Source organism: Trichomycterus rosablanca, chromosome 10 (assembly GCF_030014385.1).
Source record: "Trichomycterus rosablanca isolate fTriRos1 chromosome 10, fTriRos1.hap1, whole genome shotgun sequence".
In the NCBI taxonomy this organism is placed as follows: domain Eukaryota; kingdom Metazoa; phylum Chordata; class Actinopteri; order Siluriformes; family Trichomycteridae; genus Trichomycterus; species Trichomycterus rosablanca.
Genome location: NC_085997.1, coordinates 36,648,385 through 36,919,577, shown reverse-complemented (window position 1 = coordinate 36,919,577; position 271,193 = coordinate 36,648,385). Strand labels below are relative to the sequence as shown.

The following is a 271,193-nucleotide window of genomic DNA, read 5'->3' as shown; positions in this document are numbered from 1 at the left end:
AACCAGTTTGATGTAGTTTGGCGCTCGATAGTTGCTCAGTAGAAAATTTTCAGCAATATCCTTGAATGATTTCCAAGCGATTTTCTAAGGTCCCACCACCAGCTCTTTGTCGAACTTATGGACAAATAGAAATGCCTTTACTAATCTTGGCATCAGTTATTCTTGGGAACATTTGTTTTAATTAACGAAAACCTTTTCCCTTCTTGTTCTTTGCTTTCATGAAAATTTTCATCAGCCCGAGTTTTATGTGTAGTGGAGGAAAAAATATCTTTGTTGGGTCCACATTTTTCTGCCCTGTAGTCAAATGCTAATGAATTGGCCAGTTCTTGTTAGTGTAATATATCTCTTTATCACGGTTGTCCCAATCACAAATGAAGCTGCAGTACTTGGTATATCTGAGCTGCAATCCAAGAAGCAGTGCCGTTCTTAATCTCCACATGTTTCAGTTGCAGTTGTTGTATTTGATGTGTTTCAACAACAGGTCCATGTTCTGGTATGTTTCTTTCATGTGTGCAGCAGAACAAACAGGTACTGAAGGATATACATTGCCTTTGTAAAACAAGACACCCAAAACTGTCTTAAAATATTGGGACATACCTTATAACATACTGATTGTATATACTGTATGTGAATCACATTATTAAATTTACCCTTGTTTTTACACTAATTATACTTTCTTTTAAGAATGTATTAAGGCAGAAAATGAAAGTAGGCCAAAATATACTGTAGTAGTATACAGGGTGTCCCTAAAGTCTGGACACATAGGCAAAATGCATATTTTCAATACGTTTCAATAAATATTTCAACATTTTATTTCATTAGAATATTAATCTTCAATGTGTTTTCCACTATTTGTGATGGAATATGTATGTGTGTGTGTATTAGTAAACATATAGTGATATTTTCTATGTGTCCAGACTTTAGGGACACCCTGTACAGTAATTCCTTTTGATCATATAAATTATTTTTATTAAAAATAAAATATATGCAAAATATAAATATAAAAATCATTCAGATTTGCAGATTTTGAGCTCTATCTCAGCAGGGGCCGCCTCACAGTAAGAAGATCCTGGGTTCGATCCCCGGGTGGGCGGTCCGAGTCCTTTCTGTGTGGAGTTTGCATGTTTTCCCCGTGTCTGTGTGGGTTTCCTCTAGGAGCTCCGGTTTCCTCCCACAGTCCAAAGACGATCAAGTGAGGTGAATTGGAGATACAAAATTGTAAATGACTGTGTTTGTTATTAAACTTGATCTGATGAACCTTGTGTAATGAGTAACTACCGTTCCTGTCATGAATGTAACCAAAGTGTAAAATATGATGTTAAAATCCTAATGAATGAATAAACAAATAAATATCTCAGCGGCTCTGGAGAACATTAATCTTATTCATGTCAAGTTGTCACCTTAAAGTTTCTACAGAAACACTGTCTACTGTCATCATCAGGGTAGGTTAATGATCACAAACCACAATCCATGTTTTCACTCTTTTTATTTTAATTTCTTATGTGTTACACTTATTAAAAATCCAGTTGTTTCTCCATGTTTTGAAAGATTTATTTTTCTCTGAACAAGCTTTAGTCGAGTTTTGAATTAAAATCTCTCTAAAGGAACACAGAATGTAAACTTTAAACGATGGTCAAACACATTTTTAAGTCAGGCATTCAATCAGGTTTGTGTCTGGTGTGTTTTTATTTACACACAGTCCTGCATCATGAAAATGGATCTTTATGGTTTATCCAATATACAATTAAATGTTGCAACATTATTATTTTTTAACCTGGAGCAATAGTTAGCATGTGTTAGCATTAATGATCTTATAAACTGCATTTCATACAGTGATATTAGATTATATCTAATAATATACATGTTTATGTTTATATACACTCGTAATGTGGGCAGATATGTACACACTACCTGTAATATACAAGAAATAATGTACAGAAAAGAAAATCTTTCATAACATTCAAACAAGTAAAAGCCTTCAGTTCAACACAACTGTGTGCTAGCTACAAAAGCCATAAAAATCATCTTATTTTATATTTCTATTATATCTGTTCTGCAGGTGTAAATATTTCAGCTGAAGGTGAAACTGGGGATGAAATGTGTTGTTTCTTTTATCTAAAGCCCAAACCTGAGGCTAAAACGACTACAAACAAAACGTGAATATAAAATTAAAATTCCGTCCTGGTATATTACAATATACAGTAGTCCTTAAATATATCGACATTTTAGCCTAAGTCTCGAAACCATGTGTTTAGCAATCAGATTTCAGCCTCAGTACAGAGAGACCGGTGGCAGTGGTGCATCAATCAAACACTAAAACAGATTCAGTTCATCTAATGTTTAAATAATGTTTAATGTGATCACTGATCTGATACCTGATGAACTTTTATTTGCTAGATTTTACTGTACAAAAAGTGTTCTTTCTTGTGTATTGTAATTCTGAGTATACTTTATTTATTATTTATTTAGACAGTGTTTTTTAAGCAGTTTGGAATGTTTTTGATGTTTTATTGTATTTTGCTACATATATATATTTTAATGTTTATTTTAACTAAATCTTTTATTTTATTTATTGACGTCTTAAATGCTTAATATAAATGAGTCTTTTGGGGGCGGCACGGTGGCTCGGTGGGTAGCACTGTCATCATCAAGAAGGTCCTGGGTTTGATCCCCAGGTGGGGTGGTCCGGGTCCTTTTTGTGCGGAGTTTGCATGTTCTCCCCGTGTCTGCGTGGGTTTCCTCCGGAAGCTCCAGTTTCCTCCCACAGTCCAAAAACATGCAGTCAGGTTAACTAAAGACACTGAATTGCCCTATAGGTGAATGAATGTGTGGGATAGGCTCCAGCACCCCTGATTGGATAAGTGGTTAAGAAAGTGAGTGAGTCTTTTGGTCAGATAATAATTTCCTTATTTTTTAGGACGCTTGCTATGAATGAGGTCTTCAAATCCTCAAAGATTGTACTATTAATTAAGTATTTTTTAAGTTAAGAAAGCTAGAGTAAATATTTTGCTTTTTTAGGATAATTTATTGAGGTTTTGATTTTAATATTTTTATTTAATTATTAATGGCAGTTTATCTTCCTTTTTAATAGATGTTAATTTACTATTATTATAATTATAATTTCCTTAAAATTAGCTACTTAAAATGTGCTTCCTTAATACAGTTTTGCGTGTTTACTTTGTTAATTTTATTATTTTTTTTCTTTATGCATTTTCTCCCCTTTTTCCTCCTGATTTAGCGCGTCCAATTGCCCGATTGCGTCATGCTGCCTCTCCACTAATGCTGATCCCCGCTCTGATTGAGGAGAACGAAGCTAACCCACGCCCCCCCGCCGACACTTGGGTAGCAGCCTTTTGCATCTTGTCATCTACACTTTGACGAGTGCGCATGCAAATCAGCACTGTGTACGGAGAGACACACCCTTATCAATGCACTCTTTTCTCATCTCTGTGCAGGCGCCACCAATCAGCCAGCAGAGGTCGTAATTACATTAGTCATGAGAGAGAGACCCTATCCGGCTTTAATCCTGCCCCTATATGAACAACAGGCCAATTGTTGTTCATGTGGCCGTTCAGCCAAGCCGGCAGGCAGAGCTGAGACTCGATACGATGTATTCGAGATCCCAGCTCTGGTGTTCCAGCGTGTGTTTTACCACTGCACCACCTGAGCGGCGTGTGTTTACCTTGTTCAGTTTATTTTTATTTCCTATTTTACTTTACATGAGTATTTATTTATTTATGATTTTTGTTAGCATTGGTACTTTAATATCTTTATGTTTGGATGAAAAGCACATCCGCAGTAAGAAGCTTTATCTCTTTTATTTTTGTTTAGTTTAGTTTAAAACATATAGTACAAATATTAAGATAAAAATGAACCCCTGGGTGTCTGAACATGGCAGAATTATGATCGTTTGTGTAGTTTGTGTAGCTGCACATGTTCTACATGTAGCTGCAGATGATCTATTTACATGAACAGGAGTCTGTAGTTACACTTCACTGATTTATTGTTGCTACTGAAGATCTGGTGGCAGTGATTCCATAAATCTCTCCTGATTTAAACCTGTTTATCATCACAGTGTAAACGCAGCAGAGTAAACTGCATTTCTTTTAAAATACTTTAAAAAATTGAAAAAAAAAATTTAATTAGTAAATAAAATGTAGTGTTTTTTATTATCAAGCTTTTAGACATGAATGTGAAATGGTTTAATTCAGCTTTACATTATTTACTGATATTTTAAAGATCTGGACATTAAATGTCATTTCTTTTCAAGTTCTCTTAGATTTAAAAAGAAATTAAATCCTTACAATATTTAAATATTTATAAAGGCCTCTAAATATGTTTTACTACAATATTAATAATATACATGATTAAACATGTAAACTCATGTTTGTTAGAATATTTATATTTAAATGTTTATAAAAACTTAGATCTTTTCGCTAAAGTATAACATTTTAAACAGGATTTCTAAACTTTATGGCTTATTGTCTTGAAGATATAAAGGTTTTGCTTCAGAGGAATAACTTGGCCTTTAACTTCTGGGGGTTTTGAATGATGGGAGTTAGAAAATAAACATGCATGAATATAGAAAGTGCAGATCTGTGTTTTCTGATGATAATGAAATAGAATAAACAGAATAATAAAAAGTTTCCTATTCGTGCTGCCATCAGTCTTTAATCGATCTGTCAAATCTCCTGCATGAATTCAGTCTGATGATTTAATAAGATTCTCACCAGCCTGAACAGTCAGTCCTGGATTTAAACCAGATATTTTCACATTAACTATAATGACTGTCCAGACAGAACGTGTACTCTTAAAGGTGAAAGTTTACACAGACGTGGAGGAACTGTGCATGTCATGGCCGTCTTTATACAACTGGTGATTTCTGTGGCTTTTTTCTGGGACTAAAAGATAAAAAACATGTTTAAGAAATTAAGTCAAAAATATGTGTCAGCAACTTATTTTTATTATTAACCCAACAACACTGTACAGTGGTACATTGAAACTTGATGTCAATTGGTTCTGGGAGTGGAGTTGAGTTTAAAACACGTTGAGTTTTAAGGTATTTGTTTCCATAAGGATGTTTGGGAAACCTGTTAATGCGTCCATGGTCCCGTGGAAGTGCATATACAATAAAAGCTGCACTTTAGCTTTACTTCTTTATTGTTTTCTTATGTTTCTTAATCATGGAGATGATTGATCTTGAAATACTAAATTCCTTTTTTGTGGCGGTGCACAAAACTTAACGTGACTTATTCTACTACTTATTCTAAGTTTGGTGCTCCTGTCTCCTTCTTTTACTACATTAAACCATGTTAAGCTTTATTTTAACCAGAAGCGTTTTAAACTCTGGGAGAAGCTGATTCTGATTCTCACAATTTCTCAGAAGCTCGAGCTGTAACACAGATACATGTGGAGCTTTAAGGCTGGATCTGATGCTTATTCCACACTAATGCAGATTCGTCTCATATTCACACTTGATGAGTGTTAGAATATATTTATTTCTTTAGTTAATTTTATAGCCATGAGTTATATTACAACCATATGTATGTGTTCGCACCCTGGAACTTCCTACTGTCCCTTTGATCAACCTGTTACTTCCACATCCTAAAAGTATTCACACCTTGTACAACAGCTGCCTGCTTTCATTGTCTACCAACACCTCCTTTTCCTTAGGTATTTATTCTTGTTAATTCCCCAAATAAAGTTAGTTTTTGGTACTTGGCCATGTCTGTGTCTTTGTCTTCTCCTGGGCTCAACAACGGGACCGAGTAAAGAAACCAAGAGGAATCTATCAACTGGTGGAGAATATTCCAGAAAAGAATATATCTATCAATGAGGTTTTACTGCACCGATCAAGCCGAGCGCTAAACAAAGCGACAGTTCATTGTTAATTACAATTTTATTTTATAAAAAGGCTGAACATGTCAAATTTAAGGTAACCGTTGAGTTTAAGGGTGCAAATGTCTCCACGAAGGACGTCAAGTTTGAAAGATTTTAAGTTTAGAGGACGTTGGGTTAGAAGGTACCGCTGTATTTACTTTCAAGCATGTCTGGCAGTTTAACTTTGTGGAAAGTGATGGAATATTAAAGTTCTGTATTTTCATTTTCGGACCCAGAAGAAACCTATCAAAAGAACTGAAATTTATAAAAGCCAAAGAAATGTTCTTATCATTTAGTCTCAGAAATCACTAAACTTCCAGGACTGCCATGACATAGCACAACACGTTCCCTCACATGTCTGGTTCCCTCACTATTGACTTATGCATAAATGAATGAATGAATGAATGAATGAATGAATGAATGAATGAATAAATAAATAAATAAATAAATAAATAAAAGTGATGATTGATCAGTTTAAAACATTATATCTGGCAGTCTATAAACTTTTGAGTCACATTTGGTGTTCAGAGCTAAAGGTTTTAGTTTGTTTATCCGACATAATGAGCAGTTTGGATCATAAATACTTATTTTTAAATATTTTTCTTAAATACTTTGGAATATTTGAGTGGTAACAGTAACGCTTGTGCTTAAGTCTCACACGTCTATGTACAATATTTACATTCGGTTTCACCCGGACGAAACGTGATACGCTGACGACGTATTGCAACGTACAGTATTGCACATTCATATGGGATGCATAAGGTTTGTGCACGTGTAGGAGTTCTGCACTTCTACACTGCAGGTTGTGTTTTTATGTGTAGCTTTTCAGGATTTATGCACCTAAACGTCGTGTGCTTGTTAAGTTATACAGAAAACCATCACAGTTCCAGTCGTCACATGGGTATACATGCACACTCGGAGGATAAAATTACATTCAGATGTGTTTTTTTTTTTTTTTAGATGAGCTGTGATTATATGGCTGATATTGGAATGAAGCAGCATCGTGATCGACTTTAAACGTTAGCAGAAATGCATTAGCATTAGGCGAGGGAATTATGGCTCATTCAACATTCAGGAAGAGTTTCAGTGTGACGTTCGGATCATACTTGGGCTCAGCAGAGCGTGACATTTAGAAAATCCTCGGGGTCAGATATCAAGCTGATGTTCACGGTTGCTCACTAATGCTATAAATGCAGCCCCAGCGATGAGACCTCAATGAATGTGGCTGAGGACGGCAGTAGTTTTAAAGTAATAAAGTAATGACGTTAGGGGTCGTAACCTGTGGCTCTCGATGCCTGATGACCCTCAAGGTCTTAAAAGCTGCATCACATCGGTGTTGAGTTCTTATGCTACAGAATGTCAGAATAACAAAGCCGAATGCTAGCAGCTGCTAACCTTCTGTAAATAACATATATTTTTATCATTTAGAGCACAGAGCTGCTCATACATAGAGTTTCAATAATCTGGAATGTGTTTCAGGTCGGCTCGAGCACAGTAAAGTAAAAGGACGTACAGGAAGCAGCAGTGTGACAGCAGAGACGAGTGCAAGTCGCAGTTTTCTGACTGAATGGAAGACGTTTGTTTTTTCTTCTTTCTCTTCCTCAGAAATGTAAAGGACACAGTGAAGTAAAAGAGGACAGGACAGCGGACGGACGGAAGGACGGACGGACCTCTTATCCACCTCCGGATCTGAGCGGGAAGAAAAGAACGGAAAAGAAGGACAGGAAGGGAAGAAGAAGAGAACAGAATCCCAAAAATGTTAAAACTTCAGTCTGATATGAGGATTATTTTTTATTCTCTACAAAGTCAAAAACATTTTAAAATAAAAAGAGTTTCAAACTTACAAAAATAACAAACAAAAAACAAGCAAAACAAACAACAGGCGGCTAACATAAATGAAACACACAGCAATGATATGAAGAAATACTTTTTACTCTCATAAAGTCTGTTTACTGACTGACTGAATGGTGAACAAACAGTACAGAAGAATTAATTCATGTACCTCAGTAACAGTTTATACGTACTTAAAGTGTCCCGTTCACCTCTGGTTCTTTGGTTATTTTCTGTTATTGTGTTTTGTAGTGCGGTACAGATGAGCAGCGCTCTGTCAGGTAACACCAGTAGTAGTGTTCCATCAGTAAAGCTGCTGTGTCCCAAATATCAAAACATTTGCTAAATACTGTGTTGTGTTGTTTATTTATTATTTTAATCAAAGGTATGATTATTAAAAAGATCACAGCAGGTGAAATCCCCCTGCCTCTGTTCGGGACTCAGACACGTCTCAATGTTAAAGTCTAGATTGAAACATATTTATTTACTCAGGCGTATGATTAGTCTTTCCAACCTAGGGGTGTGTGGCTCCGGTCCTAGAGATCTGGGGTCTGGGCAGTCTGGTGCTCTCATGTTTGTCAGATTTGCTGGCGCTGCGTGTTGGCTTCTGTCTGCGCGTGATTTCTGAACTCTAAGTCTAAGTCTAATTTAATTTTGTGTATGTATGGTTTGGGTAAGTCTAATTCATTTAAGTTGTCCTTCAGGCCACCCAAATAGGATGGGGGTTCCTGCTGAGTCTGGTTCCTCTCAAGGTTTCTTCCTGTATTTTTCCTGTCACCCTCGTCTTGCTCAATAGGGGTTTTTGGTCTGTTGGTCCTGGATTCTGTAAAGTTGCTTTGAGACAATTTGACAAATTTGACTTGACTTATTAGTTTAATCACAGATTAAGACACAGTCCTTCAGTTCACCGGCTGAAGCAGAGCTTTCATCAGATATTATAACCAAATATTTAAATTATTAATTAAATTTTTTTTTTTTTATCTACACCAAAATGAAGCAGACATGTAATAACCCAAACTTTGACAATGGTGTAATCACAACCGAATCATTATAAACCTAAATAATAACACTAAAAACCCAAAAAGCTGAAATTAGATCAAATATAAATCAGGTATCTTATAAATTAGGCTAAAGTTTCATTTCTCAACTCAGTTCAAACCCAAGTGGTTGTAAGAAAATTCAACTAAAAATGACTAACAAAGCTGAGTTTTGCACAGCAGTTGTGTAGGATGTCAGACAGGTGAATAACAACAAATAACACAAACTCAAGAAAACTGAAACATGACCAATAATAAATTAAATAAATAATACAAATAAAGAAACTCTGGGTTAGATCATGGATTAATCTGCAGGGTCATACCTTCCTCTCCGGATATTTCTGCATTTTAAAAGATAATAGAGAAACAGAGAGATTATTATTATTATAACATGCAGTGTTACATATAATAATCTTTATATAATAATAACATCACTGGAATCAAACATACTTTACTTTATAATACTGTTTAATATAAACATTTAATATAAACCTTATAACTTAACCAGATAACACAACAACACAACTACACAACACATCTGGACACATCAGGGTGATAAAAACATGCAAATGAAACCTTGCTGCCTGAGTTTTCACTCCCTGTTATGCAGCCACTTTAAAGTAAAACCATCATATGATGCTCTAAAGCTCAAGCTCATATAAATGTTTTGAGAAGCAACTCAATTTCTAACTGTATGTAGCTGATATTGTGTGGTATCGATGCACATGGGTCCTGATTTGAACTGATGTATACGTTATTACTAAGGTCCTACCTAATTCACAGCAGTAAAAATCACATCACAGGCCATGAAATAACACTTTTCTCGTGTAATATGCAGTTTGTCGTGAATTTGCTGTGTTTAGTGATTTAACGTTTTTCATTCGTGTGGCGTTCGAGTGCCTCATGTTTACTGGTTAATCTGCACTATGAGGTGTCCAAGCAATCCAACGGCAATTCAGTTAGCAATCGCTTAGTCAAAACAGCCAAGATGTTAAATCACGGAAGAGTATTTTCATCTTCGAGACAGAACACCTCACTGTTGCACTATTGCTGGATTTTAAATCCATTTATTTTATCATTCAGCTTATGGGTGTAATTTAATGACTGTATGTAGACTGAATGTAAAATGTGGCACTTTTCTTTATAAATCTGTGTTAAAGTCAGTGAAATGAAGCACATTTTCCTGTAAATTTAGTAAGGCCATAAATATAAAGTGTTGGAAGCTGGATTCCAGTTAGCGTTAGAAGACGGTTTGTAATAAGCTGTTGTGTCAGGTCTTTTTTAAACATGAGACTTTTTAAAACATGCTTTATGTATTTATTACACTGTTTTATATCTGCTCTGTGTGTGTTGTGTTGTTTTGCACTTGTGTTCTGAGTGTTTCATTTCACTATGTATTTGTTTATAGCTGAAATGACAATAAAGCTTCATAAATCTGAATCTTGAATCTTGTACTGAAAACCATAAACGTGGATAAAAGAATGAACCTGGATTGTTTTGGTTTATGATCATAGTTAATGCGATACATGTCAGGAGTCCTGGGGAGCTTTGGCGACTCCTGGTTTTTCAACTGATCAGCCAATAGATCCTCCCCATTAATTATCATGCTCACCTGTTCCCAATCTCCACCTCATTACTCAGCCTTTAAAAGTCCCTGGTTCTTCTCCACTCACTGCCAGCTCGTCTGTTTTTGTTACCTGTCACTCTGTGTGGTGTGGTGTGGTGTGGTGTGGTGTGGTGTGGTGTGGTGTGGTGTGGTGTGGTGTGGTGATCGCCATCCTCATAACAATACAAATGTTAATTGTGACTGGTATGCTGGCATTACAATGTCACACACTAATTTTATACCTAATTAATATCCAAATCAATATAAATACAAAATATGTGAACTGGCATTTGAAAGCATTTGCAGGATGTGTTTGAAAGCCTGTGTAGAGACGTAATGAAAGTAATTTGATGAAAGATTTTATAGCAGATCTTACTTGAAGCCCCATCCAGTTCCACCTAGCACTATAGCTGCCAGCAGAATGGCTCCTGCTAAAGAGCCAATGATGATGTTTGTGCCACTTGGACCTGCCCAGATAAACAAAGGGGCACAAAATAAACAAAAAAAACAACGCATGATTTAACAGGAGAGAGCTTAACCTTTAAAAAATCTCTAATATCACTGAAAATGATGACTGTGACTTGATTGTTTGAAGCAAATACAATTATAGTAGTGTTTTAGGAACAGTATGCCACAACGTATGAACAGATTCAAGATTTTGAATAGACAGAAAGATCAGTTTACCCATCAAACAACGTCTAATCAAGCCTAACACTGAAGTGAAAATGTGTTTAGAGCGGAAATCTCTTCTGTACAAAATTATTCAGATCCTTGAGTCTTGGATGCATCTCTACAAGCATTGCACATCTGGATTTGTGCAGTTTATCCCATCCTTCATGGCAGATTCATCAAGATCCATCAGACTGGATGGGAATGTCCGTCAAATTCCATCGTCAGGTCTCTCTACAGATCTTCAGTAGGGTTCAAGTCTGGTCAGATTATCACTCAGAATTAAGGCGCCCCAGTAGGAGCATTTTAAGGAATCTAAGAATTTAGACATGCCTGAAGAGAGATCACCAGGTTTTCGGACAGACCCTTAGTGTAATTTGATGGGTTAAAATTGCTATTCAAAATCAAATCAACAACACAAATAAGTGTTCAAACACTCAAGGCATTTAAACACTCTCTGAATCCTTGGTATATCTTATGGAAAGCTTCCTAGAGGAGTTGAGGCTGTTATAGTTGCAAAGAAGAGGCCAACTGCATATTAATGCCATGGATTTAGACTGGGATGCCCAACATAGTCATAGTTCTGTATAATATTCCCAGTGCTGCCCCGGCTAGGAACTGTAATAACCATGGAACTGACTGTGGAACTGACCTTAAAACTGTAAATGGAACTGACTGTGGAACTGACCATGGAACTGATCGGGGAACTGACCATGGAACTGAAAATAAAACTGAAAATTGAACTGACTGTGGAACTGACCATGGAACTGACAATTGAACTGACCTTGGAACTGAAAATGGAACTGACCTAAGAACTGAAAATGGAACTAACCAAGGAACTGACAACGGAACTGAAAATGGAACTGAACGGGGAACTGACCATAGAACTGAATGGGGAACTGACCTTGGAACTGACCATGGAACTGACCTTGGAACTGACCATGGAACTAAACGTGGAACTAACCATGGAACCGACCATGGAACTGAAAATAGAACTGAAAATGGAACTGACTGTGGAACTGATCGTGGAACTGACTGTGGAACTGATTGTGGAACTGACTGAAATCACAGCACAATTTACAGAGAACTTTCCAGTTATGGACCTTTGTATTTGTCTGGTCCCTCTGAAAGCTGTGGATCAGGGAGCGGGTCGAACACGCTGCAGTCCTTCCCTGTGTAGTCCACGTCACAGATACACTTCACCTCATTACTGCACGTCTGAAAGAAAGAAAACAAACCAATGCTACAGAGCAGCTTCTTTTATTTATTTATACTTTATGTTCATGTAAAGGTTTCAGAAAGTGGTTGATGGCTGGACACACCTATAGTAGCTCAGCTCACAAAGATGTTGTTTGAATATATCTAAGGTACTACCTAAATCACAGAGTAATCTGGCGTTCAAGTGTCTCCTGTTTACTGGTTAAATTGCACTATGAGGCGTCCTAGCAATCCTACAGCAATTCAGTTAGCAATTGCTTAGCCAGACATGTTCAAAGTCGAGCCCACAGGCCAATCACGGCCCGAGGTTGGATTTTATACGGCCCGCGTCTTCTGTCTTAAATTGCATTACTTGTGGCCCGCCAGCACAATCAAACAGAAATAATAAAGTGTATTAATTCAAGATGTAATTCCCCTTTTTACCAGATGGTGGCAGCAACACTGTGTAAGCCAGTGCTGTCCAAACTTTTTTCTAGGAGGGCCCAACAGTCCCTGATAACATTATTTTAAAGGATAAAATAGGTATATAAATACGCTGTTATTTAATCATTGTATTTCACACAGCAAACAACAACCAAATGTAAACATTCAGATAAACAAATCAGAACACACAGAAGAAGGTATCTGAATTTCTAACTGAACTTTATAAACTCCGTAAAATAAAAGACGGGGCGCATTCACAAAAATAAAGTTAACGTGGCTTTATGTACTAAAAGAACGACACAGGAACTGTGAGTTTCTCTAAATTATTACTGGGCAGAAGTTTCTCCACCACTCAAACGCTTAGCTCGTTGTTTTAGTACAACACGTCACGTCAAATTATGTTCCCGGTAATCGCTGTTAGTACAGCCTGTGTCGCTTTTATTACGTCATACACGAGTACGTCTCATTCACGGTTTGCCGCTTCTCATGTAAATGACTTACACGGTGTTGCTGCCACCATCTGGTAAAAAGGGGAATTACATCTTGAATTAATACACTTTATTATTTATGTTTGATTGTGCTGGCAAGTAATGCAATTTAATGCAGAAGACGCGGGCCGTATAAAATCCAACCTCGGACCGTGATTGGCCGGACTGGCTGTAAGTCGTTTCGGATAAAAGTGACTGCTAAATGCTGTAAATGTAAATAAGAAACACTAGTTGCAGTACCAGTTTCTGCCAGCAGGTTGTTCGTGATATAGAACACAAACTACAGCAGCATATCAGTCACACATAAACACTTCAGCTCCATATGTGGACCACCTGACCATGAGCTGCAACTATCGATTATGTTTGTAATCGAGTATTCTATCGATTTTTCCAGCGATTAATCGGATAAGAAATACTTTTGCTTTAATAAAGAGCAAAAATAAACTCTTAAAAACTCTCTTAAAACAAACTGCACATTTTTATTCCTTGCATACAGTACAGTTTAAAGAGAAGATTTTTAATGTAAATGTAAACAGGCAACTTAATACTAAAGCATAAAAAATAATAAACAGTAAAACATAAACATCGCCTGTAATTTGTGCAACTTTCAGAACTAAAAGTTTCAGCTACAGCTCACGCAAAACATAAAGCTTTAATATTTAGTTGGGAGGTTTTGTGGTGTTTGTAGGAGGTTCTGTCAGGATTGTATCTCCTAGATGAGGTAGATTTGGTGTGTGTGTGTACGTGTGTGTTTTCCTAAACCTTCAAAAAAGCATGTGGTGGTTACAATGATGGATGTTGTTCTGAGTTTTAGTTTTTTCAGCTTAAAATGACCTCAAACTTTTTGTGGTTTTCTCTCTCCAGTCTCCTCTGTTCTCTATTTTCTCTCTTTCTATATTTTGCAGTCAGTGCTATCAATTCTCGGCTGCGTCCTAAATCGCTACCTTCACACTGAACAGTACGCAGGAGCGGCGAGCGTGTCCAGATACGTAGTATTCATTAAACTGTACGCACAAAGTACCTGTCCTGTTAAGTACTGTTTAATTATGAGATTATGGATGCAGCCCTCGGCTTCTTCACGTCACCTGCCCACAGCGTAAACACGTTGTGCAAAAGTAAAAGTCGTCCGTGTGAAACACCGTGAGCTGTATATAGTTGTATGGATTAAACGATGCCTCGATGCGAAAGATTTGAATCAATGATTTTAGTAATCGATTTACTCGAGTTTCTCGAGGAATAGTTTCAGCCCTACACCTGACCATGAGCTTGTTGGACAGCCCATTGACCTCGGGCATCAATTATGAAGTTCCCTTCCTGTCTAATATGTCTATATCAGTGTGTCTGTGGAAATTTGTTTCCATTTGGACAAAACAAATCTTAATATTGAAAGAGAATGCCTGGCTCACAATCAACCTTTTGCTTTTTAAAAGGTGCTAAGTGGGGTTCAGGTCAGGGATCAGTGCATGTCTATCTCTTGTCTGCATGTCTATATCAGTGTGTCTGCTGGAATTTGTTCCCATTCCCACAAAACAAATCTTAATATTGAATTAGCTCACAATCAACCTTCCAGTTTTTTTTAAAGGTGTTGGGGTTCAGGTCAGAGCTCAGTTCAGACCGGTGGAGTTCCTCCACCTTAAAGGATACCATGCCTTCATGGGCTTGCTTTGTTTACAGAGTTACAGACCTATTAAAGCACATAAGGGCCTTCCCAAAACTGTTGGCATAATATTGAAAGCATGATGATGTGCTGAAACATGTAAACTTGATTATTAGGAGAGGTGCCCACATACTTTTAGCCATATAGTGTAAATATGTGTGTATGGGGTGTTAATTTACACTAGAAGTATTATTAATACTTAGAACGTGTAGATATAATCAGGGCATGATTGCCAGTAGTCATATTCCAATATTCCAAGAAAACTGCTACAATGGAATGATACTGGAAAGTGGCCTACGTGACAAGAAGTGCATCAATTATATTTCATGACGTACAAATGCCAGTATTAGTTGGTTTAGACCAGTTCCTCTTCTAGCTAAGAAATCTCTGTTAATGATGAAATGATCGTAGTATACAGGGTGATTATTTTCTTTCCTTCTTATCACATTCACAGAGTTTCTATGTGAGAATTGATCAGTGCGATCCTTCTCTAAATACAAAAATAAAACTCTTTTCTACCCATTATCCAGTCTCTGAGGTATTTCATCAAGTATTTCCACCACTGTGTGTGTGTGTGTGTGTGTGTGTGTCTCACCCCGTGATCAGAGCAGATCCGTGACGCAGAGGAACCAGGACACACAGAGAGATTAAAGGTCATCACGGGTACACAGCGCCTCTCCAAACACATCATGTTCGGCCCACACGGAGTCCCGTCCTCTACGTAACCCAGATCTGATCCGTCCTCCAGCACAGCATGTCCTCCACTGCACACACACACACAGCAGAGACGGTGTGTCAGGGTTATCACTATGCAGCAGGTAAAGCCAGATCACTTTCCAATACGTGTCCTTACTGGACGTGTCCTTACAGGCGTCCTGTCTACTGTTACTGTTCACACACACACACACACTGACCGGCAGTCCATGTACTTGTTCTGATGAAAGATAGTGAGACTGGTGACCTCGCCTTCCAGATCACCCAGGCGTGGCTTCGCCGTCATGTTAGAGCACAAGAGAAATCCACACAGCACGTCCCTGAGAGAGAACAGACAGAAAGGTAAGGTAGGGTGACTTTTTTTTGTTTTTAAAAAAGACAACACCTTTTCGGGGGCAAGGTTTGCTTCGGGGAGGATTTGGACTGGCAAAGTAATTTCATGTACCGGTACCGGTCCACGGGCTGTTTATTACCGAGCTCTAATGAATAATTAGAGAAGCTAGAAAAGATGTTTTCACTGCTTCTATTTCGCTGGTATAAGGCATAACAAAGCCACACTGTAATGTCCCCGTATGTGACCACAGGGTCTCGGGAGGTTAAAATAACCCAAAACATTTCCTTTTTCATTTCTATGTTTTACCACCATTTTGTCCTGGTCAGGATCCCGGTGGGTCTGGTTTTCCCGGAATCACCAAGCAGTAACACACCCTGGACATCACAGGGCTTCAGGCATTAACCATCCAAATAAACTATCTATCTATCTATCTATCTATCTATCTATCTATCTATCTATCTATCTATCTATCTATCTATCTATCTATCTATCTATCTATCTATCTATCTATCTATCTATCTATCTATCTATTTACCATCCCCCCTCAGACACAGCCAATCATGTGTGTATGTAGACGTCTGGCAGGCTGATAGCATCACTGAGGATGTGAACCCTGGATCCAGCGGTAGTGGGATAGTGTAGTGCTTCACTCCAGAACATCCTGCCTGGCTAAGGATCTGTAGCACGGGGTTCTAGTAGAACAGGTCCGGTCACTCTGAAGTGCATCGTATTAGAACTCACTGTTTGTTACACTGGATCCAGCTCTGTCCAGTGGGATCCCGTCCACAGTTCCCCTTCTCCGTCCCTTCAGTGTTCAGCCTCTCGTAGCACATTCGGTCTGCTGAGTCTAACACACACACACACACACACACACACACACACACACACACACAAATCATCGTATTCACCTCCAGGCCAGCAGGGGTCAGCAGACACAATCACACATTTTTCTGCAGCAATAAAGTGGATCTGTGTAATTTTGATGTACTTACTGTGTCCCCACAGCGCCTGGCACTGAGCGTCTCTGGTCTTACACCGGCCACCATAACAACGACCCTGTCAGAGGTGCATTATGGGAGGTGGATGCTGAAAACAATCACTATACAAGTGCTTAATGTGGACATTAGAATAGAAAACACAGGTGAGAAAATGTACCTGTCCTGCATCACACATGTAACCGTCCAGTTTGTGTACGTTCAGGGGGCACTGGAAACAAAACACACACGTAAACAAAAAGAATCCCATCAGAACTACAAACACTGAAAATCAAGGTTTAGTTTCTTGTTTTCATGCACTTTCATCTTGTTTTAGTCTTATTTACTGTCTAGTACTTTTGCTACAACTAAATGGCAGACAAAAGTGTCCACTAATGGGGACACCGGGTTTAAGTTAAGCAGAACGAGGTATAAGGCATAACAAAGCCAAAATGTAAAGTCCCCATATGTGACTACAGGGTCTCAAAAGGTTAAAGTAACCCAAACCAACATCTCCTTTATCATTTCTGTTTTACCACAGTTTTAGGATCCCGGTGGGTCTGGTTTTCCCAGAATCACTGGGCACAATGAAGTAACACACCCTGGACATCACAGGGCCTCATCCATGCACCTACACGGACAATGTTCAGCTTGTCTGCTAGGTTGGATGCAGAAGTAGATTCCTCATAACTGCTGCGATTATAACCTCTAGTCACGACTCTCCTCGATCAGGTGTGGAGGTCAGCAGCAGTAGAGAGGCAGCAAAGTGCATCAGGTGATTGAATACGACTAAATTGCAAAAAGAAAATGCAAAGAAAAACATAAAGTAAAGTAATTCAGTAATGAAATACCTGGCTTGAATCACCAGGACACGTTTCTGAAATATCACAGTCGTTTACGGCCTCTCGACACACGACGCCTCTCTGTTCATACTGAAACACACACAACAACACAAACACGTTACTGTACACACACCAAATCAGATCCGATCAACGTGAGTGCACTGGTGCTGTTCTTACCCTGCATCGGTTACAGCACAGTCCGTTACTGCACATTGCATCGTGGGTAAGCGTGCACTTCTTACAGCAGGCTCCTCCGGCACGAGAACACTCCTGCCAGCATCACAAACACTGTCAGCACTCAGGACATAACATTACAATTACAGTCTGTGCAGAGCACCAGGCAGGCGACACCGTGTCTGACAGCAGGTACAGAGTTGTTGGGTGTAAATGCCTCCAAAACTCTGTTCTAAAGAGCTTTTTCTATGTCCATGTGACGACAAACTTATACTGGACTCGGGCTGGGCGGTATGACCAAAAATTTGTATCAAGATGTTGAACTTGTTTACAAGATGTAAGCTAAAGTCTCCACAAGGGGGCCTGTTTTTTTTGTTATGCATCTTCATTATGCAGCCGGACCAGCCCTAATTATATGAGCATGGAGAAGTCACCTGGTGGAGTCAAAGTGAAGGTGGTTAAGTTAAGACTCACCACTTGGGAGCCGCAGTCGCACTCTTCTCCCTGTTCAACAAACCCGTTCCCACATTCGGGAGGATCGAGCAGCTAAACAACAAAAATAGACAAATTCAACCTTTAAAAACGTTAAAATTAGAAACATTAAAATTACTGTTTTCATTAGAAATAATTCTAATAAAATCTGATGTTCTGCAGAAGGCAGAGGCAAGGTCATAGTATTTCTTATAATATACACTGATCAGCCATAACATTAAAACCACCTCCTTGTTCCAACACTCACTGTCCATTTGATCAGCTCCACTTACCATATAGAAGCACTTTGTAGTTCTACAATTACTGACTGTAGTCCATCTGTTTCTCTACATGCTTTGATACCTGCTTTCACCCTGTTCTTCAATGGTCAGGACCCCCACAGGACCACCACAGAGCAGGTATTATTTAGGTGGTGGATCATTCTCAGCACTGCAGTGACACTGACATGGTGGTGGTGTGTTAGTGTGTGTTGTGCTGGTACGAGTGGATTTTTTAAATGAGACTGGAGTTTTTAAATACCGCGTCCACTCTATTAGACTAGTTGGTACACCAGAAACACCTTTAGCATCCTCATCATCCAGCTCATTCATGGGTTTGTATCTTGTTGACGTTTGGCAAGTTCTCTCTCTAGTTTCTTGCTGACTGAATTCCGTCCCCTGCAAAGAATGAATTTCAGCAAAACTTTCCCTCTCAGTCACGTGTCTGTTAGACACAGCCTAGGTTGATAGCCCTGCTTGAGCGCTGTGCGGTGGTCGGCTAGCCCAGTATTAAAATTTTACGTTCTTTTGTATTATATCACAATTACATAAACAGTAGATGCAGTCCAGTCCCAGTCATCACAGGTCCAACTGGCCACAGTGACGTCACCAGTCCATGATCAGTTTTCCAGCCATTACATATCTAACCAAGCAAAGCTAACAAACAAAATAAACCCTAACGCCCGATTATTAGTTGGGATATGAAGTTGGGACTCACCTTGGTGGGTTTGTTGAAGAGACAGCTTCCTCCTCCGTCCTGTAGGAAGCGCATGTACTCCTCCACGCTGCACCGCGAGAACTTCTTAGGCAGGTAGTACCTAACACAAACGTATAACACAAAGAGACGGAGGGTCCAGATCGCTTAAATAATAAGTGTTCTGTTATATATGTACATTAGCAACACATTTATATCTTGTTAGCTAATTCTGATATTAACTTTGGGTCTGACTCACCCCGTGTCCTCCATGATACAGCCGAGCCACAGGTCCGGACACTTACAGTCTCCTGTTACACACACACACACACACACACACACACACACACACACACACAGAAACAGGAAATGTGAGTGCAGTAATCATCATCCTTCAGAGCTTGTTAGATCTAAAAGCCTCTATTTCTAACAAAAAAGGTTTAAAAAGATCAATTCTTCTCAACCTGCAGTGGCTCGATCTTTGTTCCACATCATGCCAAGGTTCTGCCCCAAACTCTGACACAGGGTGATTGCCATCGGACCCACGTTCCCATACTACACACACACACACACACATACAGTAATTAGTAGGTGCAGATCTGATACACCTAGTTATTTGGGATGGGTCCTACCTCGTTGACTCCACCTCCACGTGTGGTAGAGCAGATCCCCCCGATGTAGGCGGTGCCACTGCGGGAACTGTGAAACGTTCGGCCCCTACAGAGCGACACACACACACACACACACACACACACACCCTCGTTTAAATGTGTCAATAAAAAAAGAGATGCAATTTTGTTCGCTTTATTGGCATTTTATACGCAACTGGTGGAGATACTGACTCAAGTGGTGGAGGAATACTGTATGTAGAGCATAGTATGTTCCGACGTAAGTCTTAAAGCTCTCTGCCGTCGGGTGAAAAGAAGTGGTCCGCAACTGCACACATGTCAGAGGAGACATGTGCTAGCCTGCTCAGCCAGTGAGGATGCAGGGGGGTTATTAGAACTCGGGGGGGAAAACAAATAATAATAAGAAGGGAATATCCGCTCAAATCTCAGCTGTGCTACCGGTCGGTCAGGCGCCTGCACAGACATGATTGTGTATGTCTGAAAGGAGGACAGATGAAAGCCCTGCAATGATTTACAGCCTTGTCTTGGGTATTAGTGCCTTGTGCCCAATGTTTTCGGGTGGAACTGGAACTGCAAACTCCACACAGAAAGGACCTTCTTGCTGTGAGGCAACAGTGCTACCCACTGAGCCACCAGGCCACCCATTGTTTATTTGTAAATTGGGGCGTCAGGGACAGTTTAACCGTGTTTGGTACACAGATGGAGACGTTAGCCGGCGTGCTAGCGGGTTGTGCCGCCGCAGCCCAGCGGTTTGAACGGCCTGAGGCTAACTGTGTTAGCTTAGTAAGCTAAAACTGCGGTTACGTAATCAGCATAATCTCTGTCTAAGTAGAGCGTCTAAATAATCTGCCTTATGAGGTTGTAGAAAGCTCACTAGGTTTCCAGACAGACCCGTCCTCAGGGACTTGGGATGAGGAGAACATACTAAATCCCATCACTGTAACTTGAGCCAAGGTTCGAACCCAGACTCCGCCCCCGAGACTCACGAGAACAGGTGCGCGGCGTCGCTCCTCTCTCTGATGTTTTCCCGTCTATACTTCATAAAGTCACGCAGAGTCATCACGGGATCGTCGCCCACCGAAACCATGTTCTGGGAGGACCAGGTCTCCATGGCGATGAGCACCAGCCTGGTGTTGAGCTGTTCTTTATAAATCTGAATGAACAGAGAGTTCTGATTGGCTGAGAGCAGTCGGAATGGCAACCAATCACACAGAGAGGGGTGAACATACAGAATATGGACGAGTATGTGGACACCAGACACCAAAACAATCAATAGTCATTGTTAGAGAGCAGCTGTAACAGTTTCTATTCTGGGAGAGCGTTCTACAGGATTAGGAGTGTATCTATGGGGAATTGTGCCAATTTAGATCAAACTGCATTTGTGCCAGTTTCTCCACACCAACAGTCTTTATGGACCTTGCTTTGTGCCCCGGGGTGCAATCATGCCCTCCAATACTGTTTATACAGTTCAGGTGGCTAATACACCTGAACCCAAGAATTATGAAGGTGTCCATATACTTTTGGCCATATAATATAACTGGTTCAGTAGGAGGTTTTGGTGGTTAAGCGGCGACTCACCGCGTCGGCCATGTTAACGACGGCCTTTGCAAAGTTGCGCGTCTGTGCGGTCGATCTGCGCATCTGCACGAACTTAGAAAAAACACAGTGTGTTAAATTACTGCACACACACACACACATACACTGCACACACACACACACATGCACACAAATACACACACATAAATACACATACAGACACACACATGTACACACACAGACAAATATACACACACACACAAATAAATACACACACACACACACATGCACCCACACATAAATACACATACAGACACACAAATGCACACACATGTACACACAGACAAATACACACACACAAATAAATACACACACACATATACACATGCACACACACAAATGCACACATACACACATGCACACATACACACACAAATACACACACACACAAATGCACACACATACATACAAAAACACACACACACACACACACATGCATGCATACACACACATACACATACACAATGACAAATAAATACACACACATACACAGGCACTTGCACAACCATACACAAATGCACACACACACATGTACATATGCACACACACAACGAAACACATATGCACACATAAACAAATGCACACACACACACACATATACAAACAAAAACACACATAAATATAGACACACACAAATACACACATGCATACACACACGCACACAAATACACACAACCATACACATATACACACATACACAATTGCAAACACACATGCACACACACAAATACACACAACCATACTCATAGACACACACATACACACAAAAACACACACGCATACACACACACAAATACACACAACAATACATACACAAATGCACACACACACACACACACACACACACACCAGATCTTACCAGGTCGTAGTCGTTCACCACCAGCAGCTCGATGTATTTGGTCTCAGTTTGGACGGTGCGCTGCGGCTTCCGAATCTGCACCACACACAACACACACACACACACACAACACACACACACACACACCTAATTTATACCATGAACTGCTTCTGGATTTACTTCATTCATTTACTTCCATATGTTTAACTATTAAGGTAATATTACTTCTTTCTTATAATGCTTCACATTAGGTACATTGTTGTTGGGTTTAAATGTCTCACTTATTTTCCCAGCATCCTTCTGCACATTGTGGTCAAATAATTAAAATTTTGTTGCAGTGGAACATCAGTGGAACCTCTCATCCAGAGCTTCAGCCCAGTGTAACAGTGCTGGTTTAGTAGTAGGGGAAGCGTTCTGGCAGGGCGGCCACTGAGCCTCCGGTCGTGTAAAGCTCTCTCGACTGTGGGCAGTAGCACCTGTGTTTCATTCTGTGCACCGTTCTCACCTGTCGTTTGGTTCGTCTCAGTCCATGGGTGAACGAGGACAGGTCGCCTTCTGTGACGTCTCGATCCACGCCAGCGTCGTAGGTGGCATTGCATTCTGGGATTGAGAGGATGAGATTTCAGTGGATCGATAAAGGAAGAGTTCTGAACAACGATCTACACAGAGATCAATACACCACAGAGAGCAGAGAGACAGAGAGTTGGCGCCGTTATTCACTTTCTGTTTTACTGGGGTATAACTGACTTAAAGAGAGGTGTGTGTGTGTGTGTGTGTGTGAGTGAGTCTGTGTGTGTGTGTGTGTTTGTATGTCTTGCCCCCACGCAAGAAAGGAAGATGGGTAGAGAGGCAAAAATTTCCTCCAAAGGTCATACACGATACTTTTGACCAGCTGTGTACATACTTTTGACCAGGTGTTTACATGCTTTTGACCAGGTGTCTACATACTTTCTGCTCAGTGCTGGACAGTCAGGTGATGTGAGGGAGATGTGAGGGAGGCGGGTGTGAATTAGCAGCAGAAGGGAGAAACGTCACTGTTAGCTTTAGCTCAGGAGCAGTGAGGTGTTCGGGCTGTTTCTATATTTGGACTCTATAAAGAACCAAGAGATGAAATAAACTTCTGTCTGTCTCTGCTGACTCCAGATCTGGTCATGTTTGGTTCCTCCAGTCGTCCTGAGCTTGTTATTAGGACTGGATGATGTAACGTTGCTGTTGGTGCGGGTTGTTTTTACCTGGGCAGGGTGGAGGGCTGAGCTGAAGGTTGGGCATCCGGGAGACCAGATGAGCGTTTTGTTCCTGGACACACGGTGGACAGAGGAAGAAGTTTGAGACACAGGAACAGTGAGGGGTAACGAACAATTATGTAATATGTTCATGTTCCTCAGACGAATCACACTGGGGTGTCAAATCCAACATCATCATTTCACTATTATCATCAAATCCATTCATTTAACCATCCAAGGTTCCAATTCCGTCCATCCATCCATCCATCCATCATTTCATCCATCACTTCATCCATCCATCATCTATCCATCACTTCATCCATCCATCCATCCATCATCTATCCATCACTTCATCCATCCATCCATCCATCCATCATCTATCCATCACTTCATCCATCCATCCATCCATCATCTATCCATCACTTCATCCATCCATCCATCCATCCATCATCTATCCATCACTTCATCCATCCATCCATCCATCATCTATCCATCACTTCATCCATCCATCCATCCATCCATCCATCCATCATCTATCCATCATCCATCTATCCATCCATCCATCCATCACTTCATCCATCATCCATCCATGCATCCATCATCTATCCATCACTTCATCCATCATTTCATCCATCCATCCCTTATTTCATCCATCCATCCGTCCGTCTGGCTGTCTGTCTATTTATCTGTCTGTCTGTCTGTCCGTCTGTCCGTCCATCCACTATTCCAATCATCCATCCATTTATCCATAAATCCGTCCTTCCGTTCGTCCATCTGTCTATCTAATTCATCCATCCATTTATCTATCTGTCTGTCTGGCTGTCTGTCTGTATGTCTGTCTGTCTGTCTATCCATCCATCATTCCATCCATCCGTCCATCCATCTATCTAATCCATCTATCTGTCTGTCTGTCTGTCTGTCTGTCTGTCTGTCTGTCATCCATCCATCCATTTATCTATCTGTCTGTCTGTCTGTCTGTCTGTCTGTCTATCTATGTATCTATCTGAGTGGCTCGGTGGGCAGCACTGTCACCTTACAGCAAGAAGGTCCCATTCCAAGGAGTGTGCATGTTCTCCCCGTGTCTGTGTGGGTTTCCTCCGGGTGCTCCAGTTTCCTCCCACAGTACAAAGACGTGCAAGTGATGTGAACTGGAGACACTAAATTGTTCATGACTGTGTTTGGTATTAAACTTGTGAACTGATGAATCTCATCCCTCCGTTCACTCGTCCTCTGATGAAGGTTTTGGTTTAGTGTGAGTGCGGCTCATCAGTGATGTATAATTTATCATACGTGCACTCAGATGGAGAGGGGGGCGGCGGGCCGACACGCCGCTGACGCTAAATACTTTATGAAAAATGGCCATAAGTGCTACAAAAGGGGGAAAAGAGGATTGTGGGTAAAATGAGAACGGAACAGGCGCGAACATGGAGAGAGAGGAGGAGAGAGAAGAATCACAATAGCGTGACGCTAAATACTTCATGAAAAGCCTCGCTAAGTGCTACAGAGCGGCAGAGAGGGATGATGGGTAAAAACCAAGGGTCGTAAATAGAGAGGAAAGGAAAGAGAGGAAAAGAGGAAGTGATATTGATCGGATTCTCAGAGGACCGGGGTAAAGTGCTTACATTACACCACTCTCTCTCTCTCTCTCTCTCTCTCTGAGAAGAAGACATGATGACTCTGCAGAACCTGCAGGGGGGTAAAATGCTCCCGAAATCCACCACTGATAATCTAATAGTCTCTCGTCCTCTCTCTCTCTCTCTCATCACAGTTGGCACAGTGGAACTGTGTTTCATCGTATTTCTTGTATTTTTTTTTATTGTACCCGTACTGACATGATGAAGAAGTTTTAATGTGAACCAGCTGAGCAGGAAAGAGAAAATAATGAAGCAACAGATGAAGATACAGGTCAGGAAGATGAAAAGATTAAAGATTTCAGTGGACAGACCATCACATGAGCACTGACCTGCTCGTCGGAGTGAGGCGCCGGTTTGATCTCGTAAGAAAAGTTTCCATCTGAGAACATTCCCCTGCACACACACACACACACACACACACACACACACAGCACATCAATATATCATAATATTAGGGCTGGCGGTAATTGCGTTAATTAACGCGTTAAAATTTTTATCGCAATTAAAAAAATTAATTGAGAATACAATTTTTAATCAAACGAGTTTTGTTGGGCTGTTTGTGCCACTTTAAACATGCATCACTGTGGTAATTTGCGCTGCTTTAACACAGCAACATTGTGTTTATACTGTACAGTAGACCCTTGAGTTACGAACGGTTTACCATATGAACATTTTGGGTTATGAACGATTTTTTTCAACTTAATGTACGAACAAATTTTGGATTACGAATCGAAATTCGCGAAACACGTGACGTCACGAACAAGTCCGACCGTCTCTCTCTCTGTCTCTCTCTCTCTCTCTAGTATATATACAGTGAGCGGAGAGCGGATGGTGTCTTTTTGGTGTTTCCTTTATATTTTGTAAAATTCAATATTAAAATGGCCTCAAAGAATGTGCAGAAAAATCGTAGTGTTGAGAAAATGAAAAAATCTATTACATTTGTTGTTGTATAATTACTCCTGCCAGTAGGTGTCACTGTGTATCAGACAGAGGGGACAGTGAGTGAGAGAGAAGAAGGAATTCGGCTCAGTAAACTATTCTTTCTTTCGTGCAATTACACCTACAAAATACAACACTACTGAAATAAAGAAGGAAATAATAGAGAAATATGAGAGTTATTGTTGTTTCTGGTAGATACATTTTATATAAAAAGAAGGAAATGTATTATGGTGTATGATACAGCACACGTACTGTACTGAAATATGATGTGTGTTATGTACAGTACTAATGTGTGTTGTTTATTATTATTTATTACAGTATTATCTATTTTATAATTTAAGATTAAGTGAAAATATACTTGTATTTATAACAAAAAAGAGCATTTAAGACATTAGAAAGGTTAGGGGTAAGGGGGGGTTTGGGAGGTCTGGCACGGATTAATTCTATTTACATTATTTGTTATGTTTCAAAGGGGATATGGGTTAGCTTCGATCTCCTCGGTCAGGGCAGGGTTCAGCATAGACAGAGAGGAAGCACGATGCAAATTGAACAATTGAATGCGCTAAAGGGGGAGAAAAAGGGGGTAAACCAACAAACAAAAAAACATAAAATACATAAAACAACATACTCATTTGAGTGATTAAATTTGTGATGAGTCCATCTGTATATCTGTATAAAGATGGTAAAATATTGGTAAACATTTTCTTGCAATAAAAATGTGCATTCATATTTTGCTTAGTTATTTTTGCAGTTGATTAATCGAGATTAAAAACTTTGTGTGACAGCCCTACATAATATTCATCCTTAACACTAAACACTAGTGAGCTGCCTCGCTGCCTCGCTGCCTCAGTAGAGAGGATTCTAATAAAACATCAAACTCTAAGGCAGATTATTTAGATGCTCTACTTATACAGAGATTACACCGATTGTGAGTCTTACCAGAGGCCATGACAGGTGGAGAGAGCGACCCACGATCCCGTTACTCCTCTCACTGTGCCGTGATAGTAACAATGTTCTCCTCCCTGCTTCAACACACACACACACACACACACACACAAAACAATGCTTGTTGTTGTTATATCGTAAATCATTTAACTCAATAGTTCCACACCTCTGATGAACAAAATTATTCAACCTTTATTCAGTTTTTTCTTTCTTTCTTTCTTGTTTATTTTATTTTTTGTCGTTTTTATTATATAAATTTCTGTCTTATTACTTCTGTATTTGTTTTTCTTTCTACTTATCGTCTCTTTATGCAAACCTACGTTCCTGTATTTGGCTGCATTAATCTGTCTCTTGATTCTGTCCCTGATGCTAAAAAGCTTCAGTAGCATGATGCTGCCACCACCACGTTTCACAGATGTGCTTGCTTTCCATCTTTCTACTCCGCCATAACGGCCTGATTTATGGAGGGCTGCATGTTCTCCTATTTCCATACAGGACTTTTTAAGATCGTTTGGATTGGCCACTGGGTTCTTTCTTACCTCCATGACCAAATCCTTTTTTGCCTGCATTTCCAACTGGTTCTTGGTTGTGGGAAGCTTCTTCTATTTTAAAATGACTGAGGCCCCTGTTGTCCTGGGACACACAAAGGTCTCGATGTTGTTTTATATACTTGTCTTGATCATTGAGATCCAGAGAGTGTTCCTTGGACTTCATGGTTTGTTTTCTGTCCTGGCAGTGCAGCGTAAATTTAATAGACCCTGGAGTGCCTTTCAAATCTATGTCCAATCAATTAAAATAGCAACAGGGGACTCCAATTAAGTTCTAGTCGCATCTGAAGGATAATTAAAGCTAAAAAGATGCACCTAATTACAGCAGGGTCGGGATCCACCGTACCGACCCCGGATCGAACTGCACGCTCACACACCGCTCCGCTCTATTTCACACTTACAGACACGACACTGAACGTTCGATACTTTAACACACTTCAGTTCTATCAGTTCTCTGAAATTTAAGTTCTATCAAAGTCTGAACTGGCTGCCAACCGCGCTGACAGACATCGTGCGCAACCACGGCAACCGCATCTCATTAATATTCATCTCCATCAGTTTAACACACAACTACAGTGGGATGTGACAGGTCAAACACCAGATGGGGACAAACACTTCTACACACACACACACACACACAGGCTGTACTAAGTGGTTGTAGAGTGAACGCCCACACACACGCTCTGCACCACCCAGACGACATTTGTGTTTTGTATTGAGGTTGCAGTGTGTGTACGTGTGTACGTTTAAGTGTGTGTGTGTGTGTGTGTGTGTGTGTATTTGTGCCAACATGCAGCCGTCTCTATTTCTCACTCTCTTGTTTTGAATTCTACCCTTCTGCATTCAGGGTTCTTCTTAGTGGCTCTTCAGTTCTTCTCAGTGGCGTTTAGGTCAAGGGACTGAAGGTCTGGAAGCTCCACCACCCAGGAACGATTCTGGGCTTGTTTGGGGAAGAGCATCACCACAGCACTGTGGACCATTCATTACCGGACATCTCGTTCCACAGCCAGGTTTTGTGCTCCTTGAACTTTGACCCAGTTTGCTGTTTGCTGACCTTTTCAAAGCTCCTCCAATGAGACAAACTGTTTGATACGAGGCGGTAAAAGCATCTCAGGCTGTACGAACAAAACTTAACGTACTAAAACAGCGAGTGAGGAATGTGATTAGTGTAGACACTTATGAGCAGTAATAATGAAGAGAAGTTTAGTGCTCCTGTCTCCTTTTACTACATTAAACCACGTTAAACTTTATTTTGAACCAGAAGCGTTTTAGACTCTGGGAGAAGCTGATTCTGATTCTCACAGTTTCTCAGAAGCTCGAGCTGTAACACAAGTTTAAAAGTGAAACAGGGAGGAAATTCCAGATAAACACAGATACATGTGGAGCTTTCAGACTGGTTGTTGATGATTCTATTTATTTCCTTGGCTGCTCCCGTTAGGGGTCCCCGGCGGATCGTGATCCGCATTATTGATTTGGCGCAGTTTTTACGCCGGATGCCCTTCCTGACACGACCCTCCTTATTTATCCGGGCTTGGGACAGGCACTACAATGCACTGGTTTATGCACCCTAGCAGCCGGGTACCTATAGGACAATTCAGTGTCTCCAATTAGCCTGGCTGCATGTTTTTGGACTGTGGGAGGAAACCGGAGCTCCCGGAGGAAACCCACACAGACACGGGGAGAACATGCAAACTCCACACAGAAAGGACCCGGACCGCCCCACCTGGGGATCGAACCCAGGACCTTCTTGCTGTGAGGCGACAGTGCTACCCACCGAGCCACCGTGCCGCCCACTGGATTTGATGGTTATTCCACACTAATGCAGATTCGTCTCATATTCGCACTTTGATGATGTTTTACCGTGCCACTCAAGTCGAGCGTTGTGTTCGATTTCCTGACTGGGTGGCCAGAAACCTTTCTGCGTGAAGTTTGCATGTTCTCCCTGTGTCTGTTTGGGTTTTTTGCCACAAGTCCAAGCACATGCAGTCAGACTAACTGGAGTGTGTGTGTGTGTGTTTGCCCTGTGATGGGCTGGCAACATGATCTGAGTGTTTCCTGCATTTCTCCCGGACCCACTGTGACCCTGACCAGGATAAATCAGCAGTAAAACAGACAGTGAATGAATAGATTTAGTAAATTTTTCCTTCTGATGTGCTGTTTCTGTTATTTTGTCCACCACTCAGCCGATCGTTCTCTCCTTCTAAGTCAGACAGGACGAGGATGCTGCCTGTTGGTAGTTGTCATGGCAACAGCTCTGCCATTGGCCGCGGTGGTTTTCCCAGAGTGCTCTGCTACGGCGACATGAGGGATTCAGAGGTGCAGAATGTGTGTGTGTGTGTCGCTGTCAGTGTACATGCAACTGCAACACCTACACAAAGAGGCAGACCCCCGTCCATGACCCCATCACGAGAGGGTAGTAAACACTACATGTGCATGGCTGCACATATGTAGACGTACGTAGGCGTCCAATTTCATCCTGTGGCTATTAATATGAAGTTGCCCTGTCCATGTTGCAGCTTGAACAGTCCCAGCTCTTCTTCTGGCTTCCTACAAGAGTGTCTGTGATTGGTGTCAGTTTGGTTTTGGATCATGTTGGAACATTATAGTTCGTTCTCTAAACTGTTGGGTGTCCACATACTTTTGGCCACATAATGTATGACTATATGACAAATTAAACATTTTTAGTAGAGTTTTTCTCCCAATTTAGTCATATCCAATCCCCCGGTCACATTCCACGTCCTCTTTACTCTTTACTTTACTCTTTACCGACCGCTTCTTTTCACCTGCATGAGGCGAGTTCATATGGAGATCTGTATCGCGCATGGAGAGTCACACACTGATCACCATTATCCCTCGTCTCTGTGCAGTGCCATCGATCGGCCAGCAGAGGCCGTAATCGCAGCAGTTATGAGGAATCCAATTTGAGGAATCCACCCATGAACGAGCCAATCATTGTCTGTGCAGGCGCCTGGCTTGCAGGTAGTAGAGCTGAGATTCGAACTCACAAGATTGAGGTGTGCTAGTGTGTTTGTGATGTATAGTTTTGATATTTGATCTGATGTTTAAGTTAAACAGCCATCAGACACACACACACACACACACACACACACGGTTACCTCCTACCTGATTCTGAGATGTTGCTCCATCCTCATCAAAGTGTCGTTCCACATAGTCTGAAGACAACAGGTTACTGCAAACACACACACACACAAACACACACACACACACACATACACAGTGTTGGTGAACCGAAGTTTACCCAAGAGTATGTGAAGTAAGATGTTTAATGATTAATCCACACTTACACTGATCAGCCATAACATTAAAACCACCTCCTTGTTTCTACACTCACTGTCCATTTTATCAGCTCCACTTACCATATAGAAGCACTTTGTAGTTCTACAATTACTGACTGTAGTCCATCTGTTTCTCTGCATACTTTGTTAGCCCCCTTTCACCCTGTTCTTCAATGGTCAGGACTCTCCCAGAATCATTCTCAGCAATGCAGTGACACTGACATGGTGGTGGTGTGTTAGTGTGTGTTGTGCTGGTATGAGTGGATCAGACACAGCAGCACTGCTGGAGTTTTTAAACACCTCACTGTCACTGCTGGACTGAGAATCGTCCACCAACCAAAAATATCCAGCCAACAGCGCCCCGTGGGCAGCGTCCTGTGACCACTGATGAAGGTCTAGAAGACGACCGACTCAAACAGCAGCAATAGATGAGCGATTGTCTCTGACTTTACATCTACGAGGTGGACCGACTAGGTAGGAGTGTCTAATAGAGTGGACAGTGAGTGGACACTGTATTTAAAAACTCCAGCAGCGCTGCTGTGTCTGATCCACTCATACCAGCACAACACACACTAACACACCACCACCATGTCAGTGTCACTGCAGTGCTGAGAATCATCCACCACCTAAATAATACCTGCTCTGTTGTGGTCCTGTGGGGGTCCTGACCATTGAAGAACAGGGTGAAAGCAGGCAAAAAAGGTATGAAGAGAAATAGATGGACTACAGTCAGTAATTGTAGAACTACAAAGTGCTTCTATATGGTAAGTGGAGTAAGTGTAGAAACAAGGAGGTGGTTTTAATGTTATGGCTGATCAGTGTATACACACACACACATCATGCGGTAAATGTAGAAGTACAGAATCACACATTTAAAGCTGCAGGACGTAACGTCTGTGTTACATTTAACACTTGTGTTGCCTTAAGAGTCAAAAATTACCCCCCCCCAATGTGTATCAGCAAATAAAATCCTTTCAATCTTACTTCAGCCTGAGATTTACAATTTCCAAGAGTGATCCTAGATATTTCTGTATATTTTATATTATAGTTTAGGTTACACGAAAACCCTGTTAAGATTTTATATAATTAAATAATATTTCTATATATTTACACATGAAATTATACACATTGGTACATTGTAATTCTCCTCGAATGCCCAAACGTAATGTGATGTTCCTAATAGACCTTTAGTAGGTAAGTAAACAGAATGTTAAGACTACACGGGGTTAAAGGAGTTTAAATGTGTAGTCAGTAGAAAAAAGTGACCCAAATAAAGAAGTGGAGATTTAATTCCCTTTGTCTCTCAGACAGGAACTTTGTACAATCACCACACAGAATGATTTTTTATAATTAATAACGCTCCTGGTGTTCCCTCTTCAACTATCTGGGAATCCTTTAAAGCTTATATGTGAGGTCTCCTTCCAAAACCGACAACAGAGACTTGGACACACAGGGATTCAAACCAAACCCCTGCAGTTCGATGCATCCCATACTACAACCCGATCCCAAAACTTACAGACGGAGAGACTGTCTCTCCAGTGAGAGCTCAGTCTGATCTCCACAAAATGAGCTGAGCAAGTCCTGAACAAAATGTGGATCACTCGTCTCTAAGAATCACTGGAGGTAGAAGTAACTTCAGACCCCACAGTGATCAAACAAGCTTTAAATCCTTCTATATGAAGCTCCACCGATCTGAGTCAGGAACCACAAACGTCTCCAACAATCTACCTGTGCCGAAAATCCACTCCTCACCTAGGTAGACGCGGTAGACTCATCTGTCTCCGTCTGTGAGGCTGCTGTCCACTCAGCTGTCTGAAAAAAAATCTTTCCCAAAATCAGACCTGCATAATTATCTATGCTAGGTGAATTATTAAATAAGGGCTCTGCTCCTGCGCCCCTCAGACAGGCCAAAATCTGTTTGATCTTGAAGAAGGACAAGGACCCACTCGACTGTAGGCCTCTCAAACGCAGAGGTAAAAATACTGTCCGAGGTCCTGGCCAGACGCCTAGAATAATTAACCCTGACCAAACGGCTTCATTAAAGGCTGGCATTCTTTCTTCTGAGTCAGAGGGGCAATGAACATCATGTACTCCTGAAATCCTGCTCTCACTAGACTCCGAGGAGGTTTTCGACTGCGCTGACTTGGTCGTACCTCTTCTACACACTGCAGATTTAGATTCTGCGAGAAGTTCACTTCATTAATGGATCATTAATGACCTACATACAGGGTTCTTCCTCTAACTCCAGGCACCAGGCACGACTGCCCACCTCCCTCCTTCCTTCTCTTTATTTTATTTTATTTTATGCATTTTCTTCCAATTTATCGTAGTCAGTTTGTCTTCTGCTGCTGGATATCCCCGATTGAGGCCTCCTCCGACCCGTGCTTTTTTTACCCATGCGCTCGGCACAGGCGCCTCTCTAAGTGCCAATCAGGGTCCTTACACAGCATTTGAAGACCCCACCCACATAGTCTGGTCATCCCACCCTAGCAGAGACATGTCTGCTGAAGGCACTGCCAATTATGCCCATTAGATGGCGCCCAGCCGACCAGTGGCAATGCCGAATTTCGAACTGAGGAGCTCAGAATCTTGGTGCTGGTATGCTAGTGGAATATCCCACTGCGCCACCTGGGCACTCCGTCCTTCTCTTTACATTATATGGCATAATATGGCAGTCCCAGACGTAAATAAGTGTACATCATACATGCAGTACAATAGCAGTAGGAGCAAAGTTTTTACTTTAGAAGTTTCAGTTCATGTGTGTGTGTGTGTGTGTGTGTGTGTGTGTTACTTTTTCTTTTTTTCAGCTTTTTCCTCAGAATTTTGTCATATCCAATGACCTGATCACATTTCCTCTTCCTGCTTCCTCTACTGCCCCACAAATACCAGGTCACCACTGTTGGGCCCTTGAGCAAGGCCCGTAACCCCCAACTGCTAGGATTGTATATGGTCCCAACTGTAAGTCACTTTGGATAAAAGCGTCCACTAAATGTAACCAATAAATGAAGTGCATTTACAAAGTGAAACATTGTGGTGCTCGTCAGCATGGGCCTGCTATATATATATATATATTTGTCCTTTGAATAGTTAATTTTTGTATATATTTACGGTTATCCTGGTCAGGGTCACAGTGGACAAGAATATTCATTTGGTGTGAGTGAAACTTACTGATTGAGCTCCAGGTCCAGGATGAATTTTCTCTCAAATGCTTCCACCAAGAACGACAGCTGAGCAAGATGAACCGGCTGAAAAACACAGAGACATTATTATTATTATTATTATTATTATTATTAATATTGTTATTATTATTATACTGTTATTATTATTACTGTTAATATTACTATTCATATTATTATTATTATTACTGTTAATATTCCTGTTATTGTTATTATTATTACTACAGTTATTATTATTATTATTATTATTGATATTATTATTATTATTGTTATTATTACTGTTATAATTACTGTTAATGTTACTATTATTATTATTACTGTTATTATTATTATTATTATTTATATTATTATTATTATTATTGTTATTATTACTGTTAATATTACTATTATTATCATTATTACTGTTATTATTATTATTGATATTATTATTATTATTGTTATTGTTATTGTTATTATTATTGTTATTATTATTATTATTGTTGTTATTATAATTATTATTACTAGCTATTATTATTATTATTATTATTATTGATATTATTATTGATATTAATACTGTTAATATTACTATTATTATTATTATTGTTATTATTATTATTATTAGTAGTAGTAGTAGTAGTGTTATTATTTGTGTGTGTTTGCCCTGTGATGAAATGGTGATCTGTCCACGGTGTTTCCAGGGTATCCACGGTGTTTCCCACATTTATATAAAAATAATAATAAATGAAAGACATCTGAAACACCTCCATGATAGCAGTCCAGTCAGCATACTATTAACATGTTGACACCCTTTTTAATTGTTTAGACCAATTTTTAAACATAATATTAATGTTTTCGACATTGTGTGGTTTGATGAGTCTGGTGTGAGGAAATCTCTGTGGTCTGAACAGAGCCATGACCTGAACCAGTGAACAACTTTGGGATCAATTAAAATACCTTCCAGGACTTTTCACCCAACATTGACCCACACCTGATACACTACACAACAAATACACTTTTATTTAAATGAACAGGCACAATTCCCACAGACACAATTTAATATCTTGTAAAAAATCCTGTAAAAAGCCTCTCTAGATGAGTGAATGAGCTCTATATTAGTGGTCATGATATGTATAACAAGATGATGGTCACGTGTGTATTTTGCCTCTGCGCACAGTAAGGACAACAATTATTGGGCCAAAGTAGTCGATGTTATCATGAGGTGCAAAACCTTTTTAGAAATTAGAAGCTTTCTGCAATCAAGGTTTTTAAAGCTACATTTAGACGCCACCTCAGTGCAAACCAACCAAAACAGAAACATTTGCTAGATTCTTTTGAAATTAGAACCTAGACAGAACCAAATTCAGGTGGTACAAAACTAGAGCTCAGGATGGAACTGATAGTAGGAGAACCTTGTGTGAGGAAACAGCATCACAGACTCCAGAAAATCAGCAAAAGAAAAAGTAAAAGAGGAGAAAAAAAGCATCAGAGAAATTAGGAAAAGTGGACGAGGAAAGAAGGATAGTGATAATAATGAGACCCATGAAAGTCCTGATTAGAAAATAAAGAAAAAGAAAATGCAGGAAAAGACAAAAGTGAGGACGAGGAAACAGATCAGAAGATGGAAAAGAATGAGGAGGAAAATAAAAAGGTGAGACGGGAGAGAAATCTGATGTTCGGGGTGAAAACACACGAAACAAAGTGAGGAAATAAAGGAAAGTCAGGAGGAGAAAAATGGACCCAGTTTCACTCGGCTTCGTTCTGCTCTTCTTAAATATTAATGAGGAAATTTATCAGTGTGTCTAAAACTAAAGGATCCACACACACACACACACACTCTCACACACACTCACACACACACACACACACACACACACTCACACACACACACACTCACACACACACACACACAGTAAGAGAATTGTAATAAAACTGAAGGAATTTGTGACTGTGGCTCTACAGTGGTGCTGCGTTCGTCAAATCATCCAGAGATGAACACTGAACCTCCCTGCTGCAGAGTACTGATTTTCTTCTTAATGAACCTTCATCATCATCATCATCATTATGTTCATCATCATCATTATAAGTCTTCATCATCATCATTATAGTCTTCGTCATTTTCTTCATCATCGTCATCACCGTCATTATTACCATCATCATAATCATCATTAGTCTTTATCACTATCATCTTCTTCATCTTCATCATCATTATAGTCTTCATCATAATCTTCATCATCTTCATCATCATTATAGTCTTCATCATAATCTTCATCATCATCATCATTATAGTCTTCATCAGAGACTTCATCATCATCATCATCATTATAGTCTTCATCATAATTTTCATCATCATCTTCAACACCATCATCATTTTCATCATCATCTTCAACACCATCATCATCATTATAGTCTTCATCATCTTCATTATCATCATTATAGTCTTCATCATCATCATAATCTTCATTATCATCATCATCATCATTATAGCCATCATCTTCATCATCATTACAGACTTCATCATAATCTTCATCATCACCATCATCTTCTTCATCTTTATCATTATTATAGTCTTTATAACCATCACCATCACCATCATTATCATAATCTACATCATCATCATCATAATCTATATCATCATCATTATAGTCTTCATTATCATCTTCATTATCATCATCATTATAGTCTTCATTATCATCTTCATTATCATCATCATTATAGTCTTCATCATCATCTTCATTATCATTATAGTCATCATTACCATTATCATCATCATCATTATAGTCTTCATCACCATCATCTTCTTAATCTTCACCATCATTATAGTCTTTATAACCATCACCATCATCATTATAGTTTTTATCACATTATCTTCTTTATCTTCATCACCATCATCATCGCCGTTGTCGTCACCTTGTAACGTTTATTCAGCATCAGGTGATGAACCTACCCTCATATTCTCAGTCATCGCTCCCTAATTGCCAGCTGCTCATTTTCTGAGCCATCAAACTAGCCCCAGACCATGATGCTCCCTCCACCATGCTTCACAGCTGGAATGAGTTGGTTCTTTGTCAAAAAGCATTGACAAAAAAACCCTAGAAGTGTCGTGAACCTCAGGACGTGAAGCGATGTCTATTTTGACATTTTGACAGGTCCACAGTTACTACACTGTGCTCTTGGTCATTCCTAGAAACAGTAACAAGCTACTGAATTCTCTTTATTTGAGGACCTGCATGTCAGACTTTTGAGGAGCACATCTTGCTCTATAGGACACATCTTGCTCTTTCTTTTGTTTCTTTTGTTTCTTTTGTTCTGTTGTGAATCCTCTGGTGAAGGAAAGTCCTTGTTTACATCAGTAAAGTTCTGCACCAATGGAAACTCATGAATAAAGAATTACTGGAAGGTCGGCTCAACCACAGGTTTAATCTTCATTACCTACAATATATGGCTAAAAGTGTGTGAACATCTGACCATGAGCTTGCTGGACAAAGTTATTCTAAAATCATGAGCTAAAAATTCTATGCTCTATCTGTGGGAATTTGTGCCTATTCAGTCAAAGGAGCATTTTTAAGGTCAGGCATTGATGCTGGATAAAAAGGGTGGTCTGAAATCAAACGCTCCAGGTCATCCAAAAGTATCCAAAAGAAGTTGACGTCAAGCTACTGAAGCTCCTCCATCCCATCCTAATCACACCATTAAATTTAGAAGTAGTGTTTACATACTTTTGGCCATATATTGTACAGCTGAAGCTTGACGTGGACCAGCTTCTCTAACAGACAATAAATACAGTTTAAGATGCACGACCACATTATACAGGCTAAAGTATGTGGACACCCCTGAGTTTAGGGTTTACACACGCTTTTCTTACATCTGTACATCACAGATCACAAACAGTCTCTTACGTGAGGCGTGTTGGGGTCGGCGCTCTTCACTGTGGTACCCAGGTGCCCGTGTGCCAGCTCTTCATCCTCCGTATCCGTGCGCCGCTGGAGCCTCTGTGGGTATGTGATCTGTTCCTCATCAGGGGCGTTAGTTTCTAAAAATTTCCTAAAACCTGATTCTACCCCTCCCACTGCTCTCTCTCGCCATTGCTGCGATGCGGCGCTCCAGCCTGCACAGACGAACACAGAGTGAGACGTCAACATTAAAGATGGGCGCGATTATTCTAATAAACAAACGTCTGACTGATATAAATACTGCAGACGTGTTTAAAAGAGGTGAGTGGAGTAACTTTATTCAAAACTTTACTCTAATAAATACTCAACAAAACAAGTATTTAAGTATTTGAGAGATGAAGCATGTAAAGAAGCATGAAGCAGTTGTAGCTTAGTGCTTAGGTACTGGACCCTCCACTGCCAGGCTGCCACTGTTGGGTCCTTGAGCAAGGCCCTCAACCCTCAATTCCTTAGACTGTATACTGTCACAGTACTGTAAGTGACTTTGGATAAAAGTGTCCACTAAATGCTGAAAATGTAAATGTAAAGAAAGTAAATGCATTGTCTTTAATCAGTCTTTAGATCCTCCATCTACCGTACATAATATTGTAAAGAGATTCAGAGAAATCTCAGTCTGTGTAGGGCATTATACGGCCTGCACAGACCCCTGACCTCGACCACAGTGAACATTTTGGAGTGAAATGGAACTGCAAGCTAGACCTTCTCATCCAACATTGGGCTTTTGCCACAGACACACTCCTAAATCTGATTGAAAAGCTGAAGGGAGGGGGGCTGTATATTAATGCTTACAGTTTTAAAATAGTATGTCTGAGAAGTTCATGGTCATGAACATGCCAAATTTCAAATGTCTTTCTATGTACCTGAATTTTTATATTATTTTATATTACGTTTGCTATTAAGATGCTGCTCTGTGTCCTGCTTGGTGCACTAGGTGTCCAACAGAATGACATTTAAAGATCAGCTCCAGAACTGAAGAATAATATGAATTGATTCTATACAGCTCTTAGTGATTAAACTGGTCTGACAAACCCATGCAGGAACTTATTTCTAGGTACAGAACAGTTCTGGAGCGTGACATCACACCTCAAGCTATTCAGGAGGATGTGAAGACGTTTTTCTGCTCGGTAGTTCCTTCATGTATAATGTATTGCTGCCTGTTTCTGATATTATGTCCATTACCTGAGTATAAACCGATCAGCCATAACATTAATACCACCCAACTATACACTGTAGCAGACACTTTTATCCAAAGCGACTTACAGTACTGCGACATTATATTATCCAGGCAATTGAGGCTAAAGGCTCTTGCTCAAGGGTCAATCGTGGCAACCTGGCAGTGGTGGGGCTTGAAGCAGTGACCTTTTGATTACTAGTCCAGTACCTTAACCACTAGGCTACAACTGCCTTGACATGTGACATATGCATATAACATGATCACCTCAATAAATACTGATACCCCCAAATATACTGATGTTTTCTACCTGTGGCTATCAAACTCTATAATTCCTCCCTTAATGTGTGACACTATGGTTCATCTGTGCAATATTCGTTATTCATATGTGCAATAATTAATAATGTAAGTATTTTAATTATTTAATTATGTGTGAAATAACTTTTTAACTTCTATTTGCAATTTTTTCTTCTTTTTTCTTTGTTTTAAACTAGTAGTGTTTATTCTTCTACATAATTGGGTGCTACTGTAAGAACTGCAATTTCCCTCTGGAATCAATAAAGTATTTCTGATTCTGATTCTGTATTGTCTGTTTTACCACTGATCCATCTGATTCAGGGTTGAACAGCTCACCGGATAAAAGGCAGGAAACACTGTGGAAAGGTCGCCAGTCCATCACAGGGCAACTACTTTGTACTTTGTAGGGCAGTTGTAGCCTAGTGGTTAAGGTACTGGACTAGTAATCCAAATGTCGCTGGTTCAAGCCTCACCACTGCCAGATTGCTACTGTTGGGCCCCTGAGCAAGGCCCTTAACCCCCCCAATTGCTAAGATACTATACTGTCACAGTACTGTAAGTCGCTTTGGATAAAAGTGTCTGCTAAATGCCAAAAATGTAAATGTACCAAACCTCGTGAGAGAATATTCAGTCATCTTTTGCCATCTCCGTACATTACATTGTAAAAAGATTCAGCAACTTTGGAGAAATCTCAGTCAGTGTAGGGCAGTATACAGCCTGCGCAGTTTCTGAACTCCACCCAAATGAAGATTTTGAAGTGAATGGAATGTCAGCTGAAATGGAAGCTAGGTCTTCTCATCCAACATTGGGAAAAGACCTCACAAATGCTTTCACAGGGCAATTATGAATCGTAAACAAGCATATTCCACTCTCTGGGGTGGGTCTTAGAATGTAAGATATTTCATGTTTTATCTGCTCAACTTCATTTTATTTATTAGTAAACATCCATTCCTGCATTTCAGGCCTGCAACACATTCCAAAAAAAGTTGGAACGGGGCAATTTAAGGCGAGTAATGAGGTGAAAAAACTAAATAATTATGCGATTGTAAACAGGTGACTGTAATCATGGTTTGGTACAAAAGCAGCATCCAGGAAAGGCTGAGAGTCTCTGATGAATAAAGATGATCAGAGGATCCAGTTTGTCCACAAATGTGTGAGAAAATAATTGAAATGTTTAAAAACAATGAACCTCAAAGAGAGATTAGAAGGGATTTGCATATTTCTCCCTCTACAGTGCAGAATATAATTAAACCATTAAGGAATCAGGAGGAACTTCAGTGCGTAAAGGCCAAGGGTGCGAGCTTAAGCTGAACGCTCGTGATCTTCCATCCCTCAGACGGCACCAAGAACCTCCACTCAACAATAGCTGATATAACCATATGGGTGAGGGATTAGTTTATCAGACCTTTATCAAGCTCTACAATACAGAGTTACTGCACAAGTGATACTGTGCAAAAAAGAAGCCTTATGTTAACCATGTCCAGAAGCGGCATCAACTTCTCCAGGCTCAGAGGCATCTAGGATGGACCATCACACAGTGGAAATGTGTATTGTGGTCAGATGAATCAGCATTCCAGGTCTTTTTTTGTTTTTTAAATGCAGGAATGGAGGTTTATTAATAAATGAAATGAAGTTGAACAGATAAAACATGAAATATCTCAGGTTCATCCTGTCTGACATCAAATAAAAGTCAAAGTAAATGTAAGAAACTCGTTCATTTTTACTACATGGTTTTCGCACAAGACACGTGTGTTTGTGATGGTTGTGATTTGACTTGCTGCTGTAACACCAGAAATTCCATCTGGGGATTAATAAAGTAATCAATCAATCACAGTTTTTGAAATCCAGTAGGAACCCTAATCCGGTTTCTCTCTGTGATAACACTGACACCTGATTAAATAATTATACTAATCAGATTATAATCACTGAATTTCGATTATACTGCGATTAATAATGTGTGTGTAAAACCCAGGTGTCCATCAGTTTTTAAAATTCACTAAGCGCTTTAATTCGGTTTAAATTTGCGCACGTTCACACCAGCAATCATCACAGATATTATAGTAAAATAAGTCATAAAACTCAGACGAATTCCAGCCTGTTCGTGTCACATTTCACACCGCACTGGACTTCAGTGCCACCGATCTGATTTTTATCTTTCACACTTTTTTTTTCCCACACGACAGGATTGAATCCGATTCATATGCTGCTTAAATGACACCGTAATAGCCGGTAAGTGCTGGAATCAGACGATAATCGGATTACTGGTGCGCATCTGAACGCGCTGGTGCGTCGTTAGGATGCGCGATGCTGCAGGAATCTGGGTTACAGTGCGCAGCCTGGCTGCAAGTTTCCGCAGTAAAACGGGAGGGGTGCAGCGCGTCCCCGGTTCACCCGGTTCGATAGAAAAGGACACGATTCTTACCTGTAACGGAGACCGCAGCCCACAGGAGGAGGCACCGCGCCGCCCGCATGGCCTTCACATACTGCGCTCCCGGCTCCCCACCAAGGACAAACCCGCTAATACTGCAATCACTGAGCGAGCCTGAGCAAGAGCTCCGCCGCACCGCGCGCTACGGCATGATCCTGATTAACCCGGGATAAAGAAAGCCAGCTCTGATCCGATCTAATCAGTGCGGAGGGATAAACCGGGACAGGAACGGATCGGAACCGAAGCTGCGGCTCTCTGCAGCACTCAGGCGCGCACTCACACGCGCGCATCACTAACCGCTAACCTGCACCGAGCGCGCAGCAGGCGGAACCGCACCTGATTGGTTCGGCGCAGAGGGTGGGCGGGGCTTCACAATGCATCGCTCATTTCTCATACCGTGTCTCAGTCCATATAGAGGAAAAAGTTTGGACACCCCCTGTTACGTTGTGTTTTTGTTCGGGCGCAAAACTGCACGTTTTAATGCACAAAAACATCAAATGCGCATGCGCAAAAGTTTTCTATATGATAAATTCAGCATACAGATAAAACTGGCGCATGTAGGTCTCTCTATAAATAATGCCTTTTATTTTTAATCAGGATTGGATTAGGGGTCTCCAAACTGTCCACTTATAATCCTGTACTACTGAAAACCACTGATAGTACTCGTCTGGTAATCTGAAGGTTCCCAGTTCAAGCCCCAGCACTGCCACGTTGCCATTGTCGGGCCCCTGAGATACCCTCAATTGCTCAAACTGTTTACAGTCATAATTGTATTTTATCCATAATTTCATCCAAAGCAACTTGCAGTTGTGACCATGAACATACAACGCAGGCAAGTAAGAATTAAGGGCCTTGCTCAAGGGCCCAACAGTGGCAGATGTGGGGCTTGAACCAGCAACCTTCCAATTACTAGTCCTGTACCCTACCCACTGAGCCACCACTGCCCAAATGTATGCTATTTAATATACGCCTTTTTATGCAGAGTAACTCAGTTGTATCTTAATACAACCCAAGCAATGAAGAGCTGAGGGCCTTGCTCAAGGGCCCAACAGTGGCAGATGTGGGGCTTGAACCAGCAACCTTCTAATTACTAGTCCTGTATCCTACCCACTGAGCTACCACGTATGCTATTTAATACACGCCTTTCATGCAGAGCAACTCAGCTGTATCTGAATACAACCCAACCAATGAAGACTTGAGGGCCTTGCTCAAGGGCCCAACAGTGGCAGATGTGGGGCTTGAACCAGCGAGCTTCCAATTACTAGTTCTGTACCCTACCCACTGAGCTACCACTGCCCAAATGTATGTTATTTATTACACGCCTTTTATGCAGAGCGACTCAGCTGTATCTGAATACAACCCAACCAATGAAGAGTTGAGGGCCTTGCTCAAGGGCCCAACAGTGGCAGATGTGGGGCTTGAACCAGCGACCTACCCACCCTAACCACTGAGCTACCACTGTCCAGATGTATGCTATTTAATACACGCCTTTCATGCAAAGCAACTCACAGTTGTGTCTGAATACAACCCAACCAATGAAGAGTTGAGGGCCTTGCCCAACGGTCCAACAGCTTGGGAGGGACTCGATCCAAAGACCTTTCTCTGAAATTAGTCCAGTAATTTACCTGCAGAGCCACGACAAATGTCTCCATAGAAGTGAATTAATCAAACCTCAGCCTCACCTAATTCTCACCAAGTGCATTGTGGGTGATTAGCATCTTCTGTGCTTCATCTACATCATTTAAAAATCCTCCCCAGATGCAGAGAACCTTCAGTAAATCGTTTTCTCCAAGCATGCCATCCTGGTCCGGTGCCAAATGGAAACACAAGCGCAAGACGATCGATCAGAGGGCATTTCAGAGCAGCAGGGCAACTGCTCTATGTTTTAGAGAAATACCCAGAGGAAACCCAAGGAGAACGTGCCAAACTACTCTAAGTGACCAGAGGTCAGGGTACAGTGAAGCTCCTCCAAAGCAAACTCATCAAACTTCTGCCAAGAGGTTAAAAGCAGCTCATTGACTTTATATCATTGATTTAATACACTGGGTCAAGCTGAAGCACCTGAGGATGACCGGATTGGAAAACGTCCACATACTTTTGGCTGCATGTCGAACTGAAGCAGAGCTACGCAGGTCAAACATCTAAAAAATCCAATACGAGCTCATGGAATAAGTATCCGGTATCATCCGAACATGGCATGGAGTACTGGAGCGCCGTTCCGCTGAGCCAGACGTGCCCGTACCCAGGAGCCCCAGGAATCGATCAGTATAATGCCCTTCATAAAGGCCAGAGCTAATGCACTCAGCATCCGCCACACCACTACCTCAGCTCAACCACTATTAGATTTATTACTGTCAGTAATGGATACTGAGAGGTGGCTGAATGCTTATGCTCAAGTGATAGATATTCAGATGTTCTTACTGTTTAGCACCAACCAACAATAACATTCTAACAGGAGCAAACTCACACTTTCAATAGAGGAACACGGTGGTGTGGACAAGTAATCGCCCCCCATTCTGACATTATTTTATTTACTTTACCCCTTAAACAAGTTGCTTAATTTACGCTTTGGGGTTTTTCCTTCTGATATTGCAGAAATAACTCTTCATACTTTCCAAACAGATGGAAATTCTTGGTTGCATTTTCCCCAATTTTAATCCCAATCCACCACAGGCTCAGATATGCATGCAATCACTGGCCACTTCTATTCACCTGCCAGGGGTGGAGCTTCCCGGGGGAGCTGTACCGCTATGAACTCAGTGAACCCCCCACTACTAATGCAGGTGCCCCAACCAGCCAGCAGAGGTCGTAATTTTAGCAGCACTGAGGAACCAGTCAACCTCCCTCCCTACATCAGACACACCTAAGTGTGCCAGCTGGACGCCCAGCTAGGTCAACAGCATCGGTAAGATTCTAACTTAAGGGGTGTGTTCGAAAAACCTAGTGAGCTCTCTACATAGGCAGCATTTTACATCATCCGAAAAGAAGACTTCAAATTCTTAGATGCCTTAAAATGCTGCCTAGTAAGGCACTTTCAATCTGAACGGTATTTTCACAGATGCCTTAGCGGTGAAGGCAATCCCAGCATTCAGTGCGGCACGACTTTTCTCACAAAAACAAACATGACAGACAGATGCGGAGCAACCAACGGAGTTCTTTTCAAACGTAAATAAATTATCATTGGTTTTTAATTTGTATAAACTGGTTTTACTTATTTGTAAATTTGGGTGTGTCCGCTAATTTAACCGTTTTCAGTACACGGAGGGAGACGTTAGCTGACATGCTAGCAATTGCCTTGGATGAGTGCCACCTCATCCCATTGGTTTGAATGGCATGAGGCTAACTGTGTTAGCTTATTAAGCAAAAACTAAGGGAATTACTGTAACCTCGGTCTAAGTAGCGTGTTCGAATAATCTGACTTATAAACCAATGACTTATTAGAATCCTCTCTACTGAGGAAGCTGCCTGTGTAGGCAGTAAGACAGCAAGGCAGCTCACCAGGTATTCAAACACACCCAAGATCTCTTTAGACCACCATTTAAAACCCATGTTGGCATCGAAATAATGTAGAAACCTCACAGAAATAAGCACCAGAGGTGAGGCTCGATCCCTGGTCCCCAGGACCCATGTTGATGTGCCACGCCCACTGTACCACACTACCTTTCAATTTAGATCTTTACAGAGAAAATTGATTAAGCCTTCATTTTTTGGGAGGCACTTTTGGTTCAGCTCTGTGATGGACTGTCCAGAGTACATTACTGATAGTGTTGGACCCACCCTGATCATGACCAGGATAAAGCAGTTAGTGAAAATGAACCAACTCGGTCATTTCTGATTTACTTGTGTGTATCTGAGTATCAGCGGGGATGTATGAACACACACCTTTCATTGTGTCACATTCATATTCCAGTATGATTTTTAGTTTTGTGTTCTTTTGACTCTTAAGGAAAGACGGGGGATAAAAAACAAGGCACACGTTGAAACAGGTTTTAATAAACTTTATAAAAGATCCAGCAATAAAATCAATAAAACCAACTTAAAAAAGGAGAAAATAAAATAATTAATTAGCATGATTTTCCAACACATTGTATTCTTACATAGAAAAGTGATTTATGTTTACTCTTAGTCATGTACAGCTCTCAGCTCCAGCGCCGACGCTCAGACAACAGACCAGCAAACTATAGAGGACGGAATAATCAGGCTCAGACGTCACAGCATTCATGTATCAGCTTCCAAACAGCACCAACGTCACTCAAAGCAGCAGCATCAGAAATGTGCATTTATTATTAAATCTGTCCATTTACTTCTGATCCATTCACGAATACCAGCAGTAAGTACTGAATTGAAGGTCCATGAAGACCTTATAATATGACGAGGAGCTCCAGTGACCTGCACAGAGCTCTGACCTCATCCTCACTGAACCCTTATGAGATGAATTGGAATGTCGATTGTAATGACAATATAAGACTCATCTGGTAAAAAGGCTTCCCAGAAAAACAGAGACTGTTGTAGCTGCAATGAGCAGCTGCAGGGTCTGGTGGAAACTTCATATTTTTGGGGAAAAGATGGTCAAGTGTCAACATATTTTTGATACTGCACCCTGCACATCTAGTGGTTCTCAATTCCCGATAGCACCTCTGCCACTGGCATCACCCTGGCCGACACCTCGCTCATCATGTCGTTAACAACGTACAGCCAACTGTGCCTGTTGGACGCCCGTCCTGGTCGAAATTAAGGTTCTAATTAAGTTCTGGAGGACTTGCACACATCTCACATCACAACAGGGTGCACGTGGTCCACTCACACGATGGACGAAACCTTCATGGAGCTGGAAAACCACTCCGTTCTGGGAATGAGGTCATGCGAGTCAAAAAACTGGACCAGTGACATCATATTGGAACAGGTTGTCCAACAAAGCTTTAAGATGCATCAAGCAAGCGGTTTTAAAGGTGAGTGAGTATTGGAGACACCGAATCCAAACAATTGAAGTCTGGACTGTTGACCTTCACTACACGTCTGAAGGTCGATTCCATCTGACCCCCCTCTCTGTTGTGAAAAGTTTGTGTTACAGTCCCTCCGTCTCACTGCTGATTCGACACTTGATCCCCGCTGTGGCGGTGAACGGGCACGGATCCAGATGCGGCACTTAGATTAATTGACTGTCGCCCCCTACGGCAGAGCCTCATTAAATTCTGAACGCTGGCGCGGTTCCATGACGGTGATGGCGAGAGGCACAGCCGGGCAAAGTTCGAGAGCTGGCGCTGCGCCCCTTGACTGAAAATCTTCCCCTTTTTTACATAATGAAGCATTTACTGGAAATCAGGGCGGATTGATTAGCACCAGGTACTTTTATTAGCTCGCTTTACCCAGTTCGCTCCACCACAGACATCGTAACTCTAAGGCGACTAAGCGCCCGGCCAGCGCACCTAGGTTTTGTTTTGCTGTTTAAATGGTTGACTGACCGAAGTTAGCAGCAACCTTAGATTTTCTTTTGAGGTATTGAAACTCCTTCTTAAGAAGTCGGATTTCATGCAGATCTGTACTACACAGAACTTGAACTATTGTTCTTGACCTACAAGCGCATAATTTAACAGTCAGTGTATCTACTGGCATGTTTTTGGGAGGTAACCAGAGTAAACTTGAGAGAACCTTGGAGCTGTTTGGCAAACACTTGCAGCCTCCAATTAGAACCAGTTTAAAATCCTTACGATTGCACACAGCACATCTTCCTTTCAAGAAGATCCCAGTGGTACCAACCCAAAACCCTCCAACATCAACACGTAGGTCTCATTGCACTGCTTAGCTAAAACAGGCTAGGCTGCCAGGTTCATCCCTGAAGTATTACCCGAGGCACGACATACAAAACAATCTGCGTTAAGTCTTTCAGCTACACTCCCAGACTCGACATGATCCGCCAATCCAACGTTTCGATCGTTCTGTACACGGTACTCGAATTCTTCACGTCTCCGAAACCCGCGTGCGACGACGCTGCGGGCTGGAGTACGGAGCACAACCGAGACGCGTAGCTTCCGTCCTGCACCCCGGCGCACGAGCTCTGCAGGAGCAGACCCAGGTCCAGCTCGCACTGCCCCGCCTTGGGGCGGAGCCGAACGGCGGGCGCCAGGCGCGACAGCAGGCCCGAGTCCCAGTCGGATTCGGAGGACGCGGTGGAGAAGGCGGCGTCCGGGATGAGCGCGGATTCGATGCAGACGGAGGAGAAGGACTGAGAGAGGAGGGAGGCGCTGGAGGCTTGGCTTTGACTGGTACACGGGTGGGAGGTTTTCGGTGAGGGAAGAGGAGCACAAGGGATGAGTTTCGGAGGGTCTAGATAAGAAGGTCGACGATAGCTGTCATCCAAGTAGAAAGGGTGGAGTTCAGGAGGACCCAGTTCTGATGATCCTCGATCTTTAGCAGGTTTCTGTTGATCATTCGGGCAGGATAGACGCTCCTTCACGTTGGTGAGGATGCTATTCACCAGGAGATGATCTTTCAGCAAGTCCTGGTCTGCAGGTTCGAGCTCAGATTGAACACATTTCTTGGTGTCTGCACATCCCAGAGACTCGTCTTTCCTTTTATCAGAACGGATTACAGGTGGGTAATCAACGTTGACATCATTGATCAGATTGATTGGCTCTGACATTATGCAAGTCCTCCTTATCTTCGAGGCTTTTGGACTGAGGGTGAAGGACCTGCTGCGCTTCCTCGGGTTTACTCCGTTTGAAAGATTCCAGGGCAAAACTGACAATCGTGAGCAAGACAAGGCGTCCACCAGTGGCACTTCTGATGGCAACTCCATCCGGATCTCCTCCTGGTTCTTCTTAGAACTTGTGTAAGTGGCTGCAACTTTGTCCTCCAAGGTATCTTCTAGTGGAGGAACTCTGGACCCTGCACAGACCTCTACTGACTTTGATTCAACTCGTGAAAGATCCGGCTCAGGTTCAGGTTCGTTTTCAGGAACGGAACCCAAAATACCAACAGCAGGGACTGGACCAGGACTGGGAGTGTTTACTTCCACACACTTGGCTTCATATGGGGCGTCTATGCAAGGCTCTTCAGGTTCCTGAGGCTCAGGTGGTGTTTCAGAAACATGCTCGTCATCATCTTTGACCACCACGGTATTTACAGATGCAGATATTCGTGTTGAATCTTGGGTAAAGTTCATCTGAAACATCTCAAATCCATTTTCAGTCAGATCCTGCACTTCAGCCAAGTCGCTAGAAGACCTGATGGAGGAAAAGCCAAAATTCACAATGTAAACAAGCTACCGAGAAAAGCTAACATCACACAACCACATCACACAAAGGGTGGTGTATACAACTAGCAAGCTAGTTTTAGTCAGCGTGATTACACTTCTAGTAACGTTGTTTGTATAAGTGCTAGCTATTTTACGAGTTTTAAAGGTTTTAAGGTTTATCCTTATTTCAATATGACTACCTATGCACCCTGCACAGGTGCCTCTCTATCTGCCAATCAGGGTCCTTACTAGGGGTGTGCTATATCGTATCGTTCACGATAATACCGGTATAATTTTTAAAACGATACAAAAAAGCCCATATCGTAATAATAGCGATATTCTGCGTTGTTTACGTAATGACGTCACACAGCTACGCAAATGGCGTACGTTCGTTACGTGGGTCATTTGGGCACAGCAACGAGTATGGCGGAAAGCGGCTCTGCGGTGGAGGAGCTCGTTCCAAAAACTTCAAGTCCACCATAAATGAATCTTTGGCAACCCAAACCCCAACCACCGCTTTGCCGGCAACTTTTTTGCGGAAGTATTTCTGCACGCAGGTTCACACAGGGACGCAATTCAACAGCGCACCTCCACCAAACAGCGCAGGAATACTCTTAACATTAATGTCAACCACCAACACAGATGTAGTACTACTGCTACTTACTTAGTACTACTACTGCTACTTAGTACTAATACTACTGTACTTAGTAGTAATTGTGGCGCGCTACGAGTAAAGGCGCCACCGGGCTCTGCGCGTTGCAGTGTTGCCAGATTGGGCGGTTATCCGCCAAATTGGGCGGATTTTGTTGGGAAACAATTTAATAGCAGTTAAATAACACTTCTGTTTTAAAGAAAATATTCCGTTTTAAAAAGCTCCAGCATTGAAGAAGGTTATTAAAAGTAAAGTCAATTTTCAATGCTGATTTGGCTTAATAGTGTTGGTCAGTCTGTATCATATTGTTAAAAGAAAATTAAAATTAGTTTTCCATGCATTCACGCTAGCATGTTCTGGGGTTCAATTGAGTCTCATCAGTACACAGAGGTTGGCAGCCAAATTATAAAGTATTGCAAAGGAATATCTTTGAAATTCTTCCTCATAATGTTACGGTTGCTATATTTTGTTTTTTTTTTACTTGTCAGGGAAAATGAAGAAAAAAAAAGCTTAGTAGTATGCGGGTCTTCGTGATGTAATTCTACATGGCTCTCACTGCCTGTATAGGTAAATGAGTGAGTGACCACACGTTTCTGTGCCACCCCTGTGTGAGCAATGGTCTCAGTCTGGCCACCCCTATGGAAATTGTCTGACTCCGCCATTACATTATGTTACATTATTTTTACTGGAAAGACAAAATACAGAAAAGTGTGCGTAATTCTTACATACGTCTTACATTTTTTTACGAAGTGTTAACTTATATTAATTCTAAATAAAAACTGAACATAATTTTTTTGTGCAATAGTGTTTTCTCTTTCAGTGTTTTGTTATATCGCCAAAAATATCGTTATTGCAAAAAATAACCTGAAATATCGTGATCTTATTTTAGGGCCATATCGCCCACCCTTAGTCCTTACACAGCGTTTTAAGACCCCACCCACATAGTCCGGCCATCCCACACTTAGCAGAGACGTATCTGCTGCAGGCACTGCCAATTATGCCCGCTAGATGGCGCCCAGCCGACAGTTGGCATCGCCGAGTTTCGAAGCGAGGAGTTCAGAATCTTGGCACTGGTGTGCTAGCGGAATATCCCGCTGCACCACCTGATCAAGGCACATTCTTACCGTGTTACAACAGCATATTGTGCTAGAGCAGGGTTTTTCCATAAGCCAAAAAAAATGGGTCGCAGAGAAAAATAATAATTAAATTAACTTAACCAGCTTTTCCTGAGAGTAAATGGTGCAAATTCATTTATGGGGAATTATACACTATATAGCCAAAAGTATGTGGACACTGGTCATTTCCATGCTTATTTCAATGGGTCGCAGAGAAAAATAATAATAATAATAATTTAATTGAAATGTATGCAAACGCCCCCTTGAGGAGGCTTCATGTCGCATTTTGTAAACCACAGTGGGAGCAGATTGAACATAGCGTAGCAAATAAAATTAAGACGAATTGTTTGTGTTGCCCGAGTCACGTAAAAAATCTAGACATTGGTGCCCAGGTGGCACAGCGGGATTTTCCGCTAGCACACTCCTCGGTGCGAAACTCGGTGGGCATTATTGGCAGCGCCTGCAGCAGATACAAATTGGCCACCATATCTTCAGGGTGGGGGCCGGACTGTGTGTGGGTGGGTGGGATCTTCAAACGCTGCGTAAGGACCCTGATTGGCGGAAGAGACGCCTGTGCAGAATGCAGGGGTGAGAAGAGGAGGGCTGTGCACTTGTCGGAAGTGGCGTGTACAGTGACGTGCTCTCCTCGACTGCAATCTGGTATCTGTCAGCAGCAGAAGACAAAATTGAGTCGCTAAATCGGGAGGAAACTGGGGAGAAAATGCATTTTAAAAAAAGAATCTAGACATAATGTGGGTTGCTTGAAAAAAGTTAGAAAAACCCTGTGCTAGAGAGTGCTGGTGTTAGACTGACCAGCCTCCAATAAGCTCGTGTTTTGGTGGTAACTATAAGGACTAGTAACTGGGAGGTGGCTGGTTCAAGCCCCACCAATACCAGGTTGCCACTGTTGGGCCCTTGAGCAAGGCCCTTACCCCTCACTCGCCTGCATTGTATATGGTCAGTACTGTAAGTTGCTTTGGATAAAAGCGTCTGCTAAATGCCTATAATGTAAAATGTCATGGTGAGGTGTCCACATACATAAGGAAAGAAAAACCTCGACTCACCTCATCAGCTCGTCATCATCCCGCGGTTCCAAGCGGTCAGCAAACACGGAGGTCATCTCAGCCACCAGCTGGTCCATCACGGCGTAATTACTAACGTCCTGCACGAAGCGCTGATGGACCTCCGACTGAAGGTGCTGATCAGCAAAACATCACAAAGACCAGAGAGCTTTGATTTATCAAACAGATTCATGAATTATTCACCGATCTAAGAGACACGTCGAGCTTTTTTACCTCGTCCTGATCTTTGTAGTTGATCTGGCAGCACTCGCAGTAGCCCAGGCTCTTCTTTTTCCTCGCGATCCTGGGGGAAGGAGTCGCTGAGGGCTTGTCGTGGCTGCTGATTGGCTCTTCGCTTTTCCTGAGAGTAAACGGTGAGGATTTATTTATGTGGAATTATACGCTATATAGACAAAAGTATGTGGACACCACACGTCATGTGGAACATGCATGAAGTTCATGAACACCTGGTTTAAAGGGTTTATCTTTGGGATGAATCAGAACCTGGACTGTTGGCCAGGCGTTCTTGACCAACATCACTTCTTGACCTCACAAATATTTCTTTTCAGCGCGTCCAATTTTTACCCAGTTGCGTTATGGTTCCTCTCTACTAATGCTGACCTCCACCCTGATTGAGGAGAGCAAACTGACTCGTGTGCAGTAGCCGACCGCATCTTTTTACCTGCACGAGGCGAGTTCATATGCGGATCAGCTTTGTGTACGGAGAGCCACACCCTGATCAACGCATTATTCCCCAATCAGCCAGCAGAGGTCGTAATTGCAGCAGTTATGAGAAGTCCCTGGTCCGGCTCCCTCCCTGAATGAACAACAAGCCAATCGTTGTTCATATAGCCGCACAGTCAAGCCGGATGGCAGAGCTGAGATTCGAACCGAGGAGTTTGAAATGTCAGCTCTGGTGTGCTAGCGTGTTTTTACCACTGCGCCACCTGAGTGTGTCAATTTAATTAACAAAAAAAAAAATTTGCCAAACTACCACAGACACTCCCATGGATTTGTAATGAGGTGTCAAACAAGCTAATGAACGTGTGTCCACATACTTTTGATATTCCTCATACACTTTAGCCAGTCTAGTCCCAGTTTTGAACATGACGCAGGGCAGCTACCTGAGTTTGTCCTTGCTCAGATCCTCCTCCTGAATCTTCCACGCTTGCACTGGAGCAGGATTTTCGAAAGGACTGAACCTCCTGGTTCTGGTGTAGCTCAACATGGGGAAGCTCAGGGACTGGGCGTACAGCGGCCTGTACTTCCTGTTAGCAAAACACACAACGTTATGCCACATTTTGCAAGAGCTAGCAGTACAAATCTGGAAATTCATCCTAGGCAGGTCGAGATGGTCTCATCAACCCTGAGAGTAACGTTATAACATCACGTAGTATTTCCCTCAGATCAACAGCTGGATCTGCATTATTCTCTCGACTTGCCTAGGGCTGTGATATCCAGTGGTTAAGGTACTGGACTAGTAATCAGAAGGTTGCCTGTTCAAGCCCTGTCACCACTAAGTTGCCACAGATGACGAAGGCCCTTAAACCTTAATTGCTCCACTTGTATTCAGTCATAATTGTGATAAGCACCTGGTAAATGCTGTAAATGCAGCCTAAACAGCGAGGGGCGTCACAGGCAGCTGTGGTGAACAGCCATGGACAGCGGTCTAATGAGGGATGAGCCCAAAACATCCAACCCTCCAGTGAACAGGGCTGCAAAGTCAGTGGCCAGTAAAACTGTCCATACTAATTACTGACCACAGTTGAAAGCATCTCCAAAGAAGACACAGGCATCAGAACTGGAGAGTCTAGTGTACAGTTACTAGTTATTTGCTAAATTGCTACCCCCTTGGGTGTGTAACACTGCATTTACAAACTTACTGGCTAACCAACATGCCAAACACCCCCCTCCCCCAGTCCATCTACCGTTGCTCATGCTGTAGGATTCATTTCAGCATTTATTCAAAGACAAAAACTCCTCATTAGCTAATAGAAATATAGAGGAGCTCCACTCACCCCGAACCTGAGGTGTAGTAGGGGGGGTGAAACCGACACCTGTTCAGCTGAAAAGCACTCGTGTGGGGGGTCCCTCCTCACCACAATGACCATCTGACTGATCAAGTGGGCGTTTTGTGCCACCCAGTGAAGTGCAACACACCAGCAGAGACAGAAATGTGATCCTTATGACATGGAACAATGGGATTAAGTATCATTGGGCAAGCTAGTGTATCTCATCCCAGTTCTTGCTTTCCACTGCCATCTCCCTCTCCATTGTTCTCCACCATGTGCCCAATGGCCTGCCTCTCTTCCTCTTCCCTGGTGGTGCCCATCTGAGTGCAGCATGTGGATGTCTGGTCTTGCTCATCTGTAAGACGTGGCCCAGCCATCTCCAACGTCTCTGCTTCGCCTCGTCTACAATGTTGTTGATGCCTGTGTGTCGCCCTTCGAAGCCTCTGAGCCGGCTCTCTATCTTCTTGTAGGTTCTCCAGGTTTCCGAGGCATATAGGAGAACCGAGCGGACATTTGATTTGTAGATTTTCAGTTTGGTGTTCATGTTTTGTTGAAAATCCATATGCTCTAAGAATCTTCCAGAGCAAGGGGTGGATGCTATCAAACAAAGAGTGATGAGTTCAATTCAAGTGACTGTTCCACTATGGTGCTCAAAACAAAGATCTGGTCCATGCATCCCCTTCCACTTGTGAATCCTGCCTGCTCTCCTCTCAGGATCCTCTCGATGGCTTGTCTCGTCCTCTGTAATGGGGCTCTACAGGGCTGTAATAGGGCTCTTCTCTGATACTGATAGTAGGTGGATGCCCCTCCAGTTGCCACACACCGACAAGTCGCCCTTCTTTGGTAGTTTTACAGTGACGCCTTTCTTCCATGTTTCTGGAACTCTCACACTTTATTGAAAAGTACTTCTAGTACCTTGGCGCTTGTTGTGCAGTTTGCCTTTAGCATGTCTGCAGCAACCAATTTTACCTTATAAATACAGTCGACCCTTGACTTACGAATGTAATGGGTTCTGAAGGGCTGTTCTTAAGTCAAAAGGTTCGTTAGTTAAACCTATTTTTCCCATAAGAAATAATGTAAATAGAATTAATCCGTGCCAGACCTCCCAAACCCCCCCTTACCCCTAACCGTTCTAATGTCTTAAATTGTCTTTTTAGTTATAAATACAAGGATATTTTCCTTTAATCTTAAATTATTATTATTATTTCATTAGCATTGTATAGCATTGTATTTTGTAAGTGTAATTTCACGAAATAATAATTTCCTTCTTCTCTCTTACTCAATGTCCCATTTGTCTGATACACAGTGACAGCTACTGGCAGGAGTAATTATACAACAACAAAAAACGGCATATATATACAGTGTATCACAAAAGTGATACACCCCTCACATTTCTGCAAATATTTCATTATATCTTTTCATGGGACAACACTATAGACATGAAACTTGGATATAACTTAGAGTAGTCAGTGTACAGCTTGTATAGCAGTGTAGATTTACTGTCTTCTGAAAATAACTCAACACACAGCCATTAATGTCTAAATAGCTGCAACATAAGTGAGTACACCCCACAGTGAACATGTCCAAATTGTGCCCAAATGTGTCGTTGTCCCTCCCTGGTATCATGTGTCAAGGTCCCAGGTGTGAATGGGGAGCAGGGCTGTTAAATTTGGTGTTTTGGGTACAATTCTCTCATACTGGCCACTGGATATTCAACATGGCACCTCATGGCAAAGAACTCTCTGAGGATGTGAGAAATAGAATTGTTGCTCTCCACAAAGATGGCCTAGGCTATAAGAAGATTGCTAACACCCTGAAACTGAGCTACAGCATGGTGGCCAAGGTCATACAGCGGTTTTCCAGGACAGGTTCCACTCGGAACAGGCTTCGCCAGGGTCGACCAAAGAAGTTGAGTCCACGTGTTCGGCGTCATATCCAGAGGTTGGCTTTAAAAAATAGACACATGAGTGCTGCCAGCATTGCTGCAGAGGTTGAAGACGTGGGAGGTCAGCCTGTCAGGTACGCCGCACACTGCATCAACTCGGTCTGCATGGTCGTCATCCCAGAAGGAAGCTGACGCACAAGAAAGCCCGCAAACAGTTTGCTGAAGACAAGCAGTCCAAGAACATGGATTACTGGAATGCCCTGTGGGGAGCTGCAGGTCATTGAGGGAAACATGAATTCCAACATGTACTGTGACATTCTGAAACAGAGCATGATCCCCTCCCTTCGAAAACTGGGCCTCATGGCAGTTTTCCAACAGGATAACGACCCCAAACACAACCTCCAAGATGAAAACTGCCTTGCTGAGGAAGCTGAAGGTAAAGGTGATGGACTAAACCCAATTGAGCACCTGTGGCGCATCCTCAAGTGGAAGGTGGAGGAGTTTAAGGTGTCTAACATCCACCAGCTCCGTGATGTCATCATGGAGGAGTGGAAGAGGATTCCAGTAGCAACCTGTGCAGCTCTGGTGAATTCCATGCCCAGGAGGGTTAAGGCAGTGCTGGATAATAATGGTGGTCACACAAAATATTGACACTTTGGGCACAATTTGGACATGTTCACTGTGGGGTGTACTCACTTATGTTGCAGCTATTTAGACATTAATGGCTGTGTGTTGAGTTATTTTCAGAAGACAGTAAATCTACACTGCTATACAAGTTGTACACTGACTACTCTAAGTTATATCCAAGTTTTATTTCTATAGTGTTGTCCCATGAAAAGATATAATAAAATATTTGCAGAAATGTGAGGGGTGTACTCACTTTTGTGATACACTGTATATACAGTATATGTGTGTAGAAAGACGGTTGGAGTGAACTTGTTCGTGACGTCATGCGTTTCGCGAATTACGGTTCGTAATCTGAAATTTGTTCGTACGTTAAGTTGAAAAAGATCGTTCATAACCCGAAATGCTCGTATGGTAAACGGTTCATAACTTAAGGGTCTACTGTAATGTGCAAATGAAGGTCCATAAAAACATGGTTTGATGAGTTTGGACCAGTGGCCTGCACAGAGTGGACTAACCTCCACACTACTGAACACACTTGGGACGAATAGGAAAATTGACTGTGAGCCAGACATTTATTAGTATTGGTGCCACACTCCAAAACCTTGTTTAAAAAAAAGTGGGCCAACTTCAAATTAATGGCCATGCTTTTGAAATGGGCTGACCAACAAGCTCATGGTCAGGTGTCCACATACATTTGGCCATATAATGCATTTCATGGCAACTGGCCGTAATTGTGCCATAATTAATCTGCATACAGCAATGTTGTGGTCACTATGGTTCATTATTTCCACAGTAATTGACTGGAAGCTGGTGACTTCTCTGCACCCATATAAATAGGTCTAGTTTGCCTGCACCCATTAGAAGAAACACGGACCAAACTGTCTGGAATCACATTTACATTCTTGGCATTTAGCAAACTTACAGTACTGTGACAGTATACAATATTTTACAACAATTGAGGGTTGAGGGCCTTGCTCAGGAGCTCAACAGTCACAACCTGGCAGTTCTGATTCTGATTCTGAGATTCTGGTGGGGCTTAAACCAGCAACCTTCTAATTACTAGTCCAGTACATTGACCACTAGGCTACAACTGCCCTACCAGTTGTTCCTGGATCATGTCTGGATGGTCAGATATGATCTAGGAACCACCAAAAAGCAGGTCTGCCATGTGGAAGTGGAAAGTTCTGACACTGTTTACAGCCAAGCAAGCTTTACATAATCATGGGTTTTGATGCATCTGAGCAAAAAAGCTGCTTTTTCTTTATGATTGGCAATAAACTTCAAAATTTAAAGGGCTGATTTTGTAGCAGGGGCATTTCTGTTGCACTGTTACCATAGAAACACCCATGCATCGGGTCTAAAGCTTGCTTGACTGTGAACATTCAAGCATCTCAATTATAGCACCACTTGATTAAGAAAAACCCACTGCTCACCTGCTCGAGTCCTCCACCTTCACATAGCTTGCCTTTAGGCTGCAAGCTGCATCATGGGTAAAAAGAATAACAGCATTAGATGCTACACAGTCAAAGACTGAAGCACTATATAGCCAAAAGTATGTGGACACCCGATTTATGCATTTTTTTTCCCTTCCAATTTAATGCAGTCAATCCGTCTTCCACTACTGCAGACCCCACAATCCCTTCTTTATTCGCCCATATTTTTCTGTGGGTTCACACATGAGGCCAGAATTCGTGCCTGGGACAGCCACGCCCTGATCTCCGGGCTCCTCCACTTCCTATACAGGCGCCTTGGGCTACTAACCAGAGCCCTTACACAGTGCAGGCCTTTTCCTACACTGCAGACCTTAAAGGCCAATTGTGTCTGCTGCAGGCATTGTTAATTATGCCCGCTAGGGGGGCGCCCAGCCCAGTTCAGAATCCCGGTACCAGTGTGTTAGCGGATTATCCCGCTGCAACAGGGTGCCCGGATATCCCACCACGGACACGAACACGGCAGCAGTTTGCATTTTGCCATATTACATTTCTGAGGAACTTAGTCTGTGGGGAATTTGTGCCCGTTCTTTCGAAAGTGTATTTGTCAGGTCAGGCACTGACGTTAAACAAGAAGGCGTGGCTCGCAATCGACGTTGCAGTTCATACCAAATGTGTTTAATGGTATTGAGGCTCAGGGCACAGCCACGCTGGATGAGGAAAGAGCCTTCCCCAAACTGTTGCCATGACGTTGAAAGCATATAATTCACAGTACATTTATATATTATTTAAAGGGGTGTCCATATACTTTTGGCTACGTAGTGTAAAAAAGAGATACAGAGAAAATAATCTGGGTGACGAATGAAAGGAAAACGCAGATGAGATGAGATGTGTGTGTGTGTGTGTGTGTGTGTGTGGCTGGCATGGCTTGGATCCAAGAGCATCCTCTTGAAGAAAACAGTCACTGCAAATCAATACAAAGTTCTACTAGCCATCCAATCATTAAGAAAGAACACGACCACGCTAATGGGAGTGGTTTCTTTCAACACTCCAAGACAATGATAGTTGAGTGAATGCTGATGAAAGTAAAGCTGATGTTCTTGACATGCTACGGCCTTCGAGCACCAGATCTCAACCCGATCGAACATCAAATGAAGATTTTGGGGGTGACGCCTTATACGAGGCTCTTCACAGCCCTCGTGCAAACCCTAATTAAAGGAAGATCCTGTGGAGGAGGGGTGTGGCATCACTGAAACTTAAGGTCAAACACCTTCCTAGGACCTGCTGTGTGTGCTTTTCTTTTAATTTGTCACCCATCTGTACGTAAGTCTATAAAAATAAAGCTGAAGTCAGAACCTTTGATGACGTTCAGGCCTGAAGATTCACTCGTCTTCTTCCGTTTCATGAAAACAAGCACACAAGAATCCACGTCACACTCGATCACAACATACGAACTCAGCTTTCAGATAATACATCATATATTTACATTTCCATTTTCTGCATTTAGCAGACGCTCTTATCCAGAGCGACTTACAGAAGTGCTTCCATAGTGAACATTTCATTTCTCAAGTTTAAGTAAACAACAGTCGAAGAACACAAATCTGCTGAAACCTGTTAGAACCAAAGTGTATATATATATATATTTTTTTTTTTTGGAAATGGAAAAAAAATGTTAGTAAATAAGTACAAGTCAGCTTAAGTGCTTAGTAAAGAGGTGATGAAGGTTTTTATTTTTTTTTTTTTTATTTTTTTTTTTAATAATTTTTCCCCCTTTTTCTCCCCTTTTTAGCGCATCCAATTGTTCAATTTTTGCATCGTGCTTCCTCTCTGTCTATGCCGAACCCTGCCCTGACCGAGGTGATTGAAGCTAACCCATATCCCCTCCGACACATGAGCAGCAAGCCATATGCATCTTTGCCACCCACACATTTTTTATGAGTTTGGCGCCACCTAGCGTTGCATGCGGAGAGACACACTCTAAGGGCACCCTTTCCCATCCCTGTGCAGGCGCCTCTTAATCAGCCGACAGAGGTCGCAATCGCATTCTGACAAAGAGAGACCCACATCCGGTTCTTTGTCCCGCCCCCCAACTGAGCAACCGGCCAATCGTTGCTCATAGCCACCCAGCCTCGGACCGGTAAGGCAGAGCTGGATTCGATACGGTGTATCAGAAATCCAGCTCTGGTTGCAGCGTGTCTTTTTACCGCTGCGCCACCTGAGCGGCTTTGTGATGAAGGTTTTTAATCGTTTTTTAAAGACAGCAAGACACTCAGATGTTCGGACAGACAGAGGAAGTTCATTCCACCATTTGGGCGCTAGAACAGAGAAGAGCCTTGATGCTTGTCTTCCTTTAGTCCTGGGTGGAGTATCAAGTCGAGCGAGACTAGAGGCTCGGAGGCTGCGTGGTACAGAGCGGGGTTTGATTAGGCCTCGAAGGTAGCTTGGGGCTGGTCCATTTTTGGCTTTGTAGGTGAGCATCAGTGTTTTAAACTGAATGCGTTCAGCTACAGGAAGCCAGTGAAGAGAACGCAGCAGTGGGGTGATGATGTGGCAGCAGTGGGGTGATGATGTGGCAGCAGTGGGGTGATGTGGCAGTGTTTGGGTTGGTTAAAAACCAGACAGGCAGCTGCATTTTGAATGAGCTGCAAGGGTTTAATAGTGGACATGGGAGCTCCTGCCAGGAATATATATGTATATAAATATAAAATTATTTATTTATTAGGATTTTAACGTCATGTTTTACACTTCGCTTACATTCATGACAGAAACGGTAGTTACTCATTACACAAGGTTCATCAGTTCACAAGTTTAATATCAAACACAGTCATGGAAAATTTAGTGTCTCCAGCTCACCTCACTTGCACGTCTTTGGACTGTGAGAGGAAAAACTGGAGCTCCCGGGGAGAACATGCAAACTCTACACAGAAAGGACCCGGACCGCTCCACCTAGGAATCAAACCCAGGACCTTCTTGCTGTGAGGCGACAGTGCTACCCACCCAGCCACCCCATATAAATAAAGGGATACTCTATATGGACAGAATTATGTAGACACAGACAGAATGCAAAACCACGTGCATTAAACATTGCATCTATAACAGCGTCCACTGATTTGGAAAGCAATGTCCCCATCATATTACTGCCCGGTCAATCAAGAGACTATTTGTGTATTTGTTTTGGATCATGCTGTTAAACGGCAAGGCCTGGCTCGTAATCGACGTTCCAATTCATGCCTATGGTGTTAGGTAGGGTTGAGTTCAGGGGCACCGAGGCGGCACGGTGGGTTGCATTGTTGCCTCGCAGCAAGAAGGTCCTGGGTTCGATTCCCAGGTGAAGCAGTTCGGGTACTTTCTGTGTGGAGTTTGCATGTTCTCCCCGCGTCTGAGTGGGTTTGTACTCCAGGAGTACAAAGACGTGCAAGTGATTCTATTCTGTGTTGCCACAAATTTGGAAATGCAAACCTGATAGCAATGCGTGGCTAAAATATCTGAAGTAGATACTTTTGGCCATGAGTTGTGTATATAAATAAAAAAAAATAAAAAAAAACATTTAATCATTTATAATTAGAGCAAACGAACGTTTGATACGTTATTTAAATAAATAAATAAAATAAAAATTCTGACCTCGTTCCTTGTGCTCTTCTGACCCGAGACCTCAGAGGTCAGACGGTGAACAAACTTCAGGAAGTCTGATGATAAAACTGGTTAAAGAGAAACTGAACAGTTCCTGACTGGTACCAGTGCAGGTTCACTTTATATAGGAAGAGCTAACAGCGCCATCTGCAGTTTAAACGGACACACTGCAGCATAATAAGAAACATCAAATCAGTTTAATTTACATTTACATTTTCAGCATTTAGCAGACACTTTTATCCAAAGCGACTTACAATTATGACTGAACATGATTTTGAGGAATTGAGGGTTAAGGGCCTTGCTCAGGGGCCCAACAGTGGCAACTTGGTGGTGGCAGGGCTTGAACCGGCAACCTTCTGATTACTAGTCCAGTACCTTAACCACTGAGCTACCACTGCCAGTACCTTAACCACTGAGCTGCCACTGCCACCTTTAATTCACCTGAAACTGAGCATCCATGACATTTAATCATCTTAAACCAGCTCTGCATCCTGATCAGGGTCGCTGAGGCTCTGACGCCACTCAGAAACACTGAGCAATGATGAAATACACTCACAACAGGACAGGGGTCAACTTCAGGGCACCACAGACACCCGGTCACTCCCATCCGGGGGCAAAATAGCCCAGCCAGACTTCAGACAATCTTTCAGACAAAGATTTGAACCCAGATCTCAGGATGCTAAAGCTGTATGACACCCACTTTCAAACATTATAAATGAATCACTTCCAGTTAAACCATGAGCAGGTAAAGGATACCGTCCACGACGACTATCTTCACCCCCCAGGAGCGAGCGTTGGCCAACACGCCGACCTGAGACTTCTCCTATAATCACAACAGTGAACCATTCAAATTCACATTATACAACAAAAATACACTTACATGTACTACACAGGTCAAAAGTATGTGGACGACGGGCATGACTGTGAGGTGTGACGAGCTTTGCCGGCACAGGAGCTATGAAACATTTTTGAGATGAACTGGAAAGCGGACCGTGAGTCAGGCTGTGATCACAAAAGCTCTTTTGAATGTAAAGGCACAAATTCTCCAGCACACTCGAAAATCTTGCCGAAAAAGTAGAGACTGGTCAAGCTGAAAAAAGGCCAGATGAGGTCAAGCCCCGGTGTCCACATACTTTTGGTCATTTTGTGCGTGCCTAAGAAAAGAAGACTCACATTATTTCGGATGGCTTTCTCCAGCAAGGCTCTTCCACGACTGCCACATACCTGCACATCAGATCACAACATGCATCATGATTAGGGAAGGTCCAGATTTTGATCTTAAATTGGTTACAAGATCGATTTTTCTTCCCTTTAGTCATACCCAATTCCCCACACCTTGATAAATGCGAGCCGCAGAGTATCGACCACCCCCTCCAGTACGGCTTCTAATCACCTGCCAGAGACGGAGGCTTACAGAGAGCAGAATCGAGTACGGAGAGTCACGCAGTACAATCTGTGAACCACCCATCCCTGGTGCAGGCGCTTCGACCAGCCAGTAGAGGATGCAAATTCAGCACCCGACCGATTCAGACCTTCCATTCTTATGCCAAGTTCACACTGCACGACTCTCCAAGTGGTCGGGTCGCTGTACAGTTCACACTACACGGCTGGATCTCTTGTAATCGGGAGTCTTTTAAGTGGGTGTGTATTTCACACTACACGACTGATCGATGATAGGGGGTCACACACTACACCATCTATCACCAGGAGGGATCTCGGGCGAGTCCGTCTGGTCTCCTAAACTACGTTTTATCACGAAAACACACACGAGAAGTGACGAGGAGTTTAATGACACCACGTCCAAAAACGTACGGCAACAAGTAGCGAGCGATCAAAGTTGTTTGTGTGCTGATGTGCAGCGTAAAATCAAGTAGTACAAATAAATGAATCCGAGTGGATTGGGCTACGCGACCAGCAGGGATCGTCTGTTCTGTTCTGTAGTGAGCTGGAGGTTAATAAATATATTTTGCGATGCAGTGTGGGTATTATGGTTTGGCGTGAACGATAGGATCACAAAATACTGTAAAGCTTGTGTGTGTGCGCTGATGTATTCTGATATAAACTATATTACGCCCCTGTCCCACATTTTTCCCCTCCCCCCCCCGGGGTTTCATCTCCCCCCAAATATTGCGTTCTCATTGGCTGTCGCTCGACACAGCACTCGCAACCTGATCGCGACACCTTTCACACTACAGGATTTTGAGTCGCCGACTTATCCAGATATTTAACATGCTAGATATTTTTCTCGTGTCGAGCGCTCACCGAGCTGCTCAGATTGCGCTGTTGAACAGTTCACACACAGCGATTGAGAGCCAAGTTTCGATCCCCGAGCCTAGTGTGAACTAGGCATTAGTCACAGCCAAGTGCACGTGACGGAAGCTCGGCCAAACTCCAGAGCTGGAGCCCTCAGTATCACATTCAACTGTATTTAGAACCAAATGCTGTATTTCTAATTCAGCACAGGTCATTACAAAGCATGAGACGTGTTTATATAAAAATAATAAGGTGAGCAGCAGGTCAGGGTTTGGGTTACCGGTGGTCTCGGGGTTCCCGGGGTTCCCGGGCGCTCGGCTGCACTGTTCACGCCAGCTGCCAGTTTTCCTGATACGGCCGGGACGTCGGCGAGGGCGTCTCTGTTCGCTGTGATGACCACGCTCACGTCTTTATGGAGGAAGCTCTCCACTTTCTGACAGTAAGAATAAACAAACAGCTTTATTTACTTCATCGTCATGTTTTACCACCGCTTTATTCAGGTCAGGGCTGCAGTGGGTCCAGTTTCTCCAGAATCACAATCGCAATGCAGTACCACACCCTACGGCCTTGGTGATTTCAAACAGTAGTGGGTTAACATTATTTATTGCTGTCCCATCTGAGCACCTTATGAAGAATTTCTGAGGCAAAATCACACCAAATTTAAAGAATACGAGGGGAAGGGAGGGCGTCAAGTATCCATCTGCTTTTTACATCCATTTTCTTTCATTCAAAGGCAAACTGAGCTTTTAGCAGGAAAGCAATTGTTTATACACTGGGGTCAAAAAGTATTTAGTCAGCCACTGATTGTGCAGGTTCTCCTACTTAGAAAGATGAGAGAGGTCTGTAATTTTCATCATAGCTACACTTCAACTATGAGAGACAAAATGAGGGGAAAAAATCCAGGAAATCACATTGTAGTATTTTTAAAGAATTTATTTGTAAATTATGGTGGAAAATAAGTATTTGGTCAATAACAAACAAGCAAGATTTCTGGCTCTCACAGACCTGTAACTTCTTCTTTAAGAAGCTCTTCTGTCCTCCACTCGTTACCTGTATTAATGGCACCTGTTTGACCTCGTTATCTGTATAAAAGACACCTGTCCACAGCCTCAAACAGTCAGACTCCAAACTCAACCATGGCCAAGACCAAAGATCTGTCGAAGGACACCAGGAAGAAAATTGTAGACCTGCACCAGGCTGGGAAGAGTGAATCTACAATAGGCACGCAGGTTGGTGTGAATAAATCAACTGTGGGAGCAATTGTAAGAAAATGGAAGACATACAAGACCATTGATAATCTCCCTCGATCTGGGGCCCCACGCAAGATCTCATCCCGTGGGGTCAAAATGATCATGAGAACGGTGAGCAAAAATCCCAGAACTACACGGAGGGACCTGATGAATGACCTGCAGAGAGCTGGGACCAAAGTACAAAGGCTACCATCAGTAACACTACGCCGAGAGGGACTCAAATCCTGCAGTGCCAGGCGTGTCCCCCTGCTTAAGCCAGTACATGTCCAGGCCCGTCTGAAGTTTGCCAGAGAGCATATGGATGATCCAGAAGAGGATTGGGAGAATATCATGTGGTCAGATGAAACCAAAATGGAACTTTTTGGTAAAAACTCAACTCGTCATGTTTGGAGGAAGAAGAAGAACCCAAGAACACCGTACCTACTGTGAAGCATGGGGGTGGAAACATCATGCTTTGGGGCTGTTTTTCTGCAAAGGGGACAGGACGACTGATCCGTGTTAAGGGAAGAATGAACGGGGCCATGTATCGTGAGATTTTAAGCCAAAACCTCCTTCCATCAGTGAGAGCATTGAAGATGGAACGTGGCTGGGTCTTCCAGCATGACGATGATCCCAAACACACCGCTCGGGCAACGAAGGAGTGGCTCCGTAAAAAGCATTTTAAGGTCCTGGAGTGGCCTAGCCAGTCTCCAGACCTCAACCCCAGAGAAAATTTGTGGAGTCCGTGTTGCCCAGCGACAGCCCCAAAACATCACTGCTCTAGAGGAGATCTGCATGGAGGAATGGGCCAAAATACCAGCTACAGTGTGTGCAAACCTGGTGAAGACTTACAGGAAACATTTCACCTCTGTCATTGCCAACAAAGGTTATGTTACAAAGTATTGAGTTGAACTTTTGTTATTGACCAAATACTTATTTTCCACCATAATTTACAAAAAAATTATTTAAAAATCCTACAATGTGATTTCCTGGATTTTTTTTCTCATTTTGTCTCTCATAGTTGAAGTGTAGCTATGATGAAAATTACAGACCTCTCTCATCTTTCTAAGTAGGAGAACCTGCACAATCAGTGGCTGACTAAATACTTTTTGGCACCACTGTAGATGTTCTTTTTAATGGGGGGGGGGGGGAGAGGGGGCCTGACCTAAGCAGTTAGCCATAGTTATTTTCATGATTGACTAAACCAAGACTCAGGGTATATAAATGTCCTTTGGTATGCTCAGAAAAGTCCAAAAACATGCTTTAGAACAGTTAAGGGGTCTGAATACTTTCTGAATCCACTGTAAATCCTTACCAGACAAACCAGGACACCAGTGCAATCCTAAATCATGTTTTGTCTCTTACATGTGAATGTTCAACATACCCCTCCGAGGCGGCCGATGATGCCGGTAAGGGCACCGACGGAGCGACTCTTCACCTCATCCAGGTAGAAGGATTTACCCTCCAGAGGCCGGGAGCCGGGCTTCAGAGCGCCGAGGGTCTCGCATGTCACAGAAAGCCGCTGCATTACAGCACCGCACTTCACCTCGGCTCACCTGCAGTCACACAAGCGATTAAAACCAGGAATTAAAAATACACTCATACTGCAGCAGATCACTGTAACACGGTGTAACCCGGGGCTCAGTGGAGTGTGCAGACACGTAATAAAGCTGAGCAGCTTCAGGTGAGGTGAAACCTTCACACACATCCATAAGGTACAAGTATAAAAAAAATATTTAATTACACTGTCGAGTCATATTATTATGAGCAGCAGCTAATATCCAGAGTAAGTGGCTTGTGCAGCACGGTAAGGAGCTAGACGGGCTGAGAAAGACTCAATAAGGTCCTGGTAAGCTGTCACAGCTATCTGGAGCCATGCTGACTACCGTGCATCCCACATCTGCTGGAGGGGGCGTAGGGGAGGATTCATAGAACCAACACCACCATCAAGGTGCTTCCACAGATGCTTAACTGGGTTCAAGTCTGGGGAATTAGGGGGCCAGGGTAGTACTTGAAAGTCTCGGTGCTCTTCCAACCAGTCGCATCCGCCCCAGGGAGGATAATCAGCATGTGTGGGTGTACGTGATCTGCAAAACTGGATTCAAACCCAAATCGGTTGAGAGCGCCCTCCACACCTTATACACCTACCAAGCCAGCTCCTTCCTTCATGAGCTACACGCTGCAGCCGTCGAAAGTAGGAAGTGATCATAATAATGTAATCGACAGTGTATATATCTACATTTAGGGCAGTTGTAGCCTAGCGGTTAAGGTACCGGACTAGTAAGCAGAAGGTCGCTGGTTCAAACCCCACCACAGCCAGGTTGCCACTGTTGGGCCCTTGAGCAAGGCCCTTAACCCTCAGTTGCTTAGACTGTATAATGTAAGTCGCTTTAAATGAAAGCGTCTGCTAAATGCTGAAAATGTAAGTGAAACATATCCAACATACATTTTTTTCTGTTTCTTCCAGTTTAGTCATATCCAGTTACCCAGCTGTATATGGCCACCAGTCCATAGTCCTCATGTTTTAAGGCTTTAAGAGGAAACACCTTCAGTAGGTACCTGGAGGAATCACTCCCAACATATCACACTCCTCACACACAGTGACTGGAGGGAGGAATCAAACCTTGGTCCTCATGACCCTTGTTGCTGTGTGGCACCCACTCTTCCAGCTGTGCCATGGTACCACCCACAGTAGACTTTATAGAAGCGAATATAGGGTCAAAAGTATGTAGACAGATTAATTAATAATGTGTGTATTGATTTAGTGTAGCACTAGTGTACACACTGGACCTTTAACACACAAACACACACAAACAAACAAACAAACAAACAAACAAACAAACAAACACACACACACACACACACACACACACACACACACACACACACACACACACACACACACACACACACACACACACACACACACACACACACACACACACACACACACACACACACACACACACACACACACACACACACACACACACACACACACACACACACACACACACACACACACACACACACACACACACACACACACACACACACACACACACACACACACATTCCTGAACCACAGTTCCATAACAAAGGTTGCAAAGCTCTAAATAGATAAAACCTTGTTGTTTATGATAATTAAAGTAGTTATAATGTGACACTTAGTAAGAAGGTTACCAGGGTTGTACATGGATACAGTGTAGCGGCTAACTGTGAGCTAACATGCTAACAACAACAACCGACCACCCTTGTGTGTTTATCACTAAAACAACCAAAATACTACAATAAATATCACTATATTTACTCTTACCTTTTAAATAGAGAAGAAGCTCCGAATAGTGGAGAAATAGAAAAGCTTAAACTATTAAAGCAGCATTTAGTTCACTAACAAAACTCCACAGCTGCGCTCGGTAATAAAGCAACCGTTTCAAAAAACCCTCCGAAACCTTCATCGCATTTTCTCAGGTTCAATCACAAATCACAAGTGTAGTGCACTAAGTAGGGCGTATCTATGGTTCACTCAAACACTATGTAGTGCACATATTGTAGGGGGCAAGAAGTTATTTGTATTTCGGACTGTGTCAGCTGATTTAGAGCGCCACCTGATGGCCCGGAGAGTGACCGCAAATTATAACGGCACACTTTGTCATGTATTCATTCAAACCGAACGAACCAAATCGAATTACGCGGCGCCAATCCACCTTCTGCATGTTTTTGGGACGTGAAAGGAAGCTGGAACTCCTCAGGTCATTAGGAGACGTTGTTGTGCCACATACATGTTACCAGATGCCCAATAAATCTGCACATTACACCTTTATATATTTGTTTGTTTGTTATATATGGTTGTGGTGGATCCGGCACCAACTGGAAACAATGTCCACGAAACGGAATTCCAATTCATTGCAGGGTGACACACTCATAACTCGTATATCTACTCACTCACTCACTCACTCCTAGAAGCAAGTCCACCTTTTGCATGTTTCAAAGTGGGTGGGGGAAATTGTTGGGCCCTTGAGCAAGGCCCTTAACCCTGTCTGCTCCAAAGCGCTGTACAATGGCTGACCCTGCGCTCTGACCCCAGCTTCCAAACAATAAAGGCGTTCTATCTTCTTTAAAGGAAATCCAGAAAACATGGAGAACATGCCAATCTTCTTATAGACAGTAACAGAAAACAAGGATTGAACCTGGGTCAAAACCCACAACCACTTTTTCCTGATCAGGCTTGTGATTGGAGGAAAAAAACAAACATTTAACCATTCCTGTACTCGCATCCATGGATCACAATCCACCTTCTGCCAGCTTTAAGTCCACGCTTATTTCCAAAAAAGTTGGGACATTTTGTTAAATGATTTGTTAATTCTCTTGAACTTTTATTTAATGGACAATTTTTGAAATCTGCTCATGACCACAATGTGAATAAAACAGGTATTTACAGGTATGAATGTGTCAATGTGTGTGTGTTGTAGAGAGAGTAAGTTGTGTGTAGCGGTTAAGGTACTGGACTAGTAATCAAAAGGTCGCTGGTTCAAGCCCCATCCCTGCCAGGTTGCCACTGTTGGGCCCTTGAGCAAGGCCCTTAACCCTCAATTGCTTAGACTGTGTACTGTCACAGGACTGTAAGTCGCTTTGAATAAAAGTATGTGTGAGCATCCCTGGACAAATAAAGCCTGATTCTGATGCTTGAACAGTGGGACAGTGGTGGCCTAGTGGATGAGCTTTAAGCTATCAATTAAAAGGTTGAGAGTTTGAATCCCAGCTCTGCCATGCAGCCACTGTTGGGCCCTCGAGCACGGCCCTTAGCCCTGTCGGCTCCAGGGGCGACGTACAAAGGCTGACCCTGCGCTCTGACCCCAGCGTCCTCCGAAGGAAAAATAATTTCATTGTACTGTACATGTGTTGGCATCACGGTGACCGGTGCGTAGCACTGTCGCCTCACAGCAAGAAGGTCCTGGGTTCCACCCCCAGGCGGGGCGGTCCGGGTCCTTTCCGTGTGGAGTTTGCATGTTCTCCATTCTCTCTGTGTCTGTGTGGGTTTCCTCCCACAGTTCAAAAACATGCAGTCAGGTTAATTAAAGACACTGAATTGCCCTGTAGGTGAATGGGTGTGTGTGTGTGTGTGTGTGTCTGCCCTGCGATGGACTGGCACACCATCCAGGGTGCTACTGTGTGCCTTGCACCCATTGAAAAGCTGGGATAGCCCCCCCCCCCTCCCATGACTGGATAAGCGGTTAAGTGAGTGAGGGTACATGTGTAAATGCATGTAGACAGTTGTAGCCTAGTCACTGAGGTACTGGACTAGTAATCAGAAGGTTGCTGGTTCAAGCCCCACCACTGGCAGGTTGCTGCTGTTGGGCCCTTGAGCAAGGCCCTTAACCAGCAATTGCTCCGACTGTATTCTGTCACAGTACTGTAAGTCGCCTTGGATAAAGGCGACAAATGTGGCTTCATAAACACAGAGCGCGTGTGCTTGACTGTCCTGCCTGCAGTCCCGATCCATCTCCTATTGAAAATGTCCGGCGCATCATGAAGAGATGAATCAGACGATTGTGATTACGAACTACCGAGCAGCTGACGTAAGCGTAGTGACCGGTGTGTTACTGCAGTGATTCTGAGGATGCCGGACCCACCGGGACCCTGGCCAGGTTAAAGTGCAGAGTTGAAAGAGGATGGAAGAAAAAACAAACAAACAAACAAACGTTTGAACAAAATAAGAGGCTTTAATACAAACAATAAGCACCAATCAGAACCTGATCAGCGACTGATCCTGTAATGAAACAAACATCTGTCCCAAAACTTTAAGGCACATCATCTGTCCACATCTGTCCACATCTGCTTCGTATCTTTAAATCAGCTTAAAGGAAACTTTCAATCTTCCACTGCAAACCAAAAACCTTTCAACACAAGAAACGGACAAACCACAAGCAGATGCTAGCTTTGTTTATAATACCTGAACGCTAGCGACGTTACCGCTAGTCTGAGTTCTGAGTTTAGAGGGAACGCTGCCAAAACGTGACGCCCGGCGCATCCAAACCCAAATCAAAAAGCTCTGTACACGTTCCTTTAATTGTCCAGAATAAAAAAAAGAAGGTAGAAACTGGCGATCCAGCGGACGCAGCTTTATTGCTGTTAGCCGTGAACGCGCCGGGCTGAGTTCCGCTGTAGTTGTCAGTTTGTGATTGTGCAGAAATCCTTTACGTGGTCTCATGGTTTACACGCTACGTGTGACCCAGCGGCTCCTCTTCATCCTCCTGATCATTATTTTCCACACCGAGAGAGTTCGAGTCAAAGTCAAAAATCTAGTCATATCCAATTCCCGACTGTGAATACAAAACCGCCTGCACAAACCCCGATCTGATCGAGGAGAGTCGGATCACCACAAGCGTCTAATCTGCGACCGCTTCTTTTCACCTGCCAGTGTTGGGTTCCCACACAGAGCCACGCTAAGCTCCGTTTATCCTACCACCCCCACACCCTTCTACTGGTGCAGGCGACCTTCCCTCCCTGAAACACAGCCAACTGTGTTTGAAGTTAAGATACTGGACTAGTAATCGGAAAGTCGCTGGTTCAAGCCCCAGCACTGCCAGGTTGCCACTGTTGGGCCCTTGAGCAAGGCCCTTAACCTTTAATCGCTTAGACAGTATACCGTCACACTACTGTAAGTCGCTTTGGATAAAAGCGTCTGCTAAGTGCTGTAAATGTAAACGAGTCGTGACTCTGCTGAGATTCAAACTTGTGACCCGAGCACCCGCATAAAGCTCGCTTGATCGTGGACAGAGTCACCTGGGTTCCAACTTCTAGAAGCAGGTTCTGAATCATCTGCAGCATTTAGCAGCACATTAATCCAAAAGGTCTTGCAGTACTGTAAACATATACACTGATCAGCCATACCATTAAAACCACCTCCTTGTTTCTACACTCACTGTCCATGTTATCAGCTCCACTTACCATATAGAAGCACTTTGTAGTTCTACAATTACTGACTGTAGTCCATCTGTTTCTCTACATGCTTTGTTAGCCCCCTTTCACCCTGTTCTTCAATGGTCAGGACCCCCACAGGACCACCACAGAGCAGGTATTATTTAGGTGGTGGATCATTCTCAGCACTGCAGTGACACTGACATGGTGGTGGTGTGTTAGTGTGTGTTGTGCTGGTATGAGTGGATCAGACACAGCAGCGCTTCTGGAGTTTTTAAATACCGTGTCCACTCACTGTCCACTCTATTAGACACTTCTACCTAGTCGGTCCACCTTGTAGATGTAAAGTCAGAGACGATCGCTCATCTATTGCTGCTGTTTGAGTCGCTCATCTTCTAGACCTTCATCAGTGGTCACAGGACGCTGCCCAGTTGGCTGGATGTTTTTGGTTGGTGGACTATTCAGTGAAGTGTTTAAAAACTCCAGCAGCGCTGCTGTGTCTGATCCACTCATACCAGCACAACACACACTAACACACCACCACCATGTCAGTGTCACTGCAGTGCTGAGAATGTAATATCTGCTCTGTGGTGGTCCTGACCATTGAAGACCGTTGTAGACAAACAGATGGACTACAGTCAGTAGTTGTAGAACTACAAAGAGCTTCTATATGGTAAGTGGAGCTGATAAAATGGACAGTGAGTGTAGAAACAAGGAGGTGGTTTTAATGTTATGGCTGATCGGTGTGTATATCAGCTAATGTACGGCGCCCCTGGAGCTGAGAGGGCTAAGGGCCTTGCTCAAGGGCCCAACAGTGGCTGAGACTTTGCCCCAAATTGTTGCATTTCCTGAAATAAAAGCAGCTTTTCCTTAACTATTCGACTACCTGTTTATTGCTAGCTGCTAGGTATAGCTTACATGATCAGAAACACAGTTATGGTCGTGCTGAGCAGAATTCTGTTCCAACCCCTCCCATAAACCCCAGCGAGGTCTGAAATCCCGAAGAATGAACCTCATCACAAGGTTGCTTATTACGTTACAGAATAATTAATACGTTGGTTTGTAACACTGCAATGTTTTTAAGTTCCTTAAGGCCTCGTCTCAGATCCAGACGGACGGCTTCCCTTCGTCCGACTTGCTGGCTTGGTCCGCCAGTCCTCCGTCTCGCTTGTTTCTCTCCCGTTCGCGCCGCTTCCTCTCGTCGTGCTGTTGTTTGGCGCTCCTGTTCTTCTCGGCCGCCTTGTGGACCTGGAGGAAGTTGTCCTCGGTGCTTCCGTACTGCTGCTGGTGCGGCCGCGGCTCCTCGTCCTTCTGCTTGAACGGCGCCGCCTCCGTCTTCACGGCGATGTTATAACCGGGCGGGGCCGACGGGGACGTCCAGGACGAAGCGTACCTCCCGTACCCTCCCGGTCTCTCCTCGTCGCTCGCGGCGAGATCGTCCTCCGGGCCGTACTGGTGATGTCTGGCTAGCAGGAGGTCGAACATGGTGCCCACGCCGAGGTGCAGCATCTCCCAAATGTTGAGGAGCAAGCAGAGCGTGGTGACGCCGTACATGATCAGCAGGAAGATCGTCTTCTCGGTGGGACGGGAGACGAAACAGTCCACGCTGTGCGGGCACGGCTTGCTCGAGCAGATGTAGCGAGCCGGCACGGCGAACCCGTACAGCATGTACTGACCAATCAGGAAGCTGATTTCCAAAGCGGACCGAGCGATGAGCTGGAAAACGTAAACCCTCATCAACCCGTCTCGCTGGATCCGCTGCCGCCCGTCGTGTCTGGTTTTCGAGCCGCTCCCGGTTCCTCCCAGACACTGCGGGGCGCTCTCGCTTCGGCTTTCCATTTCGGCCGTCTCGTAAATCATGGGGTCTTCCTCCTGGTCCTCCTCTACGTCCTCCAGACCTCGGTTCTGACGCCGGCCCAGATAGAACTTCCTGCTCTTTAGGAACTTCAGCGAGGTGCTGACGCTCTCCTTGCCCTCCTCCAGGCGCGCAATCTTGTTGACGGCGTATCCCAGGTACATGAGCGAGGGCGTGGCCACCAGGACGATCTGGAACACCCAGAATCGCACGTGCGAGAGCGGCGCGAAGGCGTCGTAGCAGACGTTCTCGCAGCCCGGCTGCCCCGAGTTGCAGACGAACTTGCTCTGCTCGTCGTCGTAGATGGACTCGCCGCCCACCGCCGTCAGGACGATCCGGAACACCACCAGGACCGTCAGCCAGATCTTACCCACGAACGTGGAGTGGTTGTGGATTTCCTCTAGGAGTCGAGTTAAGAAGCTCCAGCTCATGGTGCCGCCCAACTGGAACAGCTCTGCAGGAAGCACAAAGAAACAGAGCTGTGTGAAAACCTGCTGATCTCTCTACATAGACACATTTCCCATCATCCTACACTCCTGAGAAGAGGGCGTGTCTAAATTCTTAGATTCCTTAAAATGCTCCTACTGAGGCGCCTTAATTCTGAGTGATGATCTGACTGAATAACGAGGGAGCGTCCGACGCCTCCTCAGCGCTGAAGGCAATCTTAGCTTGGAGGTATGCAGAGCAACCAACTGAGTTCTTTTCAAATGTAAATATATTCTCATTGATTTTTAATGTGTATAAAAGTGCACAAGTGTCGTTTATTTGTAAATTCCGGCTCGTCAGGGACAGTTTAACGTTTTTGGTACACAGAGGGAGACGATGGGTGGATGGATGGATGGATGGATGGATGGATGGATGGATGGATGGATGGATGGATGGATGGATGGATGGATGGATAGATAGATAGATAGATAGATAGATAGATAGATAGATAGATAGATAGATAGATAGATAGATAGGATGGATGGATGGATGGATGGATGGATGGATGGTGGATGGATGGATGGATGGATGGATGGATGGATGGATGGATGGATGGATAGATAGATAGATAGATAGATAGATAGATAGATAGATAGATAGATAGATAGATAGATAGATAGGATGGATGGATGGATAGATGATAGATGGATGGATGGATGGATGGATAGATGATAGATAGATAGATAGATAGATAGATAGATAGATAGATAGATAGATAGATAGATAGATAGATAGATAGATAGATAGATAGATAGGATGGATGGATGGATGGATAGATGATAGATGGATGGATGGATGGATGGATAGATGATGGATGGATGGATGGATGGATGGATGGATGGATGGATGGATAGATAGATAGATAGATAGATAGATAGATAGATAGATAGATAGATAGATAGATAGATAGATAGATAGATAGATAGATAGGATGGATGGATGGATGGATAGATGATAGATGGATGGATGGATGGATGGATAGATGATGGATGGATGGATGGATGGATGGATGGATGGATGGATGGATGGATGGATGGATGGATAGATAGATAGATAGATAGATAGATAGATAGATAGATAGATAGATAGGATGGATGGATGGATAGATGATAGATGGATGGATGGATGGATGGATGGATAGATGATGGATGGATGGATGGATGGATGGATGGATGGATGGATGGATGGATGGATAGATAGATAGATAGATAGATAGATAGATAGATAGATAGATAGATAGATAGATAGATAGATAGATAGGATGGATGGATGGATGGATAGATGATGGATGGATGGATGGATGGATGGATGGATGGATGGATGGATGGATGGATGGATAGATAGATAGATAGATAGATAGATAGATAGATAGATAGATAGATAGATAGATAGATAGATAGATAGATTGGATGGATGGATAGATGATAGATAGATAGATAGATAGATAGATAGATAGATAGATAGATAGATAGATAGATAGATAGATAGATAGATAGATAGATGTACTGTATTCTGATATAAACTATATTACACCCCTGTCCCACCTTTTTACAAACTCCATTTGTTTATCTTGTTTATTTACACTTAATTCATCCTCATTAATAATAACTGCTCTGTAGTTTTGCAATATATGTAAAACTCAGGTTACCTTTGATTTTTCTTTATGTTTGTGCTGTTTTCAAATTTTTTATAGTGTGTATTTGATTTGATGTATAATGCTACAGGGACTCTAATTTCCTTCAGGATCAATAAAGTATTCATCCATCCATCCACCTAACTCCTCCCCTGCGTTTCCCCTCGCACCGTATCTTGAGTTCTCATTGGCTGTTCAACACCGCACTCATTGCCAGTCGGCCGACTCATATCCAGATATTTACCAAGCTAGATATCTCTCTTCAGTCGGATCGAGTTGTTGAGTAGTTCACACACAGCGATTGAGAGCCGAGTTTCGATCGCTGAGCAAACGCTGCCGAGCCGGCAGATCTAGCTCAAACCAGTCGCCGAGCGAAAATCAAGGCAAGAATCGTGTAGTGTGAACTAGGCATAAGTAGCTAAAACTGCTGTGACGTAATCAGCGTAATCTCTAAGTAGAGCATCTAAATAATCTGCATTATTATGAGTTCCATGTCGCATTAGAATCCTCTCTACTGAGGCAGCTGATCAGGTAGGAAGTAGAAATTACTTTTCCACATATCCCAGCTGGTTTGGTGGCTGGGGTCAGCCACTAAAAGGTTTAAGGATCTTTCCCAGGGCCGGACCCAGCATCACTCACGCTCGCCTGCAGGACGTGAACACAGGATGTGATTAGTTGAAGGCAGCTCAGGTTTTTATATTCACCTGTAAAAATCAATTGGTCGTAATTCTCTGCAGGTTGGGAACGACGTTCAGGAGGGTGAGCGCTCGTAAAAAGCCCCGTCTAATTAACCATGCAGCCCCGAGAAAAGAGGCGAATTTGAACTTTAGCTTTTTCAGGTTCGGCTCTTAATTGAAATTTTCTGTGTGATTATTTGCCAGCACAGCAGGACTTCTACAGGCTGAACGATAGAGAAAAAAACAACAAAACACGCCGATCTGTAAAAACAGCGGGTTACGGAATTCCATATTTTACCGGGATGATCTTCGCCAAAACATAATGTGAACCACACACGGACCACCAGGAAACCAGTGCGCATGAACTGGGTGTGTGTACGAAATACTGGTCCTGATTGAACTTGGTCCTGATGCCCTGACGATCTTGATTAAATAATGTGCTTAATTAACGAGCGAATGAAGAAATGAAAGCTGAAACGTGCGTCAGCGATTGTAAGTGCTGGTTCTTCATCAGCTCGTTCTGTTTATTCATTTACAGAAGAGCTTAAAACCCCTAAACCTCAATGAACAGTTTTGGGATGAACTGGAATGCCACCAATGGTCCACAAAGAAAATACAAATAAGCAACAGACTGCCCGGACACAACAGCTTCTTGTTTTAGGTGTGCAAGCTACTAATTTGTGGTGGTGTTATCAACCGATTGGGCCTCTACACAGGCATGATTGGCAATGTCTGAGGGGGTGTTTAGAGGAAGACGATGGACTGGCGTCCTGTCCAAGGTTTTGCTACTGGCCGGCTAGGTGACTACACGCAGACATGATTGGCTAACGTCTGCTAAGTGGGAGGGTCGTCAGGACCTCTGCTGGCTGGTCGGTGGTGCTGAACAGAGACGGGGGATAATGCAGAGCAGTGCGGAACTCTCCATACGTGATACTGATCCCTGTGTAAACCCCACTAATGCAGGTGAAAAGAAGTGGTTGGCAACTACACACATGTTGAAGGGCATGAGTTGGGTACGGCCCTCGTTGGTCAGGGTGGAGTAGATATAACCAGGGGAAGTGGATATGAGTAGATTGGAAGAGAAATAAACCAAATATCTAAAGAGTTCTACACAGAGTGCAATGTAGGACCCTTACCCATTCACTAACCCACAGCCAGGGTAAATATAGAGTAGCCAATCTACCCTCTGCATATTTCTGGGGGCTAGAAGGGAGCCTTGAGAAAACCCAAGCGGGCACGAGGTGAACTCCCAGACAGCGACCATGTGGCTGTGCAGCATTGACTCTACTATCACTTTTCCACAAAGTACTGGTGCCGGTTCCTGTGATCTAGCAAATCTTTAAAAACGAACCATGGTTTGACTGGTTTGAGAGCCCAGCGTTCATTGGGTCCAGAATGGCACTCATTTTTCTGGCAGAGAACCCGTGATTTTGGGGTGGAAAAGCGCTGAACCATTCTAAATTTTGGGAAAAGTGCTAACCCTGATCAGTTAGAGAGTAAAGAAGTGCACACACACACACACACACACACACACACACACAGAGCCTAAGTGAAGATGTCTGGAAGATTGAATGGACCGCTGGCAGCTAGGAAAGTTCAGCATGTGTTTCAGTGGACAACCATAACACACACACACACACACACACACACACACACACACACACACACACACACACACAGCGTACAAAGGCATCTGTGTCAAATATGCAGATAAAATCTCTTTTATCCACAGAAACACACACAGCCCACGTGTCTACGTCTACGAGGAAATTCAATTAACATATTTTGAAAGTTTTATAACGATTGTTCATTAATCCTTTAGTTCCTCTAATGGTTCTCGGAACAGTTCTGTTCTACTGACACACAACACACAAACGTTCCTGTTAATATGTGCAGATCAGGTCAAAAGTTTACACACTCAAGTAAGGGGCATGTAAAGCCAGAGGTGCTGTCTGCAGGTTAAAGACGTTAAGGTGGTGCATTCGGGCAGAGGAGATGGGCGCCCCCTTGCAGGCACAGTTGGCAGTGCCTGTAGCAGACAAAATTGGCCTCTAGTCTACTGACCGGACTAAAAGGGGGTGGGGTCTTCAACGCTGTTTAAGGACCCTGGTTAGTAGTTAGTCTGAGGGAGCACGTATCAGGCAAATACACGTTCCCTGGACACCACTGGAGCTCCCAACAGCGGAAGGCCGATTAGCTTTGATAAATTGGAAAAAAAAAGAGGGGAAAAGGATTAATAGAAACAGAGCGCTCCGGCAGCACAGCGGTCTAATGCACACGCCCACCACCGCTGAAATCTGAGTTCAATCTACACACATGATTGGCTGTGTCTGTATGAGAGAGGGACAATGGTCGAGCAGGGTTCCTCATCACTTCTGCAATTACAGCCTCTGATGGCTGATCGAGGTGGCTGCAGAGGGGCCAGAAAGGCTCTCCGTCTCAGACAGGTGAAAAGAAGCGGTTGGTGGCTACAAATGAAACTGTCCAGAAAGGAGGTGGGACTGTTCCTGAGGCTAAGGAAAACCCTAGACTTCAGTCCTCTTTCAGTCGCTTTACTCGACTCTGGGCTTGCAGATGAAGAGGGCAGACCTAGCCCTTTCCCCCCGACGCGGAACAGGTTTCGATCTGGTTCGCAAACTTGATTTTGAATTAGGGCTGGGCGATTTTGCCAAAAAAAAAAATCTCGATTATTTTTAAATTATTACCGATTCTCGATTACGATTTAGATTTTTTTGTTCTTGTATAATACAATTGAAAAAAGACTCAAATCTCTTTTTTTTTACATTTTAATTTAAAAGACTGCAGAAGTGCAAAAATAGTAACAGCACCACCGATAATTATCCTTTCAAGGAACTCAAACTTTATAACAATAACTGTATAACAATAATTAACAATAATTAAAACAAAATAGAAATCTTAATTAGCTATATCCTTTATAAGAATAACTCACAAACAACTCACTTTAAATAATGTGCAGCAGAACCTCCTTACATTAAGAAAAGTGCAAAACCATATAAGTTCTTTACAGGTTTCTTAAAAGGAACACGAGCCTGTTTACTGTTTCCACCACTGAGTGAGCCTGTATCAGTATCTAGGCTGGGGGGGGGCATCAAGTAATCTCTCAGCTCAGCTTTGATTTTGTCCTCTTGTGACTGGGAGGTGGATGGAGGTCTTAAGATCTGCATCTAACAATATGGACTACAATTCCCATGCTCCCACGGACTGTTACGTGACTATCACATGTCCCCGGTCAGCCAATCCTGATCGCGCTCATCGGCTCAGTGAATCTTAATTAAACTCTTCCGTTCGTGTGTCTCGTTTTGCCGATCGTGTTTGCGGTTCTTATTACTGAATCTAACCGTTACCGTGTATGACTCTTGTTGTTTTCCGTTTACTGTTTTAGTTTTCGCTGGTTTTGTACACTGTTTTTGCCTTTTTAATATTAAACTTTCCTTGATATATATTCCGCGAGCGTCTGCTCAGTTTCTGCCTCGTGACATGTTGGTATTTTAATTAAAATATAAAGTATGTAAACAATCGCGATTGTCACATTTCTAACATCGGGTGAAAACGTTCATTCGAATTAACCGAACTAATCGTGAAAATCGCCCAGCCCTATTTTAAATGGGTTCAGCGTAGGGCTGAAACGATTCCTGGAGAAACTCGAGTAATTACATTAATAAAAATCATCTATTAAAATTTTTCGCATTGAGGCGTCGTTTAATCCATAAAACTATCTTTTAATCCATAAAACTATCCTATGTGAAACTTTCACTTTCACAACGCGTTCACGCTGTGTGCAGGTGATGTGAAGAAGTCGAGGGCTGCGTCCCAAATCTCATGCTTAAACAGTACTTAACAGGACTTAATCCGAGTACTTTTCACGCACAGTTCATGAATACTACGTATTCGGACACGCTCGCCGCTCCTGCGTTATGTTCAGTATGAAAGTGCGATTTCAGACGCAGCCGAGATTTGATAGCGCAGACTGCAGAATGGAGAGAGAGAGAAAATATCGAGGGGTGAACAGACGAGATGGGACAGAGAAAACCACAGAAAGTTTGAGATCATTTTAAGTTGGAAAAAACTAAAACTCAGAACAACATCCACACCATCAGCACGTCGTGTTGATAGGTTTACTTTTCTTCATTACAACCACCACAGGCAGAAACACACACGTACACACACACAAACTCCAAATCTACCTCATCTAGAGGAGATACAATCCTGACAGAACCTCCTACAAACACCACAAAGTCTCCCAACTAAATATTAAAGCTTTATGTTCTGCGCGTGCTGTAGCTGAAACTTTTAGTTCTGAAAGTTGCACAAATGAGATGTTTATGTTCATGTTTTATTGTTTATTATTATTTATGCTTTAGTTTCAGGTTGCTCTTTATTAAAGCAAAAGTATTTCTTATCCGATTACTGGATTAATCACTGGAATAATCGATAGAATACTCGATTACAAAAGTGAACGATAGCTGCAGCCCTAGTTCAGCGTGTTTCCACAAAAAAAGAGGTTCCTGATTCTGAACTCCTCGGTTCAATCTGGTATCTCTCAGCAGCGGAAGTCAAAAATTTAGTCGCTAAATCAGGAGGCAACTACGAGGGAAAAAAGAGGTTCCAAACTAGAACCAAAGAATAATAGGGTTTTTAGCGCAAACCGTGGCATCATCTGTGAGCGTGTCAAGTTGTAGAGGTTTGGGCGCATTCACATGAGAAGCGGCAAAAACACTTTTGCGCCGGCTGTGCCGTTGTTTTCTATGGAGTGTGGCAGTGTCGTTTAGCTTGCCGCTGTGCTTCCCTGATTGAACTTTGACCCAGGTTGCCACTGACCTCTTCAAAGCTCCTCCAATGAGACAAACTGTTTGATATGAGGTGGTAAACGCGACTCAGGTATTTGATATTGATACAGAGTCACTTTCTACATCTTCTCATAACCAATAGTTCCAAGAACCGGGCCGGTTCTCCAAAGTTCTTTTGGTCAAAAAGCACTAACAGAGAACTGGGGGCCATTTTGTCGCAGTGGATGGAAGTAGAAGATCGCAGGATTGCAGATTAGTAGAAAACGACCTGCGAGAAGGAGTCCCTCACAGGTAAGTAGGTGGTCCTCAATTTTTGGGACTGCCGCTGGCTTGGAGCCAGCACACAGTCACTACAGGTTTATAAGAAACTACCAGAGGAAATCCATCAAAACACGGTAAGAAGGTGGAAAACATCTCAAACTCAGGTCCTGAAGACCCATGTGACTAAGCAGCACCCACTCCTAATGTCTGGTTCTAAACATCAAATATGATCAACAGCACTTAATAAAAAGCTTGGGTGGTTGTAAATGAAAGGAATTCCGTGGAAAACTCTGAGCGTGGGCACGTGTGTTTGATCATTACAGGCCCTGGCGTGGCGCACGCTCATAAATACGCTAATAAATTTCCGTAAACACATTAAAGGAAATTTAAACACGTAGCATGTTGCTGTAACGGAAGTGCAGAAAACATCCGTCAGCTTTTATTGCTGTTTATCTAGATCAGATTCCCAGAGCTTTCTTCAGTCCTGTATTAAAAACACAAAACATTTATTTTATTTGTTTTTATTTACCTCTGAAATCCCATTAAGCTTTACACCAGTAAACAGCCGGTGTGCTGACTGGGAGCAGGGGTTTGAGAAGTGATCCTTCAACTAAACCCAGGAGCAAACAATCAAATCTACAAACCTCAGTGTAAGAAACTGAATTCTTTTTTAAAATATAACAATTTTTAAAATGCGGAACTACAATATTTATTTATTTATTTATTAGGATTTTAACGTCATGTTTTACACTTTGGTTACATTCATGACAGGAACGGTAGTTACTCATCACACAAGATTCATTAGTTCACACTCACTCATGGACAGTTTTGTATCTCCAGTTCACCTCTCTTGCACGTCTTTGTACTGTTGGAGGAAACCGAAGCTCTCAGAGAAAACCCACACAGACACGGGAAGAAAGGACCCGGACCGCTCCACCTGGAAATCAAAAACCCAGGACCTTCATTCAGAGCCTCCGTGCCGCCCAGGAACTACAATAAGTTCAATAAAATTGGGACATGAGCATGTTTACCAACGTCCCCTCTCAACAGGACCTGATAGTCCTCTCTGATCACACAGCCATGCTGTTGAAGCGTGTGAAGTCTAGCCTAGCATTGACACATTAAAATTAGTATAGACACCGCTAAAAAAGACATTCATCTAGAAGAGGGGTTTTCAACCTGTGGGGCGCGCCCCGAGTACCTGTCCAGGGGGGCGTGACATTATGATATTTTTTATACTTCTAAAACGAAAGCAATTTATTTTCACCCACAGGAGGCATATCTGATTAGTCTCTCTGACCACGCACACACCCACGCTTAATCTTATCCAGCTCAGTCTGGAATAGGGCTGCCGCGATTGGTCGACCTAGTCGATAACGTTAAAATGCGTCGATGTCAATATTTTAAGTCGATGCATCGTTTTTAAAACTATGCTTATAAATGATCCTTTTTAACTTCTACAACGTCTCCATTAAACCACGTTAAGCTTTATTCTGAACCAGAAGCGTTTTAGACTCTGGGAGAAGCTGATTCTGATTCTCACCGTTTCTCAGAAGCTGGAGCTGTAACACAAGTTTAAAAGTGAAACTGGGAGGAAAATCCAGATAAACACAGATACATGTGGAGCTGTAACCCTGGATCTGACGCTTATTCCACACTAATGCAGATTCAGCTCATATTCGCACTGTGATGCTGAATGCAAATGTTTTCTTTATTATGGCCAGATGACTGGATGTCTCCAAAACAGCAAGAGCTGTGGTGAGTACCCACGGTGGTCGAGGAGGGATGAGCCACAAACAATCGACAGGACTCATGAAGACTGTGAGGTCTGGTACAAATCAACAGAAGAGCTACTGGGGCTTAAACTGCAAATAATTTTAATCCTGGTGTAGGTGCACACTGGCGAAAGCACCTACAACTGGCACAAAGGCATCAGAACTGGACATGGAGGAATGGAAGAAGGTCCACTGGTCCATTTTTCTCCAAAACCATGTGGACATCCGTTCATGCGTAACGGACAGTAGATGTAGGGCAATTGTAGCCTATTGGTTAAAGTATTGAACTAGTAATCAAAAGGTCGTTGGTTCAAGCCCAACCACTGCCAGGATGTTGCTGTTGGGCCCAAAAGCAAGGCCCTCAACCTTCAATTGCTCGGATTGTATACTGTCACACTGTTGTAAGTCACTTTAGAAAATGCTGAAAATGTAAATGTAAATGAAGGACCTGCAGGTAACGACCTGGTACCAGGTACCACCGAACTTCTTCGGTATCTCAACAGGTCAGTAAACGTGTGGTTTTAATGTTTTGCTGATCAGTGTCATTAATTAATGTGTTACAGCAGCAGAGAAACCGGCTCTGTAACCTCGTACCTACTTTTATACCTTTAAACAATAATAAAGATCTGAGGAATGTTCCATAAAGCTTTCGAGTGAACGCGCCAAAACTGGCAACTCCCATTCAAAACAGGTCCTGATTCCGTCCTGCCTGCCAGTAAACTCAAATGAACCGCTCACTAATGCCGACTAATTTTATTAGGCCACAAATTGGATCCAAAATCCCACCGGGCGATGTCGTTCTTAAACAATCCAAGCTTCAGTGCTTCAAAACACACACGGTGATCAAGAGCAGAATGAATACAACGTCGTTTCTGACCACCGGTGGCACTATCGAGCGCCGTGGGATTACATGCATCCTTGTAAACTACACAATATGGCCAAAAGTACGTGGACACCGCGCTTAATCATTAACTTTAGGGTGCGGTTTCCCAGACAGGCTTTAACTTAAGCCAGGAGTAGATTCAATCTGGAATAGTTAATCAAGTCTTTAAAAAAAGGGGGTTTCTGAAACGCAGAACAACTACCGATTGCTTCCACCTGGACTGTTTAGTCCTGAACTAAAGTAAACAAGCGTCATTGAAAACCACCTGCGCCAGTCTGAATTATCTGGATCAAAGTTGCCTGTTAAACGCAGAACAGACCCAGAAATGCCTTTAATTGTACTGAACTGGAGAAGCTAATACAAGGACAATGATGGCAGCAGGGAAGAGACGGAGCTGAACATGAAAAACTCAAGCAAATGGTTTCAAGACACCCAATCACTGAAGATAAACAGCACTCATCAGCTGTTGATGCCTGGAAATCTGTCTGTAATGAGTTCAATGCAAATGAACGCACGTCTACAACAACGTCTAGAACAATACAACAACTTCACGTAAGAATCGTCAGCTTTATTAGCACTCTCTGTTCTAAAATAACTCTCTGTTCTCTTTTCAGAGCGATCGGCCGATAGCCGATGCCGATGGGGGGGGTTCAACCTGTGAGGCGCGAGTGCCTGACCAGGGGGTGTGGCGGCATTGCGAGATTTTTTTACTTCTAAAATTAAAGCGATTCATTTTTCACCCACAGGAGACATATCTCATTAGTGTAACTGATCACGCACACACACACACGCGCACGTTAGATGTTATACAGTTCAGTCTGAAAAAACCTTAAAAACAGGTCTAACAGTGAAGATAAACCGGTGACGGAAGCATTGACGTGTGTGCGCCTTTAAGAGAGACTCTGTTCACAGTATCGATATAAGTGATTCATGATTCATTTTATGCGAAGCGTAAGTTTCTCTTCTCAGTTATCTCTCCGTGTTTACTGTTATTAATTAATGTCGTGGTTTTAAATAAACACCAGCTACTACAGAACATTTTGTGTGACTCTCTTACATTAAAAAGCTTCATTAAAAAGCTTCATTACACTGTTATTACCACAGATCTGTAACCGAGTCAGACTCGTTCCGTCTGTGGAGCTAAAAGTTTTCTGTCAGTCAGAGGAGATGATCCTGAACTATGTATGATGCACAACGTTAATTATGTTATTTTAGGTGGTGAAGAGCTTTGACGATGGTTTCTGTACGATGGTTGATGAATGGTGATGTGATGGTTGGTGCTTTGTTGCTCAAAGTCTGGATCAATCCACTGAGCTGTTAAGCTTAACATGGAGGTGATCTTTATATATCACATGATCGGATCGGCTACATTTGGGAAATATCGCCGATCGCATATTTTGATTAAAAATCGGCCGATATCGATTTATAGCCGATCAATCGTTCCATCTCTAATTTAAACCTCAATTTAGTCATGCAAACGGCTCTAATCCTTATTCAAAAAATCAGTTTAGATCATTCATTTAGAGCTGAGCTAAATCTTAAGTTAGTCTGGTATAGGACTAGGCTTAATCTCTTGTCTGGGATACCACCCCTATGTGTTTCAGCCACACCCATTGCTAACAGGTATATAAAATTAATAAAATGCCTGCAACTTCATGGAAACAGTTTATTGAAGGGCCTTTTCCAGCAATGCCAAAGAGCCAGAAGGTCTCAACAAGCAGCACCAAAAAAGGTTCCACCAAGGGTTGGAGGAGGCGTGAGCAGCAATATACCCTCCTCGACTGCAATCAGGGATCCACCAGCAGTGGTAGACAAATTGACTACGCTAAATTGAGAGAAAAGGCATGAATAAAATAAAAAATAAGAATGGTAAAGTTAGTAAAAAATTTCATTTCTAGGGCGCTGGGACCACAGAGAGAGCTGTTTTCTCCGTATAAGAAAAATAAATGAGAACCCTGAGCTTTTTTCGCTGCGATGAGATGCTCCCACCTACGGGTGATAGGAGACAGTAACACCTGAAGTGTGTTCCTTATGTCCAGTCTACCCAGTAACTTTGTTCTGGATTCGGTCACAGCAAAAAATCCCGCTTCACAAGGATAGGATGTTGGAAATGAGTAGTAGTAGTAGTAGTGCTTTCATTGCTTTTGTAGTGATCTCTAATAATTTTTTCTTTCTGTGCAGCCCGGTAATAAATTGCCTAGTGGTTGTGGACCACTGTGCTAGTACACAGGGTGACTCTCTGTAAGACTCAAGTATGTGAGACCCTGTCTGATGGTCTCAGCCCTCCTCAGTAGAAAGAATTGGAAAACTGGAACTGAAAATTATTATAATGGGAGAAAAATCCCAAGTAGTAGCTTCAAGTGACATTCCCGACTTTCCCTTTCCAAGATCTGTTCAGAGCTTCCTAGACTTTCTGGATTACGAAACTTTCTACAGCAGCAAATGAATGACCAACATTGTAGGATGGGTTCTTTCTGGAAAAATCTCAATAAACTTATGAAAGAAACTGAAATTGTGGTGGTTTTATGATGTGAGAATCATTTATCCGCACTAACAGTATAAATATGAGAATTCTTTACGACTGTAACCGTCCGACCTCAGATGAGTGTTTATGAAATGATGAGCGTGTATCAGCATGTTCGCCGGCCTGAACAAGGATGGGATTGAGGCGTTGACGCCCAGCTGGGGGGCCAATAAGGGGACCATAAAGATCCCTTGTTTGGTAATCTGAATGGAAAAAGAGAAAAGGAAAGAAACAGAGCGAAGTGGGGGAGGGCGAGGAGTAATGGGATCCAGACACTGGTGGAGGTTGATGGGATTTTGTTTAGATGCCACAGGACGTGTAAATAGAAACACACACACACACACACACTTGTACGCAGTATTTTACAGGGATATTCCATCAGAAGATACCCAAAGGCAAATTGTTTAGTTCTTTAGATTTTTTTTCTAAAAAAAATGTTTTTAATGGGGACCAGACAAAACGTGCCCACAGTATTAAGACAGTCATGTACTAATACAGTCAGGGGTGTGTTTGGTCCTCACAGACTTTTCACTCTTACCAAAAAGCACAAAGAACCTAAACTTTTGATACCTGGAACCCAAAACCAATACAACTGTAACCAAAAATACCAGTTCCAGTCTCTAAAGGTTTATCTTCATTTCCTCAGGTTGCAGTTCAGGCTCAAGAACTGTTTTTATTTCTGCTGTCTGAATACTAACCCGAACTCTAACGCTAACAAGGTACTTTATTCCGTTTAAGGTCCAGAAACCAGTAAACGCAAAGCAGGACTGCACACTGAACAGGTCACTGGTCCATTCACCCGATTAGCAATTTCAATCAGCCAATTCACCTACTGCATGGTTTTAAGATGTGGAAGAAAAACAGACCCCAGAGGAAGTAGGGATACTGACAGTACTGCAGTGCATCACGTCTAAGTGTGTGTGTGTGTTGCTGTTTACACTGCTTTACCGGTAGCGCTGGTGTTTTTGCCACACATCAAACAGAAAGGGATTAACAGGGATGGAAAAGTGAGGAAGAATGTCGGCTCCGTCCAAAACAGGACTTTTTTTAACAAAGGGAGTCGAAAGAGAAAACGTTTAGTTTGGCAGCCGCACCTTTCGAGGAGGTCTGGTCCTGCTCGTCTCGCCCGTCTCTCAATAAATCAGTCGGGTACGACGAAGAAGGAAACCTTAAACAGAGAATCAGGACACAGCCGTTCAGTCATTCAGTGAAGGAAGGCAAACTTGATATGATGGCTTCACTGTTCTGGCTATTTTATACCAGTTGCATTGTTCTGTAACTTATTATCATCTTTCAAGCACTCGGGTGGTGCAGCGATCTATTGGGTTCTAATCTTGCGGGTGATATTGGCCGGTCGAGTGTCTACACAGACATGATTGGCTATCTCTGAGGGGTGGATGAAGCCCCATAACTAGGGCCCTACTAAATTCACGGGCAAATGTGCTTGATTTCACAGGCCTCGTTTTCCAAATATCACAGATCGCACAGATTTTTAAAGACAAGAGCCACATTCACACGTCAGTCATTAAATTACACTGAACGATAGAATAAATGGAAGCTACAACACACAGCACAGCTCCCTTAATAGCTGAATGTAAACCTAGAACATCCAGCGACGGTGCGACGCTTCATGTTCCGTCTCAAATACGCAAATACTCGTCTGGGTTTTGATAGCTGCGTCCACAGAATTGGTTGTGAGTTTTCCAAACTAAGTTACCCGAGTCGTGTTTTTAGCTGCTTTGGGTGGCACAGTGGCTCGGTGGGTAGCACTGTCGCCTCACAGCTAGAAGGTCCTGGGTTCGATCCCCAGGTGGGGCGGTCCGGGTCCTTTCTGTGTGGAGTTGCATGTTCTCCCCGTGTCAGTTTACTCCGGGTGCTCCGGTTTCCTCCCACAGTCCAAAGACGTGCAGTGAGGTTAATTGGAGACACTAAATTGTCCATGACTGTGTTTAATATAACCTTGTGAACTCATGATGTTTGTTTATTAGGATTTTAACGTCATGTTTTACACTTGGGTTACATTCATGACAGGAACGGTAGTTACTCGTTACACAAGATTCATCAGTACACAAGTTTACATCGAACACACTCATGGACAATTTAGTGTCTCCAGTTCACCTCACTTGCACGTCTTTGGACTGTGGGAGGAAACCGGAGCTCCCGGAGGAAAGGCGACAGTGCTACCCACTTAGCCACCGTGTTGCCTTGTGAACTGATGAATCTTGTGTATCGAGTAACTACCGTTCCTGCCATGAATGTAACCAAAGTGTAAAACATGACGTTAAAATCCTAATAAACAAACAAACATTTTAGCTGCTTTACACTTCCACATCTCAGACATTTTGACTAAGCGATTGCTAACCGAACTGCCGTAGGATTGCTAGGACGTCTCATAATGCAAATTAACCAGTAAACGTGACTCACTTGTAAGCTACATGAATGAAAAATGGTAAATCACTAAACACAAAGATTGCATATTACAAAGGAAAGAGCACGTCACAGTATTCCTGCCTTGCACTCAGTGTTTCCAGCGAAGATAAACCCGCAGCAACACTGACTAGGATAAAGCGGCTGCAAAAATGTAAATAAAATGATTGAGAAACTAGATGGAAACTAGTTCTAGATGGTACAGAGTCTCACCTAATTTTAACAGTAGGGAATATTCCTCAGCTAAGTTCAGTGTTGACGACTGTATGATGAGGAGGAAAGAGGACTAAATGGAAGCTGAAAATAGAAAGCACTACCAATCAAGAGAAACATCATTGCTTATCTGACACTGATGGGAAAACATTCATAATTTACTATAAACTGGTGAATTCTTAAAGAAAATGTGAATTCATCTGTCCATGAGCTGAAGCGGAGGTGTATTTGAGTTAGGCAGCAGGACAGTGATCCAAAGTACAGTACAAAAGCAAGTTTGAATCTAAATGGCTGCAAAGCTTTCTAAAAATAAATGTAAAAGGTTTAATTTTTAGTTAAGTCGTTGCTAAAGGTAGTGAAGCCACTTAATAGGCAATTGCTCTTTTGCAAGAGTGATATACACTGATCAGCCATAACATTAAAACCACCTCCTTGTTTCTACACTCACTGTTCATTTTATCAGCTCCACTTACCATATAGAAGCACTTTGTAGTTCTACAATTACTGACTGTAGTCCATCTGTTTCTCTGCATGCTGTTCTTCAATGGTCAGGACCCCCACAGGACCACCACAGAACAGGTATTATTTAGGTGGTGGATCATTCTCAGCACTGCAGTGACACTGACATGGTGGTGGTGTGTTAGTGTGTGTCGTGCTGGTATGAGTGGATCAGACACAGCAGCGCTGCTGGAGTTTTAAAACACCTCACTGTCACTGCTGGACTGAGAATAGTCCACCAACCAAAAACATTAGAGATGGACCGATCGGGGTTTTTGGCACCGATTCCGATCTCCGATCTCCTTTCAGGGACATCGGCCGATAGCCGATTCCGATCGGGGGTGTGTGTGTGCCTTTAGAAGATACGCTTTGTTCACAGTATCGCTATAAGTGATTCATTGATTCATGAGTCGATTCGTTTTTATGTGAAGCGTAAGTTTCTCTTCTCGGTTATCTCTCCGTGTTTACTGTTATTAATTAAATGTCGTGGTTTTAAATAAACACCAGCTACTACAGAACATTCTGTGTGACTCTCTTACATTAAAAAGCTTCATTAAAAAGCTTCATTACACTGTTATTACCACAGATCTGTAACCGAGTCAGACTCGTTCCGTCTAAGGAGCTAAAAGTTTTCTAAAAGTTTAGCAGATGATCCTGAACTAACGAATTTGGTAATAAATAAACTTTTGCCTCTGATTGGCTCTGTAACGTTTTCTGTTCTCATCTACATCACAAGCAAGAACCGCTTACGATTTACCAAAGTGAACCAGGAGTTTATATAACGTGCTGATAGAATCGACTCAGATGTGACCGGGTTGAATTATCTTTTTAAAGTAAATATTACAATCAGCAAAATTACATCGTAAGAGCTTTCACGATGGTTTCTGTACGATGGTTGATGAATGGTGATGTGATGGTTGGTGCTTCGTAGCTCAAAGTCTGGATCAATCCACTGAGCTGTTAACTTAACGTGGTCTTTATATATCACACGATCGGATCGGCTACTTTTAGGAAATATCGCCGATCGCCGATAGCATATTTTGATTAAAAATCGGCCGATACCGATTCGTAGTCGATCGATCGTCCCATCTCTAAAAGACATCCAGCCAACAGCGCCCTGTGGGCAGCGTCCTGTGGGCAGCGTCCTGTGGGCAGCGTCCTGTGACCACTGATGAAGGTCTAGAAGATGACCGACTCAAACCGCAGCAATAGATGAGCGATCGTCTCTGACTTTACATCTACAAGGTGGACCAACTAGGTAGGAGTGTCTAATAGAGTGGACAGTGAGTGGACACGGTATTTAAAACCTCCAGCACAACACACACTAACACACCACCACCATGTCAGTGTCACTGCAGTACTGAGAATGATCCACCACCTAAATAATACCTGCTCTGTGGTGGTCCTGTGGGGGTCCTGACCATTGAAGAACAGGGTGAAAGCAGGCTAGAAAGGTATGTAGAGAAACAGATGGACTACAGTCAGTAATTGTAGAACTACAAAGTGCTTCTATATGGTAAGTGGAGCTGATAAAATGGACAGTGAGAGTAGAAACAAGGAGGTGGTTTCAATGTTATGGCTGATCGGTGTATGTGTTGGAAAACCTCATGTCGATATGGAGTCCTTAGTTCGGTATTCACTTCTGGTCGCTGTCTGTAATGAGTTTTGCATGTTCTCCCAGGGTCCATGTGAGTCGCCTCCAGGTCCTTTAGAATCTTCTAACCTCACTTAAAGATGCAAAAGGTGGATTAGCTGCCCTACATGGACCTTTTTGTGAGTTATTGAGTGAATTTGTGCATATATGTTGGCCCATGATAGATTTGCGCCCTGTCCAGGGTGCGAACAGTTCTTTATATCTGGCACCGGACCCACCACAATCCTGACCAGGACAAAACGAATGGCGAAAATGAATAAATGATAAATATAACTTAAATTCACAGTGTTCCATACAACACATTCCCTGTAGTTTACTGAGTTCTATACATTTTAACTTTCATATTTTATAACATTTTTATATTGTGTCGAGTAAAACTTGCACATTTTGCTTAGTACTTGTGTTTTTATTCGAATAAAATGTATTTAAAATTCGATAGTGAACTTGAACTCTATGTGATGTACGGAACACTGTGACAAGCAACTTCCATTGCTAATTCGATTTTCCCAACTAGCTAATTTACTAAATATTTTACCATTTGACTTTTTAACTATTTTACCAATCTACATGCTGTTCGTTAATAAAAAAATACGAACAGGAATGAATTAAATTATTGTACCTTAATTTTAACTCGACATTAAAAGTCTACATGAGAAAAACCGAACGAACCGTTACTGCTAATTGAATGGAATGAAGTGGCCGCGTCCTAATCCGCGTCCTCGCTTACTAGACAGCGTGCAAACTAGGACCCTACACCTAAACGCGCTGTTCTACTTTAGCACCCTACTTAGTGCACAGTGTGCGATTGGGACAAAGTCCGAAGTAATGACAGTGGACAGATAGATAGTGATTGAAACTTTTCCGCGATGTTACAAAACAACCAGAAAACGAACCGCCTTCACAAACACGAACTGTGAATCCAGAATTAATTAAATCTAATATAATTTAATAATAAATAAAGTGTTTATGAAGAAATAAAGTACTTACAGGGTGCAGAGAAGAGCTGTACCATCCACATTGTGAGAGGAGAATGTGAGGAGTGAATGAGAGAGAAAAAGAGTGAGAGAGATAGAAGGACAGAGAGAGAGAGAGAGAGAGAGAGAGGGCAGTTGAATTTGGAGGGATTGCCTCTTTTGCCCCCTAAAAGATCCTCAATGGGGTTTCAATCATATACATCTTAAATATTCGATTCAGAGTCTAATTAAATTCAGCTCTCTCTTTCTCTCTCTGACCAAAAGTATGTGGACACCCGACTTTGAGCTTGTTGGACATTCAAAGCCAAACCTTTTCACAGTTTCAGCCTTTACTCTTCTGAAAACTCTGTCTGTGGGAATTTGTGCCCATTCAGTATACAGAATTTATAGAAAAGTGGAGCATCAGTGATGATGGATGTCAATGTCTGCAAAGGGGGCAACATATTAATACCTGGGGTTTTGACTTTGAATGTCCAGCAAGCTCAGTCGGGTGTCCACATACTTTTGGCCAGAGAGGCAGTTGAATTTGGAGGGATTGGGGGGGGGAGGCATTTAGACGCCTATTTTGCCCCCAAACAATCCTCTTACGGGTTTCAATCATATACGTCTTAAAGATTCGATTCAGACATTGTCGTTCAACATCACTGATGCTCCACTTTTCTATGAATTCTGTTTACTTTAGTGAATGGGCACAAATTCCCACAGACAGACTTTTCAGAAGAGTGAAGGCTGTTGAAACTGCGAAGAGGGCAACATATTCAAGTTCAAGTTCATCCTAAAGGTCTTTAATGAAGTTAAAGAGAGAGAGAGAGAGAGAGAGAGAGAGAGATTTGAAAATGAGTTGAATTTAATTACTCTGAATTTAATCTTTAAGACGTATGTGACAGAAACCCCAATGAGGATCATTTAGGGGGCAAGAGGCATCGTAATACCCCTCAATCCCTCCAAATTCAACTGCCTCTCTCACTCTCTATCTCTCTCTCTCTGACCAAAAGTATGTGAGCTCGTTGGACATTCAAAGCAAAACCACAGGCATTAATATGTTGCCCCCTTCGCAGTTTCAACAGCCTTCACTGTTCTGAAAAATCTGTCTGTGGGAATTTGTGCCCATTCTCTGAAGTATACAGGAAAGAGGAGCATCAATGATGTTGAACGACAATGTCTGGCTTGCAATCGACATTCCAATTAATCCTAAAGGTGTTTAATGAAGTTAAAGAGAGAGAGAGAGATTTGAAAATGAGTTGAATTTAATTCGACTCTGAATCGAATCTTTAAGATGTACAGTATATGATTGAAACCCTAATGAGGATCTTTTAGGGGCAAACGAGGTGTCTAAATACCTCCAATTCCAATACCCCCAATCCCTCCAAATTTAACCGCCTCTCTCACTCTCTCTCTCTTACCAAAAGTATGTGGACACCCAACAATGAGCTTGTTGGACATTCAAAGCAAAACCACAGGTATAATATGTTGCCATCTTCGCAGTTTCAACAGCCTTTACTCTTCTGAAAACTCTGTCTGTGGGAATTTGTGCCCATTCTATACAGAAATCAAAGTACAGAGGAGCATCAGTGATGCTGAACATCAATGTATGGCTTGCAATCAACATTCCAATTCATCCTAAAGGTGTTTAATAAGGTTTTTTGGGGTTTTGTGCAGGCCTATTGAGTTCCTCAACACCAAACTCACCAAACCATGTCTTTTTGGACCTTGCTCAATGCTTAAAACAGGAAAAGGCCTTCCCTAGGTTCTTTAAACACCTGTTATATACTTATTCATTTTTTTTTTCAGTCTGTGTGATTAGTAACAAGCTTTTTCAGGTGGCAGTAGTAGTGTAAAGTCGTGCAGGGTGTCCTGGTCATGCAGCAGGTGGGTTTGATGCTGCACAGCTCCAGTAGCTCATGTGTGTTTCCTCTAGATACCTTTCCAACACATGACTCAGGGTAGATTAGGTACTAAAGTGACCCCATGTGTGAGTAATTGTGAATGAAGGACTGATGGTAAATTTGTGTGTATACTTCGTCCATCCAGCGGTCAGTGACTGCTGTGTGTGTGTGTGTGTGTGTGTGTGTGTGTGTGTATGCTACATCAGCAGTGGAAACACTTAAACACTAATAGAATTCTGGCAGCACTACCTACAACTCACTAATTCAAAGTGACCTTCTCTTTTTACTTCTCTGTAACATTGTTTTGTACTGCATCATTCACCTCATCAATCCATTCACTCATTCATCCATCCACCCATTAATCCATCCACTCATTCATCCATCCACTCATTCGTCCATACACTCATCAATCCATACACTCATCAATCCATTCACTCATTCATCTTTCCACTCATCCATCCATTCATCCATACATCCACTCATCCATCCACTCATTAATCCATCCACTAATTCATCCATCCATCCACTCATTAATCCATACATCCACTTATTCATCCATCCACTCATCCATCCACTCATTTATCCACTCATTAATCCATCCATCCACTCATTAATCCATCCATCCACTCATTAATTCATCCACTCATTAATACATACATCCACTCATTCATCCATCCACTCATTAATCCATCCATCCACTTATTAATCCATACATTCATCCACTCATCCATCCACTCATTTATCCACTCATCCATCTATCCATCCACCCATCCATCCACTATTTATCCATCCATTCATCCATTTATCCATCCAACCATGCATCCATCTATCAACCCATCCATTCTCTATCTATCCATTTATTCATCCATTCACTATTTGTTTTTGTCTATTCATGCAGTCATCTGTTCATCAGTCTGTCTCTAAATGTGTTTGTCTTAGGTTAGTCTGTCCATTTTTAATCCATCCACCCGTCATTCTGTTCATATCTGTCCATCTATCTGTGCAGATTTCATCATTCACTCATTCATTGATTTGTGTTTTCTGTGCATGAGTATGTAAACTACACAGCTAAAAGTATGTGGACATTAATAAAGAGTTGCACCACATTCGCAGCTATAAAAGTCTCAGCTCTTCTTGGAATACCTTTCCACAATAGTAGCCTATATGTACTGTATATATATATATATATATATATATATATATATATATATATATATATATATATATATATATATACATGTATATATATATACGTATATATATATGTATATATATATATATATATATATATATATATACAGTGTATCACAAAAGTGAGTACACCCCTCACATTTCTGCAAATATTTTATTATATCTTTTCATGGGACAACACTATAGAAATAAAACTTGGATATAAGTTAGAGTAGTCAGTGTACACCTTGTATAGCAGTGTAGATTTACTGTCTTCTGAAAATAACTCAACACACAGCCATTAATGTCTAAATGGCTGGCAACATAAGTGAGTACACCCCACAGTGAACATGTCCAAATTGTGCCCAAAGTGTCAATATTTTGTGTGACCACCATTATTATCCAGCACTGCCTTAACCCTCCTGGGCATGGAATTCACCAGAGCTGCACAGGTTGCTACTGGAATCCTCTTCCACTCCTCCATGATGACATCACGGAGCTGGTGGATGTTAGACACCTTGAACTCCTCCACCTTCCACTTGAGGATGCGCCACAGGTGCTCAATTGGGTTTAGTCCATCACCTTTACCTTCAGCTTCCTCAGCAAGGCAGTTGTCATCTTGGAGGTTGTGTTTGGGGTCGTTATCCTGTTGGAAAACTGCCATGAGGCCCAGTTTTCGAAGGGAGGGATCATGCTCTGTTTCAGAATGTCACAGTACATGTTGGAATTCATGTTTCCCTCAATGAACTGCAGCTTCCCAGTGCCAGCAACACTCATGCAGCCCAAGACCATGATGCTACCACCACCATGCTTGACTGTAGGCAAGATACAGTGGTGGATACAACTCCGGACTGGTCAGACACACAGCAGACACTTGTGACCATGTATAATGGAGGGAAGACCAGGTTTAGACCCACTTGGGTATGGTGTGCTCATCAACCACTCCTTTGCTCCCACCTTGTGGAAGTACAAGAATCATGCAGTAACTGGAAATAAGAGACTTTTTTACTTTTATTGTTCTTTTTAATTGTTTAATTAATTTATTGCATATGAATGTAAATACACAATAATGACATTCACCAGAATGACGTTACACTGATAAGCTAAAACATTATGACCACCCGCCTATTTGATAACAGTGGTGCATGTGATGGTCAGCAATATGTTAGACGGCTGATGGAGGTTCCTCATGGCAAATCTGATCAGTATAAAGATCCAAGTGACTCTAAAAGGTCAGTCACTCAGATCTACAGACAGAGGGCATCTCACCTGGCGTCTGCGCACCCCTTCCTGTGTACGGAACTGCGTAGTTGCAGGCCAGTCAAAGTGCCCATTTTAATTACTGTCCACTGTCACCTACAATGGGCACACAGGCATCAGAACTGAGCATCTGAGCAACTGCAGAAGCTCGGCTGGTTGTTCACCTCACGATATACAGGAGTTAATAGACCTGCTGGTAACATCCTGGTAACAGATACACTATTGTACAGAGTAAAGCAGGACATTAGGTCATAATGTTTTGGCTCCTCAGTGTAATTCATAGTGTAATGGCTTTTATCCCTTTCATTGCTCATGCATATCATAAAGTAGCATCGATTTGCACATATTCTATATATTTTAATGCATAGTAGAAGACATTATCACTCAGGTTAGTTCAAGAAAAACAGAATGTCCCATTTCCATTTCTTTTCACACACATAAATATACAGCAGACCGGTCAGATGTGTGTATATATGAAGGTATAACATAGAATACACCAAACCACAAACCCTAGTGTAACAGAACACCCATAATGTAGTGTGCAAAGAAGGTCGTGTATAATTAATGGACCAAAATACTGTATGTGAACACCGAACCATGAGCGTACTGGCCTGTTCATTCCAAAACCATGGGCATTATTATGGCTACAACAGCATCCACTCTTCTGGAAGGAAAGGCTTTCCACAAGATTTTGGAGTGTGATCATTCAATCAGAAAAGCATCTGTGAATGTTGAACGAGAAGGCCGGGTCTTCATCACAAAAGCTGGTTAACGGGATGAAGGATTGGGCTCTGTGCTGACCAAGAGTTCCTTATATATTCCAGGATACGTTACTGATACTGTGTCAGTATTGTTTTCCTATTATACTCAAGTAATTAAACTCCTTATATGCGACCCTTACTGTTTTATGTAGCCTATATAATAACCAGGATGTGTAATTTTTTGGTGGGCGCCTGAGCAAAATCAATATACAGCAAGTTTGATGAGTATGCATGCTGATAAGAGACAGTCTGTTTCTTCATATGTGATTTCTGTACCCTATAAGTGATTGATAATAAATATCCTCCATTTAATCCCTCTATAAAATATACTAGATGCTACAAATATCTCCAGACCACCAGGTGGCACCAAACACATTAATGTTCCCGTCTAATGTTCATGCATGTTCATACACAACATAATACTACATTTTATATCATTCATATTAGCATAAAGATTACATTTTAACTTTACGCACTCATTTAATGACACAGTGTTTCATAATCAAATATATTAAACTGGTAATTTACCACAGTAATCTGTCTCCTGCAGCTTGGTTTGAACGCCTCATAATGGATCCTAAGAAGAAAAAGTGAATAAATTAGGATTTATAAAATAATTAATACGTAGTGTCAGAAAAGCAAGAAAAGACAAATAAATATAAGATAGACTCAAGAAAAATGAGATGCTGAGGACAAATAACACAGCTGATAGATAAAGACCAGAACAAAAGATCAGGTGTCTTTTTTTCTCGCTTTTTCTATTATGGATCAACAATCAATAATTTCCCTAGAGATAAATCCATCCATCCATCCAATCTGTCTGTCTATCCATCCATCCATCCAATCTATCTGTCTGTCCGTCCGTCCGTCCGTCCGTCCGTCCTATCTATCTGTCTGTCTCTGTCTATCTATCTATCCATCCATCAATCCATCCATCTATCAAAATATTTCATACATCTGCATTTCCAACATCATTCATTCATCTTCAGCAACCACTTCATCCTGGTGTGGGGTGAACTGGAAGGGTCCTGAGTCACTGGCTGGACAGGATGCCGCTCAATAGCAAGTTAACACACTCAAACAATTTAAATGAGCCAATTCACCCACTAGAATGTTTTTGGCATGTGGTATATTTACATTTTCGGCATTTAGCAGACACCTTTATGCAGAGTGACTTACAGTACTAAGCAATTGAGGGTTAAGGGCCTTGCTCAAGGGCCCAACAGTGGCAGCCTGGCAGTGGTGGGGCTTGAACCAGCAACCCTTTGATTACTAGTCCAGTACATTAACCGCTAGGCTACAACAACCTTAAATAAAATATTACATCTTTTCCCAGCCTATACTGTATTATTATATAAGTATTATTACTATTATTATTATTATATTATTATTATAGCATTATTAGGTAGAATGTTGGTCTATTATTATTTTGATTAAAGTCAGACTACAAGACCACCAAATCATCGCAAGGCAACACAGTCTCACAAGTTCACTCATTTACTCACACCTAGGGATGTTTTAGAGCTGCCAATCCACCCAATATCATGTTTCTGGGAGGGGGGGAGGAAACCGAATAATTGTGTCATTTAAATCAGTGGTCCCCAACCCATGGGACGTGGACCGGTACGGGTCCATGGGTCATTTATTGCCGGGCCGCACAGAGAGAATAAATAATTATTCTTTGGGTGTTACTGCCTCCTATCACCACTAGGTGGGAGCAGCGTCTCATTGCAGCGAAAAAAGCTTTTCCATTCTATAGTTACTCTATTTTAAATCCTCCCGCCCCCGCCGGTCCGTGAAATCATATCTTATATGAAACCAGTCCGTGGTGAAAAAAAGGTAGGGGACCTCTGATTTAAATGATAAATGGTACCAAATAATTCTCTGTTTTTTGTTTGTCCTGTTGCGTATGCCATGGTTGAATATGTTGTTTAAAGTTCTGCTGTAATATGTGAATATTTTGTGCTTCTGTGATGTTCAGTAGATCTTTGGATTCCTGGTCAGTCGCTCAGCCTGTAACTGTAACTGTAACTGTAAGGCTCATGCAGTTCTAATCACGTCTCAGGTTTGTGTATCAGGTACCGAGGTATCGTATCTGTAATTTACTCCTCCCATTTATTTCTCCTTCAGAAGCTTCTTTAGGAAGTCTACGACGTCCTCGCCTCGTTTCCAGGGCACCACCGCAGCCTTGTACACGCCCGGCTGCTCTGTTTGCATTTCTTGAATAATTGTATGCATGGGAAAACCATTCCTGGGGAAAACCACATCATTTTTTCCCAGCGCTAACGTGGGACAGATGTCGTTGGCCCCATCCCCGATGAAAAACACTTTCTGGAAGGGTTCTCCTCGTTCCTTCGTCCTTTTATCCAGGTATTCCCTCAGGATGACCTGCTTGCACAGGTTTTTCGGGCATTTGGAGCAGGAGTGGGAATGAAGCGGCCGTAAAACGAGTCGCCCGTCGGCGTCGAATTCTGCCGGGTTAGTGAAAACCTTCGAGAAAAAGGTCCAGAAGCCGGCTTTGCGTAGCCACGTATCTATGAAGTAGGCGTTAGAGTCTGAGAGAATGATGCACTCAAAGTCGCCAGCGGCAAACAGGAAGTCCAGCAGCGTCCTCCCCCCCGGAGAGGCCGGGATCTTCTCAATTTCGTCCTGGATGTTCTCCTCGGTCACGCCGCACTCGTGCAGGAATGTTAGGATGCGCTGTGAGTGTTCCAAGAAATATCCAGGGCTGAAACTGTCGCTCAGGTTGGACGGGAGGGTATGTAGGGGTGCAGCGCGCACCACCGAGTAGTCGCTGTTCTCATCGATCAGCGTGTCGTCAAAGTCGAAACAAAATAGAAATCGGGAGCACATGTTGGTGCAGGAGCAGGGCGACGTCTTCCTGTCTGGAAAAAAGACAAAACGGACATTAATTACTTCTTACATTAATAATATCAACAATATTTATTTATTTATTAGGATTTTAACGTCATGTTTTACACACTGTGGTTACATTCGTGACAGGACAGGTAGTTACTGCTTACACAAGATTCACCAAACACAGTCGTGGACAATTTAGTGTCTCCAGTTCACCTCACTTGCACGTCTTTGGACTGTGGGAGGAAATCGGAGCTCCCGGAGGAAACCCACACAGACACGGGGAGAACATGCAAACTCCACACAGAAAGGACCCAGACCACTCCACCTGGGGATCGAACTCAGGACCTTCTTGCTGTGAGGCGACAGTGCTACCCACCGAGCCGCCCTAATAATGATATAAAAAAACAATAATAATAACAATTATCTAGGATAGATGGGATGCCTATATACAGTGTATCACAAAAGTGAGTACACCCCTCACATTTCTGCAAATATTTCATTATATCTTTTCATGGGACAACACTATAGACATGAAACTTGGATATAACTTAGAGTAGTCAGTGTACAGCTTGTATAGCAGTGTAGATTTACTGTCTTCTGAAAATAACTCAACACACAGCCATTAATGTCTAAATAGCTGGCAACATAAGTGAGTACACCCCACAGTGAACATGTCCAAATTGTGCCCAAATGTGTCGTTGTCCCTCCCTGGTGTCATGTGTCAAGGTCCCAGGTGTAAATGGGGAGCAGGGCTGTTAAATTTGGTGTTTTGGGTACAATTCTCTCATACTGGCCACTGGATATTCAACATGGCACCTCATGGCAAAGAACTCTCTGAGGATGTGAGAAATAGAATTGTTGCTCTCCACAAAGATGGCCTGGGCTATAAGAAGATTGCTAACACCCTGAAACTGAGCTACAGCATGGTGGCCAAGGTCATACAGCGGTTTTCCAGGACAGGTTCCACTCGGAACAGGCTTCGCCAGGGTCGACCAAAGAAGTTGAGTCCACGTGTTCGGCGTCATATCCAGAAGTTGGCTTTAAAAAATAGACACATGAGTGCTGCCAGCATTGCTGCAGAGGTTGAAGACGTGGGAGGTCAGCCTGTCAGTGCTCAGACCATACGCCGCACACTGCATCAACTCGGTCTGCATGGTCGTCATCCCAGAAGGAAGCTGACGCACAAGAAAGCCAGCAAACAGTTTGCTGAAGACAAGCAGTCCAAGAACATGGATTACTGGAATGCCCTGTGGTCTGACGAGACCAAGATAAACTTGTTTGGCTCAGATGGTGTCCAGCATGTGTGGCGGCGCCCTGGTGAGAAGTACCAAGACAACTGTATCTTGCCTACAGTCAAGCATGGTGGTGGTAGCATCATGGTCTTGGGCTGCATGAGTGTTGCTGGCACTGGGGAGCTGCAGTTCATTGAGGGAAACATGAATTCCAACATGTACTGTGACATTCTGAAACAGAGCATGATCCCCTCCCTTCGAAAACTGGGCCTCATGGCAGTTTTCCAACAGGATAACGACCCCAAACACAACCTCCAAGATGACAACTGCCTTGCTGAGGAAGCTGAAGGTAAAGGTGATGGACTAAACCCAATTGAGCACCTGTGGCGCATCCTCAAGTGGAAGGTGGAGGAGTTCAAGGTGTCTAACATCCACCAGCTCCGTGATGTCATCATGGAGGAGTGGAAGAGGATTCCAGTAGCAACCTGTGCAGCTCTGGTGAATTCCATGCCCAGGAGGGTTAAGGCAGTGCTGGATAATAATGGTGGTCACACAAAATATTGACACTTTGGGCACAATTTGGACATGTTGACTGTGGGGTGTACTCACTTATGTTGCCAGCCATTTAGACATTAATGGCTGTGTGTTGAGTTATTTTCAGAAGACAGTAAATCTACACTGCTATACAAGTTGTACACTGACTACTCTAAGTTATATCCAAGTTTCATGTCTATAGTGTTGTCCCATGAAAAGATATAATAAAATATTTGCAGAAATGTGAGGGGTGTACTCACTTTTGTGATACACTGTATATATATATAGCACTGCAGTGACACTGACATGGTGGTGGTGTGTTAGTGTGTGTTGTGCTGGTACGAGTGGATCAGACACAGCAGCGCTGCTGGAGTTTTTAAACACCTCACTGTCACTGCTGGACTGAGAATAGTCCACCAACCAAAAATATCCAGCCAACAGCGCCCCGTGTCCTGTGACCTCTGATGAAGGTCTAGAAGATGACCGACTCAAACAGCAGCAATAGATGAGCGATCGTCTCTGACTTTACATCTACAAGGTGGACCAACTTGGTAGGAATGTCTAACAGAGTGGACAGTGAGTGGACACGGTATTTAAAAACTCCAGCAGCGCTGCTGTGTCTGATCCACTCATACCAGCACAACACACACTAACACACCACCACCATGTCAGTGTCACTGCAGTGCTGAGAATGATCCACCACCTAAATAATACCTGCTCTGTGGTGGTCCTGACCATTGAAGAATAGCATGAAAGGGAGCTAATAAAGCATGCAGAGAAACAGATGGACTACAGTCAGTAATTGTATAACTACAAAGTGCTTCTATATGGTAAGTGGAGCTGATAAAATGGACAGTGAGTGTAGAAACAAGGAGGTGGATTTAATGTTATGGCTAATCAGTGTATAGTTATATTGGCACAGAGAAGTCAGTAGCTTAGCCACAGGGTTAAATAACATTAAAGAACCTTCTAGAACTCTAAACAATCTCAGTCCTCTTTTTGAACCCAGCATATATTCAGAGAACCCACAAGTGTTCCAGTGTTATTCTGTCCCAAATTTCAAGACAGCCACCTCATACACGACCCCAACTAGTGTCTGTAAACCTTCAACTTCACAAGGTAGCTAAAATATTAGTAATAAGCCAAATATCAGTAAATACACTCACCCAGAACTGTACTTCACAGTGCTTTAGGTAGAATCCTATCGCTCAGCAGATCTGTACTTACTAGGTGCGGCAGAGCACCTGACGTCAACTTAAAGTGAAGCATATAAGATGCTCAGAGCATATATGGACCCGAAATTCTGGTCCAATAATTCAGGGGTTTTGACTGAAGCTGAGTGATGTGTAACTCATGTAACTCGTATAAAAAATGGTGAAGGGTGGAAATGTCAAGGGCAGCGGCGCCCGGGTGGCGTGGGCAGACTAATACAACCACCAAGCCTTTAAGTGTTGGGTGTGTCAACAGGCAGGATTAGCCACCATGTCTGAGGGAGGGACAGTCAGACAGAGCTTCACGTACTCGACAGTGTAACAGCACCTCCTACTGAAACACCAGAGCAGTAGAGTGGAAGAACTTCCAAACTGATGTGTGTGTGTGTGTGTGTGTAGTGTTACTCGCCCATACTGTGGTGGATTCGCATGTGAGGTCGGTCTCATGCATGAAGAGTCACACGCTGATCTCCACGTTTCTCCACAGGCGCTTCAAGCTATTAAACAGGGACCTTAAACAGCATCGAAGACCCCACCCACTTTTTTAGTTCGGTCTTCACCCACCCAGCAGACTAGTGGCCTGTCTGCTGCAGGCCCTGCCAGTTGTGCCAGCTAGGGGGCGCCCAGCTGACTAGTTAAAAAACTGAGAGTCGAACTCCACTGCGCCACCTCAGCACCTAAATGTAAACTTTATATTTACCTACAACTAGTGAAATATCCGCCAATTGTTTAATTTAATAATTTGACATTTTAATGAACCGTTATGTGTCGTTTATTTTCCAGGTGAATGCAGTGATTTACTTTAACATAAACTGAGTTCAGTAACAGAACCGAGAGTTTGTGGACGGAGCGGTTAGTTCACTTTTATCTGGTGTTCTTCTCTACTGCACTGTTACTGCTGATGGACTAAAGGGTGTGAAGGGTTAAACTAATATGCAAACCTACCAGCATCTTACAATAAACACTTACAAATCCCATTTTCAGAAAAAAGTTGGGACACTTTGTGAAATAAAGTAAAAAGAAGAATCTGTCATTTTAATTCTCTTGAATCTCTATTTAGCTGATAAAAGTAGAAAGAAAAGATTTCAAATGTTTTACTGTTTAACTTTGTTGTATTTTGAAAATATAAAGACATTCAGAGTTTCTGCACAACCTCACACACATCTGCACAATTATAAACCCATTAAGACCTTATTTATAGTTATTTATTTTACATATCTATATTATTATTATTATAATTATACATATCTAGCTATTCCTCTTCTTATGTAATTATTATTACTAATAATATTATTGAGATTCTTATTGTTTTTATGTATACACCGATCATCCATAACATTAAAACCACCTCCTTGTTTCTACACTCACTGTCCATTTTATCAGCTCCACTTACCATATAGAAGCACTTTGTAGTTCTACAATTACTGACTGTAGTCCATCTGTTTCTCTGCATACCTTTTTAATCTGCTTTCCACAGGACCACCACAGAGCAGGTATTATTTAGGTGGTGGATCATTCTCAGCACCGCTGATGGAGTGAAAGCAGGCCAAAAAAGCATGCAGAGAAACAGATGGACTACAGTCAGTAATTGTAGAACTACAAAGTGCTTCTATATGGTAAGTGGAGCTGATAAAATGGACAGTGAGTGTAGAAACAAGGAGGTGGTTTTAATGTTATGGCTGATCGGTGTATATTACTATGTATATAGACCTAATACCACATATGTAAATAGCTATAGTTATAATTATTATATTTACCATATATATACAAGTCTATTGATGGTTTTTTTTTTTTTTCACAATGCTACTATTTGCACTCCTGGTAGATGCTAACTGCATTTCGTTACTTTGTACTTGTACTGCGCATTGACAATAAAGTCAAACCTAATGCTGTAACATGCTCCAAAAATGTTACTGAGGCGTGTTTCCACTGTGTTCCATTAGCATTCCTATTAATGAGACTTTTTAATGCTTTGGGAACTGAGGACACGGATTGTCTCCGTTCTTGCTCGATATGAGACTGCAGCTGCTCGACAGTCTGTGGTCGCCGTCGTCTGATTCTCCACTTCGTGATTCGGCGTACATTTTTAATAGGAGACAGATTTGCACCGCAAGCACACACATGCTGTTTCTACGAAGCCAAACTGTTGTAGTGTGTACAGAATGAGGCCTGGAATCATCTTGCTAAATTAATCTTGGACAAAGATGCCACCTTGATGGCAGCATGTGTGTCTCTAAAATCCCAATATGCCTTTGAGTCAAAGGTACCCATGTCATGGGCACTGATGTCCCCCATACCAACAGTCTGGACGGTCATTTTTGTCTTGGGCAGATAACCTCGACATCAGTTTTTCCCAAAAACAAGCCAAACCGTGGACTCATCTGACCACAGCCTTCGGACCTTCTGTGATGAGCTCAGGCCCAGAAAACTGCACAGTTTCAGGTTGCACTTCATGATGCAGTGGCAGACTGTGTTAAATGACAATGGCATTCTGAAGTTCTCACAAGGCTATATTTATCAGAGTAGCATGACGGTTTCTTAGATAATGCACACTCAACAGTGGTTTCCAGCTTTGCCCTACACCAGACAAGTCAAACTCAGGGCTCGCGTGCCACATCCGGCCCGATCGGGCCCGTCAGTATATAGGACGCACACCGTGGATACTACAAGTCCCAGGATGCATTGCAACAAAGAATCAACAAATCACAGATTCTTCTTTTTAATGCAGTTTACAAAATGCCTCTCTAAACTCGGAGGAGGAGTGAGCAGCAATATACCCACCTCGACTGCAATCAGGGATCCACCAGCAGCGGAAGACAGATTGACTACGATAAATCTGAGGAAAATGCATAAAAATAACAAAAAATAATAAAAGTTGAAACAGATTCATTAAGATGTTGGAAAAGCTTTCAGTCCAGTTCCTTGGGAAACTGAATCCATTAAAATGGTGCAGTTTTAAAGGTCATGTTAAGGCTGGGCAACAACATCATGAAAAGAAACAATCAGGATGCAAAACTTCACACTCCACAAGATATAAGCAGAACCACAAGATCACCCCACTGCTGCGTTCTCTTCACTGGCATCCAAACTGGTTTAAAACACTGATGCTCGCCTACAAAGCCAAAAATGGACCAGCTCCAAGCTACCTTCGAGGTCTAATCAAACCCCGCTCTGTACCACGCAACCTCCGAGCCACCAGTCTCGCTCGACTTGATCCTCCACCCAGGACTCAAGGAAGACAAGCATCAAGGCTCTTCTCTGTACTGGCACCCAAGTGGTGGAACGAACTTCCTCTGTCTGTCTGAACTTCTGAGTCTCTTGCTGTCTTTAAAAAACGATTAAAAACCTTCATCACCTCTTTACTAAGCACTTAAGCTGACCTGTACTCACTCACTAACACTCACTTATACTAATTTATTTCTTGCAAAAAAAATTTTTCAGCTGATTTGTGTTTTTGGACTGTTGTATACTTAAACTAGAGTAAGGTAATGTTCACTATGGAAGCTCTTCTGTACGTCGCTCTGGATAAGACCGTCTGTAAAATGCTGAATATGTAAATGTAACTGAGCTTAAATTTAGACTGATGGTGGCGTTAGAGAGTTTGAGTGGTGGACAGTCTGCTGGGTGATGCATTTTTTTATTTGACCATTCGTGCATGTACAGTAATAATCTGATCTGATTATACAGAATCAGCAGCACAACCACAGAAAAAGTATAAGGGCACACCTGCTTATTATTGAGCTCAGGTGTTTTAGCCACGCCCATTACTATCAGGTGTAGCCTATAAAATTAATGCTGTTATAACAGTGCATGCAGAAGGTGAACTGGCTGCTTATAACTGTCACTGAGTATAAGTGAGTGAGTGAGTATAGATAGACAGAATCCCACCATGCACCCTGACCCACCGCGACCTTGACCAATGAGAAACCAAAGGCAGGGAATATAAATGAAGGAACTGATGCAGGTCGGGAAGCGCGAGCACGTTTACAATGACGCCTGAATTGCTGTGCAGCGCGTGCACCGGACACACACACACACACACACACACACACACACACACACACACAGACACACACACGACACAGCAACGACACGAAACAGCAGCAATATGAATAAAAAGAGAAATAAATAGAAATAAAGAGGCGTTACTGTACCGGTTGGAGAGCGCGCGCGCTGCGGGACATCCCTGCCGCACCGGACAGAGCGCGAGGAGGGGGGAGGGGCGGACCGGACGGGCGAATGACGTCACAACCGCGTCATTATTCACAGCTGACTGAAAGCATCAATATTCAACATTTGACGCAATTTACTCCTAAAACACAGAGGGCTGTTTTATCTGCTTCGGGATGTTTACTAAAATGTAATGTAATTATTCACCCCTCCCCCCCATCCCCCCCACGGTGCTCGGGTGTGCAGTGTTCTATTCTGCTGGCTCACAACCTGTGAGATATGGGTTCGAATCTCAGCAGTGCTGACGGCTGACCGGGCGAGTACAGAGAGACCACTGGCTATGTGTAAGGGGGGATGGACAAAACCCTGTGATGGACTGGCACAGTGGCGTAACTAGGAGCTCAAAAAAATGTTGGGCCCCCTCAACAAATTTTATATATATATATATATATATATATATATATATATATATATATATAGTGTAAATATAAATATAAATATAGTGTATATATAAATATATATAGCGTATATATAAATATATATATGCATATACAGTGTATCACAAAAGTGAGTACACCCCTCACATTTCTGCAAATATTTCATTATATCTTTTCATGGGACAACACTATAGACATGAAACTTGGATATAACTTAGAGTAGTCAGTGTACAGCTTGTATAGCAGTGTAGATTTACTGTCTTCTGAAAATAACTCAACACACAGCCATTAATGTCTAAATAGCTGGCAACATAAGTGAGTACACCCCACAGTGAACATGTCCAAATTGTGCCCAAATGTGTCGTTGTCCCTCCCTGGTGTCATGTGTCAAGGTCCCAGGTGTAAATGGGGAGCAGGGCTGTTAAATTTGGTGTTTTGGGTACAATACTGGCCTCTGGATATTCAACATGGCACCTCATGGCAAAGAACTCTCTGAGGATGTGAGAAATAGAATTGTTGCTCTCCACAAAGATGGCCTGGGCTATAAGAAGATTGCTAACACCCTGAAACTGAGCTACAGCATGGTGGCCAAGGTCATGCAGCAGTTTTCCAGGACAGGTTCCACTCGGAACAGGCTTCGCCAGGGTCGACCAAAGAAGTTGAGTCCACGTGTTCGGCGTCATATCCAGAGGTTGGCTATAAAAAATAGACACATGAGTGCTGCCAGCATTGCTGCAGAGGTTGAAGACGTGGGAGGTCAGCCTGTCAGTGCTCAGACCATACGCCGCACACTGCATCAACTCGGTCTGCATGGTCGTCATCCCAGAAGGAAGCTGACGCACAAGAAAGCCCGCAAACAGTTTGCTGAAGACAAGCAGTCCAAGAACATGGATTACTGGAATGCCCTGTGGTCTGACGAGACCAAGATAAACTTGTTTGGCTCAGATGGTGTCCAGCATGTGTGGCGGCGCCCTGGTGAGAAGTACCAAGACAACTGTATCTTGCCTACAGTCAAGCATGGTGGTGGTAGCATCATGGTCTTGGGCTGCATGAGTGTTGCTGGCACTGGGGAGCTGCAGGTCATTGAGGGAAACATGAATTCCAACATGTACTGTGACATTCTGAAACAGAGCATGATCCCCTCCCTTCGAAAACTGGGCCTCATGGCAGTTTTCCAACAGGATAACGACTCCAAACACAACCTCCAAGATGACAACTGCCTTGCTGAGGAAGCTGAAGGTAAAGGTGATGGACTAAACCCAATTGAGCACCTGTGGCGCATCCTCAAGTGGAAGGTGGAGGAGTTCAAGGTGTCTAACATCCACCAGCTCCGTGATGTCATCATGGAGGAGTGGAAGAGGATTCCAGTAGCAACCTGTGCAGCTCTGGTGAATTCCATGCCCAGGAGGGTTAAGGCAGTGCTGGATAATAATGGTGGTCACACAAAATATTGACACTTTGGGCACAATTTGGACATGTTCACTGTGGGGTGTACTCACTTATGTTGCCAGCCATTTAGACATTAATGGCTGTGTGTTGAGTTATTTTCAGAAGACAGTAAATCTACACTGCTATACAAGTTGTACACTGACTACTCTAAGTTACAGTATATCCAAGTTTCATGTCTATAGTGTTGTCCCATGAAAAGATATAATGAAATATTTGCAGAAATGTGAGGGGTGTACTCACTTTTGTGATACACTGTATGTATAATTGTCACATGTAACTAATGTTAACACATGCTGAGGCTAGGGACTCGTTTGTTTACGCGTCCTTTTTTGCGAGTCATGGGTCAAGTCTGAGTCATTTGAAATGAGTCCAAAGTCGAGTCTGAAGTCGTTGTGTTGAGGGCCTTGCTCGAGGGCCCAACAGTGGCAACCTGGCAGTGGTGGGGCTTGAACCAGCGATCTTTTGATTACTAGACCAGTACCTTAATCACTAGGCTACAACTGCCCCTACAAAATATATAAAGACATGGTGTAGTGAGGTTTGGTGTTCAGGAACCCCCCCCCCCCCCCCCCCCTGGACCCTAAGTGGTTAAGACAGTGAGTGAGTGAGTGAGTGAGTGAGTGAATTAGAAGACAGATGACATTGTCACACTGTCTGCTGTCAAGCAGGCTTTATATTGTTAGGAACTTGGAGGCTGCCATGCAAAAAAGAAGTTCCTTCTTCTTGCTTTATATTGTTAGGAACTTGGAGGCTGCCATGCAAAAAAGAAGTTCCTTCTTCTTGACATGATATAACTTACATTAGTGACATTAATGTAAGTGCTCCCATCATTCAGTCACAGAAAGAAAGAGTTGCAGAAATCATTGAAATCCCAACACAACATCGTCCAAGTGTCCATAAACTTTTGACTTGCAGGAAAAATGATGTTACAAACCGTCCCTCTCCAAGTCTCCATATTATCAAATGTTACAGACTGCCACTTTAAGTAAGGTTATTAAGGTTTTAATAACAATGATTTTGACCCTGATGTTGACCTTCACTGTAGGCATCTTTTGACCGCTTGCAAAGAAGGAAGCACACTAAACTGTTGGTGCTCATGTGGCTAAAAATAGTTGATGGTGCTGAATCAGCTGACCAATCTAAAGGACAAGACCTGCATCTGATACTGTAAAATAACACCATGAGAGTCTTCAGTGGGTAAGAATGTGTGTGTGTGTGTGTGTGTGTGTGTGTGTGTGTGTGTGTGTGTGTGTGTGTGTGTATGTAGCAGTGTTATGTCTCTATACCAATTTATATTTAAACTTAAAGTATAAAATAGATATTTTATAACCTGAATTTATATACACTGATCAGCCATAACATTAAACCACCTCCTTGTTTCTACACTCACTGTCCATTTTATCAGCTCCACTTACCATATAGAAGCACTTTGTAGTTCTACAATTACTGACTGTAGTCCATCTGTTTCTCTACATGCTTTGTTACCCTGTGGGGGTCCTGACCATTGAAGAACAGCGTGAAAGGGGGCTAACAAAGCATGCAGAGAAACAGATGGACTACAGTCAGTAATTGTAGAACTACAAACTACAAAGTGATTCTGTATGGTAAGTGGAGCTGATAAAATGGACAGTGAGTGTAGAAACAAGGAGGTGGTTTTAATGTTATGGCTGATCGGTGTATTTTGGAGGACGCCTGTAAAAACGTGTCGTCCTTCAATCAAAAGAGCCTTCGTGAGGTCAGGTACTGATGGTGTATGAGAGGTCCTGGCTCACCTTTAATGTTCCAATTCATTCCAAAAGTGTTCCCTGGGGTTGAGATCAAGGCTCTGTGCCACTGGAGAAGCATAAAAATGATTTTATATGATTAATTTCACTCACCGGTTTGTTTTAAGTGTGGCTGAAACAACTGAATGATGATGGACGATTTATTTTATAGAATTTAGCTTTGAATGTCTATTATGCTCATGCCAACATCTGAGATCTTAAACCCTTTTGTTAGATCAGGGGTGCCTAATACGTCGATTGTGATCTACCAGTCCGATCACACTGTGCACAATGGTAGATCGTGTCTCATTCAAACAGGTCAACATGATTGTCATGAAATGTGGCCACTGCAATTTGTTATTATAGCTACACCTCAGCCCGCCTAAAGCACCTCTAATCTAGACAGTTTTCATTCATCAGTAGCCAGTTTGTGCCATTTTTTTGCATTTTTCCTTTTGTAACCTACACTGTGTGTGAAGATAAAAGCACAACCAAGCACAAAGGAACCAAAAACGCTTCGATTCAGGCAGGAACGCTGCAGAGACGCTGTTTCATTCATACGTGGAAGAAGCTAACGGAGAAATTTAAACCCTCAATCTGACATTTATATGAAGTCAAGCGCCTCTGCTGGACAATTTTGGAACTTGCTGGCTGAGGAAAAATATCCAAACATGAGAAAATGTGCCGCATATTTGACAGCATTTTTGGATCGACCTACTTGTGTGAATCAGCTTTTTCCCCTTGAAGTATAATAATGAAGTAAAAATAATGAAGTCTAAATATCGCTCCACCCTTAATGATGAACACTTGAAAGCTGTTTGAGAATCAGTATCACCAGCTCCTGTCCAGATACATAAACCTGACTGATACCATTCAGTGTAAATCATCAGAATAAAGTCAGTGTGATTTTTCAGTCACTTGCTCTTTAAAGCTGAATATTAATATAGGAACTGAGAACTGAGGCATTGAAAAAGCGTCAAAGCTGTTTAGAAAAACAATAAGGCCAACATTAGAAAGTAGATCAAGATGATCTGTCGACTGAAATAGTAGATCTCAAGCCACGTAAGTGTGTGCACCCCTGTGTTAGACCTTTAAATCAGTGACATTGTTAAGTGATGCTGTTACCCCACCTAGTGATTCCTGATAGCATCAACAACTGGGAAAATGATCAGCAGACTGAAAATGTTGTAATTTTTATTTAATCAGTTACTTGTCTTAAGAAGAGCACATTTACATAAATGAGAATGTTTATGTTATGTTATACTAAACCAGGGATTCAATCCTGGAATATAAATCTTTGATTTATATAGGACTAAAAGTATGTGGACATCACTCCTAATTATTAAATGCATGGGTTTCAGGAACACACATTGCTAACAAGATTGTTGTCGATCAACTAGGGCTGTTGTAACCTAGTGGTTAAGGTACTGGACTAGAAATCAGAAGTTGGCTGGTTCAAGCCCCACCACTGCCTGGTTGCTGCTGTTGAGCCATTGAGCAAGGTCCTTAACCCTCAATTTCTCAGACTGTATATTGTTACACTACTGTAGGTTGCTTTGGATAAAGGCATCTGCTAAATGCCGAAAATGTACTTTGCTTTGTCCACAGAGCCAACTAGGTTGAGGGTTTATATTTTCTTCTTAACAATAGAAACAACTTCTGACCTCAGTAAGTTAGAGGGATGTCCATATACGTTTGGAACCCTGTGCAAAGCTTCTTTGTCAGAAGCTTTCATTAAAAATCACCTCCAAGCAAAGCAAGGTCAACACGCCTGAGGCTGAAGGATGTGGTAGCTGTTGGGGGGGAGGGGTTATAAAACATTAATTTTCAGTAGTCGCTTCATCCTGATCAGTGTCACAGTGGATCCAGTGCCACCAGTAAACACTGAATTCAAGGCAAGAAAACACCAAGGACTGAGTGGCACTTTATTGCAATCACACACTCACTTACTCACTCACTCACTATAAAGAGCTCATTCGGGATGAATGGGAACACTGGTGGCAAGCCAGACCACCTTGCAAATGCTCGTTTGATTAAATTAAAAATAAAAAAGCCTTCCTAGAAAAGTCGAGGATTTTAATATTGACCCTTAGTATTGATGCATATGGTTTTAGAACCAGGTGGCCACATATTTTTGACTACTGTGGTACCTTGTCACTCAACGTCCCCTAAACTCAAAATCTTTGAAACTCAATGGCGTTCGTCGAGAAATTTGTTCCCTTAAACTCAACGTTTCCATTAAACTCGACATGTTTAGTTTGTTCTTAAAAAATTTATTTATTTAATTTATTTAATCAAAGTGAGAATATGAGCTGAATCTGCATTTGTGTGGAATAAGCGTCAGATCCAGTGTTACAGCTCCACATGTATCTGTGTGTATCTGGATTTTCCTCCCTGTTTCACTTTTAAACTTGTGTTACTGCTCGAGCTTCTGAGAAATTGTGAGAATCAGCTTTTTATTTCAGTGTGTTTATATTATATTTGTGTTATTTTCAGTGTATAAGTGTCAAAAACAACCTCATTATTTTACATTAGCCCAAAAATATGCCATGGGACCATGGAACACATTAACAGGTTTCCCAAACATCCTTCTGGGAAATTTATGGGAACGTTTTAAAGAAAATACCTTGAAACTCAACGTCTTTTAAACTCATGGCCACTTCCAGAACCAACTGACGTCCAGTTTCAAGGTACCACTGTATATATACTGTTCTGCAAGTGTCCGGTTTAACAATCACCTGGTTTAGGTTTCTGTGTACCCATGATAATGTAAAGTGTTCTGAAATCTAAAAATCTTAAATTCGAAGGATATAAATAAACTGCTTACGTCATCGCTACGTCATCACTGGAGCTGCAGAGGCGTCACTTTCACTTTCACTTTTCTAAGAACCAGAATCAGCTGCTGAAAACCCGAACTAATTTTATAGGAAATAAAACCTTCGTATGACAGATTTATTCACTCGATTACCATCACAAGGGTAAGATCATTATAAACAAGCTCCAAGATTAAATAATTAAATAAAGATTGAATAATTAATAAAGTATAATTATGTTTTCATGTGTTGTAAACAATGTCAAGTGCGTCATTAATTTAGTCTGTACATCTAAGTTATTATGGAAATTATATTCAATAGATGAATACATTAAAATGAAAGATACTTCAAACATGTTCTAGTGGTAATTGTCAGTACAGGCAGTTTTTAGGTTATAAGGTATCAATTACATCTTCATTGTTAACCTTGAGAAGATCTACACACACTAGATCATCACACTCGCTCATTTTTCCTGCTTCTAACATCAACTTTGAGGATAAAATGTTCACTTGCTGCCTAATATAATATATCCCCCCCACTAACAGGTGCCGTGGTGAAGAGATAATCAGTGTTATTCACTTCACCTGATAGTGCTCATAATGTTATGTCTGATTGGTGTAGATACACAACTTACCTCATGAACATTGAAGCTTCTCTACAATGCACTATTTGCACATTGAAATTACTGCTGCTACTTGCAGATAATGTTGCACAATTATTGCACATTAAAATAACTGCTGCTATATTCTCATTCTCAACACTGCATAATTTTTCTGCACCTTTATGACTGCTGCTATGTGCCTTTTTTTTACTGCCTTAGTTTATTTATATTTCTATTCATTTGTATATAAAAGGTTTTTTATAGTTTAAATTTATATTTTCTAAAAGTTTTTATACTAAGTTTTTATTCTGTTAGTTTAATGTAGTTTTATGTATAATACTTATTGCAGTGTGGAGGACGAACAAAGTAAGAATTTCGTTGTACAGTGTAACTGCTGATTCTTCTGTGCATAATAATAATAAAACTCTTGAACTTGTGAGAAACATGTGCTGGATTTTAACATGTTTAGCACCAGATTTATCCAGTTTTTTGACAATATAGTAAATCTTTGGTGTTACAATTGTACACACAGCACTAACCTGGTCAAACACAAGCTTCTGGAAGAACTGGTTGGACCTGTGACCACTGTACTAGGCAGAATATATCAAGTTAAACCAATTGTGTTGTTTTCAGTACGGTCCACATAATCTTAATGGTTGTGCTGGGTTGTCTTTTCAACCTTGGCAAAGAGACCACTGCTCCATTTACTTTGTACTCAAGGAGAGTTTACATGTGTGATCTGCTTTTTAAGATCTGTACATTTACATTTTCTGCATTTAGCAGACGCTTTTATCCAAAGTGACTTACAGTAGAGTGACAGTATATAGTCAGCGCAATTGAGGGTTAAGGGCCTTGCTCAAGGGCCCAACAGCAGCAACCTGGCAGTGGTGGGGCTTGAACTAGCAACCTTTTGATTACTAGTCCAGTACCTTAACTACTAGGCTACAACTGTCCTGTACAGTGTTCCTGAGATTTTCCCACTGTAATGAGTCATGTCTAACAGATTCAGTCAAACTAGCACTAATTATATGGACACAGATAAGTCGCTATCACTATCATATCAGAACGTCTTTTATTTGTCATTTATACATATACAGATGTACAGTACAACTAAATGTTTCTTTACTTGTTTGGAGGCTGGGGTCAGAGCGCAGGGTCAGCCATTGTATGGCCTTGCTTAAGGGCCCAACAGTGGCTGCATGGCAGAGCTGGGATTCAAACTCTCAACCTTTCAGTTGATAGCACAAAACTGTCCCCATTAGCATAAGTTCCCTGACTGGGAATCAAACCCAGGCCACTAGACCACCAGGGAGATATCATCATCATAATTGGAAATATGTGTCCATGCCACAAAGTTAAATGATGATACAGAACTTTCTTCACCACCAAATAAATAATCCGAGTTGTTTTGTATATTTCTGACCCTGAAGATTCTGTAAATAAACTGTTCAAAATAAAACTGTATAAATGATTATAGTTAATAGAGGGGAGGCTCAGTGTTCATGACAAAATAATCCTCCAATTCTGTTTCAGTCAGGATGGCTGACGATAGCAGGACGATCAGAGTAACTGGTCTCCCGGTGGACATGGTTGAAAATCGACTCATAGACAAAATTCAGGTTCATTTTCTGCGCAAGAAGAACGGCGGAGGCGAGATCCAGTCAGTCACTGTTTCTAAATCGACGCCCGGCACGGCCTTCATCACTTTTGAGAAGAGTGAAGGTGAGAGATTTTGGATGATTGGCAAGTTAAACAGAATGAAATTTAAAGCTGAATAACTTTGTTAGTAGATATTTTTGTAGTTTTCTTAATTTTACATAAATGAAAAAAAAAATCAATATTTTGTAAAACATCATCTCTGATAATTTATCCAACATCCATTTAACCGTTCTCAATTATTAACAGGAATATTCATTATTTTACATTATACCTGACCTTTAATTGTGTTCGGATTTGATTTTTAAATGTGACTGACAACTTTTTAGAATGAATTTAACATTGTAATTTTAAAGAAGACTACTGTATAATAAAAAATATTAAATAAACTTGTTGTTGTTGTAACAGTTGCAGTGAGACTGGCTAAGAGAGAACATCAGGAGTTTAAAGTGAATGATAAAAGCTATGAGATTAACATCAGCCTCCTTCGTGAGCAAGTGGATCCAGATACGGTACTGTGTTCATGTTCCTACTGACTTTATTTATACCACAGTGTGTAATTCTCTCCACATTTAGTCCAATTGTTTTTCTTTTTATTTTAATAAATTGCTCAGGGTTGTTGTGGGTCCAGTTCCCGCAGGAAACAATAAGCACAAGGCAGAAATACCCAATTAATTGTAGCCCAAACAGAGCCAGTTATGTCTGTGTAGATGCACAGCCAGCTGATAGCACTGCCAAGATTTCAACCTGGATCTCAGAGGTGGTGGGCTAGCATAATAGGCCACTGTGCCACCTGAGTTCTAGTTTAATTCTATTTAAGCTAAATTAGTTGACAAAAGGCAAAAAGGGTGAATAAAAGTTAGTAATAATAATAATGTTTTAATGTTTGGCTAGATTAAATATGTCAGACTATCTGTTTGTCTGTCTGTTTGGCTTATGCTAAGTCTGGAACTGAACCACTAGCATCTGGCTTTTCTGGCTTCTCAGCACATACAGAGAATTTCTAACCATGATAATGATTTATTGATGAAGAGACAAGTACAGCACAAAAACAACTATTAACAATAAACACAGACAAAACCTAACCCAATGCTAAGCTATGCTAAAGGCTAAATGCTAATCTAGAGCTAAACATAACAGACCCCCAGACTAAGCTATTTTCTTCTATTTATTTATGCATTTTTTCCATTTTTCTCCTGATTTATCCTAGTCAATTTGTCTTCCACTGCTGGTGGATCCCTGATTGCGTTTGAGGAGGGTACATTTTCTGCTCATGCCTTCTCCGACACGTGCGCAGTCCTTAGCTGACCCTCCATATCTGCTAATCAGGGTCCTTGCACAGCGTTTGAAGACCCCACCCACATAGTCCGGTCATCCCGCCCTAGCAGAAACGTGTCTGCTGCGGGCACTGTCAATTATGTCCGCTAGATGGCGCCCAGCCGACCAGTGGCAATGCCGAGTTTCAAACCGAGGAGTTCAGAATCTCGACGCTGATGTGCTAGTGGAATATCCCTCTTTGCCACCTGGGCGCCCAGACTAAGCTATTTTAAATGCTAACACACATGGTAGCCTATACAGGACATAACAAGCAAGGACAGTGGACGAGCCTGGACAGGAAACTTATAAACAACAATCACTAAATTCTTTCACTGGTACACATTTAATTAACAACCTGGGGGCAACAAACAAAGAGTACTACGTATACTGGGAACTAATAAGACATAAGGAACAACTGGAGGTGATTAGCTCAAGATGAATCAGACAGAAAAGGTGGAGACAAGGGGGGTGTGGCACAAAAACAAACACTAGGACACCATGTGCTGTACAGAGAGCTGTGATTGTGAACATGCTAGGAAGGTGTATCAGAGACCCACATTAAGTTTAGACTAAGCAACCTGAGGTTCTTCCAGGTGCCCAGACATCAGTCTAGGTTTATCAGTTTATCATCCCTAAGTTCTCATTTGTTTGTGCACCTCAGGTTCTGCTGAAGATGTCAGTGGTGGTGGACCACAGTAAACTCCCCGAAGGAAAAGAAACTCTGCTCTCTCTGCATCAGAGTTATCCAGGCGTCCGTTTAACCTTTAACCATGAGAAAGATCTTTACATCCTGAAAGGTCACTACAGTGAGGTTCAGTCACTAATCAGCCTGCTGCTGGGATCACCAGAAACAAAGGTATCAATATTTTACCATTTATTTATTTACTGGCTTGTCTAAATACACCGATCAGGCATAACATTAAAACCACCTCCTTGTTTCTACACTCACTGTCCATTTTATCAGCTCCACTTACAATATAGAAGTACTTTGTAATTCTACAATTACTGACTGTAGTCCATCTGTTTCTCTACATACTTTTTTAACCCCCTTTCACCCTGTTCTTCAATGGTCAGGACTAGGGCTGGGCGATATATCGAGATTTTATAAAATATCGATATATTTTCATACGCGATATAAGATAAGACAATATCGCTTATATCGATATAGATGTTGCGTTCCAATTAGATCCGACAGTTCGTCTTTTTCTTCTCCCAGGTTGTCTCTGCACATGTTCACCTGCCCCGCCCCCCTCCCTCACTGCCCCGCCCCGCCCCACCCCTCTCCCTCACTGAACACAACTCGCCCCTCCCTCCCCACCGCCAATTCTTTCTGCCCTCAGAACACATTTCTGTAAGTAAAACTCCCATGATAGCATGGAGACAGTTGAGGAGCTGGTTAGTAAAAAGTATAATAATGGCTCAATTATTTGGAGATGGTTCGGATTCAGTGGTGGAGAAGTTATAAATATTTATTTATAATAAATATTATAAATAATACCTGCTCTGTGGGGGTCCTGTGGGGGTCCTGACCATTGAAGAACAGCATGAAAGGGGGCTAACAAAGCATGCAGAGAAACAGATTGACTACAGTCAGTAATTGTAGAACTACAAAGTACTTCTATATGGTAAGTGGAGCTAATAAAATGGACAGTGAGTTCAGAAACAAGGAGGTGGTTTTCATGTTATGCCTGATCGGTGTATATATATCGCAGTCTTTTCCACAGACATAAACTTCCAGTGTTCCAATAAACACCACACAATTTTGTCAAATTAAGCTTGCATCAGTATAATCTTATCCATGACTAATATTCACTTAGAAACGTACCTCAGGAGACAGACCACCACCAAGATCAGAAAGCAAAGAGAAGAATAACTTACCCCTGACGAGCCCTACCAGCAGAAACCAACCAAATATAGGAGCTGAGGAAATAGAACACACATCGTTAAGTGGAGTTCAGGGTCTACAGCATGAAAATGAAAACTGGAACTCAGGTAATATTCTATATGCCCTTGTTTCCTAATCCCAGTCCTATAGGGTCGGATTAGAGCACTGTTTGTTAATATCTGTGCTCCAACACACCAACTAAATCAATATTTACCTGAGTACTTGGCTCAAGGTGGCTTTAAGTAAGGTCATCACCAAACTGTGGTGGACTCTGTAGTTACTAAATTACCCCTCTATGTGAATAAGTAAGAAATGGGTGAGCGTGAGCCTACTAGGGGCGTATTTCTGCTGTGCGCCCTGTGGTCCGAGGATAGGGTCTGGACCCAATGATATTCTCATCAGGATAGATGATTATTGACAATAATGAATAAATTACTATAGAAATTGATAAATAAATGCATTTTCTTTCACAGGTTTAGCTCAGCTGAGCAGTTTTAGCCATCATGCCTCACACGAGCCCCTAATGGAAGACAGACGGGACTTTCAGCCAGAGCCGCTAACTTCATTTGAAGACTTTTCTCTAGTTGTGGACTCAGATATCTTCCATTACCTCCAGAAATACTGTGTTAAGGAGTACGAAAGCATCCTCAAGCAGAATGAGGTGGAAGTCCTGGATGTGAACTGTGGAGACATCACAACTTTGTACCTTCGCCCCAGAAAGGCACAGTATGATCGAGGAATGACCAGTGTTATAAAAGCCCACCAAGATTTGTCACATTTATACCAAGAGAAAGAGTCACAGCTACGCAAGGAGCAGCTTTCTAAACATGAAATTCCAACCCAAGACGTTAAGCACGTTCTGGAGTCGGTTAGGATGAGGCTGCCCATGCTGATGATAGATGAAGATAAAGACAATGTGTACATCGTTGGAAGTAAAAGTGACGTCTCCGAAGCCAAGCAGTTCATCGTTGATGTAAGAGGAGTCAGGATAGACAAACACATCCAATCAGGTCATCTGTTCGGTCCTTCTCAGCCTCCATTTCAATTCTCCAAACAGACAAGTCCAGCTTTATCCGAGCAATCTGACGTTTTCCAGCCAGTAGGAAACCAGCGTCAGAGATCAGATGATATATTTACGCCTTTTAAGGGCTTCCAAACAGCAAGCAGAGAAGAGATTCCGAACTATAGCAGTAATGATGAAAGCAAAAGCATATTCTCTGTCAGAATGCACGGTGGCTTTTCAGAAGAAAGACGCACCTTAAGCGACGTAAAGAGAACAGAGTCTGGTGGTTCATTTGACAGGGAGAAATACACAGAGAAGTATATGGGACCCGGCCAATTTACTTCAAACCATGATGAGAATAAGCCAACAACAAAACCTCCCTATTCTGTTGAATCTCAGAGTTTCTCTCTGGGTCACATGGCCCTCAGTGGAGACCCAAGTATCAATTCTGTCTCTGTCTCCTCAAAGGAGCTGGAAAACAAAGCAGTGAAGAAGTCTGGACTTAGTTCAGAAGATAAGCAGACAAGCAACTCAGCCCAGGACATCTTTCCTGTCAGAAGATGTGATTCTACTTCAGAAATAGAGTCCGGTGGTTCTACTGATGTAGGTAAATACACCGATTCTCCCTTCATCTCTCACAAAAATCTGGACAAGAAGGAATCATCCATGCAAGACTTCATTCCAGAAGAAAGACCAATGGAGTCCGGTGGTTCATTTGACAGGAAGGAATACACAGATTCTATCTCTGCCTCCTCAAAGGAGCTGGAAAACAAAGCAGTGAAGAAGTCTGGACTTAGTTCAGAAGATAAGCAGACAAGCAACTCAGCTCAGGACATCTTTCCTGTCAGAAGACGGGATGTTACTTCAGAAACAGAGTTCGGTGGTTCTACTGACGTAGGTAAAAACACGGATTCTCTCTTTGTCTCTCACAAGGATCTGGACAAGAAGGAATCATCCATGCAAGACTTCATTTCAGAAGAAAGACGAATGAAGTGTGGTAGTTCATTTGACAGGAAGGAATACACAGATTCTGTCTTTGTCTCCTCAAAGGACCTGGAAAACAAAGTAGTGAAAAAGTCCGGCCTAATTTCAGAAGATAAGCAGACAAGCAACTCAGCTCAGGACATCTTTTCTGTCAGAAGACATGATGTTACCTCAGAAGTGAAACAGAGTAAAAAAATAGAGTCCGGTGGTTCTTCTGACGTAGGTAAAAACACGGATTCTCTCTTTGTCTCTCACAAGGTTCTGGACAAGAAGGAATCATCCATGCAAGACTTCATTTCAGAAGAAAGACGAATGAAGTGTGGTAGTTCATTTGACAGGGAGAAATACACAGATTCTATCTCTGTCTCCTCAAAGGACCTGGAAAACAAAGCACTGGAAAAGTCCAGCCTAAGTTCAGAAAATAAGCAGACAAGCAGCTCAGATCAGGACTTCCTTTTTGTCAGAAGACGTGATGTTACCTCAGAAATTGAGTCCGGTGGTTCTACTGATGTAGGTAAATACACCGATTCTGTCTTCGTCTCTCACAAGATTCTGGACAAGAAGGAATCATCCATGCAAGACTTCATTCCAGGAGAAAGACGAATGGAGTCCGGTGGTTCATTTGACTGGGAGAGATACACAGATTTTATCTCTGCCTCCTCAAAGGACCTGGAAAACAAAGCACTGGAAAAGTCCAGCCTAAGTTCAGAAGATAAGCAGACAAGCAACTCAGCTCAGGACGTCTTTTCTGTCAAAAGACGTGATGTTGCTTCAGAAATTTTGTCCGGTGGTTCTACTGATGTAGGTAAATACACCGATTCTCTCTTCATCTCTCACGAGAATCTGGACAAGAAGGAATCATCCATGCAAGACTTCATTCCAGGAGAAGCTCAGGCAAAGCGCTCAGAGAGGCCAAAGTCAACAAGAGGGAATAAAACCAAACCTGCTGATTCGGGCAGGGAGCGGAAGATGGCTGCCAATTTGGGTGACACAAGACTTGGTCAGGATGACAACTTGGCAGTAGGCACTGCTGATAATGTGCAACCACATTCCCTTGCTGTTAATAAGCCAAGTCCAATCACATGTGTGGAGACAAAATCTAGTGCCAACAAAGTACCCAAAGGTGTCCTGACAGGACTCGGCCAACATACTGCAAACCATGATGAGAAGAAGCCGCAGAGTTTCTCTTTGGGTCACATCGTCCTCAGTGGAGACCCAAGTATCAAGTCTAACCCCAACGTACCAGCCTTGAGAAGATCCAACAGCTTTTCAGGCAAGATCAAATCCAGACAAGCTGATCAAACGATGCCAGCAGCTATAAATCTGTCTCCTGGGCAAGAAGGCTTGAACCTTGAAACCTTTCAGACAAGAACAAGATCGGTCTTCACTCTTGATGTAGTTCTGTCCTGCCAACTGTGGGTTTACATTAAGTGGATTTATATTACTGAAGTTGAGAGTCTGACATCTGATCTACAGGTTAAGGAAATAATTGAAAAGGGCGACTTTATACTGCGTCTGAGTGGTGCAGATTCAGAAAAGGTGAATAAATGTCACCATGGTTTGAAAAGCCTCATTTCCAGAGTCAAAATGGACTTTGATGAGAGAACAATACCACTATCCATACTGGGTGTGCTGGACTGTAAGGATAAGATCCTGGTGGATTTCTGTACAGTGATGAAACAGAAGCATGATAAGGTTAAGATTGTCGTCATGTCCAAGAATGTGTTACTTCTAGGCCCTAAACCACTGTGCGAAAATGTGGAAGCAACTATGATGGAGGTCTTTCAAACAGGAGTTAAAAGTGCAAAAACAACTACAGAAACGAAGTCTCAGAAACCAAGTGAGTCTGAATCATCTACTACTCATCCGACCACAACAAAAACACTCCCTGATGAGACCATGATTCATCAAGATCCTTATATGTCCAAAATGTCAGATCGGACTAGTGCCTGCATCTCAAAAAGGGTTCCTCAGTCTTTGAAGGACCAAACCAGAGACGTGCTAGAAGAAGGAAATCAAGACGTCAACCAGAACCCAAAAGAACCGTCTTTAAAGGAAGGGGAAATCATTAAACAGGACAGTGTGAGAACTTTACCTCCATCTGAAACTCTCAAGTCATCTATAAATGACAAAGCAGATGACCAGACTCATGGGAAAGACACTTTACAAAACACACAAGCTGAAGGTTACGCCTATACTGACCAAGAGGACCAACCAAAGAACATTCCTGGACCACGTGGAACTTTAGAAACCCACCAAACAGACGAGCATCTACCTCTAAAGCAAGAAATGGAGCAAACAAGTCATATTATTGGACAGAATGAAGTTTCAGAATCTGAACCACGATTCCAAATCAGTTCAGGTGGAAATCAGGATCTTTTATGCTCCGTCTGTAAAGCAGACCACAGCACTGTAAAGCAAAAATCATGTGGGTATAAGTTCTGCTCCCAGTGTGAGAAGGAATCTCACACCAGCTGCAAAATCTGCTCACAGGCTTCTAATCAGGATACTGTGGGTATAAAAGGTAGCGTGTTTATCCGAGAATCAACGGTCACGATCCCTGGATTTATCAGAGACACGACACTAAGGCTCATCTATGATATACCCGACGGGATTCAGGGAGTAAGTTATTAATATTATTGTTATTATAATACTTTTTGAAGAAACAATAAATGCATTTCTAATATTGATTTAATTTCTTGGATGAATCTCTGTACAGGATGACCATCCTTGCCCCGGTGCACCTTTTAAAGGAGGCAAGTTCCAGGCCTTTTTACCATATAATGAAGACACCAAAAGACTCCTGCCTCTCCTGGAAAAAGCTTTTTTCAAGGGTCACACCTTTACTGTCCAAGTAAAACGTTCTCGTTGCAAAGGGAAGAACGAGAGCCGAGAAGGAAAGGTGGTTTGGGGCAGCATTCCTCATAAAACCAGTACAGACGGTGGCATGTCAAAGTGAGTCCCAGTGTTCCTTATTCAGATATATACAGATTTCATACTTAACCCTTTTGTAGTGTTATTAGATAGATAGATAGATAGATAGATAGATAGATAGATAGATAGATAGATAGATAGATAGATAGATAGATAGATGGACGGACAGACAGACAGATAGATAGATAGATAGACAGACAGACAGACAGATAGATAGCTAGACAGACAGATAGATAGATAGACAGACAGACAGACAGATAGATAGATAGGTAGACAGACAGATATATCTATCTATCTATATATAGATGGATGGACAGACAGACAGATTCAACTTTATTGTCATTGCTCAGTACAGGTACAAGGCTGACTAGACAAATAATAAATCATCATAACATTGTACTAGTGAAAATACACACACACAGCTACCTAGTGAAATCTCTATCAGTTATTGTGCTACTTGTGTTTTCTTTTTTTATTGTAATAGGAACGGATATCCAGACTCCAGCTTTATTAAACGCTTGACCAAGGCGCTGAAGGCAGCAGGAATTGAAGAATAAAAACCCCATCACGTCCTCATCCTGTTAAAACCTGCTTATCTGGGGAAGTACCAGCTGCTGAAGTCCTGCAGCACCCTTTACTTTCAGGACTGTGTAACTCCAAGTGCAACTTTGACTTAATAATAATTATTTTATAATCATTTGTGGTGAATAAAGTCTCGAATTAAGTTTTTTTTATAACTTAGAGTCACTTTTCAAAGGCTCGGTGCTATCCTTACAATAAAAAACTAAATACACTGATCAGCCATAACATTAAAACCACCTCCTTGTTTCTACACTCACTGTCCATTTTATCAGCTCCACTTACCATATAGAATCACTTTGTGGTTCTACAATTACTGACTGTAGTCCATCTGTTTCTCTGCATACTGTTTTAACCTGCTTTCATGCTGTTCTATAATGGACCCCCACAGGACCACCACAGAGCAGGTATTATTTAGGTGGTGGATGATTCTCAGCACTGCAGTGACACTGACATGGTGGTGGTGTGTTAGTGTGTGTTGTGCTGGTGGTTGAGTGGATCAGACACAGCATCGCTACTGGAGTTTTTAAATATTGTGTCCATTCACTGTCCACTCTATTAGACACTCCTACCTAGTTGGTCCACCTTGTAGATGCAAAGACAGAGACGATCGCTCATCTATTTCTGCTGTTTGAGTCGGTCATCTTCTAGACCTTCATCAGTGGTCACAGGACGCTGCCCACGGGGCGCTGTTGGCTGGATGTTTTTGGTTGGTGGACGATTCTCAGTCCAGCAGTGACAGTGAGGTGTTTAATAAGTCCATCAGCGCTGCTGTGTCTGATCCACTCATACCAGCACAACACACACTAACACACCACCACCATGTCAGTGTCACTGCAGTGCTGAGAATCATCCACCACCTAAATAATACCTGCTCTGTGGTGGTCCTAAAGAACAGGGTGAAAGGGGGCTAACAAAGCATGTAGAGAAACAGATGGACTACAGTCAGTAATTGTAGAACCACAAAGTGCTTCTATATGGTAAGTGGAGCTGATAAAATGGACAGTGAGTGTAGGAACAAGGAGGTGGTTTTAATGTTATGGCTGATCGGTGTATTTGGGTGCACTTGAAGTACTACTGAGTCCCATCCCAGATTTAAGGCCACTGTATAGTAAATAGAATGCAGTTTGAAATATAAGTCCTCCAGCTTCCCGGCTGAAGCCGCGCCGCTTCTGTGCTCCATGAGCTGCAGTGAGTTTTACACATAAAACCATAATACTGTGTAATGAAATACTGCATGAAGTTTGTAATACAGTCCTCATACTTAGTCCACAGAGCCTCTCTCTCACGCTATGATACAGGTCTATCTTCCCAACGGGCACTTAACTGGTTCCCTATAAATCCTTGTTTTGCCCTAGTTTGGCAGGTACACACAGGGTGTTATGCTTTTTTTAAGGAACATCCTGTGAGGTTCACACTCTTCGTGTGTGCAATTTGAATGTCCGGGGTTTAGCAAATAATCCAGTGGGTTAGCAAACGTTGTATCTAGTTACTAGCTAGCCGGGCGAAGTAACAAAGCTTGGTTGATTGTATTGATGGACTGACGGACTGTACTAACACCTTTAAACCTGTTCTTAATTACTAATCCTCATAGACTGCAATGGGCAGAGGTGACATAATGGTTCAGGCTACATCACTATCAGTCTACCACTGTTGGGCCCCTAAGAAAGGCTTTTCAGCCTTCAGGTGCTTGGACTGTTGGACCCTGTAACAATAACAGTACGTGTCCTATTACGTGTATTTCTCACTGATGTTGGTGGGTGGCAGTGGTAGCTCAGCGGTTAAGGCACTGGCCAGTAATCAGAAGGTTCAAGCCCCACCGCTACCAGGTTGCCACTTTTGGGCCCCTGAGCAAGGCCCTTAACCCTCAATTGCTGCAAATGTTTGCGATGTCACAGAGATCCAGCAGAGCGTTCATGGAAATGAAATGGAAATGGACTCCACACTAGCATGGACGGTCAGTTGCTTGACACAATAAGAAGACCAATGGGACTCAACCAAAGTGAAATCAGAGAAACGAGGCTGTGGTGAATATCAGTACTGGAATGCAAACAATAAGAGTCAGTAGATGCACAAATCTGCTTAAATGTGTGAAAGAATCAGAAATATATGGACGACCTGCACTGCTCGTTAATGATACTGATAACTGATGTGACTGTGGTTAAATCATGATTAATAATTGTGTTTTTTAATCCTTTATACATTTATAAATAAATTAAATACTTTTTTACTTCTGGTTGTATTTGTTATTTATTAATTATGATATATAAGAATAATATAATATAATAATATAAGAATTCAATTAACCAAAAAGGGTGGCACGGTGGCTAAGTGGGTAGCACCATCGCCTCACAGCCAGAATGTCCTGGGTTCGATCCCCAGGCGGGGCGGTCTGGGTCCTTTCTGTGTGGAGTTTGCATGTTCTCCCCGTGTCTGTGTGGGTTTCCTCCGGGAGAACAACAAGGGTTTCCTTCCACAGTACAAAAACATGCAGCCAGGCTAATTGGAGACACTAAATTGCCCTATATGTGTCTGTGTGTGTGTGTGTGTGTGTGTGTGTGTGTGTGTGTGTGTGTCTGCCCTGCGATGGACTGGTGCTCCGTCCAGGGTGTTACTGTGTGCCTTGCGCCCATTGAAAAGCTGGGATAGGCTCCAGCAAACCATTTGATCAGGTTAATGGATGAGTGAAAATGTTCTGATGGTTGCCTTTGGAACAACATGCATTAAACAACCACAAGATGTCAGTAAATACAAACATTTCCTACATCACCTCTTAGCGTTCCAAAAGTATGTGGACACTTGACTGTGAGATTATTGCACTCACTTTTTCCACATTTGGGGGCATAAAAGCCTCCACTCCCCTAAGAGGACTTTTTTTTAACATGATTTTGTGCACTCATTCAGTAAAAAATGCATTTGTATGGTCAGGCAGTCGCAATCGACGTTTCAATTCATCCCAAAGGTGTTCAGTAAGGTTGATGTCAGGGATCTGCACAGCCCACTGGTGTTCTTTTACACCCAGCAAGTCAAACCACGTCTTTTTGTAACTTTTTTTTGCACAGTCAAGCTGGAGCAGGAACTGATCTTCCCCAAACTGTTGCTTCAAAGCTGGATGCATACAGTTTGAGTATTATAGGACTGTTTTTATACACCTGTGTACATACTTTGTCATATACAGTAGTATGTGTTGTTCGGGGTGTATCAGGGGTAGATGTACACCGATCAGGCATAACATTATGACCACCTTCCTAATATCGTGTTGGTCCCCCTTTTGCTGCCAATACAGCCCTGACCTGTCGAGGCATGGACTCCATTAGACCCCTGAAGGTGTGCTGTGGTATCTGGCACCAAGATGTCAGCAGTAGATCCTTTAACTCCTGTAAGTTGTGAGGTGGGGCCTCCATGGATCTGACTTGTTTGTCCAGCACGTCCCACAGATGCTTGATTAGATTGAGATCTGGGGAATTTGAAGACCAAGTCAACACCTCAAACTGGTTGTTGTTCTCCTCAAACCGTTCCTGAAGCATTTTTGCTTTGTGGCAGGGCGCATCATCCTGCTGAAAGAGGCCACAGTGATCGGGGAATAGCGTTATCATGAAAGGGTGAACATGGTCTGCAACAATGCTTAGGTAGGAGCTACGTGTCAGAGTAACATCCACATGGATGGCAGGTTTCCCAGCAGAACGTCGCCCAAAGCATCACACTGCCTCCACCAGCTCGAGTTCTTCCCATAGTGCATCCTGGTGCCGTGTGTTCCCCAGGTAAGCGATGCACACGCACCCGGCCATCCACGTGATGTAAAAAAAAACCTGATTCATCAGACCAGACCAGGCCTCCTTCTTCCATTGCTGTGTGGTCCATTTCTGATGCTCTGTGCCCATTGTTGGTGCTTTCGGCGGTGGACAGGGGTCAGCATGGGCACCCTGACTGGTCTGCAGCTATGCAGCCCCATACGCAACAACCTGTGCTGCTCTGTGTATTCTGACACCTTTCTATCAGAACCAGCATGAACTTCTTCAGCAGTGTGAGCTACAGTAGCTCGTCTGTACCCAGCCTTCGCTCCCCACGTGCACCACTGAGCCTTGGCCGCCCATGACCCAGTCGCTGGTTTACCACTGTTCCTTCCTTGGACCACTTTTGATAGATACTGACCACCGCGGACCGGGACACACCCCACAAGAGCTGCTGTTTTGGAGATGCTCTGACTCTCTGTCTGTCTGTCTTTCAGTCTGTTTGTCTGTCTGTCTTCCTTTCTTCCGTCTGTCTGTCTGTTTTTCTTTCTTTCTTTCTTTCTTTCTGTCTTTCTGTCTGTCTGTCTGTCTGTCTGTCTGTCTGTCTGTCTGTCTTTTTGTCTGTCATTCATCTGTCGTGCATCAATGAGCCTTGGCTGCCCATAACCTTTTGATAGATACTGACCACTGCAGACCGGGAACACCCCACAAGAGCTGCAGTTTTGGAGATGCTTTGACTGTCTCTCTGTCTGTCTTTCAGAATGTTTTTCTGTTTGTCTTCCTTCCTTCCCTCTGTCTTTCTTTCTGTCTTTCATCTGTCGTGCATCAGTGAGCCTTGGCCGCCCATGACCCTGTCGCCAGTTTACCACTGTTCCTTCCTTGGACCACTTTTGATAGATACTGACCACTGCAGACTCACCCCACAAGAGCAGCAGTATTGGAGATGCTCTGACTGTCTGTCTGTCTGTCTTCCTTCCTTCCTTCCCTCCATCTGTCTGTCCGTCCGTCCATCTTCCTTCCTTCCCTCCATCTGTCGTGCATCAATGAGCCTTGGCCGCCCATGACCCTGTCGCCAGTTTACCACTGTTTCTTTTTTGAGCACTTTTGATAGATACTGACCACTGCAGACCGGGACACACCCCACAAGAGCTGCAGTTTTGGAGACGCTCTGACCCGGTCATCCAGCCATCATAATTTGGCCCTCATCAAACTCGCTCAGATCCTCAGGCTCGCCCATTTTTCCTGCTTCTAATGTCAACTTTGAGGATAAAATGTTCACCTGCTGCCTAATATAATATATCCCCCCCACTAACAGGTGCCGTGATGAAGAGATAATCTGTGTTATTCACGTCACCTGTCAGTGGTCATAATGTTATGTATGGTCGGTGTATGTGTGTGTTTTTGGGAGGTGTATCGGGGGTGGAGTTTGGGGAGGGAGGGGATGAACCGCGCCCCTCCTCGCGCTGCACAGACAGACGGCGCGTGAGAGACATAAACACACGCGCGCGCGCTCATACACACACAGCTCGTGTTAGTCGGTGACAGGACAGATGTGATACCGGGGATGGTTCGGAGTTCGGAGCAGGAACGGAGAGGAACGCTGAGGGTTCGGTGTGTTCCGTGCGCACCGGGGCTGCGGGTCTGTCCTCCGCATCGGTTAGTTCATTGATCGATTAATTGGTGATGAGTGTATCGATGGACCGGGGGCCGGTGCGGCGCTGTAAGGTGGTGGTGGTGGGAGACGCGCGCTGCGGGAAGACTGCACTGCTGCACGTGTTCGCCAAGGACTCGTACCCAGAGGTACACACACACACACACACACACACGCACACACACACACACACACACACACACACACACACACAGGTTGCACGGTGGACTCTGTTGCTGGAAAACCCAAGTTCTATAATGTTAATGTTTAGGCAGGTAAGGTACTGGACTAGTAACCAAAAGGTCACTGGTTCAAGCCCCACCACTGCCACTTGGTCACTGTTGGGCCCTTGAGCAAGGCCCTTAATCCTAATTGCTTAGACTGTATACTGTAACACTATTGTAAGTCGCTTTGGCGTCTGCCAAATCCAGGAAATGTAAATGTAATGTCAGTGACCTTCCCTAAATCCTTTACTCCTGGGTCTCCTGTCACTTTATACTCAGAGGAACTTTGTCCAGATGGTCAGATGTAATCCAAGAAGCACCAAAAACCAGGTCTGAAGAGCAGATGTCTTCCTTCTTGTCTGTTCTTCTTGATGTTCTTTCTTCTTTCTTTCTTTCTTTCTTCCTTTCTTCCGTCTATCTGTCCACCCATCTGTCTGTCTGTCTTTCTTTCTTCCTTTCTGTCTGTCTGTCATTTTGTCTGTCTGTTTTTCTTTCTATTTTCTTTCTGTATGTCTGTCTTTCTATCTTCTTTCTTCCTGTCTGTCTGTCTTTCTCTCTTACTTTCTGTATTCCTACCATCTGTCTGTCTCTGTCTGTCTTTCTGTCTGTCTGTCTTTCTGTCTGTCTTCCTTCCCTCCTTCCTTCCTATCTTCCTTTAAACCTTAGCCTGTCTGACCTATGTAAAGCTTGCTTGACTCTGGACAGTGTCACCTGCGTCCAAGTGAGAATATCTGAACAAATTTCCTCTCAGCACAAGGTGTCTTGTCGGACCCACTGTTCCATGTGCCAGGAATTAGGAGCTCATGCCACAAACTTCAAAGACTTTCTGTCACAGAGAAAGAAGGCTGCCACGACCCTCATGATCTTTACAAGTGTGTGTAAACATGTGGACATCTCCTAAAATTATCAAGTTCAGGTGCTTCAGACACACGTTGCTATCTGTATAAATTCAACACTCTGCCACGATGCCTGTGTGTAAACACTTGATTTTAACTGTACATGAATATTAAAATGAATAAACCCCACCATTAAACCATTACAGCTTTATACTGGTTCCTCTGGGTGGGTTTGTGTTGGTTTGTAATGGTTAGTCATGGCAGACTTGTGTCAAAAGTATGCAGACACCTCGCCTATTTTACAAGTTCCTTGATGACTCTGTAATGGTCAGTAATGGTTTTATTTGTCACTGTACTCCAGCTTTCAGAGTCGGTTTGGAACTTGGTTATAAGGTACAACCAAGTGTGGCTGAGCTGTTGTTGCTCCTCCACTTTCTAATATCAGACAGGGCGGCATGATAGCTTGGTGGGTAGCACTGTCGTCTCACAGCAAGAAGGTTCTGGGTTCTATTCCCAGGTGGGGCGGTCCAGGTCCTTTCTGTGTGGAGTTTGCATGTTCTCCCCGTGTCTGTGTGGGTTTCCTCCGGGAGCTCCGGTGTTCTCCCACAGTACAAAGACGTGCAAGTGATGTGAACTGGAGACACTAAATTGTCCATGACTGTGTTTGATATTAAAAACTTGAACTGATGAACCTTGTGTAATGAGTAACTACCGTTCCTGTCATGGATGTAACTAAAGTGTAAAACATGTTATGTGTGTCCAAATACTTCTGTACATTGTTTAAACGTGCTCGTTATTATCTGTCGTATTGTAATAACGCTTAATAACGTCTGATGTTCAGAGCTACGTGCCGACGGTGTTCGAGAACTACACGGCGAGCTTCGAGATCGACAAGCGCCGCATCGAACTCAACATGTGGGACACCTCAGGTAGGACACGCCCGTTTCTCACCTGTCTCACTCAGAAAAGTCCCTGTGAAAGGTGTGGAGTTGAGCTCAGAAGTTTACATACACTCATAATGACATGGCAGCTCTAGAATCTCAGTGATTTCTGCAACGGTTCCTTCTCTGACTGGGTAACTAGAACACCAGTCTGGTTGTAGCCTAGCGGTTAAGGTACTGAATGGACTAGTAATCAAAAGGTCACTGGTTTAAGCCCTACCACTGCCAGGTTGCCACTGTTGGGCCCTCGAGCCTGGCCCTTAACCCTCAATTGCTTAGACAGTATACTGTCACAGTACTATCAGTCACTTTGGATAAAATACAGAAACTGGAAATGGATTTAGAGAGCTCCTACCAGATCAGTCCAGTCCAGACGTTCTCCTCAGGGTTTAGGGTCAGCACTTTGATTAATTTGATTAATCCTGTTAATTTGAGGTTGTTTTTATTCTTTATTATTCTATTCACTTCCTGTTATGCAGTTCCTCATAAAGTGACAATTTTTGGTTATCTACTCAACCTTGGCGGACACGCTACTGTTCCACGTACTTCTATTGTTTGTACAGATGATTTGGGGAACTGAAGCTGATTAGAAATGGCTCCAAGGGAGACAAAAAATGGAATGGAAAGAACTGCTTTCTGAGATCAATTCTTCTGGGTTAATCTAGTCATATTTATATTGGCACAGAAAAGTCACTAGCTATATTTAATTATATACAGCGGTACCTTGAAACTCAACGTCAGTTGGTTCTGGGACTGGCGTTGAGTTTAAAAGGCGTTGAGTTTCAAGGGGTTTTTTTTCCATAAGGATGTTTGGGAAACCTGTTAATGTGTTCCATGTATATTTTAGTCTAATGTAAAATAATGAAGTTGTTTTTGACACGTATACACTGAAAATAACACAAATATAACATAAACACACTGAAATAAAAAAGCTGATTCTCACAATTTCTCAGAAGCTCGAGCTGTAACACAAGTTTAAAAGTGAAACAGGGAGGAAAATCCAGATAAACACAGATACATGTGGAGCTGTAACCCTGGATCTGATGGTTATTCCACACTAATGCAGATTTGTCTCATGTTCACACTTTGATGATCTTTAGGCAAATATTCAGCTACAGAGAAACAGAACAGTTGTAGAATCAAGCGCTGCCATGTTGGTCAGTTATTACATTAAGTGTATGTAAACTTTAGACCTCAACTATGTACGATAAGCTTTCAGTGAAGGTTAAAAAATTATTCCCAGCCTCCACAGTTTTGTTCAGATACCAGACAGACCAGGTTTACACTCCCATTCAAGAGTAAAATACCAGCAGGCAGAATTAAAAAAATAAAAACGAAACTACCTGAGTAGGAACAAAACTGTGACTGTGAAAAAACAAAGAATGAGGAACCAGCGATGCAGAAATGAGATGAAGCGATACGGTTCAGAAGCTCAGGTGTACACACACAGCACCTGTAAAGAATAAAAATGATGCAGGACGCAGGTGAGACCAACACCAGTCCAGATCAGTTTTAAGGAATGAGTGAAATAAGCAGGGTCTGGGACCTGGAGCGAGGAGTAAAAAGTAAAAAATAAAACAATATAGTCGAAATCTGACTCTTCAGACATTTAAATATCAGGAGACAGGACACAAAAACCGATGACTTTAAATAAGGAGCCACCAAAGTTACCAAAAAGAGTCCAATGAGAATACAGAAACAGGGACTGGATATTTACACTGTGAGTCAAAATGGGACCTCTGTACCTGTTCCAAATCCTTCACTGTTCAGAGTCAGTTTAGAACTTGGTAGTTAGGTACAACCACAGCTACATGCTTCCGATGTTTGCTGCTGTGTGGCTGAGCTGTTGTTGCTCCTAGATGTTTCTACTTTCCAAATCAAAACTTAGTTAACAGGGCGGCACGATGGCTCGGTGGGTAGCACTGTCGCCTCTCAGCAAGAAGGTCATGGGTTTGATCCCGAGGTCATTTCCGTGTGGAGTTGTCATGTTCTCCCCGTGTCTGTGTGGGTTTCCTCCAGGAGCTCCGGTTTCCTCCCACAGTACAAAGACGTGCAAGTGAGGTAAACTGGTAACTTCTTGTCCTGTCATGAACGTAACCAGAGTGTGAAACATGACGCTGGGATCCTAATAAATAAATAAATACTACATGGTTGAGTGCTGTTGCATTTATAATTAGACTTGCGACCAAGTGGTTCTATTTTATTATATTTATCCACCACAGCTTAACCATGTAGCTACAAACCTTGTAAAAAACTCACTGTCTTCAAAAGACGATTAAAACCCACGTCTTTACTGAGCACTGAAGCTGACATGCACTTACTAACACTCTTATTTATTTCTTGCATAAAAAACCACTTTGGTTCTAACAGAGTTTCAGCAGATTTGTGTTCTTGGACTTAAACTAGAGTAAGGTAATGTAAGGTAATGTTTACTGTGGAAGCACTTCTGTAAGTTGCTCTGGATAAGAGCGTCTGCTAAATGCCGTAAATGTAAGATTGTTCATGTTAAAGAATTTTGAAAATGGACTATTTTTTAAGAATGAACATTTGGTCAGCGGTACAGAGGTCACTTTTTTACTCACAGTGTAAATATAGGGATAAAACACTTGGCTTGTCACTAGATCAGAAACTGGGGCTGTTACTGGATCAAGAATTGGGGCTGGTGCTGGATCAGATACTGCAGCTGGTTCTAGGACTGGTGCTTGGTCATACATGGGGCTGGTGCTGGGTCAGTGACCGGGGCTGTCTCTAGATCATGTTACTAGGGCTGGTTCTAGGACTGGTGTTTGGTCATGGTTGGGGCTGGTACTGGGTCATCGACTGGGGCTGGGTCAGTGACTGGGGGTGACACTGGATCAGAAACTGGGTCTGTCACTAGTTCAGAAACTGCAACTGGTTCTAGGACTGGTGTACAGTCATGAATGAGGCTGGTACTGGGTCATGGACTGTCACTGGATCAGGTACTGGGACTTGGGCTGGTTCTAAGTCAAAGACTGAGGTCACTAGATCAGGTACTGCGGCTGGTTCTAGGACTGGTGCAGGGTCATAAATGGGACTGGTACTGGGTTATGGACTGGCACTGGATTAGGTACTAGGACTTGGGCTGGTTCATAGACTGGGGTTGATACTGGATCAGAAACTAGGGCTAGTTCTGAGTCATGGACTGAGGCTGTCACTAGATCGGGTGCTGTGGCTGGTTCTAGGACTGGTGCTTGGTCATGTAATGGGGCCGGTACTGGGTCATGGACTGGGGCTGGGACTGTCACTGGATCAGGTACTGAGACTTGGACTGAGTCATGGACTGGGGGTGACACTGAATCAGAAACTGGGACTGTTGCTAGATCAGGAACTGGGGATGGTTCTAGGACTCCAAGGGCTTGGTCATGAATAGGGCTGGTGCAGGGTCATGGGTTGAGGCTGGGTCTGTGACTGGGAGTGTCACTGGATCAGAAACTGGGGCTATTACTGGTTTTAGGACTAGTGTTTGGTTATGGATGGGGCTGGTACTGGGTCATGGACTGGGGCTGGGTCTGTGACTGTCTCTGGATCAGGTACTGGGGCTGTCTCTAGAAGGTGTTTGGTAATAAAAAAAAAGAGGTATTAAAAAGTCCCAGGTGGAAATGAGGCAGATGCTTTTAGTAGATGAGGCTGGAACCCCAGAGTTTTAGGGGAAAGCGCATCACGGCTTCTCTTTGGTTTTGCTGATCTGGTAGCATCACTACTTCTGCACTCTGAGGCTGTGACAGCTGATCTGGACGCTGAAAAGCCACCACATGACTTTACAGTGTGGACACGCTGGACGAAGAGATGCTTCACGTTCCAAACGGGACGGCGTGAGATTTAATCATCATACAATTTAAAACGTATGAATAGTTCATTTTAAACCATGTGTAAGGTCAGTACTCGACCTCTCATAATGTAATGGAAATGAATCCCAGCTGTCATGTTCCGAGGTCCAATTCAAGACACTGACACACACACACACACACACACAGTATCACACAGTATCACAATATTGGTTTAGCAGCAGGTTATTAATTGATGAGCCGTATCAGATTACACACAGCTGCAGTGAGACACGGACTGAACTGAACACCTGGATCCATTTCTACAGCTGGGAGGAAGGGATTTAGAGTGTGTGTGTGTGTGTGTGTGTTAGTGTGTGTGTAAAGTGAGTGTGTGTATCTACACCGAGTGTGTATGTGAGTGTGCGAGTGTGTGTATATGTGAGTGCGTGTGTATAGTGAGTCAGTGTGTGTGTGTTAGTGTTTGTGTTAGTGTGTGTGTGTATATATATATATATATATATATATATATATATATATATATACAGTTGAAACCAGAAGTTTACATACACTATATAAAAAGACACATGTGCATGTTTTTTCTCACTGTCTCACATGAAATCAGAATAAACTCTTCCTGTTTTAGGTCAATTAGGATTACCACAATTATTTCTATGTGCTAACTGCCAGAATAATGAAAGAGAGAATTTTTTAAGGCAATTTTTACTACTTTCTTCAAAGTCAAAAGTTTAAATACACTAAGATTACTATGCCTTTAATTAAACAATTTGGGACAGCCCATATGATCATGTCATGTCTTTGGAAGCTTCTGATAGGTTTATTGGCAACATCTGAGTTAAGTGGAGACACCTGTGGATGTATTTTAAGGCACACCTGAAACACACTGCTTCTTTGTGTAACATCATGGGAAAGTCAAAAGAAATCTGCCAAGATATCAGGAAGAGAATTGTGGACTTGCACAAGTCTGGTTCATCCTTGGGTACAATTTCCAGATGCCTGAAGGTGCCTCGTTCATCTGTACAAACAATTATATGCAAGTACAAACAAGATGGGAATGTCCAGCCATCATACCGCTCAGGAAGGAGACGGGTTCTGTGTCCCAGAGATGAACGTGCTTTGGTCCGAAATGTGCACATCAACCCAAGAACAACAGCAAAAGACCTTGTGAAGATGCTGGCTGAAGCTGGTAAGAGTGTGTCATTATCCACAGTGAAACGAGTACTGTATCGACATGGGCTGAAAGGCCACTCTGCCAGGAAGAAGCCATTACTCCAAAAGAAACATAAAAAAGCCAGATTAATGTTTGCAAATGCACACAGGGACAAAGACTTTAATTTTTGGAGACATGTCCTGTGGTCTGACGAAACTAAAGTTGAACTGTTTGGCCATAATGACCATCGTTACGTTTGGAGGAAAAAGGGGGAAGCTTGCAAGCCTGAGAACACCATCCCAACTGTAAAACATGGGGGTGGCAGCATCATGTTGTGGGGTTGTTTTGCTGCAGGAGGGACTGGTGCACTTCACAAAATAGATGGCATCATGAGGAAAGAACATTATGTGGAAATACTGAAGCAACATCTCAAGACATCAGCCAGGAAGTTAAAGCTTGGGCGCAAATGGGTCTTCCAAATGGACAATGACCCGAAGCATACTGCCAAACTGGTTACAAAGTGGCTTAAGGATAACAAAGTCAATGTTTTGGAGTGGCCATCACAAAGCCCTGATCTAAATCCTATAGAAAATTTATGGGCAAAGCTGAAAAGGCAGGTGCGAGCAAGGCGGCCTACAAACATGGCTCAGTTACACCAGTTCTGTCAGGAGGAATGGGCCAAAATTCCTGCCAACTATTGTGAGAAGCTTGTGGAAGGATATCCTAAACGTTTGACCCAAGTCATACAGTTTAAGGGCAACAGTACCAAATACTAATGAAATGTATGTAAACTTTTGACTTTGAAGAAAGTAATAAAAATTGCCTTAAAAAATTCTCTCTTTCATTATTCTGGCAGTTAGCACATAGAAATAATTGTGGTAATCCTAATTGACCTAAAACAGGAAGAGTTTATTCTGATTTCATGTGAGACAGTGAGAAAAAACATGCACATGTGTCTTTTTATATAGTGTATGTAAACTTCTGGTTTCAACTGTATATATAGTGGGTGTATACATGTGTGTGTGTAGTGTGTGTGTATGTAAAATGAGTGTGTTTGTGTGTGTGTGTGTGTGTAGTGAGTCAGTGTGTGTGTGTTAGTGTTTGTGTTAGTGTGTGTGTATATATACTGTATATAGTGGGTGTGTAAAGTGTGTATGTAAAATGAGTGTATATGTGAGTGTGTGTGTAGTATGTGTGTGTGAGTGCATGTGTGTATAGTAAGTCAGTGTGTGTGTGTGTGTGTGTGTATACATAGTGGGTGTGAACATGTGTGTGTTTAGTGTGTGTGTATGTAAAATGAGTGTATATTTGTGTAAAATGAGTGTGTGTGAGTGTATATTTACATTACATTTTACATTTTCATTTACATTTTCGCCATTTAGCAGACGCTTTTATCCAAAGCGACTTACAACTTTGACTGAACACAATTTTTTTTAAGCAATTGAGGGTTAAGGGCCCTGCTCAGGGGCCCAACAGTGGCAACTTGGTGGTGGTGAAGCTTGAACCGGCAACTTTTTGATTACTAGTCCAGTACCTTAACCACTGAGCTATCACTGCCCCTTTATAAAAAATATGTGTGTATGTGAGTGTGTGTATATTAGTGTATGTGAGTGTGTGTATGTGCATGTGAGTGTAAGTGTGTGTGTATGTATAGTGGCTATGTACATGAGTGTGTGTGTGTGTATGAGTGTGTATGCGAGTGTGTGTGCGCGTGTATGAGTGTGTATGCAAGTGTGTGTATAAGTGTGTGTGTGTATAGTGGTGTGTATGAGTGAGTGTGTGTGTGTTAGTGTGTGTGTATGTATAGTGGCTATGTACAGGAGTGTGTGTGTGTGTGTATATATGAGTGTGTATGCGAGTGTGTGTATGTAAAATGAGTGGGTATGTGTGTATAGGTGTGTGTGTATAGGTGTGTGTGTAGTGTGTGTGTGTGTGCTTATTTCTATTAAAGAGCTCAAAATCAATGCAACCCACTCCTCCAGCCAACATAGGATCCTGCGTAGGTCATCGACCTCATTGTAGACCACACACACACACACACACACACACACACACACTAATCTGACTGATGCTTGTGCATCCTGCTTTCCCTCGTCTATAATTCAGGAGGAACGGTGGGGAGCTTCCTGTTTCAATCGAGTCTGAGAGCCTCACCAACATCTGGTTACATTTCAGTTATTAAATATTAATATTTGGTTCTATGCAAGTAAAAACACCCACCAGCCCAACTCCAGCTGGTGACTTCTCTGTGCCCTTATACAGGCTGCTTTTACTGTATGGAATAAGAGTCTCCTGACATCACTGTGGGCTGCACTTCCGCATGGGTCTTGGTTTCAATCCTACTGGTCCATCTGTTTGTGTACTCTGGCTTCCTAACATGCCTGTAGGTAGATTGGCTTCTCTTAATTGTGCCTAGACAGCTTGGTGTGCCTAGTCTAGATCTAGGCTAGTAGAGTAGGTGTCACACGGCAGCATGGTTCCTGGAGACATGGGTTCAGTCGTATTTTCAGCACAGGTTCTGTCTCTGTTTGCTGTTTTCTCTCGACCTGTTTAAACCCTGCAGAAGGTGGATTGGCTGCTGTAAATTGCTTGTAGGTTGAGCGAGTGGGTATCTTCTTATCTTGTAGAAGCTTACATTCCTCAGCGGAGCATTAAAAACTTTCTCACGGCTCAGAAATGTGGGGTATTTATGGAATGTCGGTAATCGAGATGTTATTTTTAACTGGGCGACATAACCAGCACCATTAAGACCAGCATGATGAGAACTGGTTCCATGAGTGAGAGAACACAAGGGCTGGTGGTCTTATGCAAAGATAAAATATAAATAAATAAAAACTAGTAAAAGCCAGTTTTACTTAATCTTACACTGATCATTAATCAAATGTAAATCTCTGGAACAGTGTGTGCTGCTCTGATTTATATTTTACAACAGGAACACGTCAGATGGCCAAAAGTATATGGACACCTGAACATGATCTAGCTGGACATCCAATTTATTTTATTTTACTTATATATTAGGAATTTAACAGGGACGTTGTAGCCTAGTGGTTAAGATACTGGACTAGTAATGAGAAGGTCACTGGTTCAAGCCCCACCACTGCCAGGTTGCTGCTGTTGGGCCCCTGAACAAGGCCCTTAACCCTCAATTGCTCATACTGTATACTGTCACAGTACTGTACGTCGCTTTGAATAAAAGCATCTGCTAAATGCCGAAAATGTAAATGGCGCTCAGGTGGCGCAGCATAAAAACACCGGAGCTGGGATCTCGAATACATCGTATCGGGTCTCAGCTGGGCTGAGCGGCCACATATACAACGATTGGCCTGTTGTTCATGTAGGGGTGGGGTAGTAGTAAGCCGGATAGGGACTCCTTGTAACTGATGCAACTACGTCCTCTGCTGGCTGATTGATGGCGCCTGCACAGGGGCGGGGGAGAAGGAGTGCGCTGATCAGGGTGTGTCTCTCCGTACACAACGCTGATCCACACTGCACTCGTCAAAGTGTAGGTGATAAGATGCATACGGCTGCTGCCCACGTGTCGGAGGGGGCGCGGGTTAGCTTCGTTCTCCTCAATCAGAGCGGGGATCGGCATTGGTGGAGAGGAAGCGTGATACAATCGGGCAATTGGACGCGCTAAAAGGGAGAAAAGGGGCAGAAAATAAATAAACAAAAATATAAATCTACAGTATATAAAAAAATATAAACATTAATATAAAGTTTTACATCAATCTCCAGTTCACCTCACCTACATGTCTTTGTACTGTGGGAGACCCAGGACCTTCTTGCTGTGAGGCGACAGTGCTACCCACTTAGCCACCGTGCCGCTCTGACATCTAAAACGAAAATGCTTGAGGTCTTTATGGAGCTCACTTTGTGAAACAAAAACAGGCCTTCCCCAAACTGTTTTCACAAAATCAGAGGCATGCATGTCATTTTCATAGACTTCTTGTTGGCTGAAACACCTGAACTAAATGAATAAAAGAGGCGTCCACATACTTTTGGCCATGTAGTGCATGTTTATTTGAAGGAGTGGTCAGGAATGAGCGGTTGCGCCACAGAAACTCCAAGTGAGGGCAGCTGTAGCCTAGCGGTTTATGTACTGGACTAGTAATCAAAAGGTTGCTGGTTCAAGCCCCACTACTGCCAGATTGACACTGTTGGGCCCTTGAGCAAGGCCCTTAACCCTTAATTGCTTGGACTGTGTACCATCACTGTATTGTAAGACAGACTGTATCGCTTTGGATGAAAGCGTCGGCTAAGTGTCAAATATGTAAAATGTAGGGCAGCTGTAGCCTAGTGGTTAAGGTACTGGTCCAGTAATCAGAAGGTTGCCGGTTCAAGCCCCACCACTGCTAGGTTATCGCTGTTGGGCCCTTGAGCAAGGCCCTTAACCCTTAATTGCTTGGACTGTGTACCGTCACTATAGTAAGTCATTCTGAATAAAAGCATCTGCTAAATGCTGAAGATGTAAATGTACAATGTTAAAAGTGTGTGTACAGTGTTGTGAAAAAGTATTTGCCCCCGTGCTGATTTCCCTCCCCTCTCACCACATGATTATTTACATTCTAATAATTAAGCTGTTATTATTTACTTATGTGTAGGTTTAGTTTTGAAAGGTTTACCCTGATGTAACTCGAGCACTTTCACCTGCTGGCGTTCTAACCGCCGTGTTCTTTCGTCCCGAGCCCTCAGGTGAGCAGGTGTTCTGCACCTCTTCACCTGTTTCCTCTTTTTACCTGCTGGTGTTTTTCTGCAGAAATGAAAATCGTGTCGATCCGGTTTTTCGGCTTCTGCATCGCCGGTGCGGGTGCGGCTCAGACTCCGGCTCCAGCCCTGGTTTAACGTGCCCCCGTTAGCCTTATCCGTGCCCCGGAGCGCCGGAGGCGGGTCGTGTGATGGTGTTAGATGGCGGTTAGGAGAGGAATTTAGGCGACATCACCGCAGGGTTCTGAGTCACAAATTATAAAAACAAAGAAGTTACAGACGGTTCTGCTGAGTGTAAAACACTCTTGTTTTACTCTGACTGAATGACTGGAACACAGACGGCTTTGTCCAAAAATACGTTTACGAATTAGATTTTTAATGTCAAGAACTGAAATGAATAATTTGGGGGTGTAGAGAGTTCTAGAACATCATTTAACCACGTGAAGAAGAAAGAAAGAAAGAAAGAAAAACGTCCTTATCTGTCATATATATATACACCAATCAGCCATAACATTAAAACCACTTCATTGTTTCTTCACTCACTGTCCATTTATCAGCTCCACTTACCATATAGAAGCACTTTGTAGTTCTACAATTACTGACTGTGGTTCATCTGTTACTCTGCATGCTGTTCTTCAATGGTCAGGACCCCCACAGAGCAGGTATTATTTAGGTGGTGGATCATTCTCAGCACTGCAGTGACACTGACATGGTGGTGGTGTGTTACTGTGTGTTGTGCTGGTATGAGTGGATCAGACACAGCAGCGCTGCTGGAGTTTTTAAATACCGTGTCCACTCACTGTCCACTATATTAGACACTCCTACCTAGTTGATCCACCTTGTAGATGTAAAGTCAGAGACGATCGCTCATCTATTGCTGCTGTTTGAGTCGGTCATCTTCTAGACCTTCATCAGTGGTCACGGGACGCTGCCCACCGGGCGCTGTTGGCTAGGTGTTTTGGTTGGTGGACTATTCTCAGTCCAGCAGTGACAGTGAGGTGTTTCAAAACTCCAGCAGCGCTGCTGTGTCTGATCCACTCATACCAGCACAACACACACTAACACACCACCACCATGTCAGTGTCACTGCAGTGCTGAGAATGATCCACCACCTAAATAATACCTGCTCTGTGGGGGTCCTGACCATTGAAGAACAGCATGAAAGGGGGCTAAAAAAAGTATGTAGAGAAACAGATGGACTACAGTCAGTAATTGTAGAACTACAAAGTGCTTCTATATGGTAAGTGAAGCTGATAAAATGGACAGTGAGTGTAGAAACAAGGAGGTGGTTTTAATGTTATGGCTGATTGGTGTCTACACGAGTACAGTACAAGGAAGCTTGTTTGGAAGCTGGGGTCAGAGCGCAGGGTCAGCTATTGCACGACGCACCTTGAGCAGACAGGGTTAAGGACCTTGCTCAAGGGCCCAATCTTGGCTGCATAGTAGATCCTGGATATGAACCGACAATCTGTTCCTAAAGTAGGTGGATCAAACGCTCTAACCAGCTGTGGCAGTGTATCATGGGCTTGCTTGACCGTGGACACCTCTGACCCTGGAGCTGCTCTTTCTATGCAGGTGTTCAGTTTGACTCTCACAAAACTGTTTTTGGCAAACCATTGCCTAGCGGTTAAGGTATCGGACTAGTAATCAGAAGGTTGCTGGTTCAAGCCCCACCACTGCCAGGTTGCTGATGTTGGGCCCTTGAGCAAGGCCCTTAACCCTCAATCGCTCAGACTGTTTACTGTCACTCTACTGTAAGTCACTTTGGATAAAGGCGTCTGCTAAATGCTGAAACTGTTTGATTGTTTTGACTCCTGCAGCTCTGTCCAGTCTCTTTCAGCTCCTGATTGAAACGTTTGTTGTCACATGACAAATAAAACTAAAAAGCGAAGACTTAAGCGGGCGTCGCTCCAGGCTCGCTTCCCCTCGTCTCCTTCCCTCTTTGTCCCCTCTGTCCATTCAGTGGGGCACAAAGACGGCCTTTAGCTCGCGCAGCGGCGTTGCTACGATACGCGTCCAACAAAAGCAACGAACAGCAACGCCGAAACGTTTTTGTTTTTTAGCCGAAACAAACGTACGGAGCACAAATGCGCCCATAGATCTTCCCCGAGAGGCCGACTCGCGCTCTAATTGCTCGGCTGGTCGGTGCCACTTTTCTTTTTTCTCCAGCGGTTTTGTGTTCACGGCTCAGAAGCTCTGACTGGATTGAATTGAACGGGACCGCGCTGTTTGTGCGCTGTTGTTTTTATGGTCGGAATAAATGGAATAAATTGTGACTTATTTTCCATGCAGCCGTATTTTATTCTCTCTCTTTGTTTCTCTGTGAGTGTTGCAGTGCACTGTGGGAAGGATGCAGAGCGCTGGGCATTAAATTTCTCTTTTTATAGACGACTATAAAAGTGCAACAGTGTTAAATTCCTTAATCGGCTCCTCGCCTCCCCACCCCAACATAAAATGTGCTTTCGCTTTGGTTTCTTCACCCCTCACGTTCCCCTCATGATCCTACCATCTCATAGATGAAAGTTTATTTAATTTTAGTTATAAAGAGCCGCCTAAACTTCAACAAACTCATCCAGACTCTTCACATCTGCAAGGATACGTAGGTAAGTAGGGAGCTCCAGATGTTACATCAGAATCTGGTCCTACCCTGATGTTCCTCTAAAGATCGCTATATGCAACATCATCTCACTTATTTAATCTCTAGATTCATAAATATGTCTGTTTCAACATGTTGCTTTATCTACAGGAGCAGCTTGTTTGTTTAGACCTTTTACTAAAGACAAAAATTAGGATGAAGTAGGTGGACACACTGAGTTCCATTTAAAACCACGAGCATTAATATGAAGATTTAGATCAAAATGTTTTGAGGAGGGTAACCTCCTGACTGCAAGCCTAACCCTTACCCTAACCCTAACACTAACCCTAACCCCAACCCTTACACTAACCCTTACCTTAACCCCAACCCTTAAACTAACCCTTACCCTAACCTTAACCCCAACCCTTACATTAACCACAACTGTAACTTTTACACTAACCCTTACACTAACTTTCACCCTAACCCCAACCCTAACCCTAACCCTTACTCTCAACCCTACACTATAACCTCTTACCCTGACCCTAATCTCAACGCTTACCCCAACCCTAACCCTATTCCCAACCCTTACCCCAACCCTAATCCCAACCCTTACCCCAACCCTAACCCTACTCTCAACCCTACACTATAACCCCTTACCCCAACCCTATTCCCAACACTTACCCCAATCCTAACCCTATTCCCAACACTTACCCCAACCCTAACCCTACTCTCAACCCTACACTATAACCTCTTGCCCCAACCCTACACTATAACCCCTTACCCCAACCCTAACCCTACTCTCAACCCTACACTATAACCCCTTACCCTGACCCTAATCTCAATGCTTACCCCAACCCTAACCCCAACCCTAACCCTACTCTCAACCCTACACTATAACCCCTTACCCTGACCCTAATCTCAATGCTTACCCCAACCCTAACCCCAACCCTAACCCTACTCTCAACCCTACACTATAACCCCTTACCCTGACCCTAATCTCAATGCTTACCCCAACCCTAACCCCAACCCTAACCATACTCTCAATCCTACACTATAACCCCTTATTCCAACCATATTCATAACACTTACCCTAACCCTTACACTAATCCTAACCCTCTTCCCAACACTCCCTACCCTCATCTTAACCCCAAGCCTAACCCTTACACTAACCCCAAGCCTAACCCTTACACTAACCCATCCCTATAACTGGTTATTTAAACTGATCAGGCACTTGTATGTTCAGGGCTTTTTAATTAAGAAAAACAGTAGCTTGGTGTTTAATATGTTTCCGTGTGTGTGTGTGTGTGTGTGTGTGTGTGTGTGTGTGTGTGTGTGTGTTATGTGTGCAGGTTCTGCCTATTATGATAACGTACGCCCGTTGGCTTACCCAGATTCAGATGCTGTTCTTATCTGTTTTGACATCAGCAGACCAGAGACCATGGACAGTGTTTTAAAAAAGGTACACACACACACACACACACACACACACACACACGAACCCTCCACCCAACACACACACACACAAACCCACACACCCAGACACAAATCCACACACCCAGACAGCTGTTAATCACTATTGTTTTGAAACAGTATTGCTCTGTTATTGTCATTTAAAAGGAAGGTGTGTTTGTGTGTGTGTGTGTGTGTGTGTTTGTGTGTGTGTGTGTGTGTGTGTGTGTGTGTGCGCAGTGGCAGAGTGAGACGCAGGAATACTGTCCCAATGCAAAGATTGTATTGGTGGGATGTAAGCTGGACATGAGGACGGATCTAAACACACTCAGAGAGCTGTCCAAACTCACACTGATCCCCGTCACACACGAACAGGTGAGACACACACACACACACACACACACACACACACAATGCAGATCAGGAGCTCACAAGAAACAAAAATACAACACCGTCGTATCCTCCAAAATACTACTTTACTGCAGAAGGTGGATTGGCTGCTCTAAGCTGCCCTCAAGTTGAGTGAGAAGACGTGCTGGGATGCTGCACTGTTGCCCAAAACTAAACAACACGCCATCCGTTAGCTGCTAAGCTCTGCTGGAGGCCGCGACTGAGGCTTTCTGGCTGCTATTCAAATTTTACCTCATGCTAACACACTCACTACATAACGTCAACCACACACACACACACACACACACACACACACACACACACCTACAGAGAGACACACTCCACTTTACTTAAGGTCATAAAACCTGGGAAGCCCAGTGCAGCAGAGCATCTGTGTATGAAATAGTGATGAGAAAGATGGTGGTAGGGTTAGCGACAGCGCTATCAGCGGCGTGTGTGTGTGCTGGTGAGTATCTGATAGCACAGAGGTGATGTATTATTCACCACTACACTCGTGCCCTTCACTCTCTCACTCGTTCTGCCCGGAGCACACAGTGGTGTCATGTCGGCCTCGCAGGTCCTGATTCACGTCCGCTTTAATTTTCTGGTTTGGGGTTGTTTGTGTTTTTTCCTCCCTAAGATTTTGGACTGTGCATGTGGTAATTTATGCCTGTTTAGTCAAAAGAGCGACCATGAGGTGAGGTGGCTCATTCTTGTCTGACCTCTGTCTGTCTATATATGTATCTGTCTGTTTATCCGTCCATCCATTTCAATATACACTGATCAGCCATAACATTAAAACCACCTCCTTGTTTCTACTCTCACTGTCCATTTTATCAGCTCCACTTACCATATAGAAGCACTTTGTAGTTCTACAATTACTGACTGTAGTCCATCTGTTTCTCTACATGCTTTTTAACCTGCTTTCATGCTGTTCTTCAGTGGTCAGGACCCCCACAGAGCAGGTATTATTTAGGTGGTGGATCATTCTCAGCACTGCAGTGACACTGACATGATGGTGGTGTGTTAGTGTGTGTTGTGCTGGTATGAGTGGATCAGACACAGCAGCGCTGCTGGAGTTTTTAAATACCGTGTCCACTCACTGTCCACTCTATTAGACACTCCTACCTAGTCGGTCCACCTTGTAGATGTAAAGTCAGAGACGATCGCTCATCTATTGCTGCTGTTTGAGTCAGTCATCTTCTAGACCTTCATCAGTGGTCACAGGACGCTGCCCACGGGACGCTGTTGGCTGGATGTTTTTGGTTGGTGGACTATTCTCAGTCCAGCAGTGACAGTGAGGCGTTTAAAAACTCCAGCAGCGCTGCTGTGTCTGATCCACTCATACCAGCACAACACACACTAACACACCACCACCATGTCAGTGTCACTGCAGTGCTGAGAATGATCCAGCACCTAAATAATACCTGCTCTGTGGTGGTCCTGTGGTGGTCCTGACCATTGAAGAACAGCATGAAAGGGGGTAACAAAGTATGCAGAGAAACAGATGGACTACAGTCAGTAATTGTAGAACTACAAAGTGCTTCTATATGGTAAGTGGAGCTGATAACATGGACAGTGAGTGAAGAAACAAGGAGGTGGTTTTAATGTTATGACTGATCGGTGTAAAAATACAATAAAAGCTGCACTTCATTATTGTTTTCTTATGCTTCTTAAACACAAATGCAGATTCAACACAAATGGTAATATTGTATTCCGTTCAGTACCGGCGCATTCACATGAGAAGTGACAAAATCACTTTTGCGCCGCTGTGCCGTTATTTTCTATGAAGTGTGACGGTGAACAAAACTTAACGTGACTTAATGTAGTAAAACAGCGAGTGAGGAATGTGATTAGTGGAGGAACTTATGAGCAGTAATAATGAAGAGAAGTTTAGTGCTCCTGTCTCCTTCTTTTACTACATTAAACCACGTTAAGCTTCATTTTCAACCAGAAGCGTTTTAGACTCTGGGAGAAGCTGATTCTGATTCTCACAATTTCTCAGACGCTCGAGCTGTAACACAAGTTTAAAAGTGAAACAGGGAGGAAAATCCAGATAAACACAGATGCATGTGGAGCTTTCAAACTGAAACTGATGGTTATTCAACACAAATGCAGATTCGTCTCATATCCACACTTTGATGATGTTTTACTGTGCCGCTCGAGCCGAGCGCTGAACGACGCCCATGCTAAGAGAAAGAAAACTGCTCAGTAAGTTGATCCTCACGCCCCCCTCCTCTCTGTGTTTAGGGCACTTCTCTGGCGCGACAGATCGGTGCGGCGGCCTACGCCGAGTGTACGGCCAAACAATCGGAGAACAGCGTACGGGACGTCTTCCACATCGCCACGGTGACGTCTATCTGCCAAGACACCCAGCGGCTCAAGCGGTCCGAATCACGCAAAGGACTCAAACATATCTCCCAGAATCCTCAGCACGTCGAGATCCTGGAGCAGCGTAAAGCTCGAGCGAAGAGCTGCACGCTGATGTAGGAGCACAGAACACACGACCTGCTGGTGGTCTGATTCTTATATAAATTCATTTTTTATATTTGATGCACAGAGAGGGATTATTTATTGACTCTTTTTACTGCTGAGTTGTTTTGCACCTTGTAGAAGGATGTTGGTGATGCAACATTTTCATTTTTTATTATTTTTTGGGTTGAACTGTTGAATTTTCAACTGTTAGAATAAAAACACAGGATTAAACTTGTCATCATGTTTGGCCCCAAGAACAAGATTTATTGGTCTCAGATGTCTCCTCCAGGGGACTGGAACACAATTTTATCACTGAATATAAAATTGAAAAACAAACCACAACGAGGAACAATGGGGTGCATCCCGAAACTATTTCTCGATTCCTGGCTGAAATTACCCTGAAATTAGTCAAATAGAGCTCGGCGTCTCTAAGCACGTCTCGGAGGAACCGGCGAAGCTTTCAGAGCAAGGACGCGAGCGCATAACACACCCTAACTTACAGTGTAATCAATTCTCCTCCTCCACATTCACATCCGAGCCATTTGCAGGCGATAACAGGACCAAATGAAGTGTGTGTACATCTATTAGCATCCTCAGAGGAAGGAGTTATCAATCCGAAGGTTGGGAGTTTAAATCTTAGCTCTGCCATGCAGCCACTGTTGGGCCCTTGAGCAAGGCCCTTAACCCTCTCGGTGCTGTATGATGGCTGACCCTGTGCTCAGACCCCAGCAGAAAGAAGTACATCGTATTGTACACCTGTATACACTGATCAACCACCTCCTTGTTTCTACACTCACTGTCCATTTTATCAGCTCCACTTACCATATAGAAGCACTTTGTAGTTCTACAATTACTGACTGTAGTCCATCTGTTTCTCTACATGCTCTGTTAGCTTCCTTTCATGCTGTTCTTCAATGGTCAGGACCACCACAGAGCAGGTATTATTTAGGTGGTGGATCATTCTCAGCACTGCAGTGACACTGACATGGTGGTGGTATGTTAGTGTGTGTTGTGCTGGTATGAGTGGGTCAGACACAGCAGTGCTGCTGGAGTTTTTAAACACCTCACTGTCACTGCTGGACTGAGAATAGTCCACCAACCAAAAACATCCAGCCAACAGCGCCACGTGGGCAGCATCCTGTGACCACTGATGAAGGTCTAGAAGATGACCGACTCAAACAGCAGCAATAGATGAGCGATCGTCTCTGACTTTACATCTACAAGGTGGACCAACTAGGTAGGAGTGTCTAATAGAGTGGACAGTGAGTGGACACCACCTAGTGGACACCTGTGGGGGTCCCCCTAGTTGCTTGGATTAAATGCTTGAACTGTAAATGACTGGGATGCACCCATGAAGAACGGAGAAGCTCATTGGATGATTATAAGTGCATCTGTGTGAAGATTTACAGGGAACAATAAATCTTGTTCTTTATATCTTTATGTTTTTCTATTTCAGTTTGACATCGAACACGTTTCTTTAGTTTTGTTTTTATGTTGTTGTTTTTGGAGGGACTCGTCTCATGCAGATGAGATGTCTATAAATGTATAGACGTTGATCTGTAACGTCTGTACATGAAGCACAAAACAAGCTTTATAATATAGAAATAACAAATATGGAAATGACAGGACAGGACTGGACTGGTAGAAAGTGACATGATTGGATGATGCAGATTGTAGTTGTTGTAAAACAGTGGTCCCCAACCACCGGTACCGGTTGTTTATTACCGGGTTGCACAGAAAGGATAAAAAATTAGAGACGCCACAAGAGCAATTCAATTTCCAAAACTCTTCGGGTGTTATTGTCTCCAATCACCACTAGGTGGGAGCAGCGTCTCAATGCAGCGAAACAAGCTCAGAATTCACACTGATTTTCCATTCTGTAGTTATTCTACTCTAAATGCTTCCACCATGCCAGTCCGTGAAATTATATCTTATATGAAACCGGTCCGTGCTGCAAAAAAGGTTGGGGGCCTCTGCTGTTAAACACAAGAGAGAGAAATAAAGAGAACAGACGGTACTACGTAAAAACACTGACTTTAGTTCTTTAGTTTCTTCAGATTTTGTTGGTATGTTTTTTTTTGTTCTGTTCTTGTATTTTGGTCAGATTGTAATTATTTACCACCAGGATCTTTTCAGATTTAATATTTCTTGTCTAATAATTGTTGGATCTGCGATAATGCGTTTGATTTTCTACATGTAAACGTACACGTTTCAGATTTTGTAGCTATCATCCATCTCATTTTGTTCTGTGCATCATTCTGACTTTGGGGTTTGATGTTTATTTGCTGTGTGAATCTGTAGTTCCAGACTTTCAGCTCATTTTAAAAGATTTAAGCAAGTTTACAGTTCAGTTCAATAAAGTTATTCAATTAAAACTGCATTCACTGTTGTGGAGCTGAAGTTACATCTACTGTTATTTATTCTGTTTATTTAAACTTTTCAACTGTTCCCATATTTATGCGTTGTCACGGATGATCTGGTCTGCATACCAAACCTGGCACAGTTTGTACAAGGGCTTCCCTTCCATATGCATTCCTCATATTTCTGTACCACGTGTGTGGACACAGGGAGAACATGCAAACTCTACCTGGGAATCACCTCAATACCTTCTTGCTATGAGAGCACAGCGCTACCCACTGAGCCATCAAGCTGCATATTGAGTAAATTCAAGTCAAATTACAACCCCAAATCAGAAAAAGTTGGGACAGTACAGAAAATGCAAATAATAAAAACACAGAGTTCCTTACATTTACTTTGACTTTTATTTGATGTCAGACAGGATGAACCTGAGATATTTCATGTTTTATCTGCTCAACTTCATTTCATTTATTAATAAACATCCATTCCTGCATTTCAGTCCTGCAACACATTCCAAAAAAAGTTGGGACGGGAGCAATGTAGCACTAGTAATGAGGTGAAAAAACTAAATAATGATGTGATATTAAACAGGTAATTTTAATCATGGTTTGGTAAAAAAAGCAGCATCCAGGAAAGGCTGAGAGTCTCTGATGAGTAAAGATGATCAGAGGATCCAGTTTGTCCACAAATGTGTGAAAAAATGATTGAAATGTTTAAAAACAACCCCTACAGTGCATAATATCATTAAACAATTAATTATTTAGTTTTTTCACCTCATTACTAGTGCTACATTGCCCCCGTCCTAACTTTTTTTGGAATGTGTTGTAGGCCTGAACTGCAGGAATGGATGTTTATTAATAAATGAAATGAAGTTGAGCAGATAAAAGATGGAATATCTCAGGTTCATCCTGTCTGACATCAAATAAAAGTTAAAGTAAGAAACTGTGTTTTTATTATTTGCATTTTCCATACTGTCCCAACTTTTTCTGATTTGGGGTTGTAAATTAAAACATAAGTTATGTTAATTTAGTCAAATTTCTGCTACATTGGAGGTTGCAGCTGATACATTCAAAGTACTTTGAGTTATTAATAAGGTTTTAGTTACTAACTGTTATTAATATTACAGTTACTAAATTAAAGTTGCAGTTAAAATGTACTAGTTACCAGCAATCAGGGTGAGTTTACTTTTTACATCCATTCTACGAGGATCTTCAAAAAAGTTCCTCACTGTTATATTGTGGTTATAAGTGATGAGGGTGGGAGGAGTAATGGGTCGTGTCTGAGAGACTGAGAGACACGTATAGTCTGGATTTAGCTCCATCTGATTTCCCCCTTTCTGGACGCTCAAAGAAGCTTTAAGGGGAAGAAGATTTTCATGTGATGATGATGTGAAAGCAATGGCGCATCAGTGGCTACGAGCTCAACCAAAAACATTTTTTGCTGACGGCATTAAAAAGTTGGTACAACCAAGGACGGATTAAGGATAGTCTGGGCCCCACCCCCCACCCCGCGCCCCCCACCCCCTCTCCAAAAACATAAATAAATTAATACATTAAACAACCTGTCAATAACTAACACTAACACAAGAATCTATTTTATATAAGTTTCTTTCTACTCTTCTTTCTTGCAAAGTCATCCACTAATTCATCAAAATTAAGCTGTCTGACCAAATCTTGTTCAATGGCCAGAAGTGACAGTGAGTTCAGGCGGTTTTGGCGCATCCTAATCCTGAATGAAATATGAAATATGGTAGCTTGCCTGGCAATTTGTAGGTCCCTAGAAAGTCAAGGAGCCATGGTAAACGACTTCTATGGAAGTCAAGGGCCCCATAGCAGGGGCCCTCGTGATCAAGGGCCCTCTAATGGTATGCCCTGCTCTTCTCTAGGGCCCCCTGGTAGGGGCTCTCATAACCAGGGCCCTCTAAAAATATGCCCCCCTCTTTCCTAGGACCCCTAATAGCCAGAAGTCGAAGTCAGAGCAGTGCCACAACGCCTCATCCATTTTCATAAGGGGCCCAAAAGCATGGCTAGGGCCCAAAAGCATGGCTAGGGGCCCCAAAAGCATGGCTAGGGCCCCCAAGAGGCCCTGGGGTCAAAGTCCCTAATAGTCAGAGGATCCTTAAAATGGAGGGCCCTCGGAAATAAAAATATATTGTATTATAAATGTTGATAGGCATCGCAAAATGTTTTGGGCCAGGGCCCCCCCGGGGCCCCCTGACCTCAAGGGCCCCTGGGCGCTGGCCCCACTGGCCCGGTCAGTAATCCAGCCATGGGTACAACACTGAAGGTGATGATGTAGAAAAGTGATGTTATTTGTTCTTTATTCTTAATAAATAGAGTTTTTAAAGAGCCCTTGTGTATATAAATGAACTGAAGTCCTGACCTGAACCCAGTATAGATGCTCTGGTGAGATTGAAAATAAACTGCAGCGTGTCTAATTCAATGTGGTTCTAAATAGAGTAAAAAAACAGAATCAATATTTTCCTCACCACCGTAAGTACTAATAACATCAGGTACTTTAATAATTCAGTAGATGTTGCGGTGTGTGACGACTCCTCCCCATGTAAAACAAACCCCCTCTGAACAGGGCTTAAGTCACACCACCTCATCCTGTTTCATGACAACACCCAATTATCTCCGAGCAGAGCCCCTATTCTCCCCTGTTTCTCACCCTCCGACTCTTCTCATTTTGTACCCTTCAGTCATTTTCACACCTTAACGGGGTCGTTTTACACCACAGACCTGGAGACGTGCTCGAGTTTTAAAGTAAAGATCCTCTCAGACCAAACCGGGAGGTGAAGCTCGTCTTACTCACCCACTCACATACAGATTACAGTCCTGGGTTTATGTTTGAGAAGTGATGGATTCAGGGTGTGGGTGTGTGTGTGTGTGTGTGTGTGTGTGTAAAATTTCTAACTAATTTTAGAAATAATACAACCCCTATATGAAACTCTCACTGTAACTTTAATAACAATATTAATTATTCGTGTGTGTTTTAATATCTTGCTTAGTGATTTTAATTTGATAAGAAAAACAAATCTAATAACTGTAATTAGGTAACTGACTGCAAGTAAATACCTTATTAATGAGGGTTCTTCAAAAAGTTCTTTATTAAGAATAAAAAACAAATTTCATAACTTTTCTACATCGTCACCTTATGATGTATTTTCCCAGCGTCGTACCAACTTTTTAATGCTATCAGCACAAAATGTTTTTTGGAGCGCTCAGGTGGCGCGGTGGTAAAAACACACGCTGGAACACCGGAGCTGGCGAATGCAATTACGAGCTCTGCTGGCTGATTGATGGCGCCTGCACAGAGATGAGAAAAGAGTGCTGCCAGGGTGTGTCTCTCTGTACACAGCGCTGATCCACACTGCACTCGTCAAAGTGTAGGTGACAAGATGCATATGGCTGCTGCCCACATGTCGGAGGGGGCATGGTTTAGCTTAGTTCTCCTCAATCAGAGCGGGGATCGGCATTGGTGGAGAGGAAGCATGATGCAATCGGGCAGTTGGACGAAGAAAAAGGGGAGAAAATGCATAATTAAAAAAAATATATATATAAAAAATGTTTTTGGTTGAGTGCGTAGCCACTGATGCAGCGCTGCTCTCGCATCGTCATCACATGATAAATCTTCTTCCCCTTAAAGCTTCTTTGAACGTCCAGATGGAGCTAAATCCGGACTATAAGCGTCTCTCAGTCACTCCGACACGACCGATTACTCCTCCTCCCTCCCTCACCACTTATAACCACAATATAAAAGTGAGGAAACTTTTCGAAGATCCCTCATAGCATAAATTCCACCTCAGCTTCAGAACGTGGACTGATGATGTTACATTCCGTTTAGGATTAATTGCTCCTACAATAACTGCAAGTTGTCCAGGTCCTGATGCAGCCAATGCTGTGTAGACCTGCTGTTGTTTTTTTGCAGACCCTTGTGCACAACATGGATCAACCAATTACCTGCATGGACCTCAGACTGTGAGGCTTGGCTATATTAAGTAAAAACCATGTGTGTTTGGGGTCTGAATGTACAGGGAAACAAGGACAGCATTTATTATGCACAAATAAATTCACATAAAGCTTTACATAAAGGTAGAGAGACAGAACACAGGAGCTAGTGTGGCTCGCATCTGATCACAGCACGTCTGTTTACTCTGGATTCATATTCAATAATTCAGCAGGACATTCGGGATCCTGCCAGGAAATAAATCCCATGTTACACTGCAGTAGGTGAGGAGGCTTGGTAATGCTTTTTGAACACGTCCTAGCTCAAATGTGAAATGAAAACCAGGAGGAAAAAGGACCTGGTGCATTCACCCAGCAAGGTTCGGTTACTTCACCTGTCATTAACATTTATTAACTTAAATTAGTGGATTTGTTTGCCGTCTCTGTGAGACCAGGTTTCCTTTCACACTTGTGTGCCTGAGGGAGTTCAGGATGATCAGTAATCTGAAACCACGTTCATAGGCTTGTTTTGTTAAGGTATCGGTAGTATCAGCCAAAATATCCAATCAGAAATGTTCATTTATTGTATTTAAGTGCAGTTTTTTTTATCTCGTAAAGTCTCTGTGTGCACAGTAGGATTTATAGAGCACTAACACTACAAAACAGTATTTTAATAAATTAACAATAAAAACAGGCCACTATGTCAAGCTTTCTGCTATTCAGATCCCCCAAAGCTCTTAATAACATAATAATAAATAATAATAATACTTATAATAATAAATAATATTAATAACATAATAATATAAATAATAATAATATTATAGTAATTATAATAATAATATAGTAATAATATAACAATAATATAATAAAACATAATAATAATAATATAATAATTATATACTATTAATATAATAATAATATAATAAAACAAAATAATAATAATAATATACTACTAATATAATAATAGTAATAAAAACAGTAATAATAATATAATAATAATACATATAATAATAATAATAATATAATTCCTTTGAGATAAATAATCTATCTATCTAATAATATAATAATAACAATATAATAATAATAATATAATAATATAATTAATAATAATAATAATAAAAATAGCATAATAATATAATATAATAATATTATAATTAATAATAATATAATAATAAATAATATAATAAATAATAATAATAATAATAATAATAAAGGGGCAGTTGTAGCCTAGAGGTTAAGGTATTGGACTAGCAATCAAAAGGTTGCCGGTTCAAGTCACTATTGGGCCCTAAGCAAGGCACTTAACACTTAATTGCTTAGACAACATACTGTCACAGTACTGTAAGTCACTTTGGATGTAAAAAGTCTGCAAAATGCCAAAAATGTAAATAAGTGCTGCCGTTATTAGGGCAGTGGTAGTTCAGCAGTTAAAGTACAGGACTAGTCACTAGTTTAAGACCCACATCAGCCAGTTTGCCACTGTTGGGCCCCTAAGCAAGACCCTTAACCCTCAATTGCTTGCAATGCGTACAGTCTCAATCGTAAATCATAAAATGACAAAAAGGGGGAATGTGGGAGAAAACTGTTCATTTACACTAGAAATATTAATACATAATTAATTACTAATTAGAACATGTAGATATATTCAGGGCATGATTGCCAGTACCAGTTTAATTCTAACCTGCATCCTGCTGTGTGTAGGTGCACTGATCTTCTCAGGGTGGTTCCATTATTTGATGATTCACCGGTGAACATTTTAAGTAAGATTTAAATGTCATTTCAAGGCCGATACCAAAACTGCAGTGAAAGAGAAACAGGGTTGTTTTGAGTGGATTGATAAGTGGATAGATGGATGAATAGATAGATAACTGGAGGAAGAACCTGTGAGAGTGGGCTTAATGCTTCCCGGGGGGCAGCGGGAGGAAACTCTTAAAGCTTTCATTATCGATTCCGGTGCCAGAAACGGGAACACAGAGTAAGCAAAAGCAACACAGATGCGTTTGTGTGATTCGCTCGAGTTCTGCCCGCAGTGTGCCAACGAGTCCACATTTAGCAGTCAGGCCTGTTAAAACGGTCACAGAATCACCAAATCAATTCTTTATATATAATCAAATAATAATATAATAATCTCATCACATGCCATCATATTTTAATGATTTGTTTCTTTTTCATTGTGGTTTAAAGCTTTCTAAATCGTTTACCCGTGGAACAGACGGCACCAGGATGCGCTGTATGAGGATCCATCTTTGCACCATGCAGCTGAACGTTGAAGGACCCTGTTGGTAACGTCCTGGTACCAGATACGTCCAGCAACAAGACAATGCAAAACCACCTGCTGCACACATTACAAAGGCATGGCTGCAGAAGAAGAGGGTACGGGTACTGGACTGGCCTCCCCGCAGTCCTGATCTGTCCCCAATAGAGAATGTGTGGAGAATATTGAAACAACGACGACCCCCCGTACTGTTACACATCTTAGGACGTGTTAGCTGAAACACTACATCACTTGGTCTCCTCGGTGCCAAAACATCTTTTAAGTGGTGAAAAGGAACGGCAACATTACAAAGTGGTAAATGCTTTACTGTCCCAACTTTTTTTGGAATGTGTTGCAGGCCTGAAATGCAGGAATGGATGTTTATTAATAAATGAAATGAAGTCGAGCAGATAAAACGTGAAATATCTCAGGTTCATCCTGTCTGACATCAAATAAAAGTCAAAGTAAATGTAAGAAAGTCAAAATGGTTTAAAAACACACAAAACAGTGATTGTAAGTTTAATCGTGAAATGATAGACAACAGACATTAAAATAAATTTTTTATAGATACTTTTAGATGATTTTTATAACAAAGGCACAGAAATAGTAAATATACACCAATCAGCCATAACATTAAAACCACCTCCTGGTTTCTACACTCACTGTCCATTTTATCAGCTCCACTTACCATATAGAATCACTTTGTAGTTCTACAATTACTGACTGTAGTCCATCTGTTTCTCTACATACTGTTTTAACCTGCTTTCACCCTGTTCTTCAATGGACAGGACCCCCACAGAGCAGGTATTATTTAGGTGGTGGATCATTCTCAGCACTGCAGTGACAATGACATGGTGGTGGTGTGTTAGTGTGTGTTGTGCTGGTATGAGTGGATCAGACGCAGCAGCGCTGCTGGAGTTTTTAAACACCTCACTATTCACTGCTGGACTGAGAATAGTCCACCAACCAAAAACATCCAGCCAGCAGCGCCCCATGGGCAGCGTCCTGTGACCACTGATGAAGGTCTAGAAGATGACCGACTCAAACAGCAGCAATAGATGAGCGATCGTCTCTGACTTTACATCTACGAGGTGGACCAACTAGGTAGGAGTGTCTAATAGAGTGGACAGTGAGTGGACACGGTATTTAAAAACTCCAGCAGCGCTGCTGTGTCTGATCCACTCGTACCAGCACAACACACACTAACACACCACCACCATGTCAGTGTCACTGCAGTGCTGAGAATGATCCACCACCTAAATAATACCTGCTCTGTGGGGGTCCTGACCATTGAAGAACAGGATGAAAGGGGGGTAACAAAGCATGCAGAGAAACAGATGGACTACAGTCAGTAATTGTAGAACTACAAAGTGCTTCTATATGGTAAGTGGAGCTGATAAAATGGACAGTGAGAGTAGAAACAAGGAGGTGGTTTTAATGTTATGGCTGATCGGTGTTAAACACCAGTCTGTGAGAGTAAAGTGCAAAAGATGAGAGATTAAAACTCAGAGGAACTGATGTAAGCTGGATACGGTATTACAGTATTATATATACAGTATATAACATCAGTCCGAGAGCATAATATCATAATGTCAAGGTTTATAATCGTCTGGATTCTGGAGCGTGTAGGTCGCTATCGAATCCAGCAACCAGCTCCGTGTCACCACTCGGGCCTTCTTCTGCAGAGCTGAAACATACAGAGGAGAACAACAAGTTAGTGAGGCAGGGTGTGTGTGTGTGTGTGTGTGTGTGTGTGTGTGGATGAAGAACACAGTGCATCCACTCGAGCCAGACACAGCATCTGGCGTCTGCTCTTTTCATGTAGTGCAAAAGCTTCAGGTGCTTTATTTACTCACAGCTTATTAGGTTTCACTCAGACCATTAATCTCACCTGTGTAATAGGACTGAGAATCATCAGGACCGGGCTGAACCACCACCAGCTGATAGGGATTAGCCTAAAACACACACACACACACACACACACACCTTCAGGACTTGTTGTGCTAATAAAGACAGACAGACACATTCATACTCAGACGTACACACACTCTCACCTGTTTAGAGAACATGAGCGGATCTTTCATGACCGTCGCACCACACATTTCAACCAAGACCTCCATCTGATCTGCACACACACACACACACACACACACACCTGATGTATTTAAAATGCAGCATGCTTTGTTCTTTCACATAATCATTTGTTAATAACTTTGCAGTTTGCAGTTTTTCCTGCTGTGAAGATGATTTAAAAACACACTGTGGCTCACAAGCAGAACATAAATAAATGTATTTCTATTCCACCAATAAAAATGAGCAATTTAAAAAAAGCTTTGTTGTATAAAAGTTACTTTTCTAAAGTTAACTTATAAATATAAAAGAGAAGCAAGCATTGTATGATCATAATTATAACTTCCACAATTTCTAAACTGACGATTATATTTCTTATTAAATTATTTTTAAGATATGATTATTCTTATTACTTATTTGTATTAATTAACTATTAATAATTTTTATTACAGCTTATTAATAATTATTTTGATGTGCTTTGATCATTTTATCAATCAATATTATTACTGTATCAACTACTATTAACTATTATTACTATTATACATGAAAATATATAATAATAATAATAATAATAATAAAGATTGTTGTTATATATGAAAAAAGAAGCAAACATTGTAGGTATAATCATTATTATAATTTCCACAATTTCTAAACTAACATTTATGTTTCTTATTAAATTATGATTATTCTTATTAATTATTTATTATTAATTAAAGTTTATAATTATATGATTATACATTAATATATCATTATATATTAAAATATGTAATAGTAATATATATTATTATTATTTTTACATGAAAAAAGAAGCAAACATTGTAAGTATGATCTAACCTGACAATTATTTTCTTATTAAATGAACTATAATAATTATTAATATTACTTATTTTTTATTAACATTATATTACTAATCATTTTTATTACAGCTTGTTAATAATTATTTTGAAGTGCTATTAATTATTATTTTTATTGTGATCATAATTTTATTATTTTATGAACTGTTTTTATGATTATTATTATGATTATTATTTATACCTGAAGTCATATCAGTGAAGGAACCCTGGAAGCAGATCTCATATCCTTTCATCAGCAGCTGAAAAACAAATAAATGTAAATAAATTAAAATACTTTTTAATTTAATCTTAGTTTAAAAAAGTCAAATGTAACCAGAAAGTTTGCAAAGATGTTTAATAATAACAATAATTAATAATAATTACAGCAGGCTGATATACTGTTCCTGTTTAATTCACATGCTGAACATATGGTGACATACGGCTCCTAATTATTGAACCTCCTTGAACCAACAGTCTCTGTGTCTCATTAAGCGTCACTTTGCTCCAGGTGAAGGTGCCTCTACTAATCATGGTTTCCTGCCCACACAGTTGCTGGTTTCTCTGTAGGCAACTTGCTCCCTCTTTCCTCTTTAAAATTGTGATGCTGGGCTGGGTGCAGGCTGCCTCTGCAGATGGAGTGGCTGCCGCGCTCTTTTTATATTGCTATTTTTCAGAGAACTTGGTTGTGGCACACCGGTGGATCGAGCAGCTGGACCAATTATGACAACAGATTCATTCATTCTGATTCTATTCTACAGGGTATATTGTGCCAGTAAGAAAGTAAATACGTTTGGTGTCCTGCATGTGCTGGAAAAGACCGGACTGGACTTACATCTTTATCTGGCGTGGTTCGGGCTCTTCTGGGTCCATTGTGGTCGTGTCCATTTACAACGTCGCCACAAACTTCAAACAGAGACTAGAAAGAAGACAAATCTGTATTATAATAGTATAGAATGGTTTTATTTATCATATATACATATACAGGCTTGTTTGGAAGCTGGGGTTGGGGATGGAGGTTCCCTGTAGTTCAGGTGTTGGATACATCAGATCTGACCAGCATAACTCGCTATGGCCAGACGACTGGGTTTAAATCTCTGAGACAGCAAGGGGTGTCACAGGGACCCACCAACAGTGGTCCGAGAAGGGACGAGCTACCAACTGTAGACAGGTTGGATATGAAGAGCCACTGTGGTTTAAAAAACAGGCATCAGAGCAATGGAAGATGATCCAGTGGTCTTATTAACCTGTTCCACCTTATATGTACAGAATTTGAAGGAGCTGCTGGTAATGTACTGCTGTACCATGGTTGGGTTTTTACCTCGTCTAGAACTTTGCCTTGCTTGAAGCACTCCGAGATCCCTGTTGGAAAGAAAGAACAGATAAACCAAAACACTCCAGCTGTGACCACACTGTTAAAAATTTCCACAATCCTTCACAAACATTAGGTTCATCACTGCCTCAGACATGCCCAACTGTGTCCACCACTTTACATGTTCCCCCCTGTGCCTACTTCCCAAAACAAGCAGAGAGTTGATTAGCTACTCTAAATTGCCTCTAGTTGTCGAGGAATGTGTCATACAGTGGATTTAGAAAGTATTCAGACCCCCTGACCCGTGGATTCGACATTGTACTGCCAGTCTACACCTAATCACCCATAATGACATGAAAAGTATTCAGACCCGTCATTAAAAGCTTTGTAGACGCCCGTTTGGCAGCAATTACAGATGAAAATCTTCATATTTATGTCTCTACTAGCTTTGCACACCTGAATTTGGGCAGTTTATCCCACTTTTCATGGCAGATAACTAAGTTTGGACAGACTGGATGACGGTCTCTCTAAGGTTCAAGTCTGGGCTTTGGCTGGCCCACTCAAGTGTTGTTTAGGCTGTATGCTTCGAGCCATTGCTGTGGTGAGAGGTGAGCTGCCGCCCCAGTCAGAGTGAGTTAGCCTGCACTTAGCTTCTTTCTTTGAGCACTTCCGCCCCGGCTGATGAGAAACACCCACCTAACGTGATGCTACCACCACCACATTTCAGAGCAGGGATGGAATTACCCATTAGAAGATCCACAGACATTTCCATGGACTTCCATGGTTTGTCAGTGCAGTGTAAATTGGGATGCAAAACCTGAATATTTACTGAAAAGTATGTGGACACCTGACCATGAGCTTGTTGGACAATCCATTTAAAAACAGGCCTTATTAACATCTGTAAGCAATGGACGTGGACGTTATATAGTGTATTATCTTTACAATCATGTCCAGCATCAACATTTGAGTGTGTGTGTGTGTGTGTGTGTGTGTGTGAACTTGCTGTGAACTCTCAGTAAGAACACACCGCACTGACTATTGAAAAATGACAGGATCTAAAGAATGACTTCTTGATAGTAAATTTGGACGTCACATATAATAAATATGAACCTGTAGAAAACCATTTCTACTTACACAGGAAGCTCACCATCCATTTCCTGCCAGCGATGCCCTGGAAGTACTTCAGCGTTCTCTCACACACCAAATGTGCATCTACACACGGTGAGAAATGAAACGTTTTTGAACCACGTGCATCATACCCGTCATGTATCCACAACACCTTACCAGATGCTTTAGGCAATTTATCCCATTCTACTGTGAACTGCTGTATCCACAGATGTTTGATAGGGTTTAAATCTGGGCCACTCGAAAAGATTCGGACTTGCCACATAGCCTGTCGGGCGACCAAGTGACTCAGCGGGATATTCTGCTAGCACACCAGCCCTAGGAGTTCGAATCTCACCTCTGCTACGGGCTGGCTAATTCTCTACTGATGCCGATCCCCGCCCTGATTAAGGAGAGTGACTGACACACGCCCCGTCCACCACGTGTGCATCTTTTCACCTGCACAAGGCGAGTTCATATGCGGATCAGCTTTGTGTACGAAGAGCCACACCCTGATCAGAATTATTCCTCAATCCTGTGCAGACACCATCAATCAGCCAGCAGAGGTCGTAGTTGCATCAGTTATGAGGTCCCGGCTCTGGTTCCCACCCTGTATGAACAACAGCCAGTCGTTGTTCGTGTAGGCGCACAGCCTAGCCGGATGGCAGAGCCGAGATTCAAACTATGTCCAGTCAATTCAAATTGCAGCAGGTGGACTCCCAAGGAAGTTCTAGTCGCATCTCAAGGATAATTAAAGCCAACACGATGCACCAGACCACAAATATTCAGAACCTTTGTGAATATAAGATCTGTTTCCGATTTTTAATTAATTTACTGAAAGCTCTAATAACTGATACAGATATTTTATCTCCTGACGGCTTCTCGATCGAGGGAAGGAGCGTCTGGGACGATCGGCGGAACAAACCCGCAGAGTGAACATCTGCTATATCTGACAAACACTGAACATCTCACCGGAGCTCATTTGGAGATGTCGCATGCTCGCTGCGTGTTTAATTACTTGCCATTAGACTCACATTAAAATGTAATTAGGCAGTTTGCATCACATCTTAATGCACTCGGGTCAGGATGGAGTCGACGGGATCAGCCAGAACATTAGGACCACCCACTAAAAATGTGCATCATGATGTCTGTTTGGTTGAACTGGTGCTGGTGAGGGTGAGGTTAGGCTGATTTCGGAATTTGAGCAACTTATGGTCAGACGATTGGGTGGAAGCATCTCTGAAACAGCAAGAGCCGTGGTGAGTACCCCTGGACAGTGGTCCGAGGAGGGACAAGCTACAAACCACAGACAGGTTACTGACCAGCCAAGATTCACCGATGCCAGGTAACTCCTGTCCACTGTAAGGCATCAGAACTGGACATTTATTTAATTACTTATCTGGGTTTTAACACCACGTTTAACACTATGTGTCATTCAATGGCAAAATAGGTATTAAGATTCTGTTTGTTTTATCTTGTCTTTATATTTTGGTTCATTTTATATTTTCATTTTTACCGGAACTGGACATCAGAGCGATGGGAGAAGACTGACTGGTCCGACAAATCCCGTCTTCTCCAATAACAATCGGACGACCAGCACATGTGCACCGTTAAGCCGTGGAAGAGAGGGCACCAGGGTGCACTGCAGGATGATCCACCTCCATCAGAACTGTGTCAGAACTATTTGGACAGTGGGTGGTCCTAATTTTAAAATTAGGGTCCTACTAAATTCACGGGAAAATGTATGATGAATAATCATACATTATCGAACCGACTGCTAGTGTAACCGAGCATCTTTAGAGTTTGCTGAGTCAATAAAGTAGGAAATAAACTGAACATAGACAAACTATGGGGAGCAGAGTACCTTACTGGCTCGTTGTTTTGGGGTGCAGCTCAGAGATGATCACGTGTGTAGAGAAGCACACTTTTATATTGATTATGGAATCCACAAAAAGACAAAATGCATCTGTACATAAACACGTAAACAAACACTGTAAATAACCGTACGATGGCTTGGACCGCCTCATATTTCATACGCTACATGAATAGCTTGTATTAATTACTTATAATATAAAAAAGATGCAATCACAAGCCTGGTGCGACCCGATAGAGGGAAGTCTGTGGCCCGTCTGTGGTCAAGAAACCCCAGTGTACCCGTGTGTTACCCCCCCTCTGCTCTCAGCCAATGAGAACGCTGTCTTTTGAGGAAGCTGCATTTCTACAGAGCAACGTTTGAAGAATTTGTATTTAATAACTGAGGAATAAAACAATTCTTGCTGGTCTGTTTATATGTACGTGTTGCCACGGTAACAGCAGCATTAAAACGACTTCCTTAATGGAGCTCGTCAATGTGCTGCTTCGTTAGAGGTGGTTCTGGTATAGAGAACAAAAAATCAACACGTAGAGGTAATTACTTCTGCATTCCGTGTGTGTGTGTGTGTGTGTGTGTGTGTGTGTGTGTGTGTGTGAGACTAAACCCACCTGTTTTTATGATGATATGAGTTGAGCTGGGAGTCACATGTCGGCTCGTGCTGCCCTGCATCTTTTTGGCGAACTTTCTCACCATCCCCTAGAGGTACACAAAATAATGCAAAACATCAAGTCAAACACACAGTTAAATCATTCGGTGGTCTTCAAAGTTCTAGAATGTCATTTAACTCACTCCCCGTTAGCATTTTAGCCTTTAGTTTCGCACCACATTGCAATTTCTCTACCGGTTGTACACCAGCACAGTGGACGAGGAGTCAAGCACCAGATAGAAAGGGCGTATTCACATGAGAAGCGGCAGAGCGGTGCAGTAAGAACGTGTGGAGTAACCATCAGATCCAGGGTTACAGCTCCACATGTATCTGTGTTTATCTGGATTTTCCTCCCTGTTTCACTTTTAAACTTGTGTTACAGCTCGAGCGTCTGAGAAATTGTGGGAATCAGAATCAGCTTCTCCCAGAGTCTAAAACGCTTCTGGTTGAAAATGAAGCTTAACGTGGTTTAATGTAGTAAAAGAAGGAGACAGGAGCACTAAACTTCTCTTCATTATTACTGCTCATAAGTTCCTCCACTAATCACATTCATCACTCGCTGTTTTACTACAATAAGTCACTTAAACGTTGTTTGTACGGCCTGAGTCGCTTTTACCACATCATGTCAAACAGTTTGTCTCATTGGAGGCGCTTTTCTTTCTATCTTATTTATGCGTTTTCTCCCGATTTATCATAGTCAGTTTGTCTTTCGCTGCTGGTGGATCCCTGATTGCAGTCGAGGTGGGTATATTGCTGCTCACGCCTCCTCCGACCCACGTGCAGCCCTTAGCGGAACCCTTTTTCACCCATGCATTCTACACAGACACCTCTCTATCCGCCAATTAGGGTCCTTACACAGCGTTTGAAGGCCCCACCCACACAGTCCGGTCATCCCGCCCTAGTAGAGCCGTGTCTGCTGCAGGCACTGCCAATTATGCCCGCTAGATGGCGCCCGGTCGACCGGTGGCAACGCTGAGTTTTAAACCGAGGAGTTCGCAACAGTGTGCGGTGCGCCGCTTAGGGAAAAACGCAGCGGCAAGCTAAGTAGCACCTCCATAGGAAACAACGGCACAGCCGCGCAAAAGCAGTTTTGCTCTTCTCACGCTTCTCATGTGAATGCGCCCTAAGAGAAAGTCACGCTATGCTCTACTATAGCAGAGACAATGACGGAGAAACCCCTTTTAACCGTCCCTTCCTCAGACAGAGCAAGTCGTGTCTGTTGAGCTCCCGACCAGCCCGGTAGCACCGCTGAGACTCAAACTTAAGAGCTCGAAGAGGTCTAAAGAGTCTTGGAGCTCATAAGTGCTGTGTGCTATCGACCTGGCTGTGTCTGACGAAGGGAGGCTGTCAGGCTGAGTTTTTCTGTTGCCAGGGTGCAAATGCGACCTCTGCTGGATGATTCGCAGAATTGCATAACGTGGCTTTAAACGTATAATCCACTTCCTGAGGTCCGTTCAGAGCTTCATTGACTTTCCCACTGTCATGTTTGTGGCTCAGTTTAATAGGTGCAGTTAGACTAGTCCTATTTATATGAGCGCACACACACACACACAGATCTTACCAGTTCCCTGGGGCTCAGCCCAGATGCCACCAGCTCCATTTTGCCGGCGCTATCCGATCCACATTCGTTCACCAGTGTCGTTTCCGCTCGTGTATCTGTCGTCTTTTCTCCCTCCGGGGCGACTTCGTGATCTTTAACCTCCAGGTTCTGAGGCGACACTTCGCTTTGGCAGGATCTCGGGCTTGTTGTTCTGCACTGCTGCTGCTGCTTTCCTGCTACTCACAAATCAATAAACTCAAAATACACGTTTGTCTTTTACTAAAAAAAAAACAATTTTACTGCACGAGTACTTTTATTCTACCAGTTTATTCAGATCCAGATTAGTAGAGGAGCGCTGAAGCTAGAACACGCCTCCTCCAGACCTCCCAATCTGACCCTCCCTCCCTCAGACACAGCCAACTGTGTCAAAATCAAGTTGGTGGCACCGCTGGGACTCGCTGCACCACTATCCCACCTCATATCCCACATTCATAATTCATAATAATTCATAATAAACGCGCGTGCCGACAGTCCGTCCGGACATTTAACAAATAGTGCATGTTACCATAGCAACCACCAGAAAATATTAGGGCGAATTCACTTTTGCTTCGGCTGTGACGTTGTTTCCTGTGGAGTGCGGCGGCGCTGCTTGCCGCTTGAACTTTGACCCAATTTGCCGCTGACCTTTTCAAAGCTCCTCCAATGAGACAAACTGTTTGATGCAGTAAAAGCGAATTTTTTTTAATTTATGCGTTTTTCTCCAAATTTATCGTAGCTAATTCGTCCTCCGCTGCTGGTGGATCCCTGATTGCAGTCGAGGTGGGTATATTGCTGCTCACGCCTCCTCTGACCCGCACACAGCCCTTAGTGGAACCCTTTTCCACCCATGCGCCTCTCTATCTGCTAATCAGGGTCCTTACACAGCGTTTGAAGACCCCGCCCACATAGTCCGGCCATCCCGCCCTAGCAGAGTTGTGTCTGCTGCAGGCACTGCCAATTATGCCCGCTACATGGCGCCCAACCGGCCGGTGGCAACGCCGAGTTCCAAACTGAGGAGTTCAGAATCTCAGCGCTGGTGTGCTAGCGGAATATCGCCCTAAAAGCAACTTTTTTAGCGTTTTAGACTCTTTTAGGAGAAGCTGATTCTGATTCTCACAATTTCTCAGAAGCTGGAGCTGTAACACAAGTTTAAAAGTAAAACAGGGAGGAGAATCCAGATAAACACAGATACATGTGGAGCTGTAACACTGGATCTGACGCTTATTCCACACTAATGCAGATTTGATGACGTTTTACAGCACCGCTCAAGCCGAGCGCTGAGCATGTTAATGCACCCTTATACGTGTCTTACTTTGACCTCTGGTTTTTATCCTTCAGTAACTCGGCTTCACTTTTATGGCTGTCGTTATGTGTCTGGGCTCCACTCGCTAGTCGTTATGACCATGCGCTAACCACTTTGAGGGCTACGCCCTCTGCAGTACACGAGTCGTCATGCAATACCGCATTCAGTTGTTGGTTTTTAAGGCCTTGCATGGCCAAACACCTACAAATCTCACTGATTTACTTCATCCATACTCACCTACTCGTTCACTTCGGTCACCCCCACGGTCTATGGGTGATAGGGCTTTTAGTATAACTGGTCCCTCTGGAACTCCTGAGCAGCTCTGAGCATGTACAACGCTTTCAACTTTTAAAAAGCTTCTAAAAACTCACCTGTTTCAGCTCGCTTTTAGATAGTTTGGTTTTAGACTTGTTCTAAATTCTATCGGTATTTTGTCTTATTCTATTGTTACTTTTGTTTCCTTCTACCTGTATTTTGTATTTTTGTCCAGCGACCATTTCAAGGACCTTGGGTACCTTGAAATGTTATTATTATTATCATCAGAGACCGAGTTGGCCCAAATTCGGACTCGGAAAGAGTCTGACTCTCTTCCTTAGAAGTGCATCTGTCTTAAATGTGGGTGCTTTTACGGTTTGTTAGTGTGTGTTGTGCTGGTATGAGTGGATCAGACACAGCAGCGCTGCTGGAGTTTTTAAATACCGTGTCCACTCACTGTCCACTCTATTAGACACTCCTACCTAGTCGGTCCACCTTGCTGATATAAAGTCAGAGACGATCGCTCATCTATTGCTGCTGTTTGAGTCGGTCATCTTCTAGACCTTCATCGGCGGTCACAGGACGCTGCCCACGGGGCGCTGTCGGCTGGATGTTTTTGGTCGGTGGACTATTCTCAGTCCAGCAGTGACAGTGAGGTGTTTAAAAACTCCAGCAGCGCTGCTGTGTCTGATCCACTCATACCAGCACAACACACACTAACACACCACCACCATGTCAGTGTCACTGCAGTGCTGAGAATGATCCACCACCTAAATAATACCTGCTCTGTGGGGGTCCTGTGGGGGTCCTGACCATAACAATGCATGCAGGGAAACAGATGGACTACAGTCAGTAATTGTAGAACTACCTTGAAAGGCACTTACAAATAAAATGTTATTATTATTATTATTATTATCAGAGACCGAGTTGGCCCAAATTCGGACTCAGGGAAAGGGTCAGACTCTTAGTACGGCTGTGATATGCTTCCTCAGAAGTGCATCGGTGTTAAATGTGGGCGCTTTTACGGTTTATCAGAACAGTATAAAGGTCAGGGAGTTCCTAAAAGTGTTTTTTCAAGCTGAATGAAGCTTAAATACGTGAAAACATGAATCACAGATGTGTCATTATTGCTTACATGGTTTAATACCCCAATCTGGTGAAATTATAAACGCTGGAATCCAGCTGTTGGTACCTGGGTGCTTGTCGCTGTCCTCAGTCTCATTTTTGTCCCCCGTCTCGCCACTTTCCTTCTTCTGCAGAGCCTCGGACACCAAAGCCATCATTCTCTCCAGCCTCCGCAGCTCCTGCTGCATCTCCTCCTTTTGCTAAGAGACAAACAGAGAGTCCAGATGTTAACCTCGGCGAGATGCTGTGGTGTGACCCGGAGGCCTCCTCCTCGCTGCTGTGTGAGTCTGGTTAGTGGCTGGATGAAACGCTACTGCTGATGGAGCTGTCACTTAATAAACATTGAGGGGCTCACATACTTTTTCCCAGCCTGCACTGTCAATAATCAGTCTGTCTAATTCCAACAGCTTAGGGAAGGCCCTTTCCTTTTCCAGCATGACTGCGCCCTGTGCACATAAATAAGATCCGTAACGACATGGTTGGACCAGTTTGGTGTGGAGGACCATCAGTGGTGGTGTGCACAGATCCTTGATTTCAACCCTACTGAAGACTTTTGGGATGAATTGGAATACCGATTCAATCCGAGCTCTCTTATCCAACAGCCTCATGCAAAGGTTTCACCCCATATGGGAAAATCTCATGAGTGTTTACTGCCATCTACTGGACAAGATAGAAAAAAGTCCAAGCAAGTCAGTATAATCCAGGAACCAGGAATCTAGGTAACATTGAACGCGGTCAAGCAAGCTTTACACAGTGATGGACCGAGAGGCTGACGGGCAACAATAAACCCTAAATAATCAGACAACAGAAAACCAGGAGCAGAGGCTTCTTTCTTGTACTGCAGCCTTCAATTTAAAGCTGGCTTGACAGTGGTCAGTGTTCCTGTGTTCACCAAACTTTCTCTCATCTGTCTGTCTATCTTTCTGTCTGTCTATCAATCTGTCTAACTGTCTATCTATCTGTCCGTCCGTCCGTCCATCTATCTATCCGTCCGTCCATCTATCTATCCGTCTGTCTGTCCATCAATCTATCTATATGTCTGTCTATCAATCTGTCTGTCTGTCTATCTGTCCGTCCGTCCGTCCATCCATCCATCTATCTGTCCGTCCGTCCGTCCGTCCATCCATCTATCTGTCTGTCTGTCCATCAATCTATCTATATGTCTGTCTATCAATCTGTCTGTCTGTCTATCTATCTATTTGTCTATCCGTCCGTCCGTCCATCTATCTGTCTGTCTGTCTGTCTGTCTGTCTGTCTGTCTATTTGTCTGTCTGTCTGTCTGTCTGTCTATCCCTACCTACTATCTACCTACAGTATCTCTCTCAAACTCTGGCAAAAGACCCACCACTATTAGGTGCATTGTGTAATGCTGGTTGTATGGGCTCAGAGAAGTCAACAGCTACAGTCAACCAATCACTAATGAGGGATTACGAGACCACGGTGAAGTTAAATGACATAAGTTTTCTGGGAAAAGTGGAACAGTCACAACCCCGACCAGGATAAAGCGGTAAATAAAATAAAGAAAGAAAGAAAGTAATAAGAACACACAAGTGTGTGTAAAGTTTTGACTGAGAGTGTAAATGTTTTTAAAAAAACAACCCAAATGTGAAAATCTGAGCTCACCTGTGTGTTTATGATCTCACTGGAGTATTGAGAATCTATGGAGAGTCCGGCATGGACACAAACTCCGTCCACTGCTTCTTCACCTACAGATGAAACAGATAAAAACATCAGAACATTTTTACATTTCTTTATCAAATAATCCAGTGAAATGATTACTAGCTACTACATGACCTAGGCAATATTTACACTTTCAATTTAATGTGGAAACATTTGCTTCTGAGGAAAAGACTGTTTAAGAAGTGGATTAATGAATTAACGCTAAATATTCTCTGGTCTGATGAGATGAAAACTGAAACTCTTGTGGCAGAACAGCAAGCACTGTGAAACGTGGTGGTGGCAGCATCAAGGAACTACAGAAGTGCCTCTCAGTGGTAGGGACAGGGAGACTGGTCTGCCAATAATTTAGAGATGGATTAATGCAGTCAAACACAGGAACACTTGGAGAGTTCAGTTAATCTTTAAACACGGCAATGACCCGAAGCACACACCCAAAACAAGACTGGAGTGTCCTAGGTGCATACATTGCCCGAATCCAAGCATGCAAAGCATATAGAAACATGCTGTATCTAAGAAGACTGTAATTTCAGCTGTAATTTCTGACAAAGGTGCTTCTACAATGTGTTGAATACAAGGGTCCAAATTAAGGGTTTCACTCAAATGAATTAGAAGTTAAAACTGAAATTCTTCTGGCAGAACAGCAAGCACTGTGAAACGTGGTGGTGGCAGCATCGAGGAACTACAGAAGTGCTTCTCAAAAGAAGGGACGGGGGGGGAGACTGCTCTGCCAATAATTTAGAATGCAGCCGAATAAAAGAAAACACTTGGAGAGTTCAGTTAATCTTTAAACACAGCAATGGCCCAAAGCATACACCCAAAACAAGACTGGGGTGGTTTAGGTGCATAAATTGACTGAATTGGGCTGTTTCATTAGGGTTTTACTAAAATAAATTAAATAGAGGTTAAAACTGAAATGCTATCACTACGTCAGTACAGGGGATTAACTGTAGATTGGAGGTAGAATAGTGATTAAGTCCAAAAAAGTGGTATTAAAAGTGTAAATTTGATAAACTAATACTATCAAATTGACCACGGGATGCCAATACTGGTTTTAGGTGTGAAAATCATATGCTACTCACATTCTTCTGGTGTACCGAACAGGTCCACAGATCCCTGGCTAGACGTAATCCATTCATCCCTGCAGCCAGGGTTAGGTAAGTCCTGATCATGTTTAGTAGCGGACTCAACGTTTTCAAGGGATTCCTGGTTCTTAGGTTCCACACATTGGCCCAATTGGCGACTCAAAGGCTCTGAACCTGGATTCTGACCTTCCACTTGCGGTCCATCTTCATTCGACTCGCTTGGTGGACCTTCTCTAGGTCGTGCGGACAAGCGGTTGGATTTGAATATCTGCGCCATCGATGGCAGGCTGTCATTCTCAAGGCTGGATTCAGAATCTGAAGACTCCAGCCTCTGGGCTCTCCTCTTCCTCGGCAAACAGGGTTGAGATAGAATCTCTCCTCCACCAGCATCCTCAACCCTATCCGAACCTCGGTCGGCTACGGGTTCGACTATCTGGTATACGTCGTTTGGTACAAGGCCATCCGGGGTGACCGAGGATTCAAAATTATTAGAGTGAACACCAGAGTTTCCGACTGGGGTGTCTAGAATTTTGTTGGGAACCGAGTCGATTTTAGGTATGGATCCATTCCTCTGGTCTTCCTTTAGGACTTGGGTTATCCTCAATAGACCTTTTAAAGATTCAGGGGACTTGTTGCTACAGTCTTGAGTTATGCTGGTAGAGAAAAGCAGGCAGGAACCTTCAGGTTCATTCGGAAGAAGCTGGGAACCTTGAGTAGACCTCGCAACCTTGTTGGGACTCAGGGCAGAACTTTCACTGGTGCCAGAAGCTTTTAGAAAATAATCCTGTTGACTTCTTTTAGACGGAGGAGGCGATTCAGACTGAAGCAGACTGACACTTGAGACGTTCGTTTCCAAACAGGTCTGAGAAGGCTTTGATGATCTCTCATATAGAGGCTGATTACCAGGGTTTAAAGGTAAGAGTCCAGAACTTTGGTCAGAATTTCCATCTTCATGCTCTGTCTGATCTTTACTTTCATGCTCATGTTCTTCCAAATTCTGGAGAGATTTCCTCGGGCTGCCTAAGCAGAAGGACTTCCTCTTGGTGGCTTTGAAGGTCTTCATGAGTTGCTCCGTATCGAGTTCGCTATCGTTGACGTCACATTCGTCCTCAGCGCCTCTGCGCTCGCCAGCAGCGATTAACGGATCAGGAGCGACGACGGCTATGGATGGAGATTCCTGACGTCTCTCTGGTAAGGATGAGTCTGGTATTGCAGCCACCGAGGAACTTGGCGTGTTGAGAACCACATTTGAGCGAGGGGTACATGGTCCTTCTTGATCCCCTGTATCTGGGACGACAGAAACGAGTGCGTTTTCTTCATTTCCATCTGATACACAGGGAACGACTGGTGTCTCCTCAGTTGGCTGCACGGCCTCAATTGTTTCTAGGTCATCAGTGAAGACGCAGCCGTTTGTTCTGAAGATCCGTTCTGCTTTGTCACTTTGTCCATCGTTACTTGCGCCTCCATTATCGATCTTTTCAGGTTGATTCAGACCCCCTGATGGATCGTTCTCAGACCCTTCCGTAGGCTTCGGCAATGCGAGTTTAGATCGCCTTCTTTTAGACTTTAGAGGGTCTTGAACTTCTGCAGTGAACTCCTGAAGCCTCGAGCTTCTTCTGGTCTTCCTTGCATCTGAGGACTTCGGGTCCGGGCTACTAGGGTAACTCTCGATAGTGACCTCAGTCTCGACCAGTTTGGGATTCCTGCTGATCATATCAGTCCCAGCACTGACGAGCGCAAGAGACTTGGCGTACTTGCATTCTTTCACTTGATCTTTCAAACCTTCGGAGTTGCTCCTAGTGAGCCGCCTCTTGCGAGCACTGGTTTCTTTTGCTGCCAAGTCGTGGTCCATGTCTTGCCAAGCATCCTGCATCTTCACTTTCGATCTCCGCCCTGGTCTCTTCACAGGAACATCAAACGCAGGACTTTCGTCCATAGTTCCAGCGTCATGGTCTGATTTTTCCTCATTTAATGGACAAGTTTCCATCACCTCCTCATTTCCTCCTGACAACTTGCTTCCTTCTTCGACGTCAGAAGATTCCTTGGGTTTGTCAGCGTCCTCTTGATCTTGCACTCTCGTTTCTTGATCAGATGACTTCTTGACACAATCAGCAGGAGTCATTTTACGCCCAGAGTTTCTCTTAGACAGGCGTCTCTTGGTCTGTTCATCGTTCTTCGATGAAGCAGCAGGATGAAGCGCAGGAACAACCTCTCTCTCGGGAGAAAACACTTTCCTGTTAGACATGCCAGCTTTCCGATCCCGTTTGTACACCGCCCCAAACACTTGCTCCTCCAAAGGTCGACCATGCACCTCCCTTACAGGACTGATTATTACTTTATCATCTTTAGTTATAACTTCGGTTGACGCCGTTGAGCCTACGCTCTCCTCAGCCTCACTATCAGAGGATAATGGACCATCTCCTTCTACGTTGTCTGAAGAGGGTGAGATCTTCATCAACCACTCCGACACCTTCTCCACACTCTTTTTCTTTCTCTTGTCCACAATTCTGTCCGGCTCCAGACCACGCCTTTTGGATTTTCTGCTTGAACGTTTTCTAGACTTCGGTGCCACATCATCCGGACTCCCCTGATGCTGCGCTGGCAAACCGTTGAGCCCTGTAGTTGGTGGAACATCTTCAACGTCTGCCAGTTTGTTTTCAGACGCTTGTGGTAAATCACCGGGACCGGGATCAAAGCAGTCCTGTTGTGAATTAGCAGGATGAGAATCCTCAAGATCCATCAGTTTTGCGAAAGCATCCTTAGCTGCAAATGAGGTGAAACATTAATCAGCATCAACGACAAGGAATGACACGATAAATTAAATATCCAATATAATGAGCATGACAATTATTTATCCAAAGCGACTTACATTATGCTCTCTAGGCAACTGAGGGTTAAGGGCCCAACAATGGCAACTTGGCAGAGGTGGGGTTTGACCCAGCAACCTTCTGCTTACTAGTTCAGTACCTTAACCGCTAGGTTACAACTGCCCATAATCACTCACTCAGTCACTTTCTTAACCGCTTATCCAATTAGGGTCCCGGCTTTTCAATGGGCGCAAGGCACACAGTAACACCCTGGATGGGGCGCCAGTCCATCGCAGGGCAGACACACATACACACACCCACCCATTCACCTATAGGGCAACTCAGTGTCTCCAGTTGACCTCACTTGCATGTCTTTGGACTGTGGGAGGAAACCGGAGCTCCCGGAGGAAACCCACACAGACACGGGGAGAACATGCAAACTCCACACAGAAAGGACCCAGACCGCCCCGCCTGGGGATAGAACCCAGGACCTTCTTGCTGTTAGGCGACAAGCCAGACAGTGGCTAAGTGGGTAGCACTGTTGCCTCACAGGTTCGAGCCCCAGGTGGTCCTTTCTGTGTGGAGTTTGCATGTTCTCCCCGTGTCTGTGTGGGTTTCCTCCGGGAGCTCCGGTTTCCTCCCACAGTCATGCAGTCAGGTTAATTTGAGACACTGAATTGCCCCATAAGTGTGTGTGGGTGTCTACCCTGCGATGGACTGGCGCCCTGTCCAGGGTGTTACTGTGTGCCTTGAACCCAACCCCCCACACGACCCTGATTGGATAAGCGGTTAAGAAAGTGAGTGAGAGTGTTAAAAAAAACAGACATTATATTTATTATATGGGCAAAACTATATGGACGCCCATCCTTATTATAGTCCAGGTGTTTTAAAAAGAGCCTTTCTTGTTCCAGTAAGAGCAAGCACATGGTTTGATGAGTTTGGTGGTGAGGAACTCCAACAGAAGGCCTGCACAGAGCCCTGACCTCAACCCCATTAAGCACTGTTGTGATCCGGGCTCAATAGTGACCTCAGTCTCAACCAGTTTGGGATTTCTCGTGAACACATCAGTCCCAGCACTGACAAGTGCAAAAGACTTGGTATACTTGTTTTCTTTTGCTGCCAGGTCATGGTCCACGTCTTGCCAAGCATCCTGCATCTTTAATTTCGATCAACTGGATTGATCACAGCAGTGATTCAGGTCTTCTTACCAAACACCAGAGCCTGACCCCACAGAGACACTGTGAAAAGCCTTCCCAGAAGAGTCGGGGTTTTGTAACGGGATGTCCAACGTAATCTCGCTTCATCACGCAAACCTTCTTACCTGCTGTCGAAGAGGACAGGGACGCTGATTTGTCCATCACGTTGTCCTCAGAGACGGTACTCTCCTCACTGCACTGCTGATCTCTCGACTCGGTCCCAACACTAACCAGAATTATAAGAACATTTTGAATGAATACAATTCAATTGCAGTTCGTATCTTGGTTTGTTTAAATGATGTGGCACCCACCTGGCTCCTCGTCTCCCATGTGGCATCCCTGTAAAATCTACATCAGCATACACAAACAATCCAGCATTAATGCTTTACACTGATCAGCCATAACATTAAAACCACCTCCTTGTTTCTACACTCACTGTCCATTTTATCAGCTCCACTTACCATATAGAAGTACTTTGTCGTTCTACAATTACTGACTGTAGTCCATCTGTTTCTCTACATGCTTTGTTAGCCCCCTTTCATGCTGTTCTTCAATGGTCAGGACCCCCACAGAGCAGGTATTATTTGGGTGGTGGATCATTCTCAGCACTGCAGTGACACTGACATTGTGGTGGTGTGTTAGTGTGTGTTGTGCTGGTATAAGTGGATCAGACACAGCAGCGCTGCTGGAGTTTTTAAATACCGTGTCCACTCACTGTCCACTCTATTAGACACTCCTACCTAGTCGGTCCACCTTGTAGATGTAAAGTCAGAGACGATCGCTCATCTATTGCTGCTGTTTGAGTCGCTCATCTTCTAGACCTTCATCAGTTGTCGGCCGGATATTTTTGGCTGGTGGACGATTCTCAGTCCAGCAGTGACAGTGAGGTGTTTAAAAACTCCAGCAGCGCTGCTGTGTCTGATCCACTCGTACCAGCACAACACACACTAACACACCACCACCATGTCAGTGTCACTGCAGTGCTGAGAATGATCCACCACCTAAATAATACCTGCTCTGTGGGGGTCCTGTGGTGGTCCTGACCATTGAAGAACAAGGTGAAAGGGAGCTAACAAAGCATGTAGAGAAACAGATGGACTAGTCAGTAATTGTAGAACTACAAAGTGCTTCTATATGGTAAGTGGAGCTGATAAAATGTGTAGAAACAAGGAGGTGGTTTTAATGTTATGGCTGATCGGTGTATATACTTACAGTTTGTGCCTGTGTCAAATTCATAGGACTGGACTAAAGTCTGTAATCCTTCTACCAGTTTCTGGAAGCCTGGACTTTCCTGCAGACTCCTATCAGACAAACAGAGACACTGTTACTAAGAGGACTAAGACCTTTAGATTTACTGCACACTGATGAGCCAGAACTATATAAATCAAGAGTGTCACGATGAGGAATCAATCAAACCCGGGGGACAAACCATAAACTAGCAACAGGGTGTTGACCAACCAAAACAAAAACTCATTAATGACACTGGACATCAAAGTGACACAAGAAGGTTGAGTGGGCTGATAATTCCCGATTTCTTCAGAAGATGTGGAAGAGATGAACCAGGTTAATCAAGCTCACTACGTAGGAGTTGTAAGACCTGGGCGGATGGTCATAATGTTCATATCTCTTTGATTGATCTCTGAAATGTTTTTACTAGGGCTGTCACACGATAAAAAATTTTAATCGAGATTAATCGCGATTAAAGAACAAAATTAATCTCGATTAATCTCGATTAAAAGTTTTAATCGTGTGACAGCCCTAATATATATATATTCATCTCAATTAATCGCAAACTAATAATTAAGCAAAATTTGAACAGTTATGCACATTGTTATTGCAAGAACGTGTTTACCAATAAAACATTCATAAAATATGATAAAATTATTAAATCTAAATTCATTGTAGAAAGCACATTATCTGACAAAAGTGAGGATCTTTTCCTGTTCATGACCCTGACACTGAAAACAGGTGCACCAACCATCATGTTTTGATCTAATATAAGGCATCAATAAAGCATCAAAACACAGATATGATTATTTCATAGATCTATTAAGAAAACCCTTTAATACTGTGTTTGTGCAGAAAGAATACTGGGAAATATTGTTCTAAATTACCATTTAAACATCTATAAATACCTGAAACAGTGAAGTTAGCAGACATTAGCTATAAGTAATTGACTGTAGCTATAAAAAAAGTGTTAATTAAAACAGTCCATGTAAACGCTTAGTCCATATAAATATCAGATACGAATGTGTTTTTAGAAAACTACAAACATCACAAATATAAATCATGTTCATAACCATGTGATAGAATAACCTGAATAAACTGTAGAGATGAAACATCACACAGTTTCATTTTTTACCGGAGGGGAAAACCCAGAGCCGTAGATAGAGAGAGTTGCGACACTCCTTGATCTCGCCGCTACGCGGTCACGTGGTTCATGTCACCCTCCAATAGTTCCAAACAAACCCGGCGCTGTCATGTTCTCATATGGGACAGGCAGCAGTGAGTGAAATATTAAACAGTAAATAATAAACATTTGTACAATTTCTGGGTATTTTCAACTGCGTTTACATTTACTGCATCTGCTTTAATATCAATTTGGTATATGAAGTGGAAGATTGATGTTTATAATGACTTAATAGGTCGTTCTTGTTAACACACAGTACATTATATTAGCATACATTACATAATGCGATATCATTAAGTAGTAGAGACAATATACAGTACAGAGATTAGACAGTTTTTTATGTTTTGTTTTTTACATAAACTAATCTCCCTTCACTTTCCTGAGGATTCATAATAATAATCATTTTGGTTAAACACTAAGCCATGTGGCTGGATTCATAAGGTTTACCTGCACTGAATGAACAGATTCATAAACACACTACCGTACCAATACCTTTAACATTATAGTGCAGGTACATGAAATAGCATTAATTCATGTCTTATTTCATGAGTAAGTAATAATTTATTCCTACATGTAATACATGAATTAATTCATAATTAATATGCACTAGTTCATTTTGTCTAATGTAAGTGGTGGACAAGGTACACAAACCATGTAGTTGAGTTGAAGTAGAGATATCCAAGGTAACATATTACTCCAGTAAAAGTAGTAGTAAAAGTAAAAATACTCTTTACCTCCACTAAAGTACTAAACTAAATTTACCTTCAAATGTACTTAAGAATGAAAGTAAAAGTATAATGATTTATTATGGCTCTGATGTTTTATTATCATTTCTGTAACAAGACTCTTGATTAATCAACTTTTAATTAATCAATTTTAGGTGAAAAGACTCTAGTGTCAATAATTTAGCTTAGCTGACTAAGCTAAATTCAGTTATACCTATTAATTAAGATAAACATGTAACATTTAGTGCTGAGCAAATGCTAAACAATAACAGTATTAAGTATATTAATGACATCAAATTCATTATTTTTTTTAAAACAAAGCAACAAACAGCTAAAAATGCTTGATAAGTAGTGGAAATGAATGGGGCTCTATGGGATGTTTGGAACTATACAGAGCTCCACAACCCGGAAGCTGCACAGAAAATATGTCCCGCCCCCTTTCCAACGGTTCCCTATGGGAGAGTCGCCACTCTGTTCTCTCTACCGCTCTGGGAAAACCGAGCTACACGGTTTTGATGGACAGCTCTAGCAGCCAATGGAAATACTCGTTACAGAGCCTGCGTGGTTTCATTCCTGTTTTCATCAACACGTAAAAAAAGTGAAAACCGCTAAAAGTAGTTTATCATCGGACAGTTCATGCGCTTTACATCCTAATTCATCTGAAATACAGTTAATTACCACACATGTATGTGGCACAAACAGCCAAATAAAAATAGTTAGATAAAAAATTTTAATCTTGATTAATTAACGCGATTAACGCCCTAGTTTTTACCTCTTGGTGACTTTTGTTTTGCACACCGGGCAGCTCGTATCCTTTCTTTTGTTCCTCTCCAGCAGCTTCATCATACAGAATCTGCAAATAGTAAAACAAACAAAGTTTTATAATAATAATATTAACTCTTGTGTGGGGCGACACGGTGGCTATGTGGGTAGCACTGTCGCCTCACAGCAAGAAGGTTGTTCTCCCCGTGTCCGTGTGGGTTTACTCCGGGTGCTCCGGTTTCCTCCCACAGCCCAAAGACGTGCAAGTGAGGTGAATTGGAGACACTAAATTGTCCATGACTGTGCTCGATGTAACCTTGTGAACTGATGAATCTTGTGTAATGAAACTACCTGTCCTGTCATGAATGTAACCCAAGTGTAAAACCATGATGTTAAAATCCTAATACACAAACAAGCACTTGTGTGTTTAAGCAAGATGTCAATTTGCTGGTTATATTAAAGTACTCTGTGCTTTGTTTACCATCAGGCTGGTTGCATACTGGAAAAAGAAAAATGCCTTTATTAATGTGAGAAAAGAATAATAAAGCAAAAGAATAAAATGGCTTCATAGTGAAGAGCTATAAAGCCATGACAAGTGATTCCAGGATTAGGAAACGTGGAATTGCTCTAGATTTAAAGCTAAATGAAACAGTTTAAGGTTCTTTGTGAAGCTGTGAGACTCGGTTTCTCTCAGACGTTCCTGTGCTTCGCTTCTGTTTACGTCAAATAAACAACTCATCCCACTGGTGGCCCTTTTAAAAGGTCAGCGACAAACTAGGTCAAGGTTCAATCAGATTGATCTGTTAAGCCATGTGTTGCACGGTGAAACTGGACCCGCTGTGACCCTGTCCAGGTTAAAGTGGGTGATACATTTTAAGGCTGCGTGTCAAACCACATGCTCCTGACAGACGGAACCACAGGCCTTCATCACAAAAAAAAACTGATGGTCTTATGCAGTTTGGGATGCGGCACAATCATTTAAATCATTTAGATCAGCAGATGTTGTGATCCAGCTGTGTTCTGTCCATGTTTTCACTGCCAGTAGGGTGAGCTAGTCAAGCAGCATGAGCGTCACTGCTAAAACTGAGGAACACAAACCAAACAAACAAACAAACGAATTCTACTTACTTGCAAAACTGATGGTCGCACCGGGTCGACACTGGTTTGCTCATCAAGTCCAAACTGAATAACATTTTGAAAACAGAAAGACTGACACATTATTAGGAACAGGTGTAGCGGTACAATAGCAAAAATGCTCGTTCTATGTAAAATGATATCAGTAAAACAGACACATTATTTAATTATTAAACACCATCCAGCCCCTCCTACTCAGAGATTTGGCTCTTTAACTCTATGCAGGGGGGGTGAGGAGGAACTGAAGACTGAAGGTAACAGAATTGTGGCACATGTACATGTATCTATCTATGTATGTGGGTGAGCACCTTTTGTACATCAATCTGCACATTTTCTTATATTTGCACTTCAGTTCACTTTATAATTTACTTTATAACTTATATTTTACAGCTGTTACTTACAATCTATACCAGCCTTACGATGTAAACCGAAATAACACCTCCATATGTACCCTCAGGTCCTGTTGCTGTAGTGAGTTGTCTGAGTGTTGTTGTGATTATACAGATACGTGTTTGTATAATGTGAATCTCTGCTGTGTGTACTATTACTTTTTGACTTTTGATTCATGTAACTTGCTACTGAGGCCTTAATTTCCTTCAGGATTAATAAAGTATCTGTCTGTCTGTCTATCTAGTCTGTCATCCTGCCTGCCTATCTATCTATCTATCTATCTATCTATCTATCTATCTATCTATCTATCTATCTATCTATCTATCTATCTATCTATCTATCTAGTCTGTCTGTCTGTCTATCTAGTCTGTCTGTCTGTCTGTCTATCTAGTCTGTCTGTCTGTCTATCTATCTATCTATCTATCTATCTATCTATCTGTCTGTCTGTCTGTCTGTCTGTCTATCTATCTATCTATCTATCTATCTATCTATCTATCTATCTATCTATCTATCTATCATCTATAAATCCATCCAATCTGTCTGTCTGTCTGTCTGTCTGTCTGTCTGTCTGTCTGTCTATCTATCTATCTATCTAGTCTGTCTGTCTAGTCTGTATGTCTGTCTGTCTGTCTATCTTGTCTGTCTGTCTGTCTGTCTGTCTGTCTATCTATCTATCTATCTATCTATCTATCTATCTATCTATCTATCTATCTATCTATCTATCTATCTATCTATCTATCTTGTCTGCCTGTGTCTGTCTGTCTGTCTATCTATCTAGTTAGTATAGATGACTGCAAGTACAAAAGCTTTGAGGTGCAATGGTGCATGTACAGTATTTGGTTTGTAATGTTCAGATACTCACCATATTGGACACTGCAAGTTCTCCCAAATCACAGCGATTCCCCTCTTGACGTCCTCAGACTTTGGAACACTCATCTCTAACCAAACGACAGTTAAAAATAAGACATATATAAATAACTTGGCAACAAAAGCAGAAAGAGACTCGACTATCTGATGTGAGGCTCCAGTTTTCTTCCACTTTGCAAAAAAGCAGTGAATAAACTGGTTGCTCTAATTTGCCCAGAAGGTTGAATAAAAGATTATCTGCAATTGATGATTGTCTGGACCCACCAGGACCCCGATCACAATAAAATAGGTACCAAATTATGTGCAAACTAAGAAGTATATAGGGGCAGTAATAGCTCAGTGGATACGTTACTGGACTAGTAATCAAAAGGTTGCAGGTTCAAACCCCACCACCGCCAAAATTGTGTTCAGTCATAACTGTAAGTCGCTTTGGATAAAAGCGTCTGCTAAATGCCAAAAAATGTAAATGTAAATATAATCGGGGCTGTCCTAATCCTAATGCCTAGTTCAGACTACACAATTGTTGCCCGATTTTTCACTACGTGTGGCAGCTCGGAAGCAACTCGCCGTTCACTCGAGGCTCAAAACTCTCGATCGCTGTGTGTGAACTGTTCAACGACTCGATCTGAGCAGACTCGAGATAAATATCTAGCATGTTAAATATCTGGACCTGTCAGCAACTCAAAATCATGTAGTGTGAAAGGTGTTGTGATCAGGTTGTGATTGTTATGAACGCAAGATACAGAAGGGAAACATTGGGGGAGGAGTGTAAGTATAGTTTATATCAGAATACATCGGCACACACACAGGCTTTACAGTATTTGTGACCTTATCGTCCACGCCAAACCATAATACCCACGCTGCATTGCAAAAAATATTAGACTTCCAACTCTCTCTGCAGAACAGAACAGACGATCCCAGCTGGCCGCGTAGCCAAACCCACTCCTTCACTCGGATTCATTTATTTTTCTTCTTCGCTTTTACACTACATATCATCGCACAAACAACTCAGATCGCTCGCTTCTTGCTGGCGTGCATTTTTGGACATTGTATCACTAAACCCTTGGTCACTTCCCATGTGTTTTAGAGACAGAACGTAGTTTGGGAGACCAGACAGACTCATCTGAGATTCCTCCTGGTGATAGATGGTGTAGTGTGTAATCCCCGACCGATCAGTCGTGCAGTGTGAAAACCACGACGACTTACAAGAGATCCAGTCGTGTAGAGTGACCTGTACAGCGATCTGAACAACTTGAAAGTCGTGAACTTGTGAACTAGGCATCACTGTAAAGCATGGTGGAGGATGCACGACAGCTTCAGAATCTGGACTGGTTGCAATGTCAGTGTAGCTCTGTGGAAGCTTTGTGTCCAGTGAGCCTGTGGCATACCCTATAGATCACTGAATGGTGTGAATTGCTCCTCAGTGTTGTAGAGGTCTGCTTAGCACCTGAGCTGAAGGCAAAAGTGTACATACACACCTAAGGGACATTTATATCATGTAAGTCTGAGGACTTTAGTGATGTCTGCTCTGTTTATTTAGGGTTCTGTGGAAAATAGCACATCATTATACTGTAAACAAGGCTAGTTTGACTGCACCCGTTACATAAGAGCACGTTCTTTTGATAAAGTCATGAACAAATGTTCTAAACGTCACTTTAACCTAGTTATAATAAACCCAAGAAGCACAAACACCAACAAATACTGCAAATGTTATTAATAAATAGTTATTTTGTGTAATGCTTGGTCATTTCCTAATAAGACATACAACTTTTAACCCCATTAGTTACACAACAGGGCAGCATTACAAACCAATCCTTACTCTCAATGTAAGTACACTAGTTATACTTTGCGATTGCTGAACTTTACACCCTACCTAGTGCCCTAGGTAGTTACCAAGGAGATATTTGAGCTTCAGCCCCAGATTCAACACAGTACTCTGGTAAGGAAGGCAAAGTCAGTGGAAATAAACGCACCCGAACTGTTTTGACGTCCCGTCAGAATTCGGTCTTGCAGCTGAGTCGTTTTAAATCATAAACTCGCTATTATAATAATAGTTGTAATATTAATAGATGTCAAATTAAACTTTGTATTAGATTAGCCAACTAGCTGTGCTGATAATGTTTGTGTTTTCCCGCGACGGCGCTGTCACGTGACTGACTTCTCCCGCACGCGCAAATTATTTTCTCAATATAGAAAATATCTCACAAAAAAAATAAGAAAATATTTATTATTATGTTCGTCTTGTGTTTTATATATATTTTATATAATTTATAATATTGCTGTTAGAATAGTTGTTTCACGCTTGGTCTGACGTCACTTCCTCTGAAAAATAGGAAAACAGGAATTTCCCAGGTAAGATGTAAACTCAGCTGTCGGCTAACGTATCGCGTTTAAAATAAACGATTAACAGCACGGCGATTTAAAAATATATCAGCTCCTGATTTATTTACTACATTGGTTTTGTTTGCGAATGCAACGCAAATGTTAAATATCATGATTTAATTCTGTTAAGGCCGAAGAATCGACAGTTCAAGCGCTCTCACTGTAGGTCGTGTTTCAAACGAACCTCTATTATACATTAAGTGAACTAGGTAGGGTCCAAAACGCTGCTTATTACACACTATATAGTGCACTACAGAAGGGCTTATGGGGGAAATTCGTAATACAGCCTTAGTAATAAACACTAACGGGCTGCGACACAAATATAACATAAACACTGCAGCGCTTGTGCTTATAAAGCTCTGAGTTAATAACAGATATATCAATACACACAGGGGACCCTGTTCACAGTCAAGCGAGCTTTATGCTGACATGATCTTATAGGCAAATGCTCTTTCTGTGACTTAATTGTCGGGACATTTAGCTCCATACATGTATACCAATTGGAGCCACTTCTAAGCAGCTTCAGACCCAAAATCGTCAGACGACATGGAACAGGTGTCTCTGTCAAGGTAAAAAAGAGAGGAAATGTGTCCAAAAGATTCAGATGTAATCTAAGAACCACCAAGCGGATCTATTAGAAATTATAAGAGGCTTCTAGAACACAGTGGATATGTTCGAGCAAGCTTAATGGGCTGTATTTCTGTATCTGTGCTTTTCTGTGACTGAATGACTGGAATACATACAACTTTGTCTGATGATAAATGTTGACGAATTTCAGCTATTGCAGTCCATAAAGGTCCACAGATTTATGTCCTTTAAAGCAACATCTAAGCAGCTTCAAACCCTACATCATCTGTACAAAACAATTATTCTTTAAGTACAGATGACATGGAACAGTGGTCTCTGTCAAGGTCAAAAAGAAACCCAACGTTCACCTAATGCTGAGAGGGAATGTGTCTAAATCTGTCATGTAAACCAAGAACCACCAAACAGATCTATTATAAATTATTAGAAGCTTCTGGAACACAAGGGGCACCGTCTACGGTCAAGCAAGCATTATGAAGACGTTGTAGAGATTGTTGTTGTAGAGAACAAAGGAAAAGCTTCATAAATGTATTCCAATTAGAGCCATTTCCAAGCAGCTTTAGATCCAAAATCAATTGTATAAAACAATTATCCTTTTGGTACAGACGACACGGAACAGTTGTCTCTGTCAAGGTCAAAAAGAGAGGAAATGTGTCCAAATGTTTCAGATGTAATCTAAGAACCACCAAGCGGATCTAAGCAGCTTCAGGATCATCAGTGTAAACAATTACTCATAGCTACTAAGTATGGAACAGTGGTCTCTGCCAAGGTTGGAAAGAAAATCCAAAGATGCTAAGATGAAACGTGTCCAAGAACCACCAAGCGGATCTATTATAAATTATTCGAAGCTTCTATAACACAGTGGGCACTGTCCATGGTCGAGCAAGCTTTATGGACTGTGTTTTTGTACAGCTGTATTTCTGCATCTGTCCTTTTCCTGTGACTGAATAACTGGAATACATACTACTTAAGATAAATGTTGACGAATGTCAGTTACTGCAGTCCATAAAAGTCCACAGATTTATGTCACCTGAAGCAACATTTAAGCAGCTTCAGGATAATATGTGCAAAGAATTACCCATAGCCACTGAGTATGGAACAGTGGTCTCTGTCAAGGTCAGAAAGAAACCCAAAGTTCACCTTATGCTGAGAGTAAATGTGTCCAGATGGTTAGATGTAATCTAAGAAGCACTGAAAGGGTCTGTTAATAATAAGAAGCTGGTAAAACACAAGCTTTGTGTTTCTAGGTACTTAAGGTACTTGGGTACAAAATCAACACCTTAAAGGTCAATTTTGGGGTTAAATAAGAACAAAATGAGCAATGAGCAGAGGTATGTTTGTAGGGAAAAGGTTGAAGCATTTGAACCCAGCAACACTGTACCTACTATCAATCAAGATGGTTGTAAACTTATGATTGTGGGGCTGTTTTGCTGCCAGTGGTTCTGGTTCATTTCAGATCATTGTTGGAATAATGAAACAGGAAAATTACCTCCTTCATACATTTAGGACACTTGGTTTTGGAATGGCTCATTCTGGCTAAGCATTAAGTTTAACCCTGTTGATAATGTGTGGAAGTCAGTACAGTAGTGTTGGATTTTGGATCAAGTGCATTCAAACTATTAACTTCAAGTTTAGTACGACTGTATGAAATCATTTGTCTTTACTTTTTTTTGCTGTAGTGGAATGGAAGGCTCTAAATCTTCCAGCACCACCATGCAGGTGAGCTTCGTGTGTCAGCGCTGCAACCAGCCTCTGAAGCTGGACACCAGCTTTAACGTCCTGGACCGACTCACAATCCAGGAACTTATCGGTAAGTCAAAGAAATGGGACCTGTAATGGGTTCTTGTCATTCATAAAGCAAATCTCTGCTGTCTGTCCATTTCAAGTCCATGTTTTACATAAAATACACACAAATTCAATTTCCCAAAAGCTCTAAAAAGTTGGGACAGGGGCGTGTTTACCACTTTGCTACAACACATGTTCTGTAGTCATATTCCGCTTCATAATGATTCACACACCTTCAAGTAAAGACTGCAGTGGACTGGTATGGACTGCAGGCGGGTCAGTCTAGCACCTGCACCCTCTTACTAAGAATTCAGGTGGTGTAATACATGCTAAAAAATCCAGAATGTCTGAGCATTAAACCTGCTATTGGCACTAACACCCCCCCTACACACACACACACACACACACACCACCATCATGATAGACACTGGCTTTTTAACTGTGCAGTCGTGACTGCTGGGATGGTCCTTGTCCTTTTTTACTTTTGTTCCATTATTTTTGCAAGCAATATGAAAGTTGGACCGTCATTCCTTGTTCACACTGCACGAGGTTGCTTGTGGCAGCGAGTGCTGTGTCGAACTACAGCCAATGAGAACGCAAGTTACACAGTGAGGGGGAAACCCAGGGGAGGAGGGTAAAAACGTGGGACAGGGGCGTAATATAGTTTCTATCAGAATACATCAGCACACACACACAAGCTTTACAGTATTTTGTGATCTCATCGTCCACGTCAAACCATAATACCCACACTGCATTGCAAATAATATTTATTAACCTCCAACTCACTACAGAACAGAACAGACGATCACTGCTGTTCACGTAGCCAAATCCACTCCTTCACCCAGATTCATTTATTTTTCCTACCTGCTTTTACGCTGGACATCAGCACACAAACTACTTTGATCTCTCGCTACTTGTTGACGTGCATGTTTTGGACGTGGTGTCATTAAACCCCTCGTCACTTCTTGCATGTGTTTTCATGACAAAACGTAGTTTGGGAGACCAGAGAAGCTCGTCTGAGATTCCTCATGGTGATAGATGGTGTAGTGTGAACTACACGACGTAAAAGACTCCCGATTACAAGAGATCCAGTCGTGTAGTGTGAACTTGGCATTAGATTGTCTGAATCTTTTAATCATGTGAAGGACTGTAGATGGTGAAATATCGGAAACCCCTGCAGTCATGATGGCATCAACTGTAAGCTATCTATACTAGAATATGTAAACAGCTAGCAAGCAAATAGTATTGGACATATTCAAGATTCAAGAGCCTAATCTTTGGTTGTCTTTCAAAAGATCAGTAAATATGTTTTTGACTACAAACACTTACAAATGTCAGTAGTTCCTGTCAAATTCCATAGTAAATACATAAGGGTAATTTTTGACCCATGTTACGCATTAGGAGGGTAGTGATACAAACTACAAACTATTTTTATTAAAAAAGTAAAAAATATAAAACTGAAATAAGGATTTGTGATGATCAAAAACAAGTTAATTGAGGAATTCATGGAAGCTTGAATGACGAAATTAATTTATTGCAAAGATATAGAAAATAAAAACTCAGTTGGGTCATTTTTGACCCAGGTTGTGCATCAAAGGGTTAAGGATGTTTTTTTCCCCGAACATGTTACTGCATCTCTGGTGTCAATTTGAACCGTCCCGACTTTTTTGGAATTGGGTTGGCAATAATCTAGATGATGTGTTTCCTATCTCACATGAGCATCAAACCTTTTATGATCATTGTCTTTATTAATGTTTGTTTAGCTCCACTAGTCACCGTAACGCCCAGCAAACAGGCAGAAAGCGCCACCGAGGTGAGTATATACAGGAATTATTAATATTTTTACCATAAATCATTTAACAATGAACAGAAGCTTCTTATGCTGATATGTGATTTTCTTTCATAGGAGACTTTCGCCGAGAGCAAACAGGATGGCGTTTCAAGAAAGTACATCCCTCCTGCAAGGTATTACACACCCGACGTCCACTTATTTTACACCTGACGGGCTCTCCTGTTTATTAAACGCTTGACTCTGATTGCAGGATGATGTCTACAGAGAGCGCTAACAGTTTCACCTTAATCGGTGAGGCTTCAGACGGAGGAACCATGGAGAACCTGAGCCGCAGACTGAAGGTACCACAGTGAATTCAGAAAGTATTCAGACCCCATGCAGAGGCACTTTTATGAGTGGTCAGGTGCATCCTGTTGTCTTTGGTTGTCTGAGATGGGACTAGAACTCAACTGGATTGATTAGAAATATTTTGGAAAGGCTCACATGAGTCCAAAGAGTACACTGCACTGTTGAATTGTGGCAAAGAAGAAATCCGGGTAGGGATATAAAACAATGTCTAAATGGTCTCTGAATGGCATTGAGTCAAATCCAAGATTTAAATCCAATCAAACTTTTGTGGAAAGACATGAAGGTGGCAGGTCACAGACGCTCTTCCCCTCCATTTAATGTCTTGAAACTGTCATGAAGAATGGGATAAATCGCCTAAATCCAGGTGTACAAGGTGCTTGTAGCAGGAAATAGTCCAAACCAGTTTGAGAACCAGTGCTATAAGATCCACCACAATTCGATATTGTAGGCAGTTGTAGCCTAGTGATTAAAGTACTGGACTAGTAATCGAAAGGTTGCTGGTTCAAGCCCCACCAATGCCAAGTTGCCACTGTTGGGCCCTTGAGCAAGACCCCTAACCCTAAATTACTTAGACTGTATACTGTCACGGTTCTGTAAGTCACTTTGGATGAATGCGTTTACTAAATGCCGAAAATGTAGATGTAAAATAATATTCCGACTCTCTGCGACCAGAGATGTTCCATCAGTACCTTATCTTTCTTGTATTTTTTATTTATGTACTTTCTGCCATTTTCTGCCAATCAGGGTCCTTACCAGTGATGGCATAGTTACCTTGAAAAAGTAATCTGATTACTGATTACTCCTTTAAAAAGTAACTTAGTTACTTTATGGATTACTTGATTTTAAAAGTAACTAAGTTAGATTACAAGTTACTTTATTAGTTATATAATGCGGAATATTTCAAAGATATTCCTTTGCAATACTTTATCATTTGGCTGCCAACTTGTGTGTACTGATGAGTCTCAATTGAATCCCAGAACATGCCAGTGTGAATGCATGGAAAACAAATTTTAATTTTCTTTCAAGAATATGATACAGACTGACCAACACTATTAAGCTAAATCAGCATTGAAAATTGACTTTACTTTTAATAGCCTTCTACAATGCTGGTGCTTCTTAAAACGAAAGATTTACCTGCTATTAAATTGTTTTCCAACAAAATCCGCCCAATTTGGCGGATAATCGCCCAATCTGGCAACACTGGAATGCGCAGAGCCAGCTGGCGCTTTTACTCGTAGCGCGCCACGAATACTACTAAATAGTACTACTGTACTTCTGTAATTGTGTTGGTGGTTGACATTTATGTTGAGTGTATTACTGCACTGTTTTGGTGAAGAACTACTCATCTGAGGTGCGCTGCCTGCCTGCAGAAATGCTTCCGCAAAAAAATTGCCGGCAAAGCGGTGGTGGGGGGGCCAGAGGGGTGGCCGAAGATTACTTTATGGTGGTCATGGCAACCTCTGGCCACCCCCTGGCTCCGCCCTGCCAAGAAGAAAGCAAAAATATCTTTTCACTAAGGAAAATGACAAAAATAGTAACGCACAGTAACTTGGATAAGTAACTTTAATCTGATTACTGGATTGGAAATAGTAACGCGTTAGATTACTCGTTACTGAAAAATGTGGTCAGATTAGAGTTACAGACCATCAGTGGTCCTTACACAGCGTTTGAAGACCCCACCCACATAGTCCGGTCATCCCGCCCTAGCAGAACCGTGTCCGCTGCAGGCACTGCCAGTTATGCCCGCTAGATGGTGCCCAGCCGACCGGTGGCAACGGCCCTTTATCTTTCTGATTACGATCCATTCTGTAGCTCTTTTAACTCTGTGTCTCCCGTGTAGGTGACCAGTGATCTGTTCGACATCATGTCTGGTCAGAGTGACGTGGATCACCCGCTGTGTGAGGAGTGTACGGACACGCTGCTCGACCACCTGGACACACAGCTCAACATCACCGAAAACGAGTGTCAGAACTACAAGTGAGTCTGTGGGACGTGCTGGACTCTGAGATACTCAACAGCACAACAAAGTCACCACAGATGTTTTAACATGGTTCATATACACAGAGTAGAATCAGCAGTTACACTGTACACAGACGTACTCAGAAGATATTGTGTGTGTGTGTCTGTATATTTATTGATAGTATATTTATCACGGCTGTGTTTTTATTACCAGTAAGTGCTTGGAGCTGCTGTCCCAGCTGCAGGAGGAGGATGAGGACACCCTGCTGAAGGATCTGCAGCAGCTCCGGCAGGAGGAGGAGAAGCTCATCCAGGAACTGGAGGCCATCGAGCAGCAGCGGGAAACGGTCGCCATGGAGATCACAGAGGCACGAGCCCACGCCAGCCAGCTCGACACGGAGGAGCTGCAGTGAGTTTTGGGATATGGGGGTCTCGTAGTAAAAGGGTACCTAAATCGGGGCTTTTTCCTGCATGACGGTGCAAAGCTGTTCAGCTTTTCAGGATTTTCCTCCCTGTTTCACTTTTAAACTTGTGTTACAGCTTCAGCTAATGAGAAATTGTCAGAATCAGAATCAGCTTCTCCCAGAGTCTAAAACGCTTCTGGTTGAAAATGAAGCTTAACGTGGTTTAATGTAGTAAAAGAAGGAGACAGGAGCACTAAACTTCTCTTCATTATTACTGCTCATAAGTTCCTCCACTAATCACATTCCTCACTCGCTGTTTTACTACAATAAGTCACGTTACGTTTTGTTCATTGCCGTCACACACCATAGGAAATAACGACACAGCAGCGCAAAAGCTAATGTGCCGCTTTCCACATGAATACTGAATAGAATACAGTATTCCAAGATCAAGCATCTCCAAGATTAAGAAGCATAAGGAAACAGTAAAGAAGTATTGTATGTTGTATTGATTTTTAACTGTTTTTAATTGTATTTCAGTGTTTTTATATTATATTTGTATTATTTTCAGTGTTTAATTGTCAAAAACAACCTTATTATTTTACATTAGCCTAAAATATATGCAGTTCCACGGGACCATGGACGCATTAACAGGTTTCCCAAACATCCTTATGGGAAAAAATACCTTGAAACTCAACGTCTTTTAAACTCAACACCACTTTCAAGTTTCAAGGTGCCGCTGTATTTATGTTCCAGCAGCTTTTAATTCATGGCAGACCTATTTTTGGTGGTTCTCACCATTCGTTCCGTTCCAAAATATGGAGGTTGGCCTTCCTTTGCAGCTATAGCAGCCTCCACTCCACTTCTCTGGGGACTTTCCACAAGATTTTGGAGTGTGGACATCTGTATCCATGTAGTCAAAAGGCATGTGATGTTAGAAACTGATGTTGGATTATAATACATCCAGTTAAGGGCCTTCCCAAACCTGTTGCCACGGTGGCTCAGTGGGTAGCACCGTCGCCTCACGGCAAGAAGGTCCTGGGTTCGATCCCCAGGTGGGGCGGTCCGGATCTTTTCTGTGTGGAGTTTGCATGTTCTCCCCGTGTCTGCATGGGTTTCCTCCGGGAGCTCCGGTTTCCTCCCACAGTCCAAAGACGTGCAAGTGAGGTGAACTGGAGACACTAAATTGTCCATGACTGTGTTCGATATAATATGAATCTTGTATAACCAGTAACTACTGTTCCTGTCATGAATGTAACCAAAATGAACAACATGACGTTAAACAAACAAACCAAAACCTGCTGCTACAAGGATGGAAGCACATCACTGAATTTATATAAATAATTTTATATATCATTTAGCAACGGGTGTGAAACACCTCAGCTCAGTAATTAGGAGGGTGTCCACGTTCTTTTGGCAGTGCATCGTATCTAAACTGATGGTGTTTGTGTCTCACTCAGGTATCAGAAGGAATACTGCGAGTTTAAACGGCAGCAGCTGGAACTGGACGATGAGCTGAAGAGCGTCGACAATCAGATGCGCTACTGCCAAGCACAGCTGGACCGTTTAAAGAAAACCAACGTGTTTAATGCCACCTTCCACATCTGGTACAGTTCCTTTCACCTTTTACCCTGATGGCTTTTAGGTTCTGTGATCGGCATTAATTACAAAGGGGTTTATGGTGATAAGTAATTTTGCAAGGGGAACATCTGGGGAGTTAAAAATGGCTGAACATTTTACACAAAGTACCTCAAAACTCCTGAACTTTTACTCTATGCTCAGTTTTTGGGTGCTCAGGGTTGCTATGGTATCTGTGGTGGTGTTTAGGTTGTTGATTGCTGGATAGTAAGGTATTCCCGGTTGTTAGTAGGTGGTTGCTATGGTATCTGTGGTGGTGTTTAGGTTGTTGATAGCTGGATATTATAGTATTCCCGGTTGTTAGTAGGTGGTTGCTATGGTATCTGTGGTGGTGTTTAGGTTGTTGATTGCTGGATAGTAAGGTATTCCAGGTTGTTAGTAGGTGGTTGCTATGGTATCTGTGGTGGTGTTTAGGTTGTTGATTGCTGGATAGTAAGGTATTCCAGGTTGTTAGTAGGTGGTTGCTATGGTATCTGTGGTGGTGTTTAGGTTGTTGATAGCTGGATATTATAGTATTCCCGGTTGTTAGTAGGTGGTTGCTATGGTATCTGTGGTGGTGTTTAGGTTGTTGATAGCTGGATATTATAGTATTCCCGGTTGTTAGTAGGTGGTTGCTATGGTATCTGTGGTGGTGTTTAGGTTGTTGCTAGCTGGATAGTAAGGTATTCCAGGTTGTTAGTAGGTGGTTGCTATGGTATCTGTGGTGGTGTTTAGGTTGTTGATAGCTGGATAGTAAGGTATTCCCGGTTGTTAGTAGGTGGTTGCTATGGTATCTGTGGTGGTGTTTAGGTTGTTGATAGCTGGATAGTAAGGTATTCCAGGTTGTTAGTAGGTGGTTGCTATGGTATCTGTGGTGGTGTTTAGGTTGTTGATAGCTGGATAGTAAGGTATTCCAGGTTGTTAGTAGGTGGTTGCTATGGTATCTGTGGTGGTGTTTAGGTTGTTGATAGCTGGATAGTAAGGTATTCCAGGTTGTTAGTAGGTGGTTGCTATGGTATCTGTGGTGGTGTTTAGGTTGTTGATAGCTGGATAGTAAGGTATTCCAGGTTGTTAGTAGGTGGTTGCTATGGTATCTGTGGTGGTGTTTAGGTTGTTGATAGCTGGATAGTAAGGTATTCCCGGTTGTTAGTAGGTGGTTGCTATGGTATCTGTGGTGGTGTTTAGGTTGTTGATAGCTGGATAGTAAGGTATTCCCGGTTGTTAGTAGGTGGTTGCTATGGTATCTGTGGTGGTGTTTAGGTTGTTGATTGCTGGATAGTAAGGTATTCCAGGTTGTTAGTAGGTGGTTGCTATGGTATCTGTGGTGGTGTTTAGGTTGTTGATTGCTGGATAGTAAGGTATTCCAGGTTGTTAGTAGGTGGTTGCTATGGTATCTGTGGTGGTGTTTAGGTTGTTGATAGCTGGATAGTAAGGTATTCCAGGTTGTTAGTAGGTGGTTGCTATGGTATCTGTGGTGGTGTTTAGGTTGTTGATAGCTGGATAGTAAGATATTCCAGGTTGTTAGTAGGTGGTTGCTATGGTATCTGTGGTGGTGTTTAGGTTGTTGATAGCTGGATAGTAAGGTATTCCAGGTTGTTAGTAGGTGGTTGCTATGGTATCTGTGGTGGTGTTTAGGTTGTTGATAGCTGGATAGTAAGATATTCCAGGTTGTTAGTAGGTGGTTGCTATGGTATCTGTGGTGGTGTTTAGGTTGTTGATAGCTGAATAGTAAGGTATTCCAGGTTGTTAGTAGGTGGTTGCTATGGTATCTGTGGTGGTGTTTAGGTTGGTGATAGCTGGATATTATAGTATTCCCGGTTGTTAGTAGGTGGTTGCTATGGTATCTGTGGTGGTGTTTAGGTTGTTGATAGCTGGATATTATAGTATTCCCGGTTGTTAGTAGGTGGTTGCTATGGTATCTGTGGTGGTGTTTAGGTTGTTGATAGCTGGATAGTAAGATATTCCAGGTTGTTAGTAGGTGGTTGCTATGGTATCTGTGGTGGTGTTTAGGTTGGTGATAGCTGGATATTATAGTATTCCCGGTTGTTAGTAGGTGGTTGCTATGGTATCTGTGGTGGTGTTTAGGTTGTTGATAGCTGGATATTATAGTATTCCCGGTTGTTAGTAGGTGGTTGCTATGGTATCTGTGGTGGTGTTTAGGTTGTTGATAGCTGGATATTATAGTATTCCCGGTTGTTAGTAGGTGGTTGCTATGGTATCTGTGGTGGTGTTTAGGTTGTTGATAGCTGGATATTATAGTATTCCCGGTTGTTAGTAGGTGGTTGCTATGGTATCTGTGGTGGTGTTTAGGTTGTTGATAGCTGGATATTATAGTATTCCCGGTTGTTAGTAGGTGGTTGCTATGGTATCTGTGGTGGTGTTTAGGTTGTTGCTAGCTGGATAGTAAGGTATTCCAGGTTGTTAGTAGGTGGTTGCTATGGTATCTGTGGTGGTGTTTAGGTTGTTGATTGCTGGATAGTAAGGTATTCCCGGTTGTTAGTAGGTGGTTGCTATGGTATCTGTGGTGGTGTTTAGGTTGTTGATAGCTGGATATTATAGTATTCCCGGTTGTTAGTAGGTGGTTGCTATGGTATCTGTGGTGGTGTTTAGGTTGTTGATAGCTGGATATTATAGTATTCCCGGTTGTTAGTAGGTGGTTGCTATGGTATCTGTGGTGGTGTTTAGGTTGTTGCTAGCTGGATAGTAAGGTATTCCAGGTTGTTAGTAGGTGGTTGCTATGGTATCTGTGGTGGTGTTTAGGTTGTTGATTGCTGGATAGTAAGATATTCCAGGTTGTTAGTAGGTGGTTGCTATGGTATCTGTGGTGGTGTTTAGGTTGTTGATAGCTGGATATTATAGTATTCCCGGTTGTTAGTAGGTGGTTGCTATGGTATCTGTGGTGGTGTTTAGGTTGTTGATAGCTGGATATTATAGTATTCCTGGTTGTTAGTAGGTGGTTGCTATGGTATCTGTGGTGGTGTTTAGGTTGTTGCTAGCTGGATAGTAATGTATTCCAGGTTGTTAGTAGGTGGTTGCTATGGTATCTGTGGTGGTGTTTAGGTTGTTGATTGCTGGATAGTAAGATATTCCAGGTTGTTAGTAGGTGGTTGCTATGGTATCTGTGGTGGTGTTTAGGTTGTTGATAGCTGGATATTATAGTATTCCCGGTTGTTAGTAGGTGGTTGCTATGGTATCTGTGGTGGTGTTTAGGTTGTTGCTAGCTGGATAGTAAGGTATTCCAGGTTGTTAGTAGGTGGTTGCTATGGTATCTGTGGTGGTGTTTGAGTTGTTGATTGCTGGATAGTAATGTATTCCAGGTTGTTAGTAGGTGGTTGCTATGGTATCTGTGGTGGTGTTTGAGTTGTTGATTGCTGGATAGTAAGGTATTCCAGGTTGTTAGTAGGTGGTTGCTATGGTATCTGTGGTGGTGTTTAGGTTGTTGCTAGCTGGATAGTAAGGTATTCCAGGTTGTTAGTAGGTGGTTGCTATGGTATCTGTGGTGGTGTTTGAGTTGTTGATTGCTGGATAGTAAGATATTCCAGGTTGTTAGTAGGTGGTTGCTATGGTATCTGTGGTGGTGTTTAGGTTGTTGATAGCTGGATAGTAAGGTATTCCAGGTTGTTAGTAGGTGGTTGCTATGGTATCTGTGGTGGTGTTTAGGTTGTTGCTAGCTGGATAGTAAGGTATTCCAGGTTGTTAGTAGGTGGTTGCTATGGTATCTGTGGTGGTGTTTAGGTTGTTGATTGCTGGATAGTAAGATATTCCAGGTTGTTAGTAGGTGGTTGCTATGGTATCTGTGGTGGTGTTTAGGTTGTTGATAGCTGGATATTATAGTATTCCCGGTTGTTAGTAGGTGGTTGCTATGGTATCTGTGGTGGTGTTTAGGTTGTTGATAGCTGGATATTATAGTATTCCTGGTTGTTAGTAGGTGGTTGCTATGGTATCTGTGGTGGTGTTTAGGTTGTTGCTAGCTGGATAGTAATGTATTCCAGGTTGTTAGTAGGTGGTTGCTATGGTATCTGTGGTGGTGTTTAGGTTGTTGATTGCTGGATAGTAAGATATTCCAGGTTGTTAGTAGGTGGTTGCTATGGTATCTGTGGTGGTGTTTAGGTTGTTGATAGCTGGATATTATAGTATTCCCGGTTGTTAGTAGGTGGTTGCTATGGTATCTGTGGTGGTGTTTAGGTTGTTGCTAGCTGGATAGTAAGGTATTCCAGGTTGTTAATAGGTGGTTGCTATGGTATCTGTGGTGGTGTTTGAGTTGTTGATTGCTGGATAGTAAGGTATTCCAGGTTGTTAGTAGGTGGTTGCTATGGTATCTGTGGTGGTGTTTGAGTTGTTGATTGCTGGATAGTAAGGTATTCCAGGTTGTTAGTAGGTGGTTGCTATGGTATCTGTGGTGATGTTTAGGTTGTTGCTAGCTGGATAGTAAGGTATTCCAGGTTGTTAGTAGGTGGTTGCTATGGTATCTGTGGTGGTGTTTGAGTTGTTGATTGCTGGATAGTAAGATATTCCAGGTTGTTAGTAGGTGGTTGCTATGGTATCTGTGGTGGTGTTTAGGTTGTTGATAGCTGGATAGTAAGGTATTCCAGGTTGTTAGTAGGTGGTTGCTATGGTATCTGTGGTGGTGTTTAGGTTGTTGCTAGCTGGATAGTAAGGTATTCCAGGTTGTTAGTAGGTGGTTGCTATGGTATCTGTGGTGGTGTTTAGGTTGTTGCTAGCTGGATAGTAAGGTATTCCAGGTTGTTAGTAGGTGGTTGCTATGGTATCTGTGGTGGTGTTTAGGTTGTTGATAGCTGGATAGTAAGATATTCCAGGTTGTTAGTAGGTGGTTGCTATGGTATCTGTGGTGGTGTTTAGGTTGTTGATAGCTGGATAGTAAGGTATTCCAGGTTGTTAGTAGGTGGTTGCTATGGTATCTGTGGTGGTGTTTAGGTTGTTGCTAGCTGGATAGTAAGGTATTCCAGGTTGTTAGTAGGTGGTTGCTATGGTATCTGTGGTGGTGTTTAGGTTGTTGATAGCTGGATAGTAAGATATTCCAGGTTGTTAGTAGGTGGTTGCTATGGTATCTGTGGTGGTGTTTAGGTTGTTGATAGCTGGATAGTAAGGTATTCCAGGTTGTTAGTAGGTGGTTGCTATGGTATCTGTGGTGGTGTTTAGGTTGTTGCTAGCTGGATAGTAAGGTATTCCAGGTTGTTAGTAGGTGGTTGCTATGGTATCTGTGGTGGTGTTTAGGTTGTTGATAGCTGGATAGTAAGGTATTCCAGGTTGTTAGTAGGTGGTTGCTATGGTATCTGTGGTGGTGTTTAGGTTGTTGCTAGCTGGATAGTAAGGTATTCCAGGTTGTTAGTAGGTGGTTGCTATGGTATCTGTGGTGGTGTTTAGGTTGTTGATAGCTGGATAGTAAGATATTCCAGGTTGTTAGTAGGTGGTTGCTATGGTATCTGTGGTGGTGTTTAGGTTGTTGCTAGCTGGATAGTAAGGTATTCCAGGTTGTTAGTAGGTGGTTGCTATGGTATCTGTGGTGGTGTTTAGGTTGTTGATAGCTGGATAGTAAGGTATTCCAGGTTGTTAGTAGGTGGTTGCTATGGTATCTGTGGTGGTGTTTAGGTTGTTGCTAGCTGGATAGTAAGGTATTCCAGGTTGTTAGTAGGTGGTTGCTATGGTATCTGTGGTGGTGTTTAGGTTGTTGATAGCTGGATAGTAAGATATTCCAGGTTGTTAGTAGGTGGTTGCTATGGTATCTCAGGTGTTTGCTCGGGTGGTGCCAGTTGCCTGTTACCAGTTGCCAGTATGGTGTAGCATAGTGGTTGGGCAGTGGTAGCTCAGTGGGTAAGGTACTGGACTAGTAACCAGAAGCTTGCTGGTTCGAGCCCTGTCACCACTGCAAGTTGCCACTGTTGGGCCCCTGAGCAAGGCCCTTAACCCTCAATTGCTCAAAATGCATTCAGTCTTAATTGTAAGTCACTTTGGATAAACGTTTTACGTTATTGTGACAGTATACAGTCTAAGCAAATGAGGGTTAGGGGCCTTGCTCAAGGGCCCAACAGCAGCAACCTGGCAGTGGTGGGGCTTAAACCAGTGACCTTCTGACTACTTGTCCAGTACCTTAACCACTAGGCTACGACGTTCCTAAATGCCGCAAAGGTAAATGTAAGTTTCTAGGCGGTTGTATAGTACCTCCAGTGGTTTCTAGGGTGTTGCTTAATTGTTGCTAAGGTGTAAATAGGCTGTTGCTGTGGTGTATGTAATGGGTACTGTGGGGTTCCTGGTGGACTCAGCCTGACCACGCCCACTTTGCAGTCACATGATCGGCAAGTGTCTGGTTCCAGCGGTTCCTCACTCTGTCCGTTTCATTTTCAGGCACAACGGGCAGTTCGGCACCATTAACAACTTCCGCCTGGGCCGATTACCCAGCGTCCCCGTGGAGTGGAACGAGATCAACGCTGCCTGGGGTCAAACGGTGCTCCTCCTGCATGCCCTCGCCAACAAGATGGGCCTTCGCTTCCAGAGGTACCGAACTCGACTGGCATTCAGACTAAACCAGGAATAGTTTTGCACCCACCTTCTTTCCTTGTTCTATCTAAATTATTGATACATTTTAATTCTTTGTGTTCATTTGACTGGGAAATGAATTTTTTAATCAGACGCCGCTTAAAATGTGCATAAAATTAGGGACGCACCCATCGTTTTCTTAAAGTTTTCCCTTTAAAAACTAATATTGATGTCTGAAACTAAGGCCTAATGCAGAGAGGTCTCGCGTTCATATCCTGGACGAGCCCCCAATTGTTACGGCTCCTTAGGATGGTACAGGGGTATGAAAACAAGTGGGGGCTCGTCCGGGATACTTACTGTGGGGACCTGGACACTGAACTAGAAGGTACCAGAGTTTGAGTGGTGGATATACTCCCTGCAGTGTGGATATTGTTTTCTAGCGGGTTTTGTGTTAGTGTTACTATCTACTGAGTGGTACAAATCACACCACTGTCGGACACCTCAGCAGTAAAAGCATGAATTCATTATCTGGCAGTTTGACCACTTTAAATATACTGGAGGGCCCTACCAAGCCCCCTCTGCCTGCCCCCTGGACACTGAGGAAACCGAACATAATATTTAATATAGCCAAGTCCTCCAAACAGACTACGTCACCACTTGAATACCTGTCTTCATACAACACAATCAGACTCAGTTTCCCAAAACACATTTTCATTTTTACAGAAGGATCAAAAACAGAGACCCATGTGGGTGCCGCGTTTTTTACCAACGGCCACTGTTATAGTATTCGTCTACCTCATCGTGCCTCAATATTGCCTCACAGCAGAGGCTCATGCACTCCTCTCGGCCATTAAACACTATGTGATTTGCTCTGACTCTAAATCCTGCGTGCAAGCTCTTGAGTCCATGAGAACAGATCACCCAATAATACAAGAACTGCTTAAACTGGACAAAGAACTTCACAGCCGAGGAGTTTCCATTGTCTGCTGCTGGATTCCCAGTCATTGTGGTATAGAGGGAAATGAAAAAGCAAGCAAAGCTTGGCAAAGGAAGCAAGAAACAAAGAGATCGCTTGGAGATGCATCCCAAAAACTGATGCTTACCCACAAATCAAAAACTACTGCAGAATAAAATGGCAAGAAGATTGGTCCACCAATACCCAAAACAAACTGTATGAAATAACTCCAAATCTCAATATTAATTAAATAGGCACGACCAGACAATTATTACCAGGTACCGAATCGGTCATACTGCCCTCACCCACCGACACCTGCTGGTTGGCGAGCAGGCACCAACCTGTCAATTCTGTGGTGCACCCCAAACAATCAAACATATTTTATCAGAATGTCCTACAGTTTCAGCCATCAGAGACAATTTTTACAGGGTTGAGATCATAAAAGAATTGTTCGAGAAGATTTCTCCAGTTAAAAGTCTTAACTTTTTAGAAGGTCTAAATTTTAAACAAATTATCTGAGCATATTTTTTACTATTACTTTTTATATTTATTTTTCTACTATTTATTTTCACGTTTTTAATAAATTTCTAATAGTAAGGATCTCAAAAAAAATGTCTATGCCATAAAATAGCCAATGTGTTGCTAATATGGCAATAAACCCAAACAAACAAACAAAATCTGGCAGTTCGTATTTTAAAAAGCATTTAGAAAAGCAGAGGGCAGTTGTAGCCTAGCGATTAAGGTACTGGACTAGTAATCAAAGCCCCACCACTGCCAGGTTTTCACTGTTGGACCCTTGAGCAAGGCCCTTAACCCTCAATTGCTCAGACTGTATACTGTCACTCTACTGTAACTCACTTTGAATAAAGGCGTCTGCTAAATGTAATTCTAAATATTTATATGTTGTATTTTTGGGTGTGTTTACAGATATCGGCTCGTCCCGTATGGAAACCACTCGTACCTGGAGTCCCTCACAGACAAATCCAAGGTGGGTCGAGTCTCCAACCCTATGGACAGACCCGTAAAACAGTACTGAGGTGCCAGTACAGTCACAAAGCACATGGTAGCGATGTTGAACCTGAGGGTTGAACAGGCAGGGGGTCTGTCCGAAAACCTGCTGATCTCTCTACACAGACAGGTTTTACATCATGCTACACTCCCGAGAAGAGGGCGTGTCTAAATTTTTAGATCCCTTGAAATGCTCCTACTGAGGCGCCTTAATTCTGAGTGATGATCTGACTGAATAACGAGGGAGCGTCCGACGCCTCCTCAGAGCTCCCAGCATTCTCTCAGTTTTTCTCATAAAAAACTACAAACATGGGGGGGGTATGGGGGGGGGGGGGGGGGGGGGAATAAATGCGGAGCAACCAACAGAGTTCTGTTCAAATGTAAATAAATTCTCATTGATGTTTAATTTGTAAAGGCGTAAATGTACAAGTGTCGTTTATTTGTAAATTCGGGCTCGTCAGGGACGTTTTAACCGTTTTCGGTACACGGAGGGAGACGTTAGCTGGCGTGGTAGTGGGTTGTGCCGCCTCAGCCCGTTGGTTTGAATCTCCTGACGCTCACTGTGTTTGCTTGTGCCTGGTTCACACTACATCATTTTTGCCATGATTTTCGCTCGCCGACTGGTCAGCGCTAGATTTGCCGTCGTTCACTCAGCAATCGAAACTCGGCTCTCGATCACTATGTGTGAACTTGCGGCCGAAGCGAGATATCTAGCTTGTCAAATATCTGGATCCGAGTTGCCCGACTGGCAACACACACAAGTTTTACAGTATTTCTACAAAATACCCACGCTGCATTGCAAAAAAATATTTATTAACCTCCAACTCACTATAGAACAATCCATGCTGCTCGTGTAGCCAAATCCACTCAGATTCATTTATTTTTCCTCTTTGATTTGATTAGAGTGAACTGTACAGAGACCTGACCACTTGGAAAGTCGTGTAGTGTGAACTGTACAGCGACCTGACCACTTGGAAAGTCCTGTAGTGTGAACTGTACAGCGACCTGACCACTTGGAAAGTCGTGTAGAGTGAACTGTACAGCGACCTGACCACTTGGAAAGTCGTGTAGTGTGAACTGTACATCGACCTGACCACTTGGAAAGTCGTGTAGAGTGAACTGTACAGCGACCTGACCACTTGGAAAGTCGTGTAGTGTGAACTGTACAGCGACCTGACCACTTGGAAAGTCGTGTAGTGTGAACTGTACAGCGACCTGACCACTTGGAAAGTCGTGTAGAGTGAACTGTACAGTGACCTGACCACTTGGAAAGTCGTGTAGTGTGAACTGTACAGCGACCTGACCACTTGGAAAGTCGTGTAGTGTGAACTGTACAGCGACCTGACCACTTGGAAAGTCGTGTAGTGTGAACTGTACAGCGACCTGACCACTTGGAAAGTCCTGTAGTGTGAACTGTACAGCGACCTGACCACTTGGAAAGTCGTGTAGTGTGAACTGTACAGCGACCTGACCACTTGGAAAGTCATGTAGTGTGAACTGTACAGCGACCTGACAGCTTGGAAAGTCATGTAGTGTGAACTGTACAGCGACCTGACCACTTGGAAAGTCGTGTAGTGTGAACTGTACAGTGACCTGACCACTTGGAAAGTCGTGTAGTGTGAACTGTACAGCGACCTGACAGCTTGGAAAGTCGTGTAGTGTGAACTGTACAGTGACCTGACCACTTGGAAAGTCGTGTAGTGTGAACTGTACAGCGACCTGACAGCTTGGAAAGTCGTGTAGTGTGAACTGTACAGCGACCTGACAGCTTGGAAAGTCGTGTAGAGTGAACTGTACAGCGACCTGACCACTTGGAAAGTCGTGTAGAGTGAACTGTACAGCGACCTGACCACTTGGAAAGTCGTGTAGTGTGAACTGTACAGCGACCTGACCACTTGGAAAGTCGTGTAGAGTGAACTGTACAGCGACCTGACAGCTTGGAAAGTCGTGTAGAGTGAACTGTACAGCGACCTGACCACTTGGAAAGTCGTGTAGTGTGAACTGTACAGCGACCTGACAGCTTGGAAAGTCGTGTAGAGTGAACTGTACAGCGACCTGACCACTTGGAAAGTCGTGTAGTGTGAACTGTACAGCGACCTGACCACTTGGAAAGTCGTGTAGAGTGAACTGTACAGAGACCTGACCACTTGGAAAGTCGTGTAGTGTGAACTGTACAGTGACCTGACCACTTGGAAAGTCGTGTAGTGTGAACTGTACAGTGACCTGACCACTTGGAAAGTCGTGTAGAGTGAACTGTACAGAGACCTGACCACTTGGAAAGTCATGTAGTGTGAACTGTACAGCGACCTGACCACTTGGAAAGTCGTGTAGAGTGAACTGTACAGCGACCTGACCACTTGGAAAGTCGTGTAGAGTGAACTGTACAGCGACCTGACCACTTGGAAAGTCGTGTAGTGTGAACTGTACAGCGACCTGACCACTCGGAAAGTCCTGTAGTGTGAACTGTACAGTGACCTGACCACTTGGAAAGTCGTGTAGTGTGAACTGTACAGCGACCTGACCACTTGGAAAGTCGTGTAGTGTGAACTGTACAGCGACCTGACCACTTGGAAAGTCCTGTAGTGTGAACTGTACAGTGACCTGACCACTTGGAAAGTCGTGTAGAGTGAACTGTACAGCGACCTGACCACTTGGAAAGTCGTGTAGTGTGAACTGTACAGCGACCTGACCACTCGGAAAGTCCTGTAGTGTGAACTGTACAGTGACCTGACCACTTGGAAAGTCCTGTAGTGTGAACTGTACAGTGACCTGACCACTTGGAAAGTCGTGTAGTGTGAACTGTACAGCGACCTGACCACTCGGAAAGTCCTGTAGTGTGAACTGTACAGCGACCTGACCACTTGGAAAGTCCTGTAGTGTGAACTGTACAGCGACCTGACCACTTGGAAAGTCGTGTAGAGTGAACTGTACAGCGACCTGACCACTTGGAAAGTCGTGTAGTGTGAACTGTACAGCGACCTGACCACTCGGAAAGTCCTGTAGTGTGAACTGTACAGTGACCTGACCACTTGGAAAGTCGTGTAGTGTGAACTGTACAGCGACCTGACCACTTGGAAAGTTGTGTAGTGTGAACTGTACAGTGACCTGACCACTTGGAAAGTCATGTAGAGTGAACTGTACAGTGACCTGACCACTTGGAAAGTCGTGTAGTGTGAACTGTACAGTGACCTGACCACTTGGAAAGTCGTGTAGAGTGAACTGTACAGTGACCTGACCACTTGGAAAGTTGTGTAGAGTGAACTGTACAGTGACCTGACCACTTGGAAAGTTGTGTAGTGTGAACTGTACAGTGACCTGACCACTTGGAAAGTCATGTAGAGTGAACTGTACAGTGACCTGACCACTTGGAAAGTCGTGTAGTGTGAACTGTACAGTGACCTGACCACTTGGAAAGTCGTGTAGAGTGAACTGTACAGTGACCTGACCACTTGGAAAGTTGTGTAGTGTGAACTGTACAGTGACCTGACCACTTGGAAAGTCATGTAGAGTGAACTGTACAGTGACCTGACCACTTGGAAAGTCGTGTAGTGTGAACTGTACAGTGACCTGACCACTTGGAAAGTCGTGTAGAGTGAACTGTACAGTGACCTGACCACTTGGAAAGTCGTGTAGTGTGAACTGTACAGAGACCTGACCACTTGGAAAGTTGTGTAGTGTGAACTGTACAGCGACCTGACCACTTGGAAAGTCGTGTAGTGTGAACTGTACAGCGACCTGACCACTTGGAAAGTCGTGTAGTGTGAACTGTACAGTGACCTGACCACTTGGAAAGTCGTGTAGTGTGAACTGTACAGTGACCTGACCACTTGGAAAGTCGTGTAGAGTGAACTGTACAGTGACCTGACCACTTGGAAAGTCGTGTAGAGTGAACTGTACAGTGACCTGACCACTTGGAAAGTCGTGTAGTGTGAACTGTACAGTGACCTGACCACTTGGAAAGTCGTGTAGAGTGAACTGTACAGTGACCTGACCACTTGGAAAGTCGTGTAGTGTGAACTGTACAGTGACCTGACCACTTGGAAAGTCGTGTAGTGTGAACTGTACAGCGACCTGACCACTTGGAAAGTCGTGTAGTGTGAACTGTACAGCGACCTGACCACTTGGAAAGTCGTGTAGTGTGAACTGTACAGCGACCTGACCACTTGGAAAGTCGTGTAGAGTGAACTGTACAGTGACCTGACCACTTGGAAAGTCATGTAGTGTGAACTGTACAGTGACCTGACCACTTGGAAAGTCGTGTAGAGTGAACTGTACAGTGACCTGACCACTTGGAAAGTTGTGTAGTGTGAACTGTACAGTGACCTGACCACTTGGAAAGTTGTGTAGTGTGAACTGTACAGCGACCTGACCACTTGGAAAGTCGTGTAGAGTGAACTGTACAGTGACCTGACCACTTGGAAAGTTGTGTAGTGTGAACTGTACAGCGACCTGACCACTTGGAAAGTCGTGTAGTGTGAACTGTACAGCGACCTGACCACTTGGAAAGTCGTGTAGTGTGAACTGTACAGTGACCTGACCACTCGGAAAGTCCTGTAGTGTGAACTGTACAGCGACCTGACCACTTGGAAAGTCGTGTAGAGTGAACTGTACAGTGACCTGACCACTTGGAAAGTTGTGTAGTGTGAACTGTACAGTGACCTGACCACTTGGAAAGTCATGTAGTGTGAACTTGGCATTAGTAATCTGAAACTGTAGTGGCGTAATCAAAGAAGAGCGTCTAAATAATCTGCCTTATGAGCTCCATGTCTTATTAGAATCCTCTGATTCTGTTATTGGAATCCAACTGATCAGATAGGCAGCAAGGCAGCTCACTATGTTTTCAGACTGACCAATGATCTCCATTCTTTAGGAGAATGAGACGTAAGGAGGACGTTTTCCCCTCTGATTATTTGTTGAAGTCACATATTGGTTTTCTATTGGCTTTCTATTGGTTGATTTAGATCAGCCTGACAACATTTTTGGTCTTTGGTAGCAGCACCACTGAATCAGGCGCTGGGGCGGGATTATTGCCTGCGACTGCGCTCTATAATCATGACCATCTGTGGAAATGAAAGTATATTATTCTTTTCCTTTTTCAGGAGTTGCCACTGTATTGTTCGGGGGGTCTCCGCTTCTTTTGGGACAATAAGTTCGATCACGCGATGGTGGCGTTTTTAGACTGTGTCCAGCAGTTCAAAGAGGAAGTTGAAAAGGGGGACACGGGATTCCTCCTGCCGTACAGGTGAGCCGCTGTGTGAGACTGTCCACATTAAACCGAATCACACAAACAAACCTTCTTCACACCACTGTACACGACACACCTTTAATAAATAAGATCAGGAGCTCTCGGCGCTCGTGTGTGTCCGCACTGAAACCTTTTCTGTTTGTGTCGGGGCAGGATGGACGTGGACAAGGGCAAAATCGAGGACACGGGCGGGAGTGGAGGATCGTACTCCATCAAAACTCAGTTCAACTCCGAGGAGCAGTGGACCAAAGCGCTCAAGTTCATGCTCACCAATCTGAAATGGGGTCTGGCGTGGGTCTCGTCCCAATTCTACAACCGCTAGCGGAGAGTCCTCGGGTCGGAAGAAAGTGGACACTGCGGAGGAGAACCGATACGGACGATACAAACTGGGAATTTGTTTTCAGTCTCGCTTGTTCTTTATTATCCTGAGAACCTGATGGACAAAGATGTGTGCAGAAATTGGCAAGTCGGGCTTCTGGGTGTACCGGGAACCCTGCCACGCCTTGTTTCTGTTCTGCAGTGTTGTAAACCCTCATGCAAACGTGTTTACTTAGTGGTGTCACGAGGCCAGACGCCGTGCTGTAAGGGTCATTCAGCGTCCACAAAACGCTGTCCTAAACTTTAGTGAACAAGCCAAGTCATGATGGTAAACATTTCAGAAATAGACTTCACATTTGATTCCGTTCTTCTTGCTTGTTGTACTTGCTTGCTCTCAGCTGACACGTTATTGGACATTTTTACTTATCTAGATCTTAGATCTTTGCCTGTGTCCCAGACCTCGTGCTCTGTGCTACATGGTGTGGAACTAAACCGTTCTCAGTGCACTAGTAAGACATACTGTGTCAGAAGTACAGAAGTGTGCAATTTGGGACGTGCCCCACTTTACCTGCTATTACTATAGTATGTGACTGGCTTACACAATGTAAATGCACCCTAATACTAATGAGCCCTTGTTTCCATTCCCAAGCCTCCCCAGTCCTGCCCAAAATCTACATCTAAATCTCAGTAGAAAGAAAACTGCTCTCACAAGACTTGCTAGAGGTCTGAAGTGCTCGAGGTGTGGTTTGGAACACAGCCTTTGTAAGCTTGTGTGTGTTAAAGCATAGCATGAGCATGTTAGCAAGGCTGAAATGTAAATATACTGATATTATTTTGACGTCTGTACGTTTCAATAAGGTTAAAATAAATAAATCGGTTCCACCGGACTCATCAGCATTACTGTGGAAATGATGCACTCCAGACGCCTTCAGAAACCAACCAGATCTGCTCTCACGTTGGCTTGGTGTCTCACGTGGTTCTCGTCCTAATACTGCAGCTGGAGCCCATGCACACTTGGTCCCCAGATGCTTTACCAAGGGTTTTGAGCACTTCAGCTAAATTTCTACTCGCTAGCCCCTTTCATGTTTAAAATACTTAATTTCAGTCACATGTTTAGTAATCCAGCACTGAGTGGTCTCAGCATATTGGGACGATGGAGAGCAAGCACCTACCTGAGTCCTGTCCCAATTCTACACATATTAGGGTCGCACTGATGCCCTTTCGGATTTCCAATGTGTTGTATTTTTCTAACACGAGTTAAATATTATCATCACTGTGCTGCTGCGATTGTTGTAAAATGACTCTGGACGACTGTGTTACGATATTGTTACAATTATAATGGTTTGCTTTAATGTTCACTCAGAATTCAGCCTAAAATAAAGGCCAAAATATCAATTTTACATTGTTTTGGCAATAAATAATAATAATAATAATAATAATAAATTCAACTTATATAGCGCCTTTCACAGTACCCAAGGACTTGGGATGTAACGATGCACCACAAGACGTGCCACGATTTGAATCGGTTAATCATTTAAGATGAATCAATATTCACTTTAAACAGCAGAGGACGCTGGCAATATATATTTTTTTACACAAAAAGGGAAATGTGCAGCAGGACATTCATTATTTAGATAAATTAAATATAAGCACAAATACAGTATTTTATTTTAAATAGAGGTAATAAAAGGAAACGTAATAATTTGTCTTCAATTTTATTTTGTTATAAAAATCGGGAAAAAATCGTATCGTGAACCCAGTATCGTGAATCGTATCGCATCGTGGGTAGAGTGTATCGTTACATCCCTACCAAAGACACTTTACATAGGAATCATAATCACAAACTAACAAGATCAAACAGAAACAGAAGAAGACGAGTAACAGTGCTGCGTAAACAAGAACGTTTTTAGAAGAGATTCAAACCCAGAGGGAGAGGAAGAGAGACGAAGAGGGAGAGGAACAGAGTTCCACAGTGTAGGGGCAGCAACACTAAATGATCTACCACCCATGGTGGTCAACCTAAACCTTGGAGCAACCAGGAGACCAGCATCCGACGACCTTAACCTACGAGAAGGGACATAGCGGTGTGAAAGATCAGCCAGATATAAGGGAGCCAGACCATGAAGTGAGCACTAAAATTGTGTATTGAATACGCTTATTGACTGCATGGGAGCCAATGGAGTCGTTCTAATACCGGGGTGTGTTGTGGGAATTTAAAATAACCCTTAAAGATTGACAGACAACCGGGGTAATAGTGAAAGCAAAATAACCAATTTATTACTCAGCTGAGGACCGATCTCATAATGCAAACTCTCACACAGCTTTACAGAAGAGAAAGGTGGATACCGTCCGCCCTACAGCAGTATTTATACCCCGCTTTACTGCCCTCTCAGGCTAACTCTGCTCAGTGACCCAGCTCAAGGCCGACTTTCCACACCCAACTTGTTTATCATTTTACAAGAATGGTCAGTTTGTTATGAACATGGCTGTGTGTGTGTGTGTGTGTGTGTCAAGGTCAGTATCAGTCTTTGGAATTCTGAAACCTTCAAAAGACTCTTCTACCCCGCTAATTAAACTAAGAAAGCAAAAACTTATAAAATATAAAATTTCCAGTCACAGGTGATACCGGGGTGATATGCTCATGTTTTTTAGACTGGGTCAGAACTCGAGCAGCAGCATTCTGAACGATCTGCAGGGGTCAGAGGGATTTTGAGGGAAACCCCTAGAGGAGAGAGGCACGTACCAGGGTCTCAGAAAAGTAAAGTTTAAATCGTAAAGAATTACACTGAGCGGTGACAGACTTATGGCTCATGAACACAGACCCAGAGAGAAGTGAATTCCTGATCTAACAGCAGCTCAAGTTTACTTCATTAAGTACAGAAATGATCTGAAACTGGAACAGCGCAGTTCAAGAGTTTCTATAATAGAAAATTCATTATAAATAATTTTATTTTATTGTAGTTTTCTGGCCTAAACAAACAAATAATCACTATTATACTTATTATATTAAGTGCTTTATTATATTCATTTCAGAGTACAAAACTATTAAGCTTGACAAGTCACATCACAAACAGTGCAAGTGTTTTATTAAATGCACTAAGAAATCAGCAATAATAAACATTTAAGAATTAAAGAGTTAATCATAATCACAGGAAGGATACAGCACTGACAGGTGAAGTGAATAACACTGATTATCTCTTCATCACGGCACCTGTTAGTGGGGGGGGCGGGGGGGGGGGGATATATTATATTAGGCAGCAAGTGAACATTTTATCCTCAAAGTTGATGTTAGAAGCAGGAAAAATGGGCGAGCGTGAGGATCTGAGGGAGTTTGAAAAAGGACAAATTGTGTGGGTCAGAGCATCTCCAAAACTGCAGCTCTTGTGGAGTGTGTCCCGGTCTGCAGTGGTCAGTATCAAAAGTGGTCCAAGGAAGGAACAGTGGTAAACCGGCGACAGGGTCATGGGCGGCCAAAGCTCATTGATGCACGCAGGGAGCGATCCAACAGACGAGCTCCTGTAACTCAAACTGCTGAAGAAGTTCATGCTGGTTCTGATAGTAAGGTGTCAGAATACACAGAGCAGCACAGTTTGCAGGGCTGTTTTGGCAGCAAAAGGGGGACCAACACAATATTAAGAAGGTGGTCATAATGTTATGCATAATCGGTGTATAAGAAGTCCTGGTACATTACTTAATCTGGAGCTTTCTACACCACTGATGCTGCATGTATACTTGTGACCCTGCAGGCTCATATTGTTGTCATGTTTTTAGGAAGCCGACAGTGAACTCAAATCATCGAGGTTATTTTTTATAATGTGTTTTATGTATTCAATTACAGGCAAATCAAAAATCTAATCTTGACACATCAAAAGTATTCAGACCCTTGATTTAATACTCTCCAGAAACCTCTTTGGTAGCACTTAGAGCTGTAGACCTTCTCTGATACGCCTCCACAAGCTTTGCACGCTTTGGGCTGTTTATCCCGTCCTTCATGACAGATCCTCATAAGTTCTTTCAGACTGGATGACTTCTGTAAACTGTTGTGCACTTTGAATTATTGAATTATTCCTTTAATAATCTTACTGTGTTCGGCTGCTTTTATCCATCCCTCAATTCTGTCCGTCGCTGAGAAGCACTAACATAGCATGATGCTGCCACCACCATGTTTCACAGTAGGAATGGAATTAGCCTGGTGTTAAACAGTGCCTGTTTTCCGCCAGACGTAGCGCTTGCTTGTCTGCTCCATTTAAGTCTCATCACGCCAGAGAATCTTTTTCCTGTTGTCAGAATCCTTACATGATGTTCAGTCACAAGCGTTTTACTCGCCATTCTGCCATAAACGTCTGATTTCTGGTGGCTACAGAGATTGTTGTCTGTCCAACATGTTCTTCCATCTCTACAGGAGAACGTTGGAGCTTTGTGGAGTGGCCGTCAGGTCTTTCTTACCTTCCTGACCGAGGCCCTGGATTTAAAATTTGGCTGGGCGGCCAATTAGATGGTTTAAGTTTGTGCAAAGCTTCTTCAGTTTTATAATTGTTCAGATCAGGGGGTTTTTAAACCCTTGATCTCGGGCCAAAAATGAGTAGCACAGAAAAAATTAATAAATAAATTTGAACAGGCAGATAAACACAAAAGGAACTTGTACACGAACGCACCTGTGTAGAGGCTTTACATTACATCTTGTAAACCACAGCGGGACCAGATTGACACCATTTTTATCGTTATGGACAAAATGTGGGTTGCCTGAAAAAAAATTGGCAAAACCCTAATTTCGATCCTTGTGGACCTGGGAACAATCAAAACTTTAGATATTGTTTAGGTCCTTGCCCTGATCGCTATGTTGATCTCTATGTTGCCCATGATCTCATGGTTTGGTTTCGGTTTAGTGCAGTATAAATTGAATTGACAGCTCTTATATACCCTGGAGTGCCTTTCAAATCTGTGGCCAATCCATTCAAAGAGCAACGGACTAGACTAGATCCTAATGTCCAATTAAGTTCTAGTCACATCTTAAAGCTAATTTAAGAAAACGTGTTGTGCCAGACCACATTTGGAGTGCCACAGCAAAGGGTCTGAATACTCTTATCTATTCAAAATCAACCCCATAACACAATTAATTGTGCAAAAAAGGCATCTGAATACTCTTTGAGTCAACTGAATATGTTTATCACATGAAAACGTGAAATTTTTGTTTGCTTAATTATGGAATCTGAGCTAAAATGTAAGAATCTGGACTATAATTTAAGCCAGGCACTGTGCAGATGTCCCGACTCTTTTGGCATAATTGAGGGTTAAGAGCCTTGCTTAAGGGCCCGAATTTTTGGCTTGAATTTCTCCCATGGGGATCAATAAAGGAATCTTATATTTGATGTTAAATAAAGAATAAAGAAGAAAAAGAAGAAGCAGAAGAAAAATCTGGACGTTTTTGGAGCGTGAGGTGTTCGGACCCTCTACGCTTTACAGGCTCTGGCAAAGAACACGCCCGTGACGTCATCCACGCCCACCTTCATGTCCGGCGTCAGTCGGTACACACTGAGCTGCAGCAGATCGAAGCCGCTCTCTCTCAGACTGGAACACACCTGAGCCTCGTCCAGCGGCACGACCGGGATCCGGACGTCCGCCGCCGCCATGTAGTAACTCTCGCCCAGAGCTCCGATGAGCAGGAGGTGACCGCCGCTACGGAGGACGCCAGTCAGGTTACGCAGGGCGCGGGTGAACGACTGGAGATCGGGACTCACGCTCTCCAGGCAGAACGAGGACACCAGGCAGTCGACACCGCAGGCGGGTAAAGATCCGGACGGGAACGGGGACGGGTGGTGAACGTTAACCGGGAGAACGTCGCTCACCACGGAACGAAGCTTCTCAGCTTTCTCCTTCCACGCTGAAGAACTGGGATGAAAAGTATACAAACCGCTTCATCAGGGTCAGGGTCATGGTGGACCAGTCACAGTCTAAGCAATTGAGGGTTAAGGGCCTTGCTTAAGGGCCCAACTGTGGCAACCTGGCAGTGGTGGGGCTTGAACCATTGACCTCCTGATTACTAGTCCAGTACCTTAACCACTAGGGTACAATTGCCCAAAGTCAGTTGTACACACTCACACACACACTACACAGTTAGCCTGACTGCATGTCTTTGGACTGTGGGGAAACCGGAGCACCCGGAGGAAACCCACACAGACACACAGAGAACCCTGCCTGTCTGGACAGGGAATGGAACCCACAGCCTTGCTGTAAGGCGACCTCATTTATTCGGGTTGGTCTAATTCCACATGTTATCTATCACAGAGAGTCGTATAGCGTACAGAGTCATGCTATGCTCTCCTTGGATCATCCACCACTCATACAAGCATCTAGAACAACCAGCAGAGGTCACTGTAGCAGCAGTGAGGAACCACTTTAACCTCCGTCCTACTGCCAACTGTGTCTGTTAGATGCCTGAGCATGAGCATGGTGAGCTGGTGCATTAGACCTGGCTGTGCCCCCATGCTGGCATTTTAAACAAATACTGCAGCACGTGGCACACTTTAAATAACCAAGTGAACGTCATACCTGCGACCCTCCAGCTCACAGACATGTTTGAGGTAAGGGCTCCAATCAAAGCCGCCCTCACCCTCACCGTCCTTCAGCCATTTCTTCAACTCGATCCGGTTCACTTCCAGGAAATCGGAGAGGACGACCCGCTTGAAATGCTCACAGCCGCTCATCACCTGGTACAGAGTGGGTCCGGAACCCACATCCACCAGGATTTCTCCTTTAATTCCATCTGTAAAAACAAACAGTAACTCCTACTAAAGTTAGTCATGCTCTGTTTTCCTGATATTTTACTGAAGCCACTATACAGCTGCAAACCATGATGCTTCTCACAGACAACAACCGGATGTATTACAGCAGCAATTCACAATTATCACAAGCATCACACAACAACACATCAATGTAGTGTAATGGAAATAAAACAAGATATAAAAATTTAAAAGTATACCGATCAGCCATAACATTAAAACCACCTCCTTGTTTCTACACTCACTGTCCATTTTATCAGCTCCACTTACCATATAGAAGCACTTTGTAGCTACAATTACTGACTGTAGTCCATCTGTTTCTCTGCATGCTTTGTTAGCCCCCTTTCACCCTGTTCATCAATGGTCAGGACCCCCACAGGACCCCCACAGAGCAGGTATTATTTGGGTGGTGGATGATTCTCAGCACTGCAGTGACACTGACATGGTGGTGGTGTGTTAGTGTGTGTTGTGCTGGTATGAGTGGATCAGACACAGCAGCGCTGCTGGAGTTTTTAAACACCTCACCGTCACTGCTGAACTGAGAACAGTCCACCAACCAAAAATAACCAGCCAACAGCGCCCCGTGGACAGCGTCCTGTGACCACTGATGAAGGGCTAGAAGATGACCGACTCAAACAGCAGCAGTAGATGAGCGATCGTCTCTGACTTTACATCTACAAGGTGGGCCAACTAGGTAGGAGTGTCTGATAGAGTGGACAGTGAGTGGACACGGTGTTTAAAAACTCCAGCAGCACTGCTGTGTCTGATCCACTCATACCAGCACAACACACACTAACACACCACCACCATGTCAGTGTCACTGCAGTGCTGAGAATGATCCACCACCTAAATAATACCTGCTCTGTGGTGGTCCTGTGCGGGTCCTGAGCATTGAAGAACAGCATGAAAGGGGGCTAACAAAGCATGTAGAGAAACAGATGGACTACAGTCAGTAATTGTAGAACTACAAAGTGCTTCTATATGGTAAGTGTAAGTTTTTATATATATATATACTGTATATAGGAAATATAAGAACACTTAATTAGGGTTCACAAACTTTATCCTGAGACTGTATGTATCTGATTGGAAGGAGAACTTGGACTCACTCACCTTCACTGAAGGCTTTATGGAGGCACTTGAGCTTCCACGGTACGATGCTGTCGGCGCGGCTGAAGTCGGCCCTCGGCGGGATGTAGTTGTACCTCAGATACGCTTCAGGATCGAACCCTCGGTACGAATCTTCCATCGCTGCGATCGCTTCCCGTCTTCTGTTCTCTCCCTCCATCCTGCCGTCGTCCTCCTCACCTCCACCTGCACCTCCACATTTATACCTGCGCCCAGGGTTCCTCTCCGTCGGCTCCCCAATCAGCTCTCACCCCGAGGTCGACCAGACCCGACTTATCTTCTTATCGCTTCATCTCCAGAGAAACAGGAAATGGATCCTGCGCTCCACGTGAGAGCCTCGTTCACCTCGGGCAGCGATGGCATCGGGAGCTTTTTACTTTTTACTTTAGTTTTTATTTGATTGTAGTTTTAAGCTCCACTCGTTCTCCGTCTGCTCCAGCTCACCTCGGGGAGTTTTCGGCGGGTGGGTTTAGATTTTTTACCCTCCGTTTCATTCAGGTCAGAACGACGAGTTCAAGTCTCTGCTTGGACGCACTACCTTAAAAATTCTATAAAAATCTTTCTGTTTGTTGATTTCAGATGTTTTTTACATTTATTTACACTTTCATTTATTTATTCATACATGCATTGTCTGTTTTACCACCATTTTACCCTATTCAGGGTTGCAGTGGGTGCAATTCACCGGGTAAAAGGTAGGAAACACCCCGGAAAGGTCGCCTTCAGTCCATCACAGGGCAAACACACACACACACACATGCAACATGCAAACTCCATACAGAAAAGACCCGGACCGCTCCACCTGGGGAATCGAACCCAGGACCTTCTTGCTGTGAGGCGACAGTGCTGCCCACCAAGCCACCGCTCTTAGCTACTACTTTCATTCACTCGTTACTTCAATCCATTCTTTACACCCCTCTAATATCTAATTACGCTCCACACAGACACAGGGAGAACATGCAAACTACCCAGACCGTTCCACCTGGGGAATCGAACCCAGGACCTTCTTGCTGTGAGGCGACAGTGCTACCCACCGAGTTACTGTTGTACAGTATTTTTAAAATATTATATTTTCATTTACTCATTACATCAATCCATTATTAACACCCCTTTAATATCTAATTACCCCCCTACACACACACACACACACACAGGGCAGTTGTTAGTAGCTTCAGTTGGGTTCACTAAATATCTTTGTACTGTGGAGGGAAACCGAAGCACTCAAAAGAAAACCCACACAGACAGAACATGCAAACTCCACACATTAAGGATCCTGGTCGCCCAGCTAGAGAATCGAACCCAGGACCTTCAGCTGTGAGGCGACAGTGCTACCCACCGAGCCACCGTGTCGCCCTTAGTTACTGTTGTATAGTTTTATTTTTAACTCACTCACTTTCTTAACCGCATATCCAATCAGTGTTGCGGAGAGGGGGAGCCTATCCTAGCCTAAGAAGCCTATCCCAGCTTTTCAATGGGCGCAAGGCACACAGTAACACCCTGGACGGGGTGCCAGTACATCGCAGGGCAGACACACACATAAACACAAACACACTCATTCACCTACAGGGCAATTCAGTGTCTTCAATTAAACTGACTGCATGTCTTTGGACTGTGGGAGGAAACCCACACAGACACAGGGAGAACATGCAAACTCCACACAGAAAGGAATTTCTAGTAGCTTCAATGAGCCTGACTGCACGTCTTAGGACTTTTGGGAGGAAACCAGAGCCCGAAATGAAACCCACAGTGTCTCCCACATTGACTGTTGTATAGTTTTATTTACTTATTACTTCAGTCTATCATTTATAGCCCTCTAATACTGAGTCCCCCCCCCCCCACACACACACCCACGCACCCACACCCTGCCCCTCCCCGGCAGCACCACTTTTAATCTAATTCTATCCTCACTTCACCCTGAAGGTGCCTCTGTTAGTTCACAAAAAGCTGCCGAGATTTCAATCTGAGAAGCTGCCAGACATCAAGTTCGATTTCACCCTCGAACCTGCAGCCCAGTGGTGATGAAACTAAAGATCCTCAACAAATAAACTGTCATTCAGAATAAATCTGATTACTTTTCTGGGTGCGTTTTTATTTTTAGTAGAGATCAGAATGATTCTGTCTGTAGTTTAGTGACAAATAAAAGATTTTATCTTGGACTTTATAAACGTTTAAAATTTCCTTCAAAACAGAAATGACTTTTTTGTATCTGCAATAATTATATTTTTATGGTAATTGAACCAGGCTAATGACAACTCAAAAGTATTATTATTATTAATTATATTATTGTAGTTGTTTATTTAGATTGTATTATTATTATTATTATTTTAATCATTATTTAAATTTTAGTACAATTGTTTTATTATTAATATTGTTGTTTATTATTTAGATTTGATTAGATTGTTGTTATTTATCATATATTTATACTATTAGTTTACTATTATTATTATTATATTTTAGTTATTTATTATTTGGATTTTATTACTGTTATTTGTTGTTGCTATTATTATTATATTTTAGTAATTTATTATTTACACTTTATTACTATTATTTGTGTTTTCATTTACATTTTCGACATTTAGCAGACGCTTTTATCCAAAGCGACTTACAGTTGAAGCAGTATACAATCTAAGCAATTGTATACTAAGTGGAAGTGTCCCAAACCACAAGCCCTAATCCCTTTCAGTGCAAATTGGATCTGTCCTAAACCACAAACCTTTAATTACTAAACAGAGCACAAAGACACAATCAGTTCAATATACAGTGTATCACAAAAGTGAGTACACCCCTCACATTTCTGCAAATATTTTATTATATCTTTTCATGGGACAACACTATAGACATGAAACTTGGATATAACTTAGAGTAGTCAGTGTACAACTTGTATAGCAGTGTAGATTTACTGTCTTCTGAAAATAACTCAACACACAGCCATTAATGTCTAAATAGCTGGCAACATAAGTGAGTACACCCCACAGTGAACATGTCCAAATTGTGCCCAAAGTGTCAATATTTTGTGTGACCACCATTATTAGCACTGCCTTAACCCTCCTGGGCATGGAATTCACCAGAGCTGCACAGGTTGCTACTGGAATCCTCTTCCACTCCTCCATGATGACATCACGGAGCTGGTGGATGTTAGACACCTTGAACTCCTCCACCTTCCACTTGAGGATGCGCCACAGGTGCTCAATTGGGTTTAGTCCATCACCTTTACCTTCAGCTTCCTCAGCAAGGCAGTTGTAATCTTGGAGGTTGTGTTTGGGGTCGTTATCCTGTTGGAAAACTGCCATGAGGCCCAGTTTTCGAAGGGAGGGGATCATGCTCTGTTTCAGAATGTCACAGTACATGTTGGAATTCATGTTTCCCTCAATGAACTGCAGCTCCCCAGTGCCAGCAACACTCATGCAGCCCAAGACCATGATGCTACCACCACCATGCTTGACTGTAGGCAAGATACAGTTGTCTTGGTACTTCTCACCAGGGCGCCGCCACACATGCTGGACACCATCTGAGCCAAACAAGTTTATCTTGGTCTCGTCAGACCACAGGGCATTCCAGTAATCCATGTTCTTGGACTGCTTGTCTTCAGCAAACTGTTTGCGGGCTTTCTTGTGCGTCAGCTTCCTTCTGGGATGACGACCATGCAGACCGAGTTGATGCAGTGTGCGGCGTATGGTCTGAGCACTGACAGGCTGACCTCCCACGTCTTCAACCTCTGCAGCAATGCTGGCAGCACTCATGTGTCTATTTTTTAAAGCCAACCTCTGGATATGACGCCAAACACGTGGACTCAACTTCTTTGGTCGACCCTGGCGAAGCCTGTTCCGAGTGGAACCTGTCCTGGAAAACCGCTGTATGACCTTGGCCACCATGCTGTAGCTCAGTTTCAGGGTGTTAGCAATCTTCTTATAGCCCAGGCCATCTTTGTGGAGAGCAACAATTCTATTTCTCACATCCTCAGAGAGTTCTTTGCCATGAGGTGCCATGTTGAATATCCTGTGGTCAGTATGAGAGAATTGTACCCAAAACACCAAATTTAACAGCCCTGCTCCCCATTTACACCTGGGACCTTGACACATGACACCAGGGAGGGACAACGACACATTTGGGCACAATTTGGACATGTTCACTGTGGGGTGTACTCACTTATGTTGCCAGCTATTTAGACCTTAATGGCTGTGTGTTGAGTTATTTTCAGAAGACAGTAAATCTACACTGCTATACAAGTTGTACACTGACTACTCTAAGTTATATCCAAGTTTCATGTCTATAGTGTTGTCCCATGAAAAGATATAATGAAATATTTGCAGAAATGTGAGGGGTGTACTCACTTTTGTGATACACTGTATATATATATATATATATATATATATATATATATATATATATATATATATATATATATATATATATATATATATATATATATATATATATATATATATATATATATATATATACTGTATATATATGGTAATAGAATAGATTGCCTTTGGTTGTCATTTATACATATACAGGTGTGCAGTATTCCAGCTGTTATGCCCCTGGAGCAAACAGGGTTGAAGGTCTTGCTAAATAGCAGAGCTGGGATTCAAACTCTTAACCTTTCGGTTGATAGGGCCCGAAGCTCCTCCCACTAGGCCACCACTGTCCCCACTCTACACTAGAGGTTAATGATACTGAGTGCAGCAGTGATGATGATCAGCACCACTCTCAGCTACATCATCACGATGACATCACCACACTCCAAAACCTCGGGAATAAGTTCCTGTGTTTCATGAGTTTGTGCTCATTTGAACTCAGACACTGAGACAGTGAGCAGCACAAATCATGTTCTCCTGTGGCAGAGAAGCAAAGAAACTAGAGATGCAGGAAAGAGAGGATCAAAAGGAAGAGATGGTCCTGGAGAACCAGGTAGTGCAGAGGAACCTGGTAGGGACGTTGAAGGATCAGCTGGAGAAGCAAACAGAGAAAATAGAGGAAATTCCAGAGAACCAGAGGAAGAAACGAGTGAAGAAGGGGGTTCTGGTTATAGAGATTGAGATGAAGAGAGCACAGAGTCAGGTGGCCCCGCTGGATCCGGTGGATAAACCAGAGCAGGTAGTTCTAGAGGACCAGGGGCAGAAACAGGTAAAACAGATGATTCTTGACATTGAGATGAAAAAGGCACAGAGGCAGGTGGCCCTGCTGGACCTGATGGATAAACCAGAGCAGGTAGTTCTAGAGGACCAGGGGAAGAAACGGGTGAAACAGATGATTCTTGACATGGAGACTGAGATGAAGAAGGTACAGAGGCAGGTGGACACGCTGGCTAAACCAGAGCAGGTAGTTCTAGAGGACCAGGAAAAGAAACAGGTCAAACAGATGGTTCTTGACATAGAGACTAAGTTGAAGAAGGTAGAGAGGCAGGTGGACCTGGTAGATAAACCAGAGCAGGTAGTTCTAGGGGACCAGAAGAGAAAATGGGTAAAACAGCTGGTTCTTGGCATAGAGACTAGGATGAAGAAGGTACAGAGGCAGGTGGCCCCGCTGGACCCGGTGGCTAAACCAAAGCAGGTAGGTTTAGAGGACCAGGGAAAGAAACGGATAAAAAAGGTGGTTCGGTTTTTAGGAGTTAATATGAAGAAGCCAAATTTTGAGGAGAAAATGGTCCCCAAAAACCTGGAGCAAAAAGGGCTGGAGAAGCAGGTGCCTCTGATGGACCAGATGAAGAAGGTGGAGGAACGGGTAGCTCTAGTGAACTCGCTGAAGGACCTAGACAGGGATGAAGCACCTGAGCACCGGTGGACAGAACTGGATGAGCCAGCAGCTTTGGAGCACCAAATAAGAAACCCGGAGGAGCAGAACCTGGATAGAGGATGGACTGAAGGTACGTTTGAGGGATTTTATAGATAGATGGTGGTGATCTGATTAAGGTGAACATTACAAACTGAATCAGATTTCATTTCTCCATCAGATCCACAGCAGTCCGTCATTCTGAAGAACATCTCCGAGGCGTCCTCTAACAAAACGGACCACCAGCAGCTGCAGGACGACGTTCTTGTTCCCCCCATTGTTGAAGCCCAACCTGAAGAGTTTGGGGCTCTGATGGAGACCGTGTGTGAAGATGGACATCAGGAAGATCAAGGTATGGTTTGTATTCAGAAATACACGTTATACACACGCTAGGTGGAGTAACGCTGGAGTTTCCTTTAACACGTGTGCATGTCGGCTCTGTGTCGCTGTGTAGGCGTGTCAGTGCCGGCCGTCGCCCCTCCGCCGTCGTGTCCCAAAAACAAACTCAAGAAGAACCAGACTGAGAACCACACGCCCAGTACCATCAACAACATCCTGAAGGGTTTTGTCATCGGCGCTGCTGTTGGGTTGCCGGTCGCTGTAGCTTCCCGTCGACTGTCCTCGTTCTTCAAGATCTGACGTGGAGACGATCCGGAGAACCAACACGCCAACTTTTCCAACATTAAAATAAAAATCAAGTGCATTCATCAACTTGTTGGTTGGTTTGATTTTGTGCACATGTAACCGGTCCACTTTATAATGATGAGGAACCGGTCACGCTACTTCTGCGTTGTGTTGCGTTTTATTATTTTAAAAAGAAGAAGAAGACCCATGGACCACTGCTGCTAGCATCAGACATATATTTATTGTACATACACAAGTAGTTAGGAAGTAGAATAAAGCAGGTTATACAATCAGTCTAGTGGAGACGTGTGCGTGTTTACATAAAGATAGGCATACGTGTAAGTGTGTGTAGAAAGTTCTATACTAACAGAAAGTATGAAGTATTTATGAAGTATTTAGCTTGTTGGCTAAAGTAAAAACAGTGTTTTGCTTGTTTTTTAAATTAAACTGTTTTGCTCTTGGCGAGGGTTTTAGAACAAAAAATGTTTAGAGCCACGATTTTAGCATCAAGGTTTGTAGCCAACGTTTCCAACACTGTATAAAGTCCACAAGGTGAAATATTAAATCTTCAGTTTTCCTTTTGTTTGTGATTTATTTTATACTGATTTTAAGGTGCCCAAGTGGCACAGCGGGATATTCTGCTAGCACACCAGCGCCGAGATTCTGAACTCCTCGAAACCGTGTTGCCACCGGGTGGCTAAACGACATCTAGCGGGCATAATTGGCAGTGCCTGCAGCAGATACATTACTGCTAGGGCGGGGTGACCGGACTATGTGTTTAGAGTGTGAGATTTTGGAGTGTGTTTACAAGGATCTTGACAGCTCAGTCAAAAGAGCTTTTTGGACCGACAAGGTCAGGCTGAAAACCGAGGTTCTGATTCATCCAGCTGGGTGAAGGTCACACACCAGTTTCTGCACTCCAGTGAAGTTCCTCCACACTAAACTCATCACGTCCTTATAGAACTTTGTGTGCAGAGTGGCAGTCATGTTGAACCAGGAAAAAACCTTCCCCAAACTGTTCCCAAAAAGTATTAAGCATAGAACTGCTTTTATAGAGCTGATTTTATACGCTTGTTAACACTGGGTGTGGCTGAAACAGCTGAACTCAGTAATTAGGAGACGTGTCCACATACTTTTGAGTTGTTTGTATCAGATCATCAGGTCACACCGCCACCTAGTGGTGCAGGAACCACAGTACATCAGACTGATATTTTAATTTTGATGAACTTGTGTTCTTTTGGCCACTTACATTTTACATTTACATTTTCTGCATTTAGCAGCTGCTCTTATCCAGACCGACTTACAGAAGTGCTTCCATAGTAAACATTTCATTTCTCTAGTTTAAGTAAACATCAGTTGAAGAACACAAATCTGCTGAAACCTGTTAGGATCAAAGTGGGTTTTTTTTTTTTTTTTGGAAATGGAAGAAAAATTGTTAGTTAAGTCAAGTCAAGTCAACTTTATTTATATACAGTTTTTTACAATAGACATTGTCTCAAAGCAACTTTACAAAATCCAGGACCAACAGATACAAAAACCCCTGTTGAGCAAGCCGAGGGCGACTGTGGCAAGGAAAAACTCCCTGAAAATTACAGGAAGAAACCTTGAGGGGAACCAGACTCAGCAGGGCCCATCCTTCTTGGGTGTCCTGGAGGATACTTTAAATAAATGCACGATTTACCCAAAGCATATAAACACAGGATTAAATTATCTAAAAGTTATAACTGGTAATAAATAGATAAATAAATAAATAATAATAATAGAGTTGTTATTCGGTCTAGTCTTCAATAAGGTCTGTAGTGAGTTCTTGTCATTCTTGGTGCAATTACTCCAGACCCGTCACATCCGGCAGGAGCAGCATCGTTGTCACGGCAGTCTCGACTTCAATCCTTAACCTCGGCGGGTAAACAGGTTTCCATCAGAATGCCTTTGGAGTAAAACAACAGAGAATGTAGTTAATAATGTACAATGCTAGTTGAGTAAAACAGTTTTACAGAGAGTTTTAGACTCCGGCAGCCCTAAATATTACAGTAGAACTAAAAGGGAGAGCGAGCAGGTAACAAGGTCATGACAGCTTTCACAGGACATCAGCGCCCACCTCCCCTACCCAAACCGGAGTGATCGGACAAGAGAGGCAGAACAGCAGCAACCCAACATCCCTGATCACCACAAGTTTCTATGACCAAGAACCCCCAAGCTCTGCACCTTGTCTATACTAATCAAAAGCCTGAGAAAATAAATATGTTTTCAGTCTAGACTTAAACATCGAGACTGTGTCCGAATCCCGAACAGAGGCAGGAAGATTATTCCAGAGTTGTGGAGCTTTGTAAGAAAATGCTCTTCCACCAGCTGTGGTCTTTTTAATTCTAGGAACTATAAGTAACCCTGCATCTTGTGAACGAAGTGGACGCGCTGGGTTGTAGTGATTAATAAGTTCACTCAGATACTGTGGTACAGACCATGTAGCACTTTATAGGTTAGTAAAAGTATTTTGTAATCAATGCAGAATTGAACTGGCAGCCAGTGAAGAGATGATAGAACAGGAGTAATATGATCAAATTTTTTAGTTCTAGTTCGAGCTGCTGCATTTTGAACTAACTGGAGTTTGTTTATGGATCTACCAGAGCATCCAGTTAGAAGAGCATTACAATAATCTAACCAAGAAGTTATAAACGCATGGATCAGTTGTTTGGCGTCATTAACAGATAGTATATTTCTTATTTTAGAAATATTACACAAATGATAGAAAGCAACTCTAGTAATATTATTAACGTGTGCATCAAAGGAAAGATCTGAATCTATTGTGACACCCAAGTTTTTTATGTTGTTTACACTTTAATCTTCTATCTTACTGATTGTGTCAGTATCATTTGGTTTGGCTGATATATACAGCTGTGTGTCATCTGCATAGCAGTGAAAGTTTATGCCATGTTTATGAATAATTTCACCTAGTGGAAGCATATAGAGTGTAAATAATAGCGGTCCCAGTACCGACCCCTGTGGAACACAACACTTTACTTTTGTAGTTTCCGAGCATTTATTATTTACATAAACAAATTGAGAGCGGTCAGTCAAATATGATTAAAACCAAGAGAGTGCGAGTCCTTTAACACCTACTGTATTTTCTAGCCTCTCCAGTAAAATGTTCTGATCGACCGTATCAAACGCTGCACTAAGATCTAATAGAACAAGAAAAGAGACACATCCATTATCAGAAGACATTAACAACTCGTTAACTACTCTAATTAATGCGGTTTCGGTACTATGGTTGGGTCTAAATCCTGATTGAAATTTTTCATGAATACAATTTTCATTCAAATAAGAACATAATTGTTTGGAAACTACTTTTTCTAATATTTTAGAGACAAAAGGAAGGTTTGAAATTGGCCTATAATTAGCTAGTACATGTGGATCAAGATTAGTTTTTTTAATCAGGGGTTTAATAACAGCACTTTTAAACAATTTAGGTACGTACCCAAGGCTAAGGGATGCATTGATTAATGTAAGCAGGGGCTCTACAATAGCTGGCAGTAAATCTTTAAGTAAACGAGTTGGAACAGGATCGAGTATACACGATGATGACTTTGATTATTTAATCAACACAGTTAGTTCATTTTGGGAGATTGAATTAAAGGAATTTAGTTGGATTAACTCGTTACTATTATCACCAATGCTGCTCAGAGTGAGTCCATACTTAACATTGGCAAGTGACACATTTTGACTCTGAAGTCGTATTTTTTCTATCTTGTCATTAAAGAATTTTAAAGAATCATCGCTGGTACAGTCGGGCGGTATATTAGATTCAGTTTCATTGACGTTTTTAGTTAATTTGGACACTGTCTCAAAAAGGAATCTAGGATTGTTCTTATTTTTCTCTATTAGGGACGAATAATATAAAGATTTAGCTTTTATAAGTGCATGTTTATACTCAGTTAGAGCATCTTTCCAAGCAATCTTATACACTTCCAGTGTAGTGTGACGCCACTTGCGTTCTAATTTCCGTGCTGCCTGCTTAAGTGTGCATGTGTGGTCATTGTACCATGGAGCAAGTTTTTTCTCCATAATCAGTTTAGTTTTGAGTGGGGCTACGTTATCTAAGGTTGTGCACAATACGGTCTCTAGGTTTTGAGTTGCCTGATCTAGTTTTTTAGATCTAGATCTAAACGCTGCTGCTCGGTTACTCACAGGTACAAAGAAAAGGGAGCACATCTCACCCATCCTGGCCTCTCTTCATTGGCTCCCAGTAAAATATCGCACAGATTTTAAGGTTCTTTTATTCGTATACAAGGCTCTCCATGGTGTAGCCCCATCCTATATTTCTGACCTCATTTGCGCCCACTCTACCTCCAGAATCCTGAGATCTTCTGACCAGTTGCTTTTAGCTGTCCCACGTTCTCGGATGAGTTCCAAAGGTGATCGGGCTTTCTCTGTGGCTGCCCCAAAACTTTGGAACAGCTTGCCACTTTTCATTAAGACATCCCCTACAGTTGATCGTTTTAAATCCAATTTGAAGACCTATTTATTTTCACAGGCTGTTGAGCTGTAGCATGGCTTTTTTTCTGTTTTATTTACTCTAATTTTATTTTGCTATATGTCTTTTACTTCATTTCATTTCACTGGCTTGTTGTACTGTTGTTTAAACTAATTGTTTTTATTATTGTTTGATTTTATTGTACAGTGCCTTGGGTGACCCTTTGGGTCTTTGAAGACGCTTTATAAATAAACCTGACTTGACTTGACATTCTGATTTAGTGATGATATCTGAGCATGAAAATATCTCAGTCTTTCAATACTGTTTAAGAGCTTTTGCTTCAGTTCCTCTAGACCTCTAGACAACTGCCTAGAACACGAGCTGCAATCCATGAGCTGACCACAATCTTACATGAGACAGTGGAGAGGAGAGGGAAGCGCTGTGGAGCTCCTGTCAGCAGAGACAAATTCATCTACGATGACACGAGTGAGGCTGGTAATCATGGAGTAGGAGGCAGGGGCATCTGCATAAACGAACAATTAAAAACACTCGCCAGCATGAATATTTTTTCACAGAATAGTTTGTCTTATCTGCAGACAGAGATGGGGGGGCAGTGAGGTGGATGGTTGAGTTCATGTTGTGGAGACCCCCACCCCCCTGCCATGGGCTCAAGTGAACACCCCCCCCCCCCCCCCCCCCGTTATGCCACTGGTTTCTGCTCCTACAAAGAAACATTTTTTATCATCCGTTGAAATAAATAAAAGCAATGTTACTTAGAATAGTCAGTAGTGTTTTATTTAACAATAAAAACATGGTATATTTTAATGAATGCAATATTAAAATTAGAGCTGATCGAATTTCAGGATTACAGTGGGGCCAAAAAGTATTTAGTCAGCCACTGATTGTGCAGGTTCTCCTACTTAGAAAGATGAGAGAGGTCTGTAATTTTCATCATAGCTACACTTCAACTATGAGAGACAAAATAAGAAAAAAAATCCAGGAAATCACATTGTAGGATTTTTAAAGAATTTATTTGTAAATTATGGTGGAAAATAAGTATTTGGTCACCCACAAACAAGCAAGATTTCTGGCTCTCACAGACCTGTCACTTCTTCTTTGAGAAGCTCTTCTGTCCTCCACTCGTTACCTGTATTAATGGCACCTGTTTGACCTCGTTATCTGTATAAAAGACACCTGTCCACAGCCTCAAACAGTCAGACTCCAAACTCAACCATGGCCAAGACCAAAGATCTGTCGAAGGACACCAGGAAGAAAATTGTAGACCTGCACCAGGCTGGGAAGAGTGAATCTACAATAGGCAAGCAGGTTGGTGTAAATAAATCAACTGTGGGAGCAATTGTAAGAAAATGGAAGACATACAAGACCATTGATAATCTCCCTTGATCTGGGGCCCCACGCAAGATCTCATCCCGTGTGGTCAAAATGATCATGAGAACGGTGAGCAAAAATCCCAGAACTACACGGAGGGACCTGATGAATGACCTGCAGAGAGCTGGGACCAAAGTAACAAAGGCTACCATCAGTAACACTACGCCGAGAGGGACTCAAATCCTGCAGTGCCAGGCGTGTCCCCCTGTTTAAGCCAGTACATGTCCAGGCCCGTCTGAAGTTTGCCAGAGAGCATATGGATGATCCAGAAGAGGATTGGAAGAATATCATGTGGTCAGATGAAACCAAAATGGAACTTTTTGGTAAAAACTCAACTCGTCGTGTTTGGTGGAAGAAGAATGCTGAGTTGCATCCCAAGAACACCATACCTACTGTGAAGCATGGGGGTGGAAACATCATGCTTTGGGGCTGTTTTTCTGCAAAGGGGACAGGACGACTGATCCGTGTTAAGGGAAGAATGAACGGGGCCATGTATCGTGAGATTTTAAGCCAAAACCTCCTTCCATCAGTGAGAGCATTGAAGATGGAACGTGGCTGGGTCTTCCAGCATGACAATGATCCCAAACACACCGCTCGGGCAACGAAGGAGTGGCTCCGTAAAAAGCATTTCAAGGTTCTGGAGTGGCCTAGCCAGTCTTTGTGGAGGGAGTTGAAAGTCCATGTTTCCCAGCGACAGCCCCAAAACATTACTGCTCTAGAGATCTGCATGGAGGAATAAGCCAAAATACCAGCTACAGTGTGTGCAAACCTGGTGAAGACTTACAGGAAACGTTTGACCTCTGTCATTGCCAACAAAGGTTATGTTACAAAGTATTGAGTTAAACTTTTGTTATTGACCAAATACTTATTTTCCACCATATTTTACAAATAAATTCTTTAAAAATCCTACAATGTGATTTCCTGGATTTTTTTTTCTCATTTTGTCTCTCATAGTTGAAGTGTAGCTATGATGAAAATTACAGACCTCTCTCATCTTTCTAGTAGGAGAACTTGCACAATCAGTGACTGACTAAATACTTTTTGGCCCCACTGTAATTTGGTTAATTCGAATGAACGTTTTTACTAGATGTTGTGAAAAATGTGACAATCGCAAAATCAGCTCGATTTCAAAACCAGAGGATGAACAGACAGGCAACGAAAACCAAAACAGTAAACGGAAGACAAGGATCATACACGGTAATGGTTAGATTTAGAAATCAAACCCGCAAACACGATCAACAAAACTTCACAACGAGACACATTGTTATATATTATATATTATTATATATTATATATTTATTTGTCATATATACATATACAGGTGTGCAGTATTCCAGCTGTTATGCCCCTGGAGCAAACAGGGTTGAAGGTCTTGCTAAATAGCAGAGCTGGGATTCAAACTCTTAACCTTTCGGTTGATAGGGCCCGAAGCTCCTCCCACTAGGCCACCACTGTCCCCACTCTACACTAGAGGTTAATGATACTGAGTGCAGCAGTGATGATGATCAGCACCACTCTCAGCTACATGCACACATTGTGACATCATCACGATGACATCACCACACTCCAAAACCTCGGGAATAAGTTCCTGTGTTTCATGAGTTTGTGCTCATTTGAACTCAGACACTGAGACAGTGAGCAGCACAAATCATGTTCTCCTGTGGCAGAGAAGCAAAGAAACTAGAGATGCAGGAAAGAGAGGATCAAAAGGAAGAGATGGTCCTGGAGAACCAGGTAGTGCAGAGGAACCAGGTAGGGACGTTGAAGGATCAGCTGGAGAAGCAAACAGAGAAAATAGAGGAAATTCCAGAGAACCAGAGGAAGAAACGAGTGAAGAAGGGGGTTCTGGTTATAGAGATTGAGATGAAGAGAGCACAGAGTCAGGTGGCCCCGCTGGATCCGGTGGATAAACCAGAGCAGGTAGTTCTAGAGGACCAGGGGCAGAAACAGGTAAAACAGATGATTCTTGACATTGAGATGAAAAAGGCACAGAGGCAGGTGGCCCTGCTGGACCTGATGGATAAACCAGAGCAGGTAGTTCTAGAGGACCAGGGGAAGAAACGGGTGAAACAGATGATTCTTGACATGGAGACTGAGATGAAGAAGGTACAGAGGCAGGTGGACATGCTGGCTAAACCAGAGCAGATAGTTCTAGAGGACCAGGAAAAGAAACAGGTCAAACAGATGGTTCTTGACATAGAGACTAAGTTGAAGAAGGTAGAGAGGCAGGTGGACCTGGTAGATAAACCAGAGCAGGTAGTTCTAGGGGACCAGAAGAGAAAATGGGTAAAACAGCTGGTTCTTGGCATAGAGACTAGGATGAAGAAGGTACAGAGGCAGGTGGCCCCGCTGGACCCGGTGGCTAAACCAAAGCAGGTAGGTTTAGAGGACCAGGGAAAGAAACGGATAAAAAAGGTGGTTAGGTTTTTAGGAGTTAATATGAAGAAGCCAAATTTTGAGGAGAAAATGGACCTGGAGAAAAAAAGGCTGGAGAAGCAGGTCCCTCGGATGGACCAGATGAAGAAGGTGGAGGAACGGGTAGCTCTAGTGAACTCGCTGAAGGACCTAGACAGGGATGAAGCACCTGAGCACCGGTGGACAGAACTGGATGAGCCAGCAGCTTTGGAGCACCAAATAAGAAACCCGGAGGAGCAGAACCTGGATAGAGGATGGACTGAAGGTACGTTTGAGGGATTTTATAGATAGATGGTGGTGATCTGATTAAGGTGAGCATTACAAACTGAATCAGATTTCATTTCTCCATCAGATCCACAGCAGTCCGTCATTCTGAAGAACATCTCCGAGGCGTCCTCTAACAAAACGAACCACCAGCAGCTGCAGGACGACGTTCTTGTTCCCCCCATTGTTGAAGCCCAACCTGAAGAGTTTGGGGCTCTGATGGAGACCGTGTGTGAAGATGGACATCAGGAAGATCAAGGTATGGTTTGTATTCAGAAATACACGTTATACACACGCTAGGTGGAGTAACGCTGGAGTTTCCTTTAACACGTGTGCATGTCGGCTCTGTGTCGCTGTGTAGGCGTGTCAGTGCCGGCCGTCGCCCCTCCGCCGTCGTGTCCCAAAAACAAACTCAAGAAGAACCAGACTGAGAACCACACGCCCAGTACCATCAACAACATCCTGAAGGGTTTTGTCATCGGCGCTGCTGTTGGGTTGCCGGTCGCTGTAGCTTCCCGTCGACTGTCCTCGTTCTTCAAGATCTGACGTGGAGACGATCCGGAGAACCAACACGCCAACTTTTCCAACATTAAAATAAAAATCAAGTGCATTCATCAACTTGTTGGTTGGTTTGATTTTGTGCACATGTAACCGGTCCACTTTATAATGATGAGGAACCGGTCACGCTACTTCTGCGTTGTGTTGCGTTTTATTATTTTAAAAAGAAGAAGAAGACCCATGGACCACTGCTGCTAGCATCAGACATATATTAATTGTACATACACAAGTAGTTAGGAAGTAGAATAAAGCAGGTTATACAATCAGTCTAGTGGAGACGTGTGCGTGTTTACATAAAGATAGGCATACGTGTAAGTGTGTGTAGAAAGTTCTATACTAACAGAAAGTATGAAGTATTTATGAAGTATTTAGCTTGTTGGCTAAAGTAAAAACAGTGTTTTGCTTGTTTTTTTAATTAAACTGTTTTGTTGTTGGTTGGTGTTTCAGAAAAAAACCATTTAGAGCCACTATTTTAGCATCAAGTTTTTATCCAACAATGCCAACACTGTATAAACTTTATATAAATAAAATCCATGAGGTGAAATATTAAATCTTCAGTTTTCTTTTTGTTTGTGTTTAATTTAATACTGATTTTAAGGCACCCAAGTAGCACAGCAGCATATTCCACTAGCACACCAGCGCTGAGCTTCTGAACGCCTCAATTTGAAACTCTGTGTTGCCACCGGAGGTCTGAACGACATCTAGTGCCTGCAGCAGATACATTTGTGCTAGGGCGGGATGGCCGGACTATGTTGGTGGGGTCTTCAAACGCTGTGTAAAGATCTTGATTGGCAGATAGAGAGGCGCCTGTGCAGAATGCATGGGTGAAAAAGGGTTCCGCTAAGGGCTGCACGCGGGTCGGAGGAGGCGTGAGCAGTAATATACCCACCTCAACTGTAATCAGGGATCCACCAGCAGTGGAAGACAAACTGACTACGCTAAAAATGGAAGAAAAATGGGAGAAAATGCAGAAATAAAATAGTAAAAAATACAGATTTTATATTTATAGTTTGGTGTTTTAATGGCATTTCAAATGTCGTCTCATTTCTGGAATTGTATTAAGAAAGCATAACCTTATTCGTTTTTTTATTGTATAAATCCACACGAACTTGTTTATATTTTAATCAGAAATCAGACAGCAGAAAGCAGTGGGTACATACAAAGTCTGCAAATCAAAATATAATCAGAATATAATGGAAATATAACATCTTAAACTTCATTTTCAATATAACAGCAGAAAACAGAAATGCATAAATATTCAAAATATAACTAAACTGCAGTCACTGAAATGTCACTTTCTATACCTATAGTGTCAAACTGCATTACTTGGAGGTTTATTGTTAATAATTAGTAAGACTTTTTTACATTTTCCTTTATTTGTTTAAATACGTGTGAGCAAAATACCAAACTGTTTATGATTAAATACAGCAAACACCCCAAATCCCAAAACAAAATATTTAAACTGTTTGTAGTTCCCTACCAGCGGCTTTTATTCATTTGCAGTTTTATAAAATATTATAAAATACGATGTGATAAATTATACATTCGTATATATAGAGTCAGACTAAAGCATGTGAACTGGTCAGAGTGATGGTTCAGCTGGTGATGTTTAGACTCAGAAAGGCTGCGTACGCCCGTGACCTCAAGAGCACCAAAGCCACAGTGAAGTACGGTGGTGGGAGCATCATCATATAAAGCTGTTTGTATGTAGACGGTATTGGATCATTATACGTCATCAAAGGAAACATGAGAACATACATCAATCTTATCTGATTTAGAAATTCCTAATGGACCCTTGTACTTTTGATATTTTGAAGATGGGCTGTCCAGAGTAAAGGGTCAAACTTGAGCTGTTTGTCTCAAAGCTGCAGGGCGGCACGGTGGCCTCAGGTGGGGCGGTCTGAGTCCTTTCTGTGTGGAGTTTGCATGTTCTCCCCATGTCTGTGTGGGTTTCCTCCGGGTGCTCCGGTTTTCTCCCACAGTCCAAAGACGTGCAAGTGAGGTGAAATTGTCCATGACTGTGTTCTATGTAACATTGTGAACTGAAGAACCTTGTGTAAAGAGTAACTACCGTTCCTGTCATGAATGTAACCAAAGTGTAAAACATGACGTTACAATCCTAATAAACAAACAAACAAACTCAAAGCTGCAATTAGCAACAGCGGATTTGTAGCAAGGTAGAAATGGTGATAATTTGTGGTGTCGAGACATGATGTGTACTAATAAAAACTGGAAGTTTTAAGGCAGCAATGTCAGACTGAGACATAAAAGGTTAAGAAAATAACTGATGCAATTAACCGAAGAACACAAAGCTGTAATCAGGCCACAATCAGCACTAAGATTAGACATTCATCCTACAGCAAAATTACCTGGGTTCATTTTTATTGAATTTTATTTTCATATTTTCATCGCGGGTGGTTCGGTGGGTAGCACAGTCGCCTCACAGCAAGAAGGTCCTGGGTTCGATTCCCAGGCGGGGCGGTCCGGGTCCTTTCTGTGTGGAGTTTGCATGTTCTTACCATGTCTGTGTGGGTTTCCTCCGGGAGCTCCGGTTTCCTCCCACAGTCCAAAAACATGCAGTCAGGTTAATTGGTGACACTGAATTGAATGTAGGTGAATGTGTGTGTGTATGAGTGTGTGTATGTGTATCTGCCCTGTGATGAACTGGCGCCCCGTCCAGGGTGTTACTGTGTGCCTTGCGCTCCCCTAATTGGATAAGCGGGTAAGAAAGTGAGTGAGTGTTTTCATCACTGCTTTAACCTGGCCAGGGTTGCAGTGGGTTTGGAATCACTGGGCATAGTGCAGTAGCATAATGAAAATTCATTGCAGGTCATTGGCCACCCCCTGGGACCGTGGCTGTCATGTCTGTATGTAGATGCCTGCTGGGTTTATTATCTGTAATGTAAATGTTTTTGGTCTCTCATCTGTTTAATTATGTTTAACATTTTGAAATTGTGAGTCCATCAGATGGACCCTCTTCACCTTGAGGAATTGAAGACACTTTACTATGAGGAATGGGTCACAATTAAACCATAATGAGTTTTTGACCTTAAACAATCCCATATTCCCAGGATTCCTCCTACTGATAACAATAAAACATGATGAAATAATAATAATAATAATAGTAATAATAATAATCAGCTGAGTGAGACTGAGTGCACTGTTGTTTAGCTTATGGAAGCTTCAGATATAACTGGACAGACTGATTGGAGGTCAATCAGGTCTTAATATGACTTTGTTAAAACGTGCATATGCTGGAGTGTCCTTGAGGTTTTCAACAGTCCTGCAGTAATGATTAAGCTTGATTATGTCCTGCTGATGATTTGATTGCTTTTCTTTCTTCACTTCTTCATGTCCTGACCTTAAATGTGACCTTTTATTCTCGTACAGATCTGTTATAAACATACTCTTGTAGTATCTTTTACACTCTCTCAGAAACAGAAGTACAGAAAAGTACACTAATGTACACGGTGTGGCCAGAAAAGCTTGTTAGACATTCTGTAACGGGGGGTCGCGCCTCACTATCAAATACACCGGCAAATTGGAAGAACCCAAGTGCAAGATGTTTTAACCAGGGTAGAACAAAGTGTGGCTAAAAAGCCACAAACAAAAAATGCATAATTGCAAATAAATAAAAAGAAATAAAGTAATGAATGAAAGACAATAAAAAACATCTGCAGGGGAGAAAGTGGACAAAACAGGGACGGTGCAGACCCCCGACCTAAAAAGGAAAAATAGGAGATAAGGAACCTTCAGAACCAGCCTGTTCCGACAATGCTTGAGTGGCACCCGACCCCGCCAACTGGTCCACCCCGCTCATAACGCTGATATACGGGTGGGATCCGAACCGGGAAAGGAACATCACGCTGCCTCTGGGGCAATCCACTCTCCCAGGATGGGTTCCATCATGAGGCTGGCATCGCACGCCAGTAGAAAACTGGACCAGACCAAGCAGCTTGGGGCCACGGTTTTGGAGAAAAGACAGAGTAGCTGACAAATCTGAGGGGGAGAACCTGTGATATATAGAAGAACTTCCACCTGGAGCGAATTAATATTCATGAGGTGCAGACGACAATCAAGATAAACTGAAACATCGATCATCTGTACCTCCATGCCCCCCCTACCAGCCAAAATTGCACTGCAGAAGAACACGACTCTTAATGTGACTCACTGCCAAATTCATTAAGCAGATGAGCCATGTGACAATTCCAAAATCATTGGCATTAATACAGGCATGAATATGGATTCGGAACCCCTGTCTGCTTTTGTAAAGGCTTTTCACAAGATTTTGGACTTTTTGCCAGATCAGGCAGTGATGTCAAGCAATCAAAGCTCCAATTCATCCCAAAGGTCTCCGTTTGGGTCCAATATGGTGTAACTGACTTTATACACCTGTTATCAGTAAGTGTTTTTATAAAAATGAGGGCTGTCCACATACTTTTGGCCATATCGTGTACCAATCCATGTACTTTACCAGCTTCTGTTTCTGATTGTGTACGTCTACTAGTTCCATAAAGTTCATTTACCTTTAACTTCCCAAATTTATTTGCACCCTCTCTTATTTTTCTGCGTCATTACCATTTCCCAGACTCTCACTTCTCTCATTCTCATCTTCATTTTATTTTCTTCTCTTCTTTTGCCTGACGCTCTTCTGATGACTCTTCCAGTTTCTCAGATTTGGAGATGTCTGATGGATCTGCAGTAAAAAAATGTTGTTTATTAGTCAGAATTTTGGTCCTCAGACAGCACAGATATTCTTGCCCACCTCAAATCAGAGGCTCTAGGATAAAAGGATAGGATAGAAATAGGATAAACAGGATAAAAGCGTGTTGCTGCACCCAGGTGGCGCAGTGCTATATTCCACTAGCACACCAGTGCTGAGATTCGAAACTCAGCATTGCCACTGGTCGGCTGGGCGCCATCTGGCGGGCATAATTGGAAGTGCCTGCAGCAGATACTAATTTGCCACTGCATTTGCAGGGGGGATGACCGGACTATGTGTGGGTGGGTCTTCATACGCTGTGTAAGGATCCTGATAAGTCGTTTTCTCTCTTACGTATTTTTTTCTCTTTGTTCTTTCCTCTTTCATCTGTTCTGTTCTCTGATTTTTCCTTTTCTTCATCTTCATCTGCTGAACTCTCAGACGCTGAATGATCTGACTGGTCTGATGTTGCAGCATCAACTGAATTTAATACAAAAATAAAAATATATATTTATACACAACCCCAAACCAGAAAAAGTTGGGACAGCATGGAAAATGCAATAATAAAAACACAGCGTTTCTTACATTGACTTTGACTTTTATTTGATGTCAGACAGGATGAACCTGAGATATTTCATGTTTTATCTGCTCATTTATTAATAAACATCCATTCCTGCATTTCAGGTCTGCAACACATTCCAAAAAAAGTTTGGACAGTAAAGCATTTACCTCTTTGTAATGTTGCCGTTCCTTTTCACCACTTAAAAGATGTTTTGGCACCGAGGAGACCAAGTGATGTAGTGTTTCAGCTTTTATTTTGTCTCGTTCTTCCTGCAAACACGTCTTAAGATGTGCAACAGTACGGGGGGTCGTCGTTGTTTCAATATTCTCCACACATTCTCTATTGGGGACAGATCAGGGATGCAGGCAGGCCAGTCCAGTACCCGTACCCTCTTCTTCCACAGCCATAGCAATGTAATCAAAGACTCATCAGAGACTCTCAGCCTTTCCTGGATGCTGCTTTTGTACCAAACCATGATTACAAACACCTGTTTGGAATCACATCATTATTTAGTTTTTTCACCTCATTACTAGCCCTAAATTGCCCCGTCCCAACTTTTTTTGGAACATGTTGTAGGCCTGAAATGCAGGAATGGATGTTTATTAATAAATGAAATGAAGTTGAGCAGATAAAACATGAAATATCTCAGGTTCATCCTGTTTGACATCAAATAAAAGTCAAAGTCAATGTAAGAAACTCTCCCAACTGTCCCAACTTTTTCTGATTCAGGGTTGTATTTTTTCTTGAACTAGAATCAAACAAATCTAGACCAGGAACCTCAGTGTGTCTGTAACATGCAAGGGAAATAAAATCACCTTTGGCCGCCCCCGGAGACGAGTCCTCATCGCCGGATGATTCAGGTGAAGGACTGTCCTGTACCGCGGTGTGGAATCTGACGTGAGCTTCAGCCATTTTTTGAACTGCTGCAGAATCAGAAAAAAAGAGACGAATTTAAATCTCAGCTTTTCTACCATCATACGAACAATGATTGGCTCGTCCGAGAGGGATGCGGGAGGGGATTCCTCATACCTGCTGCAGTTACGACCTCTACTGGCTGATCGATGGTACTACACAGAGACGAGGGATAATGGAGATCGCTGTGTGACTCTCTGTGCGTGATACGGATCTCCATATAAACCTGCCTCATGCAGGTGAAAAGAAGCGGTTGGCTACTGCACACATGTTGGAGGGGGCGTGTTAGTCACGGCTGCGATCAGATAATTGGATATGACTAAATTGGTTGGAAAAAACTTGTTGATTTCCCAGCAGAATCGAAACTCTGCAGCTTGAATGGAGCAAAATTACTGAGTGCAATAAAGCAGAACAATGATGAGTTCCTATTATTGATAAAAAAATTCTCCCCAATTTAGTCATGTCCAGCTCCCTATTTTAGACTAGCACGTGTCCCCTCCGACATGTGCGCAGTTTCTGGGGGCTTCTTTTCACCCGCCAGCAGCAAGTTCCCACACAGAGCCATATCGTTTACCCTGTTCAACCTTCCCACTTCAGACGTGGCCCGCCACGTCTGTTAGATGCCTGGCTGGGTTGGTAGCACCACTCAGATTTAAATTCGAGAGCTCGGACGCTTTGCAATCTTGAGCTGGCGGATGAAACTGCTGCTCCACCCGAGCACTTTGATCTCAGACATGTTTTGAGTACAGGACGAGGCCACATAAAGACTCCTCACATATTTAGTAACAAAATTATATATAAAACAACTTAGAGCCACTTCAGTAAACCTTGGCATTGAAATACAACTGTTCCACAGTGTTTCCTCAGTCAGTGTTCTAATGCGTGTCTCTGTGGAACACGTCAGTCCAGTGTTCACCCGGCTCCAGATCCAGTACCTTAAGGCCACTGAATATTGACATCATTTTCATATTTGATGGACTTTAGATGCACTGTGGATGGGAGTGTTATCATCCTGGAAGAGACCACGCCAAAATAATTCCACTCAGGGTGGCGGATTTTCCAAACTCGTGTGTGTTTTGTTTTACAGGAACTTAAGGAGAGAGGAAGATCAGCAGAAAAGAAAAGTGCAGATGTCTGCAAGGCCGAGCGCCATGATGAGGGTGTGTGTGTGTGTGTGTGTGTGTGTGTGTGTGCGTGCGTGCGCATACATTTACTTAACAATGTTCGTCTCATACTGAGTCTGTCATCACCGTCAGTTAGAGAATTCATTTTAGACTCAAGGTCACCTTGTACCTCATCAGGTGAACAAGACTAAACAAAGATACCTGTGTGTGTGTGTGTGTGTGTGTGTGTGTGTGTGTGTGTGTGTGTGTGTGTGTGTGTGTGTATGTGTGTGAGAGAGGACCAGATGTGAGCTGTGGGCACTCTCTGCATTAATCCAGATCATGAGTGTCACCACCTTATATTGCTTCTCAAACCCTAATACACACACACACACACACTCACACTCAGACACACACACACACACACACACACACACACACTCATACTCACATACATTCATATACACACACTTATGCACTCTCATACACACTTACACACATTCATATACACACATTCATATACACATAAATACACACACATTCATACACACACTCATATACACATATATACAGTGTATCACAAAAGTGAGTACACCCCTCACATTTCTGCAAATATTTCATTATATCTTTTCATGGGACAACACTATAGACATGAAACTTGGATATAACTTAGAGTAGTCAGTGTACAGCTTGTATAGCAGTGTAGATTTACTGTCTTCTGAAAATAACTCAACACACAGTTATTAATGTCTAAATAGCTGGCAACATAAGTGAGTACACCCCACAGTGAACATGTCCAAATTGTGCCCAAATGAGTCGTTGTCCCTCCCTGGTGTCATGTGTCAAGGTCCCAGGTGTAAATGGGGAGCAGGGCTCTTAAATTTGGTGTTTTGGGTACAATTCTCTCATACTGGCCACTGGATATTCAACATGGCACCTCATGGCAAAGAACTCTCTGAGGATGTGAGAAATAGAATTGTTGCTCTCCACAAAGATGGCCTGGGCTATAAGAAGATTGCTAACACCCTGAAACTGAGCTACAGCATGGTGGCCAAGGTCATACAGCGGTTTTCCAGGACAGGTTCCACTCGGAACAGGCTTCGCCAGGGTCGACCAAAGAAGCTGAGTCCACGTGTTCGGCGTCATATCCAGAGGTTGGCTTTAAAAAATAGACACATGAGTGCTGCCAGCATTGCTGCAGAGGTTGAAGACGTGGGAGGTCAGCCTGTCAGTGCTCAGACCATACACCGCACACTGCATCAACTCGGTCTGCATGGTCGTCATCCCAGAAGGAAGCTGACGCACAAGAAAGCCCGCAAACAGTTTGCTGAAGACAAGCAGTCCAAGAACATGGATTACTGGAATGCCCTGTGGTCTGACGAGACCAAGATAAACTTGTTTGGCTCAGATGGTGTCCAGCATGTGTGGCGGCGCCCTGGTGAGAAGTACCAAGACAACTGTATCTTGCCTACAGTCAAGCATGGTGGTGGTAGCATCATGGTCTTGGGCTGCATGAGTGTTGCTGGCACTGGGGAGCTGCAGTTCATTGAGGGAAACATGAATTCCAACATGTACTGTGACATTCTGAAACAGAGCATGATCCCCTCCCTTCGAAAACTGGGCCTCATGGCAGTTTTCCAACAGGATAACGACCCCAAACACAACCTCCAAGATGACAACTGCCTTGCTGAGGAAGCTGAAGGTAAAGGTGATGGACTAAACCCAATTGAGCACCTGTGGCGCATCCTCAAGTGGAAGGTGGAGGAGTTCAAGGTGTCTAACATCCACCAGCTCCGTGATGTCATCATGGAGGAGTGGAAGAGGATTCCAGTAGCAACCTGTGCAGCTCTGGTGAATTCCATGCCCAGGAGGGTTAAGGCAGTGCTGGATAATAATGGTGGTCACACAAAATATTGACACTTTGGGCACAATTTGGACATGTTCACTGTGGGGTGTACTCACTTATGTTGCCAGCCATTTAGACATTAATGGCTGTGTGTTGAGTTATTTTCAGAAGACAGTAAATCTACACTGCTATACAAGCTGTACACTGACTACTCTAAGTTATATCCAAGTTTCATGTCTATAGTGTTGTCCCATGAAAAGATATAATGAAATATTTGCAGAAATGTGAGGGGTGTACTCACTTTTGTGATACACTGTACATACACACACACACACATTCATACACACACTCATACACATTCATATACACACACTTATACACATACATACATACACACACACACACACATTCATACACACACTCATACACATTCATATACACACACTTATACACATACATACATACACACACACACACACATTCATACACACACTCATATACACATTCATATACACACACTTATACACATACATACATACACACACACACACACATTCATACACACACTCATACACATTCATATACACACACTTATACACATACATACATACACACACACACACACATTCATACACACACTCATACACATTCATATACACACACTTATACACATACATACATACACACACACACACACATTCATACACACACTCATATACACATTCATATACACACACTTATACACATACATACATACACACACACATTCATACACACACTCATATACACATTCATATACACACACTTATACACATACTGTACATACATACACACACACATTCATACACACACTCATATACACATTCATATACACACACTTATACACATACATACATACACACACACATTCATACACACACTCATATACACATTCATATACACACACTTATACACATACAGTGGGGGAAATAAGTATTTGATCTCCTGCTGATTTTGTAAGTTTACCCCCTTACAAAGACTTGAACAGTCTATAATTTTTATGGAAGGTTTATTTTAACAGAGAGAGACAGAATATCAACAAAAAATCCAGAAAAAAACATCATTGACAAGCTCCTCCCATGTAATTCTGGACTGACCTCACCTTTCTCAGAATCATTCTTACCCCACCAGGTGAGATCTTGCATGGAGCTCCAGAGCGAGGGTGATTGACTGTGATCTTGTATTTCTTCCATTTTCGAATGATCGCACCAACAGTGGTCTCTTTCTCACCAAGCTTCTTGCTGATGGTCTTGTAGCCCATTCCAGCCTTGTGCAGGTCTACAATCTTGTCCCTGACATCCTTTGATAGCTCTTTGGTCTTGCCCATGGTGGTCGAGAGATTTGAATGGAAGAAACTGATTCTGTGACAGGAGTCTTTTATACAGGGACAGGACTAATTTGTGTGCCTCATGGGCACATAACCGGTCTGTGGGGGTCAGAATTCTTGCTGGTTGGTAGGGGATCAAATACTTATTTCCCTTAATTACATACAAATTCATTTATAACTTTTATTTAATGTTTCTTTTCTGGATTTTTTGTTGATATTCTGTCTCTCTCTGTTAAAATAAACCTTCCATAAAAATTATAGACTGTTCAAGTCTTTGTAAGGGGGTAAACTTACAAAATCAGCAGGGGATCAAATACTTATTTCCCCCACTGTACATACATACATACACACACACACACACACATTCATATACACACTCATATACACATTCATATACACACACTTATACACATACATACACACACACACACACACACATTCATACACACACTCATACACATTCATACACACACTCATATACACATACATACACACACATTCATACACACACTCATACACATACATACACACACACACACACATTCATACACACACTCATACACATTCATATACACACACTTATACACATATACACACATACACACACTCATACACACATTTATATACACATATACACACACACTTACATATATACACACTCATACACACATACACACTTAAACACATATACACACACTCATACACACACACACATTCATACACACAAGTACACATACATACGTACATACATACTCATACACATACACACACCCACACTCACACACACACTCGTACACACTCATACACATACATACACACTCATACACACACATACACACTTATACACCCACTCATACACATACGCACACTCACACACGCTCATACACACTTGTACTGTACTTCACTCTCTTCAGTGATCTGTGTTACTCATGTTCTCACAGCTTCTAACCATCTCACCAACCCAACAAATTCATCTCAGCATGAGCTTCCAGCTCTGGTATTCTTCCAAACCTTCGTGAGGAGACCACTGTTCCATGCACATAAAATACGTACAATTACTGACAGCTCTGTTTACCTGTGAGTGATGGAGGCTGATAGACGACTGTGTCCAACTTTTTGGGCTTCAAGTTTCCATTTTCACAGACGAACAGCTGCAGAGTGAAAGTAATAAAGTCTCCGGTAAATAAGAATAAATGATAGAGCTTAAAACTGTACAGCAACAAATATTTCACTTTAGTTTATATAATCTCAGTGTAAATTACTCATTTAAATATACAGAAATGATTTCTTTTAGCTTTATACTGATAAACACAAACAACAACTCTACAGTCTGTCAGATTTATTATAGTTATAAAATCTCAGACTCGTTACCTGAAGGCTGGACGCCTCTTCGTCTGGTGAGGGATGATCTGCGGTGCAGAACAACGTGGCCGGTGTTGGTCTTCGACGTCGAATCTAATTCCAAAACACGATGATTAGAAAATAGTAACTATTCATTCATTCAGTCTGTTTTACCACCGCTTTATCCTGGTCGGGGTTGCAGTGGGTGCAGTTCACTGACCAAAAGGTAGAAACACACACGCACACTTAGGGCAATTTTGTATCTCCAGTTCACCTCACTTGCACGTCTTTGGACTGTGGGAGGAAACCGGAGCTCCCGGAGGTGCAAACTCCACACAGAAAAGACCCTGATCGCTCCATTTGGGAATCAAACCCAGGACCTTCTTGCTGTGAGGCGACAGCACTACCCACTGAGCCACCGTGCCGCCTCTTAACTAGACATGACATTAGACTTAATTAGCCACCAACCACATTTTTAGAAAGTGATGTTCTGACACAGGGACCAGGACTCGAGACCTGAACTGTATGAAGTTCTGAATAAAATACCAAGACTCAAACTTAGATGAAGTAACGTTCTGAAATCTGGAGCAAGATCCTAAACCTGTACTTTGGAGCTGAGGTCCTAAGTGATAGACCAGGACTAGTAGACCTGTACTTTGGAGGTTAGTTTCTGAGAGATGGATGAAGACCTTTACCTTACTGAAAGATATATGTATATATATATATATATATATATAAAGGTTTTAGATGATAGACTAAGATCCCAGGCTTGTACGTAGGAGGTGAAGTTCTGAAAGCTGGAACAAGACCTAAGACCTGTACTTAGGAGATGTTCTGAATAAAAGACCAAGACTCAAACTTAGATGAGGTAACGTTCTGAAATATGAAGCAAGACCCTAAACCTGTACTTTGGAGTTGTGGTCCTAAGAGAAAGACCAGAACTAGTAGTTAGGAAGTGAGGTCTAAGGGATGGACCAAAACCAAAGACCTTTACATAAGAGGTTTGGTTCTGAAAGATGGACCAAGACCTTTACTAGGTTGAAGTGACCTTCAGAAAAGGACCAAGACTTAAATTTAGGGGAATTACTGAAGGAAAACCTTTGGTGAGGTTCTAGATGATACACCAGGATCCAAGACCTATACAAGGAGGTGAAGTTCTGAAAGCTGGAAGAAGTTGCAAGACCTAGACCTAGAGGGTGAGATCCTGAAAGATAGACCAAGACCTGTATATAGAAAGTGAGGTTCAGAAAGATGGGCCAAAGTTTAATACTTTTAGAGGGTGAAGTTCTGAAAGATGGACCAAGATCCAAGACCCGTACTTAGGAGGTGAGGTACTGAGAGATGGAACAAGACCCAAGACATGTACCAAGGGGGTAAAGTTCTGAAAGATCCCTCAAGACCAGTACTTAGGAGGTTTTGAAACATGGGCTAAGACTCAGTAATTGTACTTAGAGGGTGAAGTTCTGAAAGATAGACAAAGACCTGTACTTCGGAGGTGAGTTACTGAAATATGGACCAAGACTCAAGTCTTGTACTTAGGGGATGAGGTTCTAAAATATGGACCAGGATCCATGATTTGCACTTAGTTGGTTGAGGTACTAAAAGATGGACAAAGACCCAAGACCTGTCTTAGGGAGGTGATGTTTTGGAGGTGAGGCTCAGAACCAGGCTTTATAAGTATAAGTTTAGGAACTTGGTCCTTTAGAACCTCGTATCTTAGGTACAAATCTGCAGTCTTGATCTATTTTATTACAAATCTTGGTTTTTGGTCCACATTTGTAGTAAAATGGTTGGTACTGAACTCCACAGTGACTTTCAGCCTGAGTTAATCCTGACCTTTACTCTTCAGTGATGGACGCGGTTCTGGATTAGAGATTTAGGATGATTTTAGTGATGATTAAATGCGTCACACTTTCTCATTTTTTTGACCTCTGTGTGATGGTTGGACGTGTGGATGGGATTTTCTCCACCTCGTCAGGATTATCATCGCGTGCTTGTGAATATTGGAGGATTTGAACGCCTCGCTTGACAAACTCGGATGTTAATGCGGTATTAACCTTTAGGTTCCTACACCAGTCTTCTGGTTTCACCCAATTCTGCGTCTGTTCTCTGTCTCTGCCTGAATGATTGGAACACTTGCTTCTTGGAAATTTTAGAGATCAAACACCGTCAGCTGGGTTGAATATACATACAGCAACCTAAATAATTCTAGAAGTTTAGGTCATGGCCTCCTGGCTCCTTGTTTATGATTAGAACTGATTACGTATCTCTGGTTCACCTCACTTGCACGTCTTTGTACTGTGGGAGGAAACTGGAGCTCCCGGAGGAAACCCACACAGACACAGAGAGAACATGCAAACTCCACACAGAAAAGGACCCAGACCACCCCACCTGGGAATCGAACCCAGGACAGTGCTACCCACTGAATTTTTATTTGGGGCTGAGCCACCGTGCCTCCCCAGAAAGTTGAAAAAACATCATTTGAAGGTGTTTCTGAGCAAATTTAGGGCACTGGTAGCTCAGTGGTTAAAGTACTGGACTAGTAATCATGAGGTTGCCGGTTCAAGCCCCACCACCACCAAGTTGCCACTGTTGGGCCCCTGACCAAGGCCCTTAACCCTCAATTGCTCAAACTGTATTCAGTCAAAACTGTAAGTCGCTTTGGATAAAAAGTGTCCACTAAATGCTGCTGAAAGATCTTCAGTACAAACCATCATCCAGTTCCACTATGAACTAGAACTTCCTAAAATGTGTCACTGTCCACAGTCAAGTGAGCTGTACGTTGCAATGCCTTCAGAAGCAGCCGAACTAAAAAAATAGCATTTTTAAAATAAATTTCTCCCCATTTTCCTCCCAATTTAGCGACTCAATTTGTCTTCCGCTGCTGAGGGATACCAGATTGCAGTCGAGGAGAGCACGTCGCTGTACACGCCTCTTCCGACACGTGTACAGCCCTCCTCTTCTCGTCCCTGCTTTCTGCACAGGCGTCTCATCCACCAATCAGGGTCCTTACACAGCGTATGAAGACCCGCCCACCCACACATAGTCCGGCCCCCACCCTGAAGATACGATGGCCGATTAGTATCTGCTGCAGGCACTGCCAATTATGCTCGCCAGATGGCGCCGGGAGTTCAGAAACTCTATGCTGGTGTGCTAGCGGAATATTCCGCTGTGCCACCTGGACCAAATTAGCATCTTAAAGCTGAAGAAACGCTAAGCTGTGTAAGATTTTGGTCATGCGTTCAAACCCAACATTACTGTACCTACTAACAAGCATGGTGGTAGTTGTATTATTCTCTGGTGCTGCACTGCTAGCAGTGGTACTACCACAGTGCAAAAGTGAATGGAATCATGGGAAAATCATGTCGGGCAGAGGTGCAGACATGAAAGATTGGAGGAAGATGGAGAGTGTAGTGTGGTTCTCCTCCAGCAGAGGAATCAGGTATATCCAAAAAGAATATGTAAACTTCTGACCTGACTGTACGTCAGAGGAAAATCTGCTTTATTGCCATGGCAACTGTATCTTGCGAGTATATCGATTATATAACACGGCGTTCTATATAAACCCACTCACACCAACACTTATTCCCACATGGACCACGATGTTCCTCCGTTATCCTCACGCTCGCTCACGTGATTCATCTTCAGCACTGGAGGCTTCAGAAACGGAACCATCACAGCTCGTTCTCACCTCTCTCGAAATGTGCCAGGTCATAAATATACGGACAGGGACCAACATAGATGGTGTGGAAAGCTCTAGTGGTATTAATGACTCATGATGACTAAATCTGGTAGAGTTTATAAATGGGGCCCATATAAATAGGACGAGTTTGACTGAGACACGAGCGCCACTGTGGCAAAGTTGAAGAAGAAAAGATCCAGATTCCTCAGCTGGCTTCATTTTCATTCATCATTAGCAGAGCCAAAAGTATTCGGACACCCGAACGTTCGCCCCCTGTGTTCTAGGTTCTAGCTGAGCATCTGTAGCTCTAAATATCGCCTTAAATCAGCCACAGACCATTTTGGAACACGACTGCTGGCACTTACTTCCACTCAGATGCAAGTACATTTAGGATTTCATCGGGTCAGACACAAATGTGGGTCGCTTGAAAAAAAAAACCCCGACCTAGACCCACGGTAATGTAAAGCTTGTTTGACTGTAAACAGTGTCACCAGTGTTCCAGCTGCATTTAATTCACAATTTTCCCTTAACACAGAGACCACTGTTCCATGTACATTTTATTGGGTGGAGTCAAACTAGCTCTATTTATATGGGCTTTACACAGTATGTAAACTTGCTCGACTGTGGACACTCGAGCAGTTCAATTTTATTGCAGGTTCTTGTCACTGCAGGTCTTTGCAGGTGACCTTGACACAGAGACCGCTGTTCCATCTACGTTTTATTGGGTCGAGTCAAACTAGCTCTATTTATATGAGCTTTACACAGTATGTAAACTTGCTCGACTGTGGACACTCGAGCAGTTCAATTTTATTGCAGGTTCTTGTCACTGCAGGTCTTTGCAGGTGACCTTGACACAGAGACTGCTGTTCCATCTACGTTTTATTGGGTCGAGTCAAACTAGCTCTATTTATATGGGCTTTATACAGTATGTAAAGCTTGCTCGACTGTGGACACTTGAGCAGTTCCATTTTATAGCAGGTTCTGTGATGGCACTGGACCGGCCTGTGATTCCTCATTGATATGGTGATCTTATTACACACACACACACACACACACACACACACACACACACACACACACACACACACTGCGCTGGTGGGTCGCTTAGCATTTTTACGACGTTATTAATATTCACAGAACATCCACCCTTGAACGTGGTTCTATTCTTCCCCGTCCACTTCACTCCTTCCTTTCATGTGGAAATGGGACGCAAACAAAAGTGACCCAGATTCTTCAAGTGGCTTCATTTTCACTCATCATTAGCTGAGCCAAAAGTATTGGGACACCCGAACGTTCGCCCCTGTGTTCTAGGTTCTAAATATCGCCTTAAATCAGCCACAGAAGATTTTGGAACACGACTGCTGGCACTTACTTCCATTCAGTTGCAAGTACATCCTGGATTTAGGGACTGATGTTGTGCAAGAGGGCCTCCTCACAGTCTACATTCCAAGTCACCCAAAATATTTTTACCCTTTTAAACAAATTTTTTTTTTTACCATTTTTACCATTTTTTTTTTAACCTTTTTTTAACCACTTTTACCATTTTTAACCTTTTTTTTTTTACTTTTTTTTAACCACTTTTATCATTTTTAACCATTTTTACCATTTTAATTCTTTTTTAACCTTTTTTTTTTTTACAATTTTTAAAACTTTTTTTACAATTTTTTACCTTCATTACTCTTCATTAATTTGATAATTAGGTTCTGGTGTTTTTTTTAGCATTTTTTACCATTTCTTTTCTTTTTTTTTTTTTTTACCATTTTTAAACCATTTTCACCCTTTTTAACAATTTTCTAACCTTTTTTAAAAATCATTTATTTACCTTTTTTTTTTTTTTTTTACCATTTTGACCCTTTTTTAACCTTTTTATTTCACCTTTTTTTAAAATAATTTCTTTACCATTTTTAAACAATTTTTAAAATTTTTTTATTACATTTTTTTTTTTTACCATTTTTTAAACCATTTTTTTTTTTTACCATCTTAAACCTTTTTTAACCATTTTTACTATTTTTTACCTTCATTATTCTCCACTACTTTGCTAATTAGGGTTTTTTTAAAGCATTTTTTAGCAAGTTTAATTTTATGGCAGATTCTTCAGTGACGCTGGACCAGTCGGATTAAAAGTATAAGGTGACTGTTTGGTTGTTTTTTTCCTGACCTTGACAAAGAGACCACTGCTCCATATACTCCATATATTCCATATAGATGCTAGCTGATATATCGCCCCAAGTATCACCTTAAATCAGCCACAGACCATTTTGGAACCAGGATGTCAGGCAAAAAGGCCTCCCTCACAGTCTGCATTCCAATTCACCCAAAATAAAATGCAGGTTCTTTATGTAGCCTAGAGGGTAAAGGTTTGGGCTATCAATCGGAAGATTGTCGGTTCAAATCCAGGCTTTGTTGGGCCCTTGAGCGAGGCTCTTACCCCTCCCTGCGCTCTGACCCAGCTTACAAACAAGCTGAGACATGTGGGAAAAGAATTTCATTGTACTGGATATTGTTTCATTGTTTTCATCAACATGAACATGGTGTTATGAGCACACACACACACACACACACACACACACACACACACACACACACACACACACACACACACACCAGATGTGAAACCTGACCTTATTTTCTTTTCTGAAGCTCAGCCCAAGTCGAGTGAGTAGATCGAGTGGATAAAAAAACACATTTAACCTCATTTTCTCACTACATGATCAAAAGTATCTGGACACCTGAGCATGACATACTTACATCCTACTCAAACATCTCATTCCCCATACTGTGTCTTTAATATAGCAAGAAGGTCATGGGTTCAATCCCCAGGTGGAGATTAACGTCAAACACAGTCATGGACAATTTTGTATTAACCTGACTGCATGTCTTTGTACTGTGGGAGGAAACCGGAGCTCCCGGAGGAAACCCACACAGACACGGGGAGAACATACAAACTCCACACAGAAAGGACTTGGACCACTCCACCTGGGAATCGAAACCAGGACGTTCTTGCCATTATGCCGTTCGATTATACTCTATACTTCATGCCCAAAAATATATGGACGCCTAAGCATGACCTTGTTGAGCGTCCTAATCCTAGAAAGGCTCTCCATTAGATTTTTGGTGCCTTTTGGTGAGGTAGAGATGTGAGATTTGGAAGGAAATGTGTGAATCTGCAAATGATATAAAACTTTTTATTAAATCTGATGCTGCAGCTTTGACTTCTTGTAATTTTTTTAAAGTGACTTGCAGTGGCATTTTTTTTACCATTTAAACCATTTTTTTAACCAATTTTTAAATTTTTTACCTTCATTTTTCTCCACTTATTTGATAATTAGGGTTTATTTTTTTACCTTTTTTTACCCCTTTTAACCATTTTTACCATTTTTAAAATCATTTTTAACCATTTTTAGCTTTTTTCTTTAACTTCATTATTCTCCACTAATTTGATAATTAAGGTTTATTTTTTTTTAGCATTTTTGCCATTTTTTAACCAATTTTTAACCAATTTTACCATTTTTTAAAACCATTTTTAACCATTTTTAGCATTTTTTTTAAAACAATTTTTAGCATTTTTTTACCTTCATTTTTCTCCACTTATTTGATATATATTTGATTTATTTTTTTACCTTTTTTTTTACCCTTATAAATCATTTTTCCCATTTTTTACCCTTATAAATCATTTTTCCCATTTTTCCCATTTTTCTTTACCATTTTTACAATTTTTTGTTACCATTTCTTAAAACCATTTTTATCTTTTTTTTAAACCTTTTTTTTAACACAATTTTTAACTATTTTTAAAAAATTTTAACCATTTTTAACCATTTTTTAGCATTTTTAATGTACACATGAATTCAATTGTTTTTACATGCAAAATACAGAACCATATACACCATGACCAAAAGTATGTGGACACTCCTTAGGCACACCCCTTGCTAAGAGGTATATTTCTGTTGCGGCAGTTGTAGCCTAGCGGTTAAAGTGCTGGACTTGTATGCATAAGGTTGCTGGTTCAAACCCCACCTAAGCTGTAGCCTAGTGGTTAAGGTACTGGACTAATAACCAGAAGGTTGCCGATTCAAGCCACACCGCTGCCAGGTTAGCTCCGTTGGGCCCTTGAGCAAGGCCTGGTGGTTAAGGCCCTCAATTGCTCAGATTGTATACTGTCACAGTACTGTAAGTCACTCTGGATTAAAGCATCTGATAAATGCTGAAAATATAAATATTTATTTATACACAGGTCCATGTTCCAACATTATTTAGATAATAATTTAAATCATTTGAAATCAATGTCTTTTATTGTTGATGTCTTTTATTATCGATGTCTTTTATTGTTGATGTATTTTTTTATCGATGTATTTTTTTATCGATGTATTTTATTATTGATGTATTTTATTCAAGTGTTCCGTATGTTTTTGTACAGATCTTTAAAAAGAAACAGAAACCAGCAGCGCACATTAAAATAAACTACAGCCGAGTGATTCCACTACACGCTCCACAGTGTTGCTAAATATATTCTCCTCCTCCTCCCACAGATCCACTGCTCATGTGATTCAGTGTGGAAACGAGCCCGAGTCTGATCTGATCTCTCTAACCGTGAGCCTGCATAATAAAACACACCGTACGGCCAAAAGTATGCGGACACCTGACCATCACCATGAGCTTTTTTTCTGTTGGTGGATGAGAAGGCCTGGCTCACGGTCGACGTTCCAATTCACCTTAGAGGTCTTTCAGACGATTGAGGTCAGGGCTCTGTGCAGGCCACTGGAGTTTCTGTACAATGAACTGATAAAGTCTGGAGGAGGAAAGGTCCTTCCCCAAACTAAGTTAAAAAGATTTGAAATGGCTTGTAGCAGAGTGTGGCTAAAACTTGCAACAATGAGGTTCCCACGTGTAAAATTAAGTTCACCTTTTGGGCAGTGGTAGCTTAGCGGTTAAGGTACTGGATTAGTATTTAGAAGGTTGCCGGTTCAAGCCCCACCACCACCAGGTTGCCCCTGGTGAGCCCCTGAGCAAGGCCCTTAGCCCTTAGTTACTCAAACTGTATTAACTTCTAACTGTAAGTCACTTTAGATAAAACTGCCCCCAAAAGAAATTCAGTGGGTAGCACTGTCCTGGGTTCGATTCCCAGGTGGGGCGGTCCGGGTCCTTTCTGTGTGGAGTTTGCATGTTCTCCCCGTGTCTGTGTGGGTTTCCTCCGGGTGCTCTGGTTTCCTCCCACAGTACAAAGACGTGCAGTGAGGTGAACTAGAGATACAAAATTGTCCACGACTGTGTTTGATATTAATCTTGTGTAACTTCCAGTCCTGTCATGAATGTGTGACGTGTAAAACATGATGTTAAAATCCTAATAAATAATTAAATTACACTTCTTACCATCTCTACTTGTCTGGGGTCGAGCTGGGTAGAAGCAGCAGAAGGAACCGAAAACTGGATCTTCCTCCCATCCTTCAGCTCACCCTCCATGTCAGTTAAAAACCCGATACTGCGACGTCCTGCGATCAGAAAGCTCGAGTGTTCCCCTGGATCTCCTCTCAGATGTTTCCTTCAGATCTGCTGCTCCAGTTCTTGTGCTGGTCCAGAGGAAGGAGTTGTGATCTAAACTCCTCCCTCTTTTTCTAGGTCCCGCGATCTGACTGGCACCTGGTTGTGGTTCTTATGGTTCTCCGTAGTAGCTTTTGAAGAGCCTCATCCCTCCCTCCTCTCCTGCTCTGCTCTACAACTGCTGACGGCAAGAGAGAGGAAGGGAGGGGAGAGAGAGGAGAGAGGGGTAAGAGAGAGGTAGAGAGAGAGAGAAAGAGGGGTGAGAGAGGGAGGGGTGAGAGAGTGAAATGGTCGAGAGACATGAAGAAAGAACAGGGTGCACAGGAACACAATACATGCAGGCCAGAGGGGTGCCAACCCCGACCTCCGATTGGACCTCCTAAAAACCCACCCAAAATATTTTATAGTGCACTTTATGGCCGTAAGTATGTGGACACCTGACCAGGAATTTGTTACATGATCTATTTTGAAACCATTTTCATCTTTTCATAAGATTTCAGTGTGTGTCTGTAGGTCTCAAACCTGCCATGTCAAAGTAACATCCACATGAATGCCAGGACCCAAGGTTTCCCATCAGAACATGGCCCAGAGCATCACACTACCTCTACTGGTTTGCCTTCCTTCCATGGTGTCCAGTTGGAAAAACACACTGATCAGGTAGCGTACACCAGATGCCGAATTGGACCTTTTTGACACACTCTCACTTAGGAAGAGGAGAAGAAGCTCCATTATGTAACACTTGCCAGGTACTTGTCTCCATTAGACATATTCTAACATATTCAACCTGGGGTGGGGCGGGAGTACCTGTCCAGGGGGGGCGTGACATTACAAGATTTTTTTACTTCTAAAACTAAAGCAGTTCATTTTTCACCCATAGGAGGCTTAATTGATTAGTCTCGCTGACCACACACACACACACACACACGCACGTTTAATGCTGTCCAGTTCAGTCTGAAAAAAGGACCGTTGGCCAGCAAAACTTAAAAATAGGGCTAATAAATGCATTGTTTCAGCCCAGAACTTTACTAGGCCGTGTATTCCGACAACACCGATGCTGAGAAGCAATCTACATCAAGGGTTTTTGCTGTCTGTTAAAGCAGAGTATCCAGAACAGTATCCTGAACTGGTGAAATTAGCAATTGATGTATTTTTGCCTTTACTTGGCTCTGTGAAGCAAAGTTTTTTGCCCTCATCTACATTAAAAACAAGAACCACTTACGATTTACGACTAGCTTTAACTGAAATTGAACCATGAATTTCTATGATGTGCTCACAGAAACAGGCTCCGACGTCACAACAGGCTCGATTATGGTAGGACTGTGTTATCTTTTTAAAGTAAATATTTCAATCAGCAAAACTGCATCGTATCTTTGATGTGTACAATGTTAATTATATTATTTAAGCTTGTCAAGAGCTTTTGCAATGATTTCTGGGCAAGGGTTAATGTAGTGAGGGGCGCAAGTTCAAGGTCGGCACACAGAGGGGGGCACAAACCGGATGGGGTCACTCTCTCATGACTGGTGCAATTACGACCTCTGCTGGCTGATTGATGGCACCTGCACAGAGATAAGAAAAGAGTGCTCTCAGGGTGTGTCTCTCTGTACACAACGCTGAGCTGCACTCGCTGAACTCGTCAAAGTGTAGGTGATAAGATGCATACGGCTGCTGCCCACGTGTCGGAGGGGGCGCGGGTTAGCTTCGTTCTCCTCAATCATAGCAGGGATCGGCATTATTGGAGAGAAAGCATGACGCAATCGGGCAATTGGACTCGATTAAAGGGAGAAGTTTAAAAGGGAGTTTTTAAAAAAAAAACTATAATAAACTCATATATCAAGGACAAATGGCAAAACGACTGGAACACACACCAGAATAATAAACTATACAAAGCTAATCCCACTATTGGGGTAAAAATGCAGACTTACCTTGAAAACTGTTGGGACCAGAAGGTGTACACAAGATGCCGTATTGGACACTCTAGATTCACGCACATGTACCTGATAAAAGGTGAAGCTGTCCCATATTACCCACCATGCCAAACACAGATTACAATAAAACATTTAATGCTGGAATGTGGCATTTATGACCATGAAAGACAACAGATTTTATCAGCAAAAACCATAAAGGAATTATTTACCAAGACAAAAGCAACAACACTCCTAAAATTCCTGTCATTACCAAAACTGAAGTAACACATATAAATGAACATACATAGACAACAGACATAACTTCTCTAAGTCAAACGAAATAAGTAAGTAAAAGACAGATCACAACCTTTCCTGCCATGAACATGGCCCAAAGGGCAGACATGGCGTTAAAAACTAAACACTAAACTAAACTAAACACTAAACTAAACTTAACACTAAACTAAACACTAAACTAAACACTAAACTAAACTAAACACTAAACTAAACTAAACACTAAACTAAACTTAACACTAAACTAAACACTAAACTAAACTTAACACTAAACTAAACACTAAACTAAACTAAACACTAAACTAAACTAAACACTAAACTAAACTTAACACTAAACTAAACACAAAACTAAACTACACACAAAACTAAACTAAACTAAACACTAAACTAAACACTAAACTAAACTAAACACTAAACTAAACTAAACACTAAACTAAACTAAACTAAACTAAACACTAAACTAAACTAAACACTAAACTAAACTTAACACTAAACTAAACACTAAACTAAACTTAACACTAAACTAAACACTAAACTAAACTAAACTAAACACTAAACTAAACTAAACACTAAACTAAACTTAACACTAAACTAAACACAAAACTAAACTACACACAAAACTAAACTAAACTAAACACTAAACTAAACACTCAAGTTTTCCCAGACGATAAAAAAAAATCTTTAACAAAGTTAAAGCTGGAACAGTTCTTGAACTCTTTACCTAAATAAAACTGAAACTGCACATATGAAGACAAACAAAACAAAAACTAAACAAGAAAGACTATGATACGATCCTTTATACTGTATATAGAGAGAGAGAAAAAGAAAAGACTAAATAATTCTGCATGAATGTAACCAATGTGTTGACATGCCGTTAAACCAATAAACAATTCTGGTACCATCTCATCCCCAGGTAATGTCACATGATGTCAAAAATGAAGTGTGTGCATGTATTAATATTCACTGCAGGGCCAAAGACCATCTATTGCATTTTTCCACCATTTTTTCTCCCAATCTAGTCATACCCAATTACCTGATTGTATTTCGCTTCCTCTCTACTGATGCTGACTTCACCCCTGAACGAGGAGAGCCATGATTAACACACGCCCCCTCCGACACGTGTGCAGCAGCCTTCTGCATCTTTTCTCCTGCACGAGGTAGGATCATATGGAGATCTGTATCGCGTATGGAGAGTCACACACTGAGCCAGGAGAGGTCATAATTGCATCAGTTATGTTGAATCCCCTCTGGCACCCTCCCTACAAAAGAGCCAATCATCGTTCGTGTAGGCGCCCAGCCTGCCGGTAGCAGAGTTTATTTTGAATGTTTATAAATGTGTTGTTTATATAACAGTGATCTATAACAGTGAAAGAGGGAATGATCAAGCGGGCGAATACTTTTTCACAGCACTGTGTATAGAGATGACTCAGTGATGCGCTGATGCTCTTTGTCTTTGATGTGAGATGAACATAAAGAATCTACAGATCTACTCTGACCTTTTACGCTGAAAGTGCAGCTTCATTCAGATCAAACAGTAATGTGTGGACGTTCAATACCTTCACCAACCTTACAGATGAACTTTGTGGGTATACAATGACTGACTGTAGACCATCTGTCCAGATATTACTTGAATGATGGTTAGTTATCGTTGAACTGACACTAACATGGTCATGGTTGTGTGTGTTGTGCTGATATGAGTGTATCAGGTGCAGCGGTGTTGTTGGTGTGTTTGTGTTTGGGATTTTTTTCCTCCCAGTCTGTTCATGTCCTCATTTCATTTCCTGTGCTGCTCCTGACCTCCAGTCCTGACCGAGGAGGGTCGTGACCAACACACGCCCTCTTCGACACATGCAGTGGCCGACCGCTTCTTTTCAGCTAATACCCCTCGGACGAGCCAATCATTGTCCGAGTTCGATCACTGGTGTGTTTGACAGTTCCTCCACCAACCAGTCAGTCTTTGTGGATCTCACTCTGTGCGCAGGGGTACGTTCATGCCGAAACAGCAAAGGTCCTTCCCCAAACTGTTGCCACAGTGTTTGAAGGCTTTGATTTCTTTGATGTCTGATTTTATAAACATGCTAGCAGTGGGTGTGGCTGAAACACACGAACTCGCAGTTGTAGCCTAGTGGTTAAGGCACTGAACTAGAAATTAAAAGGTCACTGGTTCAAGCCTCACCACTGCCAGGTTGTCACTGTTGGGCCCTTGAGCAAGGCCCCTAACCCTCAATTGCTTAGATTTTATACTGTCACACTTGTAAGTCGCTTTGGATGAAAAGCTTCTGCTAAATGCAGAAAATGTAGATGTAATTAGCGGTGTCCACATATTTTCGGACACGTGGTGTACCAGTGAATGGGTTGTGGTGTAAAACACCTGCTGATGAGAGCAGGAAAACATTTTTGGCTGACGTGCATTTCTTTTGGCCGGGTGGAGATGTAGGAGATACAGGATCGGGTGGATCAGGTGTACGGTCATGCCGAAACAGCAAAGGGCCTTCCCCAAACTGTAGCCACAGTGTTTGAAGGCTTGGTTCTCTTTTACATGTCTGATTGTATAAGCATGCTAGCAGTGGGTGTGGCTGAAACACGCGAACTCGCAGTTGTAGCCAAGTGGTGCAGGACTAGTAATTAAAAGGTCACTGGTTCAAGCCCCACCACTGCCAGGTTGTCGCTGTTGGGCCCTTAAACAAGGCCCCTAACCCTCAATTGCTTAGACAGTACACTGTCACAGTACTGTAAGTCGCTTTGGATAAAAAGTGCCTGCTAAATGCTGAAAATGTAAATGTAAATGTGGTGTACCAGTGAATGGGTTGTGGTGTAAAACACCTGCTGATGAGAGCAGGAAATATTTTTGGCTGACGTGCATTTCTTTTGGCCGGGTGGAGATGTAGGAGATACAGGATCGGGTGGATCAGTGTTCTCATGCTGCTGGTTCCCTGCCTGTATGAACCTGTAACTGGTTCTCCTGCTGGTGTGGTGCAGAGGTTTAACCCGTCAGCACTTTTTAGCACAAGTCACAATTAACAACGGGTATTTATTTTTATTTGGTGGGGAGGTGATAATAGATCTGCTCCAGAATTGTTGTCACTCTTTGTTCTAAGGTGTATTAGACCTCTGCACCACCTGAGCATCCTAATGTAATAGTTCACTGCAGAGACGTTTATTGTGTTTCATTCTTTTACTTTGACCAGAGTAACCACACAGACGTCTTCCAAATCTTTTTCTCACTTTCATTAATTCTCCCTCCCCCATCGCCTTGACCTAATTCTCGTCTGATTAGCTGTGGTACCGATCTGGTCAACAGACACGATTGGTTGTGTCTTAAGAATGAAACTGAGTATTTATTTATTTATTAGGATTTTATCGTCATGTTTTACACTTTGGTTACATTCATGACAGGAACGGTAGTTACTCATTACACAAGATTTATCAGTTCATGTTTAATATCAAATACAGTCATGGACAATTTTGTATCTTCAGTTCACCTCACTTGCACGTCTTTATACTGTGGGAGGAAACCCACACAGGCACAGGCACCAAAAACATGCAAACTCTACACAGAATGGACCCAGACCATTCCACCTGGGAGTCGAACCCAGGATGTTTTTGCTGTGAGGTGACAGTGCTACCCGCTGAGCCACCGTGCCTCACGTCTTTGGCTCTGTAACAGGGACTCCTGTGGTCTGGTCGAGGTGCCAGCATGAGTGGTGGAAGAATACAGAAGTAGCGTGGTCTGACCTGAGGAGGAATGAGACACCAAGCGCTGACAGGTTGTTGGGTGGCCAAGAAGACATGAAGTTTATGAATGTATCACAACACACAGTGCATCAAACCAGGGCTACGTAGCAACTACTGTCCACTGTTAAAAGCACTGAAACTAGACACTGGACTAATAGTAAGAGGTTGGTCAGTTCAACAAATGCTGTGTCCTCCAAGATGATGTGGACATGTACATCGTTTCCCAGAAGCAAAGAAGCACCAGGACACACTGTAGGATGATCCATCCAAGGACCAGCTGGTAACTTCTTGGTACCGATTACCTCAGATGCTGGTCTCTGCAAGTCAGAGCTGTTCAGACTGGTCCTAATGTTTCGGTTGATCAGTGTAGTTGAACACATTATGGTGTTTGAGAAGTCTGGTTGATCCTCCTTAACTCAGAAGCAACTTGAGCAGGATTTAGTAAATGCTGAGCAAGCAAATCACAAACTGATACATATGGGCTTGTTAAGTCTGACGTCACACGTGACGTTCGGACCATTTCCGGGTCCAAACGCAAACAACTATGATATGATAAGATAAGATAAGGCTGAACCTCTGAACCTTTTTATATATATTGTAAAAGCAATATTGCACTAATTGTAATTTTCTATGTTTATTGTCATAAATATTTCCTGTTTGGTTAAATAATACTTATTTGAAGTGGAGACTTGGTATTTTAACTATTGATAATTTTTCCTGGTAATCAATGTATGCTGTTATTCATTAGTCCTCTTTGGTTAGCCCTTAAGAGGGCAGAATTGTATTGGCTCTATATACGGAAAATATATATAAAATATACGGAAAGAAAGAGGACGCGGAGCAATAGATTTTTTACCGTAGTTTTGTTTGTTATACGCCAATTGCGAACATATTGAGTTTTTATTTTGTTTTTATGAGAAACTTGGATTAATGGATAAGCCAATTTAAGAAGAAAGTTAAAATAAATAATGTTTGTGGAAAACTTATGGAACTCTGTGTCGCTGTCATTGGAAATTGGGTTTACAAACACGAGTCATAAACTTCTAGTCCTTCTCAATAGCGATCTGGACGAGAAAAGGTCTTTTATATATATATATATATAGACAAGATGTGCAGTACACTAGTTCATGTCATTATTTAATTTCATGTCAACTCATCAAGAGGTAAGCGGTCATATTTTTAATTCATTACATGAAAACTGACATTTCTGACTCTTTGGTTTTACTTTTAATCAGTATAGCTTATAGCTTATAAAAATCAAAAATCCAGGATATCACATGTAAATTATATGAACATATTACATGTAAATTAAAAACAGCTCGAAACACGTGTAATGAATATACAATTTGACAGTTTACATTAAATTATGAACAAAAATATTACTTCATGATATCTAATTGCAAGAAAAGCGGTAGAAAGACAGTTGGGTAGTTTTTTTCCGACTCGGACACAGCACTGTGGTATATTGAAAATACGAGGGGTCTCAGCCAACTTGGACCCGGATGTGACGTTTCATAAGGTCGACACGTCACGACTTAACAAGCGGATACTGAACATATTTCACTGATAGATTTACACAAACCGGTGCGTTCAGTCTGAACTAATTCTGCACCAAACTACAAACAGGACATTTTTAAACATGTGCTTTAAATCCCAGTGTTTCCAGTTTAACTCACCATTAAGCTCCAGTGCTCATTTAAAGACAGTTAAAAGAAATATACAATATAAAAACTGCATCCAATCTAGTCGTATCCAATCACCCAATCATATTTCACTTTCTCTGCGGACCTCCACACCTGAACTACAAAGATCTCTTCACCTCCATACCCCTCCAAAAAACTGCTTGAACTCTTAGACGCAACTGGACTTAAAAACGCCATAGGCGCCCAGGTGGCACAGCAGGATATTCTGCTAGCATACGAGCGCCAAGATTCTGAACTCCTCGGTTCCAAACACGGTGTTGCCACCGGTCGGCTGGGCGCCATCTAGCGGACATAATTGGCAGTGCCTGCAGCAGACACGTTTCTGCTAGGGCGGGATGACCGGACTATGTGGGTGGGGTCTTCAAATGCTGTGTAAGAACCCTGATTGGCAGATAGAGAGGCGCCTGTGCAGAATGCATGGGTGAACAAGGGTTCCGCTAAGGGCTGCTCATGGGTCGGAGAAGGCGTGAGCAGCAATATACCCACCTCAGCTGCAATCAGGGATCCACCAGCAGCTGAAGACAAACTGGCTACACTAAAATTGGGAGAAAATGCATAAATAAAATAGATAAAAAAACTCCAAGTAAGATATGAACAGTTAGAACAGTTACTCAAACAATAACATGATCCATTTTAATGAATTCTTATAAAGAAACATATCGACCCTCACTTTGACTTTTTAAAGATGGAATCTATTATTCAGCCGTGATAACAGCCATAACAGCTGATATGGTGTTAATAATCATGTATGTCACTTAATCCAGAGAGTCTATCAATTCAATCCAGAACACAAGGTCTACAAAAGGTCAGGAGGTCTAAGGAGGAATAGGTGCCAATAACTTTCTGAATCCACTGTCTCTATTTCCTCGTCTGCTCCCGTTAGGGGTCGCCGGCGGATCATGATCCGCATTATTGACTTGGCGCAGTTTTTACGCCGGATGCCCTTCCTGACACAACCCCCCCTATTTATCCGGGCTTGGGACCGGCACTACAATGCACTGGTTTATGCGTCCTAGCGGCCGGGTACCTATAGGACAATTCAGTGTCTCCGGACCTTCTTGCTGTGTGGCGACAGTGCTACCCACTTGGCCATTGTGCCGCCCTTCTGAATCCACTGTGTATACGGTAATAAATAAGTTAACCTCATCTACATTAAAAAAAAATTATTATATCACCAATGATGACAAACTGACTGTACATTAATAATATTGGCATGTATATTGTTTAATGCGTTGCTGTTTATTGTGTTTATATATCTACATGCAGTACTAATGTTTCACCAGCAGATGTCGCCCTACACTCAGTTGTCGAAGCTCAACAGTCTGCAGGACTTACAGCGAATATAGTGAAGTTAATCAGCATATAACTGCCTCTATTGCCTCTATTTTACACAAAAAATCCTTTCTGATCATTAACAAAAACATTATATTTCAGTCCATGGGGATTTGAGTACAAATACAACACATTTATTTAAGAAACTGTAATGAAATACCTCACTATTATGTGTAAGTTACTGTCCCCTTAACAAATGCACATGCGATAATGTCTAATCAAATTTTAAAAACACTATATTGTTTTCATTAACCTGTTTTATAAGTTCTGTTTCTTTTAGTCCATTTAGATGCGAACCCTCAGTCTGGCTCACTGACAGATGACTGACCTTACACTCTTTTAAACATTCGTGGCATATTGTTCCTTTGGATACTTTAAGGTGATAGATATTTATATGAAGGGCAGCACGGTGGCTTGGTGGGTAGCACTGTCACGTCACAGCAGGAAGGTCCTGGGTTTGATTCCCAGGTGGAGCTGTCCGGGTCTTTTCTGTGTGCATGTTCTCCCTCCCTGTGTCTGCGTGGGTTTCCTCCAGGTGCTCCAGTTTCCTACAGTCCAGAGACATGCAGTCAGGATAAATGGAGATACAAAATTGTCCTAGGTGTGTGTGTGTGTGTGTGTGTGTGTGTGTGTGTGTGTGTGTGTGTGTGTGTGTGTGTGTGTGTGTGTGTGTGTGTGTGTGTGTGTGTGTGTGTGTGTGTGTGTGTGTGTGTGTGTGTGTGTGTGTGTGTGTGTGTGAATGCCCTGTGATGGATTGGTGACCTGTCCAGGGTGGTTCCTGAACTTCACCCTGTGTAATGGACCCACCGCGACCTTGAATTTACAAAATAGCTGGTAAAACACACAATGAATGAATAGATTTTTCGATTTGAACTATATTTACAGCTTCCTGTCCACTGCATTGCTCGTAATTGTTTTTTTAAACTCAATGCTCCATCTCCATGCAGTGATGCAGCTTCACCAGCAGATGTCGCTCTACGTGTGGTTACAGCAGTTCAACAACCTGCAGGATGTGCAGCATCACAGTACCTACAGTGGTGTGAAGTCATTACTCCCTTCTAACTAAAACTCTGTTTGCACATTTGAGTTTTGACACTGATTTGGGGTGGAACTGCTCATTTCAGCTCTCACCACTGCATCTTTAATAGGGTCTCAAAGTCAGAACTTTGACTAGGCGGAGGATTTGAGTCCTACTGTTGGGTGCTTGAGCAAAATCCTTTCTTGGCTTCAGGGGTGACACGTATTTGACCATCAGGTCCGACCCCAGCCTCCAAACATGCTGGGATATGTGAAGATACGAATTTTAATGTTCTGTACATAAGTGTGTTTATATATGGCAAAAGCATTTCTCTGCGGTTTCGGATCTCTGTCCTGCTGCATAACACATATACGCCTCAGCTTCAGCACATTTACATTTACATTTTCAGCATTTAGCAGACACTTTTATCCAAAGCGACTTACACAATGAGCAATTGAGGGTTAAGGGCCTTGCTCAGGGACCCAACAGTGGCAACTTAGTGGTGGTGGGGCTTGAACCGACAACCTTCTGTTTGCTAGTCCAGTACCTTAACCACTGAGCTATCACTGGCCCTGAGCTAGCACATGGACAGATAACCTAATTTTCCTAAAGAATTTTATGATAGACTGTGAAATTCATTGTGTCCAATATAGTGCGGCTAAGGAACAACATGACAAGGACTGACTCACTCACTCATTTTCTTAACCACTTATCCAATCAGGATTGCGGGGGGTGCTGAAGCCTATCATAGCTTTTCAATGGGTGCAAGACACACAGTAACACCCTGGGCGGGGCACCAGTCCATCGCAAGGCAGACATGTTTTTAGACTGTGGGAGGAAACCGGAGCTCCCAGAGGAAACTCACACAGACACGGGGAGAACATGCAAACTCCGCATAGAAAGGACCCGGGCCGCCCCACCTGGGAATCGAACAAAGGACCTTCTTGCTGTGAGGCGACAGTGCTGCCCACCAAACCACTGTGCCACCCAAGACAAGGACTATAAACTGAAATATGAGAATCACCTACCTACCACTTTCCTGGTGTGAATATAACCACTGTGTAAACACGGTGTAAAATATCGAAGTCAATAAAGAAATAGTTTTGTATGTGCTACCCTCTTTTAAATCCCATTTTTGATGAGTCCCTTGTGAAGTCGTGATTGTTTTGTTTTCTTTTTGCAAACTCACGTTTCTAACCCTTGTTACATTTCAGCCGACTTGCCACTCCTGGGTAGATTTACCACTGTTCCAAGTTTTCTTAGTTAGAGTTATACAGTCATATAGACATGGATGCTGGCTTAGTCAGCACGGTGGCACTGTCGCCTTACAGCAAGAAGGTCCTGGGTTCGATCCCCAGGAGTGGCAGTCCAGATCCTTTCTGTGTGGAGTTTGCATGTTCTCCGCGTGTCTGTGTGGGTTTCCTCCGGGTGCTCCGGTTTTCTCCCACAGTACAAGGACGTGCAAGTGAGGTGAATTAGAGACACAAAATTGTGTTTGATATTAAACTTGTGAACTGATGAATCTTGTGTAATGAGTAACTACCGTTCCTGTCATGAATGTAACCAAAGTGTAAAACATGACGTTAAAATCCTAATCAATAAATAAAGTAACTGTTGGCAGTTGTAGCCTATAGTAGATATGGTACTGGACTAGTAATCAGAAGGTCACTGGTTCAATTCCACCCACTGCCAGGCTGCTGTTGGGTCCTTGAGCAAGGTCCTTAACCCTCAGTTGCTCAGACAGTATACTGTCACAGTACTGTAAGTCACTTTGGATAAAGGTGTCTGTTTAATGCCAGAAATGTAAATGTTATTATTATTTATTTGTTCCCCATGTCATGTGTTACACTTTGGTTCCATTCATGACAGGAACGGTAGTTACTGTTTACACAAGATTCATCAGTTCACAAGGTTATATCAAACACAGTCATGGACAATTTTGTATCTCTGATTCACCTCACTTGCATGTTTTTGGACTGTGGGAGGAAACCGGAGCTCCCGGAGGAAACCCACACAGAGACGGGGAGAACATGCAAACTCCACACAGAAAGGACCCGAAACGCTCCACCTCGAAATCGAACCCAGGACCTTCTTGCTGTGAGGCGACAGTGCCACCCAGAAATGTAAATCTCTAAGAGCAAGATTCAAGATGACTTCCATTCTGGTTCTTAAAATCTGTCTTTAGGCTTCATATTTTACTATTTTGTCCCTTTTTTTTGTGAAAATCACGATTCGTTTCATAATCTGAAATCTTTCTGTGAGACAAACATGCAAAAATCGGGAGAGAAATCATTAAGGTGGTGCTTTTATTTCTGCACAGCTCTGTATATGGGTGCATGTGTGTTTGTATGCATGCATGTGTGCGTGCACGACAGATGGCCGGCCTCCTCTCCTCCTCCTCCTCCCCCGGGGGAGAGGCGGGATCTCGGGTGTCAATCAGCCGCTCCTGTGTGATGGCTGTGCCGGTGACGTGCCCACCATATGGCCCTGGCATCCAGGCTGGTATGTAACCCTCGCGTGCGCGTGGAGTCTTGCCACACCGTCTCCGCGCGCGGCCCAGGATCCACGAGCACTTGCAGCACTTCCACATGCACGCACACGCACACGCACTGACCGGAGCGTCCAAGCGGGGTGCCTGTGCCCAGTGCGGATGATGTAGAGTAACGAAGCACCTTCGCTCCACCAGGTGCACAAGAACAGAGGTGAGTTTGGGGTTTTTTTTGCTATAGAATTAATCAGGTCCTTTATTTGGGGGAAGGCGCGCTGCTGTGGAATTTAATCAAAGCCTTATCAATAATGCAAATCGATCAGATATGATGCGGAATTCTGAGATAAGTCGGTTTATTGATGACCACGCACACATTGGTGAGCTTAATTTACATCGTTTTTAATCGACTTTACTGATTTTATTGTCTGCAGTCATTAAAAAAAACAATACAAAAAAACAAGGTGCGTGTGGAGCGATGCAATGTGTGTGCGCGCACGCTCGGGATGGGGTGAACATCTTTTGGACAAGTGTACATAATTATTATTATTAATATTATTATTATTGTTATTATTATTATTAAAAATAAGAACAATAGCAGCAAGAATCTGTATTATTATTTTATTACCTATTACATCCGACTTTGTCCTTTATCATCATTAATTAATAATCAATCATCATCATTATTTATATCACAATGCCAGTAGAACTGGAACCCTGAACACTCCTCCGTTTCAATCATCACAGTATCTTATCAGAATTTGGAAATTCCCCACATTTTCATTAGCTTATATTATATGAACCCATAACGTACAAACATTTTAGGGACTCTAATAGGGACTGTCGGGTGCTTATAAAATAGTAATAATAATAATAATAATAATAATAACAATAGCAGTGTGGCCACATTGGTCATAATATCGAGAATCTGTATTATTATTATTTTATTACCTATTACACCAGGATTTGTCTTTTATTATCATTAATCAATAATCATCATTATTTATATCACAATGCCAGTAGAACTGGAACCCTGAACACTCCTCCGTCTCAATCATCCCAGTATCTTTATCAGAATTTGGAAATTCCCCACATTTTCATTAGCTTATATTATATGAACCCATAACGTCCAAACATCTTTAGAGACTCTGATAGGGACTGTCGGGTGCTTATTAATAGTAATAATAATAACAGTAATAATAATAGCAGGTCAGGTGGAATATATTATACAGCGAGTGTGGCCACATTGGTCCTCATATACGGAGAATCTGTATTATTATTTTATTACCTATTACTTATTATTTGTGTCACAATGTCAGTAGAACTGGAACCTCGAACACTCACCGCAATCACCGCAGTATCTTATCATAATTAGGAAATTCCTCACATTTTAATTAGCTTTTATTATATGAATCCATAACGTACAAACATTTTAGGGACTCTTTGAGGGGACTGTTGGGTGTTTAAAAGCTGTTTGCTTCCCCAAAGTGTTATTCAACCTTCAGAATGCCCATACACAGAACCTTTGATTAATTATTATTATCATTTTTATTATTATTATTATTATGAACAATAGCAGTTTAAATGGAATATATAATACAGCCAGTGTGGCCACATTGGTCCTCAAATCAAGAACCTGTATTATTATTCTATTACTTATTACATCAAGCTTTGTCTTTTATATCCACACTCATGTTACTGCACCCTCAGAAATTCCTATTATTTATGTCACAAAACTAGTAGAACTGGGACCCTGTTTCAATCATCACAATATTTTTATCACTCACATTTTCATTAGCTTGTATTATATGAACCCATAACATTCTTTTAGGGACTCTAACAGTGACTGTCGGGTGTTTAAAAGCTCTTCGCTTCCCCAAAGTGTTTTTCAACCTTCAAAATACCAACACACAGAAGCTCTAAGGTTCCCCAGACTGAATTTTTTAATGCTTCAGGTTGCTTGATCGAAACTAAAGAAACTGAACGTGGTGTAATAATCATACACAAGATTAGGAATGTAGGATCTGATGATCATAAATAGTTAAAAGAATATGACTGTATATGTATGAATGTATACATGCATGTTTATTATTTAAGCACATACAGGTTAATAGGTTCATATTTTTGACTTACAGAATTATATTTTATAACCTTATATATTGATTCGAGGGTTGGTTTTTGAGCTCTAGTTTTTATATTAATACCTATAGCATATACATTAATGATAGAATTATAGAATTGGTATTGTAATATATTACCTTATAGAATTTCATAAGGCTGTATATGAATTTAGAGGTGTATTCATTACACATTTATGTTGACTTATAGATTTGTAATCGTAATTATATAACATTGACCTACTATATAAATGTATTGTTTTTATGTAGTAACATATATATAAATTATATGGCATGTTATTGACCTATTGATTTATCACATTAATATTTATTTTATACATTTGTTGCAGCAGTGCACGCACAGTCTGTTAGTACATTGTCCTATAAGCTTATTATATAGAACTGTTTAGACCAACAGTATTAAAACAAAAGGTTCAACAGTACTTTTATGCATTAAGATTTTCTTCTGCTGCAAACCGTACCATCTGGTAGGGTACATAGATCCTTAAGTGTTCCCTCAATGTGACAAACCCAAAAAAAAAGGCTGCAGTTTAAAATATTAAATTATTTTATGTGCATAGAATGACTTGATATAGTGATGTAGATCTATACAGGTGTAATGTCCACTGTATGACCAATGATATGTGGATAGGTTTACATAAATAAGAAGAAGGCCCTCACGACTGTGCCCCATGCGCCCTCACATCTGGAGGAAATCCAATGACCTGACCTCAAGAACATTTTGGAATGGAATCCAAGCCTTACAAATACTCCTTTGTTTGGACACAAATTCCCACAGACAAACTTCTAAAATTGGTGGAAAGGCTCCAGGAGAGTGGAGACTGTTATAGTTATAAAGAGAAGAAGGGATAATTTTATATTGATGCCCACAGTCTTGAAATGGATGTCCAACAAGCTCATGGTCAGATGTAGGTAAGGTACGTTTTCAAACCTTCAGATTTAAATGAAAGATCCAAACCGAAGATATAAAGGACAAACCTCGAGGAGCCCACTGCACTGACTAACACGTTTATTACACACAGAATATTTACTGCCTGTTTGTCCTCTTTATTCTAACAGACTTTTCATTCTCCACGCACAGATTTAATGTAATTACCATTTTCACAGCAGCAGTGTCATTGGGAAGATCTCTAGTATCATGTCGGCTGTATTGGAATGCTGCCAGGATGCAGGGGGGTAAATAAAGGGCGGATTTGGGAGGGGTCGCCCCTCTCAAAGCGCCTCTCGAGACCCTCCGGTGATCGGGGGCGCGCACCCAGGGAATTTAGGGAGCGCGTCCGTCTGGCGCTGTCTGTACTTCTGTCTGTGAACCGGCGAGTCTGTTCCATCCCTGCCAAATCTGCCCAAAACCGAGGTGTTAGGTTGTGACGTCATTCCCAAATCCGGCCTCCCGGTGTGCACCGGGTGCGAATCCGGTACCGTTTTATAGGATTCTGTTCGAGCGCGTTTTCCCTGGATCAGATTCGATAACACTGAAGATCTATCAGCAAGTCTGTAAAGAATGTGTGGAATAAAAATGATAATTAACCTCATTAACAGATTTAACCCTGCAGATAACTGCTGTCAGTATTAGAGAGTCAGAATTAAAACAGGGACTGATGTTTGACATCAATTAATAATAAAGCTTTATGTATCATTTGCATATTAGTATTTAAATATAAAACTCATTTTATTAAAATTAATTTAGAAACAGCATAATTATAAATTAACATTTTACCACTTAAAATGAAATAATAATAATAATAATATATTATTAACAATAATACTAATATAATAATATTATGAATAATAATAAAAATAAAATAATAGTATTAACAATAATACTAATATAATAATAATAATAAAATGTTAATAATAATATTATAATATTATTATTTTAAAAAAACATAGTAATAGCCTATTTTTTTTATATTTGCGTCTATTCATTTTTAACATCTATAACATTTTAAAATACAGGGTGTTCTTAAAGTCTGCACACATTAGCGAAATTCATATTTTAGTACATATTTCAGCAACATTTTATTTCATTAGAATTTATTTATTTTATTTTTATTTTATTTTATTTAACCAGGAAATTAATCAATAATATTAATCAATAACATCTTCAATGTGTTTTCACTATTTGTGATGCAATATGTATATGTGTTTATATTAGTAAACATATAGTTAGTTATATATAGTTAGTTATAGTTAGTGATATTTCCTATGTGTCCAAACTTTAGGGACACACTGTATTTACATCTATTAAATTTGTAAACATCTATTAATTTTTTTTTAATATTTCCACATATTAAAACATGATTCCGTTTAGATTTCAGTTCATAATCCACAGGAGTAAAAATGGATCTGATTCACAGTATTTGTGGAAATGCTGCATCACACTGTCACTGCAGCAGCTGAACTGAGGGCTGAGAGAGACTTCATTTGATCGCTGTCTAAATATTATGGACTATGTAAATGCGATTTACAATTTACAGTAATTCACTGAACAGTAGTTTAATACAACGTTTAATACACAGCAACATGGGTCCTTGGGACCTGGGTTCGATTCTTGTCTCTGGTCACTGGTCTGTAAAGAGTTTGGCATGTTCTTTTCATGTCATCATGGGCTCTTACAAGGTACTTTTTTTCTATCAACCAAAATGTTGCCCCAGATGACATGATTAAGTAAGCGAGTGAGTGAGTGAATCAGTGAATCAGTGAATCAGTGAGTGAGTGAATTAGTAAGTGAGTCAGTGAATCAGTGAGTGAGTGCGTAAATGATTGACGCCCTGTTTTGGGTGTGTTCCAGCCTTGCCCCCTGTGTCTTAGAGGGGTGCTTGATCTAACGTGACCCTAGCCAAGAAAAAATGAATGAATAAAAAAATAAATACGTAAATAAATGACTGTCCTTATAATAAATGGATACTCCTCTTAATTAAAACAAAAGTGTGGATGTGCATGGATGAACCCCTGGTTTGGAAAAACAAAAAAAAAAATCACCAAACTGTTTGACATTATATATTTTTTATTAATAAACAGAAAAGAGATATAATATAATATAATATAATATAATATAATATAATATAATATAATATAATATGTTCTATATTTTATTATTATTATTATTTATTATGTTGGATTTTGTAGTTCTAATATTTCATTTACATTTACAGCATTTAGCAGACGCCTTTTCCAAAGCGACTTACACTACAGTATACAGTCTGAGCAACTAGGGGTTAAGGGCCTTGCTCATGGGCCCAACAGCAGCAACCTGGCGGTGGTGTGGCTTGAACCAGCAACCTTCTGATTACTAGTCCAGTATCTTAACCACTAGGCTACAGCTTGCCCCTATTTCAGGTCGCACTTGTGGCCTCAGTGGCTTTAGTGGATGTTTAATACATTTGTTTTTTATTTTTCTCTTGCAGTGCCATGTTGACGCGGTTGTTCAGCGACGCGCACAAGTTCCCGAGCTGGGCGGACGACAGCGGCAGCGACGACTCCAAGACGAAGGACGACGAGCATGAGCACGGCTCCCGAGAGGACGACGCCGACGATCTTCTGGGCGAAGCCAAAAGCGCGAGCGGGGCACAGTCAGAGATCGCGGGGGACGATGATGAAGACGACGATGACGACGACGACGACGAAGGCGTCGACGACGACGAGAACGGTGGCGACAAGACGCGTAAGCGAGGCCCGAAAAAGCGCCAGATGACCCCAGCGCGCATGGAGCGCTCCAAGCAGCGCCGGCACAAGGCGAACGCCCGGGAGCGCACCCGGATGCACGACCTGAACTCTGCGCTGGACAATCTGCGCAAGGTGGTGCCGTGCTACTCCAAAACGCAAAAGCTGTCCAAGATCGAGACGCTGCGTCTGGCCAAAAACTACATCTGGGCGCTGTCGGAGATCCTGCGGAACGGGAAGCGCCCGGATGTGGTGTCCTACGTGCAGACGTTGTGCAAAGGACTCTCGCAGCCGACCACGAATCTGGTGGCCGGCTGTCTGCAGCTCAACGCGCGGAACTTTCTCACCGATCTGTCTCACCAGGAGAGCGCGGGAGCGCGCTTTCACACGTCCGAGGCTTCTTTTGCCGCCGCGCACGCTTACCCGTACCAATGCGCGCGCCTTGCGGGTGCACAGTGCCAGTCCGGCGCGCACCCGTACTGCTACGAGCCAGAGTACGCGGGCACGGTTGATTACGAGGCCCGACGCAGCCCGACCCCGGCCTGCGTTAACGGCGGGTACCCGCTGCGGTCGCACGACGCCGTGTCACCTGAGGTCTCAGATCGGGGATACCACCACTACTCCATGCACTACACGGCGGCGCGCAGCCTGGCCTACGGGGCGTCAGGAGCGCGAGCAGCGGGCGCGCACGGAACCGGCGGGGGCGGCGGGAGCGGAGCCGCGCACTCGGAGAACGTGCCGCCATACCATGACGTGCACGCGCATCATCACCCGCACCATCATGAGCG

The 271,193-nt window shown here is 42.4% G+C and overlaps 12 protein-coding genes and 2 long non-coding RNA genes across 19 annotated transcripts in view; 8 read left to right on the top strand and 6 right to left on the bottom strand.

Moving 5' to 3' along the window:
- Positions 1-7,226: 7,226 nt before the first annotated feature.
- Positions 7,227-8,057, top strand: LOC134321506 (uncharacterized). The gene is made up of 2 exons (XR_010013868.1): positions 7,227-7,280; positions 7,360-8,057. It is a non-coding gene; the product is annotated as an uncharacterized LOC134321506 (long non-coding RNA).
- On the bottom strand, positions 7,469-42,133 carry adam11 (ADAM metallopeptidase domain 11). Of its 3 annotated transcripts, none has more exons than XM_063003285.1 (27): positions 41,933-42,133; positions 37,989-38,197; positions 34,106-34,182; positions 30,765-30,831; positions 27,088-27,173; positions 25,539-25,602; positions 23,585-23,648; positions 22,858-22,952; positions 22,374-22,448; positions 21,497-21,568; positions 20,905-21,071; positions 19,922-20,006; positions 19,754-19,844; positions 19,549-19,600; positions 19,314-19,413; positions 18,321-18,392; positions 17,850-17,942; positions 17,682-17,762; positions 17,012-17,062; positions 16,849-16,912; positions 16,598-16,703; positions 15,723-15,842; positions 15,404-15,572; positions 12,126-12,240; positions 10,730-10,820; positions 9,071-9,088; positions 7,469-7,569 (listed from the first exon to the last, which is right to left on the bottom strand). In XM_063003285.1, exons 1-27 carry the CDS (start codon positions 41,979-41,981, stop codon positions 7,554-7,556), a joined length of 2,349 nt encoding a protein of 782 aa, XP_062859355.1. In that variant the 5' UTR covers positions 41,982-42,133; the 3' UTR covers positions 7,469-7,553. The 3 variants fall into 3 exon arrangements, with proteins under 3 accessions (XP_062859355.1, XP_062859353.1, XP_062859354.1); XM_063003283.1 differs by lacking the exon at positions 7,469-7,569 and adding an exon at positions 7,654-8,544; XM_063003284.1 differs by lacking the exon at positions 7,469-7,569 and adding an exon at positions 7,654-8,544 and having other exon boundaries at positions 27,088-27,170.
- On the top strand, positions 15,512-28,900 carry LOC134321505 (uncharacterized). The gene is made up of 4 exons (XR_010013867.1): positions 15,512-15,626; positions 15,753-15,864; positions 16,862-16,997; positions 28,489-28,900. It is a non-coding gene; the product is annotated as an uncharacterized LOC134321505 (long non-coding RNA).
- Positions 42,134-72,830: 30,697 nt separating the features above from the next.
- Positions 72,831-92,343, bottom strand: LOC134321503 (gap junction gamma-1 protein-like). Of its 2 annotated transcripts, XM_063003281.1 has the most exons (4): positions 92,301-92,331; positions 89,530-89,613; positions 87,984-88,057; positions 72,831-74,296 (listed from the first exon to the last, which is right to left on the bottom strand). In XM_063003281.1, the coding sequence occupies exon 4, from the start codon at positions 74,271-74,273 to the stop codon at positions 73,089-73,091; it is 1,185 nt and encodes a 394-aa protein (XP_062859351.1). In that variant the 5' UTR covers positions 74,274-74,296; positions 87,984-88,057; positions 89,530-89,613; positions 92,301-92,331; the 3' UTR covers positions 72,831-73,088. The 2 variants fall into 2 exon arrangements, with proteins under 2 accessions (XP_062859351.1, XP_062859352.1); XM_063003282.1 differs by lacking the exons at positions 87,984-88,057; positions 89,530-89,613 and having other exon boundaries at positions 92,301-92,343.
- Positions 92,344-96,653: 4,310 nt separating this feature from the next.
- On the bottom strand, positions 96,654-100,585 carry LOC134322114 (probable phosphatase phospho1). Its single transcript, XM_063003984.1, has 3 exons — positions 99,815-100,585; positions 98,261-98,309; positions 96,654-96,668 (listed from the first exon to the last, which is right to left on the bottom strand). The coding sequence occupies exon 1, from the start codon at positions 100,583-100,585 to the stop codon at positions 99,848-99,850; it is 738 nt and encodes a 245-aa protein (XP_062860054.1). The 3' UTR covers positions 96,654-96,668; positions 98,261-98,309; positions 99,815-99,847.
- A 23,041-nt stretch (positions 100,586-123,626) lies between these two features.
- LOC134322020 (probable E3 ubiquitin-protein ligase DTX3) lies at positions 123,627-125,304 on the top strand. Its single transcript, XM_063003890.1, has 3 exons — positions 123,627-124,268; positions 124,366-124,601; positions 125,065-125,304. Exons 1-3 carry the CDS (start codon positions 123,936-123,938, stop codon positions 125,135-125,137), a joined length of 642 nt encoding a protein of 213 aa, XP_062859960.1. The 5' UTR covers positions 123,627-123,935; the 3' UTR covers positions 125,138-125,304.
- Positions 125,305-130,421: 5,117 nt separating this feature from the next.
- On the top strand, positions 130,422-150,011 carry LOC134321502 (rho-related GTP-binding protein RhoN-like). Its single transcript, XM_063003280.1, has 5 exons — positions 130,422-130,690; positions 132,443-132,530; positions 146,127-146,236; positions 146,467-146,601; positions 148,867-150,011. The coding sequence occupies exons 1-5, from the start codon at positions 130,574-130,576 to the stop codon at positions 149,104-149,106; spliced, it is 690 nt and encodes a 229-aa protein (XP_062859350.1). The 5' UTR covers positions 130,422-130,573; the 3' UTR covers positions 149,107-150,011.
- Positions 150,012-159,073: 9,062 nt separating this feature from the next.
- LOC134322113 (breast cancer type 1 susceptibility protein homolog) lies at positions 159,074-184,828 on the bottom strand. Its single transcript, XM_063003983.1, has 19 exons — positions 184,774-184,828; positions 182,796-182,871; positions 181,538-181,591; positions 180,420-180,500; positions 177,725-177,813; positions 176,824-176,860; positions 176,638-176,738; positions 172,507-175,272; positions 171,371-171,453; positions 169,815-169,947; positions 167,047-167,261; positions 165,448-165,535; positions 162,997-163,074; positions 161,872-161,912; positions 161,386-161,469; positions 160,756-160,813; positions 159,705-159,775; positions 159,542-159,605; positions 159,074-159,337 (listed from the first exon to the last, which is right to left on the bottom strand). Exons 2-19 carry the CDS (start codon positions 182,867-182,869, stop codon positions 159,243-159,245), a joined length of 4,212 nt encoding a protein of 1,403 aa, XP_062860053.1. The 5' UTR covers positions 182,870-182,871; positions 184,774-184,828; the 3' UTR covers positions 159,074-159,242.
- Positions 184,829-185,138: 310 nt separating this feature from the next.
- Positions 185,139-209,090, top strand: becn1 (beclin 1, autophagy related). 2 transcript variants are annotated; one of them, XM_063003279.1, is made up of 12 exons: positions 185,139-185,152; positions 187,447-187,577; positions 189,316-189,365; positions 189,459-189,517; positions 189,595-189,685; positions 191,533-191,669; positions 191,866-192,060; positions 193,513-193,659; positions 200,033-200,182; positions 202,047-202,107; positions 207,227-207,369; positions 207,526-209,090. In XM_063003279.1, the coding sequence occupies exons 2-12, from the start codon at positions 187,451-187,453 to the stop codon at positions 207,692-207,694; spliced, it is 1,329 nt and encodes a 442-aa protein (XP_062859349.1). In that variant the 5' UTR covers positions 185,139-185,152; positions 187,447-187,450; the 3' UTR covers positions 207,695-209,090. The 2 variants fall into 2 exon arrangements, with proteins under 2 accessions (XP_062859349.1, XP_062859348.1); XM_063003278.1 differs by lacking the exon at positions 185,139-185,152 and having other exon boundaries at positions 187,222-187,577.
- A 4,050-nt stretch (positions 209,091-213,140) lies between these two features.
- On the bottom strand, positions 213,141-215,754 carry LOC134322112 (phenylethanolamine N-methyltransferase). The gene is made up of 3 exons (XM_063003982.1): positions 215,580-215,754; positions 214,240-214,453; positions 213,141-213,579 (listed from the first exon to the last, which is right to left on the bottom strand). Exons 1-3 carry the CDS (start codon positions 215,752-215,754, stop codon positions 213,141-213,143), a joined length of 828 nt encoding a protein of 275 aa, XP_062860052.1.
- A 4,647-nt stretch (positions 215,755-220,401) lies between these two features.
- On the top strand, positions 220,402-222,077 carry LOC134322018 (uncharacterized). The gene is made up of 3 exons (XM_063003889.1): positions 220,402-221,460; positions 221,548-221,718; positions 221,821-222,077. The coding sequence occupies exons 1-3, from the start codon at positions 220,422-220,424 to the stop codon at positions 222,003-222,005; spliced, it is 1,395 nt and encodes a 464-aa protein (XP_062859959.1). The 5' UTR covers positions 220,402-220,421; the 3' UTR covers positions 222,006-222,077.
- Positions 222,078-229,477: 7,400 nt separating this feature from the next.
- On the top strand, positions 229,478-231,147 carry LOC134322017 (trichohyalin-like). Its single transcript, XM_063003888.1, has 3 exons — positions 229,478-230,530; positions 230,618-230,788; positions 230,891-231,147. Exons 1-3 carry the CDS (start codon positions 229,501-229,503, stop codon positions 231,073-231,075), a joined length of 1,386 nt encoding a protein of 461 aa, XP_062859958.1. The 5' UTR covers positions 229,478-229,500; the 3' UTR covers positions 231,076-231,147.
- Positions 231,148-232,193: 1,046 nt separating this feature from the next.
- On the bottom strand, positions 232,194-252,261 carry LOC134321500 (protein phosphatase 1 regulatory subunit 1B-like). 2 transcript variants are annotated; one of them, XM_063003276.1, is made up of 6 exons: positions 251,969-252,261; positions 242,950-243,033; positions 242,654-242,729; positions 237,167-237,271; positions 236,144-236,269; positions 232,194-235,783 (listed from the first exon to the last, which is right to left on the bottom strand). In XM_063003276.1, exons 1-6 carry the CDS (start codon positions 252,056-252,058, stop codon positions 235,701-235,703), a joined length of 564 nt encoding a protein of 187 aa, XP_062859346.1. In that variant the 5' UTR covers positions 252,059-252,261; the 3' UTR covers positions 232,194-235,700. The 2 variants fall into 2 exon arrangements, with proteins under 2 accessions (XP_062859346.1, XP_062859345.1); XM_063003275.1 differs by having other exon boundaries at positions 237,167-237,274; positions 251,969-252,260.
- A 12,438-nt stretch (positions 252,262-264,699) lies between these two features.
- neurod2 (neuronal differentiation 2) overlaps positions 264,700-271,193 on the top strand; it is a 6,784-nt gene continuing 290 nt past the window's right edge. The window contains exons 1-2 of the mRNA XM_063003887.1: positions 264,700-264,821; positions 270,150-271,193. The exon at positions 270,150-271,193 is cut by the window's right edge and continues 290 nt beyond it. Coding sequence (XP_062859957.1) covers positions 270,154-271,193 — 1,040 coding nt within the window. The 5' untranslated portion in view covers positions 264,700-264,821; positions 270,150-270,153. The remainder of the gene's footprint in view (positions 264,822-270,149) is intronic.

What these genes read in the sequence shown, in the direction of transcription:
- adam11 (XM_063003283.1), bottom strand. Translation starts at nt 41,981, where the DNA reads ATGCGGGCGGCGCGGTGCCTCCTCCTGTGGGCTGCGGTCTCCGTTACA. An exon ending in TCCACCTGTCATGGCCTCTG is followed by an intron (nt 25,603 to 27,087) that starts GTAAGACTCACA and finishes GTGTGTGTGCAG; the next exon opens with GGGAATGTTCTCAGATGGAA. An exon ending in TCGTTAACATGGCCGACGCG is followed by an intron (nt 21,072 to 21,496) that starts GTGAGTCGCCGC and finishes CTGTTCATTCAG; the next exon opens with ATTTATAAAGAACAGCTCAA.
- LOC134321503 (XM_063003282.1), bottom strand. Translation starts at nt 74,273, where the DNA reads ATGAGCTGGAGCTTCTTAACTCGACTCCTAGAGGAAATCCACAACCAC.
- LOC134322114 (XM_063003984.1), bottom strand. Translation starts at nt 100,585, where the DNA reads ATGTGCTCCCGATTTCTATTTTGTTTCGACTTTGACGACACGCTGATC.
- LOC134322020 (XM_063003890.1), top strand. Translation starts at nt 123,936, where the DNA reads ATGGAGCAAACAAGTCATATTATTGGACAGAATGAAGTTTCAGAATCT. An exon ending in TACCCGACGGGATTCAGGGA is followed by an intron (nt 124,269 to 124,365) that starts GTAAGTTATTAA and finishes ATCTCTGTACAG; the next exon opens with GATGACCATCCTTGCCCCGG. An exon ending in ACAGACGGTGGCATGTCAAA is followed by an intron (nt 124,602 to 125,064) that starts GTGAGTCCCAGT and finishes TTATTGTAATAG; the next exon opens with GAACGGATATCCAGACTCCA.
- LOC134321502 (XM_063003280.1), top strand. Translation starts at nt 130,574, where the DNA reads ATGAGTGTATCGATGGACCGGGGGCCGGTGCGGCGCTGTAAGGTGGTG. An exon ending in TGGACAGTGTTTTAAAAAAG is followed by an intron (nt 146,237 to 146,466) that starts GTACACACACAC and finishes GTGTGTGCGCAG; the next exon opens with TGGCAGAGTGAGACGCAGGA. An exon ending in TCCCCGTCACACACGAACAG is followed by an intron (nt 146,602 to 148,866) that starts GTGAGACACACA and finishes CTCTGTGTTTAG; the next exon opens with GGCACTTCTCTGGCGCGACA.
- LOC134322113 (XM_063003983.1), bottom strand. Translation starts at nt 182,869, where the DNA reads ATGAGTGTTCCAAAGTCTGAGGACGTCAAGAGGGGAATCGCTGTGATT. An exon ending in TGCGACCATCAGTTTTGCAA is followed by an intron (nt 180,501 to 181,537) that starts GTAAGTAGAATT and finishes TACTATTTGCAG; the next exon opens with ATTCTGTATGATGAAGCTGC. An exon ending in CCTGTCCTCTTCGACAGCAG is followed by an intron (nt 175,273 to 176,637) that starts GTAAGAAGGTTT and finishes CCTCATTTGCAG; the next exon opens with CTAAGGATGCTTTCGCAAAA.
- becn1 (XM_063003278.1), top strand. Translation starts at nt 187,412, where the DNA reads ATGAAATCATTTGTCTTTACTTTTTTTTGCTGTAGTGGAATGGAAGGC. An exon ending in ACCTGAGCCGCAGACTGAAG is followed by an intron (nt 189,686 to 191,532) that starts GTACCACAGTGA and finishes TCTCCCGTGTAG; the next exon opens with GTGACCAGTGATCTGTTCGA. An exon ending in AACGAGTGTCAGAACTACAA is followed by an intron (nt 191,670 to 191,865) that starts GTGAGTCTGTGG and finishes TTTTATTACCAG; the next exon opens with TAAGTGCTTGGAGCTGCTGT.
- LOC134322112 (XM_063003982.1), bottom strand. Translation starts at nt 215,754, where the DNA reads ATGGAGGGAGAGAACAGAAGACGGGAAGCGATCGCAGCGATGGAAGAT. An exon ending in CCATAAAGCCTTCAGTGAAG is followed by an intron (nt 214,454 to 215,579) that starts GTGAGTGAGTCC and finishes TTGTTTTTACAG; the next exon opens with ATGGAATTAAAGGAGAAATC. An exon ending in TGTGAGCTGGAGGGTCGCAG is followed by an intron (nt 213,580 to 214,239) that starts GTATGACGTTCA and finishes TTTTCATCCCAG; the next exon opens with TTCTTCAGCGTGGAAGGAGA.
- LOC134322018 (XM_063003889.1), top strand. Translation starts at nt 220,422, where the DNA reads ATGTTCTCCTGTGGCAGAGAAGCAAAGAAACTAGAGATGCAGGAAAGA. An exon ending in GGATAGAGGATGGACTGAAG is followed by an intron (nt 221,461 to 221,547) that starts GTACGTTTGAGG and finishes TTTCTCCATCAG; the next exon opens with ATCCACAGCAGTCCGTCATT. An exon ending in TGGACATCAGGAAGATCAAG is followed by an intron (nt 221,719 to 221,820) that starts GTATGGTTTGTA and finishes GTCGCTGTGTAG; the next exon opens with GCGTGTCAGTGCCGGCCGTC.
- LOC134322017 (XM_063003888.1), top strand. Translation starts at nt 229,501, where the DNA reads ATGTTCTCCTGTGGCAGAGAAGCAAAGAAACTAGAGATGCAGGAAAGA. An exon ending in GGATAGAGGATGGACTGAAG is followed by an intron (nt 230,531 to 230,617) that starts GTACGTTTGAGG and finishes TTTCTCCATCAG; the next exon opens with ATCCACAGCAGTCCGTCATT. An exon ending in TGGACATCAGGAAGATCAAG is followed by an intron (nt 230,789 to 230,890) that starts GTATGGTTTGTA and finishes GTCGCTGTGTAG; the next exon opens with GCGTGTCAGTGCCGGCCGTC.
- LOC134321500 (XM_063003275.1), bottom strand. Translation starts at nt 252,058, where the DNA reads ATGGAGGGTGAGCTGAAGGATGGGAGGAAGATCCAGTTTTCGGTTCCT. An exon ending in TCAGCCTCCATCACTCACAG is followed by an intron (nt 237,275 to 242,653) that starts GTAAACAGAGCT and finishes CTGATTCTGCAG; the next exon opens with CAGTTCAAAAAATGGCTGAA. An exon ending in GTCTCCGGGGGCGGCCAAAG is followed by an intron (nt 236,270 to 237,166) that starts GTGATTTTATTT and finishes TATTAAATTCAG; the next exon opens with TTGATGCTGCAACATCAGAC.